Source organism: Mytilus edulis, chromosome 2 (genome assembly GCF_963676685.1).
Source record: "Mytilus edulis chromosome 2, xbMytEdul2.2, whole genome shotgun sequence".
Classification (NCBI taxonomy): domain Eukaryota; kingdom Metazoa; phylum Mollusca; class Bivalvia; order Mytilida; family Mytilidae; genus Mytilus; species Mytilus edulis.
In genome coordinates, this window is record NC_092345.1 from 32622210 (window position 1) to 32910567 (window position 288358).

At 32.2% G+C, this 288358-nt stretch overlaps 8 protein-coding genes across 21 annotated transcripts in view; 3 read left to right on the top strand and 5 right to left on the bottom strand.

The window, feature by feature from the left end:
• Positions 1 to 1349: 1349 nt before the first annotated feature.
• Positions 1350 to 13291, bottom strand: LOC139511977 (perlucin-like protein). Its single transcript, XM_071299218.1, has 5 exons — positions 12904 to 13291; positions 12262 to 12326; positions 11534 to 11615; positions 10146 to 10380; positions 1350 to 2735 (listed from the first exon to the last, which is right to left on the bottom strand). The coding sequence occupies exons 1-5, from the start codon at positions 13187 to 13189 to the stop codon at positions 2693 to 2695; spliced, it is 711 nt and encodes a 236-aa protein (XP_071155319.1). The 5' UTR covers positions 13190 to 13291; the 3' UTR covers positions 1350 to 2692.
• Positions 13292 to 57675: 44384 nt separating this feature from the next.
• LOC139510818 (ras-like protein RAS2) lies at positions 57676 to 58716 on the top strand. Its single transcript, XM_071297351.1, has one exon. It carries the CDS (start codon positions 57676 to 57678, stop codon positions 58714 to 58716), a length of 1041 nt encoding a protein of 346 aa, XP_071153452.1.
• Positions 58717 to 76868: 18152 nt separating this feature from the next.
• Positions 76869 to 125094, bottom strand: LOC139511978 (YEATS domain-containing protein 2-like). 2 transcript variants are annotated; one of them, XM_071299220.1, is made up of 18 exons: positions 125024 to 125094; positions 122804 to 122906; positions 122305 to 122402; positions 118142 to 118234; positions 115854 to 116009; positions 114635 to 114774; positions 112915 to 113076; positions 109943 to 110054; positions 109001 to 109045; positions 103963 to 106868; positions 98245 to 98321; positions 96618 to 96697; positions 86402 to 86537; positions 84710 to 84868; positions 83345 to 83460; positions 81884 to 81958; positions 78503 to 78567; positions 76869 to 77233 (listed from the first exon to the last, which is right to left on the bottom strand). In XM_071299220.1, exons 2-18 carry the CDS (start codon positions 122895 to 122897, stop codon positions 77110 to 77112), a joined length of 4638 nt encoding a protein of 1545 aa, XP_071155321.1. In that variant the 5' UTR covers positions 122898 to 122906; positions 125024 to 125094; the 3' UTR covers positions 76869 to 77109. The 2 variants fall into 2 exon arrangements, with proteins under 2 accessions (XP_071155321.1, XP_071155320.1); XM_071299219.1 differs by having other exon boundaries at positions 124215 to 125028.
• Positions 125095 to 137083: 11989 nt separating this feature from the next.
• LOC139511988 (NGFI-A-binding protein 1-like) lies at positions 137084 to 178753 on the bottom strand. 8 transcript variants are annotated; one of them, XM_071299272.1, is made up of 11 exons: positions 171046 to 171235; positions 154036 to 154158; positions 152601 to 152738; positions 151604 to 151872; positions 146558 to 146713; positions 145561 to 145680; positions 143228 to 143361; positions 142299 to 142422; positions 141426 to 141619; positions 140261 to 140304; positions 137084 to 139468 (listed from the first exon to the last, which is right to left on the bottom strand). In XM_071299272.1, the coding sequence occupies exons 2-11, from the start codon at positions 154133 to 154135 to the stop codon at positions 139095 to 139097; spliced, it is 1653 nt and encodes a 550-aa protein (XP_071155373.1). In that variant the 5' UTR covers positions 154136 to 154158; positions 171046 to 171235; the 3' UTR covers positions 137084 to 139094. The 8 variants fall into 8 exon arrangements, with proteins under 8 accessions (XP_071155373.1, XP_071155368.1, XP_071155369.1 ...); XM_071299267.1 differs by lacking the exon at positions 171046 to 171235 and adding an exon at positions 178653 to 178753 and having other exon boundaries at positions 138793 to 139468; positions 143201 to 143361; XM_071299268.1 differs by having other exon boundaries at positions 138793 to 139468; positions 143201 to 143361; positions 171046 to 171200.
• Positions 178754 to 185588: 6835 nt separating this feature from the next.
• Positions 185589 to 207290, bottom strand: LOC139511989 (26S proteasome non-ATPase regulatory subunit 3-like). The gene is made up of 11 exons (XM_071299273.1): positions 206972 to 207290; positions 205391 to 205581; positions 204575 to 204715; positions 198604 to 198740; positions 197731 to 197921; positions 194796 to 194899; positions 194147 to 194261; positions 192327 to 192550; positions 190614 to 190769; positions 189360 to 189410; positions 185589 to 186363 (listed from the first exon to the last, which is right to left on the bottom strand). Exons 1-11 carry the CDS (start codon positions 207114 to 207116, stop codon positions 186286 to 186288), a joined length of 1533 nt encoding a protein of 510 aa, XP_071155374.1. The 5' UTR covers positions 207117 to 207290; the 3' UTR covers positions 185589 to 186285.
• A 4709-nt stretch (positions 207291 to 211999) lies between these two features.
• Positions 212000 to 226894, top strand: LOC139511992 (uncharacterized). 3 transcript variants are annotated; one of them, XM_071299277.1, is made up of 8 exons: positions 212000 to 212150; positions 212399 to 212493; positions 220138 to 220209; positions 220652 to 220708; positions 221183 to 221214; positions 222256 to 222361; positions 222874 to 223579; positions 224220 to 225686. In XM_071299277.1, the coding sequence occupies exons 6-8, from the start codon at positions 222258 to 222260 to the stop codon at positions 224469 to 224471; spliced, it is 1062 nt and encodes a 353-aa protein (XP_071155378.1). In that variant the 5' UTR covers positions 212000 to 212150; positions 212399 to 212493; positions 220138 to 220209; positions 220652 to 220708; positions 221183 to 221214; positions 222256 to 222257; the 3' UTR covers positions 224472 to 225686. The 3 variants fall into 3 exon arrangements, with proteins under 3 accessions (XP_071155378.1, XP_071155377.1, XP_071155379.1); XM_071299276.1 differs by lacking the exon at positions 221183 to 221214 and having other exon boundaries at positions 212021 to 212150; positions 224220 to 226894; XM_071299278.1 differs by lacking the exons at positions 212000 to 212150; positions 212399 to 212493 and having other exon boundaries at positions 221183 to 221209; positions 224220 to 224606.
• Positions 226895 to 233006: 6112 nt separating this feature from the next.
• LOC139511993 (myc box-dependent-interacting protein 1-like) lies at positions 233007 to 277671 on the top strand. Of its 4 annotated transcripts, XM_071299279.1 has the most exons (16): positions 233007 to 233160; positions 247578 to 247658; positions 248851 to 248905; positions 259608 to 259702; positions 261622 to 261717; positions 262725 to 262832; positions 263307 to 263392; positions 263915 to 263990; positions 265384 to 265481; positions 266613 to 266633; positions 268021 to 268298; positions 268577 to 268660; positions 271522 to 271655; positions 272146 to 272517; positions 273253 to 273354; positions 274025 to 277671. In XM_071299279.1, exons 1-16 carry the CDS (start codon positions 233092 to 233094, stop codon positions 274103 to 274105), a joined length of 1836 nt encoding a protein of 611 aa, XP_071155380.1. In that variant the 5' UTR covers positions 233007 to 233091; the 3' UTR covers positions 274106 to 277671. The 4 variants fall into 4 exon arrangements, with proteins under 4 accessions (XP_071155380.1, XP_071155382.1, XP_071155381.1 ...); XM_071299281.1 differs by lacking the exon at positions 268577 to 268660; XM_071299280.1 differs by lacking the exon at positions 266613 to 266633.
• A 4209-nt stretch (positions 277672 to 281880) lies between these two features.
• LOC139511994 (uncharacterized) overlaps positions 281881 to 288358 on the bottom strand; it is an 18069-nt gene continuing 11591 nt past the window's right edge. Inside the window, exons 2-4 of the mRNA XM_071299283.1 lie at positions 284769 to 284948; positions 283400 to 283683; positions 281881 to 282646 (exon numbers count right to left, since the gene is read on the bottom strand). Of these exons, the coding sequence (XP_071155384.1) occupies positions 282127 to 282646; positions 283400 to 283683; positions 284769 to 284948 (984 nt within the window). The 3' untranslated portion in view covers positions 281881 to 282126. The remainder of the gene's footprint in view (positions 282647 to 283399; positions 283684 to 284768; positions 284949 to 288358) is intronic.

Sequence of the window (288358 nt, forward strand, 5' to 3'; positions counted from 1 at the left end):
CGACCTCGCTGGAGCTATGTGTTTCTTGCAAGCTATATATATTGTAAATAATTAGTTAGTATGATTTGGGCTTCTTGGTTACTTGTTTCTCGCTTGAGCCAGGAGTGGAACTTGAACTGCGATTACATTTTTTACTCGGGGTTTGATATTCACCTTCACATTCTGAATTAATAAAGTCCTCGAATATATTTTCTAACAGTTCTGTACCGAACATGCTGATATGAACCCCATTCGGGTCGTTCAAGTCTAACAGTGCTCGGTATGGTGTTTTGTTCGGAGCGAATTCGTCCCATAGGTCAATGTATTTCAGCACTTGACTTTTTACACAGAGTTTTTGTGAAAAACTATTGACAGATCTTGCTGCTGTATTTAATTCTTGTATAGAGACACTCTTACCTCTTCTTGGTAGAATACTGCATATGCCAATGCGTGCATTTTGGATATTAGGTTTTAACTGCATCTATGCATGTCGTGAGATTTGTCGTTATTTGCTCGGTGTCACTCCTGTGCTTACTGATATCATTTGTCCCTAATGATAAAATCACATTAGTAACATAGTCAGCATTCACTATATAGTCAGATTGGCAAACAAGTTTGTCAATTTGATCAAGAGTGGTGCCTGATACCGCTATGATATTTACACTTGGGTCCCGAATTCTAAGGCGACTGCAATTGGATGCACCAAATATTATTGTTTGAGAAGTCGGGAGTGTAGCGGTTTTTTTTTCAATCACACTTTCAGTGGTTTTGTTTAGATCAGTCACACTTTCAGTGGTTTTGTTTAGATCAATAATAACTTCCTCTGTGTTATTATCCTCGGTAAACGAGTCATCTTTATTGGCGTCTCTGCCTTCCTGAATGTCATGTACATAGTCACCATGCATTTCTTGGTCATCAGTCTGACAATCCCTTTGTATGTGACCTTCTTTCCCGCACCGGTAGCATAACTTTTCGGAGTGGGAACAATCTTTAATTGTATGTGCAGTACTTTTGCATTGATAACATTTGCGTGCCGCTTGATTTTGACGGGAGGGTTTGTTTGCACATCGATAGGATGGATGGTCTGTTTTCGTACAGTACGGACACTCTGTCCTATTATTGTCTGCGAATACCCTGACACTGAACATCCCGAATTTGGTTGCGGTTGGAATTAATGGGACACAGTTTCTCAGTTGCACATAAAGTGTGCCGGTCTCAATATTTGTATCTTTTGTAACCGGAGGGGTTTTTACGTTGTGTATTTTCTGTGTCAACTTTTACATATTTTACCCCAGACCATGTAAAGAGTAGGTATTGGAATCCTGAGTCTCTGATCCTTCATATTTGGCTTTGCAAAACTTAACACTAGCAAGTTTTCATAGTTTATTAGCAAATTACAATTCAACAAATATCAACAATCTTGTAAAGACTTGTAAAGATAAAAACATGAAACATGTATATGAAAAGCAAGAAAAAATTCACATAAAAGTGACATAGCTCAATCAGTCATTAAAAAATTGTCTATTTGCATTATAATGCTAGACACAATAGCGACATTGTGTCTAGATGTAGTAAAATACATTACACCTTTCGTGTGGACAACGCCTTACGTGTAGACAACACCTTTCGTGTACACAGTGAGCGAGGTCTGTGCAAGACCAGTTAGTCAGCGAAGTCTGTGCTAGACCTTTCGTGAAGACCGTGATTGAGGTCTGTGGTAGACCTTTCGTGTAGACAATGACTGAGGTCTGTGGTAGACCTTTCGTGTACGACGGGGACTGAGGTATGTGCAAGAACAGTAAGGCAGTGAGGTCTGTGCTGGACCAGTTAGGCAATGAAGTCTGTGCAAGACCAGTAAGCTCTTAAATAAAAGCTAAAATGAGAGGTCGTTAATTCAACCAAAGTGGCTTATGAAAACAAGCCCAGTACAATTATTTAAATCAGCGATTATTCAACAAATACTATTCAAATATAAACACTCTATAACTAAATTATAAGTTGCAAATTCAACAAAATCTGAGAATAATTAAAGCACAATAATGTAACTAAATATATTGACATGCTAAACAACAATTTTTATCAATAATTCATATTAACAATAGTAATTTTAAAAATGTTAATTTTACAACAGTCCATTTTAAAGGGACATAATACTGTTCTAAAACATAGGTCGCTGTTACATTCCTCCCACCTTAAAAAAAACTGAAGACATGAAGTTTAAAAACAAGTCAGGTATGCATCTCCATTATACATATACAGTATAATTCCATAAATATTGCACACGGAACAAGATTTAAATAAACAATTGAAACGTCATACTAATTGATATTGTTATGTATAAACTCAGCATAGATACTGGAATTAAAATGGTGTTCGCCATACGCGCTTATATTTTATAAAAGACCCATCAAACTAGTAAAGTTAGATAAGGAAAGTAAAGTACGATGTTGAAGACCATGATTTAGTTTGCAATACCAACATAGATCACCTTAATTCTTCTGGAGCCGATGAAACATTCTGCTAATACAGTCTGCAATTTTGTTAAAACAAAGGAAGTAGAAGACACCAAATTGAAAATTAAAACTAAAAATGAATGGCTTAGAGTTGTAACATTATCATAACCTATATGATGCTCTGCCAGACAGTAAAGCAACAGTAATTAAAAATCCTATTATAAAAGAACAGTTTTCTTCTTCAGTACTTGAATGTGTTGTTAATCTTCAATTGGCCAGGTGTCTCCATCAACACGAACAACCCTGCAAAAGAATATGAATATTTTTAAATACAAAACATCTTTATGTATGATTCTTTTTCTTCATCATCCATTTTGATCGATTTACTTCTTTAAGACGAACCTTGATCAGTATGAAACTTAACAATAAAGATTGCCATCGAGCATCTTCACCTGACTTTGGAATTTTCACAATTACTTATGTTGACATTGAAACAAAAAAAAGTGAAAAAATCAAAAATGTTCATAACTAATAAACTCATCATAGATATCAGAACTAAATTTTATCTAACGCCAGACGCGCGTTTTGTCTACAAAAGACTCATCAGTGACGCTAAAATCCAATAAAGTTTAAAAAGGTCAAATAAAGTACGAAGTTGAATAGCATTAAGGACCAAAATTCCTAAAAGTTTTGCCAAATACTGCTCATGTAATCGATTCCTGAGGCCGAAAAGCTTTAGTATTTCAAAAATTCAAAAAGTTTTGTAAACAGTTAATTTATTGATATGAACATATCAATGAAAATTCATGTCAGCACAGAAGTGCTGACTACTGGGATGGAGGTACCTTCGGGGAATTAAAACTCCACCAGCAGTGGCATTGACCCAGTGGTTATATATAAACTCATCATAGATACCAGGACTAAATTTTGAATTTACGCCAGACGCTCGTTTCATCAACAAAAGACACATCAGTGACGCTCAAATCAAAAAAAAAAAAAAAAAATGTCAAATAAAGTACGAAGTCGAAAAGCATTGAGAACCAACATTTATGCCAAATACACCTAAGGTAATCTAATCATAAGGTAGAAAAGATTTATTATTTTAAAAATTCAAAAAGTTTTGTAAACAGTTAATTTATAAATATGACCATATCAATGATAATGCATGTCAGCACAGAAAAATGACAGTTTAGTGAAATGTATCTTATACATATATCTGCAGTAATAATTAAAAAAAAAATGACTGTCACTACCATGGAACTAGGATGACATATATTATTGGTTGCAATCACAAAACCAGTCACATCGTTAGTTGTCAGCACTATTCCTTACTTCAGTACATTATAAATGACAAAAGATTATTTTTTTCACTATCTTTTTTTTTTATGTAAATAGATACAATATTTTGCAGAGGTTACGAGTAAAGACCCCCATACCGTCCGTTGGCAGCCATTGAAACAACGTCTATTTTAGTGAATACTATTTACAATGATATAACGAGATGATATTTTGTGATATATGCCGGTTAAATATTGTCATTTTTTCAACAATAAAAGTAATCTTATTTTACTCAAGTTGATCAATAAATTGTTATACAGTTTCAACATCATAACTTTACCTTTAGACATAGAACATGTAAATAAATTCATCATAGATACCAGGACTAAATTTTATATATACGCCAGACGCGCGTTTCGTCTACAAAAGACTCATCAGTGACGCTCAAATAAAGGATTATATTTTGTTAAACCTATACGAAAGACACCAAAAATACAAATACAATTAGATTTAAAAAAGCAATTGTTTAAAGAACATTTTAAAGTCTTTCCAGTTTATTGAAAGTTAGTATTAGCATCCCATCATAAGTTTCTCCATACTGATACAATGAATAATGAATTCTATATACTTTGAGTGAAATAAGATAGTAATGTGCTACTCTCGGTAATGTTACTGTCACTACCGGTCTAATAGGATAGATTATTTCACACTGATCCAAACATATATGGTTTTTATATACTTTTGCCTGTAATAAAGGAGATAATTGTCCGTTTCCTGTATATCGAATCACTTCTGGTCTATAGTGATAAGTTAAGAGGGGGGGCAAGGGTTTAACTGTTATGCTGTTATGGGGCAATTTAATTCTTTGTTATCTGTTATTTTGAAAATAAATTTGCTGTTAGCTGTTATGAATGTGTATTTAGAATTATCTTAATTTTTTGTATGAGAATAATGTTCCTTGTTTCCCGTACGAACATATTAAATTAAAACAATTCTTAATATGACAAAAAGGAAAACATATGGCCCGGAATATATGACAAGGATCTCAATTAAGGACTAGGTCCTAACAACCAGTTAACCTTTTATATAACATGTATAATATGGTACATAGACTCAGCTCTGTGATTCTTTTCAAAGCAGAACCAAATACATTGTACAATTAGGAGATAACTGTATTGTATTTTAAGCTCCGACGGCATCAATTGGGGATTTGATGGTCGCAAATTAAGTTTACTGGCGTCGCGTTAGCGGAGACAGTAAACGGGTATTTGCGACCATCAAATCCCCAATTGATGCCGTCGGAGCTTAAAATACAATATTGTTATCTCCATTCTAACGAAACTGACAGAAAACGAAGTTAAAACATGTATTTAAAATCTGTCATATGCCGTCTGCGCTTGCGCGTACGTACCATAGCATCAATTGTCAATTGATGCCATGTAAGAAAGTGACGTTATCCAAAAAAAATGAACGTTACAAACGTTGTTGCATTAGAATGAAAGTTCCTACCATGTACTTGGGTCCGAAGCTGCACATGTACATAACTCATTACAAACAAAAATTTCTTTCGTTTCAAGCCATTGTTTCCCTACTACACTATGTATTCTACTTACTAGTACACTTGGTACAATCAAAAACCTCAGCTGATAAAAAAAATGTTCAAATAAGGCCTTTGAAAAAAGTGGAATAAATTTTTTTTTGATTGTCAAAATTCGTTCGAAGTACTTGATAAATTGCATGCTTATAATTGGTGCTTTTGATTTTTCTACCCTATATACCACTTTGCCTCATAGTCTTATTAAGAAAAATTCGCACACCTCATTAAATGGTCAATTAGAAAAAGTCAGAATATTCAAACTCTTTTAGGTCATTTTTTTTTATTAGCAACAAAGGGAGCTTCAGTCAATATATATAAACAATACACCAACGTTTCATGAGAACTGCTGAAAGCATTTTTGAGTTATTTTTGAAAACTAGAAAATACCACCTTTTTCTAATGAATAAAATCCCTTAACTCAATAACATAAAATCTAAAATTAACAAAAATCGAAAGGGAGTTTACAACAATAGATATAAACATTTCAGCAAAGTTTCATGAGAACTGCTGAAAACATTTTTGTGTTAATGTCTGAAAACTGAAAAATCCCCCCTTTTTAATTAATAAAACCCCTTAACTTGGAAATGTAAAATCTAAAATTTATAAAAATTGAAAGTGACCTCATGTTAATAGATATACACAATTCACCAAAATTCCTTGCTTTGTGAAAGCATTTTTGAGATATTATCAGAAAACTGGAGAAAAAAAAACCACCAATTTTATTGAATAAAACCCCATTACCCAGAAACTTAAAATCTAAAATTTATAAAAAAAAAAACAAAAACAACAAGGGAGCTCACGTCAATAGATATAAACAATTTCCCAAAGTTTAATGCAAATTGGTTAAAGAGTTTTTGAGTTAATGTACGACATGTTGACAACAGACGGACAACAGTATACCATAATCATGTTAATACGTTCCGTAAACAAGCGTATAAAAAATATTATAATATATTGAGTAGTAATTTAAACACATTCTAGATACACAAATTAATACTAAAAACATAGTCATAGAAAATAGAATGCATTACAAAGGATTATATCCGTAATAAGAAATACTGATTTGTCAAAGACCGAATTATTTTAGTATTTCATTTACTGTTATCTGTTTTTGTCCATTTCAATTCCTTGTTATCTGTTGTGAGCCAAATCAATTTCCTGTTTTGCTGTTATTGGGACCCCTTGCCCCCCCCCCCCCTCAGTTAATGTATGTCTATTACAAAATATATGTATTTTTCCATGAAAAAAGTGCAAAAACGGCTACATCCGGTTTCTCAAGGTCACTTCCGGTTGACATTTTTTAAGGTCAAAAGTCACCTGTTGCAAAGGATTCTATGGCTTTATATTAACCTTATATCAAGACATTTCAGGGGCATTAACTCCTATAAGATTTCATTAAATTGTTTCAGACCAAATCTATCACATCTTAATTTCAACAAAGCAAATATTTTGCAATAGTTCTTTTATATGTATACTTAAAAGTGTCAGAGAAAATACTAAATCAAAGATAATTCAATATTGAAAACATGACCTTGACCTTTGACATTGTCTTCATTTTCTAAGTTAGGACCCAGGGACCTAATATAAAAAGATTTTATGGATATAAGGCTAACGGCTTATGAGTAACAAAAAAATACCGACAAATTATTTGGTAAAGGTAGATAACTCCTATAAAATTCCACTGAATCGTTTCGATCCAAATTAGCCATAGATTCCTGAGGATGTAACGAAGAATTCAGAATTATGGTTATTACTCGCTGTCGTTTTTCTTCAGATGCAATAATTTAGTAAAAATAAGTACATGATATCAAACATGTTGTTTTAAAAATGAGTTATTAATTTTTCTATTTTCAATAGCTGACTGGAGACAATTTAATTTAATGTGATACCCCTAAATCAATGTTGGAGTTTATTGCCTAGAATATTAAAACTTTTTATCATTTTTTTTCTTATTTTTTTTTTTCTTATTTTTCTGAGTTAACATTTGAAACATTTTTAAAATAGTCATACTTTTGATCTGAGTTAACTATTTGAAGCATCATTCCAGTCAGCTAAGAGGTATTTTTGAAAAATTAATTATATTTTGTCATTATGTTTGTGTATGTGTTGCTTTGTTTAAATGTAATTTATTGTACCTTGTTTTGTAGAGAGGGCTTACATAGGCTATTCCTGTTGCACAATCCAATTCAATTTATTTGAATAAAATATTGTTTAAGCTAAAGAATTAAGAAAGATAATTTTGTCGATATCTTTTTTTTTTTTTTTTTGTAACGGAGGAGATGCACACACAAGATAAACAGTGAATGGGGAAATAACTCTTACAACGAAAACTGTTCGACTAAGCAGGGTGAAATTCAAAATCGCATACACTGTACGATACCTTATCAGAAATATCTAAGCGACATATTGCGAAACAAAAATTTATTGCAAGAACAAAACCTGGCGGAAAAAAATATAATAAGAACAAAAACGATAGGCCTTTCCACAGACAACTGGACAGACTTAATGATAATCGGAATGCAACAAATGCACACCACTTCCAAAACAAACTTTATTTTAGTAGATCATCGGTATGTATTTTCTCAGATAAAATTGTCTTATACTTTGCCAAAATATAGCCTTTATCATGCCTTTTTCAATGATACAATAAAAAGTATGGGTCATCATGCTATGTTTCGAGCTACAAGTCGTGTAAAATTATCCATTTTGCACTTATCATTCATGAAAAAACATTTTTTTTTGTGAATAAAAAAAAAAATTATGAGACAAAAAAAAATAAAATTAGATACATGTATGAGAAGAAAGATTTATGATATGCTTTTAGAATAACTTTTAATTATTGGAAACAGGAGAACAGGCCTCATCGATATTTAGATAAAATTCGTTACAAGTGAGCATGAAGATATATTTTAGATATTAACATTTATGATATCAAAACATAGTTTTCTCGTCCTTTGATAGAAGTTATTCGTCAATTTCTGGGTAAACATATAATTTCTGTTGATGATTGTTAAAGCACTTCATGTGTTCTTTGTTTCAAAATTTGCGCTACATTTAATCAGAATGTGTTGAATAAGTAGCTTTGTGTTTATCTTTGCTTTACTGAATTTCAAGCACTGCAAACGGCGAAAATAGGGGGTCATAATTATGGGAACAACATGTCAATCACTACACCCTACAAATATATAATTTTGACTTATTGAGCAGAAGTTTTCTTTGAAAATGATATGTAGTCAAATTCCCTTTCAGATTCCTTTTACACCGAACACCTTGTCTGCATAAATAACATGTAAAATATACTTCTCTTTCCTCATGTGTACAAAATATTTCTTCAAGACTTAGAAGTGATTTGACTTTTGAAGATACCCCCTAACCAACTTTTAAGTTTTTACATTTTTATTTTCGAATTCATTAACTATGAACATAATAAACCGGTCAGTAACCATTTAGGTCCCCTGCAAGAGTAACGTCATAAAAACATTTTTGCCATTTTGACACCATCGTCTGATGCATCGATCATCAATAATGATTCATTATCTCTTGACGCATGCAATCCTTTCCATACACATCAAAAGAATGAATAACAGCTGTCATATTCCTGACTTGGTACAGGCATTTTCTTATTTAGACAATTGTGGATTAAACCTTGTTTTATAGCTAGCTTAACCTCTCACTTGTATGACTGTCGCATAAAATTCCATTATATTGACAACAATATGTGAACACAACAAACAGACATAATTGGATAAAATGTCAAAAATAGGGGTACAGCAGTCAACATTGCGTTATAATCTTAATCACTTTAAAACCAAACAAACATGTCAAAAAACAAAAACAAAAACGCATTAAGACAAAGCACACAAGCAAACACGAAAGACAAGAATACAAAAATCCACCTTCAACAATAACACAATGACGGCAAACATAAGCACCTAGCCACGTCAATTTGACACCACCAAAAACAGACTAAACAGTAAAAGTAACAATTTACAAAGACAAATAAAAGAACACTATTACATGCAACTAATATGATAAACAACGTCAACATCTATACTCTATATATCAAGACCATATTGTATTATTTGTGAAGTTACTCGGACATTATGTTTACGAGCCTATTCCTAAATATCTTGATCTGATCACAATTTTGTATTGTGACTGGTAAATTATTGCGGGAGGAACATAAAATGCATGTTCGTCCTATCATATATGTTGGTTCTGGAGTTACAATATTAAGGTTTATAGGGCTGGAGTGGTCTAAAGTAAAATCCTAACAACTTTTTACTAATTTGTCAAAATGTTGTTTAGCCTACTTTTTCAAAAATATAATAAAAAGTAAGGGTCACAGATTTTTTTTCACGCTACAGGTTGTGCAAAATTGTTAAATTTTGAGTAGAATATGCATGGATGCCAGTTTTGTGTAAAAAAAAAAAAAAAAGAAACTAAACCATACATTTTTAAGATAAATTATGGAGATAGCTCATGGGGTAAACAGACTCGTTTTCTTTCTTTATAATAATTTAGGTAAATTCATAACACATTCTATTATCGAGGCTTATTTATCTTAGTTATCTCTCCTGATATAACAAAGTTGAAAAAATAATCTAACAATACTATTATGTTACTTATAACGTACAGCCATAAAATATAATTAAACACATAATTTTCTTTATAAACTTGAAAAGTCTTACCCATGAACTACATACTACAGTCGAAATTTGCGCATCTCATTTAAGATCTAGACCGATTGGCGTCTGTCATTTTAAGAACAAAGATGAGTAAGTCAACCGAGCTACCTAGTCAAATATTGCGTCTGATATACATACTATTAATCTTACCTTTCACATAAAAAGGGATTCGACACACTACATGGTTCGTCTACCCATTCATAGCTTGTGGCAAGTGGATCACAATTAAAATATGATAGACAGTTGCTAACGATATACCCATTTGGTTGTGGAACAAATAATACCCGACCCCAATCATAAAATGTCATATCTCGTGTTGGCTTGTTCCATCTCCAAGTTCCTTCAGATAATGAATCTGAGCCTCCTAACCATATTCCATTAGGATCTAAAATGATAAATTCTGACAATTATAATTATAGTAAATATAACGAATGATTTTTTTGGTGTTTACTAATTAGCAATTCTCTGTAACCACCTGTAAATAAAGGCAACAGTAGTATACCGCTGTTCGAAATTCATAAATCGATTGAGAAAAAAACAAATCCGGGTTAAAAACTAAAACTGAGGGGAAACACATCAAATATAAGAGGAGAACTACGACACAACAGAAACACTAATTTAAAATTAAAATGTAACACTTTTGTCTGAATATTTAAGATATCAGGGATAGGTTCAGATATTTTAACATGTAACAGGTCACCTGGTACTTTCTATAGGACTGTTTCCTTTCCAAGAGGACAATATGAGTCCATGTATCGAACGAATAATAAGAACACCAGCAGGTAGTTAAGGTAGTCATTGAATGTTTCGATCAAGAAAAATGACGAATCATAAATAGCAGTTTTAATGACATATCATCGTATAAGATTTAATTGAAATCGTCAAAAATTATAAAAGCCAAGGTGTATCTAAAATTGTCAGACCATCGGGAGAAAGAATCACCTGGATAAGTTATTTACAAACATTATCGAAATGAAATGTATGTTTCCATGTTTTATTACTATTTACAGCAAAAGATAACAGAGAGGCGGAAGAAACCAAAGAGATATCATATGTCGATGATAAACTGACATAGCCGTGATAAAAAACGAAAATTGACCCAAAAGACACGCAACAAGAAACAGAACAACACATATAAAAATAATGACTATGCAACACAAACCCAACTAAAAAGGGGATTATTTCCAGTGCTCCAGAAGGGTTAGCAAATCATACTCTACATGGGATACCCGTAGATAAATATATTTGTATCAATCAAATCCCATCAAAACGTACAATACCGTTGTCCACATATAGTCATATAACTTAACTGTCCGAATATATATGGCAGGTGCGTACAAGAATAGGATTGCCAGTTTTATAACCGAAGGTCAGTGGTTCTGTCCCAGTCTCCATTTTTTCTCCAATAAAAACTTGAATTAGTACAATAGTGCTGAAAGGGGCGTTAAACATAAATCAATCGATCAATATTTTGTAAATAGTTATCAAAGGTACGTACAGTACTTTGGTAAATCGGTAATGAATTCAAAGTAACTTACAGTTAGTAAGAGATTTAAGGAACTCGTTTTCATTTGAGCTGCTAACAGTTGCGAGTCTCATGCGAAAGCTGTCACAGAAGTCCTAAAAACAAAAAAGGAAATCATCAATAATTTACATTAAGCAAAAAGGAAAATATGCTTTTTTTGGAACAATGCGCTGATGATTAAATAGCAAAAAATAATAACCACAACTATGGTCCATACTTTTGCTGCTGAAAATCAATTTTTTTTTAAGCCCATGAACCCTTCGACACATACTTATTATGGTTTATTACTAAATACTGAAAATTGGTTAACAAAATTCCATGCTTTAACCACTGTTATATGTAGATAAATAACCGTTTTGATATTGTTGGATTCATAAATTGCACGGATTTATACTATTTGTAAGGCAGTCAAGCCATGCAACTAATGGTATGATCATTATCAGCATGTAACAAGAATAAGGACATTTTTTTCCCTAAAACATATCAATGATACAAATTTTATAATTTAATACATAAGAAGCGCGTTTTATCTACATGAAAGGAGCTTTCCACTACTAAACGTAACTGTAGTGTTGCTCAATCTTGGTGTTGTTGTGATACTTTGACGGTTTGTTTGTCTTTTTTCTTTCATTTTACTGTAATGTCATTTGAGTTTCTTCTTATTGTTATTCTGTTTGATGCAGCCCTTGGTATAGTAATTTTTATTTTAAACTGTATCTTTTTCAAATAATAGTTACAAACCTGTGCATCAGACCATTTCTTGGTATCTCCAATATGATAAAACACCTTGTTCTGGTAGATTCTACCTGCAAGTAAGATTCAAATTAGCACCACATATAAGTCTGGAATACTAAAATATCATCATGAATAAGGTTATATGGTTTATAGAGGTCAAAACGTGTGAAAGTCGTCTATACAAGTCTCACAAATTACATCGCCATGGTTTTGGTAAAACAATCTATACAACTTAACCCAGATCATATTTACCCGGGATCTTATTTTAATATGAACATTTATCCTTATTTTGCTCATTGCCGTACGGTGACCTTTAGTTGTTAACTTCTATGTGGTATGGTCTCTGGCGGAGATATGTCGCATTGACGATCATACCATATCTTCCTAATTATATATTTCAAGGCAATAAAAATGTTTGTAAATATCAACAAAAAACAACATAAAAGGAATGGCAAGGTCAGAAAATGATTTTTAAGCACTGTGTATATGAGATGTTTTGAGACGTTTTCCGAGAGAGTTGGATTTTTGTTTCTAAACAATTTATAAATTTTAAACTGACAATTAAAAAATGACTTAATGTTATAAATTGTAAAATAAAACATCTTGTTTTCAAACCATTTATTAACAATATTTTATTGATTTCCCTACCTCTTCTAAGTAACTGCCAGCCATATGCGTATACAGAGGATGCATGGCATCTGTTCGATGTTCCAACACTACATTCTTTTGTGGAATCCCGGTAATTTGCAAAGCAACAATCATCGTGTCTTGTACAAAGAGAAACGCATTCCAATTCAGAGCGCACTTTAATAATTGAAGAACTGGTCTCAATTTGTCTGTGATTACTAGAAATAAAATTGTCAAATTTTTTGGAATAAACCGTGATTAAGTGAACCAGCATCAAATATATCAAATTAAATGTAAAATATTCCATGACGTTGACCTATATCCACAAACACCGTTTATTGAGACTGTCGGTACTTTCAGAATATTTTATAGTTGTTTTAACTTATGAAACTGCTATTCCCTTGGTGAACGATTTAATTAGGATAGATACGAATTGTTATTAGTTCGTTTGCATCCATGACAAAGAACAAATACAAATTAAATATTTATTGATATGAAGTTCGCCTGAATGAAAATTCAATTTTCTAAGATTGTTTCCAATCTATTCAATTTTATGTTGCACTCGTTCTATTTGAGCAGTCAAAATGCGTTGACTGTATATTTCTATGTCATACACAGTCACTGACCTGATATCACTTTTCCTCATGAATATCTAAATAGAAATTGCCGAAATTGTAATTAATTATTCATACGACCTATTGAACCGGTTCTTGTTTCCAATGTATACAACGACTCAAACTTATTTCTTTTACATTTTTTAGAAAAAAAATATTTCACTTAAATAATTATGTTTTATGCTTATTGTTGATATTTTAGTTCATTCTCAAACAATTCCTTCACAATCGATTAAGGGTTTCATCAGGAAATGTACATTTCATTGTGTTGTATATTTCTCCGCCTGCATGATATGAGGCCTTTTTATAAAAGGAGGAGTTTCCCAATATTTAAATCAAATAATAAAATTAACACATTAAACAACAATTAAAAATGTTTTTTTTTTAGATTGCAGTATAAAGACAATAATAGTGCATTGACTTGACATATCAACGATATTAGGATTCGGCACGAAACAGGGAAAAGGCTCGGCATAGCCTCGCTTTCCCCGTTTCTAAGCCTCATCCTTATATCGTTAATATGTCCAGTCAATGCATTATTATTGTCTATATATAAAAAAAATATTCATGAGGAAAAGTGATATCAGGTCAGTGACTGTATATGACATAGAAATATACGGTCAACGCATTTTGAGTGCTCAAATAGAACGAGTGCAGTATAAATATCTGTTGTGTAGTCGTTAATTTAGTGAATCACCGTTCTATGCAAGCTATTGATAATCACAGAATTTCATAACGGCCTATCATTTTTTATCTTTCACTGCCATTGAAATTACTTTAATTTTTACATTCTTGTAAAAATGTTCAAACTGCAATGAATAAATGAGTGATATCCTACGTAGACACACAAAAAAATACATGTCTTCTTAAAACTTGATGCAAGTCTATTTTTCTTTTAATAGACGTGTTACGAAATGGCATATACCCACCACTGAGGTTGACAAATAATACTTTATCGAGTATCATATCAAAACACAAAAGTGATTTAAAGGGGCACCAGCTGTCAAATTCATGTTCACGGATTTGACTCAAATTCTCATATTTGATTTATAACATACTAAAACGTAAATCCAAATTACAATAAGTCTAAAGTCTAAAATAACATTTAAGAAAGCATGTACTCCATAATATATATCATAAGTTCGTGTATATTTAAGTCAAGACGCCATATAATTAGCTATCGAGATGACTTCCAAATAGTGCCGATAGTCACATAACCCGATATAAACATAAACATCAATATAGAATTGAGACCGCGTGCTATTGGATATTTTATAGAGCTGTTTGATTTCATGTTATAGGTTAAATAATAAGTTGATTTACGCTTTAACCTGTATAAGAATTATTTTTGATGATCGAATCAGGCAACGAAATGGTCCACCCTTGTTTCACTTTCAATGTTGACATTCTTTTCCTCTTAATGGCTGAACACATCGTATGCATGCATAACCAATATCTAGCTTATGGGTTCAATTGAAGGTCATATATATATAAGAATTTATTGAGGTCAAATTATTCACTTATATCAACAACAAGGGGCGAGAATATAGCAGAAAGAACATAAAATCCAGAAGGTAAGCCAAGAAAAAAGAATAATAGATTATAAAAAAAATCCCTCGTCAACCCTTACAGAATAAAGCAACTTGCTAGTTTCGTTTTTTTTAATAGTGACGGATATGTAATTAAAGATGTGTTTACCCGTGATTAGAACTTTTGGGCGGATTGTACTTAATGCAGAACCGACAGAAACTTACGTTCCATTTTCCGACCAGACACAGAGCTTTGGATACATATTTAAACCAGTTACTGGCATTGCAGACCTACGAAGGTTTATGTGGAAAAATTGGGTTAATAAGATGACCATAAACCTACTTATTCATGGGATTGCATTTATATTTTTGACCTGGCACTATAGACTTTAAGTTGCTTAATTCTTTAGAATGTTATATGCAAATGAATGTTTCGGGGTTTTTTTTTCGGAAATATTCCCAGGTAAACCCTAATCAGTGGCCGACCTTTATATGCTTATCCGTATTCAACCCAGTCGTTAGATGTACGTCTATTTAATAACAGGTTTTTGTCCTTCTTTCTTTTTCAATTATCTAGACGTGCAAATAGGTCTACGTTGTAGCTAGTCTTTTACAGAATTAAGAAACTGACCAAGTTGATCAGCACTATTGTTTAATTTTTTATATATATAATGAAAATTCTTATCGTCTTTATTTATGATAAAGTAGGTTTATGAAAAGTAAACTATCTTAAATCTACACGGGATCCAGTAGAGATTGTAGTCATAAGTGCTATATTGTTGATTTTAGAGTATAAGTGCGTGTATGTTTTAGCAGATATTTCACAAAACAACAGTAATTGTATCGTAGGCAAAGAGAAATACACGGTGTTTTAGAACGCACTAGTATGGTCTGTGTACTAGTAAATATTTGTTTGTCTTTCTCATACTTCAATTGTTTTAACCAATGATTAGCCCATGATCATCATCGATGCAAAGGTGAACCGAAACATATCTTTCCCGAAAATTAAACCAATGAAATTCATTTATTTTAGACCATCTAAGAACCTTTATAGTTGGATGTTTTATATGATAGAAAATTAAACTTCTGAACAAAATACGACATTATAAATTGACATATTTACAGATACACATGGAACAACTTATAATAAAATAGCCGTAATAATTAATAGAGAAATATATAGCTACATAAACATTGTTATTTTTTTTTGAAAATCATATTGGAAGCTGGCGCTTTTATAACCCTATTATTTACGCTAGATGAAAATTTAAATTTTAATTATGTTGGCGATAAAATTGACAACCCATAACATTACAATATTATTGAACGGTTGAATGGTATGAACGCTTTCGTAAATTCCACGTGGAATTTGAAGAATTAAAGATTATTCCGTTATTAAAAAAATACTGGCAGAATTCTTCATTTATTCTATCATGTATTTACTTTGTGTAACCAAATATTGATTCAAATATTGAAATATTTAACGAAATGTGTTTTAATGTCGCTTTTATAATAATTGTGTTATTGTTCTATGATAATTATCATAATCTGGCTTTCACTTCTGCTCATGTGCATTGTCTATATACCTTTTGGTGGTTTTTTTTATACATATCCCGTTATTGTGCTATTGTAAAACATTTTTGTATTCTTGTCTTTCATTTTTGCTAATGTGCTTTGTTTATATGCCTTTTTATCTTTCTTTTGTACATATATGACGTGGCTCTGAACTTATACATCCCGTCATTGTATTATAGTACTAAGGTAAATTTGTGTATTCTTGTTTTTTATTTTGGCTAATATGCGTGGTCTATATGATATTTTGTGCTTCTTTGTTATATATTTTTTTGTTTTTATAGCGATTAAGATCATAATACAATGCTGACTGCTGTACCCCTATTTGTTGACATCTTTACCTATTATGTCTGTTTGTTTTGTTCACACATCATTGTCAATATAATGGAATTTGATGCGACTGTCACACAAGTGTGATGTTTAGCTATCTTTAAAAACAGGTTCAGTCCACCATTTGCTACATAAGAAAACGCCTGTACCAAGTCAAAAATATGACATTTGTTATCCATTCGTTTGATGTGTTTTAAGCTTTTGATTTTGCCATTTGATTAGGGACTTTCCTTTTTGAATTTTACCTCGGAGATCAGTTTTTTTTTTAGTGATTTTACTTTCCTAAAGGGGAAAAATAATGGAATTTATTAAGCTATTCAAGAATTACCAAAAATACTATCAAGCTGCTACATGTCCTTGATTGCATTAAAGTTGAGATCGAGGTTAAGGTGTAAAGCAAATATATTGCTGTTTTTATAAAATATGAATTTGAATAAAATTGTGCATAAGATTATATATATATATATATTCATTGTATAGCAATATAATATTTCCCACAGAACGTAACCAAAAGTTAGCGTGCAATAAATTCTAATATTGCACTAGTGCAATAAATCTTCAAAATTCATGACGTCATCAACGTTTAAATCTTAGTTGAAACCAATTTTTACTTTCAAATATTATATTGCTATACAATAAAAGGGTTATTGCATGAATATTGGGGAATATTGTCGCTCGTAGAACATATATTGCACTCGCAAGCTCATGCAATATAAAATTCTACTCGGGACAATATTACCCAATATTCGTGCAATAACCCTATAGTATTAGTTATATTGTATCCATATAACACGCGTTGTTATTATAAAGTCTATGATATTGCACTAGTGAAAGAAGCCTATAGCTTCAAATAGTTGTAGACATCAGTGACAAAACTTGTTTTAAAACATTGTTCTACCTTGCTTTACAATAAGAATGGTTGGTGAACGCTTGGAAGCTCCCGCATTATAACATTGTTCTCGGGCAATATACACTATACATACGAATAGTCATGCAACCAATCTATAATATTTTTGGTTTATTCTGGAACATATTGTAACGCAAACAAAGCGGTCAGTGCTAAGTGCTATGCTATAGATTCATTTTTATTTTTCATTGCATTGCTATAAGAATGTGTTTTCGTAAAAATGTAATTTGGTCTGCCATTTCTCTTTGAAATGAAGTTCGAGGTCTGTTACCTTTAAACCGTTGTAAACTCCACAATGGTAACAAGAGAATTGTTTTCATTTTATTATTTTTCTATTTTTGCTAGACGACCTGGGATGTCACTAGTTTAGACAAATAAATGTTCCTCTTGATACCAAAATTTTAATTTACAGCACGAACTGGCTCAGTGCCGTGTTTACGTCTGCCGTTTTGGAAGGCTTCATTTTTAAGAGCTACTTGAATATATAGCGATATCAATACTTTTTGCGTTTATCTTACTAGCCGTTTTATATCTTGGACTTGGCAACCTTTATGTGCGTCTGTGTAATTTCCTCCTAACTTCCACCCTGAACATTCATAATTTGGTGTTGTCTTTTTTTGTTAATAACGAGATGCTTAGTTGTCTGTCATTTGTTGAAAATTGGTCTTCAGCACTTGTTTTTAAACAGTTGAAATACTTTGGGCAGACCTCTTTAGCTTGTAACTAGTTCTCAAGCTTTATCTATGTCAGACCATTTTTAAAATCCTGCAATTTCTTCAAACTAAACTAAATAGTCTTCCCAATTACACTCCCAATCATAAAGTGCTGGTTTGTTTATTCCCTTTTATTTTGTAATTTGTGTGTTAGTTTCATAATTACGATCAAAAAATTGTTCATTTCTAGTGCTAGCATAATTTGAAACACTTGCTATTTCATCCGTAAGGTGTTCATGGTCTGTCGCGTCCACATGAAATCAAATGTAATGCGTGGTACGTTGTTCTCTTGTTATTGGGTACGCCTTCCTTGTCCAAAGGTCTAAGAAAATCACTAAAGTCCCGTCTACCTCGAAGGCAGTTGGATTCACAAGACGGCATGACTCGTCTACTACTACCGGATTATCCCTGAGCATCATCCCTTCGCATTATCCATTGCTGTCTGACTCCTAACACCATACCAATACACTGATAAACGGACCGAAAGATTCTACACCCATCTGTATTACCGTTCGCCCTATTTGAATCTTTCGCTGGCCACTTTTCTTGACAGTTATACATCACTTGACAATGATCAGGTGTCACTCTGATGAATATCGTATCCATCAAAATTCATATGTGAGGGTTCCCTTGTATGCTTCATTTTCTATTTCCGCGCTATCCATTATGAATATAACAATGCAGGTAGAGTACGTATCTACGTATCCCCACTTTGTTACCCCAATTTAGTTTTTTGTCCATAAATTTACGAATTTTGAACAGCGGTATACTACTGTTGCCTTTAATTATCCACCACTGTAATGGAAATTGCGCAGTCTGGTTATGCTCTTAAATAATTGATATCCATTAGTAAATTGCTATCAGAATGTGTTTCTGTAAGAATGTACAAATATTTAGGAAATAAAAGTTATATCCAGTAACTCTTTTATTCGTAGCGCGGTACTCTGGCATTCTGTTTCACACTGGTAATGTTGGTTCCATGGTTTTATATGGTATCTCTCCGTAATTATGTTTGTATGGATTACATACTAAGCATCTGGCCTTTGCTAGTTTTGTTTGTTTTTTTTCAATTTTAGTTCATTCATATCTTTTGGAGTTCGACTGAACTAGTACACACTTATATTTATGGGTCAGCTTGGGACATCCTCCGGAGTTTTTCGCTGCATTGAAAACCAATTGGTGACCTTCAGCTATTGTCTGCTCTTCGCTCGGGTTGTTGTCTCTTTGATATTTTCCCTATTTCCATTCTCAATTTTATTAAGATTAACTTATATTAATTATTTTAGATACATTAATTTTCAACAATACATATAGTTATTAAATAACTCAACAGTGTTCAAGTCCAATAATAGACATACTATATACATTCTTTCATAAATTAAAGAAAATGGATAGCGGAAAAAAGACTAAATAAAATAAACGGCAAATGGTATATTGCAATTAAAAAAAAATTAAATCAGTCAAAAGTGTATTGTTTCGCAGAAAAGGCCAAGATAAGCTACCATTTTATCAATAAAGAATTAATTCAGAAATATTTACTTTATTTATTGCTAATATTAACAACTATTTGAAATAGGGTATTAACTTGTTTTCCTCCAACCCTTTTATTTCAATCAAACTACTGTTTATTCTCAAGAGTTCTCACAATGCATACAGTAGTAAAATTCATACAACTACGAATATTGTTCGTTAGATTCATTTATTCGTCTGGAATAAAATTGAAAATGAAAATGGGAAATGTGTAAAAGAGACAACAGCTAGACTAAAAAACAGAAAACAACCGAAGGCCACTAATGGGTCTTCAATACAGCGAAAACATGTGTACTAATTCAGTGATGATGGACGTCATACTAAACTCCGAAATATATTAGAGAAACTAAAATTCAAAATATTACAAGACTAAAAATGCTAGAGGCTCCTGACTTGGGACAGGCGCAAAAAATGACGCCGGGATAAAACTTTTTTGGAGATCTCACACCCCCCCCCCCCCCCCTTATACCTCTAGCCAATTACCAAAATTAAACCAACAGCAATACGCATTGTAAAACTCAGTTTGAAAGACGTCCGAGTCCGATGTTAGTTTGACACTGAAGAAAACCTCTGGACGGTCATTTCAAAATATTACCATACCGTACATCTAATCTGTCTGTGCATAAGTTTTCAATCTCTCCTTATTGCATGTTCTATTTTGATATGTAATTATGTTTTGTTATATCCTCTTTCACTAGTTATAAAATGTATCTTGTTCAATAAATGTAAATAATCAAATCACAGTATTACCTCGACGTGTAGCTGCTATGAACTATACATATTTCACACGTTGATTAAAGATATAACGATTTAAGTTTTCCTTAATTTATGCAGTTAAATTGAGAGTTCTACCTATCAAATGCAATTCTAATCTAAATCTTAGTTTTATAAACACCTTAACTAACATGTTTGAAAATACGGGTCCTGACACTGTGTTTTCTTTTCTTTTTTTTCTTTTTTTTCTTTTTTCAATAAATTACAGGAGACCTCAGTCTACCATAAATTGAAAACATCTTTAAAAAGTAATGTTGGCCAATCACGGCAATCAATATCCTCGGGAAGTTTAATCGTTAACAAAATATATCCGATGTTCACGGCCATTCACTCAATGAGTCTTTAGGCAAATAACATCAAACCTCAAATCAATACCGGGACTAATTTTCAAACAGAAAGTTTATAACACAATAGTCGGCAATTAAAAAAAAATGTGCCTCCCCGAACTTCAGATTTATGCTCTTATAATATACTAGATTATGGAGTGTGTGTCTGAGCGAGAACTGCTCTAGTTCATTACTTTAAGAATATTTATCAAAAAGTTGTATTTCAATATTCAGCCCCATTCTACTATATTTAGTCAGCCATCAGTCCTACCCTGATATATCCTATCTTTTTCGGGTAATTAATACTGATAGCGTTTGACATTTTTAGCCAAACAGATTTATCAATTTTACATAACTTAAATTATTGTATGTTGGTTCATATTCTGGACGCCAGTCTTTGCTCCTTTATAATATAATTCACTAACAAAAAACAATTATGAAGCTTAGAAATGGAAAAATATTAAATACTAAACTTGTTCAAAGGGTATCTACACGTCTCAATCTTCAAAATCGGTTATCTAAAAATACTGCCATCGCTAACATTTTTAACAATAAAAATCGTGGTTACCCTTCTATCGATAAGTGTCATGCCAAAAAATGACTTACATGTCCCCGTCTTTCCACCAAAAATACGGTTAGGTCCACGTTTAATGGTCGCACATTTTCTTTGAATTTTGAAACTGATATAACTTGAAAAACAAACAGTATTATTTATTTACTCACATGAAACAAACCGGGATGTGGTATTCAGTACGTAGGAGAAACTGGACGATTTTTATCTAAACGCACTCAAGAACATCTGTATCGTTTTAAAAGACCCAATAAATTGAAAAGTATCATTTACCAACACCTTAAGAAGCACAACCATCCTTTTAAATATTTAGCAGTTCAACCTTTAGAAGTAGTAAATAAGCAGCCTGGTGAATCTCATTCAAAGTTTGTACGATCACGGAAAATAATTGAATTAAATTGGATTAAAAAATTACAGACAGTCTACCCTCTCGGTCTTAATGATAATATCATGGGAATTGGTAATATATCTAGAACCGATTCCGTTAACATTTTGGGTATAAATTCTAAAACTGTTCGTAAAAACCGTTCTCACGGTCGTAGGACAAATCGCAATCAAAGAAAATTTCGGACCAATCATACCAATATTTTGGAACTAATTTCTATTTCAAAAAACAACGGCAGACATTATCTGTTAACAAAACTCTGTTCATTACCGGTTAATAAGCTAAATAAAATTTTGGAGGATTGCAACACAATTTCATATAGCAGTCCTAAGTATGAAATTGTTCAAATTATTATGGCATATTGTTATTCTAAACTATTTCCCAAAATTGATCGCCCTGAAGATCATAAAAAACATTTTATTAAAATAAAGCATGTCAATAAAGGTTTTGATTTTGTAAATATTGCCGGTATATTTAACGACCATTCTGTTAAAGAACAAATTCCTGGATATTTTAACAATACTGAGCTACCTCTTATTTGTTATATTTACCAGAAATCTACCCGGAAATTTGTGTTTAATTATAGTCAACTGTGTAAAGATGTTAATATCAGTGAAAATACACCTACTTCATGTAATTGTAGTACCTCCGAATATATTTATGGACCCATTTCCCATGTTATAACAGGAGATCTTAACATCGTTCAAGACCGAGAGTAAAAATCATTCCTCAGTAAAGGACCTAAATATCGTCCCCCGTCAATTATTAATTGGAATGAGTGTCGTAATATCATCCACGACTCACTCCATACTTACTGTATGAAATGGATAAAACGGGAAAAAGCTGACAAAAAAATCTTTGGACTCTTCTTTTAATTCAATAATGAAGATAGTTGATATACGTATTCAACATTTTAAAGAACATTTTACTATTAACAATAACCACAAAAAACCTATTTCTCGTATTAAACATAAACTAAAAGAACTAGCCAAGAAATTTGTTTTTGTCTCGGCCGTTAAAGCCGCTAATAATATTATTATTGTTTGATGTAAATTATACCTAGAGGTTCTGAAAAAAGAAATCACCAATTCACCAACATTCCAACTGATTCCATTTTCAGAAAACGACATCTGTAACAAACATAAACTTTTAGCTACCGCTTTACAAGCAGAGCCAAATACAATGAAAGTCCCAACTATGTACTGGCTTCCGAAGCTACACAAAAAACCTTACAAATATAGATTTATTTCGTCTTCAAGCCATTGTTCCACTACTAAATTGTCTATTCTTCTTACCAGCACACTTGGTACAATTAAAACCTGATAATAAATTGTTCAAATAAGGCCTTCGAAAATAGTGGAATTAATTACTTTTGGAGTGTCAAGAACTCGTTGGAAGTACTTGATAAATTGCATGCTTATATTGGTGATTTTAAATCTGTTCAAAGTTTTGATTTTTCTACCCTGTATACCACATTGCCTCACATTCTCATTAAGAAAAAATTCACACACCTAATAAAATGGGCATTTAAAAAGTCAGAATGTGAATATATATGTTCAAACTCTTTTAGGTCATTTTTTTGTAGCAATAAACAAAAAAACTATGTCAATTGGACATGCTTTGATACTATATATGCCCTTGAATTTTTACTAGATAACATTTTTGTTCGCTTTGGGGATTTCGTATATCGTCAGATTATCGGAATTCCAATGGGGACTAACTGTGCACCACTTATTGTGGACATGTTTTTGTATTGCTAAGAGTTACAATTTATGACAAAAATAAGCAAAGACCCATCGAAACAACATCTGATAAACAAATTTAATAATACTTTTAGATATTTGGATGATATTTTGGCTCTCAATAATGACGACTTCAGTATGTATATTAAAGAAATTTATCCTGTTGAACTTACTTTAAATAAAGCTAATACTAACAATGACCACTGCCCTTTCCTCGATCTTGACATCTATATCACTAACGGAAAGCTGAATACTAAAATTTATGATAAAAGAGATGATTTTTATTTCCTATCGTTAATTATCCATTTTTAGATGGTGACTTTCCCTTGTCACCATCTTACGGTGTTTATATATCTCAACTTGTACGATTCGCTCGTGTATGTAACAATGTTTTAGATTTTAACGAGAGAAATTTATATATTACTGAAAAATTATTACACCAGGGTTTTCGATATCAGAAACTAGTCAAAACATTTACTAAATTTTATCATCGGTATAAGGACATCATTCGTAAATATAGCTCAACATGCAGACTTCTTATACGTTCAGGTATTTCACATCCAATTTTTTATGGAAATATTCTTTATAAAGTACAAAGGTGTCAGTATTCACCTCAAAAACTAACAAAACCTTTGAATAGACTTATTAAGAAGGGATATAGTTACGATACTGTTGTAAGGTCATTACAGATTGCATATTTTGGCGTTAATATTGATTCACTTATAGGGTCTTTGCATCGGAACTAAATACATTTATTCAAAAACCAGTTGTTGGCATGACACTGGTTATGTTCTTCTCATATATGTTATGATGGTATGATACTAAACCCCTGACGGGAAGGATTGTGCCTGATGTTCATATGATGAAATCCTAATCTTTCAGTCAGTTTAATTGAAGTCTGGAGCTGGCATGTCAGTTAACTGCTAGAAGTCTGTTGTTATTTATGTATTATTGTAATTTTGTTTATTTTCTTTGGTTACATCTTCTGACATCAGACTCAGACTTCTCTTGAACTGAATTTTAATGTGCGTATTGTTATACGTTTACTTTTCTGCATTGGCTAGAGGTATAGGGGAGGGTTGAGATCTCACAAACATGCTTAACCCCGCCGCATTTTTGCGCCTGTCCCAAGTCAGGAGCCTCTGGCCTTTGTTAGTCTTGTATTATTTTAATTTTAGTTTATTGTGTACAATTTGGAAATTAGTATGGCGTTCATTATCACTGAACTAGTATATATTTGCGGGAATTTCTCGCTACATTGGAGACCTGTTGGTGACCTTCTGCTGTTGTTTTTTTTCTATAGTCGGGTTGTTGTCTCTTTGGCACATTCCCCATTTCCATTCTCAATTTTACAAAAAGAAAAACTGTGCACAACAAATCCAGAATAGTATACATTCAACAAGAAAATGAAATAGCGATAATTGATCTGATATTTATAGTATAGAACAAAATTCAAAACAACATCTGTTGACTGTCACCTGTCACCTGGGCTTTCCTTTTTAACCACCTACAATATTTGCATTCCTTAAGCAAGAAGAAAGTAATAATAGACTTTCTGGTAAATAAGTTCATTATTTAAAAAACATTGTTTTGGCTTGTAGCATCACTGAAACGACATGTATAGTCGAAATGCGCACCTGGTTCCAAAAATGCTATTATACAAAAGAGTATAAAATTACAATTAATAATGTTAAAAAGTAAACCCTTTACAATTAAACCAAAATATTATACAATCCATCAAGATAATACGTAGTTGGAATAGCAATGATTAATATGATATTGAGAGTATAGGACAAAATTCATAATATGTTTTGACTGTCCCCTGAGCCCTATTCTAACCAACTACCATATTTTATTCCTTTATCACCAATTAGGTAACAATAGACTCAATGTATTAAATAACTCCATCCGACTGTATTGTTCATAATGTGACATTAATAGTCCATTTTCCAATTACCGATTTGATTCTGTTATTACACACTTTTTAAACAAATTACTTTCCTTTGTCAATCGTAGACTGGTTTGTCAATCGTAGAGTGATATATCGGCGGTTTAACTTATTTTTCATGAAAAATAATTTCTGATGTCAAAAGTATTTTGCTTAACAACAAATTAATGTAATTAAAATATTTGAAAACCTTAAAGATTACTCACATTACGCTCAGGTAAATTTGCTCTCTCTGCTAGCTCTCCATTGTAAATAAAAATTAATGTATCTCATAATGGAAACAACTAAAAAAAGGATCTCTAATTACAGGGTCAATTACGGGATTTGGCAAAAAGCCTATAACATGTATGTATTTGATTGCTTATATTCAAATAAATAAAAGGAGAATAATTAATGAATTTATGCTAAACTTTCATCTGACGTATTAAAATCAATTTCGGTCAACGTTCTTGTGCCCAATTGCTCGAAACCTCTGATGATGGATTATGAGTCCACGAAGATATTGCCAGTGTTTTAGGATGTTAATCTACAAATGTTTTAACGCAAATCCACGCTGAAGAGTCTTATTTGTTCGCATGTTCATCTGATTTAGTAATATTTGTGCCGTTTAATTTCATTATTTTATGAATATGATAAAGGACATGTGGTATGAATGCCATTGAAATGAGTCAAATATCAACCAAAGGACTGGGCTATTAACAACTACAGGTTACCGTACAGCCCACAAAAAGTGCAAAGCCCACACAATAATTAATAATTGAAACTAAATAATCAACGGTCTTATTTATTACTTAAAAAACTGAAACGCTATTTTGAAAGACAAATCCTAGACTTTACAGGTTTGGCACATACAAACTATGATGGGGTTAGGCATATGTGTAAGTGATCTTCCAACTCCCTGAACGGATGTTTTCATACACCTGTAGACCAGTACGCCTATTAATGAACTAACGATTTGATTAACCACAAGTGTTTAAACCTTGAAAGCAACTTTTAATGCCAATTCCTTACAAAACATTTTATAAATTAATCAACATATTTTTATTCTTTAAGATGGTCAATAAATATAACCTCCTGGTACCTTTAAGGACGATTGTGTAAACTGAAAAGAAAAACACTAGTACATATACGAAGGTTAAAAACGCTTAGGAAAGTTGGTAATTTTGCACGAGATACAAATAAGTTAGGTAATACCGCAGTCCCACTAGGTCACGATCGCACTACGATCTGTGAAAAAAATGAAAATTTTGACGATCGTAGTACGATCGAGTAGATAGCAGTAAGGTCGTATCACGGTCATGGTGAGGTCTTCAAGATCGTGATAAGCTTGGCCAACTTTGAACATGTTCAAAACAATCGTTGTGCGGTCGTGGCGAAATCAGGTCATAGTAGAAGCGTATTGAGAGCGCACTAAGGTCGTGGTGAGATCTCAAAGGTCGATGTACCATCGTAGCGAGAGCGTAGCGAAAGCGTGATTCTATTCGGAGAGACTGTGTTTCGATCTCACAACGACACTATAACGACCTCACTTTGACCATCACGTTCTCACCGCGACCCAACTACACTTCCATTACGACTATACCACGTTTTAACCACGCTGCTCGAGACGATAGTAAGATTCTAGCACGCCCGTGTCGCCCTCATCGCGTTCTTCTTACGACCTGACTACGTTTATACTACGACCATCATTCTCAATGTCATTTTCACATAAAATATATTAAATCTCTCCAGGTTTTGTTTGTCTGTATGCTATTAGGACTTCTTGTCTATTTTCTCTAACGGCTCAACCATGCTTCACACATATGTGTCATCTCTGCTATCATTCACTAAAATATCGTCATTTGAGCTTGACCGACCAGCAATAGGTTGTAATTTAGGTTTGATTGGTCGGTCTCTGCTGGGTCTGGATTCTTGATTATCAGAGCTCCCTCTGTCTCTACATCAATTCCTACCACTGTGCCCACGTGTTCTAGTAGATTTTGGTGGCATGACTGTATTGTTTCCGAGAAGTCTACATACTTAACATAATAATCAGAAATAGAAGGAATGGAATTGTATTGATATGAAACACGATGCTGACGTTATTGCTGGGAACGTAGTAAGATCAGTATGAACGTAGTATAGTCGTGGTAAGAACGTGCTATAATCGCAGTAGAAGCGTTGTAAGATCGTGTTGCAATTGGATAACTCATGGTATGCTCGTTGTGAGAACGTGCTGAGCGTAGTGAGGTTGCAGAATAAGCGCGGTGAGAACGTGATATAATCGTAGCAGGATCGTTGTAGAAGCTTAATGAGGACGTAGTAGCATCGTGAAAGCAACGAAAATTACCATTTTCATGCCACTCATACCGCGACCTCACCACGATCTGAATTTATTCTAGATAGCGTTGAGCGTGGTGCGATCGTGGTCTAGTGGGACTGGGGCTTTAATCGCAAGTGTCGTATCATCTTTTAGATAAAATTGTATTGTGCCTGTAAAACATGAGTTTCTTTATTATTTTTTATACCTGCATAACGATAAGTTATTTAATTTATCTGAAAAATAAAGAAATTTATCTAAAACTAAAGAAACATTTGGTAAAAGAGAGATGAAATATACATGAGGGGCGGTCAAACTCATAGGTTGAAAATAAACTGACAAAGCCGTGGTTAATAATAAAAAGACAAACAAACAAATAAAAGTACAGTAGACACAACATAGAAAAACTAAGACTAAGCAACACGAACCCCACAAAAAATTGGGGGTGATCTCAGGTGCTCCAGATGAGTAAGCAAATCCTGATCCATATGTGGCACCCGTCGTGTTGCTTATGTTATTAAAAATCCGGTTTAAAGTCTAATTCGGTAGGATACATATTTGAAAAGGGACGGGTATTGTTGTTACGACATAATGAAAATATCCGATATCATCTGTGAAACGGTTATTCCATAACGGTCACCCAATTCGTGATGGCGTCCGTAAAACTTACGAAGGGATGATTTCAACTTCCTTGTGAACAGTATTTAAACTTCGATGATCTCTTTTTTCAGCGAGACTCAATAAAACAAGCTTCGAATCAATACGAGAGAAACAGTCAATTATCTCCCTCGAGTTTTGGTTTTATCCCTTGTCCATTCTTTGGCTATGTTTTGTTCTTTTTGGTTAATATCCTAATTTCTTTCATATATTCATAGATATTGTGGCTTCTAGCATCACTGCGGCGACAAGTATTGTCAAATTGCGCAACTGGTGCAGAAAAAGTTATATCAATACCAAAAATGTTATCAATAACAAAATAGTAGGAAATTACAATAAACAATTTGAAAAAGGAAAAGTGGTGAACAACAAATCCAGAATAGTATACAATCAAAGAAGAAAAAACTTTTATGGAATAGCGATAATTAAGATGATATTAATAATATTGGACAAAATTAAAAATAACTTGTGTTGACTCTCGCCTAAGCTATCCTATTTTAAACACCTACAATGTTTGTATTCATTAAGCACAAATAAAGTAACAATAGAACAAACAAAATCAACTAAAAACCACCTTCTTTCGACTGTATCTTGTTCATAATATGACATCGTTTAAATGTATGTTTTTGTTGGCCTTTTATTTGAACTCAATATACGTAGATGAAACAAAATTTGCATCTGAAGCAGTAAAATAGTGATATTTCTCTTAATGTTTATGCGACCACTTGGTCGATATCTCCGCTGGTGGATTATGAATCCCCGAGGGTAGTACCAGTTTTCATGGATCAGACAAACGAAATAATTGAAAATAAGGAATATCTCCCAACTGCAGTGGATGATTTGTTTAAGGATCTTGTATTCACATTTTATTTACATGGATCAGCAGTTAAGAGATGTTATTTGTTGACATCTGAACTGATGCAGGTAGTAAAGTGGTAACGTTCATTGTTTTAAATACAAAGAAAGGAAAAGTAGTATGATTGTCAATGAAATGAGACATTAAACAACAAAGTCGTTTAAAAAAATTAAGATGATATTAATAATATTGGACAAAATTAAAAATAACTTGTGTTGAATCTCGCCTAAGCTATCCTATTTTAACCACCTACAATGTTTGTATTCATTAAGCACAAATAAAGTAACAATAGAACAAACAAAATCAACTAAAAACCACCTTCTTTCGACTGTATCTTGTTCATAATATGACATCGTGAAATGTATGTTTTTGTTGGCCTTATATTTCAACTCAATATAGGTAGATGAAACAAAATTTGCATCTGAAGCAGTAAAATAATAATATTTGTCTTAATGTTTATGCGACCATTTGGTCGATATCTCCGCTGGTGGATTATGAATCCCCGAGGGTAGTACCAGTTTTCATGGATCAGACAAACGAAATAATTGAAAATAAGGAATATCTCCCAACTGCAGTGGATGATTTGTTTAAGGATCTTGTATTCACATTTTATTTACATGGATTAGCAGTTAAGAGATGTTATTTGTTGACATCTGAACTGATGCAGGTAGTAAAGTGGTAACGTTCATTGTTTTAAATACAAAGAAAGGAAAAGTAGTATGATTGTCAATGAAATGAGACATTAAACAACAAAGTCGTTTAAAAAAATTAAGATGATATTAATAATATTGGACAAAATTAAAAATAACTTGTGTTGAATCTCGCCTAAGCTATCCCATTGTAACCACCTACAATGTTTGTATTCATTAAGCATTAATTAAGTAACAATATACCAAACAAAATCAAATAAAAACCACTTTCTTTCGACTGTACGACTGTAAATTATTAAAATTATAATTTGATATCGATTAAATATATGTTTTTGTTGGCCTAATATTTTAACTAAACATAGGTAGACGAAACAAAATTTGCATCTGAAGCAGTAAAATAATAATATTGCTCTTAATGTTTATGTGACCACTTGGTCGATATCTCCGCTGGTGGATTATGAATCCCCGAGGGTAGTACCAGTTTTCATGGATCAGACGTACGAAATAATTGAAATTGAGGAAATAACTCCTAACTGCAGTGCAAGATTTGTTTCACAATTTTTTAACACGGATCAGCACTAAAGAGATGCTATTTGTTGACATCTGCATCTGATGCAGGTAGTAAAATGATAACGTTCGTTGTTTCAAATACAAAAAAAGGAAAAGTAGTATGATTTCCAATGAAATGAGATAATAAACAAACAAAGTTGAAAGGACTGGGCTATTGACATCTACATGTAACCGTCCGCAAAACCCAAATCGTATAGTGCATACAAGCTACAAAAAAAAACGAGCTAATAAAAAGAGAACAAATGAGAAGTTATTCAAAAAGAATAATCATGGGTCTTATCTATAATTTAAAAAAAAACCAATATGAAACCCAATTCCGAAAGGCAGCAATCACTGACAACTTCTGTACTCTACAGGCAATTGCCTTGTTCTAGACACATACAGAACATGATTGCCGTACATGATATTCGTAAGTGATCATACTTCTCTCGAATCAATTATTTTCCCATACTATGAGATGTCTTATTATACACGAGATGACGGACGTTAAGTGTTAAAAACCTTCAAAGCTATTCATGTTGTGTTACTTTAGAAATAAAATCAAGGTTCTAGACTGTCTGCTTTTGTAAATTGTTTTGTTATAAACCTGGCCGTTAGTTTTCTCGTTTGAAGTTTCACATTTTTCGTGTTGGGATATACTATAGCCGAATATACGGTGTGGGTTATACTCATTCTAAGTGTCCTTAGTGGTCGTACGGTTGTGTGTTATTACTTACATCCACTTAATTTGAACCCCAGTTATTCACTGTGACCCACCGTTTGGGCCACTTTGAGTAAACACTAAAATATACTGGTAGTAGACTATTTTTTAATAAAAAAAAATATATACTTCGATTTTAGCAAAAGAATCAAAATGAGTTATAATTCCCTTTATCAATTTAAAAATTTATTAAAGAGATGGTAAGTGTTGATAGCAGAATTATAGAATTGCCATAGAACGTTTTTTTTCATATCACACTCATTCTTATTCATTTTTCAAAATGCATGTAGTGACCTGGCGTTTTGTGATAAAATATGGCGAATTTTTTATATAAAAGTCAGACAGAGAGGCAACATACATTTATCAACAAGAGTCTAAATAATATGTGATCATGTTCTTAATCTGCCCGAATTTACGGAGAATCTATTTTAACTTTTATTACGGCTGTCTGAAAATGTAAAGTTGTGTTAACTCAGTTAAAATGACAATTAATAGATCTTCAAGGCTTTTTAATTTACTGGACCAATAGAGCAAATATAATCTTGTTAATTAAAAACGTTTGAAAAGCATGTTTTTAAATGACCCAATAACCTGTCAAGGTTAAAACGTAAAAGTAAAGGCTGAATAATGTTAATAACTGAGATGAAAACGTAGATGTAGAAAACTATTATAAAAGATAGCACGGCATCTTAATAGTTAAAGTAAAAACGACAAACAATGAAAAAGGACAATAAATAAGAACTTCATATCAATGGAATTCTTTTTTTATATCCAGAAAATGTTATCTAAAATATAAATATATGGATTGACAGTTTTCAAAACCTTACAGTTTTTAATGGAGCTTCGTGTTATAATTTATTTAGACATAATTAAAAATATAAGTCAAGTATGAAAGTGCATTAGTCAATGCCAGAATAAATAAACTATAGTTTTTCAAAGTATTTTTGGTGGTATATACCTTATTGTTTTGATACTTTTGAAGTTTTCTAACATGTTATTTATATGGTTTTGTTTACTGTCTTCCATATTATGAGAACGTGTTTCCTTCAACTTGTTAAATTATGTTCAATCTATTCACTTCAGAATCTACATGATCAAAATACCTGGCTCTATCAAAAATGATTGCTTACGTGTATTGACTTATAGTTGTTTGTTTCTGTGTCATTTGGTCATTTTTGAAGGAAAACTTGTGTCATTGGCAATCACATCAATCACACCATCTATTCTTTTATATATATGTTTTATATTGTAACTTGTTCACTTTTCTTGGTACAAACCCTTGTTGTCCATATCATATGTTTAAATACGAATCAATATTAAATTTAATGTTGCGAATCAATTAAATATATTTCTCGGGTTCATAAAGGTTGTCGTTTAAAGTACAAATAATCCTCAAAAATAACTGATTAAGATACTGAATGATCAACACAATAATAAATCGTAGATGATAAATGAAAGGTGCGAAAAGTTTGTTTTTTTTCATATTCAGTTTAAATTCAAATTATGATTTTAAAAAGCAAATATTATAAGTCTTACTAATCTTCAACATTGTAACAGTTTAAGTACAGAAAAAAATTATATAGATAAAGATATATAGATGAAAAAAAGAGATGAAATGATACAGTTATAAAAGGCACTAATCTTTCATAAAAAGGAGGGGGAAAGAAGAAAAGAAAGAAAATACAATAAATACATTAAAAATGTAATTCATGGAATATCCTGGAAAAAGATCATGTTGATGTATATAATAAAGTTTGCCATTTTATAATTATGACCAATAATGCTTCAGAGGTTCTTGACTTGGGACAGGCGCAAAATTGTGGAGAGGTTAACCCTGTTTTTAGTGATTTCAACCCTCCCCCTTTATCTCTTGCCAATGTAGAAAAGCACACACACAACAATACGCACAGTGAAACTCAGTTGAAAAAGACGTCCGAGTCCGATTTTAGAGTAGGTAACAAAAGAAACTAAAAACATAACATTGATACATCAATTAACAAAGGACTACTAGCAGTTACTGACATGCCAGCTCCAGACCTCAATTAAACTTATTGCAATATTATGTCTTCATCATATGAATATCAAGCACAATCCATCCTGTTAGGGGTTAAGTATCATACCATCATAAAATATATGAGAAAAACATAATCCATACCATGTCAACAACTGGTTTTAGAATAAATGTGTTTATTTCCGATGCAAATACCCTATAAGTGAATCAATATTAAAGCTACAATAGACTCGGAGTTAAAATTAAAAAAAAGTGAAATGATTTAAAATAAAGAATCATTGATCTTATCTATAATAAAACAAAGGTACGAAACTCGATTTCAAAATGCAGCAATCAACAACAGCTCCTTGACCCTACATGTGCCTGGCTTCGGCTATGTTATATATATGACGGGCGTTAGACATATTCGTTAGTAATCGTAAATCCTCTAAATCCTATAAAAGAGGGACGAAAGATACTAGAGGGACAGTCAAACTCATAAATCGAAAATAAACTGACAACGCCATGGCTAACAATTAAAAAGACAAACAGACAAACAATAGTACACATGGCACAATATAGAAAACTAAAGAATAAGCAACATAAGATCACACCAGTTTTTGGTGGGGTTCGTGTTGCTTAGTCTTTTGCTTTTTAAGTTGTGTCTATTATTTTATATTTGTCTTTTTAAGCCATGGCGTTGTCAGTTTTTTTTTTCAATCTATGAGTTTGACTGTCCCATGGTATCTTACGCCCCTCCTCTCTAACTAATCTTCAACATTGCAACAACATAGATACGGCAAAAAAAAACTTATAAAAAAATAGATATATATATACTTGTAGATGATTACAGAGATTAAGAAAAAAGAAGGAAAAAAAGAAAGTACAATAAATACATAAACAGATTTTTTTTTCAATGGAATATCATGGAGAGATTATCTTGATGTATATAATAAATAAAGGCAACAGTATATACCTGTCTTCAAAAGTTTTTAATCGATAGAGAGAAAACAAATCCGGGTTACAAACCAAAACCGAGGGAAACACATCAACTATAAGAGGAAAACAAAATGTGACTGCTTTGCTGAGTGTGAATTCGTATTGCTTTAAGACGTGGTACGGTACTTTTCCATCCCAAATCAATTTGTTGGGTGTTGATGTTGTGTTTGTTCTTGTCATCGGATTTTGTCAAAAGTCTTAACGTTTGTAGTTGTAAATCGTATTCTTCAGTTTAATCATGTATATCTATTTTATAGTCATTTTATAAAATTTACTGTTTGTAAAACTATGTATTATTCTTGATAATAATGATGTTTTTGTCCTAGGCGGATAACCCTGACCTCACAACTTTTTGGAACTTTTAGTCCTCGGCGATCGTCAACTTTGTAGTTGTTATGGCTTTCAAACTTTTTACATCTGACCATAGTTTTGTGTGGAGGAAGCGCGTGTTTGGCGTATAAAAATATGTGTTAACCTGTTACCTTTTGATGGCTATCATTCGTTTGTTTCTCCCATTTATTTGTTTATTTATTGTAAGCCTGTCTTGTAATGTTGTCATTTAAATGTTATAATTAACACTGCCATTAAAGTGGGAGGTTTGGCATGCCACAAAACCAGGTTCAACCCACCATTTTTTCATAAAATGCCCTGTACCAAGTCAGGAAAATGGCCATTGTTACATTATAGTTCGTTTCTGTATGTGTTAAATTTCGTTGTTGTGTCTCTCTTGTGTCGTAGTTCTCTTAATATTTGATACGTTTCCTTCAGTTTTAGTTTGTAACCCGGATTTGTTTTTTCTCTACCGATTTATGAATTTTGAACAGCGGTATACTACTGTTGCCTTTATTTATATTCAAATAAATAAAAGGAAAACCATTAATGAATGTATACTAATTTTGCATCTGCCGTATTAAAATGAATTTCGCTCAATGTTCTTGTGTCCACTTGCTCGAAACCTCTGATGTTGGAATATGAGTTACCAAGGATACTGCTAGTGTTTGAGGATGGTAATTTATAAATGGGTTTAACGTAAATTCACACTGAAGAGTCTTATTTTGTTCATGTGATTTAGTAATATTTGTGCCGTTTAATTTCATTATTTTATGAATATGAAAAAGGATATGTGGTATGAATGCCGTTGAAATGAGTCAAATATCAACCAAAGGACTGCGCTATTAACAACTACAGGTTACCGTACAGCCCACAAAAAGTGCAAAACCCACACAATAATTAATAATTGAAACTAAATAATCAACGGTCTTATAATTATTCAAAAAACCGAAACGCTATTTTGAAAGACAGGATTAATCAAATCCTAGACTCCACAGGTACCTGGTTAAGGTTTGGCACATACAGACTATGATGGGGTAAAGCATATGTGTAAGTGGTCTTCCAACTCCCTGAACGGATGTTTTCATACACTTGTAGACCAGTACGCCTATTAATGAACTGAGGATTTGATTAACCACAAGTGTTTAAACCTTGAAAGCAACTTTAAATGCCAATTCATTACAAAACATTTATAAATTAATCAACATATTTTTATTCTTTAAGATGGTCAATAAATATTACCTCCTGGTACCTTCAAGGACGATTGTGTAAACTGAAAAGAAAAACACTCTGTACATATACGAAGGTTGAAAACGCTTAGGAGAGTTGGTAATTTTGCACGAGATAGGTAATACCGCAGTCCCACTAGGTCACGATCGCACTACGATCTGTGAAAAAAATGAAGTTTTGACGATCGTAGTACGATCGAGTAGATCGCAGTAAAGTCGTATCACGGTCATGGTGAGGTCTTCAAAATCGTGATGATGTTGGCCAACTTTGAACATGTTCAAAACAATCGTGGTGTGCTCGTGGCGAAATCAGGTCATAGTACATGCGTAGTGAGAGCGCACTAAGGTCGTGGTAAGATCGCAAAGGTCGATGTACCATCGTAGCGAGAGCGTAGCGAAAGCGTGATTCTATTCGGAGAGACTGTGTTTCGATCTCACAACGACATTATAACGACCTCACTTTGACCATCACGTTCTCACCGCGACCACCCAACTACGCTTCCACTACGACTATATCACGTTTTAACCACGCAGCTCAAGACCATAGTACGATTCTAACACGCCCTTGTCGCCCTCATCGCGTTCTTCTTACGATCTGACTACGTTTATACTACGACCATCATTCTCATTGTCATTTTCACATAAAATATATAAATCTGTCCAGGTTTTGTTTGTCTGTATGCTATTAGGACTTCTTGTCTATTTTCTCTAACGGCTCAACCATGCTTCACACATATGTGTCATCTCTGCTATCGTTCACTAAAATATCGTCATTTGAGCTTGACCGACCAGCAATAGGTTGTAATTTAGGTTGGATTGGTCGGTCAATCTCTGCTGGATCTGGATTCGTGACTATCAGAGCGCCCTCTGTCTCTACATCAATCCCTACCACCGTGCCCACGTGTTCTAGTAGATTTTGGTGGCATGACTGTATTGTTTCCGAGAAGTCTACATACTAAACATACTAATAAGAAATAGAAGGAATGGATCTGTATTGATATGAAACACGATGCTGACGTTATTACTGAGAACGTAGTAAGATCAGTATGAACGTAGTATAGCCGTAGTAAGAACGTGCTATAATCGCAGTAGAAGCGTTGTAAGATCGTGTTGCAATCGGATAACTCGTGGTATGCTCGTTGTGAGAACGTGCTGAGCGTAGTGAGGTCGCAGACTAAGCGCGGTGAGAACGTGGTATAATCGTAGCAGGATCGTTGTAGAAGCGTAATGAGGACGTAGTAGCATCGTGAAAGCAACGAAAATTAACATTTTCATGCCGCTCATACCGCGACCTCATCACGATCTGAATTTATTTTAGATAGCGGTGAGCGTGGTGCGATCGTTGTCTAGTGGGACTGGGGCTTTAATCGCAAGTGTCGAACTATGCCCCATCTTTTAGATAAAATTGTATTGTGCCTTTCTTTATTCTTTTTTTTTTTTGATGCCTGCATAACAATAAGTTATTTAATTTATCTGAAAAATAAAGAAACATTTGGTAAAGATGTTATGCACTAGTTCTTCCTGTATTGTCTTTTGTTTAAAAGAGAGACGAAAGATACAAGAGGGACGGTCAAACTCATAGGTTGAAAATAAACTGACAAGGCCATGGTTAATAATAAAAAGACAAACAGACAAATAAAAGTACAGTAGACACAACATAGAAAAACTAAGACTAAGCAACACGAATCCACCTAAAATTGGGGGTGATCTCAGGTGCTCCAGATGGGTAAGCAAATCCTGATCCACATGTGTGTCACCCGTCGTTTGCTTATGTTATTAAAAATCCAGTTTAAAGTCTAATTCGGTAGGATACATATGTGAAAAGGGACGGGTATTGTAGTTACGACATAATGAGCATATCCGATATTATCTGTGAAACGGTTATTCCATAACGGTCACCCAACTCGTGATGGCGTCCGTAAAACTTACGAAGGGATGATTTTAACTTCCTTGTAAACAGCATTTAAACTTCGATGGTCTCTTTTGCAGCGAGACTCAAAAAAGCAAGCCTCGAATCAATACGAGAGAAACAGTCAATTATCTCCCTCGTGTTTATGTTTTATCCCTTGTCCATTCTTTGGCTATGTTTTGTTCTATTTGGTTAATAGCCTAATTTCTTTAATACATTCATAAATAGTGTGGCTTCTAGCATCACTGCGGCGACAAGTATTGTCAAATTGCGCAACTGGTGCAGAAAAAGTTATATCAATACCAAATATGTTATCAATAACAAAATAGTAGGAAATTACAATAAACAATTTGAAAAAGGAAAAGTGGTGAACAACAAATCCAGAATAGTATACAATCAAACAAGAAAAAAACTTTTATGGAATAGCGATAATTAAGATGATATTAATAATATTGGACAAAATTAAAAATAACTTGTGTTGACTCTCGCCTAAGCTATCCTATTTTAACCACCTACAATGTTTGTATTCATTAAGCACAAATAAAGTAACAATAGAACAAACAAAATCAAATAAAAACCACTTTCTTTCGACTGAATCTTGTTCATAATATGACATCGTTTAAATGTATGTTTTTGTTGGCCTTATATTTCAACTCAACATAGGTAGATGAAACAAAATTTGCATCTGAAGCAGTAAAATAATAATATTTGTCTTAATGTTTAGGCGACCATTTGGTCGATATCTCCGCTGGTGGATTATGAATCCCCGAGGGTAGTACCAGTTTTCATGGATCAGACATACGAAATAATTGAAAATAAGGAATATCTCCCAACTGCAGTGGATGATTTGTTTAAGGATCTTGTATTCACATTTTATTTACATGGATCAGCAGTTAAGAGATGTTATTTGTTGACATCTGAACTGATGCAGGTAGTAAAGTGGTAACGTTCATTGTTTTAAATACAAAGAAAGGAAAAGTAGTATGATTTTCAATGAAATGAGACAATACACAACAAAGTCGTTTAAAAAATTAAGATGATATTAATAATATTGGACAAAATTAAAAATAACTTGTGTTGAATCTCGCCTAAGCTATCCCATTGTAACCACCTACAATGTTTGTATTCATTAAGCATTAATTAAGTAACAATATACCAAACAAAATCAAATAAAAACCACTTTCTTTCGACTGTACGACTGTAAATTATTAAAATTATAATTTGATATCGATTAAATATATGTTTTTGTTAGCCTAATATTTTAACTAAACATAGGTAGACGAAACAAAATTTGCATCTGAAGCAGTAAAATAATAATATTGCTCTTAATGTTTATGTGACCACTTGGTCGATATCTCCGCTGGTGGATTATGAATCCCCGAGGGTAGTACCAGTTTTCATGGATCAGACGTACGAAATAATTGAAATTGAGGAAATAACTCCTAACTGCAGTGCAAGATTTGTTTCACAATTTTTTAACACGGATCAGCACTAAAGAGATGCTATTTGTTGACATCTGCATCTGATGCAGGTAGTAAAATGATAACGTTCGTTGTTTCAAATACAAAAAAAGGAAAAGTAGTATGATTTTCAATGAAATGAGATAATAAACAAACAAAGTTGAAAGGACTGGGCTATTGACATCTACATGTAACCGTCCGCAAAACCCAAATCGTATAGTGCATACAAGCTACAAAAAAAACGAGCTAATAAAAAGAGAACAAATGAGAAGTTATTCAAAAAGAATAATCATGGGTCTTATTTATAATTTAAAAAAAAACCAATATGAAACCCAATTCCGAAAGGCAGCAATCACTGACAACTTCTGTACTCTACAGGCAATTGCCTTGTTCTAGACACATACAGAACATGATTGCCGTACATGATATTCGTAAGTGATCATACTTCTCTCGAATCAATTATTTTCCCATACTATGAGATGTCTTATTATACACGAGATGACGGACGTTAAGTGTTAAAAACCTTCAAAGCTATTCATGTTGTGTTACTTTAGAAATAAAATCAAGGTTCTAGACTGTCTGCTTTTGTAAATTGTTTTGTAATAAACCTGGCCGTTAGTTTTCTCGTTTGAAGTTTCACATTTTTCGTGTTGGGATATAGCCGAATATACGGTGTGGGTTATACTCATTCTAAGTGTCCTTAGTGGTCGTACGGTTATGTGTTATTACTTACATCCACTTAATTTGAACCCCAGTTATTCACTGTGACCCACCGTTTGGGCCACTTTGAGTAAACACTAAAATATACTGGTAGTAGACTATTTTTTAATAAAAAAAAATATATACTTCGATTTTAGCAAAAGAATCAAAATGAGTTATAATTCCCTTTATCAATTTAAAAATTTATTAAAGAGATGGTAAGTGTTGATAGCAGAATTATAGAATTGCCATAGAACGTTTTTTTTTCATATCACACTCATTCTGATTCATTTTTCAAAATGCATGTAGTGACCTGGCGTTTTGTGATAAAATATGGAGAATTTTTTATATAAAAGTCAGACAGAGAGGCAACATACATTTATCAACAAGAGTCTAAATAATATGTGATCATGTTCTTAATCTGCCCGAATTTACGGAGAATCTATTTTAACTTTTATTACGGCTGTCTGAAAATGTAAAGTTGTGTTAACTCAGTTAAAATGACAATTAATAGATCTTCAAGGCTTTTAAATTTACTGGACCAATAGAGCAAATATAATCTTGTTAATTAAAAACGTTTGAAAAGCATGTTTTTTAAATGACCCAATAACCTGTCAAGGTTAAAACGTAAAAGTAAAGGCTGAATAATGTTAATAACTGAGATGAAAACGTAGATGCAGAAAACTATTATAAAAGATAGCACGGTATCTTAATAATCAAAGTAAAAACGACAAACAATGAAAAAGGTCAATAACTAAGAACTTCATATCAATGGAATTCTTTTTTTATATCCAGAAAATGTTATCTAAAATATAAATATATGGATTGACAGTTTTCAAAACCTTACAGTTTTTAATGGAGCTTCGTGTTATAATTTATTTAGACATAATTAAAAATATAAGTCAAGTATGAAAGTGCATTAGTCAATGCCAGAATAAATAAACTATAGTTTTTCAAAGTATTTTTGGTGGTATATACCTTATTGTTTTGATACTTTTGAAGTTTTCTAACATGTTATTTATATGGTTTTGTTTACTGTCTTCCATATTATGAGAACGTGTTTCCTTCAACTTGTTAAATTATGTTCAATCTATTCACTTCAGAATCTACATGATCAAAATACCTGGCTCTATCAAAAATGATTGCTTACGTGTATTGACTTATAGTTGTTTGTTTCTGTGTCATTTGGTCACTTTTAAAGGAAGACTTGTGTCATTGGCAATCACATCAATCACACCATCTCTTCTTTTATATATATGTTTTATATTGTAACTTGTTCACTTTTCTTGGTACAGACCCTTGTTGTCCATATCATATGTTTAAATACAAATCAATAATTTAATGTTGCGAATCAATTAAATATATTTCAAGGGTTCATAAAGGTTGTCGTTTAAAGTACAAATAATCCTCAAAAATAACTGATTAAGATACTGAATGATCAACACAATGATAAATCGTAGATGATAAATGAAAGGTGCGAAAAGTTTGTCTTTTTTTCATACACAGTTTAAATTCAAAATATGATTTTAAAAAGGAAATATTATAAGTCTTACTAATCTTCAACATTGTAACAGTTGAAGTACAGAAAAAAATTATATAGATAAAGATATATAGATGAAAAAAGAGATGAAATGATACAGTTATAAAAGGCACCAATCTTTCAAAAAAAGGAAGGGAAATGAAGAAAAGAAAGAAAATACAATAAATACATTAAAAATGTAATTCATGGAATATCCTGGAAAAAGATAATGTTGATGTATATAATAAAGTTTGACATTTTATAATTATAACCAAAAATGCAGGATTGCTCCTTTAAATTAGACAGAAGATGTAGGTGCTCATGTCAATGATAGAAAGGAATATCACTTAAAATCACACTTAAAGTTTAACGTACGTTTGACAAGAAAAATACTGAAAGTGTTATAAACAACAAAAGATAATAAATTATATTAAACAACGTAAATAAGAAAAGCCGAGTACTACAAAACCAGAATAGCAAATAATCGTACATACCTAAATCCTATAAAAGAGGGAAGAAAGATACCAGAGGGACAGTCAAACTCATAAATCGAAAACAAACTGACAACGCCATGGCTAAACATGTAAAAGACAAACAGACAATCAATAGTACACATGGCATAATATAGAAAACTAAAGAATAAGCAACATAAGATCACACCAGTTTTTGGTGGGGTTCGTGTTGCCTAGTCTTTTGCTTTTTAAGTTGTGTCTTGTGTACTATTATTTTTATATTTGTCTTTTTAAGCCATGGCGTTATCAGTTTATTTTCAATCTATGAGTTTGACTGTTCCATGGTATCTTACGCCCTTCCTCTATAAGTCTAACTAATCTTCAACATTGCAACGACATAGATACGACATAAAAAAACTTATAAAAAAATAGATATATATACTTGTAGATGATTAAAGAGATTAAGAAAAAAGAAGGAAAAAAAGAAAGTACAATAAATACATAAACAAATTTTTTTTCAATGGAATATCATGGAGAGATTATCTTGATGTATATAATAAATAAAGGCAACAGTATATACCTGTCTTCAAAAGTTTTTAATCGATAGAGAGAAAACAAATCCGGGTTACAAACCTAAACCGAGGGAAACACATCAACTATAAGAGGAAAACAAAATGTGACTATTTTGCTGAGTGTGAATTCGTATTGCTTTAAGACGTTGTACGGTACTTTTCCATCCCAAATCAATTTGTTGGGTTTTGTTGGGTGTTGATGTTGTGTTTGTTCTTGTCATCGGATTTTGTCAAAAGTCTTAACGTTTGTAGTTCTAAATCGTATTCTTCAGTTTAATCATGTATATCTATTTTATAGTCATTTTATAAAATTTACTGTTTGTAAAACTATGTATTATTCTTGATAATAATGATGTTTTTGTCCCAGGCGGATAACCCTGACCTCACAACTTTTTGGAACTTTTGGTCCTCGGCGATCGTCAACTTTGTAGTTGTTATGGCTTTCAAATTTTTACATCTGATCATAGTTTTGTGTTGAGGTAGCGCGCGTCTGGCGTATAAAAATATTTGTTAACCTGTTACCTTTTGATGGCTATTATTCGTTTGTTTCTCCCATTTATTTGTTTATTTATTGTAAGCCTGTCGTGTAATGTTGTCATTTAAATGTTATAATTAACACTGCCATTAAGGTGGGAGGTTTGGCATGCCACAAAACCAGGTTCAACCTACCATTTTTTCATAAAATGCCCTGTACCAAGTCAGAAAAATGGCCATTGTTACATTATAGTTCGTTTCTGTGTGTGTTAAATTTCGGTGTTGTGTCTCTGTTGTGTCGTAGTTCTCTTATATTTGATACGTTTCCTTCAGTTTTAGTTTGTAACCCGGATTTGTTTTTTTCTCTATCGATTTATGAATTTTGAACAGCGGTATACTACTGTTGCCTTTATTTATATTTAAATAAATAAAAGGAAAAGCATTAATGAATGTATACTAAATTTGCATATGCCGTATTAAAATTAATTTCGCTCAATGTTCTTGTGTCCACTTGCTCGAAACCTCTGATGTTGGATTATGAGTTACCAAGGAAGGATACTGCTAGTGTTTGAGGATGGTAATTTACAAATGGGTTTAACGTAAATTCACACTGAAGAGTCTTATTTGTTCGCATGTTCATGTGATTTAGTAATATTTGTGCCGTTTAATTTCATTATTTTATGAATATGAAAAAGGACATGTGGTATGAATGCCATTGTCAAATATCAACCAACGGACTGCGCTATTAACAACTACAGGTTACCGTACAGCCCACAAAAAGTGCAAAGCCCACACAATAATTAATAATTGAAACTAAATAATCAACGGTCTTATTAATTATTTAAAAAACCGAAACGCTATTTTGAAAGACAGGAATTGTCAAATTCTAGACTCTACAGGTACCTGGCTAAGGTTTGGCACATACAGACTATGATGGGGTAAAGCATATGTGTAAGTGGTCTTCCAACTCCCTGAACGGATGTTTTCATACACTTGTAGACCAGTACGCCTATTAATGAACTAACGATTTGATTAACCACAAGTGTTTAAACCTTGAAAGCAACTTTAAATGCCAATTCATTACAAAACATTTATAAATTAATCAACATATTTTTATTCTTTAAGATGGTCAATAAATATTACCTCCTGGTACCTTCAAGGACGATTGTGTAAACTGAAAAGAAAAACACTCTGTACATATACGAAGGTTGAAAACGCTTAGGAGAGTTGGTAATTTTGCACGAGATACAAATAAGTAAGGTAATACCGCAGTCCCACTAGGTCACGATCGCACTACGATCTGTGAAAAAAATGAAAATTTTGACGATCGTAGTACGATCGAGTAGATCGCAGTAAGGTCGTATCACGGTCATGGTGAGGTCTTCAAGATCGTGATGAGCTTAACCAACTTTGAACATGTTAAAAACAATCGTGGTGCGGTCGTGGCGAAATCATATCATAGTAGATGCGTAGTGAGAGCGCACTAAGGTCGTGGTAAGATCGCAAAGGTCGATGTACCATCGTAGCGAGAGCGTAGCGAAAGCGTGATTCTATTCGGAGAGACTGTGTTTCGATCTCACAACGACATTATAACGACCTCACTTTGACCATCACGTTCTCACCGCGACCCAACTACGCTTCCACTACGACTATATCACGTTTTAACCACTCTGCTCAAGACCATAGTACGATTCTAACACGCCCTTGTCGCCCTCATCGCGTTCATCTTACGATCTGACTACGTTTATACTACGACCATCATTCTCATTGTCATTTTCACATAAAATATATAAATCTCTCCAGGTTTTGTTTGTCTGTATGCTATTAGGACTTCTTGTCTATTTTCTCTAACGGCTCAACCATGCTTCACACATATGTGTCATCTCTGCTATCGTTCACTAAAATATCGTCATTTGAGCTTGACCGACCAGCAATAGGTTGTAATTTAGGTTGGATTGGTCGGTCAATCTCTGCTGGATCTGGATTCGTGACTATCAGAGCGCCCTCTGTCTCTACATCAATCCCTACCACCGTGCCCACGTCTTCTAGTAGATTTTGGTGACATGACTGTATTGTTTCCGAGAAGTCTACATACTAAACATACTAATAAGAAATAGAAGGAATAGATCTGTATTGATATGAAACACGATGCTGACGTTATTACTGAGAACGTAGTAAGATCAGTATGAACGTAGTATAGCCGTGGTAAGAACGTGCTATAATCGCAGTAGAAGCGTTGTAAGATCGTGTTGCAATCGGATAACTCGTGGTATGCTCGTTGTGAGAACGTGCTGAGCGTAGTGAGGTCGCAGACTAAACGCGGCGAGAACGTGGTATAATCGAGCAGGATCGTTGTAGAAGTGTAATGAGGACGTAGTAGCATCGTGAAAGCAACGAAAATTAACATTTTCATGCCGCTCATACCACGGCCTCACCATGATCTGAATTTATTTTAGATAGCGGTGAGCGTGGTGCGATCGTTATCTAGTGGGACTGGGGCTTTAATCGCAAGTGTTGAACTATACCCCATCTTTTAGACAAAATTGTATTGTGCCTTTCTTTATTCTTTATTCTTTTTTTATACCTGCATAACGATAAAGATGTAATGCACTAGTTCTTCCTGTATTGTCTTTCGTTTAAAAGAGAGACGAAAGATACAAGAGGGACGGTCAAACTCATAGGTTGAAAATAAACTGACAACGCCATGGTTAATAATAAAAAGACAAACAGACAAATAAAAGTACAGTAGACACAACATAGAAAAACTAAGACTAAGCAACACGAAGTCCACCTAAAATTGGGGGTGATCTCAGGTGCTCCAGATGGGTAAGCAAATCCTGATCCACAGGTGGCACCCGTTGTTTGCTTATGTTATTAAAAATCCGGTTTAAAGTCTAATTCGGTAGGATACATATGTGAAAAGGGACGGGTATTGTAGTTACGACATAATGAGCATATCCGATAACATCTGTGAAACGGTTATTCCATTACGGTCACCCAACTCGTGATGGCGTCCGTAAAACTTACGAAGGGATGATTTCAACTTCCTTGTGAACAGTATTTAAACTTCGATGATCTCTTTTGCAGCGAGACTCAATAAAGCAAGCTTCGACTCAATACGAGAGAAACAGTCAATTATCTCCCTCGTGTTTATGTTTTATCCCTTGTCCATTCTTTGGCTATGTTTTGTTCTATTTGGTTAATATCCTAATTTCTTTAATACATTCATAAATAGTGTGGCTTCTAGCATCACTGCGGCGACAAGTATTGTCAAATTGTGCAACTGGTGCAGAAAAAGTTATATCAATACCAAAAATGTTATCAATAACAAAATAGTAGGAAATTACAATAAACAATTTGAAAAAGGAAAAGTGGTGAACAACAAATCCAGAATAGTATACAATCAAACAAGAAAAAAACTTTTATGGAATAGCGATAATTAAGATGATATTAATAATATTGGACAAAATTAAAAATAACTTGTGTTGACTCTCGCCTAAGCTATCCTATTTTAACCACCTACAATGTTTGTATTCATTAAGCACAAATAAAGTAACAATAGAACAAACAAAATCAAATAAAAACCACTTTCTTTCGACTGAATCTTGTTCATAATATGACATCGTTTAAATGTATGTTTTTGTTGGCCTTATATTTCAACTCAACATAGGTAGATGAAACAAAATTTGCATCTGAAGCAGTAAAATAATAATATTTCTCTTAATGTTTATGCGACCGCTTGGTCGATATCTCCGCTGGTGGATCATGAAGGGTAGTACCAGACATACGAAATAATTGAAAATAAGGAATATCTCCCAACTGCAGTGCATGATTTGTTTAAGGATCTTGTATTCACATTTTATTTACATGGATCAGCAGTTAAGAGATGTTATTTGTTGACATCTGAACTGATGCAGGTAGTAAAGTGGTAACTTTCATTGTTTAAAATACAAAGAAAGGAAAAGTAGTATGATTGTCAATGAAATGAGACAATAAACAAACAAAGTCGAAAGGTCTGGGCTATTGACAACTACATGTAACCGTCCGCAAAACCCAAACCGTATAGTGTAGACAAGCTACAAAAAAAAACGAGCTAATAGAAAGAAAACAAATAAGAAGTTATTCAAAATGAATAATCATGGGTCTTATTTATAATTTAAATAAAAAAAACATTATGAAACTGAATTCCGAAAGGCAGCAATTACTGACAACTCCTGTACTCTACAGGCAATTGGCTTGTTCTAGGCACATACAGAACATGAATGCCGTTCATGATATTCGTTAGTGATCATACTTCTCTCGAATCAATTATTTTCCCATACTATGAGATGTCTTTTTATAAACGACATGATGGACGTTAAGTGTTAAAAACCTTCAAAGCTATTCATGTTGTGTTACTTGAGAAATAAAACCAGGTTTCTTGTCTGTTACATATGTTTTTGTAAATTTATTTGTTATAAACCACTGGCTGATATGCATAAAACTAAGTTAATATTTCTTCCGAACTGACGGATTTTTCTACCTGTATTACGATAAATAAGTACTACAAATGGACATCTAAAGTTACGTGATTTTATGCATATCATCCCAGGCCGATAGTTTTCTCATTTGAATTGTTTCACATTTTCGTGTCGGGATCTACTAAAGCGGGATAAACGGTGTGGGTTATACTCATTGTTGGTGGTCGTACGGTTATGTGTTATTGCTTACATCCACTTAATTTGAAAACCCAGTTAGTTACTGTGACCCACCGTTTGGGTCACTTTTAGTAAACACTAAAATATACTAGTAGTAGTAGACTATTTTTTAGTAAAACAAATATATACTTCGATTCTAGCAGAAGAATGAAAATGAATTATATTTCCCTTAGAGAAAATCTTTATCATTTTAAAAATTTACTAAAGAGATGGTCAGTGTTGGTAGCAGAATTATAGAATTTCCATAGAATGTTTTATTCATAGCATACTCAATTTGATTCGTTTTTCAAAATGCATATAGTGACCTGACGTTCTGTGATGAAATATGGCGATTTTTTTATAAAACAGTTTTGTTGAGTCAAATTTTAAAAGAACTTTATTGTACGGATTTGTTGTTGAAAATCATTTGATATTATTAACACGGTTTGTGGAGTATATGCCAATAAGACAACCCAAAAGAAATAAACCAACAAAAACAGAGAGGCAACATACATTTATCAACAAGAGTCTAAACAATATGTGATCATGTTCTTAATCTGCCCGAGTTTACGCGGGATATTTTTTTAACTTTTATTCAGGTATCTGAAACTGTAAAATTGTGTTTAACTCAGTTAAAATAAAAATTAATAGATCTTCTAGGCTTTTTAATTTACTGGACCAATAGAGCAAAATATAATATTTTTAATTAAAAACGTTTTATAAGCATTATGTTTTTTTAAATGACTCCTAATAACGATTCAAGGTTAAAACGTAAAAGTATAGGCCGAAAAATGAAAAGAACTAAGTACTAATATAAGTCAAGGATGAGAGTGCATTAGTCAATGCCAGCAATAATAAACTCTAGTATTGTTGGTGGTACATTCATTATTGCTTTATTACTTTTGTAATTTCTGTGTTATTTATATGGTTTTGTTTAATAGCTTTCATCTTATAAGAAAGTGTTTTCTTCAAATTTATTTGTTTTCTAAACTAAGAATTATTTGGTAAAGATGAAGTAAAACAGTTGTTTCTGCATTGTAAGTTTAAATTTCTATCATCTGTTTTGAAGCGAGACAAATCGAGTCTCGTGACCAAAAAGCACACTTCGAGCAAATACCAGTGTGAAATCGTAAACGGTCAGTTATCTTCCTTATGCATAATGTGATTCATTGTCCACTCTGACTATACTTCTTGACCTTTTCGGTTAATAAGCTCATTTTAGATACGTTTTATATTTTGTAAATGTTTTGTTCTCGGTTATCACTGAAATGTATTGTCGAAATGCGCATCCGGTGTAGGGAACATAAAGTGTTATAAATAAGAGGAATGAAATTACAATAAACAATGCAAAAATAAAGCTGTGAACAACAAAACCAGAATAACGTACAAACCAACAAAAAAATGATATATATGGAATAGCGATAATTATTATGATACTGATGGTAAAGGACAAAATTAAAAAGAACGTTTGTTGATTGTCACCCGGGCTATTTTAATACCTACAATATTTTTATTCATCGAGTACCAATAAAAAATCATTATATCTAATTTATGAAAAAATCAAATAAAAAACCTTTCTTTAGACTGTATTATGTTCATATGATAACATTATCTACATCTATATATATTTTTTTTGCCTTATATTTGAATTGAACTGAAGGGCATATCCAACATGTTATTTCTGGCGGTGAATGTTTTTTCCTTTTAAGATATATAGGCTATTTTTACCTGCTTAAATCAAATATGTAATAAAAAAATATACCTTCATGTGCTACTTTTTGAGTAAAATTAGGTCGAAATTTCAGATATTTGCTCAAAGTTCGAATTTGTGGACGTATTTTTCCTCCCAACAGAAATGCATAACTTTATTGTTTTAAAAGATAACACAAGCTGATTTCTATAAAATTATTTGTAAGTTTTCTTTTATTTAATGCGGGGTTCACACATTGCCGATTATTGCTCCCGTTTGAGATCAGACAGCGATACGACACGAAAAGTGAAAAAGTCGGATTAGTATCCTCAATTATCTGGAATGTCCTATTATTGTCTGAACGCAGTCGTTTTAGTTCGTAACAGATTCCTACTGGTCGGGAAGGGTCCGAATAGTTCGGCAAAGCACCCCGACAGTTAGGTGCGTCCCGTAACATTCGGGGAAACTCAGCCGATTTTGTCTAGTCAGATTACAATCGTGCCTATGTCGTGACAGATTCTGCTGTATCGGATCGAATTCCTAACAATGTTCTTTGTATTCGGGACGGTGTCCTGTGGAACGGGAATGATCTGGAGAAGTCCCGACAATAACAGAATACAATACGACTGAGACCAGACAAAGCCGTTTGCAATGCGATAGAGCGGACCGTGATAGGATTACGTTCCGACAGTACCTGATCATCCCGATTATGCCGACAGTTTTCGAATGGATAACCCCCGTAAGCGTCGGTTCACTGTCTTGTCACTATCTGATCTCTGTCGGATTACATTCGGTAGAATCGGGACGCAGTCGTGACAGACTCGGTCGAATTTTACCTGGCGAAAGATACAAATCGAATTTCCATCCACGATTCACAGGATCTTGATCAGACTTTTGACAAATTTTAATCGGGAATGGTCCTGTCAAGGACGGCAGTAAAAATCGTGAATGTGTGACCCCAGCTTAAGTATCCTATAAATTTATGAAATATTTTGTTTAGAAATAACTAAAATTTATCAAATATCCCTTTTTGCTGTATATTTATCAGTTTTTTACAAATTGCATCATTGACTTTTTCATGAAATTTGGTACAAATAATCTTTATACGTAATCTAACCGAATGTCATTTTAAAAAGGAGGGATCCATGAACTCGTTTAAAAGTTAAATCAGTTTGAATTATAAAAATCAGTCGAAAAATGCATCTTTTCCCGATATTTCATAGTTTGACGTCGCGAAAATAACATTTTACATTAACAACGTCATTAACTCCCCTGTAACATATGCCCTTAATATAGGAGAACAAATGATGAAAAAAATACAACATTTGCATCTGAAGCAGTAAAATCAATTTCAGTTAGTGTTCTTATGATTACTTGGTCGATTCCTCTGCGGTAAGACAATAGGTTCACGAAGGTTTACCAGCAAGCTTTAAAAGTTAAATGCTCTCGTATCCTGTAGTCTAAATATGTACCTTAAGGTTCGTTTGGTTATCTCAGTTCAGAAGTATTTGAATTATATGTTGTATCTTAATAATATTTTATCACGTATCATCACTGTAGAGATGCTATTTGTCAACCTTTTTAGTTTTCACATTTTTACTGTTTCCATATGGCAACCATTAATTCCACATCTGCACATGATGGTCAACATTAATGTAATACTATAATTCCATTCAATCTGGTCTATACAGTTTCGAGACACAAGCTGGAAAAAACAAATAACAGTATTTCACCCCAACTGTGCCAAAAATATATAGATGAATAAAGGCAACAGTAGTATACCGCTATTCGAAATTCCTAAAACGATTGAGAAAAAAACAAATCCTGGTTAGAAACTAAAACTGAGGGAAATACATCAAATATAAGGAGAACTCTGCGGTATGGGCTTTGCTCATTGTTGAAGGCCGTACGGTGACCTATAGTTGGTAATTTCTGTGTCATTTTGGTCTCTTGTGGACAGTTGTCTCATTGTCAATCATACAACATCTTCTATTGTATATTTAATCGTTTTCTCTTAATGTGTTTAAAGTACACAACTTACTATCCCTGAAGAAACGGTCAAAACATCATTGTTCCATTTTGTTATGCTTACATGATACATTATCACTATGGTATAATTGGCTAACAATTAATAATGCCAATAAGAAGTGACCATCATCATATAAGCGAAAGTGTCTGTCAATGGATTATTGTCTCTTTTTTAGCGTCACTGATGAGTCTTATGTAGACGAAACGCGCGTCTGGCGTACAAAATTATAATCCTGGTACCTTTGATAACTATTTACACCACTGGGTCGATGCCACTGCTGGTGGACGTTTCGTCCCCGAGGGTATCACCAGCCCAGTAGTCAACATTTCGGTGTTGTCATGAATATCAATAATGTGGTCATTTTTTTTATAAATTTACTGTTTACAAAACTTTGAATTTTACGAAAAACTAAGGATTTTCTTATCCCAGGAATAGATTACCTTAGCCGTATTTGGCACAACTTTTTGGAATTTTGGATCCTCAATGCTCTTCAACTTTATACTTGTTTGGCTTTATAAATATTGATATGAGCATCACTGATGAGTCTTATGTAGACGAAACGCGCGTCTGGCGTACAAAATTATAATCCTGGTACCTTTGATAACTATATTCATAGTTCACAGCAACTGTGTTCTGTTATGTTTTATGGGCGTAAATTTCCAAGGGCATTAAATTACTCTTTGTTTTATATATACTGATGTATTGCAAATGTGATCATTGTGTGTGTAGATTGTACTTTAATAAACACATATACTCCTTATGCAATAGTCATCAATGCAACCCATGATAAATATATAATACATTTTGTAGACATTTCCTTATCTCTAAATCTTTTATTCCATCCACAATATGTTAATGGAATAATAAAAAAGAATTTTAAAAAGTCTCCAGAACAGTTGCAACGTTTTATCTGTGCGCTTTGTTGAAACTGGATATAATTAGGTCTTTCCACTTTTCGTGGAAAGACCATTTGTTTTTCTACTGATTTTTTTTTCTTCTGTCGTCTGAGATGCTTTTTTGTTGCTTTTTTGTTTTACAACATATCGGATGGTTTTTTGTCCAATGATGTTGTTCAGTAATGGTGGTTCCAAAACTCACCCTGTGTGGCCGAACACTTATTCTTATTGGAGTTATCTCCCCATGTCCCCTTTTTCTTGTTATCGCTATATTTCTAAAACCGTAAAAGATTTTAACAAACTGTTTTCACCAACTTGTTCGTCTACACTTAAGAATGATTTGGGTTTTTTACAGGAGTTATCGGATGACATCTTATGGGAGTTATCTCCCTTTGAAAATTTAAGATAGGCGATATGTTGGATAAATTCACACACTATAAGTCGTAAAGGCCTAAAGTCTTTTGATATGGAGTCCTTGGTCCATTTGGCGGAAAATTGAGGTCAAGGTCAAAGGTCAAGGTCATGTTTTGAATTTTGCTTGTTATCTTTATTCAAAAGAAACTGTAACAGTTACTGATATGATGTGTTTTCCAAATAACTTTTAAGGATAAGGCGCAACATTAACCCATTTAAGTCGCAGTGTTTTGGTCAACCCTTATAGGAGTGTACTAAATTATAATCCTTGTACCTTTGATAACTATTCTCCCCTTTTGTATTTGAAATCAGGATTTCTCCATAACCATACAAGTGATTGACTTGTGGTCTTTTGATTTGAGATCAATGACCTATGACCTTGAAATTGAGGTCAAGTCAAAGGTCAATTTGACGTTCTAGATTTTGACCTTTGCTAAAAATTCTTTCTTGTATATACCTATTAATCTTATTTTCTTTTATATCAGTTTGAAGTACCAACAAGGAGTGACATTTTCTAATATCGTTTATCATTATTACTATCGAGGTGGAAAGACCTTCAATTGATCAACAAGGAGTGACATTTTCTAACATCGTTTATCATTATTACTATCGAGGTGGAAAGACCTTCAATTGTTCTCTGAAGAATTGGTTTTTAATTTTAATTAAACTGCGATGTTCTGCTTCATTCTTTTAATTATGATCTTTTCAAAGTTAAATTTTACTGGAGCCTTCCTGTAAGTGTTAGTCAGAGGACGAGAACATTTATTTTGTCGTTCGCCCATAAGAAATTACTGTAGAAAAACTCTTCTCATCTATCATAGTTTTTCCGAGACATCTTCTGACATCAGACTCGGACTTCTCTTGAACTGAATTTTAATGTGCATATTGTTATGCGTTTACTTTTCTACATTGGCTTGAGGTATAGAGACATAAACATGGTTAACCCCGCCGCATTTTTGCGCCTGTCCCAAGTCAAGAGCCTCTGGGCTTTGTTAGTCTTTTATTATTTTTAAAGTTTAGTTTCTTGTGTACAATTTGGAGTTTAGTATGGCGTTTATTATCTCTGAACTAGTATATATATTTGTTTAGGGGCCATTTGAAGGACGCCTATGGGTGCGGGAATTTCTCGTTGCATTGAAGACCTGTTGGTGACCTTCTGCTGTTGTCTGTTCTATGGTCGGGTTGTTGTCTCTTTGACACATTCCCCATTTTCATTCTCAATTTTATTTCCGAAAATACTAAATTGCAACTTGCGGAAACTTTGAACTTTCAAATGAACAAAATCTTCAAATGTGCATATGCTTTTTAAAAAAACTATTAAACTTTGTTTTATACTTAAGTATCAATTTACTTTAAATGCCAAGTTTTGTTGATATAAAACATGTATACCTAAAATAGTTATTAAAGGTACCAGGACTATAGTTTAGTACGTCAGACGCGCGTTTCGTCTACATAAAGACTCATCAGTGACGCTCATATCAAAATATCTACAAAGCCAAACAAGTACAAAGTTGAAGAGCAATGAGGATCCAAAATTCCAAAAAGTTGTGCCAAATAAGGCTAAGGTAATCTATGCCTGGCAAGTATACCTAAAATTATAACTGATCTTTCGAACAAATAAAAAACATTTAAAAATTTAGATAAAAAAAACAAAACGAAAAAATACAAAAAATACAAAAGATACGAAGAAAAACGTTACGCCAAACAAATTAAAACGGTAAAAGCAAGATAAAAAAAAAGTATACACATTTTGCGCAAATACAGATTGTTGTCATTCATATTATTTTTGAAATTTACATTTTCTACAAACGCTTTCTTCAGTTTTGACATTTCATCAATAAAAAATCCTTAGACAGATAAAACTTTTCAGATTACACTTCATAAAAGGAAATGTGAATATAGATCACTGTCTACAAAAAAGACGCAGTCTCTACATTGGGATCCCTTTGTGAAAGGTTGTAGTATTGATGTAAAATAATGTCACAGAAGCATGTTAGATAGTCTTATAGTCAGTTTCGATGGATATTTTATAATAAAGGGCTCATCTATTGTGTACATTTCCTAGCGATTTGTAAGAGTTTCATTTAGTAACAAATGTATATAATTTTTGAAATGACAACGTTAGTCAATTCTTTTATTTATTCATTTCCAATCCGTTAATATATATAAATGTTATGTTATACCAATAAATTACATAAATTCTTACTAATATTAATCATTCTTCGGGAGAGAAAACAACAACAAAGTTAATTTACAAGGGGGGAAATCAAAATAAGAAAACTCAAAGTCAAACCAGCGAAAAGCTATCACCAGAAAGAATGGAAAAACACATTAAAGGATACCATTGTCTGTTTTAATTCTATGAATTTTCAAAAATGGTTTATAAAAAATCCGAGATAATCATACGACTGTTAATTTGCATACTATACTTTTGTGGTATTTCAACTTGGACCAGTACAGATGCCTGAGATGGTGTACACTAAATGATCAAAACAACCATTGAATTGTCGCCGAAGAATCTTTACTTTTACTGAAATACGGATGACAGACAAATACTTCGAAACGATTTAACAATATGCAATCTGAATATCAAGGTTCTGTTCTACTAAAAGTGACTATCAATTCAAAAAAAAGGAAAACAACACTTTTCCAAAAAAAAAGAAGAAATTCAAACTGAAAGATAGAAGTAAAATAAATGTCCACAGAAACACGAATCCACCAAAACATTTAAGTATATATATTGGCTCTAAAAGGGTAAGCAGATTACCTAAATGTATATGTATAGTATCAAAAATTAATAAAGGATACACAGTCGAGAAACAAGAATAAAACCAATTTTTGAAGTTAGCACAATAGCTTTGAAAGTGTATGCAGTTTAAACACAACTTATGATAACCGTCGTGTTACTCATTACAGTTGAAAGTCTTGTGACGAGTTGAAAGTCTTGTGACGAGTTGAAAGTCTCGTGACGAGTTGAAAGTCTTGTGACGAGTTGAAATAAAGACACAATCTACATAGTTGTGTTCATCTGAATCGAATCTACAGATCACGACGGATATATTCCAATTGTTGCTCCCACAATTACGTCTCGAATCTGACCTACCAGATTAAACTTATCAATGAGTTTATCCACATGTAGAGCTGGATCTGAATACAAATCAAGGCAATTAAGATCAACCGAAGTTTTAGGGGGAGTTCGTTTTACTCAGTCTTTGTTTCCTATGTTGTACTTTATTTATTGTTGGTTTTCTTTCCATTGTTTTTCGTTTTTGACATAACATTAAACTTTGTTTTCTACTTATAATTATGAATGTTACTTTAAAAGAGGGACGAAAGATACCAAAGGGACAGTCAAACTCTTAAATCTAAAACAAACTGACAACGCCATGACTAAAAATGAAAAAGACAAACAAACAACAGCACACATGACACATATAAAGGGCCCCCCCCCCATAAAAAAACAACTAAAGAATAAACAACACGAACCACACCAAAAAACTAGGGGTGATCTCAGGTGCTCCGGACGGGTAAGCAGATTCTGCTCCACATGTGGCCCCCGTCGTGTTGCTTATGTGATAACAAATCCGGTAAATAGTCTAATTTAATATCTTCGTCTTTTTTATAAATCATGTCGCAATCACAGTGAATATTGCTGAGTTGATGCTTTCAAATACCCACTGCCTCATTCGTTAGGCATTTCATAATCCATTAGTTTGTATGTGCAAATCGTGCATGTTGACCTCATTCGCAAGGGAGTTATCCTTACACTAAAACTGCTTCAACAGAGTTATGATGAAGAACAATTGAGAGCGACATTTACGAGCAAAATTACAAATTGGTAGACCGTTACGATATGTCCTCATGTAAACGTCCACGTGTTTTCGCAATCTTGTAATTTTATCGATTGTCATAGTTTTCCCAAGTAGATATAGGAAGATGTGATATGAGTTCCAATTACACAACTCTCCATTCAAGTCACAATTTATAAAAGTAAACCATTATAGGTCCAGGTACGGTCTTCGACACGGAGCCTAGGCTCACACCGAACAGCAAGCTATAAAGGGCCCCCCCCCCCCCCCAAAATTACTAGTGTAAAACCATTCAAACGGAAAAACCAACGGTTTAATGTATATAAAAAAGTGTCGATTTGCATGATGGGTGATACATGAACCGCACTAGACGTTTACCTTGTCGTCACACCAGGTCTCGCCCCTTTCTATTTGTGTTTATTTCCTTGGTTTGATTGATTTATGAGATATGAGTATCGGTTAACTGTTGTTGCCTTAATTAATAATACCCTCTTGGAACAGCTATTTTACAGTAATCGGTGAACGTTTTTTGTTTATTCGCTTTGTTTTTTCTGTGTAACAGTTGTTTTTCTGTCGTCATATCTCTTATGCAGATTTAAAGGGAGTAGCATTGTTGGTTCTCTCTTTAGAACTACATATGTGGTTAATATATAAATTTCCTTATCTTTTACATTCTAAGCGATAATCCGCATTTATCCGCATCTGTTATTGTTTTTATAACCCGTTCAGACAAAATTTGTATGTCCTTGCTTCTAAATACTACAACACTATTTGAATTATAAATAACTTATCATAACTGTTAAAGTGTTAAATTATCAATATATGGACATTCCAATTTATTGCCCAGGAAAACATTCGACACACCTGGTCGATATAAATATCGTTTTACAAATTTATTAAAAGGTTAAATGTTTGCGTCACTGTAAAATTTCTATATAAATATGCTGTATATTCCTCCTCACATGCATAAAGTATGGCTCATCTGAACTCGAGATATCAGGTAGCTTGCCTAGGAGTTGGTGGTATTGGAAAAACATCAATTATGAAGAGATATCTAGATAACAGTTATTCGGCTATTTACAAGGAAACTGTTGAAGAAACGTATATACAAGCTTACAACATTAACGGAGTAAGAAAACATATCGACTTCATAGATACTGCCGGGAGCATTTACTTTCCAGCCATGCAAAACATATACATTGAAAGAGCAAAAGGTTTTATTCTTTTCTATTCAGTCAACTATGCAAAATCATTTGATGAAGTGAAAAGAATTTGGGAACAGATTAAATCTGTTCGGGGAGAAAGCATCGGAAGCATACCGTGCGTAGTTGTGGGAAATAAGTTAGATTTAGAAAACAATAGGGAGGTGGAAACATTTGATGCTATGGCATGGGCACATAGCGAGAATCTTGCGGGATTTTTATTAGAGGTTTCTGCTAAAGATGACATTGGCATAAGGACTATTTTTGACAGTTTCTTGGAACAGATTGGAAATACAAGATCGCAACAAACAGAACCTCTTAGAATGAGTGCTACAACGTTCTGTAGGCAACAGTTTGCGGCAGAAATTATCAGAAAACGCGCCAAAAATAGAGCTCAAGGGAAAGGCATAAAATACGATAAAATAATTCCATCATGCAAAAAATTCCGAGATTCTGTTTTTGAAAATTTTAATAATCAAAAAATATATAAAGTAGTACCACAACAAAGGATTGACATGCATCAACGCCGGTCATGCAGTGATTTTGGTCTTACTCTAGTCTCAAACATCAGGAGATTGAGTGAATCAGGTAGAAAACTCAGTATTGCACGTAGTTCGAGTTTACAATCGGAAAATAAGTATTGCATTGATCAATTCAAATTATCATCTAATAATCTGCTAGCGAGAATATCAGAACCAGCGAATGAATATACAAATCATTCTAAACCACGACTTTCATTGGTGTTAAACAAGTGTAGGCCTTCATGGTTATACAAAAAAATACGAAAACATTTACCTAACAGATCAAACTGAAATTAATGATATTACTAAAAAATAATCATTATGTAAAACATTTGTATATTATCAAATAAAATGAAATCTATACGAATCTTAACTGATTGAATCATGTTGGCATTTGAATATATATATATATATATATATATATATATGTTTTATGAGGGGGGATAGGACCTTTATCGGGACTACGGGATCGGTTGTTTTTAAGCTCGGGATCGGGTGTTTTTAAGCTCGGGATTTCGGGATTAACCCTTTCGGGATCCGGGAATTCTTTTTTTCGAATGGATTTCGGGATTTAGATTTATTTTAATTCGGGACCTCGCGATTTCGTGTTTTTAAGCCCGGGATTTCGGGATCAGGACCCCTCCTACCCCACTCTTTTATGCACAGTATGAACATTTAGACACCAGACCTAAAAATAGATCTAGGATGGATGTAAATAAGACAACATAATCACAGATTAACCAGAATGAAAATACACCAGACGCCCGTGTCGTCTGCAAAAAAACTCAGTGAAGCTCGAATAGGAAAAGGTTCAATAAACAAAATAAAGTACAACGTTGAACATTGGCACAACATCATTCTGAAAGGTTTTGACAAATACAGCTAAGATAATATATTCCTTTGGTAGAAAATCTTTAGTTATTCTAAAAATTCTGAATGACCAAACCTATGAAATGGACTGGGGAATACATGAACATTAGACAACGGACAAATAAAAAAAGAAATAAGATAGATGTACCCAAGACTTCAGACTTATAAAACGAATACGGAGATCAATTACATTAGACAACAGACAAATAAGATATATATATATATATATATATGAAAGATGTACTCGAGACCAATAACATGACTATTGAGTAGATGTTGATACCAAATCAAACCTATAAAATAGCTATCAGATAAACATAAGACACAAAACCTTACTAACAAATTTGAAATATTGAACTTTATACCTGTATAATTAATTTTTGTTAGATGTACATTGGACATCAGATATATAACTTGGCTATAGATGTACATCAGACACAAGATAAATAACAGTGAAATGTGGAAAATATCAAAAAAAGACATGTGATATGATTGCCAATGAGACAACTCTCCACAAAGGATGACACAGAAAACTTGTTTAGATACCAGGCATGTAAATAGGATAGTTTCATACGCGATGGGTAAACATATGACACCTGATATAACTTCGATGTACATTTGACAATTGCCTCATGCAATGATAGTGGGTAAACGTACATTAGACGGTAATATACAAGTCGATACAATTCGAACAAATGTTTGTGAATTGTGTTAAGATTTCAGTTTGAGTGCTGCTACATCAATAAAACTGTAATGTTTGTAAAGAGTGGTTCGTTGTATGTGTTTAAAATTGTGAAAGGTCAGTAAATTTAAACAAATCATTGTTTGCCACACTCATGAAAGTATTTATAAAAGACATATGCTCCTTCCCAATAAACACAAAATATGAATATTGTCATATATTTGAATGGCTAACTGCTTTTACGAATCATGTTTACATATCATGTCTTTCAAAAGCAATTTCTTTGTTTTATACAAATCTTCAAAATGATCTGCAATCGAATTTTTGTCTTCCCGTACTGTTAAAATTAACCGCCAGCTCTCTGTATTGAGTAATTTTAAACATGAAACACCTTTCCCTTATTCCCCCCAAAAAATCCTTTCCGACAAGATATGGTCAGTATCTCAATTCAACTTTCTAATGGAGTTTGGAACCATAATTACCCATCTTAATACATCCCTTACACTGCCTTTAAATTGTCTCAATTGTCCTTTAACCAGAAAACCCCTTGTGTTCCCCTTTATTGTTCCTAATTCCTAATTGGTTTGAGCCATAAACCCCCCCCCCTTTTTTCAAGTCAATCCTAACCATCTGTTTGTACTATGAAACTTGTGGTATTATCTGGAAACTACAAAAATGGTTATTTGGGCCCCTATTTGGCCTGTTATTCCTAAAACAGTTGGGACAATAACCCCCAAAATCAATCCCAACCTCCCTTTAGTGGTTATAAACTTTGTGTTCAAATTTTATTGATTTCTATTTACTTATATTAAAAATATTATCCGGAAACCATCTGTCTTCGGGCGACGCTGACAACGAAAACGACGACGACGCCAACGATGACGCCGACGAAGACGACGACGTGTACCAATAAACGACCAAATAAAAAAATTGCGGTCGACTAATAGTTATCAAAGGTACCAGGATTATAATCAGTTTAGTACGCCCGACGAGCGTTTCGTCTACATAAGACTCATCAGTGACGCTCATATCAAAATATTTATAAAGCCAAACTAGTTCAAAGTTAAAGAGCATTGAAGGTCCAAAATTCGCAGCGCGATTTTGAATGGAAAACTTGTAATCAAAATATAGAAAAAAAGAGGTAGACGTAAGATGATATTCACCGATTCTTAAAGAAAACTTAAGATACAAACAATAATTTATCAGCTGTTTTGACAAAGTTTAATTAACAACTTGGTAACTATGAGAAAATAAGTAAACATCTCTCTATCATCTCACTTATCATATTTGTCTGTTTGTTTTTTTCATTTAACTGTCCCTCTGGTATCTTTCGTCCCTCTTTTATCACGTGGTTCATGATTCTGTATTGGTTGGTGTTGATTATTTGTCAAGGTAACGAACAACCAACAAATGAAACCGGTCCTACTAAAAAGCGCCCGGGAGCGCCCGGGGAAAAGAAAAAGCGCCCGGAGAAGGAAAATTAACGCCCGGAGAAGAAAATTAGCGCCCGGGAGAAAAAAAATAATATTTTATAATAATTTTTTTTTCCATAACAAATAACTAATCATTGCTTGTTTTGTCCTGAATATAAATGGGGATATGTACGATGCTACATCTAAAGTGTTGTTGTACTTTTACATTTTAGATTTAAAAATTTTATATTAAAGTAAGTAAATAAATATATTAATAATAAAAATATATAGAAGAATCATGAAAGATATTGTCCTCGATCAAAATGTATATTTTGTTACTAAAAATAATCGGTGCCGGAGGTCTAATATTTTCGCAACGGCACGGTGAACACTTTTTTATACAGATGCTGCGATAGATTTATTATATCTTTTTATAAAACTAAAACGTTTCAATGGCTATGGTTATCAGGGTTTTAATGCTTAGACTTAAATTTAAACCAAACTTCTGCTTTTTACCACCTTGTTTTAACTACGGTACATATCGTTTTTGAAAAACATGTCTTTTGATGTCTTACATGTTATAAATCTTCCGCATAAACTGTGATCCATTATTATCAGTCTTTTGAAATAGTATTCATATATTATTCTTAAAATTGAAATATTCATACTTGTTTTTTAGCTTTATTACAAACTTATATATTATCTGAATTGGCAAATTTCTTGTCTAAAATTAAAAAAAAACTTAACAAAGGTGTCCCATGCCAATAAAATATAAATATATTTTCCCCGGGCGCTATATTTTCTTCTTTGGACGCTTTTTCTTCACCCGCGCACTCCCGAGCGCATTTTGAAACACATTTTGTCGGTTATATGTTATGAAATCATTGTAAAAGTAAAATTAATGTAGAAGATATGCATAGATGTGTTCACTAGTTTTTCTCAACATTATATTGATCAAAAACTCGTTTCAAATATTAATTTTAGGTGCGTAAAAATGCGTATATAGTGAAACCACCAATGTACATTTGTATGTCTCAATTCAAGGAAATCAAATAGTTTATGTTATGCTTTTTTCTTTACTACTTGACAAAAAAAAGATCAACTCAGATATCGTACCGTTAATATGTATGTAAACATTTAGTCATGGTATGTTGGTATGTTGCTTACTGGTTGGTGTTATTCCAATGTATCTCCTTGAAGTTATTTTTGTGGGTAGAGGGGGTTTGAATGCCCTCAGTTTAAAACTGCAAAATTTTTGAAGAATCCTTATACGTAGCATTGAAAATTGGTATGACTTTATATTGGTTTTTTTTTCATTTTTATATAATCTACAAGGCCTATGACAGCGTAAAGAATATGTATTTTCAACTAAAACTTAATAGTCAAAGACACCTAACAAAGTGCATTGATTCGATAACACTAGATCTATAAAAACTAAGGATGTCAACTCGGTAAAGATTTACAAATCGAGTACTCTTTTGGATTTACCGAGCTATACTCGAGTACTCGCTTGGAAAAACATCTGTAAAATGGAAACACAAAGTTATACCACTTTTACGTATTGTGGGTCGTTGTCATATGGTCGTGAAGCACTTGAGATTATGACCTAGGACTAGATATTAGTCCCATGAATTGTATACTATAATCAATAGCTCATTTACAATATGCACGTATTATGTAGACTGACAATAATCTAATTAATTGATTAATTGATAATAAACATCCATAGAAAACGATTACTCAAACAACACTATTTGAGATTTTTAAAGAAACACATTAATTGAGCAATAAAGGGTGGATGATAAGATATAACTGATGCTTTTAGCCATTTTCTGAAGGGTGACGCAGTATGAAACAAATCTGTTCTTATTTAGAAATATTACCATTATTATTATTGTCAACTTTTTTACGTAACTAACAGTCATGGTTATGGAAATATTTGCTCTGACGGTACAGATGTGGTGGAATGACTAAGACACGATTAGCTAAATCTACAAGCCTCGAAAATATGCGTTTTATCATAGCCTTCCTCTGTTTTAAGGAATTTTAAATGAAAACTATATGCAAACAGTCGAAACATATTTTAGTTTTGATTTATTTCCGGCTGGGAGGCGATCTCAATAAAAATATGTTTTCTTGAAAAAGGCAACATCGTTCTAACAGAAAACTGATTAGTCGAGTATCATTTTGGTATGAGTAACATTTTTGTTATCTCCAAATAACACATAACATTCAAATACAAAATATATGACATCAGACAAGTGATGATCTTTTATACTTATATATTGACCACTGTATCCTTATTGTGACATTTTAACTATTATGTCTGATTGTTTTGTTTGCTCATTGTTGTCAACATAATGTCATTGTGTGCGACTGTGAAACTAGTGAGAGGTTTAGCTAGCCATAAAACCAAAATCAATCGACCATTTTCTACATCAGAAAATGCCTGCACCAAGTCAGGAAATGACAGATGCTATTCATTCGTTTGATTTTTTTCCCATTTGATAAGGGACTTTCCGTTTTGAATTTTCCTCGGAGTTGGTTATTTCTTCTTTTCTTTTGTTTTTATTTAACTTTTTTCAAGTAGTTTCTGACTTCTAAATCCTCAATCTTTTCTCTTTATAAGTAAAAATAAATAACGAAAGCAAGTTCTTGCCTTATTTAGTAAAAATTCAGGTTATTTTATGATACACTTTAATATGGTTGTAAAATATATATCTTAAATTTTCATAAAATTATGGCAGGTCTTTAGGATGCGGTTCAAGCATAAGAATGTATGACTCATGCTGCTTCTCAAAATATATGGGTAATATGTAATTTCATTTCATAATAAAAGCTCTGAAATAGTACCTGCTATGGATATTTGTATTTTTTTAAAGTGACTCATTTGTTTTACTCAGATTATATTATGACTTAATAAGGATATGTTTAAGTTGAACGTCGTTTGATCGTTATTGAGTATCCACAACACTGACATTTCACTGGTGTCTTTTACAAAAATGTGTTTATTACATACGTCATTAAAATCACAAAAACACATTTTCTAAAGAAACTTTCGTTTAAAACATGAATTATTATCTCCACACAATTGAAATGTCATTGTTATTATTCGTTATTATCCTATCACTTTACTTTTTTTTGTGTCCAAAGAAACAAATACAAAAACAAGAGGCAACTAGTGCAATTCCTTGACAAAAAAGACAAACTCAGATTTATCACCTTACTCCAAAGATATTTCTTTACATACCAATTAATGTATTTGCAATTTCCAAAATGCAAACCTCCTTATACACATTATATATTTTAAAAGGATCTTGGATGACAAAAATATATTATAGAAAGTGATTTGATGATTTTACTATACCTGTTCTATTGTGTGGTTCCATTATTTTAGCTAGTTTAGGTACTATATAGTGATTATGACTTTAACACGGGAACAAACGTTATGTTTTTGCGACGAAGGCGTGTCTATTAAAAGGCATGTTTATTACTAAGTATTTTAGTCTACGTTTCTTCTCCCTTTTGATGTATTTGTCTTTGAGAGAGTGCCGAGAGCAACGACATTCAAACTCATAGATAGAAAGTAATCTCAAAACGCCATGGCTAAAAAAAGGAAAAAGACAAACTGACAAAAAATATTACACAAGACACAACATAGAAAACTAGACTAAGCAAAACGAACCCCATGAAAACTAAGGGTGATCTCTCAGGTACTTCATTTACAAGTATTATGTGGCAGAATGCAAAAAAAAGAAAACAAAACACATTACTTATAGTCATTAAGATTGTCTGTATTATTCTTTTAGAATAGGTTAGTCTGACTCCAAGATAGGTAGTGTAAAATAACATTTTGATACAGAAAGTCAAGATAACTCGACACCAGATTGAAGCACTAAATTACGTTAATTACGGGAATATTTTTTGTTCTCATAAATAACTCAAATTTTAACAGTGAATCTCTAAAGTAAAAGATCTAAATTAATTTAGTGATTTCGTAAAATTACAAACAAATCAAAGCAACAGCCGTCAACCGATGTTCACATCTCATCAACAGATTTAGAAGGATAATCAAGGTAACAAAATAAAAGCTACTGACTTCAAATGAAGCGAGACCAGATGCGTCCGTCAGTGTAACAGTCTACTACTATGAAAACTAGTACATTATTCAACAAGAGAATTCTCAAATAAAATGTCACAATGGGGAAAAGGACACAATCGATAACACTCCGGTACTGGCATGAAAATACGTTTTTTTTTGTTTTATCAAAATTTGCTGTTACAAAATGTTAGAAATTATTAAAAATTAAGGAATGTATCTCCCTCATGCAAGGCTCGGATTCCTTTCACGGATTTGGCTATACTTTTTGGAACTTTTGTATTATAACTCTTCATCTTTTATATAAGCTTTGGATTTCAAATATTTTAGCCACCTGCATCACTGAAGAGACATGTATTGTCGAAATGCGCATCTGGTGCAGAAAAATTGGTACCTTTATTGTTATTACTGATTAGACGACTACGACTTTTTTAGTATCTAAAGATCTAAAACAACGAAAACATGTCGCTGGTGGGATGAGACACAGGTAACCAATTCGTCGGGCATCCAATTCATGCTGATGACCATAAAACTTACGTTGTATGAATTGCAGGCATTTTTCATCTCAATAAACACCATACAATGGAACAAAAAGTATGTTACTATTGAGAAATGGGAAGTTGACGATTTGGATGTTAACATCATAACTTTTGTCATAATCTTTTTTGAGGTCGTCCACCTCTGATATTTTAAACCCCCCCCCCCCCCCTAACCATAGAAAACTGAACAAGCCTCGCGCTTTAAATAATAAAATTTAACTGTCTCGAGTGGAGAAATATCGTAATACACTTGTTGCAGTGTAGGAATCTATATTTCTACATTCTTCATGTGATGAATAATAATCGCCAAAGTCATGCACTGAGGGTTTCTGTTTCTTTAGAGAGATTGCCGCAAATCACCTTTGGCTATTAATATTGAATAAGTTAAATATACCACTGGAGAACTTGATTTGAATTTTTTTCTTGTTAGCTTCACTAAATTTACTTTTTCAATTACAGGTAGCTTACTTATGTTAAAATCTCATCAATTCATTAAGAAAATTCAAATCAAGGGGAAACCCAAAACAAAAATGAATGCATTTGCATGAATTTCACAAAAGGTTATACCATCTGTCAGCAGAGTAAACATTTACTATGCATGCATCACACCTCATGCAAATCCACTGTCAAATTGTCAGCATATGGAATGGAACACATAATTAACATCAGCCAACTTTTTTTGTTTAAATTCTTATAATAACCTACAGTAAATTAGGGGCTACAATTCAATGTTGTATTAATTCTTAATTTACAGTACATAAGGAGCTACTATTTACTGTTGCATCAGTGACAATGCCTAATTCACTGTTGTTTCAAGTGGCGGTTTGTTGAATTTAAAATTGATAAATCTTTTTAACCTAAATACAAGAGGATGATAGTATATCTTAAACAAGAATGTGTCCCCAGTACACGGATGCCCCAATAGCACTATCATTTTCAATGTTCAAAGGAACGTGAAATTAGGTGAAAAATGTAATTTAACATAAAAATTAGAAAGATCATACATCATGTGTACCTAGACCAAAAACTTTAACCTGAAACTTCCACTTTCATTTTCTATGTTCAGTGGACTATGAAATTGGAGTCAAAAGTCTTATTTTGCTTTAAAATTAGAAAGATCATATTATAAACAACAAGTGTACTAAGTTTCAAGTTGATTGGACTTCAGCTTCATCAAAAACTACCTTGACCAAAAACTTTAATCTGAAGCGGGACAGACGGAAGAACAGACCAGACGCACGGAAGGACGCATGGACGGAAACACAGACGAACAAATAGACGGATGCACAGACCAGAAAACATAATGCCCCTCTACTATCGTAGGTGGGGCATACAAATTAGTTGTAATGTTACTCAAAAGTTGTTATGAAATATTTAAGACTTGTAATCACACATGCATTTATCTCATTGGTCTGAGGATGTTTGTTCGTGCTGACTGATGACATTTGTTCATATTGACTTAACACTTCATAATTAACACATAGATGAGAAGGGCAAAGAGCAGACTGTTATTTAAAAAAACCATCGTAAATCTAAAATAAGCCAAGGTTAAAAATGATTTCTTTATGAGTAAACAAGCTGTTTATCTCAGTAGATTTCTGTTTATAATTTTTTTTTTTTTGTTCTGAGATACTGTTGATTCCTTTATTTTCATGGGTATCAATTTTTTGTGGATAGGGGAAATCTTGCATTTTTTGGGGATATTTGATTTCATGGTTTTGTTAATCTCTGTGTAGAAAAACTATAGATAATGTTATTTGTTTAACATTTAAATTCATAATAGATTATGACAAAATAAAATGTCACAATGGGTAAAAGGACACACTCGATAACATTACTGATTAGACGACTATGACTTTTTTGGTATCTAAAGATCTAAAACAACGAAAACATGTCGCTGGTGGGATGAGACACAGGCAACCAATTCGTCGGGCATTCAATTCATCATGCTGACCATAAAACTTACATTGTATGAATTGCAGGCATTTTTCATCTCAATAAACACCATACAATGGAACAAAAAATATGTTACTATTGAGAAATAGGAAGTTGACGATTTGGAAGTCAACATCATAACTTTTGTCATAATTGATTTTGAGGTCGTCCACCTCTGGTAATTTTACCCCCCTCACCATGGAAAACTGAACCCCTCAAAAAGACATTGATCATTTTATACTATACAAAACTTTTATTCAAATACTTGGTGTTCATTTTCCACGAAAGTGAGACATTAACACATATGTGACCAGCCACGACATATCCAGGCTTATGGTGGTAGAACATCATTGTGAGAAAAAACGCCGTTAACTATATGTGACTAGCCACTTCCAGGCTTAGGAGGGTACATTGTTTAAAATTTGCTTTTTGTATATTTGTCTATATAATATTCCGAAACAAAACTCTCTGTCATGTTATTATGACATATTTGTTGTAATAGCAATGAAACGAGTCATTTCGAATACCGGTATGAAAATGAGACTGTTCTATGACGACTTCTATTTATTGAAGGCACTAAAAAATACAAAATTATTGTATTAATTGGCTCTTAGTAATGTTCAATAGCGTATTTGAATAAAATTTCAAAGAATTAAATTTTAAATACTACAATATAACAATTCTTAGCTCTATTTTAGAACATGTAATTTAAACTTGTTGAAACGAAGTTAGTTTATAATTTGTAAAAGTAAGCTTTAAGAACTCATTTTTTTTTAAATTTAATTGTCTTTTAATTTAGATTTATCATGCATGTCTCTATACAAAGAATGCGACGCGTAACAGTTTATATGTCTTAGTGTTTTCATATGTGCATTTGATACAGTGCATTTATTATGGATATATTTATGAAAGAAAATCTATAGAGCAGAGCATTTTTTTTTTTGTAGCTCTATTTTAGAACATGTAATTTAAACTTGTTGAAATGAAGTTAGTTTAAAATTTGTCAAAGTAAGCTTTTTTTGGAACTTCTTAGGAAGAAAGATAAGAAGTTAGCAATATCCTTTAACTCTACTTTCCGCTATATAGATGACATTCTTTCACTAAACAATTCAAAATTTGGTGACTATGTGGAACGCATCTATCCTATCGAATTGGAGATAAAGGATACTACAGATACAGTTAAGTCGGCTTCATATCTTGACTTACATCTAAAAATTGATAATGCGGGTCGGTTGAAAACAAAACTTTACGACAAAAGAGATGATTTCAGCTTTCCAATTGTGAACTTTCCATTTCTAAGTAGCAACATTCTAGCAGCACCTGCATACGGGGTATATATCTCCCAATTGATACGATATTCCCGTGCTTGCATTTCCTATCACGATTTTCTTGATAGAGGGTTACCGCTCACAAGGAAGCTATAAAACCAAGAGTTCCAAATGGTGAAGTTAAAATCATCCCTTCGTAAATTTTACGGACGCCATCACGAGTTGGTTGACCGTTATGAAATAACCGTTTCACAAATGATATCGGATATGTTCCTTACGTCGTAACTACGATCCCTTTCCCTTTCATGAATGTGACCTACCGAATTAGACTATTTACCGGATTTGTAATCACATAAGCAACACGACGGGTGCCACGTGTGGAGCAGGATCTGCTTACCCTTCCGGAGCACCTGAGATCACCCCTAGTTTTTTGGTGGGGTTCGTGTTGTTTATTCTTTAGTTTTCTATGTTGTGTCATGTGTACTATTGTTTTTCTGTTTGTCTTTTTCATTTTTAGCCATGGGGTTGTCAGTTTGTTTTAGATTTATGAGTTTGACTGTCCCTTTGGTATCTTTCGTCCCTCTTTTAAGAATTCCTTCTTTTAATTGAGATTTATTATGCATGTCTCTATACATAGTATGTGACGCGTAACAGTTTATAAGTAGGACTGGTGTTCTCTTATATGCATTTGATACGGTGCATTTGTTATGGATATATTTTAGATTCCATTTATGAAAAAAAACATAGAGCAGAGAATTTTGATTTTTTTTTTTTTTTTTGTGTATCAATTTAAAATTAATTCAAATATTTTTAACTTCAAACGATAAAGTAAAATAAAGAAGCCAAGGAACGTGTTTATCTCTTCTTCACAATATTGATCATGTTTATAATTTTTCTAACAATTACGTTCTACCTCCATAAGCCTGGAAATGTCATGGCGGGTCACATATGTGGTTGAATTTTCGTAGAGGCCTGCAAGATCAAAATGAATCCTCAATTGTGACACCAATTGGAAATGTCGTTCCAACGAACATTGGTTTTTATTTGTCATTGCATCAAAAAGAAAAATGGATTTTTACCAAACTTGTACAGAAGCTTCTTTCAATCAAAAGATAGCATCAAGGGGAATATTATTATTTTTCCCCTCATTTTTGTTTAGCCTGCAATTAACAGCAAAAGAAGGCGAAACAGTGTTCCCCGTCATCCTTTAAATGTTTTTTGATGTTGAACATTGTAATTAAACATTGTACATGTATTGAACATTGCTATTAAAGCTCGAGATTTGGCTTTTTTTTTAAATGTCCTGTACCAAGTCAGGAAAATGGCCATTATTATATTATAGATCGTTTCTGTGTGTGTTACATTTTAGTGTTGTGTTTCTGTTGTGTTGAAGTTCTCTTATATTGAAGTGTTTCCCTCAGTTTTAGTTTGTAACTCGGATTTGGATTTTCGAACATTGGTATACTTCTGTTGCCTTTATACATGACACAATCTTTGATTCATTTTTAAATGAGTAGTTCTGATAAACAGTTTAGTAATTATTAGACCATATCCCCTATGATGACTTAATATGACCAAGTGATTGCAATTGTCTATAGCTTCACTGACCCTCTGGTTCATATGGACTATACCCTTTATAAATAATTAAAATAAATACATGTTCTCAACAATATTTGTTTATTCTTCATCAATATCCAACAAAACTATACAATTTTTTAAGCTGACCATATTTAATAAATAGTAAAAATATTTACCAATACTTCATTGAAACATATAAAGTTAATTGAAAACGTAAAAATTTCCTTGATAACAATATCAATACATAAACATAACAAATATTTCTACATTCTTCGTGTGATGAATAATAATCGCCAAAGTCATGCACTGAGGTTTTCTGTTTCTTTAGAGAGATTGCCGCAAATCACCTTTGGCTATTAATATTGAATAATGTTAAATATACCACTGAAGAACTTGATTTGAATTTTGTTCTTGTTAGCTTCGCTAAATACTTTTTCAATTACAGGTAGCTTACTTATGTTAAAATCTCCTCAATTCATTAAGAAAATTCAAATCAAGGGGAAACCCCAAACAAAAATGAATGCATTTGCATGAATTTCAAAAAAGGCTACACCATCTGTCAGCAGAGTAAACATTTACTATGCATGCATCACACATCATGCAAATCCACTGTCAAATTGTCAGCATATGGAATGGAACACATGATAAACATTAGCCTACTTTATTTGTTTAAATTCTTATAATAACCTACAGTAAATTAGGGGCTACAATTCAATGTTGTATTAATTCTTAATTTACCGTACATAAGGAGCTACTGTTTACTGTTGCATCAGTGACAATGCCTAATTCACTGTCGTTTCAAGTGGCAGTTTGTTGAATTCAAAATTGATCAATCTTTTTAAACTAAATACAGGATGTTGAGAGTATATCTTAAACAAGAATGTGTCCCCAGTACACGGATGCCCCACTAGCACTATTATTTTCAATGTTCAAAGGACCGTGAAATTATGTAAAAAATCTAATTTGGCATAAAAATTAGAAAGATCATATCATAAGGAACATGTGTACCTTGACCAAACAAAAAATTTAACCTGAAACTCCCACTTTCATTTTCTATGTGCAGTGGACCATGAAATTGGGGTCAAAAGTCTAAAGATCATATCATAAGCAACAAGTGTACCAAGTTTCAAGTTAACTGGACTTCAGCTTCATCAAAAACTACCTTGACCAAAAACCTTAACCTGAGGAAGGACAGACGGACAAACGGATGGACGGAAACTCAGACGAACGAACGGATGGACGCACAGACCAGAAAACATAATGCCCCTCTACTATCGTAGGTGGGGCATAAAAATTAATTGTAATGTTACTCAACAGTTGCTATGAAATATTTAAGACTTTTGTAATCCCACATGCATTTATCTCATTGGTCTGAGGATGTTTGTTCGTGCTGACTGATGACATTTGTTCATATTGACTTAACACTTCATAATTAACACATAGATGAGAATGGCAAAGAGCAGACTGTTATTTAAAAAAAAACTTGTAAATCTAAGATAAGCCAAGGTTAAAAATGATTTCTTTGAGTAAACAAGCTGCTTTATCTCAGTAGATTTCTGTTTATTTTTTTATTATTTTTTTTTGTTCTGATATACTGTTGATTCCTTTATTTTCATGGGTATCAATTTTTTGTGGATAGGGGAAATTTTGCATTCTTGGGGATATTTGATTTCATGGTTTTGTTAATCTCTGCGTAGTAAAACTATAGATAATGTTATTTGTTTAACATTTAAATTCATAATAGATTGTGACAAAAAAAAATGTCACAATGGGCAAAAGGACACACTCGATAACATTACTGATTAGACGACTATGACTTTTTTGGTATCCAAAGATCTAAAACAACGAAAACATGTCGCTGGTGGGATGAGACACAGGCAACCAATTCGTCGGGCATTCAATTCATCATGCTGACCATAAAACTTACGTTGTATGAATTGCAGGCAATTTTCATCTCAATAAACACCATACAATGGAACACAAGAGTGCACACGCTGAAATGTCTCGCCTTCTATACTAATTATTGATATTATGTTGATAGTCCTAAGTATAAAGCTAAGCTTTAATACAACTGTCACATAAACTTAACATTAATCAAGATAACTAAACAAAGACCAATGAACCTTGAAAATGAGGTCAAGGTCAGATGAACCATGCCAGGCAGACATGTACAGCTAACAATGCTTCTATACAACATACATAGTTGACCTATTACTTATAGTTTAAGAAAAATAGACCAAAACACAAAAACTTAACACTGTGCAATGAACCGTGAAAATGAGGTCACGGTCAAATAAAACCTGTGCGACTGACATAAAGATCATAAAATATTTCCATACACCAAATATAGATGACCTATGGCATATAGTATTAGATAAAAAGACCAAAACTCAAAAACTTAACTTTGACCACTGAACCATGAAAATGAGGTCAAGGTCACATGACATCTGCCTGCTAGATAGGTACACCTTACATTCATACCATTCAACAAATATAGTAGACCTATTGCATATAGTATGAGAAAAACAGACGAAAACACAAAAATTTAACTATAACCACTGAACCATGAAAATGAGGTCAAGGTCAGATGACACCTGCCAGTTGGACATGTACACCTTACAGTCCTTCCATACACCGAATATACTAGCCCTATTGCTTGTAGTATCTGAGATATGGACTTGACCACCAAAACTTAACCTTGTTCACTGATCCATGAAATGAGGTCGAGGTCAAGTGAAAACTGTCTGACAGACATGAGGACCTTTCAAGGTACGCACATATCAAATATAGTTATCCTATTACTTATAATAAGAGAGAATTCAACATTACAAAAAATCTGAACTTTTTTTTCAAGTGGTCACTGAACCATGAAAATGAGGTCAAGGACATTGGACATGTGACTGACAGAAACTTCGTAACATGAGGCATCTATATACAAAGTATGAAGCATCCAGGTCTTCCACCTTCTAAAATATAAAGCTTTTAAGAAGTTAGCTAACACCGCCGCCGCCGTAGCCGCCGCCGGATCACTATCCCTATGTCGAGCTTTCTGCAACAAAAGTTGCAGGCTCGACAAAAAAGTATGTTACTATTGAGAAATAGGAAGTTGACGATTTGGAAGTTAACATCATAACTTTTGTCATAATCTATTTTGAGGTCGTCCACCTCTGGTATTTTGACCCCCCTCACCATGGAAAACTGAACCCCTCAAAAAGACATTGATCATTTTATACTATACAAAACTTTGATTCAAATACATGGTGTTCATTTTCCACGCAAGTGAGACATTAACACATATGTGGTTTAATTTTCGTAGAGGCCTGCAAGATCAAAATGAATCCTCAATTGTGACACCAATTGGAAATGTCGTTCCAACGAACATTGGTTTTTATTTGTCATTGCATCAAAAAGAAAAATAGATTTTTACTAAACTTGTACAGAAGCTTTCAATCAAAAGATAGCATCAAGGGGAATATTATTATTTTTTTCCCCTCATTTTTGTTTAGCCTGCAATTAACAGCAAAAGAAGGCGAGACAGTGTTCCCCGTCACCCTTTAAATGTTTTTTGATGTTGAACATTGCTATTAAACATTATACATGTATTGAACATTGCTATTAAAGCTCGAGATTTGGCTTTTTTTTAAATGTCCTGTACCAAGTCAGGAAAATGGCCATTATTATATTATAGATCGTTTCTGTGTGTGTTACATTTTAGTGTTGTTTCTGTTGTGTTGAAGCTCTCTCATATTGAAGTGTTTCCCTCAGTTTTAGTTTGTAACTCGGATTTGTTTTTTTCTCAATCGATTTATGAATTTCGAACATTGGTATACTACTGTTGCCTTTATACATGACAAAATCTATGATTCATTTTTAAATGAGAAGTTCTGATAAACAGTTTAGCAATTACTAGACCATACCCCCTTTGATGACTTAAAATGACCAAGGGATTGCAATTGTCTATAGCTTCACTGACCCTCTGGTTCATATGGACTATACCCTTTTTAATATTTAAAATAAATACATGTTCTCAACAATATTTGTTTATTCTTCATCAATATCCAACAAAACTATACAATTTTTTAAGCTGACCATATTTAATAAATAGTAAAAATATTTACCAATACTTCATTGAAACATATAAAGTTAATTGAAAACGTAAAAATTTCCTTGATAACAATATCAATACATAAACATAACAAATATTTCTACATTCTTCATGTGATGAATAATAATCGCCAAAGTCATGCACTGAGGGTTTCTGTTTCTTTAAAGAGAATGCCGCAAATCACCTTTGGCTATTTATATTGAATAAGTTAAATATATCACTTAAGAACTTGATTTGAATTTTGTTCTTGTTAATAGCTTCATTAAATTTACTTTTTCAATTACAGATAGCTTACTTATGTTAAAATCTCATCAATTCATTAAAAAAATTCAAATCAAGGGGAAACCCAAAACAAAAACAGATGCATTTGCATGAATTTCAAAAAAGTCTATACCATCTGTCAGCAGAGTAAACATTTACTATGCATGCATCACACATCATGCAAATCCACTGTCAAATTGTCAGCATATGGAATGGAACACATGATAAACATCAGCCCACTTTATTTGTTTAAATTCTTATAGTAACCTACAGTAAATTAGGGGCTACAATTCAATGTTGTATTAATTCTTAATTTACCGTACATAGGGAGCTACTGTTTACTGTTGCATCAGTGACAGTGCCTAATTCACTGTCGTTTCAAGTGGCGGTTTGTTGAATTCGAAATTGATATCTCTTTTTAACAAAAATACAGGAGGATGAGAGTATATCTTAAACAAGAATGTGTCCCCAGTACACGGATGCCCCAATCCCACTATCATTTTCAATGTTCAAAGGACCGTGAAATTAGGTTAAAAAATCTAATTTGGCATAAAAATTAGAAAGATCATATCATAGGGAACATGTGTACCTTGACCAAAAACTTTAATCTGAAACTCCCACTTTCATTTTCTATGTTCAGTGGACCATGAAATTGGGGGCAAAAGTCTTATTTTGCTTTAAAATTAGAAAGATCATATCATAAGCAACAAGTGTACTAAGTTTCAAGTTGATTGGACTTCAGCTTCATCAAAAACTACCTTGACCAAAAACTTTAACCGGAAGCGGGACAGACGGACGAACAGATGCACAGAAGGACGCATGGACAGAAACACAGACGAATGAACGGACAGACGCACAGACCAGAAAACATAACGCCCCTGCTATCGTAGGTGGGGCATAAAAATTAATTGTAATGTTACTCAACAGTTGTTATGAAATATTTAAGACTTTTGTTAACACACATGCATTTATCTCATTGGTCTGAGGATGTTTGTTCGTGCTGACTGATGACATTTGTTCATATTGACTTAACACTTCATAATTAACACATAGATGAGAAGGGCAAAGAGCAGACTGTTATTTAAAAAAAAAACATTGTAAATCTAAGATAAGCCAAGGTTAAAAATGATTTCTTTATGAGTAAACAAGCTGCTTTATCTCAGTAGATTTCTGTTTATAAATTATTTTTTTTGTGTTCTGATTTACTGTTGAATCCTTTATTTTCATGGGTATCAATTTTTTGTGGATTGGGGAAATCTTGCATTTTTGCGGATATTTGATTTCATGGTTTTGTTAATCTCTGCGTAGAAAAACTACAGATAATGTTATTTAACATTTAAATTCATGGTTTACCTAGCCCTGTACCTACAAATCCCACAAAAATTGGTATCCAAAGAATAATTGTCTTTTAATTCTTTTGTTTCACAAATTTTAATTAGGTTATATGGGAGGGTTATATTTAAAGGAGGTGGCACTAACTGATGTTTAGAATTTTACTCCCATCAATCAATCCAAACTGACATTCTAAACTATAGTATTATAATACATTGTTGTTCATTATCTTCTTTGTCCATCAACCTCAAAAGAAGTAAAAAGCTTAGTGTCCTATTTTAAACAGGCATTAGAACTGAGGACAGGGGACTCTTGATTTATTTATAAAATATATTTATATATCATATAGATAGATTGTTTTGCTTTTTTGCTTTTTTTGTTTTCATGGTTTTGTTTGTTAAATGTATTTTGTGTATGTTTATATTATTTGTCACAAACTTATTGTTCAGAGTTTATATGACAATAAATATTTGAATTGAAAAAAAATGAATGAAATTTTTTTGTTAGTGAATGAAAGACAGAGTTTAAGTGTGAAATTTAAAGTTATTACAATTAAACTGTTAAATGTTTAAGATGTTGGTTTTTTTGCAATTGCTATGTGTGTCATCTGTGTAAATTTGAACTTTCTGTGACCTTTACACCAAGATGGCAGTTTGTAAGAAAGTCTGTTTGTGACATATTTCTCAAGGCTTGGAACACATCAGTCATGCCTAAACTGTCAGGATATCTGAAATCAAATAAAGTTCTATTTGAAACTGGATTAAAGATAAAAAACAGTATCAAAAGGAGGAGTATAATACAAGTTCTTATATGACTCTTCTGCCTGTTACTCTGACCAGCTCTTTATAAAACACGGTTTTGTGGTGTCAAATACCCCAACTTATTATCTCCATCATGTTTGTTTACACATATTCATTTATAACGGTTTAGGAAACAAGTTATAACAACTTATATTGATACTTTTCCACTTTGCAGGTGCAAGTGCTGCCTTGCAGGGGCATTAGCCTGCTTTTTCTCAAAATCTACAAGGGTGTCTTTTGCAAGTATATAAAAGTGTCTTCAGTAGGATTTTTAGGGTCAAAATTTGTATGGGAAACATATTTTGAACTAGAATAATTTACTGTTGTATGTCCATCATAGTCCTGACTGTTAACAGGCACTTCTTACAAAATTAAAAACTTCATCTTTTGGTGATAATAATATAGAGAATTCAAATAAAATTAACTTCAAACATTCAAAATTCACAGATTATCTTAGTACTCTACCATTACACTGTTTACTCATCTCTTAAAATATATGTTGATGTCTGATAAAAGACTTTAAGGTGATACCTAACACTACAGGGAGATAACTCTGTAAAATCAGCAGAATGTTTAAATGACGTTGTGTTCATAAGGGAATCTCAAGCTTCTCAATGATCAAAATAAGTGTTTGTCAAACTGCTTTATAAACAGTGTAATTTTTCTGATTAAACAGTTGGTTCAAAATTTTTGAAATTTTTATATTTTTGTCAAAGGGTCAAAGTAAATAATTTGTCAAAATATTAAGAAAATTAAACGAGCAAACTGAAATTAAGTTAAAGTGTTAGGTACCACCTTAAAAAAGCAAAAGACACCGAACTCATAATTTGAAAATAAACTAACAAATCCAAGGCTAAAAAGAAAAAGACCAACAACAGTGCACAAAACCCAAACTAGAAAACTATAGACTGAGCAACATAAACCCCACCAACAAATGGGTGTGATTCAGGTGCACCAAAAGGCACATGTGGCACCCATCATGTTGTTCATGTAAGAACAATCAGGTGATAAGTTCTTGATATGAATGGATTGCATTAGAATCTCCATCTAATGATAGCTTCTTTGAATGGGTAGAATACCACAGTTGACTCAAACAACACAGTCATGTTTTATGATATATAGATAAAATGGTTAGCGTTGATTCTTGAAAAAGAAACCATGAGCCCAGAGGTTTGTCATGTTTCATGTTCTCTTACCTGCTGTTGTGAACTTTACCAGCAAATGATTCTGTAATTATATCACCTAAGAATGACTTCATTACCTGTAAAATAAAATTAAATTAAAAAAAGAAATAAAATGAAATCTCATGCTTCCAAAGTACTTATTTGGATTTACCTTCTTTGGGAATACTCAAAGCCAAGGATGTATAAGAAACAAATTGTTGAAGAGCTGTATGACTAAAAAATACCTTTAAAATAGCCAAATCCATCTATCAAAGGTCATCTTGCAAGAGATGGCACCTTTATTTACAAATCAAAAATTCTTTATCTGATAATTTAAGAAAAGTTTGTTATAAATCCTAATGTGAGTATGGAAGCACTGACTACCAAGCTTATGATAAACTCAGTAGTTCACCAGCAGAGGTATTGGCCCAGTGGTGTAAAAAATTAAAACAAGTGTGCCATTAAAAGTCATGGGCATAACTAAAAATAATTTATTACTGAATTACAATAACAGCATGGGCTAGATTTAGATTTAATTGAATTTTTAGGTAATTTCACAAAACAAAAGTGCACACACTGAAATGTCTCGCCTTCTATACTAATCATTGATATTATGTTGATAGTCCTTAGTATAAAGCTAAGCTTTATTACAACTGTCACATAAACTTAACATTAACCAAGACAACTAAACAAAGACCAATGAACCTTGAAAATCAGGCCAAGGTCAGACGTACCATGCCAGGCAGACATGTACAGCTAACAATGCTTCTATACAACATATATAGTTAACCCACTACTTATAGTTTAAGAAAAATAGACCAAAACACAAAAACTTAACACTGCAATGAACCGTGAAAATGAGGTCACTGTCAAATAAAAAAAGACCAAAACTCAAAAACTTAACTATGACCACTGAACCATGAAATGAGGTCAAGGTCTCATGACATCTGCCGCTAGGCATGTACACCTTACAATCATTCCATACAACAAATATAGTAGACCTATTGCATATAGTATGAGAAAAACAGACCAAAACACAAAAAATTAACTATAACCACTGAACCATGAAAATGAGGTCAAGGTCAGATGACACCTGCCAGTTGGACATGTACATCTTACAGTCCTTCCATACACTGAATATACTAGCCCTATTGCTTATAGTATCTGAGATATGGACTTGACCACCAAAACTTAACCTTGTTCACTGATCCATGAAATGAGGTCGAGGTCAAGTGAAAACTGTCTGACAGGCATGAGGACCTTTCAAGGTACGCACATATCAAATATAATTATCCTATTACTTATAATTAGAGAGAATTCAACATTACAAAAAAATTGAACTTTTTTTTCAAGTGGTCACTGAACCATGAAAATAAGGTCAAGGACATTGGACATGTGACTGACAGAAACTTGGTAACATGAAGCATCTATATACAAAGTATGAAGCATCCAGGTCTTCCACCTTCTAAAATATAAAGCTTTTAAGAAGTGATCACTATCCCTATGTCAAGCTTTCTGCAACAAAAGTTGCAGACTCGACAATAAAATTAAGAAATAATTTAATTGGAATGGAGTATAGAGATTAAAAGTTATTCAAAACATATAGCAGAAGTGATACTTCTACAAGTGATTTTACATAATTAACAATTACAATTATAAAAGAATATTTGAAATTTGTTTACACATTATAAATTAGTTTAACTTTCAATAAAAGCAAATGTTTCTATTCATTGAGACTTGTGTACATACAAGGTTTTGAATGTAAGCTACGTTTTGTTTAGTTGTCTATCTGTACATGTGTGAGGATGGTAGTATCTAGTTGAAGTAATGCCCTTGACTGATTAGGGATACAGCAAGGAGATGTAAATGTATATATCCATGCCCTGTAATTTGTTTACTTGATTGTGTTTTATCAGCAGTTGTATGAAATTTCTGAACCCTTGAACAGTTTGATTCATTGAAACAACTTGTATTTTGGTCAGAGTTTTGAATAAACTGTTATAGTCTGAGAGCAACATTTGCCATCAATTTAAAGTCAGATATATAGTGTGTGATTAAAATAACAAAAGTGCACACATGTAAATGTAATGCCTGTTTTACGTATTCTTGAATCTATGTTGAAAGTCTGTAATATGAAGGTTTTACTACTAGTATCACTTAAGAATTATATACCCTTGTGCTGCTTCAATGCTAAACATATTGAAATTTATAGAAAATCCACATTCATCATTTGAAGGCAATTTCGTCACACTTGAAAAAAAATTCCACCTAAAATTTTCTACAAATTCCATTTAAAAGATTAAACTTTATTCAAAACGTTCAGAAATGTTTTCACGAGTCAAACAGGTGCTTCCTGTACTGTGTACTGTGCATGCGTCAACCTATTCTTATGAATTTAAAAACACTAAAATTATTTAAAACGTAAAATACGAAATCTTTCAATATTAATTAAATGAGAGAGACAAATACATATCTCTTAATAAAGGTTTTTAAATTTGAAAAATGATAATTTCCTGCTTTTATAAAACACAAACCAATACATAGATGAATCCAGACTCGTTTTAGATTTATTAGCCATGTGTCACTTTCTGTTTTCATTTTATTTTAAAACTGAAAGTAGTAAATGTGATCTATTCTTGATTTGATTACAACCTCCTTACAGTCATTATAATTATACCCAAAAGGATTTTATACAATTCCAATTTATTAGAAATGATTTCCAAATACATGTATCAATTTAGACGTTTTATAAGGATAATGATTATGCAGTGAGATAATCGTTGCAAGTTTATTTTTGCTGTGATTCCTTGTTTTGAAAACATCGAATCCAATGTCTGTTGAACAGGAATGTCCCTTTGAACAAACTGAAGGGTAATTGTGATCTAAATTTCCGGATCCCATGTAAAAATCTTTTCCTAAAAAGTTCCAAACCAGTCAAATCATAAGTTCTTTGAAATCAGACAAAGATGTAGTTAGTAGTATACATCCCTGGTCCCTTGCTGTTACACAAAATAAGGCTGATTTTAATATAGCGCAAAAGTGACTAAAGCCCTCAAAATCCTATCTAAAACCCTGTACCTGACAGATAGGTAAATGATACAAGGATATCATATACTAAATATAGTTATCCTGTTTCTCATATAAATCCATATAATAAGTGAGTATTTCACTTGACAAACCAATTGTATATTTTTTAAGCAGTTACTGAACCATGAAAATGAAGTCAAGAACAATGGATATATAACAGATGGGAACTTCTTAACATTAAGTGTTGTATCTGGTATGAAGCATCTACGTCTTGTGCTTTTTTGAAATATTTAAAAGCTTTAAAGATACAAATAATTACTCCATCACAGCCACTGTCAGATTGTAATATCTATGTCTTGCATTTTGCGACACGACAGAAATACTTACTGCAAAAACCATATCTTCTGAGGCATTACCACAAACACCAGGCTCAAGTTCTGTTGGCTCAAACTTTACTCCAATCTGAAATGTAGTAAGCAACTATAAAATAGAAGCTCAAAAGAGTCAGATACAGAAATATATAGATATTAGAATACCCATTCTTATTATTGCCATACCCGCCCAGTCGCATTATACACATTTATAAAATCCTCACGATATGTTCTGGATTTATAGTATTTAAAAGAAGTTAGGTTTTGATTTGACAAGAGATTTCATAAACCATCACACACAGTAAATTCATAAATTATTGTGTGCATTTATTATTGCGATTTTCCAAAAATAGAAACAAATGTGAGTTTAATTATTGTGGTTTCGAAAAAAACTCCACAGAGATCTATGTTTCAATAATTAATCAGAATGCGAGTTCTTATTATTGCTATAACCATCAGGTCCCATTATTGGCAATAATAAAAGTCTCGCAATAATTTCCGAATTTTCAGAAGACTGATGACAAAGTTTTTTTCAAAAGGATATCAGGTAACCTCTGATTTGATATCATATGTTCAGCTAACATCTAAAGACAATGAACCTGTGCATCAAAGGAGAAGGTCCGGTAAGGACCGATTTTGGCCTCAAATTTCATGTTCATCTGACGAAAGATTTTGACCACTTTTTAAACACTTAAGTGTCTATTTCATTTGAATCAATCAGTTTATGTGAAAGATTTTAACTGATTAAGTCATAAAAAACGCACCGATTCAAGCTGAAATACAAACAAATCTACCTAATATGCCGAAAAATGTCACTTTTCAGATGGTTTTTGTCAAAAATGAAAGTGGCCGCATCCGTGTTCATCCTCAACCTTTATATATGTTATGTATTATCATAAAACACAACTTACATTTCAATATTAAGGATGAACACGAATGCGGCCACTTTCGTTTTACACGAAAACCGTCTAAAATTTAACAAAAATGCTAGAATTTTGAAGATTTCAGTAATTTAGCATGACTTAATGGTTCTAGTACCCGATATATGTGCATTGTATTGTCAAAATCAGCCCAAATTTATGTAGCAGAAGCATTTTACTGTCCAATGAATAACTTAAGGTTTACATTTCAACAATTTTGTAAAACTGCTATATTTTGGGGCCAAAAAGGGGTCTTACTGGACCTACTCCTTTGTTTAAAAAGTTGTTAGCCTTGAGCTAATTTTCTATTATTTGTTCATTATCATTATCTTTACCTTTAATGAAGTTCTATTCTAGGCCAACAAAAATTGGATGATGTATCATGATATTGGATGCAAAAACTACTGATATAGACAGACTCAACCCCACATGACAGTATACCCTTTCCATAACTTCATTACACAAAGATCTGTATAGGTGTTACACTATAAAGTGATGAGGATATTTACTTCCATTTTTTAGTTTTGACTTCGTTATAGTTATCTCAATAGACTCACCCTTTGACAAGTGTCCTGAATGTATAATGCTGAGTCTGATGGAGAAACAATAACACCATTTTCACTCAAGTCTCTTTTTTCTTCTTCCACCACTTTCTTTTTTGGAATAAATTGTTCTGAAAATGACAGAATATCAAATATTTTTATTTCAATGGGGTACTGGATTAAATACCAACAAGACAGTAACCTAAAAGCACTAAAATTTATCAATTTCTGTGCCTTTATATCTTAATATGAGGTATGGGCTTTGCTCATTGTTGAAGGTCGTATGGTGACCTATATCTGTTAATTTCTGTTTCATTTGGTCTCTTGTGGAGAGTTGTCTCATTGTCAATCATCTTCTTTTTTTATATAAACAGACTGCTATCTCATAAAGAATTATCTCCTGTGACTACAAAATACCATTATTGAAACAGAATACTGCTGTACAAAGAGAGAGATAATATAATGATATTGATCACAAAATGCTGCAATAAATTGAGGAAAGTCAAAGTCTCATAACACCAACAGAAATTGTAAAATCAAAGTGGTGATGAATTATGTTAACTTTATATTATGACTGGGAATCCTTTTTTTTAAAGGTAAATCATGTTTTATTAATAGTTTTTTACATTTGTTAGTGGATACATCAAATACTGGTACCTTATCCCGTAATTTTGTTCTGTATTTGACCTTTACTTTTACATCCTCATTATTGGATACAATCTACCTGACACATATTGACTGGGAATCCTACCAAGTACCCAAGTTTTTTGTCAAAGGAGATCATAGGAATCCTACCAAGTACCGAAGTTTTTTGTCAAAGGAGATCATAGGAATCCTACCAAGTACCGAAGTTTTTTGTCAAAGGAGATCACAGGAGATCACAAGAACTGTATACAATGTCATTTTGTTACAGGGATCAAGTAATATAGTAATATTATATGTTAAAGAGCTGTATAACAGATTTACATGAATATAGTACAGATTGTGATTAAGGATAACCCAAAAGTTAAGACATTAATTAATGATGCCAAGTCACCTGATGTACCGATTCTAAAATGTAAACAATGGAACTGTCCGTTTCTACTTATTTGGGAGGTAAGTCAAATTATCTGCTGACACTGAAATGAGATCTAAATAAACTTTTATCAAACCTAATAGATTGAAATTTTTACCAGACAAAGGGTCTTTTACAGGACATACGGCCTGACATGATAGCTTTGTCACTCTGACCCCATCAATTTTTGTCCAACAGGTCTGACTAGTTTTCAACAGCTCTGTTTCTTTATAATTTTCTATTTTCATACCAAACATATTTTCTAAAGATATTTAAAATATCAGTATAACAAAATTGATATGAATTGATGAAGTTAGTGATCATACCCGTATTAATAATGTCGACATCTTCTTCTTCGTTGATTTCTATTATAGAGCTGTCTTTCAGATCACTAGAAATTATTTCCGTAGGACAAGTGACCGATGAGAATTTTTTGCCGATTCTGCCTGCTGTGAGTTCAACACCAAATGGATGTAAGGTTGACTCTGCAAAAATATAAACGTTTCATAACAAACTAATCCCCCTTTTTGCAGGCTTATTAAAATTCCAATAACACCAATACAAAACTATAGAACTTTTTAGGTATTTTTTAGCAGTTCTGAATAGGAAAAACATTCGTTATCTAAGTACTGTGAAAGAACTTTAATTCGTGGGTATCACTTTTCATGGTTTGAGCAACATTGACATGTTCGTGGGTTTTTAAATTTGTGGATTTTAGTTTTCTAAAAAAAAAAATGAAAAATTGAAGCCATTGCATTGGAAACAAAGGTGTCTGGATTAAAGGAAATTGCAAAGTAAACATTGATCCGTGTAAATCATAGTGATCACCCTTATAAACCTGAAATAGAGTGATCAACAGATTACAGACCATCAAAAGTGTTAATTAGGCCAGAAACGTGTCACCTAAAGAAAACAGAAACATAAACAAATGCTACAAACATATCTTAAATTGTAAAATAATTCTTATCAAAAGCAAGCTTAGCATAAAATTATTATTTTCCATACATATGAGAACTATGAGGATATAAAATTAACTCTTTATGATAGCATATCAATACTGGAAATCTCATTTTCATCGATCAAAAAAAATATTATGAGAATTTAAAGATCAAAAGTTGACCAGTTTCTGTTATAAATTTTAAATGGGTATAATCCTGATTGCAGTTGTAATTCATAGTATGTTTGCCCTGTGACTTCTATCAAAGTATTCTCAGATTTGGCCATATTCAATATATTCTCTAGATCATTTCAGTAGTCAAACCTACATGGGGATCTTTCCATGTCTTGATTTGGACAACAGTTTATTTCGTTGGAAACTTAAATTCATGGATATAGTCATCTACTAAAACCACGAAAATTGGTTCGCCACAAATAAAAGTACTTTCACGGTATGTATATTCCAAATGCTTTAATGTATAATTAAGTCTACATAGGGATTTTTAAATCATCATTTTTTAATTCTAACAGTTGTACAAATATGTAGCTGCAACAATTCAAGGAGAAACTAATCATTCACTAGCAATGGTAGACCATCATGAAATTCATATCATGTTTTTATAGACATGATAGATTTATACATTTACAATCAAAATCATCATTCAAGCATGTAAAGTGAAATTTGCCCAAAAAAAGAAGTATTTCAGTTTAACAATAGAATAAAAAGCCTAACCTGCGTGAAATTAAAGAAAAATTCAGGGATCAAAGTTATTTTCACTGCTTTTGAAAACATTTCACTTAAGAAAATTGTTCTGGTGGACAGAATTTTACAATAACAACATATTAAATTGAGGATCCTTGTCTTTATTGAATGTTGTCCAATATATATTGCCTGCAATAACAGACTTATAGTTAATATTCCTGGTGTGAAAACAAGCAATTTTTATAGTGTATGGAAATCCATTTCTTCTAGTACTGCCTGTATTTTATCTATTTCAATGATATTCTATTCCTATTTTTCATAATCTGCTTATTTAATCCGGAGTTTGTTCCCTTTATAAGTCTCCCCTGTAAATAATTACCTAAATAATGAGGACTAAATGCATGTAATCTGCACCACAACATAATCTGCTTGGTAGTCCAGAGTTTTGTCCCTTTGTAGGTTTCTCCTTTAATATGGTTTAGGATAAAGTTTCTACAGAATGCGGCCCTTTGCCACTGAAATATAAAATTCAAAATGCATTTGTACATATATATCATTCAAATGTTTTTAAATTTCTTTCAGGATTCTGAAATTGAGTTCATTTAATTTCAACAACTACCTTTTTTTCTAAAGTTCTTAATCCAATCATCAACAAGGAAGTCATTCAGCATTTAAGAGTAAATTTATTTGTTAATAATACTTCACCTGCACACTAATGCACAGTTTGGCATATGAATATCAAATTACATATATAACCATCAAATAAATATAATACTGTTGTAAAATACACAACAAACTTGAAAACAAAATAAAGAAACAATTCAAACATTAAGACTAACATGGGGCACATGAATGAGGGTTTGGATGGGGTTAAATGATTAAAGAATAATGCCCTTAAAAATGAAGATTAGAGAATAACGGTGTCATATGGTATTTTGAACCCCATGGTAAATTGACCCCGGGGTCAAAATACCGCTATGGTAAATTGAACCCCCCCATGGTAAATTGAACCCCCCCTGTATGGAAAATTGAACCCCCATGGTAAATTGAACCCCCCTGTTTTTTTTCATCCTAGATGAATATTAGAACATCTTACATTATTCTAAAACTTATCATAGATTAAAAAATCATTCATACAAGAAGGGGAGGTACATTTTCCATGCTTAATTAAAAGAAATATCTTTGCTTGGTATAAGTGCTCTGAAATCTTTACCAACAAAATGTCATTCAAAATACTTATTGACACATTATAACTAGACAATACGTAGCTTGAATGCTTTAATTATTTGTAATTATAACATATGTATATATTTATATATATAAAGGTAGTTTTGATTTTCCATGGTAAAAAAGGGGGGTTCAATATACCGCAGGGGGGTCAAAATACCATGGCAAAGTAAAATTTTCAAAATATCTTTTCCAGCAAGTTTAATACATACAAACTACTTATTGGTGTATTCTTACTACATAAAAGAGTTCAAATTGCTAGAATTTCTGAAATTAAAGGCCTAGAGTAGGGGGTTCAATATACCGCAGGGGGGTCAAAATACCATGGCAAAGTAAAATTTTCAAAATATCTTTTCCAGCAAGTTAAATACATACAAACTACTTATTGGTGTATTCTTACTACATAAAAGAGTTCAAATTGCTAGAATTTCTGAAATTAAAGGCCTAGAGTAGGGGTTCAATATACCACAGGGGGTCAAAATACCATGGCAAAGTAAAATTTTCAAAATATCTTTTCCAGCAAGTTTAATACATACAAACTACTTATTGGTGTATTCTTACTACATAAAAGAGTTCAAATTGCTAGAATTTCTGAAATTAAAGGCCTAGAGTAGGGGTTCAATATACCACAGGGGGGTCAAAATACCATGGCAAAGTAAAATTTTCAAAATATCTTTTCCAGCAAGTTTAATACATACAAACTACTTATTGGTGTATTCTAACTACATAAAAAAGTTCAAATTGCCAGAATTTCTGAAATTAAAGGCCTAGAGTAGGGGGTTCAATATACTGCAGGGGGTCAAAATACCATGGCAAAGTAAAATTTTCAAAATATCTTTTCCAGCAAGTTTAATACATACAAACTGCTTATTTGTGTATTCTAACTATATAAAAAAGTTAGAATTGCCAGAATTTTTTTAATTAAAGGGCTAGAGTAAGGGGTTCAATATACCGCAGGGGGGTCAAAATACCATGGCAAAGTAAAATTTTCAAAATATCTTTTCCAGAAAGTTAAATACATACAAACTACTTATTGGTTAATTCTAACTACATAAAAGAGTTAGAATTGCCAGATTTTTGGAAATTAAAGGCCTAGAGTAGGGGTTTCAGTATACCGCAGGGGGGTCAAAATACCATGGCAAAGTAAAATTTTCAAAATATCTTTTCCAGCACGTTAAATACATACAAACTACTTATTTGTGTATTCTTACTACATAAAAGAGTTGAATTGCCAGAATTTCTGAAATTAAAGGCCTAGAGTAGGGGGTTCAAAATACTATGGCAAAGTAAAATTTTCAAAATATCTTTTCCAGCAAGTTCAATACATACAAACTACTTATTGGTGTATTCTTACTACATAAAAGAGTTCAAATTGCTAGAATTTCTGAAATTAAAGGCCTAGAGTAGGGGTTCAATATACCACAGGGGGGTCAAAATACCATGGCAAAGTAAAATTTTCAAAATAACTTTTCCAGCAAGTTTAATACATACAAACTACTTATTGGTGTATTCTAACTACATAAAAAAGTTCAAATTGCCAGAATTTCTGAAATTAAAGGCCTAGAGTAGGGGGTTCAATATACTGCAGGGGGTCAAAATACCATGGCAAAGTAAAATTTTCAAAATATCTTTTCCAGCAAGTTTAATACATACAAACTGCTTATTTGTGTATTCTAACTATATAAAAAAGTTAGAATTGCCAGAATTTTTTTAATTAAAGGGCTAGAGTAAGGGGTTCAATATACCGCAGGGGGGTCAAAATACCATGGCAAAGTAAAATTTTCAAAATATCTTTTCCAGCAAGTTAAATACATACAAACTACTTATTGGTTAATTCTAACTACATAAAAGAGTTAGAATTGCCAGATTTTTGGAAATTTAAAGGCCTAGAGTAGGGGTTTCAGTATACCGCAGGGGGGTCAAAATACCATGGCAAAGTAAAATTTTCAAAATATCTTTTCCAGCACGTTAAATACATACAAACTACTTATTTGTGTATTCTTACTACATAAAAGAGTTGAATTGCCAGAATTTCTGAAATTAAAGGCCTAGAGTAGGGGGTTCAATATACTGCAGGGGTGTCAAAATACTATGGCAAAGTAAAATTTTCAAAATATCTTTTCCAGCAAGTTAAATACATACAAACTACTTATTGGTGTATTCTTACTACATAAAAGAGTTCAAATTGCTAGAATTTCTGAAATTAAAGGCCTAGAGTAGGGGGTTCAATATACCACAGGGGGGTCAAAATACCATGGCAAAGTAAAATTTTCAAAATATCTTTTCCAGCAAGTTTAATACATACAAACTACTTATTGGTGTATTCTAACTACATAAAAAAGTTCAAATTGCCAGAATTTCTGAAATTAAAGGCCTAGAGTAGGGGGTTCAATATACTGCAGGGGGGTCAAAATACCATGGCAAAGTAAAATTTTCAAAATAACTTTTCCAGCAAGTTTAATACATACAAACTGCTTATTTGTGTATTCTAACTATATAAAAAAGTTAGAATTGCCAGAATTTTTTTAATTAAAGGGCTAGAGTAAGGGGTTCAATATACCGCAGGGGGGTCAAAATACCATGGCAAAGTAAAATTTTCAAAATATCTTTTCCAGCAAGTTAAATACATACAAACTACTTATTGGTTAATTCTAACTACATAAAAGAGTTAGAATTGCCAGATTTTTGGAAATTAAAGGCCTAGAGTAGGGGTTTCAGTATACCGCAGGGGGGTCAAAATACCATGGCAAAGTAAAATTTTCAAAATATCTTTTCCAGCACGTTAAATACATACAAACTACTTATTTGTGTATTCTTACTACATAAAAGAGTTGAATTGCCAGAATTTCTGAAATTAAAGGCCTAGAGTAGGGGGTTCAATATACCGCAGGGGGGTCAAAATACTATGGCAAAGTAAAATTTTCAAAATATCTTTTCCAGCAAGTTCAATACATACAAACTACTTATTGGTGTATTCTTACTACATAAAAGAGTTCAAATTGCCAGAATTTCTGAAATTAAAGGCCTAGAGTAGGGGGTTCAATATACTGCAGGGGGGTCAAAATACCATGGCAAAGTAAAATTTTCAAAATAACTTTTCCAGCAAGTTTAATACATACAAACTGCTTATTTGTGTATTCTAACTATATAAAAAAGTAAGAATTGCCAGAATTTTTTTAATTAAAGGTCTAGAGTAAGGGGTTCAATATACCGCAGGGGGGTCAAAATACCATGGCAAAGGAGAAATTTTGCAAAATATCTTTTCCAACATGTTTATACAAAGATAAAGATAAAGATAAAGATATTTTATTTCCTAATCATAGGGCTCATAACAAGCATGTAATCACATAAAGTAAATATAAAAAGCCTTTCTCTCCCACTCGCATACACTCACACATACAACTATCGTTCTGATACATACCTCGCCATGGTATTTTGACCCCCCTGTGGTATATTAACTCCTTAACATAGTAATAATACTCCAATAAGTAGTTTGTATGTATTGAACATGATGGAAAAGATGTTTTGAACATTTTACTTTGCCATGGTATTTTGACCCCCCTACCATGGTATATTGAAACCCCTACTATAGACCTTAAATTTTTTAAAATTCTAGCAATTCTAACTTTTAACATTGTAATAATACTTCAATAAGTAGTTTGTATGTATTTAATATACTGGAAAAGATATTTTGAAAATTTTACTTTGCCATGGTATTTTGACCCCCCTGCGGTATATTGAACCCCCTACTATAGACCTTGAATTTCAAAAACTCAACCTATTCTAAATCCTGAACATAGTTATAATACCCCAATAAGTAGTTTGTATGTATTTAATATACTGAAAAAGATATTTTGAAAATTTTACTTAGCCATGGTAATTTGACTACCCTGCGGTATATTGAACCCCCTACTATAGACCTTGAATTTCAAAAATTCAAGCTATTCTAACTCCTTAACATAGTTATAATACTCCAATAAGTAATCTGTATGTATTTAATATACTGGAAAAGATATTTTGAAAATTTTACTTAGCCATGGTATTTTGACCCCCCTGCGGTATATTGAACCCCTACTATAGACCTTGAATTTCAAAAATTCAAGCTATTCTAACTCCTTAACATAGTTATAATACTCCAATAAGTGGTTTGTATGTGTTAAACATGCTGGAAAAGATATTTTGAAAATTTTACTTAGCCATGGTATTTTGAACCCCCTGCGGTATATTGAACCCCCTACTATAGACCTTGAATTTCAAAAATTCAAGCTATTCTAAATCCTTAACATAGTTATATTACTCCAATAAGTAGTTTGTATGTATTTAATATACTGGAAAAGATATTTTGAAAATTTTACTTAGCCATTGTATTTTGACCCCCCTGCGGTATATTGAACCCCCTACTATAGACCTTGAATTTCAAAAATTCAAGCTATTCTAACTCCTGAACATAGTTATAATACCCCAATAAGTAGTTTGTATGTATTTAATATACTGGAAAAGATATTTTGAAAATTTTACTTAGCCATGGTATTTTGAACCCCCTGCGGTATATTGAACCCCCTACTATAGACCTTGAATTTCAAAAACTCAACCTATTCTAAATCCTTAACATAGTTATATTACTCCAATAAGTAGTTTGTATGTATTTAATATACTGGAAAAGATATTTTGAAAATTTTACTTAGCCATGGTATTTTAACCCCCCTGCGGTATATTGAACCCCCTACTATAGACCTTGAATTTCAAAAATTCAAGCTATTCTAACTCCTTAACATAGTTATAATACTCCAATAAGTGGTTTGTATGTGTTAAACATGCTGGAAAAGATATTTTGAAAATTTTGCTTAGCCATGGTAATTTGACCCCCCTGCGGTATATTGAATCCCCTACTATAGACCTTGAATTTCAAAAATTCAAGCTATTCTAACTCCTTAACATAGTTATAATACTCCAATAAGTAGTTTGTATGTATTTAATATACTGGAAAAGATATTTTGAAAATTTTACTTTGCCATGGTATTTTGACCCCCCTGCGGTATATTGAACCCCCTACTATAGACCTTGAATTTCAAAAACTCAACCTATTCTAAATCCTTAACATAGTTATATTACTCCAATAAGTAGTTTGTATGTATTTAATATACTGGAAAAGATATTTTGAAAATTTTACTTAGCCATGGTATTTTGACCCCCCTGCGGTATATTGAATCCCCTACTATAGACCTTGAATTTCAAAAATTCAAGCTATTCTAACTCCTTAACATAGTTATAATACTCCAATAAGTAGTTTGTATGTATTTAATATACTGGAAAAGATATTTTGAAAATTTTACTTAGCCATGGTATTTTGAACCCCCTGCGGTATATTGAACCCCCTACTATAGACCTTGAATTTCAAAAACTCAACCTATTCTAAATCCTTAACATAGTTATATTACTCCAATAAGTAGTTTGTATGTATTTAATATACTGGAAAAGATATTTTGAAAATTTTACTTAGCCATGGTATTTTGACCCCCCTGCGGTATATTGAACCCCCTACTATAGACCTTGAATTTCAAAAATTCAAGCTATTCTAACTCCTTAACATAGTTATAATACTCCAATAAGTGGTTTGTATGTGTTAAACATGCTGGAAAAGATATTTTGAAAATTTTGCTTAGCCATGGTAATTTGACCCCCCTGCGGTATATTGAATCCCCTACTATAGACCTTGAATTTCAAAAATTCAAGCTATTCTAACTCCTTAACATAGTTATATTACTCCAATAAATAGTTTGTATGTATTTAATATACTGGAAAAGATATTTTGAAAATTTTACTTAGCCATTGTATTTTGACCCCCCTGCGGTATATTGAACCCCCTACTATAGACCTTGAATTTCAAAAATTCAAGCTATTCTAACTCCTGAACATAGTTATAATACCCCAACAAGTAGTTTGTATGTATTTAATATACTTGAAAAGATATTTTGAAAATTTTACTTAGCCATGGTATTTTGAACCCCCTGCGGTATATTGAACCCCCTACTATAGACCTTGAATTTCAAAAACTCAACCTATTCTAAATCCTTAACATAGTTATATTACTCCAATAAGTAGTTTGTATGTATTTAATATACTGGAAAAGATATTTTGAAAATTTTACTTAGCCATGGTATTTTAACCCCCCTGCGGTATATTGAACCCCCTACTATAGACCTTGAATTTCAAAAATTCAAGCTATTCTAACTCCTTAACATAGTTATAATACTCCAATAAGTGGTTTGTATGTGTTAAACATGCTGGAAAAGATATTTTGAAAATTTTGCTTAGCCATGGTAATTTGACCCCCCTGCGGTATATTGAATCCCCTACTATAGACCTTGAATTTCAAAAATTCAAGCTATTCTAACTCCTTAACATAGTTATAATACTCCAATAAGTAGTTTGTATGTATTTAATATACTGGAAAAGATATTTTGAAAATTTTACTTTGCCATGGTATTTTGACCCCCCTGCGGTATATTGAACCCCCTACTATAGACCTTGAATTTCAAAAACTCAACCTATTCTAAATCCTTAACATAGTTATATTACTCCAATAAGTAGTTTGTATGTATTTAATATACTGGAAAAGATATTTTGAAAATTTTACTTAGCCATGGTATTTTGACCCCCCTGCGGTATATTGAATCCCCTACTATAGACCTTGAATTTCAAAAATTCAAGCTATTCTAACTCCTTAACATAGTTATAATACTCCAATAAGTAGTTTGTATGTATTTAATATACTGGAAAAGATATTTTGAAAATTTTACTTAGCCATGGTATTTTGAACCCCCTGCGGTATATTGAACCCCCTACTATAGACCTTGAATTTCAAAAACTCAACCTATTCTAAATCCTTAACATAGTTATATTACTCCAATAAGTAGTTTGTATGTATTTAATATACTGGAAAAGATATTTTGAAAATTTTACTTAGCCATGGTATTTTGACCCCCCTGCGGTATATTGAACCCCCTACTATAGACCTTGAATTTCAAAAATTCAAGCTATTCTAACTCCTTAACATAGTTATAATACTCCAATAAGTGGTTTGTATGTGTTAAACATGCTGGAAAAGATATTTTGAAAATTTTGCTTAGCCATGGTAATTTGACCCCCCTGCGGTATATTGAATCCCCTACTATAGACCTTGAATTTCAAAAATTCAAGCTATTCTAACTCCTTAACATAGTTATATTACTCCAATAAGTAGTTTGTATGTATTTAATATACTGGAAAAGATATTTTGAAAATTTTACTTAGCCATGGTATTTTGACCCCCCTGCGGTATATTGAACCCCCTACTATAGACCTTGAATTTCAAAAATTCAAGCTATTCTAACTCCTTAACATAGTTATAATACTCCAATAAGTGGTTTGTATGTGTTAAACATGCTGGAAAAGATATTTTGAAAATTTTGCTTAGCCATGGTAATTTGACCCCCCTGCGGTATATTGAACCCCCTACTTAAAACCACAAATTAAAAAAAACGATAGCCAATAAATTGTAAATAAGATTATCTGCAATACTATTTATCAAAAACAGGGGGTTCAATATACCGCAGGGGGGTTCAAAATACCATATGTGAAAAATGACCCCGGGGTCAAAATACCATGCGGTATAATGACCCCGGGGTCATTTTACCGCATGGTATTTTGACCCCGGGTTCACTTTTTAGGGGGTTCAAAATACCATATGACACCGGGCCAAAAAAATGAAGATTAGAGAAATGCATGGTCTAATTTTTTGAAGATTAGAGAAAAAATGGGTTTAGTTTTTTGAAGATTAGAGAAACTAGAGGCTCTTTAGAGCCTGTGTCGCTCACCTTGGTCTATGTGCATATTCAACAAAAGACACAGCCGGATTAATGACAAAATTGTGTTTTGGTGATAGTGATGTGTTTGTAGATCTTACTTTACTGAACATTCTTGCTACTTACAATTATCTTCATCTTTAATGAACTTGGCCCATTAGTTAAAGAGGAAAATATTTTGTTAAAAATTTACAAAAATTTACAAAATTTATGAAAATTGTTAATTGACTGTAGAGGGCTGTAACTCCTTAAGGGGTCAACTGACCTTTTTTGCCATGTTGATTTATTTGTAGATCTTACTTTGCTAACATTATTGCTGTTTACAGTTTATCTCCATCTACAATAATATTCAAGATAATAACCAAAAACAGCAAAATTCCTTTAAAAATTACCAATTCAGGTGCAGCAACTCAACAACCGGTTGTCTGATTCGTCTGGAAATTTCAGTTCAGATAGATCTTAACTTTATGAACAATTTAACATCTGTTAGATTTGCTCTAAATGCTTCGGTTTCAGAGTTATAAGCCAAAATCTACATTTTACCCTCTATGTTCTATTTTTAGCCATGGCGGCCATCTTGGTTGGTTGGCCGGGGCACGTCACACATTTTTTAAACAAGTTACCCCAATGATAATTGTGGCCAAGTATGGTTAAATTTGGCCCAGTAATATCAGAGAAGATTTTTGTAAAAGATAACAAAAATTTACGAAAAATTGGTAAAAAATTACTATAAAGGGCAATAACTCCTTAAGAGGTCAACTGACCATTTTGGTCATGTTGACTTATTTGTAGATCTTACTTTGCTGATCATTATTGCTGTTTACAGTTTATCTCTATCTATAATAATATTCAAAATATTAATCAAAAACTGCAAAATTTCCTTAAAATTGCCAATTCAGGGTCAACAACCGATTGTCCAATTTATCTGAAAATTTCAGGACAGCTAGATCTTGACTTGATAAACAAATTAACCCCAAGTCAGATTGCTCTTAATGCTTCGGTTTCAGAGTTATAAGCCAAAATCTACATTTTACCCCTATGTTCTATTTTTAGCCATGGCGGCCATCTTGGTTGGTTGGCCAGGTCACGCCACACATTTTTTAAACTAGATACCCCAATGATGATTGTGGCTAAGTTTGATTAAATTTGGCCCAGTAGTTTCAGAGGAGAAGATTTTTGTAAAAGTTAACAACGACGGACGATGGACGACGAAGACAGACGATGGAGGCCAAGTGATGAGAAAAGCTCACGTGGCCTTTTAGGCCAGGTGAGCTAAAAAGAGGTGAACATTAAATGTTTACAGAATAACAGACCCCCCTTCCAAACCCTCATGAATATAATCTATTTTATCATTTGTACTTCATTATATCTTATGTACTTTTCATTGTTTTATTAATGTAAAGAAGGATAGCTTTTTCTCTGTGGCTGACTAGCTGAAGTTATCCCCTTTTTATTCTGACTTAGTTTCTGAACATAACATTCAAGATTTTTACAGAATCAGAGTGCAATACTAATCAGAGTTACCTCAGATGCTCGTCTTTTGCCAACTTTCCATGACAACCATTCTTCAGAAGTTGAGGCACAATAAGGGTGTTGATATTTGTCTTAAAAAGAAGTATGAAGATTTAAAATATAAATTGCTGTCGAAAACTTCGATAAAATGTGTTCGCTTTGATATTATCAAAAGATAAACGAGACACAAACCCCAAAAACAAAATGGTCATCAACAATGAACAAATTATCCTTTGTACTTTCTGATTATTTCTAACTTATGTGACTTGCAAACCTTACCGTATTTGGGCATGTATAGTCCGCACTTTTTTCCTTAAATATGTAGTTTGTACAAGGGTTGCGGACTATACACAACTATAGACAGTTTTCGAAATTTATATAATTTTTTTTTTTTTTTTTTTTTTAAATTTCGTTTTTTCTGCATTAATAATGTATATTGAAAAAGTTTATTATATTCACTTCATTTAATTCTTATTCTTTTATAACTTTTCTCTTCAAAATTGAGTATTCAAAGTAAAGGTGTGACATCCTGCATAGGTAATCAAGAGGGGTAATTAAGGATTAAGTATGAGTGTGTAGCAATTAAATAATGATGTCAAGTTTTGACAGGTGTTAAATATTATAACCCCAGTCAATAAAACAACATGATCAATGAAAAGATTATATAAGATTAAATAGTTTTAAAATTTTGATTACTGGTAATTAATTTAGATGTTTGATCTTTTTTTTTCTTTTGTTCCATTATATTCAAATTATTTCTGTAATATTATATATCAGCTTGGACATACTTAGACAAATGTTGATTTTAAAAGGGATCTTATGATTAATAAATACTTTTATAAAATTATTAATAACCTGAAGAAAAGCTCTACCACTTCATTTTTTTTCATGAAATAAATAAAACATAATTATTTTTTTTTATAAAATACATGGATTTTAACAGTGAACTAGACTTTTACAGTAAAAAAAAAATTTTTTTTTACAAAACTTTTTTTCTCGATTTTAAGGGGATGAAAAGGGGGTGCGGACTATACATAAATGCGTACTATACACGGCCGAATACGGTAAATAGTTATCAATCTGTATAATTTAATGGTTCACACAAAAAAATCTAATGTCGCAAACACTTATTGACTTGGTTCAGATAATACCTTCCTTTCACTGATGGGTTGGCTACTTAATGTCCAGTGGCACATATCACAAGCATATTAAAAGCTAGAAAATGAATATTTTTTTAGTTTTATATTTATTATAGTAACTTTTAAGGTAATAGTCTGCATGAAAGTATATCTCTGAACTTTTTGCTGATTCCAAGTTGCCATAGTTTTGACTAAATATAACCTAATGTCCAACTCTATGGTTTTACACATTTGATAATCTGCAGTTACAGAACACTATGGCATTTTTGTATCTGATAAACTGTTAAATGTAAAACTAAAAAATATGTGTAGCACCTGTACACATATGTAATAACTGTGAACACATTTGTAGTATCTGAAAACAATTTTAATAACCTTGAACACACTTGTGGTAACAGTAAACACATGTGAAATAAATGTGAACGCATATGAAGTAGTCACACATGAAAGATTCTTACTATGGAAGCATTTATATACAATGAAAACTAAGACAAAAGTACCTGCTGTGAGAGAAACAATAGGATGCCTTCTGACTGCTGCTCTGATAAGTGACAATACATCTGGGAAGTCTTCTGTACTGTAACAGTAAACAATAATAATAAAAACTAGAGGCTCTCAAGAGCCTGTATCGCTCACCTGATTCTACTTGGGTTTTTGAAATCATATAAAAAAATATAAAATTTGGCTAAAAGTGACAACACAACCTCATTTATAAGGAAAGGAACATGTTTAATTTCATTCAAAAGTCCCCCACTGGTGGCCATCTTGGATGACGGATCGGCTACAAAGTAACAACACTTGGTCAGCACCTCATAAGGAACATTCATGCCATGTTTGGTTTTATTCCATTCAGTGGTTCTCTAAAAGAAGTCATGTGTATGCATTTCCCATAGGGTCCTATGTTAAAATAAGTCCCCATGCTGGCGGCCATCTTAGATGATGGATCGGCTACAAAGTAACAACACTTGGTCAGCACCTCATAAGGAACATTCATGCAATGTTTGGTTTTATTCCATTCAGTGGTTCTCTAAAAGAAGTCATTTGTATGCATTTCCCATAGGGTCCTATGTTAAACTAAGTCCCCCGCTGGCGGCAATCTTGGATAATGGATCGGCTACAAAGTAACAACACTTGGTCAGCACCACATTAGGAACATTCATGCCATGTTTGATTTCATTCCATTCAGTGGTTCTCTAAAAGAAGTCATTTGTATGCATTTCCCATAGGGTCCTATGTTAAACTAAGTCCCATGCTGGCGGCCATCTTGGATGATGGATCAGCTACAAAGTAACAACACTTGGTCAGCACCACATAAGGAACATTCATGGCATGTTTGGTTTCATTCCATTCAGTGGTTCACTAGAAGAAGTCATTTGTATGCATTTCCAATAGGGTCCTATGTTAAACTAAGTCCAATGCTGGCGGCCATCTTGGATGATGGATCAGCTACAAAGTAACAACACTTGGTCAGCACCACATAAGGAACATTCATGGCATGTTTGGTTTCATTCCATTCAGTGGTTCACTAGAAGAAGTCATTTGTATGCATTTCCAATAGGGTCCTATGTTAAACTAAGTCCCCCGCTGGCGGCCTTCTTGGATAATGGATCAGCTACAAAGTAACAACACTTGGTCAGCACTCCATAAGGAACATTCATGCTATGTTTGGTTTCATTCCATTTAGTGGTTCTCTAGGAGAAGTCATTTGTATGCATTTCCCATAGGGTCCTATGTTAAACTAAGTCCCCCGCTGGCGGCCATCTTGGATGATGGATCGGCTACAAAGTAACAACACTTGGTCAGCATCCCATAAGGAACATTCATGCTATGTTTGGTTTTATTCCATTCAGTGGTTCTCTAAAAGAAGTCATTTGCATGCATTTCCCATAGGGTCCTATGTTAAACTAAGTCCCCGGCTGGCGGCCATCTTGGATGATGGATCAGCAACAAAGTAACAACACTTGGTCAGCACCTCATAAGGAACATTCATGCCATGTTTGGTTTCATTCTATTCAGTGGTTCTCTAAAAGAAGTCATTTGTATGCATTTCCCATAGGGTCCTATGTTAAACTAAGTCCCCCGCTGGCGGCCATCTTGGATGATGGATCGGCTACAAAGTAACAACACTTAGTCAGCACCCCATAAGGAACATTCATGCTATGTTTGGTTTTATTCCATTAAGTGGTTCTCTAAAAGAAGTCATTTGTATGCATTTCCCATAGGGTCCTATGTTAAACTAAGTCCCCTGCTGGCGGCCATCTTTGATGATGGATCGGCTACAAAGTAACAACACTTGGTCAGCACCACATAAGGAACATTCATGCCATGTTTGGTTTCATTCCATTCAGTGGTTCACTAGAAGAAGTCATTTGTATGCATTTCCAATAGGGTCCTATGTTAAACTAAGTCCCCGCTGGTGGCCATCTTGGATAATGGATCGGCTACAAAGTAACAACATTTGGTCAGCACTCCATAAGGAACATTCATGCTATGTTTGGTTTAATTCCATTTAGTGGTTCTCTAGAAGAAGTCATTTGTATGCATTTCCCATAGGGTCCTATGTTAAACTAACTCCCCCGCTGGCGGCCATCTTGGATGATGGATCGGCTACAAAGTAACAACACTTGGTCAGCACCCCATAAGGATAATTCATGCTATGTTTGGTTTTATTCCATTCAGTGGTTCTCTAAAAGAAGTCATTTGTATGCATTTCCCATAGGGTCCTATGTTAAACTAAGTCCACGGCTGGCGGCCATCTTGGATGATGGATCGGCAACAAAGTAACAACACTTGGTCAGCACCTCATAAGGAACATTCATGCCATGTTTGGTTTCATTCCATTCAATGGTTCTCTAAAAGAAGTCATTTGTATGCATTTCCCATAGCGTTCTATGTTAAACTAAGTCCCCCGCTGGCGGCCATCTTGGATGATGGATCGGCTACAAAGTAACAACACTTGGTCAGCACCTCATAAGGAACATTCATGCCATGTTTGGTTCCATTCCATTCAGTGGTTCTCTAGAAGAAGTTCAAAATGTAAATTGTTAACGACGACGACGACGGACGACGACGGACGACGACGGACGCCAAGTGGTGAGAAAAGCTCACTTGGCCCTTCGGGCCAGGTGAGCTAAAAAGTATGGTAAAATTGAGAATTGAAATGGGGAATGTGTCAAAGAGACAACAACCCGACCAAATAAAAAACAACAGCAGAGGGTCACCAACAGGTCTTCAATGTAGCGAGAAATTCCCGCACCCAGAGTCGTCCCTCAGCTGGCCCCTAAACAAATATATACTAGTCCAGTGATAATGAATAGACCATGAGTGACAATATATCTGTGAAATCTATTGTCCTGTTACAGTAATAAATGATATCAAACAAAGTATGGTGAGCCATGAGTGACATTACATCTGGAAAATCTTCTGTCCTGCAACAGTAAACAAAGTATGGTAAACCATGAGCGACAATACATCTGGGAAATCTTTGTCCTGTAACAGTAGTAAATCAAATAACTCAAAGTATGGTTATCCATTAGCATGATTTATGTGATAACTGACAATTCATTTGGAATATCTTCTCTCCTGTTATATTAAAAAATATTAAACAAATTATTGTAAACTATACATATATATATTTCAGAGTTAAGTTTAGTTTTCGCTTTACGAGTAAACATTTTGGTTTAGGGTCCAGCTGAAGCCCACCTCCATGTGTGTTATTTTCTCACTGTGTTTAAGACCTATCAGTAGCCTTGTGCTGTTTTCTACTCTTAAAGACATGTTGTTGTTTCTTTGACACATTCCGAATTTCCATACTCAATTTTATATTACTATAATCTTTAATAATTGCATCACCAGGAATATATTTACTAATAAACCATTTTAAGAAATTGTCCATCTCTTTGTATAAATCTGATATATATCTGATTTAGTCAGACATATTTAGCAAAAGTAAATAAACAGATAATTTTGTTTTTCGAAGTTTCATGTCTTCAAAAAATGAAATTAGCAATCTCTTGGAGATGGTCTATATGTACATCTTTACTATTAAAGCATCTTGAACATTAGACTAAATGAAAATAAATCCTTGCAAACATTAAAAGTGCTGACAAATAATTGCCTTGTTTTACTTCAAAGAAAGTGTATTTTATATGCAATGAAAATTTGCATGAAATATTCACTATTTTACTGGATGATAATACTGTATTCACACCAAGTGTTTCTTTATTTGAAACAAAGGTAAAAAAAAAAACAATAGTAATACTGTAAAATTGAACTCTGGGAAAATCATAAACTTGCTAATTTTTCTAAAAAATGGAACCAGATGCTCCGCAGGACGCAGCTTTATACGACTGCAGAGGTTGAACCCTGAACGGTTGGGGCAAGTATGGACACAACATTCAAGCTGGATTCAGCTCTAAATTTGGATTGTGATTAAATAGTTGACACAGCATAGGTTTCTGACACAGAATGAATGTGGTCTAATGAACTTCAAATTTTTGTTTTGCCATTGAGCAATTCACTATGCTGTTGAATATTAATCCTCTCAAAAAAATGTTTGAAGAAATATTCTTTTTATTTATGAAATCTGAAATGAGAAAAATTGACCCCCTCCCCAATTTTTTTCACATCCCCCTTTCCCTTATTCCAAAACTGATCTCAATTCAAATTTCTAATGGCCCCTAACAATAACTACTCATTTAAATACATCATAAAATATTAAAATGTAAAAAAAGTGCTTGTTATCACTGAATGGTAAAGATTGTTTTAATTTAAATATCAGTTGGTAGTAAAAGTGAATATACATTGTATATTGTATAAAACAATGATTTTAGTTGATTCAACTACTAATCTAGACAAAGAAAGATAACCCAATTGAAAATTTCTTGCTATTTCGCAATATTGTGCAATTAGATATTTCTTGCTAATGTGCAATACTGTGCAATTGAAAATACTTGCCATTGCACAATACTGTGCAATTGAAGATCTCTTGCTATTGCGCAATACTGTGCAACTGAAAATTTCTTGCTATTGCACAATACTGTGCAATTGAAGATTTCTTGCTATTGCTGAATACTGTGCAATTGAAAATTTCTTGCTATTGCACAATACTCAATATGATAATTTTGGATCCTGATTTGGACCAACTTGAAAACTGGGCCCATAATCAAAAATCTAAGTACATGTTTAGATTCAGCATATCAAAGAAGCCCAAGAATTCAATTTTTGTTAAAATCAAACTTAGTTTAATTTTGGACCCTTTGGTCTTTAATGTAGACCAATTTGAAAACGGGACCAAAAATTAAGAATCTACATACACAGTTAGATTTGGCATATCAAAGAACCCCAATTATTCAATTTTTGATGAAATCAAACAAAGTTTAATTTTGGACCCCGATTTGGACCAACTTGAAAACTGGGCCAATAATCAAAAATCAGCATATCAAAGAACCCCAAGGATTCAAATTTTGTTAAAATCAAACTAAGTTTAATTTTGGACCCTTTGGACTTTAATGTAGACCAATTTGAAAACGGGACCAAAAATTAATAATCTACATACACAATTAGATTCGGCATATCAAAGTTCCCCAATTATTCAATTTTTAATGAAATCAAACTAAGTTTAATTTTGGACCCTTTGGGCCCCTTATTCCTAAACTGTTGGGACCAAAACTCCCAAAATCGATCCAAACCTTGTGTTTAAATTTCATAGATTTCTATTTACTTGTACTAAAGTTATGGCGTGAAAACCAAGAAAAATGCTTATTTGGGCCCCTTTTTGGCCCCTAATTCCTAAATTGTTGGAACAAAAACTCCAAAAATCAATCCCGACCTTCCTTTTGTGTTCATAAACCTTGTGCCAAAATTTCAAAGATTTCTATTAACTTAAACTAAAGTTATAGTGCGAAAACCAAGAAAATGCTTATTTGGGCCCTTTTTGGCCCCTAATTCCTAAAATGTTGGGACCAAAACTCCCAAAACCAATCCCAACCTTCCTTTTGTGGTCATAAACCTTATTTTCATAGATTTCTATTCACTTTTACTAAAGTTAGAGTGCGAAAAATAAAAGTATTCGGACGACGTCACAGACGACAACGCCAACGTGATACCAATATACGACCAAAAAATTTTCAATTTTTGAGGTCGTATAAAAACCACTAAATTTTACAAATTAAGGATTTTTTGCCTGAAAAAAAAAAACTTAATGAATATGACAATACCTTAAAGGTTTGATCTCCTCAACAGTGAGTGGTGGTGTTGATGGTCTTCGCTGATCTGACTTTTTACGTAAACAAATAATTCTTTTCTCAGGTCGACAAGCTTCAAGTCTTCGTTCTGTTTCAGATAATAGATCAACAACTATTTTCTTATCTCCAACTGTTCCAGTAATGGAGTTCTTCTGACCAGAAAGTAAAGATGAACTCTGACCTTTTACTGAAGGTGTCATTAAGGTCAAGGACGGAGCAGAAGTTGTCGAATAATCAGACACTGACACTGTTTTCTTAACAATGTTCGTTGAAGTCAATAATGAAGACGGATTAGAACTTGAAATCACTGGTATTTGAAATTCTTTAGGTAAAATGCTAACACTGTTTTTTTTGGTATTAAAATTCTCCACTGTGTTCATTTTAATTTTAGATTCACTTGTACTTGAGAGTATATTTTTGTTTGCAAGCACTGTTTCTTGGTGTGGATTAGTTATACCTACACCATTTGCCTTCTGAGATGGATTAACAATAATTTTTAGTCCTTGAGATGTCACCTGAAGGTGATTTTGACTAGATACCTGACCTTGACACTGGTTCTCTGACATTGAACTCACAGCTGATGTTGTGATGGTAACAGACGATGGTTTTGAATTCGAAATTTTAAGGGTCGATTCAGGCACATTAACCTTTCCTATAGAGCCAACATTGAAGTTGCCTTTATTTCCAAGTGAATAAGAATTTGTATTTTGTGTATTATTTTGACAGATCTTGGAAATTCCTATTTGTTTTTGATTCCCTGGAAACAGAAGTGAAGTTCCTAATTTTGTCCCTGAAGTATTTGAATTCAAACTCTGTGTTGGCATGACAACAGTCTTTCCATTAGCTGAACTCATTGTCAGTAAAAGACTATTTCCAGATTTGATACTAGTGACTGAAGCTTGTGGTATAGTCAATACTGTAGATACAGAGGTAACATTTGCTTTAATATTGCCCACATTTTTCAATTTGCTTGGTGACGAGCTAGAAATAATAGTAGTCACTAATGATGAATTAGTAGTCAGTTGTTGTTGACCTACATTTGCACTTATCCCTGAATTAATCGAAACTGATGGAGTTTTCACATTTTTTTCACATAACACAGTTGCTGGTTTTAATAACGAATTAGCATCTTGACCCAGTGGTATTGTACTTTTCAATATTGATTTAGTTTGATTGGCTGATGCTGTTTGTGAACTGACAACTTGACCTGTCTGGTTCAAACTCAAAATGATAGGAGACTTCTTATTGGCTGAACCCATGATGACAGGCAAGCTCTGATTGACTTGTCCTTTATCTACTGGAGTCTGCTGTTTTGAACCTGCTGTAGAGTTAGTACTGAATATAACAGCAGAACTTACTGATCCTTTTACACTTGAAACAGTAGAAGTTGTACTTCCAGAAGACAAAAGTGACCCTGATTGAGTGCCTGACTTAGTTGTACTTCCAGTCAACAAAATTGGCCCCGCTTGAGTACTTGACTTAGTTGAACTTCCAGTCAACAAAAGTGGTCCTGATTGAGTATTTGATTTGGCCGGAGATTGAATAACCTGTTTCAGCAACTGCTGCGGAACTAAAAATATGTTGCCTTGAGCATCTTTACATCTATAGTATAATGTCTGAGGAGAGGCTGAGGTTGCTGTTGGGGAAGCTGTAGAGGCATTTTGAGGTTTAGATGTTGATTGTGCAGACTGCACTGAATTCGTAGATGGGGGTTTTAAAATGTTCATAAGTTGTGACTGTTGATTAGCTCCTACACATTTAGAAGTTTGTGTTGCAGGCTGTACGATACTAGACACTTGTAAAGTAACAGCACCAGATTTAACTGAAGGTTGAACAATAGATGTTTTAGCCTGAGATACCAGCAATGTGGGATTAACAAACATAGTATTTGGTTTTGTTGAAGTTTGTAAAGTTTGCTGTACTACAACAGTATTAGATTTTGATGCTGAAGGAACAGTAAGTGGTCTGGTTGCCTGTGGAACAGTCTGAATCAGCAACATGTTTGACTGACTTTTCTGTACAGTTGGCTTGACAATCATTGTATTGAGTTTGTTTGTCTGTATACTAGGTTGAACAATGAGGGTATTATTACCAATCATTTGTTGCCCTAGGATCAAATTACCTTTAGACGTTTTTATAAGAGATTCTGATTGTTGCCCACTTCTATTTATAGCATTAACTATTGGCTGAACAATAGCAGTTTTAGATGTGGATGAAGCATTCACTATGCCTGTTTTGGACATACAAGTCTGTGCAATTACATGACTATTCTGTAAATTTCCACTTATAATTCTCATCTGATTCTGACTTGGTGCCAGTTTTGTACTCAATGAACCAATGCCTTGTAAAATCACAGCTGAATTTGATTCCTTTGGATTCACAGAGGAAGGAGATTTGTCTCCCTTTTCACTACATATGATAACTCCCTTTAATGGTGTCTTATTTCTATTATCTCCCCTTGCATCAGGAAAATTTGGATTTGTCACAGACCCGACACCTCCTAACACAAGTTGCACAGGTGAGCCATTTATTGCATTGCTTATTGAATTTGTCAAAGAACTACCATGGTTCTTTATCTTATCGAAAATATTACTGCACGTTTGCTTTGAGATCAATGTTTGCACAACACCAGTGCTATTTTTATCTGCTACACATGGTGAAACATTAGGAGTTGCTGCCCCTGAAATATGTATTCCATTTACAGAAGGTGTCACTGTCACTTTCTTTTGAGGTGACTGTTTTTCTGGAATGGTGACATTATTTTCATGCACTATATGTTTGTCAGATTTTAACTGATTCTTAAGATCAAAGGTCACTGGCAAAGAAACTGTAGACAATTTTTCATCAATTTTCTCCTTTTCCAGTTCGATATCAACAAGCTGAAAATTACACAAGTAGAGAATAGATTTTCAGTAATCATATGTTATATTGATTAGAAACTCACTAAAATCAAGTCCATTTTTCTTAATGAAATTAAATTCAAATTCAAAATTATGAAGTAAACATATAAAACCATTAGGCCTAAATTAAAATATTGTTTGTTTGCCCTTTTCCGATCCTATGTTTTGAAACAGGGTAGGTAGGTAGGTAAAATATTTTATTTTTTTCCCCAAAAAAATAACTTGGCTCGGTATATTATTTGTCATGGGTAGGCAGGTAGGTATAATATTTTATTTTATAGATACTAACTCTGCATAATGTCATTTTTGTTCGTTTTGTTTTTGCAAATAAGTTTTCTGGGACTATTAGTTTTGAAAAAAAAAATGTAGAATGTGAAGCTAATTCATATGCACTACCATTTTGTTTTCAAATATCAAAATATAGAGCTGTGCCGCATATCTTCAATGTTTATATGCCTGAAACTTTGAAGAGTTTGAACTTGCACTTATATTCTGTTCTACGTACGTACCTTGTACGCTTACCTTAAGGTTTTCTGTAAAAGATAACTTTATACTGGTAAGATATGTCCGGGCAGACATACATTACTAGTAGAAAAAGTCCCTAGAGTGTTAAAAATTTCGTGTGTGCCTTTGTTTCTAATAAAAATGCTACAAGACTTAAAACTCTGACAATTGTCACGTATTTTACATCGCATTTATAAATGATCTGTATGGACAACTTGGCGATTTTACTGCCAGATATTCTCCACTTTACAGGGTTTTGTCACTTCATATCAGATATAAATAATATAGCGGCATCGTTAACATTATCATCCTGATCTGCGGATCACAAAAGGCCATCCTTACATAGAATACAACGTCCGTTTACAAATTAGTTTGTACACACGTTGATAATTTTGTATCAAACGAACTTTTTTGTAAATAGAACCTGCTCTTTAAGTATAAAGGTACGAGTACCGTACGTCATATCATGATTTCAGGAAGAGTTCAACATCGATTTCAAACAAATGCTTTGAAACTTCAAATGAAAGGTTCATGTCAAACGCTCAGGTGATACCAAACGGACTGGACCTTATACGTTAAAGATAAAACCCGAGGATTCCGGTAAAAAAGTTTTGAGCGGGAAATACAAATATAAGTTTTTGGTAGGAACGAAAAAAGAAAATAAAATAAAATCTTGCTGGTAAATACAAATAAAAGATTTTCAGGCGGAACGAATTTATAGGGTCGGTCGGTAAAGGGCAAACAAACAATATTTTAATTTAAGCCTTACTTTAGGTATAAAATTATTCAGACCAAACAATAATATATATATCTTTTTTTTTTTCTGTTCCTTGTTATGCTTCTTTTTTCTACCCCCATTATTTCAAGAAATAACGATACTGTATTAGAAGAGGTTTTTTTAATTGTTTCTTTAAAAATTATTTTAAGTCTTTTATGGGGATTTTTTTTCTTCAGAAACATGTAAAATATTGCCTCTTCGCAGTATTATTGTAATCTGTTAATGAATATTAAAAGTGATGATGATTTGGTAATTAGAAGAAAAAGATTTTGGTAAGAAATTTTACAAGAAGCTAACTTTTGGTATTTCAGGTTTACAGGCTTATATTAGATTCTTTAAGAAAGATCTTAAAGAGACCAGAAATATCTTTTTTTTTTAAATAGATACCAAAAGGATGATAATGGTTCAGCCTGGTTTTCATTGACCCAGTAGTTTCAGAAAAGATTTTTGTAAAAGTTAACATAAAACAAACAAAAACATAAAGCACAATATCAGATTATATCAGAATACTTGAATTTACAGAGTAACAACTGTCATTCAGTACAGGCGACTACTTTTTCTGCGACTTCCTGTCTATTTATAGTTCCATAAAAATTAATGATGAAAAATCCTTTTTAATATATTAGAGTATCAACTCATAATAAGGAACAGTAAGGAAGTCTAAATACCATTCATTTTTCATTTTTCCAAACTATATGACTGTAAGTCATTTCTCACATTATGTTTTTATATCTCTAGCCGCTACAAACAACACCCAACACAAGCCATGATTGTACATTTTACATATTTTGCTAATAACATTTTACATGTGTATCTTTTGTCTACTTACTGTTTCAGATCCAAGAGTTTGTAATCCTGTGTAAGTTCTATCAAGCTAAAAATAGAATAAAGAAATACATATTTTCAAAATTTTGCTTCAGACATTATCTCTTAAAATAAGAACAATAAACAGATTATCATTCTTGCTGTGTTGAAGACCCATTGGTGGCCTTTGGCTGTTTTCTACTCTATTGTCAGGTTCTTGTCTCTTTGACATAATCTCCATTTCCATGCACATTCTCAATTTCAGTTCTCAGTATTAATATTATAAATATTAATGTGCAGAATACACATCCAAATGTGAACAAAATACAATAAGTTAAAGTTTGCTTGTTACTGCTAGGTAGGAGGACCATAACATAAGTATTTTAACCCTGCCACATTCTTTATTACAGGGGCCTGTAATTTAATGGTTGTCTTTGGCTCATGTCTATTATATGTAGTTTTTTTTTGAGAAATTAAATAAGGTTCTTGTTTGAATGGCCCTTTTATAGCTAATTACAAGGCATGGATTTCCAACCAAGCAGACATTTATTTCATGCATGAAGTGTATATTCAAGTATAGGTAGAACAGCTGTAAATACCTTGTATAGATTTTTTCAATTTTCATTTTGAATAATATTTACTGCATATTCAAAAATTATTATTAGAATGGACAAAAAATGTGACATTAATTGTTGGGATTTGAGTTGTGAATTTGAGTTCTTATCACTGCCATACTTACCCAGTCGTATTGTTAGCATACAAAAACTCACAATCATTTCTGAATTAACAGTATGTCTATAGAGATAACTGTATTTTTTTCTATACTTTTTAGTAATATGTAAAATATAATGCATGATGGATCTTTAAAATATGTGACACCATGTCAACCTTTTGTGCATTTATTTATGGAAAAACAAGCTAACATTACATACTTTAAATAAAAACAAAACTGCACATTTAAGCTTACTTTTAGTTGATGAATAATATCCACTCGTTTGTTTCTCTGATCTTTAAAATGAAGTTGTACCCTGACTGGGAACTCACCCCATCCTCTTCTGGTTAAATGGAATGGAGGTTGACTGTAAATAAAATACAAGGAAACGATTTTATTTGTATTGGTTATTTGTATAATATAAGTTTTTCTAAAAGTGTAACTCAAATATAACAGAGCCTTCTAGAATCTGTTGGGGTTTGTGTTCCTTTTTGAAGAAAATAAGCCATATTTTATAGATTACAAACTGCTTTGCTAAAAATCTGTAAATCTTTTGTCGTAAAGATTTTGCATACCCAATTCTATCAAATAAAGGTCTAGATAAAGGAGTAAGTCCGGTAAGGGCCGGTTTTGGCCGTAAATTTCAGGCTCATCTGATGAAATATTATGAACACTTTTTTAACACTTAGTGTCTACTTCAGTCTATTCAATTAGTTTATGTGAAAGATTTGAACTGATTTTGTCATTTCAGACACTCAAATTCAAGCTTGATATGAAAAATCTATCAAATATGCCATAATATGTAACTTTTCAGATGGTTTTTGTCAATCAAAGTGATGGATATCACTCATGGAAATATTGGAAGAGTATTTTGAAAAATTTCATATCACTGTATGGTGGGGACAAAAAAAAATATCTAAAAATGTTGTTTTAGGGCATTTTGTAAGTTGAAACACAGGTTATATGTAATTAAAAGTTTTCAAATTTTACAAACTGTTTCAAACCGATTACTGATAAAAAAAAAAAAATAAGTGAACTAACCTAAATTGTTGATTAATTACAGATGATTATTTGAAATTTATCAAGTAATTTATAGACCTTACTTGAATACCTTTTATATATTCATATTTATATTTTTTTATTTACATTTTTTTTTTAAAGATCTTGTTTATTCTTAATTAATCATTTATCTTTCAGACATAATTTACAGAATCACTTTATGTAGTATAGATCAAAAGTAATAGGCAATGGATAAATCTATCATCCTTATATATCAAACACCTAATATATACATTTGTGTATTCAATTATGAGGTCAAATATTTGTGTATTGAGATGTATATTAGGGTCTGTATAATTATGTAAGACTGAGGTTGATAAGTAATGTGGTCAATTTGATTTGCAGTTTAGGAGGTGGGGCATTGTAATTAAAGGTCCACCTTGTCTCTGATTGTTTGGTGATAATGACAGTTGTCAATCATACTAGTATTGTATCAATACTCAATTACTTAATCAAACTAATTTTAAAAAATACTGCAAATGAACACACCTTAATGACATACATTCTTAAATGAACTGCTTAAAAATATACCCATTTTTTCACAGTTTATATGTGTATTATGTGCACATACATGATAACTATAGGGAACTATATTTTAGTGCAGTGAATACATCTAGTAACTAACCTGTCATGTTGTTGGAGAGGCCAGTGCCTTAAGAAAGATTAAGAACAAGTTGCAATCTTTCCAAAAATGAAAGTGGCCACATCTGTGTTCACTCTCAACCTTTATATATGTTGTGCATTATCATCAAATACAACTTATATTTAAATATTAAGAATGAACAGGAATGCGGCAACTTCCATTTAAGATGGAAACCAGCCAAATTTATTTAAAATGCTAAAATTGTGAAGATTTCAGTAATTTAGCATGACTTAATGATGCATTGTATTGTCAAAAACAGTCCATATTTATGAATTGACCACCCCCCCAAAAAAAAAAAATTAAATTTCTTTTCATTTACGAAATCTGAAATAAGAAAAATTGTCCCCCCCTCCAATTTTTTTCACTTCCCCCCCTTTCCTTTATTCCAAAAAAAATTCATTCCCACAATATTTGGTCAGTATCTCAAATCAAATTTCTAATGGAGTTTGCAACCATAATTAAACATGTAAATACATTATAAAAGTTTTAAAATTTAAAATAACATACATATATAGGTATGGCTAAAATTACATATTAGTTAATAGTAACTGCTAAAAATAAATTGACAGCTAATGATTGCTAATCACCTTAAGACAATCATCATTTCTTAATACATAATTTAAAAGCAGTGTAAGGGAGGTAATCAAACATTGCAGTCTATGCCAAACTGTATAAGGGTCTGTCTGACCAAAACAGAAATTTGAAATTTTCTGCTATATATTCAACCAAAAAATCACAAAAATTCTGTCTGACCTAATGATTTTTTGTCTGACATTTTGTCGGACAGAGTTTTGGATACACTGCATTGTTTTTTTAAATTGATTTGGATTACCTCCCTTTAACTGCTTTTAAATAGCCTCAATTATCCTTTAACCAGCAAAAACCCTTGTTTTTCCTTTTTTTGCCCCCCGATTCCTAAATGGTATGAGCCATAACCCCCAAAGTCAATCCTAACCATCCCTTTGTAATATGGAAACTTGTGGTATAATTTCAAAGAGATTCATACACTTTAATGCAAGTTATTGTCTGGAAACAAAATTGCTTATTTGGGTTACTTTTTTGGCCCCTTATTCCTAAACAGTTGGGACCATAACCCCCAAAATCAAACCCAACCTTTCTTTTGTGGTTATAAACCTTGTGTTTAAATTTAATGGATTTCTTTTTACTTATACTAAAGAAATTATCCGGAAGCAATCTGTCTTCGGACGATGCTGACAACGACATTTTTTTTGCGGTCGTATAAAAAGAGGTAGTTTTTTATCTTCTGCCAAAGTGACTAAAGGTCTCAAAATCCTAGCTTGAACCCTGCTTATTTTGATTGTTTTAATAAATATAAATGTTATTGAAAAATACCTTTTTTGGTAAATAACAAACAAAGTTCATCTGCACTGGCACACAATTAATCCTTTTCAACTGTATTTTTTCCTCTTTTATTTCCTTTTCCTTGATTAATGGACCTTACCAAGATCTATGCTCTATGACATACTTATCTGTCTAAAACTGTTTTTACCTTTAAATTGTTTACCTTACTTCCACTAAATCATTAGGTCTATAACTAGGATGTAGAAAGAACCAAACTTTCTTTATATAATGATCAATTCTTGGTTCCTCCTTGGAGCCTCTCACATACACCATCCATTTGTGTGTAGACTGATCATTCTCCTCCCTACGGTCCACTGGTATATACCTACAAAAATGAAAGTCAGTTTTATCGTGAAAGTTGTGAAATGCTGATTCTAAATTCTCAAATTGCAAAAGTAAAACATGGTGATTATAATATAGGCTGTCGTCCATTGCTTTTTTTTCCAGATAAATATCTATCATTTGTGACAAATTTTGTTTTTCCAGGGAATCAATTGTGCCCAAATGTTGATTTCATTCCTCATAAATGCTTGTATGTGATGTTTCAAATAAGAAACATGGGACTCAGGGAAGGTAACTTTAATTTGCCACTACGGGTGGTGTGAAATATTGTGTTGTAAAGGTTTAAATATATGCAGGACTCTCAAATTACTTCTACAGGTGGTCAATGTTTTAAAAGTGCCTTCCCTGTGTACCATATTATAATGAAACAGCCATATGCATATTTATTATCAAATTACTTATGTTACCAGTTACATACAAAGTACATCAGTTCTTAGAAAAACATGGTATTAAATACAATAATTTCAATAATAAAGAATATAGATATATTAACTAATATCTTGCTTCCACTGTGAAAATCTACCAAGCATCAAACCCTGGATAACACTTGTTGAAGATTCACCCAGTTTTGGCTTTTGCCACTCAACAAAAATAGACTTGTATGCATCAACATTGTTGCAACTGCTCACTGGAGTTGTTGATATACTTACAATCACAATGCAATTATTCCCAAGTTTACAATTTTTTGCTATGTATTTTATATATTTACAGATTTCTAAATTCAATTATGGTTGGATTTTAACAAACCATGTGTTCAAAGACAAAGAATGGTCAAATAAGTTTTGTTAATTTGCCTAAATTTGGTTCAGATGTTTTTGTTTTCTCCTGATGCGGACACTTCTAATATTTTTTCACAATTTAATTTTGTTGAAATGTATAGCAGTTTTCGGACAAAAAAATAATACTTGTGTTTGAATTATCATGATATTAAGAACACCAAAAATATATAGTGAAACCCAACACAATTGCCAGTAAAGCAAAACAAATCAACCATAAGTTTTCCAAAATGAAAATAAATATTTTGTGCCCTGATGAACTCTCTGAAGTAGTGGCACCCATTTTGTCTGAAATCATATTTTACATCATTTCAATCTAATTAAAAACCGATCTCTCATCGCTCCTGTTTCTGATATGTCGCATGGGAGATCTAACGAAACCCGCTTTGAGGTCACATGTGAGTGACCTCGTAGGTGTGTCTTTTTCGACCAATGAAATTGAGTCTTCCACGATCTTGGAAGTTTAACGTAAGGCAAAGGGATGTAACTCATTTTATTTACGACGAAATCGTCAGTCATAATAATTCATAAACTTTTTTGATTGGCTTATTAATAGGTCGTCAACTCATTTGCATATCTTTATAAATTCATGACTTTTAGTTCACTCACATGTGACCTCAAAGCCGGTTTCGTTAGATCTCCCACGCGACATATCAGAAACAGGAGCGATGAGAGATCGGTTTTTAATTAGATTGACATCATTTATCATCCTGTACCTATTGGGAACGATTTATGACATTACCCCTTTTCCCTTCTTTAACATACTTTGAGACGTTCCCCATTACAATTCTCTTCTTCGTTTTAAATCTTGAGCTTCTTCCCTCATCTTGATCCGTCTTCATCTTTTCATTTTCTATATTACCAACTGGTTCACATTTAGATATACAAGGATTATCAATGGACGCCTACAAATAATATAATTCAATTTCTGCTTAGTTTTTATGTCCCATTTATGGGCATTGTGTTTTCTGGTCTGTGCATCCGTCTGTCCGTCCGTTCATTCATCTGTTCATTTGTTTGTCAGTTCGTCCCCCTTCAGGTTAAAGTTTTTAGTCAAGGTAGTTTTTGATGAAGTTGAAGTCCAATCAACTTGAAACTTAGTAAACATGTTCCCTATGATATGATCTTTCTAATTTTAATGCCAAATTAGAGATTTTATACCATTTTCCCAGTCAACTGAACATAGAAAATGATAGTGCGGATGGGGCATCCGTGTACTTGGGACACATTCTTGTTTGAAAATAATTTGGTCTATAAATAATCAGAGCACAATATTCAACTGTCAAATTCAAGGGAATATATTTTTTTATCCTTTTTCATATGCAACGGAACTTTTTCTTTAGTTATCATGACAACACGATATGCATTTTTTAATGTCAATGTTAAAGCATTGAATGGCTATAAGTCCTAAACAGCATAAACAGAAATTTATCAAAATCTAACTTGACCTGTATTATGTCATCAGAAACCAAAACAAATGAAAAAAAATAGTAGAATTTGTTTTCAACTTATTGCGTTGAAACAACATAAAGCACAATTCTTCAATCAATAAAGATAATTAAATTTTGCCTTTAAATTCTGAATGTCATAAATACCTTCACTTATGTCTTATATCAATAATTAAATTTAAAATCTAAATAATGTCATAAACACCATTCACTTATGTCTTATATCAATATGCACTGTGGTTTCAACATCAAAGAGATCAATAAACAAAAAATTAAAAAAAGGATAATTAAATTTCGCATTTGAATTCTGAATATAAAGTCAAAATCAAATTTATCTCCATTTTGTAACAAGAAAAAGTATAATTAAATTTAAAGATTAGATGAATGGTTCTCAATTTTTTCTCATAAGTGTTTTAAAGTCACTGCCCACTCACCATACTACAACAAATATTATTTTTTTTTAGAAAAAAATGGTGAAAACATTTCTATAATAAGGTCTTTTTTTACTGTTACATTAAAGTTGTTTATGGACATACTTCATCAGGTTCTTTCTTCACAATGCTTAAGTCAACGGTTGGCAGGTTATCTCCCTTACTGGAGTTCTCCATTGAAGAGTAGTTTTTTGGAGCTTTACCAATATGTTCTTTCACAGTTGGATGGATATATGGTGGCTCATTAGGATTTTGTTTTACCTGAAATAAATAAATAACTAGAACATTCTGGATTATTAAATCCCACATTGGTACGTAAAACATCATTTTTGATATTAAAAGGAAGAAAGGAAAGTTGATATTCAGACCTGCCAACTATCCCGATTTTTGCGGTATCATCCCGATTTTCATCCCTCAACCCGAATCCCGATATCGGGATTCTAAAACAAGTCAAAATCCCGATTTTCACAAAATATACCCGAAAAAATTATTTGGTTTCCGATTTTGAAGTTTTTCTGATAATCTATAATTTTACCTGGGGACATATTATGACAAGTTTACAATACTACGCTAATCAACGGTCACAACAGGTGTCATAATTTGTTGTTGCAAGTAATCTGATGGGTCATAACAATCCTCAAAATTAATTAATATTATTATTTGTAAACAGAAAGTCGGTCGGTCAGTTGGCCTCTCATTTTTAATCAGTTTATCATACGAGCACAATTTGCAACGTTTACTGTAGTTCCATAACGAAATCGTAATTAACTTAAAGATGAGAACTGTATTGAACTATTAAAAAAACATCGTTTATCTTGAAATCCATTTAATTTTTGAAATCAGACATGTGTCTGTTGATTTAAAATCGACGCCATTTTGTATTCTTCTACTGTGAATAAACCTCCGCCGGTAGGAGCACCTCCGAACACAAAGAAAGATAACTCAACTTTTATCCATTTTCTCATTAATACTGATAGACTTAATCAAAATCTGTATTTATCCTTCTAACTTTAGGACATATAGGTTTAGGTCTTTTGAGTCATGGTCCAAAGATAAGAAGGTTTTTGGAGGGGGAAAAGGGGGGTTTTCACTAAGTATCCTTTATTTTTTAATGCCATTTTTCTCTATTCTTAAGTTATTTTGTCAATTTTAAAATAAGTACAAGAATCATGCAAATAAAAGAAATCAAGGCTTATAAGATCATTATCAGTATACCAAAAGAAAAAAGAAGAGACATGAGACTATTTTAAGAGTAAAAAACAGTGCACACAGAAACGCCGCAAAAATTGTCCCTTAAAAATCTGGTCGCGCACTAAATCCCCCATGGAGATTTTCAAAAGTTGGCAGGTCTGGATATTTAAAATCTTATGTCACAGTTAGACCAGATTGTTCAAGGACATCATTTCACTCATTGACCAAGAGAAACTCATAACAAATTGTAAGGGTTCCATGGGGCCTAAAATAAAATATTGTTTGTTTCCCCAATCCCGACCGACCCTGCAAAAATGGTGCTACTCATAAAATTTTATTGTCAAAACCAAGTCAAATTTTATTTTATTCATTTTGGATTATCAGGCTTGCCACTCGTCCGATAATGTTCAAGCTTTTTGGAAAAATAAAATTATTTTCCTACCTACCTGCCCACACCTGGCTTGGCAGGGTCGGGATTTGGGAAACAAACAATATATTAATTTAGGCCTGGACTCCAATGTCTCGCCTACTTTTGCTGTTGTCTATGTCGGAAAAAAAATAAAAACTTTCCTCTGGTATCTATCTTTTTTTGTATGAATCTTCTGTCCAAGTTTGGTGAAAATCCAGGATGGTTTATGAATCTAATAAAAGTTTTAAAAACTCTAATTGCAGACTGTGTTTAATGTTAACTGGCAGAAAAACTAAGTCCATTTATAAGTTAAATACAGGATTTTTTTTTACAAAATTTACTCCTGGATACTATCTTTTGATCATAACAAAATTTCTGTCCAAGTTTGGTAGAAATTCAGGATAGTTTAAGAAAGTTTTTGAAATTTTAAAAACTTTAACTACAGAGTGAACATTTGTGGACAACGTGGCTGACGACAACACCCTGGAATGAAGGATTGCTATGTCTCGCTTTTGCCACAAAAGCGGCAGGCTCGACAAAAACATAAAATGTGGGATTATGATTGGAACATCCCAAACAAATCAATCATTACAGATCAGCTGACATACGATATATTTGTATCTTATTACAGGCGTGTACTCAATAGTTGGAGGAAAGTCATACTTGAACTATAAGTTATTTCCTGCATATTCAAATTGGTGAAAAATAATCTTTTTCAGAATGATAATTGTTTTGAACTCTCTTTTTCATAAAACTTAACTGTTTAGGTAGAATTTGAGCGATGATACTCTACCTGTGAGAATTTCTGTTGTCCTGCTTTGGAATAAAAGTTAGCTATGATGCAAGCCCTCAGTCTGTCCATAACCATTCTACTCTGATTTAATTTCTGAAAATTGAATTGTACATGTGTATAATTGTACATGTGTTTAATTGTACATGTGTTTAATTGTACATGTGTATAATTAATTGAGACAGAATATCAAGTACTAAATGAGAGTCAGGGTTTGAATTAAGCTTTTTGTGTACTGGCCATCCGGACCAGTGGACTGAAAAATCTACTGGTCCTGCAAAAATGACATTCATTTGACAAACACTAATATAAATGATAGATTTATACTTTTCATGCTTTCTTTTACATATGTTAGACTAGAAAAAGAAAGAGTCTTGATCCTGATTTTGATAAAGGCTTTGGTATCTCAATGATTTTATTTATCAAAATCAGGATTAAGGACAGAAACATGACAACATTGAATTGTCTTTCACAACATCATAATCCTCAATACGACCATAGAGTGCCTAACTAGGTCGTCTTGAGCACTGCCCAAAAATGTTCCACATTTCAATAGCCAAGACAATTCACTACATTCCAATCCACTATATCATAACAATTCGCGATCTTTTACCCAAGATTTTTGATATTTACGTTTTTTTTTGTCAATTTCGTTAACCTTATTCCTACAGTACGGGTAGGGACTTATTTTTATGGATGTCTTAATCCGTCTAGATGTCAGACTGGTCGGACAGTTGTCCCAGTGTAATAAACACCTGCTGTGCAATATCCAAGTGGAAGGTCGTAAATCAATCTGTACAAGCTTGATTAGAATTAAATTTTACCTGTACAGATATATTAGTATTTATGGAGGATAGATAAATGTAAAACATTGTTTTGTATTCAAAGAGAAAGAATTAAAATTAAAATTAAATATAAGAAATAAAATTAAAATTAAATATAAGAATAAAAATTAAAATTAAATATAATTTTATTTTTTTTATAATTTGAAAATGAAATAAAGACGATTTTTAACAATATATTGTGTTGCCAATTATTTCAATAGTTTTGTGCCAATAAACTTTTTTGTATTTGTATTTGTAAACCGTAAATATTTCATCTAATTCAAAATCATAAGCCTAATAACAACCAAGACTGTTTTCAATAGAAGTTAAAATGAAATTGTTGAGACTTCAATCCCGTAAATTATACGAGTTTTCGTTGATGGTTATATTATTTCCCGCTTTTAACGTCCTGTTCCTTTATATGTTATTATAAGAAACTCAATTTTAAGTATAAGGCCAACATATCGTATTTATGAAATATGTATAGGCATTGTGAATTAAGTTATTTTCCTTTTGATACAACTTTCCCGTCGGAGCCTCTACATCTATTCACACCTGTCAATCATTTCTCGCAAGTGAAACATTTTGGTCAGACAGATCACTCGTGCTTTCTATTTTGACATATTTCCCGTTAATCTCTTTGAAAGTCAAACAATTGGTTTCCTTTAATACAATATTTATAACGCCGAGATCATATTTCGATTCCTATTTTTTTTATTTTATTTAAAATTGTTGACACTCGAGATAATATGCCTTTTTATTTTCATGTCTGAAATTTTTTATGAAAATCGCCGGTGTTATAAATATATTTTACAAATTGTATCAAATCGATACACGAAAATCAAAGTTTAACCTTATATAGTTTATTGACTAAAAGCTCGCGCAGTCAGTATGATTTTTTAAATCGATGTAGTATTATTTCCGAAGTTCAAAGGAGGTCTCCAAATAGATTTTTTAAATGGGAATCCGGGAAATGACTGATAAAAATAAAACAAAAAATAGTTAAAGAAGACTAAATCGTGTTTTGATTATACATGTATGTAAATCGATTAAATTTCTATTCTGGTAAATCGATCAAGAGCCTCAAAACTAAAGCACAATACTGTCAATCATTCCACATCAAATTTAATCATGAATGAATTTTCCCACGGTCGGTCAGTAAGGTCACCTGTGTTTACTGTTACGACATTTCCCGCCATATAAAAATCTTGTGCAGTGGACAAAATCGATCTTTAATATCTTTTATTAGCATTCAATATTATTGTGAGTGGAGTCAAGTTAAAGTTCAACCACGTGCACACGCTGTTGATCACTGATATGTATATCATGGAATTGTCTTTTCACGGCAATTTTTTCTTTTAGATTGCTATACAAAATATTACATACAAGTTTACTTTTTTACATGGATTGTGCGTAAATTAATATTATGCAATTAAGTTCGGGATTTCGGGATTAACCCTATCGGGATCTGGGAATTCTTTTTTCGCGATGCCGGGATTTAAATTTATTTCAATTCGGGACCTTGGGACTTCGTGTTTTTAAGCCTGGGATTTCGAGATCCGGACCCCTTTTACCCCTACCCCCAAATCCAGATCAATTATATTAATTTAGCATAATGAACAAACACGGAAATCTTAAAATAAACTTATGCCCGGGAAGAATCAATATTTTCTTCTAGTGTTATTATTTACGTTCTTTTTTAGTTGTACATCTCCAACTTTCGGACAATATTTGTTTACAGTAAAAAGTAAAAACTACAAAGAATCATCAAGCTACTAATAATATACAAGTATTGCTCACTGTAATTATTTTTATCTCGAAACTGACACAACACAGACTGAATATTAAATACAAATAATAGAAATATTTTGCATGTGACCGCATCAAACTAAAACGTATGCAGCAGCACTTGAGACAGCATTCTGCTAATCAATGGATTTACGTGGAAAATAAATCAGTAAAATAAAAATAACTGTAAGCTTCAAGAAATAGAATACATGTAAAAATATATATGTTAACAAAATTTATGCAAACAAATAAGAAAAAGATACAAAAACAAAAAAAACAAACGAAAAGGAACATAAAATAAAAATATTTTTTAGGAACAAAGAAAATAAATAACAGTTGAAATATCAAAACCATAATTTAACAAAAATAGGCTATTTTTATTAAACAAAGTTTTCTCCAGTACTTCACCTGTAAAAATATTTTATGTCAAATACGATGTAGAACTAATATAATCAATAAAGTGACTGAGAGGTTAAAATTACAGGTAATCTGATTCTGAAATCAGTGAACCGTAATTCTAGCAACACGGATTAAGATGAAAGGACCATTCACACCTGGATCTGTTGATTAATGACCATACTACCTACCATAAAAATGTCGGATTATTCATATCCGACTAGACGGATTAAGACATCCATAAAAATAAGTCCCTACCCGTACTGTATCTTCCTTTTGAACGACACTTATTTTTTTTTTTTTGTCCAGCAGTCCTCCCAAAAATTTCCAACATTTTGTTTTGTTGTGAAGGACGCTCATCCAAGATACTAATTACCTTGATTAATTGCAATACTTAGAACCCCCAGTATGTGTAATTGATTTTGCAGGTAAATTTGTTTGCAAAAAAAAACCAAATATTTTGATGCAATCAGTGAGTTTTATCGACAAATTTCTACTGGTCCATTGGACCACCAGCTGACAAAATCTACTGGTTCGACACAAATTCTACTGGTCTCAGACCATCGGACCAGTGCCAATTTTCACCACTGATGAGAGTTTACAAAGTAATGAGCAACACTTAAATCTACAAAGTACAAACAAACTTTCAATATAAATTACATTCAATGGTTTAAGCTGATATTCCTAGATTATGTTTTCTAACAGTTCCAAGCAAAAACAGATTTCTTTGTTTGTTGAACATTATTTGATGGTATTAAATTAACAATGCTTCTCTGCAACGTCCAATATTGTCATAAGTTTAACCATTCTGTCTTAAATATCTAATTGTTAATTGTCTCAATAGCTCATGAACAATAATATCTACATTGTGTACATAAAAATATAAGAAAGGCCCTCAAAAATTACTTCAAACGTGCTATATTTCTTTTCAGCCCCCTGGACCCACTGGAGACCATAATCAGCCCCAGACCCCTCGCCAGAATGAATTTGCTTCCTATTCTGAAAATATTTCCTCTTAATCCTAACCTTAATGAATACACAGGTGAGCAAATAAGTTTGAGTTGCCTTTTTAAACTTTAATTTGTTTTATAACCTAGCATATCTCATACAGCTGTCATTCTTACTTGAATTTTTGCAAATAAAACACCTGGTTTTTACCTGATCGGTCTCATCTACTTCTTCTTCTTTGTTCTGTATCTCCATTGTAAACTGACTGTGAATAATATTCTCAATCTTCCGTCTTGTTGCTTCCTTAGCTGAAATAGATTAATTAATCAATATCAATTTGATACTAATTTAAAGTATTTATATCTGCTTCTGGAAAACATATTTATAGGTATTTTTATCTGCTTCTGAAAACTATATCTACTATTTCGATTTTTTCATAATTCTTAACAGAAAGACAATGCTATCTCTTGATCATCATTCTTCAAAACATCATCAGCAGTAAATATGTCAAGATTTTCATATTAATATCTTTTTAAGCTTTTCAGTCTGTTTCTTTCACATCATGATTTCTTTTAATGGATGCCAATTGATGGCAACATATGTGGTTACATTAGCCTTTGGTGTAGGTGTTCCTAAAATTTTGTAAATTGATAATTCCTGCATTAGTGTTGGTTTTTTTTAATGTAATATCTAGTGAAATGATACAAACCATCTTCTTCAAATACTCTTTGTCTCTTGGACTGCTGCTCTGTAACATCTTCATAATCTGGGTCAATGTCAATATGTCCACGTTTAACAGCCATGCTACAAGTCTGAAAATATAAATATCTAAATATGATATGAGATAACAGTTAAGAAAGAAACAAGAATGTGTCCATAGTACAGGGATGCCCCACTCGCACTATCATTTTCCATGTTCGGTGGACTCTGAAATTGGAATCAAAATTAATTTGGAATTAAAATTAGAAGGATCATATCATAGGGAACATGTGTACTAAGTTTCAAGTTGATGTGACTTGAACTTCATCAAAAACTACCTTGACCAAAAACTTTAACCTGAACTTCACACTATCATTTTCTATGTTCAGTGGACCGTGAAATTGGGGTCAAAACTTTAATTTAAAATTAGAAAGATCATATCATGGGGAACATGTGTACTACATTTTGTAACTTTCAAGTTGATTGGACTTCAACTTCATCAAAAACTACCTTGACCAAAAACTTTCACCTGAACCAGGACGAACAAACAGACGGACGAACTAACGAACAGACGGACAAAAGGAACCCACAGACCAGAAAACATAATGCCCATCTACTATTGTAGGTGGGGCATAAAAAACATAGTTGCAGTGTTTGGTTTATATGGTTAAATTTTAACTTTAATTGTTATGCTTTTTTTAACAGGCATTTTTTAATAAATGTAATAATAGTGCCCAAGTTATCTCTATAAAACTACTGACACAATATTCCCTTGATCAGGTTTGATCGCATATAAATACTCCTAATGGCCTGTATGTATAAACCATGAAAAATTTCAGGTGAAAATTATATACAATTATAATGAATTGATGACCAATGTTAAATCTACATTATTATAAAGTGTACATTGCACATGACATTGTATCTGAGATTTCTTAATTTTACAGCAATCTTATCTGTGAAAAATCATTACACAGCAAGTGATCGTATAGTCCGAGATTACTCTGATGTCTAAGGTTGTTTTGCCAGAAAGCTAGGGTCCCAAGGCCCCACCATTATATATGGCAAAAACAGCCCTTGGAAGTCACAGAGTAATCTTGGACTAGTGAATGTATACACCTTTATCCTTTTAATCTTTTATTTGTATTTTGATTTATTTTTAATTTAATTTATACAGAAATCGCCATGAATTGAAAGCATGTATAAAAGCCTCAACAGGCTTCTACACTACCAATACAGATGTCATCATGTCAAATAAATGACATATCTCATTTAAAAAGGCTCTGCAATTGTTAATACTTTATCTTCCTTTAAAGTCATAAGAAACCTCAAATTAAAAAAAAATCATGCATACATTGTACATGTATATGTTTTTTATAACTAAATGGATAGTTTTCATTATACAACTTATGTACATATACCTTTTTCTGAGGAAAATTCTTTAATTTGTCCACATTTAAAAGAAGTTTATTAGTTTTTAATTGCATGCTTCCAAGAAGCAATTCGCCAACATTTTTTCTGTATGCATAGTGACCTGAGCGTAACCCTCCTCGTAAAAATCCAGCGATCACAATACGCATGGATATGTCATTAAAATAAACAACTATCTGATTGTACATGTTTAACACGTGCTCAATACCCATGCTTTTTGTTATTTATTTACTATAAGGTGACAATTGGTAAACTTCGGCTTTAAAACACGGCATTTAATGAGCAGCCATATTTGTTAAATCATAACAGATAGAGAGAAAAAAAATTGACAATTATACGATATATTTGCGTAAAAAATGACAAAATCGTTCACAGAGTTCTAAGTTTATGATTATACATGCATTGGTTCAAGAATTGGATTAACATTATTTTTCACCACTCACTGGTTTCATATGACTTTAAAAGAAGTGGAAAAATATTCATTATAAAAATAAATAGGTTTTAATAGAGGGTATTTTAAGGTACAATTCGTACCCATTTATTTTAAATTGTGAGATTATTTATGCACAACTTGTTACATGGGGTGTTTACCAAATGCAAAAAAAATCGACCTGTCAAAACTGCAACAAGAAAGGATTTTTTTTATTTAATGTCAAAAAAAATATTTGGACGCAAATCTTCGTGTATCTTATAATTTAGTTAATATCAAGTAGTGTTTGTTCAGTCAGGCATGATAGCACTGTGTATACAGAGTTTGTTACGTAGATATCTGATTGTTTTGGTAGTAATTTCATTTTACGTTTCATGGAGGCCGCCATGTTGATCAATCAATGAAAGGTACAACAACTGTGATTGGTTGAAACAGATAGGTCATGATTACTCATGTGAAAAATTCCGCGAAACCAATGAAGAGAAAAAGAATAAAAGCACGTGTTACAGTTTAGATCAAAAATTTTTATCTGACAGAAATGTACGCCTCTTGCTTTAAAAAAAAAAACATATTCTACTACAAATAGAATTAATGAAGATATTAATATCTGTAATGAATATATATATAAAAAAAAATATAATAAAATATTTGATAAAGTTTTCAGTGGCGGATCCAGAAATTTTCATAAGTGGGGCTAGAAGTGGGGCCCACTGACTGCCTAAGAGGGGGCACGCTCCAGTCACGCTTCAGTGATTCCCTATATAAATAAATCATGTAAAATTGTAAGATATAAAAAAGTTAAACAAAAAATACTAAACAGAAAACCATGGGTTGACCATGAAATACGTGATCTTAAAAAAACTATTAAAGCAAAAGGAGCTAAACTGAGACGAGAACCATTTAATTTAGAGCTAAAATGTAAATTTTTTACCGTGACATGCTAAAAAACTTAAAAAATTAGTAAAGAGAAAGAAAATTATATTTAAAAAGAACTTATATGAAACATTAACAAATTTGCAAGAAAATGACCCAAAAAAATATTGGGAACTCCTTAAAAAATTAAAAAATGAAGACACTAAACAGGATGATTGTTTAAATATTGAATTAAATAACTATGAAGAACATTTTCAAAATCTTGGTAAAGCTGAAAAATATGATAACTCTTTTAAAGATAAAGTTAAAAAAGATTTAAATATGCTTGAGAGTACGTTAGAACATAATATTTGTACTGATAGTCCATTTTCAATATCAGAAGTTAAGAACTGTATAAAAGAATTAAAATCAGGGAAAAGCGCTGGACCTGACTTAATATCTAATGAAATTATAAAATATAGTAGCTTTGTTACAGTTTCAGCCATAGTTAAACTTTTTAATCTTATTTTATCATCTGGTATTTACCCCACCAGCTGGAGGAAAGCTTTTATTGTTTTAATCCATAAGTCTGGAGATAAAGAAGACATAATGTAACTATAGAGGCATTTCTATTTTAAACTGTCTAGCAAAATTATATAGCTCCATTTTGAATAAAAGACTAGTAAAGCATTATGAAAATAAGTTCTCCAGTCATCAATTTGGATTTCGTTCAAATCACAGAACATCTGATAGCATATTTATTTTAAAAACTCTTGTCACTAAATATTTGAAAAAAAATAAGAAAAAGCTGTTTGCTTGTTTTGTAGATTTACGTGGTGCTTTTGACTCTGTTTGGCATAATGGCCTGTTGTATAAATTGATAAATGATGGTGTTGGTGTGAAATTTTATACTACTTTGAAAAATATGTATAGTTTATCCCAGTCTGCACTGAAGATTGGCAATGAACACTCTTTGTTTTTTCAAATAATTAGAGGTGTAAGACAAGGGGACAGTTTAAGTCCTACTTTGTTTAATTGTTATATAAATGATTTACATTCAATTTTTGATGTAAATTGTAACCCTCCCGTTCTTGATACTTCAAGTATCCAAACTCTCAGCTATGCAGATGATTTAGTGTTACTGTCTGAGACACACCAGTGGCTTCAAAACGCATTAGATAAACTGAATAAATATTGCACTAAATGGCAGTTGAGTGTTAATACTAACAAGACTAAAATTCTAGTTTTTCAGAATATTTATAAACAATCCCCACCCCTCTTGTTCAATAATAAATTTTTGACTGAAGTTAAGGACTTTAAATTTCTAGGGAATATTATTAACTATAGGGGAAATTTTACAAAAACTACTGAAGAGCTGTCTAAAAAAGGCATTAAAGTTTTATTTTTATTGAGAAAATATATGTCCAATTTTAATTTTGTTCCCACTAATTTGTCATGTAAATTATTTGATACTCTTATAAGACCTATTTTGACATACAACTCTGAAATTTGGTTTATGGATAATTTTCAGTCAGCTTTTAGGGCATCTAATAGAGCTGCAGTAAATAATACATTTTGTGATACTCTTGCATTAGCAGAAAAATATCCCTTTGAAAAGGTTCATTCTAAATTTTGTAAAGCAGTATTAGGACTGAGAAAGACAGCCACTAACATAGGTGCCAGATCAGAATTAGGTAGATTTACTTTGGACTCCTATATAAAAACTCAAACACTCATGTATTTTTATAGAACAAATTGTAATGATATTAATCCACTGGTTAAAGAATCTCTACAAACAAACATAAATTTACATTCAGAAGGAATTTATTCTTGGTACTCATTTGCAGATAAAATTTTTAAAGAAATGAAAATAAACCCAGAAAATTACTCTAATAATAATGTACCTTTTAAACAATCAAAAAACATGTTAAAATGTAATATAAAAAAGTGTGTTTCAGAGGAACATGAAAAAAATACTTTAATTAAACTTTCAAAAAGGGATTCCTCATCCAAACTTTGTCTTTATGGGAAATTAAAAAATAATTGTCAGTCTGAGGAATATTTAAATTGCAATAATTTTATACATAGGCAGTTACTTTCTAAATTTAGACTAAGTGATCATTCCCTCGGCATTGAATTAGGAAGGTACAGAAACATTCCAAAAGCACAAAGATTATGTAAAAAATGTGAAGTCCTAGATGATGAATTTCATTTCTTTTTGTATTGTGACATTAACATATCTTTGCGTTCTAATCTTTTTGCTTATCTAAAAGACTATGTACCATTATTTCAACATCTTGATGCATTCAATAAACTTAAACACATTCTAAGCCCCATCCCTGAACTTGTTTGTCATATTGGAGTCTTCATTAAAGTCTTTAGAACTGAGGGAGTCAGACCCGTGTCAGGCAAGGTTATGATGGTGTTTTTTTTTTTTTTTTACATACATTTATAATTGAACTCTAATGTTCTATTATTCTATATATTGTATTGTATTATTTTGTATTTCATTGTATTACATTGTATTTCATTGTATTGCATTGTACAGTATAAAATTATTGTTTGATTGTATTGCTTGACCCTCATGGGTGTAATTTTGCAATAAAGATTATTATATAAGCAACCAATTTTTTCCCAAAAAAAAATTGATATTATTTACTAGAAGTCTCTAAAAACACTATATATATAATAATATATAATATATCATATATTTTTAAAAAATAAATATTAAAATTGATATTAGTACCTTTTCACTTTAATATTTCTTTTAAAAATATATATATTACACATACCAGAGACATCATGTGACAATACATTGTTGCAATGTATGATCATGCATGTATATTACACATACGAACCCATATAGAAAATGGACATTCTGATTAAAACTTTTAATGAAAATATCATCTATTAGTTTTGAAACAAAAAGTATTATACTATAATACACAACAATCTTAAACATGTTAAAACTGCTTTACGAGCGTTTCAAAAACAGTGTTTCTGTGCCTTGCTTTTTGGTAAATTTGTAGAAAGGTGCCACTGCAGACATGAAATGAACATAACACTTGACTGTTTCGTCTGCATCACTTTTGCAAAATTTTTTGCAAAAAAGATCATTTCAGTTTTCAACATTCATAGAATAAATGCTGTCATTATAGATTTCTATGCATCGTGTCGGTACAATCTCTTGTTATTAATCTTATAATATTTCATTGCACCATAGTAGATTATTATAGTTTCGCCGGTTTAAATTTAAAGTACTCCTAAACCGGCTGTAGCTTTCCATGATCAGTCGAAAAACAAGTTTGTTTGATGACAAAGGAGTAGGTCCGGTAAGGGCCGATTTTGGCCCCAAATTTCAGTTTCATCTAATGAGATATTTAGGACACTTTTTAAACACTTAAGTGTCTATTTCAATTGATTCGATTAGTTTATGTAAAAGATTTTGATTCAGTCATTAAAAACGCTCCGATTGAAGCTTAAATATGAAAAATCTATCAAATATGCCAAAAAACGTCACTTTTCAGATGGTTTTCGTCAAACTGAAAGTGGCCGCATCCGTGTTCATCCTCAACCTTTATATATATTATGTATTATCATCAAATACAACTTACATTTCAATATTATGAATGAACACGAATGCGGCCACTTTCATTTAAGACGGAAACCGTCTAAAATTTAACTAAAATGCTATAATTGTGAAGATTTCAGTAATTAAGCATGACTTTATGATGCTAGTACACGATATGTACATTGTATTGTCAAAAACAGCACATATTTATGTAGCAGAAGCTAGCATTCTACTTTCCAAAAAATAGCTAAAAGATAACATTTTCACAATTTTGCAAAACTGCTTAATTTTGGGGCCAAAAAGGGGTCTCACTGAACCTACTCCTTTGTTATTTTCCATTTTCGAACGTTCAATGTTTTACAGAAATTAACGTATGTACATGTAATTAAATAGGTGCAGTTCACCAAAATTGAACGATTAAGAAGGCAAGTCGATCAAAACGATAGGTTATTAACATCTATAACCACATATATCATTTGGACATAAATAGTGTCCTTATAAAATATATAACATATAGTCTTGGTTAAAAATCTGAATTAAGACCGGCAAAATAGCAAATTTAAACTCTATATTAATCGGTATTTTGCCGGAGCCGGGAAAATAGCGCAAGGGGGCTACTTTTGTCGGAGCCGGTAAAATAGCACCTAAGAGGCTATTTTGCCGAAGCCACTGCCTACAAGAATCATACAATAATTTGTTAAAAAACGCCGGATAAGGGAAGACATCAAAAGTTCAATGATGGATAAAAAACTTAATTCACAGATTTTGGTCATTCGATCATTTGTCTATTTGTTTGGGTATTTTAAGAAATTAGTTATATTTACATGATTCAGGCGCCCGTCAATTTTTGATACGGAATGACCGAACAAGTAACACAATGAAATTGCTTCGCAACGCTCGGAAGCATTTTTCGGGAAGCGCATGCTTCGCTATACTGACATAGCTCGTATATTGACAGTGGTCGTCAGTATCGGCATATTAATTGAGAACACAGAAGAACTTTAAAGGTACCACTTATGTCCAAAACGTTTCCAGGTTCTTGTTTAGTGCTTATGATCAATACACATTAGCACTAGCTTGTACTTGACGGGATTTCGGATAAAAACTCCAAACACAAGGGAGAAATACATATCAACGGACCATCTATTTTTAGGGAAACACATCGACCTGATCCATTATAACACTAATCAATATTCAACGACAATCTCATATGTTCTAAAACATCAGAAGCTCATCGAAGAGATGCAATATGACGCTTATCAATTGTTGACACCTTAGCATTTAAATACAAAGACTTGGTGTAAGATTGTCAGAACGTCAGTATCAGAAGAATGTCGAAAATGAATCTCAGATCTTAGCACTAACCTGTGCTTGGAGAGGGGATTGATAATTTACGTCTTAGAATAATGATGAAAATTTGATAACATCAGTGAAGCATAGAAAATTATTTTGAAATCTTTCTAGGTATTTGCTATGTGCTTATGATAATACAACATTAGCACTAGCCTGTGTAGTGCTTGGAGAGAGATCAAAGGTTTAACAACACAGCATCAAGACCCAAGTTAAACCTACCAATCCCTTTCGCAGTAATATATACTACCTTGTCAATCATTTAAGGTATCACAATACAAAGATCTTTTCACTCCCAATCAGACAACTTTAAACTGATGTAATTCATTTCATCCTTCTTTATATTTTATAAATGAGGTACCAAAACTGTGTCTCAGATTTCCAAAAACACCAATAGAACAAATTTTATACCCAATTGAATTTAGTGGTCTCTTATGAATTGATGTTGCAAACTTCATTGAATAGTTTTGAGAGAATGAAATGCAATAGGAAAAATCTGAGACACAGTTTTGGAGGTCAAACTGTGTTGTGCAAGAATCTATAAAATATTTTGGGATGCTATGAATAACAAAGAAGCTAAATTCATTCAAGTATGGACATCACAATATGGCAACTTATTACACAACAATTAATTATGTAATAATTATGTCATAATGAAATTATCACAATTTGAAAGATTAATCTTTCTTCTTTCTTTTTGGTACCTCATTTATAAAATTTAAAGAAAGATGAGTGGAATTACATCAGTTTAAAGGTGTCTGATTGGGGATGAAAAATCTTTGTATTGTGCTACCTTAAGCTGATATAATGGCCGTTAGTTTTTATTGATGGAGGAATTCAGAAATCAGTCATATAGCGTCTGTTAACTTGTACATAATGATCACTTCACCTGTCATGCAACTTAGGAACCAGCAGCAGTGGACTAAACACTCTAACAATTCACCTAATGCATGAATATGAAGCCTCCCGTTCTCGGTAATATTTAAGGTTTAGCTAGGGTTAAAATCTATAATATGAGATTGATGGCGCATAACAATCATTAACAAACCTATGGAGCACTGCACATGGAAAATCATGTAAACTTCGTATTGCTTATCTCCCACAGGCACTTGTCTTACATTTTTTGTTCTTCTCTGTACCGTATTTGGTCATATATAGTCCGCATACATCCCTATATGTAATTGGTATATGGAATGCGGATTAAATATAGACGGTTTTCAATTTTTATATAAAAAAAAAATATTCATTATCGTCGATTTATTTTCATTTTTTCATCTATTGAAAGAAATTATATCTTTTTTATTTTCTGCATAATTGAATATTAAAGTTAAGTGGTGTCATCCTGCCTCGATCATCCTGCCTGAGTTATCAAAAAGGGTAATTGAGGATTAAGTATGGGTGTGTGACAAGTTGATAATAAAGTCAACTTTTGACAGTTGTTAAAATAAATTCCATGCTCAAAAATGGCATTTTCGATAAAAATATCATATAAGATTTAAGAGTTTTAAAGTTTTAATTACTGCTAATTTATTTAGATAAATGTTTGATCTCTATTTTTCTTTTGTTCCATAATATTTTAATTATTTCTTTTATCTTATTTGAACAGTGCATCAGCTTGGACAATCTCGGACAACTGTTACTTTTAAAAGGGATCTTTGATCAATAACTGTATTTTTATATCGAGTCAAATTAATAAACAATACAATACAATAATAATTCATTAACGTCTCACGATCAATAATACAGTGTACACATTTCACATTATAAAAGTAAAACTTTTTAAAATTATTTATGCCATTCTAAACAGAATTATGAGAGACTGATTAAAAAAGAATTAGTATTTACAAATTTTCAAAAAGCTTTTATAAAAAAAAAGTTAAATCATAAAACATATTTACGGGAGGAATTGTGCCTGTCATGCATATGATGAAGACATAATCTTTCAATCAGTTTAATTGAAGTCTGGAGCTGACGTGTAATCTGTTGTTATTTATGTATTTTTGTCATTTTGTTTATTTTCTTTTAATACATCTTCTCACATCAGACTCGGACTTCTCTTGAACTGCATTATCGTCGACAGCAGAAGGTCACCAATAGGTCTTCAATGCAGCGAGAAATTAAATTTCCGCACCGGAGGCGTCCTTCAGCTGGCCCCATAACAAATATATATACTAGTTCAGTGATAATGGAAGTCATATATTATCGCCTTTTATCGGTATGAAAAACATCTTCAACGTTCTAAAATAAGCTTAAATAAAATTGAGAATGGAAATGGGGAATGTATCAAAGAGACAACAACCCAACCATAGAACAAACAACAGCAGAAGGTCACCAATAGGTCTTCAATGCAGCGAGAAATTAAATTTCCGCACCGGAGGCGTCCTTCAGCTGGCCCCATAACAAATATATATACTAGTTCAGTGATAATGGAAGTCATACTAAACTCCAAATTATACACAAGAAACTAAAATTAAAAATAATACAAAACTAACAAAGGCCAGAGGCTCCTGACTTGGCACAGGTGTAAAAACACAGCAGGGTTAAACAGGTTTATAAGATCTCAACCCTCCCCTTATACCTCTAGCCAATGCAGAAAAGTAAACGCATAACAATACGCACATTAAAATGCAGTTCAAGAGAAGTCCGAGTCTGATGTGAGAAGATGTATTAAAAGAAAATAAACAAAATGACAAAAATACATAAATAACAACAGATTACACGTCAGCTCCAGACTTCAATTAAACTGATTGAAAGATTATGTCTTCATCATATGCATGACAGGCACAATTCCTCCCGTAAGGGGTTTAGTATCATACCATCATAACATATATGAGAAGAACAGAACCCATGTATTGCCAACAACTGTTTTTTAAATAAATGTGTTTAGTTCCAATGCAAAGACCCTATAAGTGATTCAATATTAAAGCCAAAATATGCAATCTTTAATGACTTGACAGCAGTATCGTAACTATATCCCTTCTTAATAAGTCTATTTAAAGGTTTTGTTAGCTTCTGAGGTGAATACTGACATTTTTGTGCTTTATAAAGAATATTACCATAAATGAATGGATGTGAAATACCTGAACGAATAAGAAGTCTGTATGTTGAGCTATATTTATGAATGATGTCCTTGTACCGATGATAAAATTTAGTAAATGTTTTGACTAGTTTGTGATATCGAAAACCCTGGTGTAATAATTTTTCAGCAATACATAAATTTCTCTGATGTAAATCTAAAACTTTGTTACATACTCGAGCAAATGGTACAAGTTGAGATATATAAACACTATAAGATGATGACAAGGGAACGTCACCATCTAAAAATGGATAATTAACGATAGGAAATGAAAAATCATCTCTTTTATCATAAATTTTAGTATTAACTTTCCGTTAATGATATAGATATCAAGATCGAGGAAAGGGCAGCGGTCATTGTTAGTATTAGCTTTATTTCAAGTAAGTTCAACGGGATGAATTTCTTTAGTATACATACTGAAGTCGTCATTATTGAGACCCAATATATCATCCAAATATCTATTTGTATTATTAAATTTTTGTATCAGATGTTGTTTCGATGGGTCTTTGCTGATTTTTGTCATAAATTGCAGGTTTTGGCACATTTTTGTATCACATTATTATTGTCACTCGCTTAAATAAATGAAAATTTCAAGGAATTCAGCAATAGACTAAATTTTCGTTTTCAAAGTTTAAAATAAATGTTAATTACATGATAAAAGCTCTACTATTTCATTGTTTATGACTTTATAAATTTTTTAATCAAATAAAAAATATTACACAAAAAAATTTATTGAGCAACCAATTTTCTATATTATATTTATCTTATGATAGACTTGAAGTCAAGTGATAATTAATAACATGCAAATAAAAGGTCACTATCAAAGGATTTTTCAGTGACCCAAACTTTTATAAAAAAAAATCCAATTAAACTTTTTTATTCTACTTTTTTTCACGATTTTTGGATGACGAAAAGAGGTTGCGTACTATATACGACCGAATACGGTATACCCTTGTAAAACACTATTATGGTATAAATGATTTTTGTTCTGATACAAGTGCTTTAGTTATCTCCGTCTCCATATAGTAGTTCTATAGATTATTCACAATTAACACAAAAAACGTCTTTAATCTTCCAAAAGGAGGCACTTTTTTTTTTTTTTTTTTTTTATCTCATTGGATATTTTTGTGGATTCTGCACTGCTACAGACATAATCATGCATTCTACAGTATATTTGTCTATGTTTACTGCTGATTGTTTCTGCAAGATGTTTTTCATCTTAATTATTCTGAAAAGAAATAAACGAAAGGCTAAAATTTGTTTAAAAACCTCGTCTTTGAAACAACAGTAAATTTGATAGGACTGTTATAGGTTTAATCTTTTCTTTGCTGTCAGTGTTTCCTTTAAAAGTAGTATTCAATTTACATTGCATTTTCTATTCATATAAATTTGTTTTGACATGTCAAATGACGTATACACTATTCAGGTAAATGAAAACGAACCGTGACAGGACAAAGTATTTAGGTGCTGCACACAAAAAGACAAAAATTGTCAATTTGTATGTAACATTTTGCAGGTAACAATAAATAATAGTGTACACGCTGAAATGTCTTGTCTCTTGTACTGTTTTTATTGTGGTAAAAGATTATTTTATAGCCTACAATGCAGTGCCAGTTTTGCTCCTTGTTGAAGTGAACTGAATGCCCTTTAATTGATTTAATCAATGTTATTTGGACTAAGTTGGATAGTTGTCTTTTTGGCAATCATACCACATCTCCTTATTTTATATCATGGATTCATGGGTGGAAATTTTATACAAGCCGTTAAAGATGAAAATTTTATACAAGCCTTTAAAGCTGAAAATTCTTTATTTTCTATAAGACCGACCAGCAAATCCATTTGAAAATACCACTCTGAAGTGGGATAAACTGTGTTATAGATGCCATGAATATAATTGGATTAAGCTGTAAGTTTATCCAAACCATCACTTTGTGTGATGTATGTGAAATAACTTTCTACAAAAAGCAAATTATTTACAAGTTTTGGCCAAACATATATATTGACAAGTTGATTTGTTCAAGGACTTCAGAGAAAGATTCTCTAACCTAAAAATAGAAAAAAAGACCAATTTGGAATGCACATCTGTACTGCCCTTCTATTTATACACCTAGTTAACTTGTTCATAAAAACAATTAAAAAGTTTTTTTATAAATAAATTTATTCATCACAAACATCATTGCTCCCATAATTCAACATTTTATTAATTGTTTTTATATCAATAAAAAAATTCTGACATGATTACATTTAAAGTCTATGAACAGACATAACATTTCACAATAATTTAAAACAACATCGAAAACAAAAAATACAGTCATTTTAAATGATCTGATGTTAAATGCATTATTTCTATCATTTATGCAAGGAACCATTATAAACTGATGTAAGAATGTGGGTTTGGTTTGAGTAAAGCCAGTTCTACTTTTTTCCAGAAACATTTTAAATACTTCTTTACATTGCATATTAATTCTCATTGGAAGTACTTATCTGATAAATAGGTGATTCTTCCTATGGTAAGATTACATTGTAGTGTCTATTTGCCAATTCCATAATTGATCTTGTAATTAGAATTCATATACTGTGGATTCATTTTTATTCGTGGTATACCAATTTTCGTGGATTTCGTGGGTAACAGCGAACCACGAATTTAAGAATTCAACGAAGAATAATCCCGAGAAATGTGTATTGAGTCGGATGTTTATTTCCGGTTATGTTATGCAGTTCAATTATAGTGTTGACTAGCGATAAACATTGTAACATAACACGTGGTTTTTTTTATTGAAAGAAAATACAAGTATTTTAATTAAATCTATAATTAATATATCTAATATCAGTGATAATTTACTTTTTAAAATTGATTAAAACTGTTCATGGAAAATAACTGCAAGTTGTTAATTACCGTGTCATAGTTTGGTTTACCAGTGATTAAACATCAATAGGATTAAGTACGGGGATATTGCCCGTAGGTAATATTGATTATGACAGGAACATTTATTTTCACACCTTATACTTATATCACTGTTTATTATATCATGATTAGGGAAATGAGCTTTCAATCATAAAGTTTTGAATGCCTTAAAGAATTCAGACAAGAATTTATAAATTGTAAAACAAACAAATAATTAGTTGTCTCTGTCCATTATTGTAATCGAAGTTATCAATGAACACTTTAGCCTAGAATGACCAAGCGAGCTTTTTCAATGAATTTCTTCTTTTTTGTTAAGTTTTATTATTGATCAAACCAAGGAGGTTAAACGATCTCTTAAATCAAAAAGAAATCCACGAATTACGTATCTATTTTTTGTTGTTGTAATCAGCGATCCACGAATTTACGTATACCACGAAACGTCTTTTTTTCTCTATCCACGAAAATTGATACCCACGAAAATAAATGAATCCACAGTATGTGCAGGTTTTTAATGTTTAAGTTTATCAAATCTTTTAAATGCATTTCATATTTCAAAAGCTAATAACTTTTGATACTAATGGTTATTTTTTGTTATAAATTGATTAAAACGCCTCGATAACAATTTCAACTCATCGTGCTTTGTCTCTGAGCAGCAGAACATGTTGTCCTGTTTAAAAAAGTGTGTAATAATGGAATCAAATCCCTTATTGGCAAATAGACTATTGTCAACCAGGTATTGATTTCAGCTCATTTTTTGTGAATCAATATGATTAATTGATTGGTATTTACTTATTACTGTAAATTCAGAAATTGTTGCATGCATTTATTATTGCGATTTTGTCATTTTAGTCTAAAATGTGATTTTAATTTTTGCGATATTGAGAATAATTCTGTTCAATTGATATACTAAATCATCAAAATGCAAGTTTTAATTATTGTGATTATAACCCTGTTGCATTTTTCGCAATAATTACAAAAACATGGCAATGATTTATAAATTTTCAGTATTATCTAGTTGCAAGTATTTCATGCCTATTCAGGATGGTTTGGACTGTGGGTGGATAAATCATCTGCTCATTAATCCCTGACAGATACAACATTTTATTTGTGCTACCATCATATTGGTTACTGTATTTTCAGAAATTATTGCAATGTTTTTATTATTGCAAAAATGCAACAGGGTTATAATCTTGTTTTGGAATTTTGTGTTACTATATGAATTAAACAGGATTATTCTTTTAAAATATCTCAAAAATTAAAATCGCATTGTTGTCTAAAACAACAAATCAGAAATAATAAATGCACATAATAATTTCTGAATTTACTATACTTTGACTACAATCCACTTATAAATATCTTAAATAAAAATGTTCCAATTTGAAACCCTGTGTATAATTCTATTTCTTCAAAATCTCAAAAAAAGGTGTAGAATTATATCTGTATATGCATTATAAAAAGAGAAACTTTTATGATGCCTCCTTGACAAAGACAAGAGTGCACACGCTAAATAAATGTTGCTTGCTTTACTGATTATAACTGAACTTTTCATAGATCTTTATGATCAAAGTTTTACAACTGGTATCACATAAACTTTACATTACTTCTGGTATAACATTAATTTTACAATATCAATGATCAATGAAAATAAGGTCATGGTCACATGAATACTGACTGACAGACATGTACACTAAACAAGCATTCATACATCAAATACATGTGACTTATTGCTTAAAGTATCTGAAAAACAGACCTAATCATGAAAACTATTAAATGGTTGACCAATTTAAACATGAAGATGAAAAACAAAGTCATATGAACCTTGCCAGGCAGACATGTACACATTACAATCATTCATCAAATATAGTTGACATTTTAACTATAGTATGCAGAGGCAGATCCAGAGTACCTACCCTTTGATGGAAAATGTATTATTTTTTATCATAAAATCATCCAAATATTTTTAAGTTTAAAAATAAACGTCCCTCTCTTTATTCCTGTATCCACCCTTTGTACCTGAAAAATGGACTTGACCATGAAATAATTATCTACAAATAAAGTATATTTTATAGTTAATTTGACTCAAATGATTGATTAATTGTTGTTTGTTTAAGGTAAGAGGTATGAAGTTTTAGGACAAAAAATAACAGTGAAAATCAGATAAAGTATCTGCCAGAGGCGGATTTAATTTCGTTGATTATATAGGGAACCACTGCAGCATGACTGGAGCAGGCCCCAGCTTAGGTAATCATTGGGCCCCCTCTTATGAAAATTTCTAGATCCACCACTGTCTGCATTCAATAGCCTATTTATCATCAACAGAAAAGTCATAAATCTCGTCTTCAAAAATATTTGTCATTAAGAAGAAAAAACACAATACATGTATATAAATAGCACTCTTAAGTTATAATATTTCACTTAAATATGAAAAGTTCTCAATTTTTACATCATACCTTAGTTATAATAAATTAGCAACAAACTTAACGTAAGAATTCTCATTATCAATTAACAATTTTCCTTACTATCAATCTGTGTTACCAAAATCAACAAAATGATAATTGTGAATTGAGGTAAAATGGCTTATGAAAGATGAAAGCATCTTATGTTAAGGAGATCAATGCGACATGATCAGTTAAAATATGACTCATTACAAAACAATATGAACACTTAACAAAAACTGAGAATTTTTTCAGGAATCTCCATTAACAGGAAGTTCATTTGTCTTTCCATCTTCACAAGTGTCACTAATCACATGATTATTTTGTGGACTTTCATTGGCTGGATTTTTAACTATAGAATTTTGAGATTGTCCATTGTTATTGTTGAATGTTGGAATATTAGATGGTTCCTCGTCCTCTTCTCCTGGTACTTGAAGCCCTTTCAATTCTTTGGCAAAATCTGCCATTCCGTATTGCTGTGCAATTCTAAGTCCTTCATCAAACAGTGTGTCATTTAATAACTTTGTCTTTGCATTTGGATCGAACTGTGCACGTAAATGTGCAGCAAAATCATCTCCATCCGCAGAGTTAGAAGGGGAAGATCCACCACTTTGTAAATCTGAGCCTAAAAAATTTAAATAATTTTATATTTTATCATGTTTTTTGTCATATAGTATCTAAAGTCATACAGATATGGAAACTACAAACGTTTATCATTCTACCCCCAAAAAGTACACATTCACATACTTGTGAGAAAACAAAGCTTTGTACAATTATTTTCTGCTGTTAGATTGCTGTCTCAACATCTACTTTTTAACTCATGTTTATGTTTTTGTTTTGTTTTACATTTTTTTGAACAGCGAGATTATCTCTGACTAGCTCTTTTGTGCCTTTGTTAAAAGTTCAATGCAATTAATCTCTAATGAGTCATCATAAACATTTCCTTCATCAAACCGACACTGAATCTCCCAATAAAACAGGCACGGTTATTCAGTTTCAGTAGGTTACATGACCCAGTCAGTGAATCATTCATGGTAAAATCCATAGACAGTTGAATATCATTTTTATATATGTTAAATATATATACACATCTGGGGTTTTAATTTTTCTTTTGTGTTTATTTTCTCTATTCTATATTTTGTCATTACATATCATTAAGAATTAATAATAATCATTGTAATAAATTGTTTGTAACTACACTACCCTTTTAGGGTGTCCTTGATTGACAATAAAAATATATTGTATTGTATTGTATAAGGAAATACTAGAACCGATTGGAATGATTGAACTTATTATACAGACATTAAGTAGAATTCTATCAACATCTTATAAGTTTTATTACCAAATACATCATCATTTAATGCATAATAAACAACATTATATTCATTGCAGTATTAATTGCTATCAATTGACTTACTAATGTCATCATCATCAAAACCAAGTTTGGGCATCCTGGAAAATCTGAAAAAAATAGGTAGAAAAAACATGTAACAACAGGCATAACCAGATGCTCTGCAGGGCACATCTTTATACAACAACAGGCATAAAAATCATAGTCAAACTACTGTAAATTCAGAAATTTATCGCTATGTTTTATTTATTGTCAAAAATGTGACAAGATTATCATTGCAATAATTAAAACTTGCATTTTGAAATAATTTACATGAATTAAACAGGAAATTTCTCAATAACGAAAAAAAATTAAAATTGTATTTTAGTCTAAAATGACAAAGTCGCAATAATAAATGCATGTAATAGTTTCTGAATTTACATTATTTCCTATCTGGATCACATTTTGACATAATTTATTGGCATCAATCACACCACCTGGTCATTAAATGAATAAAAAACCAAATCATTCATTACAGCACTTTTACATGATACTCAAAATCAAAGCACAGAAGTGCTTTAAAGGCTGTTTCTATCTAGTGAAGAGACAATTCTGTTAATGTAAATCAAAGCATAGAAGTGTTGTATAGGCTGTATCTATCTAGTGAAGAGACAATTATGTTAATGCTGTCAATATGTCTGTAGGTTTGTGTATACAAGCACTTTATTCATGTTGGATGTGCAAACTCTACTTAATTCTTATTATTGCGTTTGGTAATAAGTCTAGATTGAATTGTAAGTCTACAATTGTTTTATGACAAAGTGACAGTGATCTTGGTGACCATGTGGAGTAAGTAGTTTAAATTATGTCTCAATATAGCCTGAGGTTGTGAGTTTGAATCCCACAGTGGTCAGGTGTATTCAAGTTCAATTCTAATTGTCAAAGGACTGTCAGTTTTTCTGCTGAAGACTATGGTGCAGGTTCTCTCCGGGTAGTCTACGAAAATCAATTAGTGAATCCCAAGCCGTGGTTAAGGGGGTTGTATCTCATACAGCGTATTTCAAGTGTTTATAACACATGTGCTTGGAGGGACTAATAACACATGTGCTTGGAGGGACTAATAAAACATGTACTAGTACTATCTTTATACATGTGTTTCATCTCATAATGGGAAACCCAAGTTATCAAACAAAAACAATATTGCTAAGCCAAGCGAATGCTCTAGGTTTTTGGGATACTTGTTTTCACTTACTTGTTTACTTTCTTCATTTCTGCCTGCTCAGACAGTAGTTTTTCCAGTTTAGTGACATTCTGGTCATACTGATCCTGAAGAGGTTTAGCTGTCTCTATGTCACCTCTTTCCTGGGCTGCCTGTATCTGCTTTTTAAATTCATCTTGAGTCTGATTCAGTGAACCTATTTCTTTTATCACAGCTGACATTCTATCCTAAATTTATAACAAAACGCTATTTTAATATCCTATCCTAAGGCAATCAATATAAATACTAAAAATAGAATGATAATGATGTAAATTTCCTAATCAGTTCTGATTTTATATCTGTAAGATTTTTTTTTTCTTTCTAATATTTTAAAGAGTTTTTATTAAATACATTCTTTTAGATAGATGATAGTCAACAATAGAAGAAACATTACTGATTTAAAAGATCATTTGTTATCATTAAACCGGTAACAAAATGCCAAGAACAAAATGCATTCACAACCAATGCTGGATCCTACAAGCAAACCAATATAAGAAATCAATTGTCATTTCTTGCTTTTGTACAAATTGTCTTCATAATATTAACTATAGAGTCCTTCAAATATTAAAGTCAATTACAGTTTAAGTCTTAAAATGTCATGTGTATGCATATATTTCATAATCTTTTATTACAACTCCTAGAGAGGCATTTTTTTTGTCTTCATTATAAAGCAAAAAAGTCAAAACTTTATAAAAAAAATATTTTTAAAAAAATTGCCAAGATTTTTATTGTATATTAAAAAAAATTATGGTATAAATTATGTCAAAATGTGATCCAGATAGGAAATTGACAAATACATGTAATTTTACACATCAATAGTTAAACCATTATATAGGCAAATAACTTATAGGTTTGATAAAAACTTACATTCATCACTTGTGACCTTTCGAACTCGAATGGAACATACATTCCAGGATAAGTTTCTAACATTTTTAAGAAAGTTGGATCCAAGCGTGATCTCTTTGCTGAAGGTAAAACTGTTTCACCAGATCTGTTAATAAGAAAAATATATTACACAATAAAATTTTAATAGGTTAACATATAAAAGAGTAAATATTACCACCTAAAAAAAGTTTCTTAACTTGGATTACAGATTTGATTCGATTTTTGGTGTTTTAACGCCACTTTTAAGCACCGCTTTTTGGCTATTTCATGGTGGCCAGGTTTTTATTGGTGGAGGAAGCTGGAGCGCCTGGAGAAAACCATGACCTTCAATAGGAAAACTGATAATCTTAGTCAATAAAAATTGGAGTCCAGGGAACCCTCACAACCTGGGTTCGAACTCACAACCTCAGTGTAGACTGACTAGTGATTACAGTAGTAACTACTTAAACTACTTGGCCAAGGATGCCCCTCTTGGCCTACAGAAGATTTGACCTTAAATCTTTTGAACATTTTTAAAAAATGCAGTTGGTCAAATCAACTTTGCTTTATCATAATTTGTTTTAAAATGCAGTTGGTCAAATCAACTTTGCTTTATCATAATTTGATGATCAATGGTATGTGTATTGGTCAGTAAAGAGATTCAGGTGATTTTTACTAACATTTTAGACATAGCAATACTGGTTGGTTTTGCATATTCCTGATGAAGTTGAACTGAAGGAGAAAAAGGGTGGTTGCTGATCTTATACAGATATAAACATGCGTTTAATTTGGGTTTTACAAAAAATAGTGGACATTTATTCTATGTCAAAAATCAGTACACTACATGCCTCTTTTTAATAAAAGTTAGAATTCGCATAAAATTTAGCAAAATTGGCTCATTTTACCGTGTTGAAGCTGTTGAACATATTAACCTAGAATGTCCTTTTGAGTATTGGTATCCACTATCTTTAACAACCTGTCTTGCCAAGGGGAATAAGTCTTCTCGTCTTGTTAACAGGGTTGGCATATGTAAACATAATTGTGCTGCTGCCTCATTTACTGAAATCTGAAATATAAAATTCATCTATAAATGTCGAAATTAATAAGACCAATCACTACAATGTAGTTTTATATTTATAAGTAAAAACAAAAATTACCAAAATGGAAAAGACAATTATAATCCTATATCAAGTCTATTAAATTCATATCTTGTCAGTTCTTGTTCATTTGTTTTTGATGCGTTTTGTGATTTTGCCATGTGATTATGGACTTTCCGAATTGATTTTCCTCTAAGTTCAGTATTTTTGTGATTTTACTTTTTATCTAACAGCTATCCAAGGAATCATACACATTTATCATGTGGGACAAAAATAGAATATTTAAAAAATTCATGTAGGCTACTTGTCTGCTCTATGGTCGGGTTGTTGTCTCTTTGACACATTCCCCATTTCCATTCTTAATTTTTTAAATTTTAATTTCTGTTATTATAATAGAGGCAGTAAGACCTGTGAGTGTCCTGTAGATGTTTTATTATTTAATGAGCTATAAAGTATAATGTGGCAAACAGGAATACTTTTACAAAAAAATAAATGCTGGTAATGTTATTTTCTTTTTCTCAATGAATCAATGAGAATGATACAGAAAAAAATTGTGTCTTAAGTACACGGATGCCCCATCAGCACTATCATTTTCTATGTTCAGTGGACCGTGAAAATGGGAGAAAACCTCTAATTTGGCATCAAAATTAGAAAGATCATATCTTAGGGAACATGTTTACTAAGTTTCAAGTTGATTGGATTTTAACTTCATCAAAAACTACCTTTACCAAAAACTTTAACCCGAAGCAGGATAGTTTGAGGAACGGACGAACAAATGGACGGACGCACAGACCAGAAAACATAGTGCCCATAAATGCGGCATAAAAATATTTTGACAAAGAATTATTGTCATAGATATAAGAAGATGTGGTACAAGTGCCGTTGAGACAACTCACCATCCAAGTCACAATTTGTATAAGTAAACCATGTTTGAAAGAGGAAAATTTATATCTAAATCAAATATCTAAATTCTCAGAATCTATTTGATGTTTTAAAAATTCTTCAATTTTATCTTTTAGGTAAAGATGGTACATAATATTTTTTTTCTATTCTGAATCAGCAAGTGTACAAAACATGTGTTGTATCAAACAATACTCAACAGACTGTCAAAAAACTACAGTGAAACCAGATGTTACAGTAAAATCTGTCCACAGATTGTCAAGGGAAGGTTTTTCTTTGTTGAACACCTAATGGTGCATTACTAATATGTACTTCATTGAGAAATTATTAAAATCTTGTCTTTGTTGAACTAAGTGAATAAAATAGCAAATTAATGGACATCTTTTCCTTCACTAATAATCAAGTGTTGTACTTTAGTGAGTAAAATAGCAAATAAATGGAAACCTTGTCAAAGAAAATAATACTTAAATGTTTGACTGTTTGTGTATTTGATTTTAGTTACAAAAATGAATAAATTATTTAAAATTAAGCTCTCAAATCTAGACAAATTAGCATTACAAAATAAAGTCTTAATAATACAATTTTATGGAGTAAGTAATATTACAGTTAAATTAGTTATTCATATCAAGTGCACAGTGAGATTCAGATTTAAAAAAAAAAAAAAAAAAAAACATTTCAGGGAAAGAAACTTTTCTTTTCTTTTCCCATCTGACCATTTGAAATCTTTAATTTTTACAATAATATTTTGATAATTAAATTTAAATATATAGATAATGTACCTGAAGTAACCATCGCCACTACAGACAGACGAACAGGTGCACAGACCAGAAAACATAATGCCCATAAATGGGGCTTAATAAATGGGGCATAAAAAAAATTACAAAGAAGAGGAGTTTGTTCTAAATTACAAGTTGTGCAAGTCAACCACAGATATTTTTTTTAAAGCTACTGTACTCATGTCATAAAGGAATTAATTATAAAAGGCCAAAATATGGCCCCTATCATCTTTCTAAAATCTAAAATCAGTTTTATTCACTCATTGGCTTAAGAATAGGAATTGGCAAAAAGAACAATTCTAGGGAAACCATGATTTTTTTCGATTTTAACATAATTTATCAGTTATTCAGATAGCATCAAATTATAATAAAAGATATAACTAAAAAAAACACTGAGGAGATTCTTGACTTTAGAAATGCACACTTGTAAATGATTTTTTGTTCAAGAACAATCTCAACAGAATTATGACACATAAAACCAACAAAAGTTACCTCATGCATTGACATAGGTTTGATATTTTTCCTCTTGGAATCAAATCTGCCATAAATTGCTGCATATTTTCTCATTTCATCCAATCTATTAGGAGAATCATCTGGCTGTTGTTGCAGAGCCTGTATAAAGAAATCATGATTATAGAATATTATTTAACCTTAAGCATTGTACAAAAAATGTTGTTTGCATAAATTGTATTGATTGTGGTGTTTTTTATTTAAATCAAGCTCAATCTAAAACCCAGAAATAGTCCTTATCTCCATACAAGGTGCTTACTCTGTGTATAAATGCAGTAATTTTGACAAATGTTTGCAATGGCGATAAATGGTAAAGCAACGCTACTTGAATAGTGTAAGAAAGAACAAAGGTTTACTCTTCAAAACTAAAAACCTAATTTACTGGCATCGCAAGTTCATTTAGCTATAAATCCTGGTTTAATCCACCATTTTCTATTCAAAGGAAATGGCTTTACCAAGTCAGGAATATGACAGTTGTTGTTCATTCGTTTGTTGTGTTTGAGCTATTGTTTTTGTCATTTGATTAGTGGCTTTCCGTTTTGAATTTTCCTCAGAGTTAGGTATTTTTGTTAATTTAATTTTTTTTTTGTAATGATTTTCGGCAGGTGATCGAACTCCTCAACACCAACATCCAGATATAACAAGTTGAGATGTGTGTCATGAGATCATGACCCAGTTTTGAGATGGTATTACCAATGTTATTTCAACTGATCGGGCGGAGTTTATGTTTTAATTTGCATAAGGACAGTCTATTTGAAGATGATAAGGATGATTGCCGTTATAATTATTACTGATTTCTAACCACCTATCAGTGTCATCAAAGGAATTTACAAAACAATGACTGGACACTTCATTTTATGAGTTTATCCTAAAACACCTATCTATAGATGGACTGGTTTATTGTGAGCAAACCGGCTAAACTCCGCCCAGTCAAGTGAAATAAATCGAGTAATACTGTATCTTGACATACACTACCTACCATTATGTCTTTGTTGATTTGTTTCTTCATGTTGAGAGGTTTGGCCTCAAAGTAAGGTATAGCCTTGGCAATATTTGTTGCTGCTTCTGCTATAGCATTGATCTGACTCTCTACCAGTACTGGGGTAGGAATAGGAGATTGGGAATGACTATTTTCCTGCAAAATAAAAAACACAAAGCTTGTAAAAAATAGTGACTATCTACCAGCACAGGGGTAGGAATAGGAGATTGGGAATGATTATTTTCCTGCAAAATAAAAAACACAGAGCTTGTAAAAAATAGTGACTCTCTACCAGTACTGGGGTAGGAATAGGAGATTGGGAATGATTATTTTCCTGCAAAATAAAAAACACAGAGCTTGTAAAAAATAGTGACTCTCTACCAGTACTGGGGTAGGAATAGGAGATTGGGAATGATTATTTTCCTTCAAAATAAAAAACACAGAGCTTGTAAAAAATAGTGACTCTCTACCAGTACTGGGGTAGGAATAGGAGATTGGGAATGATTATTTTCCTTCAAAATAAAAAACACAGAGCTTGTAAAAAATAGTGACTCTCTACCAGTACAGGGATAACATCAAATGGTTGACCTTTCCTATGATAATACAGAACTTGCAATATTTAAAATCTGTAAGGGTTCCACAGAAACCTTTGTCTTGCCTGGTATTGTGTAATGATGACTGCCTAAGGCCAAGTCCATTTATCAGAAAACTCTTTTCTTTAGATGTTATTTATTTAATTGTTTAAATAAACCAATTTTTCAAGACGTTTCGGCCATTGGCCTTCTTCAGTTCTTTATTTTTCCTCTCAACTACATGGCTGACATTGCATTTGTATTTTCTTTTCAATCATTGAAAAGATGTTAAAGATAAATTTAGGTTATTTATTTATCATGTACGGGCTACTGTTCAAGTTTTGTAGCATTCCATGATGGTTTCACAAAATTGTTGATGTTTGAAAAAGATTTTCCCCAAGATTGTCTAAATGGTAACAGCAAAAAGCTGAGTCCATTTATTAAAATTTATTTCATGCATTATTAGCACAACTGAAAAAACAAATTTCTTGTCAACCATTGGAAATGTGTAAAATTAAACTTATAAATAACATAACAAAAATATGTTCATAGTAAACAGATGCCTCACAGGCACTATCATTTTTTTGTTCGATGGACTGTGAAATTGTGGTCAAAACTCTAATTTGGCATGGAAATAATAAATATCATACCATAGCTATATGGGGAACATGTGTACTAAGTTTCAAGTTGATTGGACTTCAACTTCATCAAAAACTTCCTTGACCAAAAACTTTAACCTGAAGCGGGACAGATGGACAAATGCACACACCAAAAAACATAATCTGTTAGGTGGGGCATAATAAGAATTAAAAACAATAATAATGTTTTTCTGATATTTAGAAATATGGACACTTCAAGTCTTTCACAAAATTTATATACAACATTTAAACATTACCTTACAAAATTACAGGAATGAAAGATCGGTTGAAACAACAATTTATTCAACACAATTGTTATCAAGTTACTTTGAAGAAGTTCCAAAAGGCAAAAAAGACTGTATCATTACAAACAAGATATTTATCACAAAGATAATCTTCTGTTATTACAACAACTTAACTTGATGAGTTTCGTTTTTTGAGTTAATATCCTGATAACTCATATAAAAGGAATATTTGAGATGTTATATTATATATCAACTTTAGATGAATTTTTAATTTTTAGATAATAAGTCATCAAGATATAAAAATGTAAGTCTAAATTTAGTTTTTGAGATATAATTTTTATCTGTTTTCAAATTTCGTTGAAGAATCTTTTGTTAAGGAGGTATTTTTTGTCTTATCAGATTTCACTATAACAGATAAGAATTTCCCGGGAAATAAATGAAGCCAATAGTTCGGAAAACACATTTTTTATGACAAAATTCTATAATTTATTCACTATATCTGAAGATATTGTATAGGCATAAACAATAATAATGAGATCATCTAACAGATTTATTGGTTGGAAAAAAAAAACGTCCACAATAATTCTTGATGACCAAATTTGTAAAACTTTACAAGCTAGAATTTTCCAAATAAAATTGAGAATGGAAATGGGGAATGTGTCAAAGAGACAACAACCCGACCAAATAAAAAACAACAGCAGAGGGTCACCAACAGGTCTTCTATGTAGCGAGAAAATCCCGCACCCGGAGGCGTCCTTCAGCTGGCCCCTAAACAAATATATACTAGTCCAGTGATAATGAACGCCATACTAATTTCCAAATTGTACACAAGAAACTAAAATTAAAATAATACAAGACTAACAAAGGCCAGAGGCTCCTGACTTGGGACAGGCGCAAAAATGCGGCGGGGTTAAACATGTTTGTGAGATCTCAACCCTCCCCCTATACCTCTAACCAATGTAGTAAAGTAAACGCATAACAATACGCACATTAAAATTCAGTTCAAGAGAAATCCGAGTCTGATGTCAGAAGATGTAACCAAAGAAAATAAACAAAATGACAATAATACATAAATAACAACAGACTACTAGCAGTTAACTGACATGCCAGCTCCAGACTTCAATTAAACTGACTGAAAGATTATGATTTCATCATATGAACATCAGGCACAATCCTTCCCGTTAGGGGTTTAGTATCATACCATCATAACATATATGAGAAGAACATAACCCGTGTCATGCCAACAACTGTTTTTAAAAAAAATAATGTGTTTAGTTCCGATGCAAAGACCTTATCAGTGACTCAATATTAATGCCAAAATATGCAATCTTTAATGACTTGACAACAGTATCGTAATTATATCCCTTCTTAATAAGTCTATTCAAAGGTTTTGTAAGTTTCTGAGGTGAATACTGACACCTTTGTGCTTTATAAAGAATATTACCATAAAAAATTGGATGTGAAATACCTGAATGTATTAAAAGTCTGCATGTTGAGTTATATTTACGAATGATGTCTTTATACCGATGATAAAATTTAGTAAATGTTTTGACTAGTTTGTGATATCGAAAACCCTGGTGTAATAATTTTTCAGTAATACAAATGTATTTTTGCTGCAAATTCAATAAAACCCCTCTGTATTTATAAACATATTAAATATATTAAATTTAACAGATCTTTTTAAAATTTCTTTCAGTAATGCATTATTATTCCAATGTACTTATGTACAACATACAATATGCAGTCAGGTCAAAAATGTTTTATTACTCAATAAATTCTGCTATATATTTTGTGTAAAAACACACAAGAATTATTTTTTTCCTCCTGAGATTTCTTGTCTAATTTGAATAAAGTTGTACCATTACATCTGCAGCTGCTTACAACAATTATTAAATATATTTGTAAAATTTATACTTTTTAGACATGATTGTTTTAGAAAAAGTCACATGTGAAATTCTGTAACGAATCTAATTAGTATAATGTACATTAAAGTCCATGCCAATAAAAGAACTGTGCAATTTACAAGTGTGGACTTGTAAATATACTAAACACTTAAAAGTTTTGATGACAATTGAGATATTAATATATGGTCAAATTATGATATAAATCTGTACAATTTTTTTTCAGCTTATAGAGAATTCACAAACTCCTTTAACCATAGAGCTATATTTAGATTCTGTAGTTTCTGTTTTTGCATTTTATGTTCCTTTGTTAAATTGATATTATTCTAAATGTAGTCTTTGAATGACTACAAGCTGATTTTTTTTTACGATTTTCTCACTTTTATTGGAACTTTTGAAAATCAAAATAAGTGCATATAGATCTGAAATAATGTACTAGTATTATAACTAGATAAATTATCTATTATCAATACAATTTTTAGTATCTACAGAATTTTTTTTTAATATCTCAAAGGTTTTTAATATTTATGACTTATAAACCAGAACACATGCATGTGGCAAATTACCATCTTAAGAAAAGCTGCATGCAATAAAAATGTGAATATTTTTTCATTGATCAGATAAAAGCTTCATAGGCAGCAAGGAAGAAGTCAAATTTTTAACAATTAAAAATACTTTATCTAAAAAAGTTTTACAATTAGAATTAAAACTTATATAAACAAGAATGTTTCCCTAGTACACGGATGCTCCACTCGCACTAGTATTTTCTATGTTCAGTGGACCGTGTAATTGGGGTAAAAACTCTAATTTGGCATTAAAATTAGAAAGATCATATCATAGGGAACATGTGGATTGGACTTCCACTCCATCAAAAACTACCTTGACCAAAAACTTTAATCGTAGGTGGGGCATAAAAACACTTCTATTTATACTATATTTTTTCTTGACTAAATAAAGTCCTATAAAAGTCCACTTGAAATATCTATAAATGAATTAACCCATTCCTCCATGTATAACTTTTTTTTATAAAATAATACCATTTCACATAGGACATTTCATTGCTTGATACAAATCTGATAAAGTCTGATATAGACTTGATGTGGTTCTTAAGTGTTTCCCGTTTCTCGTTTTTTTATAGACCATTTGTTGTCCCGTTTGAATGATTTAACACTAGTCATTTTTGGGGCCCTTTATAGCTTACTGTTCGGTGTGAGCCAAGGCTCTGTGTTGAAGACCGTACTTTGGCCTATAATCATTTACTTTAATAATTTGTGACTTGTATTGAGAGTTGTCTCATTGGCACTCAAACAACATCTTCTTATTTCTATTTTAAAAGGCATAATATTTCAACTAAGGAATAATGGAGGAAGAGATGTAAAAGGTGTCATGGAGGAAAGGTTTATCAACTCAAAAGAAAATTCATACAAGCATTGACATTTTATTGTATGATATAGCTGTTAACTCAAAAGAAATGTCTACCAGTTTCAAACCATTTATCATTCGATTCCACAGCAACCAATATAATCAATCATTCAATCTATATTCATAAGGATATAATTTTTAAGTTCCTTAATTTGTTTATGCTACTACGAAAACCTTTCATTTAAAAGTAGGTTCATCTTTTTCTTCAATATCAGTGTGAGTTCATTTTTTTAAATACCTAAACTTAGCTATAAGAAAATTGACTCACTTCTTTGATTTCTGACTGGTTTCCCCCAACCATATTTGCTGGTCCCGGACTAGTTGTGGGTTGTATGAGAGGACTAGGGCTCCAGGATCTAGCATTCATTACTGGTGATGTAGAAGAATGCATCTGATATGGATTAGCCTGGTCTCTGTTGACTTGGCCACCGTTAAGATTCATTTTAGGTACAGTTTGACCAAGCTGAGAAGATTGGTTTCCTGTTGCTCCTGGGGGAGTTCCAATCATTGGCATTTGTATCTGGCCCTGGAAAGCAGCTGAAAAATTGATACAGTTTCATTCAACGATTTGCTTGATGTGTTTGAGCTATTGATATTGCAATTTGATTACAGACTTTCCTTTTTGAATTTTCCATGGAGTTCAGTATTTTTGTGATTTTACTTTTTTTCAATGTATTTGATGCAGAATTATTTATCATTGTAAAAGTACTGCAGATTATATTGTTTATATTTCAATTTCAAGTGTAATTTTCTCATGACATTTTCTTTACCATAACAGACAAAAGCTGTATCAGATATATATGTGGTTGTTTAGTCTATGAATGTTTTCTTACATGGTGGACAATTCATGCAATGGATCATCTTTCCATCCCTAGCTCCGCTGTTTTAATTCTATTTACAAATTTAAAATATACTGAGGAAAATTCATCCATGTTAGAGAGTACATGTTGTCATACATTTTTTAGATTAAGCAAAAAAATATATTTTTTCATGAAAACTGGGTTTTGTGATTTAAATGCAGGCTGCATAAGATGATATGGTGTATTTGTATTTTGTTGATCACTTAAATTCATGTTTAACTTTTACCCAAGGAATCCATCAACAATAGTTCCATATCAATGAACCCAAGAATCCATCAAAAATAGTTCCCAACCAATGAACCCAAGAATCCATCAAAAATAGTTCCTCCCCAATGAAGCAACAGTATTTGATAATAAACAACTGGTTATTCCTATATTAGTTTCAGATATGAACTTTGATCTTACCAGGGTTAGCTACCCATTCTTGTAGAGCTTTCTGTAATCTACGGACATGTAAAGGTTTACTGGCCATCCCTACCAAGGCCATAATCTCCAGAAACTCCTCCTCCCCAGCCTCACATAATTGTTGTACATCATCTCCCCCTGTAAAATGTAGTCAGCAAATATTAGAATGTGAAATTAAAGGGCATAACTCTAGAGAGGTTAAAGTCATGCCATCAAATATAAGAATGTGAAATTTAGGGGCACAACTCTAGAAAGGTAAAAGTTGATCAGTCAAAGCTCAGATATAAATAAGTCTAAATCTGCTTTTGACTCGCAGGTCTAAACATGAAGGTTTCAAGATTTGTATCCCTTTAATCTAAGACAAAATATGACTCCTATAAGTCGAATAGTGTTAAGCCATGGTGATGCCATCAAAATTCAAACTCAATCTGTGTTTTGTGGTAATAAGCATTGTGCATAAGTTTCATAATATTTGGTTGAGGCAAACTTAATTCCACCACTATGGCGTGGGCATAAAAATATACTAGTAATTTCAAATATTTAAGTGATTGTTTTATTATTTCAAAATTTTTTAAGTGATAGGTTTGGCAAAGCTAAAAAATAACATGTTGAATTTAGATATAAGTTTTTGTAATAATGGTAATCAGTATTTCCTGAATAGTAATATTGTATGCTCACAATCAGAATTTACAAAACATGTATATGTCAAACAATGTGTAATACATAATCAATTCAGTTTTTAATTATTTTACAAGTCTACAATGTATCCAATTAGAATATGTAGTTGAACAAGATGTTCCATGTTGAAAGTGTGCCATTCTCTATTAAGTTCAATAAATCTTTGAGGTTTCCAAATAAGTAACTTACTAAAAGGTAAATTTCTCCTCTTACCCACATTGTCGTCTTTTTTAATTTTCAAACCCTTAATTCTGGAGCTAATAAAAAAAAAATACCGAAATTTCATCCTACACAGAATGAAATATTTGCCACTGGAAATAACTAAAAAGATCCATATAAAGTGAAATAAATCAAAAATGTTAATCCAGTGGCGGATCCAGAGGGGGGGTTCCGGGGGTTGGAACCCACCTTTTTTTTTGCCGATCAATGCATTTGAATGGGAGCATATGGTTGGACCTCCCCCCCCCCCCCCCCTTTACAAAATGGCTGGATTGGCCACTGTAATCCTTCCTTAATATAGTTTCTGAGAATATAGTAAATTTTTACAGATGGTTGAATAAGGTTATTAAAAGTATATCTACCACACTGTTAGTGTGAAAAGTGTATAAATGATGATCATTATTGAATGCTGTTTGCTTAACATCCAGTGGCAAATATTTCAAGCATGTTAAGGAAAAATTGCTTTTCATATCTCTTACTTAATATAAAAATATGTTGTGCCTCCTTTTACCATATAACATGTATAAAATTAAAGTACCTTGACTAATAAAGGTATCATAGTACTGTAAAAGATTAGCTCTCTGTAAAACTCTATGTAACTGCCATTCTGATGTATTCTTAGGTTGGCTTGTCGTCATCTCACCTTCGTAGAATGGAGGTTCTGGAAAAAATCAAAATCAAATTATGCTAGCCCCAATATATAAATAAGAATGTGTAGTATGATTGCCATTTAAAAACCACCAGAGTTTGAATGAAAAAAAGGACAAAAAGTTCCACTTTAAGAGGACAGAAAGATCATTTCTCTATATATAGATTCAACCATTGGCTTTCCTGTTTGAATTGTTTTACACTAAGTCATTTTTGGGACTTTTAAAATTTCTGATCAGTATGAGCCAAGGCTATGTTTTGAAGGACGTACTTTGTCCTATAATGGTTTATTTTTACACATTGCGACTTGGATGGAGAGTTGTCTCATTGGCACTCATACCACATCTTCTTATTTCTATGGGTTGAAATACATAACTTAAATCTGATACCCCTAGGATAAGTCTCTCACATGTAAATAGAACCCCTTAATTGCAACAGTAATTCTGGGAATAGTCTATAGGAAAACAAAACTACTGTCCAAATCCAACCTACAAATATGTCTAGTGCAGCCCATATCTGTTATCCTTCAAAAAAGATGGGCCAACCTATTGTGTTAATTGTCCAATTGTCCTCGTCTTAACAGTACTGAATTAGTTGAAAGAACATGTACTGGTACACATTTGAATAACAACTTAATATCTTAACATGACTTAAATGTTTTTCTATCTGATCATTTCAAAGCATATTCAGAATTAATTCAGCATACAATCTGTAACCACTGCAGACTGAGCCCTTATGGTGCTGTAGTTATGGACCTTGTGTCTAATTCTTAATAAAGATACAAGTTCTGTTGTATGCTAGCTGTGGAACCATAGCTCATATCATAACTTAAGGACCACAAGAGCTACACAGCTAGTGGTACATGAATGGGTTTCAAAATTTATATCACAATTTTCTAAGAAAAAGTGTTAGTTTACATCAGATATTGTATTGCTAGATTCATTACTCCTGCATAACAAATATTTTAAGTGGTCATATCATGTATAGTATTTATTTCATTGGCCCTTTTCAATTGCTCATGAAGAATTTGACATTATAATAAAAGATCATGTGATTCCTACAAAGTGTCTATATCACTTCATTTCAAACCATGTAGATTTCATGTCACTTAAAGCTTTATGACATTTCTTTATATTTTCTAGAACTTTATGTCACCTTAAACTTAACATTACTTTTTCTCCAACCTAAAATCTGAAAAACATGCAATAAATTATAAACTACATCCTAATTTGCATATGCAAATCACTTTTTTGAACCAATGTATTTATTTTTTTATTTGTTTTAAGTACTAGATTAATGTTCCAAGCAAGTAAAAACAGCTGATTAGAAATATTATTGCCTTCTTTCGTGACACACTAGAAGATTAATCATTGTTTTATGTAGAAATATTTGAAAATATCTTTTTTCTAGAAGTCTTAAAATTCAAACTTTTTTAGAATTTAATACCAAATTGCATGTTATGTTATATTAATACATTTAAAATAAATAAGAGATTTATTTTCTCTACATTAAAGAGATTCCCAAATTACAAATGGATTAGGGATAGTCCTTGAAAAAAAAATTGCCTGATAATCATATATCTCATTTTTATTGTATGTCTAAATTATGTCACACCTTTGGAAAATTTCTTGAATAATAGTGTTCAAAACAGGGAGGACCAACAAGTCTTTACCAAACTCAGAATACTCTATGCATCAAACACAGGCTAAAAGAACTTGCCAAGGAATTTGTTTTTGCCCAGGCTGACAAGGCTGCTATTTATATCATTATTGTTTGACCTAAATTTTGTATTGAAGTTCTGTAAAAGGAAATTACAAATTCACCAATATTCCAACTTTCGGAAAATGACATCAGTAACAAACACGAACTTTTAGATACCTCTTTACAAGCAGAACCAAATACAATGAAAGTTCCAACTATGTACTGCGGCTTCTGAAGCTGCACAAAACTCCTTACAAATTAAGATTTATTTCTTCTTCAAGCCATTGTTCAACTTTTAAACTGTCTATTCTACTTACTAGTACACTTGATACAATCAAAAACCTGGTAATTAAATTTTTCAAATAAGGACTTTGAAAATAGTAGAAATGATTACTTTTGGAGTGTAGTTTTTTTTGGAAGTACTTGATAAATTGCATGTTTATATTGGTGATTTTGAATCAAAGTTTTGATTTTCTACCTTATATACCACTTAGCCTCATTATTTTCTTAAGAAAAAATTCACACACCTGATTAAATGGGCATTTAAAAAGTCAGAAGGTAAATATATACATGATAATTATACATATTCAAACTCTGTTTTAGATAATATTTTAGTAACAACAAACAAAAGAACTGTCATTTGAACCTTCTTTGATACAATACTATAACTGCCCTAGAGTTTTACAAGAACATTTTTGTTCACTATGTAGATTCTTTATATCGTCAAGTTATAGGAATTCCCATGGGGACTATCTGTGCACCACTTATTGCTGACCCGTTTCTGTATTGTTATGGGTTACAATTTATGACTAAAATCAGCCAAATCTGACCAACCACTTTTAGATATTTGGATGATATATTGGCTCTCAATACATGCAATAATGAAGATTTCAGTATGTACACTAAAGAGATTTATCATGCCAATCTGACTTTAAATAAAGCTAATACTAACAATGAACACTGCCCTTTCCTGGATACTGATATCCACATCTCTAACGGTAAATCTAAATACCAAATTTATGATAAAAGAGATGATTTTTCATTCATATTGTTAATTATCCATTTTTAGATGATAACATTTCATCGTCACCATCTTCTGGTTTTTATACATCTCAACTTTAATGTTCGATTCACTCGTGTAAGTAACATTTTTTTTAATTCTAATGAAAGAAATCTCTGTATTACTGAAAAATTGTTACAACAGAATTTTGTATATCTTGTGCACAAACTAGTCAAAACATTTACTAAATTTAACATCAGTACAAGAACATCATTCGGATATTTAAATCAACATGCAAACATCTTATATGTTTAGGAATTTCAAATCCAATCTTTTAAGGTAATATTCTTTACAAAGCACAAAAATGTCGGCATACCTCAAAAGCTAACCAAACCTTTAAACAGACTTATTCAGAAGGGATATAGTTAAGATAATGTTTTCATGTCATTATGACATTAAGGATTGCATATTTTGGTATTAACATTGATTCACTCCCAGGGTTTTTGGATCAGAAATAAACACATTTATTCTAAAACCAGTTCTTGGCAGTAACTGCTAGTAGTCCTTTGCTAATGTATTTATCATTGTCATTTTGCTTTGTTTCTTTTGTTACCTATTCTAATATCAGATTCTGAATTCTTTTAAACCAAGTTTTACTGTGGTATTGCTCTGTGTTTCTTTATTTTACATTGTCTAGAGGTATAGGGGGATGGTTGAGATCTCACAAAACATGTTTAACCCCATTGCATTTTTTATGCCTGTCCCAAGTCAGAAGCCTCTTTTGTTAGTCTTGTATCTTTTTTTTATTTTGTGCATTAATATGTAGTTGAGTTTAGTATGACATCCATTTTCACTGAACTAGTACACTTTATTTTTAGATGCCAGCTGAAGCCAACCTCCAGGGGTAGGATTTTCTCGCTGCGTTGAAGACCCATGTGTGGCCTTCAGCTGTTATCTGCTCATTGGTCGGGTTGTTGTCTCTTTGACATTCTCCCTATTTCCATTCTCAATTTTATCAAAGAATTAATTGTACAAGGCTGGTAGGTATGCACACTTTCTCCAATCCATAAAATCAAATATCCACAAAAAATAAATGAATCCACAGTACGTTTTCTATAAGAATATTTTAAGGGCTGAACATTGCCTTGCATCTATCTTTTAACATTTTCGAATTTTCAATATGTACACATGTATACGAGAAGGGATGAAATTGAAGATTTTCATATTAACAGGGTTTCATGTAATACTTAATTCAATTCATTTAATATGTAATTCATTTTTAATTCAGTATTTCTATTTTCTACATGTCAAGCTATGGTTACATATCAATTTTTATGTTTCAAATTTATATTCAAATATGATCCATTTAATGCAAAAATCACAGAAGTACATATTACAATGTTCTTCTTCCATTAAATTGAAATCAAAGAAAACTTTCATAAAATCGTGAAAAACCTAGTCTTTAAAACATTGATATTTGACACTTCTGTAACAAAAACTCTAGTGTATGCAACATCAAACAATTCCTTTCCTTGTAAAAGCAAAAAATCTGAAAGAAGATGCCGTCATCAATACTGGAAAATTTCAAGATAAAAGATGGAAATTTGCAAAATTGTAAAAAATATCATCATTTTCTGACATTTGGACAAAATTAAGACTTGATTTTCTTACCTTTTTTTCGCAATTGATTTCCGTATTCTCTTGATGCATAATGCCACTTTCCATAATTTGCCACATCAAAATAGCCACAATATTCTGGCTCAATGTAAGTATACATTGTGTAAAATTAATCTTCAACGTTGTGTCACTCTGAGTTCTCAGTCATCAATGTGAATTTTTAATGATATTAAATCTCGAATATCTAATGAACTATAAAAATTTCTGAAACTGATATTTTTTTTTATATTATTATAAATTTGTATTATACCTTCTAAAAATCCATCATATTAAAAGATAAATTATGACCGAAAAAATTATATTTTAAATTTTCCCTCCTTCTTAATCTTTTATGTGTGATCAGCTTGCATAACCAAAGGCTATGAAACTTATGAACAAAACTGTTATTACATGAAGATTCAACTTAACAAAATAAACATTAAACAGTTTTTTAACATGAAAATTTCATGAGATTTGTAAAAGATCTGAGTACTTATAAATTACACCTGACTTTTTAATGAAATTAGAAAAAAAGTTATTTCCACTTCAAATAAACTAAATCAATAAATAGCATGAAGAAATTGAAAATTTTTGAAAGATTCTCTGATTTTCACCTGATGCATGCGTCTTTGAAATTTAACTCTAGCAACATTTGAAGAAATAATAAATGATATTAAAGATCATGCTTTTGCAAAGGAATATGTCACAAATGTAAATTCAACAGATTTGTCCATTTTTGTTACTTTTTATGTTAAATTCTCTCCCAACGTTTTATCAAAAGACTCACAGCTTGTATTGTGTAACATACTTTCGGAGCTTGTTTAAATATATGCAATCCAATAACATATACGGAAAGGAAAAATAATTTGAAAGTTTATCAGTGCAGAAATTTTAAATAAATGTTTCCTTTTTTTCTTAATTTTTTTTTTAAATCAATACTAATTACATGTACTAATAATTTCTGTTTTTTGTTGTCAGATTCATTGGTGTGTTCTCATTTCGCCTTAGCTGTAAATTCTAGGTAAAAAAGGTAAAAAATATACTAAGGCCAGATGGGAATTGAATTAAGGCGAAATGTGAATTTAGATAAAAATATTAAATAAACAAATTACACCTCTGTGTTTTTATAACAATTTCAACATCATCGTCATGTAATAAGGGAATTGTTTCTCTTGAATTATAATTTTTAATAAAAGTGACCATTTTTATGATTTCAAAAGTTGTGAAATCAGGAAAAATCTACAATAAAAAAAAGGCAGTTGGAAAGTTGCTTCTCTTGAAATATTGTTTGTTTCATATTTAATAAAAGTTGCAACTTTTTTTAATTCATGCAGTTAGAAAAATCAAAATAATTTAATTATCCTTTACATTATGCAACACAAAAATTTTTAAAATAAAAAACACATATTTTCCCACAGACTTGTTTAAAATTACATAACAGAAACTTTAATAAAAAAAATATTTAAAAATCTTCAAAATTATACATATAAAGCAAAATCTATGGTACAATGTATTCAATGACTTGACCTCTTCAAGATTTGAACAAATTACCAATGATTAGTTTGCCTTGTCAATTTAACAAAAGGCACCTAGTTTCGGGATTACACAATGTATATATATATATAAGTATTCAGACTTCTTTTACATTTCTAATTAAAAATTTTGTTAGTTTCAAATATAAATTTAAAACAAAACAAGCAAGACCATCATGACCATTATTATAACACTTAAAAATAATAAAGCCAATATATACAAATGTATTTTGGGTTTTAAATTTGCACGTTATTTAGGCTTTTTCAAAATGATCTGCAAGAATCCTCATTTCAAAACTGGTATATATATATAGATGGTAAAATGCAACAATTTTAAAAAGGCTAGTGCGCACATGTTGCATTCAGAAATCTAAAAAAAAATTACAGCACTTTTTCCATTATAAAACATTTTTTAAGCATATTATCATGTTTTTTTTAACTAAAATCCAATCAACTGATTCTTTTAAAGCAAAATTGACATAAAATATTTGTCATAGGTGTACTTTGATGTAAAAGTTTTCCAAGTGAATTTTTATCCCAAAAAACATATTTTAAAAATTATAAGATTAAAAATTACTGTTAGACAATTTAATAGTATAACTAAAAATTGATATTCGAATTTTATCCTGAGCGTTAGCGAGGGATAAAATTAACGAATATCACGGACAAGGCCATGTGTAAATTTCCAACAATCTATGGTTTCCATGAATTATTTCGATTCTAATAGGACAAATACGGTCATTAAAAAACTGAAGCGAGGGTGGGTATGCTGTGTGTGTGGCTGTTTTCTTTTACTCCCTGTTAGATAAAGCTCAAATATCTTGATGAATATGTAGCTTCCGTAGGTTATTTCGAGAATATCTGCTAAACAAAAATCCTTTTTAATTCTTTAAATTCTCAAACCCAACATTTGCCATATATAATTTACATATTTTTCTCGTAAGCTTCCGTCAAATCCAAAGTTGACATTTTGTAACTAAGGAGCCGCCATGTTGACTTGCTGAAATGAGTAAATATGTGAATAATGCAATAGAATAGAAAATAAAACAAAACCTACCTCAACAAATCAGTTTTAATACAATATCATACGAATTCCGATGGTTCACGTAACAGAAAACGTTCAACTTTAGCGGTTTCATTTGTATGACGTCATATTGTGAAATGACTTAAATGCGCCAAAAAGATTAATAGACTTTCGCGGAATTTTATTTAATTTTTATTTTGTTGATTTCTCCGAGCTCTTGTGCATTACTTCTTTTTATTATGCATACGAATAAGAATAAAAGTTATTTTGTCTTTTTTAATTGCACTTTTTAAAACAATAATATAGGCAAAGGGTCTGCAAATAGGTTCCAATACATGTAGATTTACGTGGGAAGTATATTGTAACAGCCATTGTTATGTATATCTCTGAGTCTGCGCTAAGTATATTTTATCGAGAATTTTATCACAGTGTTGTTTACAAAGCTAAAGAAGCACGTCATATTAGAATATGTCACCTTTTCACTACCCAATCTTTATTTGAGCAACAATTTAGGTATCAGGTCACTTTGCATTTTAAGTCTGAGTAATACTATTTTTCAATAAGCATTATTAGTTTTTAATTTTAAATTACATTTTTGAACACATTTATTAATAATAATGTTCTCAAATTATTTCAATTTTCATAGCATTAAGTCTGTTCAGTGTGTTAAGTGTGGTCCAGAAAGCAGTCCTTCCATATTTAACCAGGGAGTAAAAAATAAACTATTTGAACAGCTCAGCTACTTGGATCCCATTTAAACTTGTACATTTAGATCTTTTTAAACTAGACTGGTTCAGTTTGGATAGATGTAAGTCCAATGCGAATGTTTTGAATCAGGCTATACTAAAACACCAAAAGAGGTAGTTAAGTTTGAATCGATCTAAAGTGAACCAACCTGGCTTTAAATGAGAATGCAGAGATCTTTCCAAACTAGTTAAATTGAATAGAAAATAATTAGTGCACATGTATGGCAGCAAATTACACTTTCAGTTCATTACACAATAGATAAATAACATCAAAGGGCTGCAAGTTAAAAAAAAAACAATATACAAACAGCAGTATCAAAATTTAACTTGTAATTCAAGTGAAACAATTAATAACTTTGTCCATTATTTTTTTTGGGAGCTTGTGTATCAACACATTTATTTGATTAGATATATTTATTTGTACACCGAGTTTACAATTTCAAGAATAATAAGGTCAAATGGATTGCATTTTTACTGTTCCTGTGAACGCACAGTGGTTCAGAGTAGACAGTAAGAGATCATTAGGATTAAAGGAAATGCGAATGCTAACTGGTTTTATTCAAATCAAATCAAATTTAGATCGATATAAAAAGCTAGTGTGAATCTCAACCCTCCCCCTATACCTCTAGCCAATGTAGAAAAAACGAACGCACAACAATACGCAGAGTAAAACTCAGTTTAAGAGAAGTCTGAGTCCGATGTTAGAATAGGTAACAAAAGAAAATAAACAAAATGACAATAATACAGAAAAGAACACTCATCAACTCAACTTCAACTTGAAGTTCAACTTTACAAATGAATCAACTCAGCATTAGAATTCAAGCAACAACAAAACATTTGAGTAGAATTATTCTTTTAATTTTGAAGACTATGACCATTTTTGAGGGACTTGTATCATTTGGATTTTGTTTTATATTGTTTTGACATCAGGAATGTTTTGATCTATTCTTATATATATATAAACATGATAAAAGTGTTAAACTGGCCTCCTTAGTTACTAAAAGATGCCTGCGAAATAGTGATACAATTAGGGAGGTGTTAAACCAAGAGTCTTGAGTACATCGACTTAGCATGCGCAAAAGCATATAAATATTAACAATCGATAACATTCTCTGAATTGGGATATTTTCAATATGTACAAAACACTACATCTATAAGTCATATCACAAACATATCTGACTTTGTATGGTTTCAGAGGAGTTTAGGCTCAATGAAATTGGTCTCTCCCTGTAGTAGTAGTATAGATGCCTACGTTCAATTAAATTTGATGAAATATAATCCCCTCCTTTTAGGGTGGTCCATGTTTGATTGCCCTCCTTTATCTTGGCATGCAATATGATTATATGAGGCTTGGTGGCTGATATATGATATTCTTCACTGATAAAAAATTGAACATAATTTATCTTCTGTAGTAATGTTGGGAAAAAACTGAAACTTTAGAAAACAAAATTATCACAAAATAAACTTAAGACAAACAGTTCTCACTGCCTCTAACACTGACTAGAAACTCTTTTGAATCCTGTGTGTAAAAATCCTTCTAACAAACATTTTAACAAAATGTATGTGAAAAATATAGTACAAATAGTACAATGTAGATTACAAATACTTAGTTCTTGAACAGTAGTGTTTAAGTTAGTACTCTATTCACTAGTTTATGTTTTCAAAAGTTGTTAACAGCAAGTTTTTAAAACATTTGTACAATTATTTTATTTGGTGAATTTACATTAACTATATGGGTTAATTCAGCTAGTAAAACAACGTAAACAAAAGTAAAACAATACAAGTAAAACAGACATAAACTTTGTTTGTGCATCCTCAACAATGGGCACTCTCCAACTTTGTAAAATAGAACATAATTTTGATGATCTAGTATTGCTGATCATTTTTTCGGTCTATGATGATAACGTTTACTTATTATCTTCTATAGTTTTTGCCCAAAACACAAAAAAGGGAAATAACAAGAATGTGTCCATAGTACACGGATGCTCCACTCGCACTATCCTCTTCCATGTTCAGTGGACCATGAAATTGGGGTCAAAACTTCAATTTTGGAATTAAAATTAGAAAGATCATATCATAGGGAACATGTTCACTAAGTTTCAAGTTGATGTGAATTCAACTTCATCAGAAACTACCTTGACCAAAAACTTTAACTAAAACTTTAACCTGAACTTCGCACTATCATTTTCTATGTTCAGTGGACCGTGAAATTGGGGTCAAAACTTTAATTTGACATTGAAATTAGAAAGATCGTATCATGAGGAACATGTGTACTAAGTTTCTAGTTGATTGGACTTCAACTTCATCAAAAACTACCTTGACCAAAAACTTTAACCTGAAGCGGGATGAACGAACGAATGAACGGACAGACGGGTGGAGGCACAGACCAGAAAACATAATGCTCCTCTACTAGTACTATCATAGGTGGGGCATAAAAAAATCCTTAAAGTGCCATTAGTTCTATGAGAAGACAACTGACAATTTCATCTATTCTGACCTATTTTTAGATCTTATCTTATTGATCTTTTTTGGTTTTAAAAACTTATATCTATCTAATGTAGTTTAAAAATGTAATAGTACGGTACATCAATAACACAAAAATATAATCCAACAAGAATGTGTCCAAAGTACATGGATGCCCCACTCGCACTAGCATTTTCCATGTTCAGTGGACCGTGAAATTGGGGTCAAAAGTCTAATTTGGCTTTAAAATTAGAAAGATCATATCATAAGGAACATGTGTACTAAGTTTCAAGTTGATTGGACTTCAGCTTCATCAAAAACTACCTTGACCAAAAACTTAAAACTGAAGCGGGACAGACGGACGGATTGACAAACAGACGAACCAAAACCAATTTTTGGACGTACATATAGAGGGACATGTATACAAATGGACAAGAGTAAAACTTAATGCCCCCTCTGCCACGGCTGGGCATAACAAAATAACAAGTAACAACAAAGCATACCCTGCCAACTTAAAATGTGTTCACATGTAGTGTATAAGGGTCTATAAGCAGAAACAATATTTTGATTCTTAACATTCAAAGTGTTCACTTGCCAAAGTCCAGAAGTCATTTTATTTTACACCACAATATATACTTAAATGTACTGTGATATGTTGCATTTATCATATAAAATAAATTCAAATCGCTGAACAACACCACTCCTAAATTTAATACTGAAATCTATCATTTTGATCTAACAAAAATATCTTAGTGTAAATAAGATACACAAAATCAGACTGACACTCTCAACCTCATGTCTGTACAGTTCTAATACATCATGTACATAATCAACTTCATTTTTGGAAATAAGATTTCGGTAATGTTTCACAAATGAAATCCTTACCATATATATAATCATGATAATACATAATCCGTCTTTTAAAATCTCCTCAAATTAAACAAGCTTTAAACAATAATTCTTGAAAACCGTGTAGTTGTCACAAATCAAAAACATTACAAAACCAGCGATTAGAATGCCTATGAGGGAAAGAAAGAGGAAGTGCACTTTAATTTTTTTTCTTTCCATACCATTTACCTTGGAATACATCTCTTGTATGTTGTACATGTTCAGGGTATATACTTCAGTGTCAATAACCTGGGCCCTTGGTCATAAAACTTTGTCATTATTAGAGTACGAAATACATTTCTGTATTCGCCAAACATCAAATTCAGTGAAATACATGCATAGATTTTTGCTTCTTTGATCATGTTGAAAGATTGAATACATACATGTATCAGATGGGGAAAAAAAATGTAATCGTTGGAAATTTGAAATTCCTACAACATTCGTACATGTACATCATGTACATAAATAGATATAAGAAGATGTGGTATAAGTGCCAATGATCCAATATTCCATCCAAATCACAATTTATAAAAGATAGTACAGTCTTCAACACAGAGCATTGGCTCACACCTAACAGCAAGCTATAAACATATAAAGGGCCCTGAAAATGACTAGTGAAAACCAACGTCTAGTCTAATCTATTTTAATGCAACTTAACTGTTAAAACACGATAAAGAATTTTTCCCACAGTGTTTGTTTTCAGGAAGAAATTTAATAGTCAGGGAAATGATAAATTCATTGACCATCTTCAAACTACATGGACTAAAACTGCGTCATAAATTGAACATTTTTTCTACGGTTAATAATCAGATCACCCTAAGCTACATATATATCACACCAATGATATCTCTATTCCTATAGAACATAGTCAGACACATTTTTTTCCCTCTCAAATTCAAGCCTGAAGGAGAACTTACAATTTCGTATCCGATTTATTCAAGTTTTTAAATGTAAAATTCATTTTTGATTTTCAAATACCAAAGTGCAGTCTACATATATGATAAATTATAATCATACTAAATGCATGTCTTTATTTTTTAGATAACTACGTACTATTTTCTGTATTTAAAGTGTTTCTAAATAATGATCATTCTTTTTTTTCTTCTTCAAAGAATTTATCTTTTACTGGGAAATCCACATCAATAGTTCCTTACAAAAGCAAATGATGTGGGATTTCCAATGAACATGATCATGATGATTAAAGATTTGCATTTTGTAATAAAAAACAATATAATAACTGACCACAAAAGGAGATTATGCTGAACTCATCACTTAAAAGCAACATGATAACATGCATGATATAATTGTAAATAAAAATTAAGATAAGACTTGGAATTTCCAATCATATTAAAGTTTAACGCTCATTTAAATTTATTGATATATATTGCTCTTTCGTTTGTCTCTAAAAGTGCAGAAAAAAAAATTAGAAAAGAAGCAAGATGGCATCATGACTAACTGACTTTTCTCACTTTTCATGTCGTCATTACATATAAATGAATTCTACTGTAACAGTACATACAAATTACAAATACATGTATAAAGACATGTTAAACACGAAATATAGTATAACAATTATGATAATTTTCGTTTTTTTATTTCGTTTTTTTTTTTAACAAATAAAACATTTCCTTCTTCAACACAGTTAACATGTATAAATATAATAGAAAGTACAAATTTTCCTCTAACAATATGTACAAAGTGTCATGTTAAATAATTATTTTCTATACTTTCTCAAAACTTTGAATATAGACAACTAATTTCTAAATTTCGAATAAGTGACCACTGCTTATTAATAGAAACTGGAAGATACAGGAAAATTCCCAGAGATTTAAGACTATGTACACATTGTGATGTACTAGATGATGAGTTTCATTTCTTTTTTAAATGTAAAATAAATGAACAATTAAGAAAAGAATTTTTAAATGAAAATAAATATAATAACTTAAATGATATAGATAAATTAAAACATATTCTCAATCCTGAAACAAAACAGGACACTTGCAAATTAGGCTCCTTTTTAAAAAAGTCACTAAGACTGAGGGCAGGGAGTCCTTGATATAATTTGAATCTCTTATATATATATATATATATTGATTTAAACAAAAAGACAAATTATAGTTCAAAGTGTGTCCATTGTTTATTTTCATTGTTTTATGTAAACTGTATATTATGTATAATGTTTTAAGCCATTGGTCCATATGGGCGTAAAGTGCTTTTCAATAAAGTTATATATTCCTACATATTATAATAATAGGATGCTATTATTGCTATATATATATGTAAGGCCTTTATCTCAGCCATATACTGTGGATTCATTTTCAATGTAAATATAACGGAATTTGATGAGATTGTCATCAAAGTGAGAGGGTTAGCGCTATAAAACCAGGTTTAATCCACCATTTTCTACATTTGAAAATGCCTGTGCCAAGTCAGGAATATGACAGTTCTTGTCCATTTGTTTATGATGCGTTTTGTTATTTGATTTTGCCATGTGATTATGGACTTTCCGAACTGATTTTCCTCCAAGTTATTTGGCCATTTTAACTTTTTTGCATTCTAGCGTCACTGATGAGTCTTTTGTAGACGAAACGCACGTCTGGGGTATATACTAAATTTAGTCCTGGTATCTATGATGAGTTTATTCAGTATTTTTGTGATTTACTTTTTTTTCAATGTATCAGGTTTATTTTCTTGGGTATGATTTTTTGTTGATTGAGGGAAACATATTTTTGGGGATATTTGATCTTGTTGTTTGGCCAAAGTCGGCACAGGACCTGGTTACCCATGCCAGTATAGAGAATTATTTCTTTGAACATCTAAATTTGTAGTTATTACCGTTCTAGGCCATTACCATCTTTACCCACAAAAGCATGAAAACTCAGTATCTATAAACTATCAATAATGAACCTGCAGTAACTGGAGTTTAAATACAACATTTGAGTACGATGAAAAACAAATCCAATATGACTTGAACAGTTACTCCTTCAATATTCCAGAAATTGAAAATGTTTATATGCAATCAATTTAAAAGACATTTTGTTGCTCACCTTACTCTATTTGCATCTTCAGCAAAGGAAACCATCAAACATTGAAAAAGAGAATAAAATTCATGACAAAAATCTCTGTTTTGTAGATCTTTGATTCCTGATCATTTAATCTGTTTAGTTTCTATCTATCTTTTATATATTGCTCAAAACACAACATATGGCCAAATCAAAGGTACTTTATTCAAATGATTTGCACCACGTGACTTTGTCCCTTTTTATCAAATTACTTCCCTTAGCTTAAGATTGAAAATATAATTTATTTCAGATTTGCGGATAATCTAGTCCTTTTTTGACATGTATCTAAAACTAATGTACTTTAAAAACTTCCTTTGACGAATATTTACAAAAATTTAGAGTAATTCTAAGGGAAAATGCTTAAAATTCGACTGTTAACGAAATGGAAAGGTTGAAATCATCATGTTTTTAAAAGAATTTGGCTGAAAACTTAAGAAAACAGGTAAGTTAAAAGTTAAGGGGGCTCCTGGGTATAAATCAAATTTTTTTCTAATATAGGATTTCGCTATATTTTTTTATAAATGAATTTTATCCTATACTTAATAGAAAAATGAAATAAAAAATGGAGTTCATTTAACTCACAATCATCCTCCAGAAGAAGCATACATTTTTGTTAATGTCCTTTTTTTCTGTTGAACTAATAGGCGAAATTGAGGTAATATCGAAATAAAAAAATAACCTAATTACAGAAATCGCTTAAATTTTACAATTATTTAGTTTATGTATAGCTTATTTGAAAACAATAATAAAAAATATAGGTCACCGATGAGTTAAAAAAGATATTTAAAATTAAATGCCAAAAAATGACATTTTTGCACCAAAGGGAGATAATTTAGAGCTTTTTCAATGATATAAACATTTTAAGTCTTCTGGGGCCGAACTGAATCGATTTTTTTGGTTGATTTTTGTACCAAATCATAAAGTAATAACTAATAGTGTAATAAATAAAATTTGTAATAAAAAAATAAAGGTTTAATTTTTTCCTGAAATTTTTGTACCCATGAGCCTCCTTAACCTTAAAATTCAACCTACAAGGTGTTTCCCTATGTGCGAACAAATCATGATCAAACAGAAATAATGGTGAACCTTCTTCAATGTACTGAAATATTGGCTACTACAATTTTATGCAGGCTTTCAAAATAACAATGTTAAAACAGTGCAAAAGACATAACCTTCTTCAGAGTAATGTCCAAAGTGAATGTGTGAACAGAATTACAATAGAGAATTCAGACTACTAAAAATTCAGAAATTATTGCAATGGTTTTTATTATTGCAAAAAATACAACAGGGTTATAATTGCAATAATTTAAACTATTATTAGCATATTGAAATTTTCTATATAAATCAAACAGGTTTTTTTCCCTCAATATGGCAAAAATTCAAATCGCATTTAAGTCCAAAATGACAAAATCACACTAATTTCGGAATTTACAGTAGTACTCTCAACAAATATTTAGTTATTATGAGAATGGATTCATATTGGTAATAGTTGTTTAACTTTACCATCATAAACAAAAGTGTTTGATGAAATACATTCATGTATAGGATAGTATTTAGAATTTGTCAAAACCATGAAACAATTAAAGTATCCATATATATATATATATATGAGAATAACAAAATGTCCAGAGACAAAGCACAAAAAAAAGTTCCCTAAGGAAATTGTATCATATGAATTCTAAACTAGCCAGGCAGGTATGATAATTTAAATCAATTGAATTTGAACAAATATACCTACATTTGTAGTTACTAATACCATCTACATGTATTGTAGGTACAAAGGGATTTTTAATTACAAAGCTGGTTTCTTAAAAGCTAAATTAATACTAGCTGGACTGGATAAAGTTTTATAATAGTAATGTACAAGAAGCTCATTCAGGATGAAAAATTATTTGATTGTTAATATACAGGAGAACACTACACATAAATACATCATTCCTGAACATTTGGCTGGGTTTCATTTTAATACATGTATGCAAACATGTATTCAATACATTTTGATGGGTTTCATTTTTATACATGTTTACAAAGATAAATTCAATATACAGGTAAATGTGCTTCAAACATTTATTAATTACACTGTTATTATTTATGTTGTATTTCCAGAGTTATTATTACATTGTGGGTAATTAAATTTCATTGTGTAATTGTCTATTAATTCAATACACAGATTCATCTTTGTAAAAAGGGAAATAACTCCTACAATCCACTATAAAGATACAGTAACAGTAACAGCATACAATGTATGTAGTATTCTACTAAAAATGAAGATGAAAGCACAGACTATTTTAATTACTGTTTTGAATGCATAAACATCATGTTCTTGAGAACATACATCTAGAGTTTAATAATAATAAAAGGGGGGTACTTATCAGCGATGAACCGGTATACAGATCATTATACTATTTTTGTATCCTGTCATTGAGGACATTGTGTGATTTCACAAATAAAAAAACCCATTATTGATACTTGAATGTGTTCAGGCTCTTATTTATCATACCACATTAAATTTTACATAAAATTCACCCCTTTGAGTACCTCAAACAAAAACCGACATGGCTTCTCTCTCCCATTTCCACCCACTTTCCATACTTCCGCGAATTTGTCAATATTTCGTCTACACTATTATTAAATAAAACTAACTCGTGTTTTAATCACACTTTGATAAATTACGATGAATCCATTACACATAGAGTTACCGTGTAGATAAATAATACACAAACAAGCTGCGTTGTTCCCATGACCCCGGGGGTCGGTACATAATCGACTTATCGTCTGCACATTGTGTACACGTGTCTATAATGTTTACATCCGTATGTTTCACTTACCTTTGTTTTGTTTATATTCCCTTTTCTATTATTTTTTAACAATGTATTATGTCTATATTAAAGTAAATGACTTCCCGTCCCTGGTATCGTACGTCTGGGTGGGGGTTAATTTTCCATATATGGCCGATCGATCTACGTCACTACACTATAGTTCCTCGTGCCTTCATATCCCGACCCTGATTGGGCAGGATACCACGTGAATATTTGCTGTCGTGGGTAGGAACTTATGACGTATTTCCCCAGGAGGGTGTGGGGGTCATTAACCGGGGGAATTCAAACAAGTTTAAGCGGATTATAAATACGACTTATTAAGAAGGTCTAGGAAATATCAACAACTGATGGGTAAATAATTAGTTTTTATAAGAAAAAAATGAAAGAAGTAATTTTAGAATAAGTTAATAATAGAAATAAAAAATTCCAAAGAGCTAGGATATTTATATCTAAATATTGAAGGATTCATGTATTGCTTACTGGCCTTGGCAAGATGTACATTTCTAAACACATCCTACAAATAGGATCTTAATCTTCAATTGGTCTCTGATCAAAGATCATGAGTTATACTTTTATACGATATTTTTTTACTAAATAATTGAAACTTTTTAAGAAAAAAATCGTAATGTTTTCTTACACAAAAGTAATTTAATTATAAATTTCGAACTAGAGAGAAATGCAAGCTTGAATAATTTTAACTGTGTAGTGTCAATCATAAGACTCATTGGCGAATCGAAGGAAAGGGGGGTGGGGTCCGGGGGTTTGACCCCCCTATTTAAATGTTTACATGTTTATGAACTACCGGTTACTAGTATCATCGAAAGTATAGTTATACAATTTATGCAGAAAAATGCAATAAATCAACAAGCGTTTCATCACTAACTCAGTTTATGTTTTTTTTTTTCAGTTGCCGTATACATTTGGAAACATAATTCTATATAATTCAAATGAAAATTGTATTGTAAATACCTATTTTAACAGTCGATCGATTCAATAATTTAATCCCAAGACTTCATATAATCATGTAATTTAAAACAACTTAACTTGAAAAATCATCGCCTAACATCTGTATAATTTGTAGCTAGGAATTATATACCGGTATATGCATATATGCAGAGAAATAACAAAAATACGTTTCTTTATAAATTAACATTTAATAGTGTAAATGTTGCTTCACATATGTAACAGTCCTAATTGTATCTTGGGCTAATATTTTAAAGTACAAGTTTGAAAAAATTCTCAGCATATGATTTTAAATTTCACTGAAAACGATATTCACCGGAATCCCGTATGGAGCCTCTTACAGCGGTAGTCGACCCCCGGTACGGTTAACATCTAATTTAAATATCATACCACTTGGATACGGGCCAGACGTTTTATGATCTCTCGGGGGAAAAACTACTATTGAATTTACAATGAAGCGAAGATATTTAAAAACCACAAAACCCGTCCATATTGATCGTGTACCACCCGAAAAATGTCTCCGAACCAGCCTTTCTTCAAATGCAAATGGTATATACACATCTATTGATCTTTTCTCCTAAAGACTAACGCCCTTCTGAATAGCTTAACAAGTCATTTCACAGACTGAACACACCCACCAGCAGTTAATTATCGTTTACACATCACAACGTAGAAGTAAGTTGTGTATTTAGAAGGAAAAAAAGTCGTGTATATAAGTCAGCCAGTTCGTTATAGAGAAAATAAAAAAAGATATACAGAGTCTGAAAAAACGCATACATACTTTTTCATCCGATATAACTGAAATGGTAAGAGTTTCTCTAATAGAAACAACCGTTCTTATTGTGTCATTTAGTTAGGTCTGGGACCTAATATGGGTTTTTTAATACATGTATTACCTTAGTATATACGTTTGACATTTCTTCACAGGTTTGGTGGGGTGTTTTCTGCATACTTCAATAGGCAAATAAGAACTTATGTGATATCAAACAGCGTAACTGTGTATGCATGGGAAGGGTTAAGTCAAGTATAAAAAGTCGATATAACCTGCATGTATAGACCTAATTTCTTAGCCGATATGCACAGTCTTCTATCTATTTTTTTCAAAATTGGTCACTAGCATACATGTTCACGATTCTAATAGGGAGCTAAAGCTACCATTAGTTTTTAAGGAGGGGCTAGGATGAAAATTTTGTCCTACATTTTTATTTAATCTCTGTCCTGCCTTTTTATTTTTCACTCTATTCAGTTCTTCCTTTTTTTATTTAGTTTTTTAGTTTATCCTGACGTTTTTACATAAATTGGTCATTCTGCCTTTTTTTACTCAAAACTCCTGTCCTGACTATTTTTTTATTTTTTTTATCCTAGCCAAATTATCCAATTCGCAGTAGAAATATGCTTTTGTTAATACGAATTCAAAGTTAACGTCGTTTGGAAAGTAAAGCGAATTTGACGCGCATTGCATAATGCTATTAGCTGAAATCAGACAGTTTGTATTCTCTTTGAATCATTACATTTCAGTTAACTATCCTTTTCCAAGCTTTTTGAAATGTATTATGTATTGCTCATTGTTGAACACCTTCATAATAATATGTGGATTTGGGGAGGGCATCATCATTGTGGAGCTACATATATATATATATACAACTCGTCTAAACATCAACCCAACAATGTTAGATCTGTAAATTTGCTTTCGCAAATTTTGGTTCTTCCCTCGCCGGGATTCGAACCCATGCTACTGTGATATCGTGACACCAAATCGCCTGCACTGCAGCCGTCCCGCTAGACCACACGACCACCTGGGCTCTCAAAAAAAAGAGCTTTCGCTGGCCGTGTGTTACCTTTCCACGTCAGTTTTAATCTAGCGGCGTACTGCAGTACATGATATATAAGGCATGAAGATGTTATTGTTACAGATCAGCTAAATTATCTATAGCAAAGGATCCTACAAATTAACGTAAGATACAGTCACAGAAAATATATATATATACAACTCGTCTAAACATCAACCCAACAATGTTAGATCTGTAAATTTGCTTTCGCAAATTTTTGGTTCTTCCCTCGCCGGGATTCGAACCCATGCTACTGTGATATCGTGACACCAAATCGCCTGACGAATCCCGGCGAGGGAAGAACCAAAAATTTGCGAAAGCAAATTTACAGATCTAACATTGTTGGGTTGATGATTAAAACGTCAGTTTTAATCTAGCGGCGTACTACAGTACATGATATATAAGGCACGAAGATGTTATTGTTACAGATCAGCTAAATTATCTATAGTAAAGGATCCTACAAATTAATGTAAGATACAGTCACAGAAAATAATTATATTCATAAGTACGTCTGAGTCAGTGACAACCCTACAACAGATGTATCCATCGGATCGCCATCAATGATTAAAACTGACGTGGAAAGGTAACATATGGCCACCGAAAGCTCTTTTTTTGAGAGCCCAGGTGGTCGTGTGGTCTAGCGGGACGGCTGCAGTGCAGGCGATTTGGTGTCACGATATCACAGTAGCATGGGTTCGAATCCCGGCGAGGGAAGAACCAAAAATTTGCGAAAGCAAATTTACAGATCTAACATTGATGGGTTGATGTTTAGACGAGTTGTATATACATTATGTACACAGCCATGTATCACCATCATTGATGGCGATCCGATGGATACATCTGTTGTAGGGTTGTCACTGACTCAGACGTACTTATGTATATATATATATATATATATATATTTATTATATGTTTAGTGGTAAATACAGTACTTTTGCATATTTTTCACACTCAAAGAAATCGACTGTAAGTTTATTTTGAAATTGTTGCTGTTTCGCCAGATAACAATCCTTTATAGACAACCCATAATATGCTCTCTTTATTTCATGACTGAAAAATTGCAGATAATTTTACTATGATAGCATACACGATATATGATAAATCTATCAGTTGAAACAAAGAGGTTATATCTTGGTTGAAATAATGGTTATTTGTTATTTATATACCATATGTAAACTAATACGATTAGTTAGTATGTAGTCTGTTTATTTGTATACTGTAATTGAATCCCGCCTCTATTGTGATATTTCCAATAAATATTGAAGTCAATTCAATTTAATAGCATTGATTGTTAAACTCTATAACATTGATTCGTTTAACCCCCAGTGGCAAACAGTTCATTCATTTGAAGGCTGGGGATTTCGACCATCAACACCGTGTATCATCAGTACACCGGATATAGGTACTAACCAAGCGGACATGATTGATTTTGACCTTACAAGGTAACGAAAATCTTTGTTTTGCTTTATCAATATTCAATGTACATTTCAGTCTCAACATTTAATGAATGGCTATTATCTATTTTGAATTTATTGAACCATAAAACTAATTTTTGACTCTTCACATTTTACATAATCCGCTTCGCGGATTATTCAATGTGAAGAGTCAAAAATTAGTTTTATGGTTCAATAAAATCAAAATAAATTATTGCCATTCATTATAAATAAATTTCTATCAAAAATAAGGCTCAAAAAACTTTTTATATTATTTATATTAACAATAACAACGTACACACATGTTGGCGTATGAATACACAACGTCAGAGTGGGCGTGTCGCCATCAAAATTGACAACATTGAAAATAAAACTAATAATTTTAACCAATCAGAAGACAGTAAAAACACTACATTTATTTATTTGAAATTCCTGCTCCCAAATAATTTTTGCATCGATTTTTTCCTATTCATAAAACAATTTTGATATTCAAATAAGAACAATTAACTTGTTCATGCGCAAATAGTTGTGAAAGTCAACACCCACTTTCGATTTCGATACAGTGGTTGAGACATTTACATGTTTTAGCTGAAAAAAACCTAATACAGGACACTACAGTAATGGTTACCAATCGTAAACCTACCTGTGATTACTCATTCCTTGAAACTGTTTGGGTAATAAACGAGTATGAAAATAAAGTTTTTGTGTACGGTGTACAACAACTTAACTATGCACCATACATAAGGATTTATGTGGTCAGCTCAACACCGTAAACAACGCTTCTTTAGGGATAAAATATTGAAAAATAACATATGTATGAAAGATTTCAATGCCAATTATTAAACAGCTATACTTATTACACACACAAATTGACCTTCTATCAGAAAAAGAGTTGCAATGAATATAGAAATATATCGGATGAGACGAGGGCCAACTTCTTTTACAAGTATTTGAACATGATTTTAGTAATCCCTCTTGTTTTGGGAAAATAATGAGACATCTCTAATCATCAACCTACGACCAATTCATTTCTTAAAACAGCAATTATGTTTAGATTGAAGTACACATTGATATTATGTGAACAAAACAAAGATTTTTCGTTACCGTGTAAGATCAAAATTGCTCACGCCCGCTTGGTTAGTACCTATATCCGCTGTACAATGATACACGGTGATCAATGTAAAATTAGAATGTTTTGTACAGAAGCACAAATACCATACTGAGAGTGGCACTCTCCCTAAATATACGAGCCAAAGGATTTATCGTCCAAGTTCAGAACGGATGTAACGGCAGATTTTTACTTCTTGCACTCGTTTTACAGTCGGATGAGTGTAATCTATGGATGGCCATATTTCTAGACCCAAGTATACCCTTATGGTCTTTTAGTTAGACAATATTTGATATTGGAATTTTATGATACTAGTAGACGAAAGCGGAAACTTACATACGTAACATGACACAACATGCCATGAGGTTAAAACTAGTTTTTGTGCGCACACACATCCCTTTGAGCGTACATAGAAAATGAAAAACAGTCATAAAAACGAAACAAGAACTTACATTTTCTATTCCCTTCAAAATAGATACATAATGATCATTTTTATTTTTCAGATACGATCGTGGAACATTTAATTAGATTGGACTGAAAAACTTTTTCTAGAAGTTCTGTACGCTTACAAGTGAGAGGTTTAGTCAGCTCTGAAACCAGGTTTAATCCACCATTTTTTACAAAAGAGAATGCCTGTACCAAGTCAGGAATATTACTCTTGTTATCTATTCGTTTGAGTTTTTGGTTTTGCCATATGATTAGGGACTTTCTGTTTTAAATTTCCCTCAAGGTTAAGCGTTTTTGTGTGATTTTACTTTTTTATAATATGAAAATCAAACTTATATATATCATGTATATTAGAGTTGAAGTATATCAATATTCTGACTGATATTTATCTGCGTCTGTTTTTGTTTTCAAACGTGTACTGTGTAGCACGTGATATTTAGAGCCGATAACGTATCAGGCATGTCCGATATCTTTTGTTTCTGGCTCTATGCGACGAATGATATTTACCGGTACTTCACCTTGCGTGTCGTCCCTCCTCTGGGTACTTCAAATCATAAAAATGCTTTTAAAATAAATGGTGACATTCATTGACTTGGTACAATTCATTCCTACGAACCCTCTACAGATAGCTGTTTTCGTGATGACATATTGTAATTTCTTTGTAATTGCGAATGAATAAAACGCATATGTAAAATTCAAAACAAAGAAAATCTTTTTCGTAATGACCCTTTAGAATTATTTATTTAATGGTAATAGGTTTAGTAACAGGAAACAACACGAAAATTGCGTATTTTCAGGGGCGTAGGATCTGGGGAGGACCACGGGTGCAAACTTACTACAAACACACACTTTCTTAAATTAACACGAAAGAGGACACTTGCTAACGTCTAGACAATTCGACTACGGAAGGTATTTTTGTTGTTTATATTTTTAGATGTGACCCCCCACTTTGGACCATAAAAGTTATATACACATATATATATTATGCAAATCATTGATGGTAAGTTAATGTCAAGAGGGACTCTTAAAACAAAGTTAAACACAAGCTGGATGAAAACAAAACATCCACTATATATGCCCTTACATAATTTATAAATTGTGAACCTAGTCCAGCCTTTTGATTCTTGGTGTCAATGCCAGTTGCAACAGAAATAGCAAAACTAAATATAACTCACTGAGGATGGATATCATCAGGAACGGTATATATACTATACATAAAATTTTCACTTTAACTTATATAGATCTCATAAATAGATCCTTCTAAAGAATTAGTCATATGTTAAGCTGGTTCTCGGGTTGACTTTTACACTTTGTTCATAGACGTTTGAATGAAGCGTTATATATATAAGCGGTTTCCAGTTTACTCATATATTTGACGCAACCATGATCAACGTTTCATTAAAAGCTTTTTGGGGCAACAAATTATTAAAGCAAGCTGGGGACGTGGTTACGCCCATAGGCTGTTTGGCCAGTTTGTCAGACAAGCTGGGTCCATGGGACGGCCCCAGATTGTCTGCCAAATAATTATGACTTGAAAGGCTATCATATTTTTTTTCCTTTACATCGTCCAAAAAAATGTCTGCATGCTATCATGATATACTCTAAACATTGATTCAACTGTATCAACGCCGAGACTAGTCTACTATAACACAAGTAGTTATCTACTAATACTTTGGCATAGCAATAGGGCATTTATAACACATGTCTTTAAAAGTCTCAGTCTCAGATCAACAATATGCTGGGGCAGGCCTTGGGTACTCATAATTGCGCACCGATGTGTGCCGCTTTTGACCCTTTTCTAGAAAAAAAATTGTTACCAGTATCTTTATACTCAACTGTTTTTTGATGTAATAAGAAAGAGCCTGGTGAATTTAGAACCATTCATCTTCAAAATCTTGAAATCCCCGCTACTGAACTTGAATCATTATAAAATATGGAATCTAAGCCGGGCAGAGCACTAATTACGTCCGTAATAATACTAGTAACACTTTCATTGATATGGCGTATTCTCGGGCGTATTAATTTAGGATACCTGTGTGACTGTCCTCAATCACTTCCATCTGTCGACCACTGACGATTCGTTCTAGAAACAAAAACGTTTGTGGACAGTAAAACATTTGTATGATAAATAATGAGACAAATGTTACAAAACACCAGGAAAGTCAACCATTGATTGAGTGGTCACCGAACGGCGCGGATCGGCTCAAACCAAACACACGCAAACACATGGCGATTTAACACACCTGGCGAATCGCCATGTGTTTGGTTTGACACTACATTGAAGAAAATTATAGAAAGTAGAGTGGAAAGTTGTCAGATCCTTGGAGTAAGTGAAGAATGGAGACAATTCGTCAAAGCGCACTGATCACAAATAGAATGGTTTAAATGCATTCCTATTAATTTAGGCTGAATGATGCACTCAATCTCCTTTTTTTTTTTTTTTAACTTTGGTCGTAAAATGAACAGACAAGTGCTAAGGTTGATTGTCTGAAAATAATGATAAGTGGCAGAATTCACAAGATAGCATACGACAAAGGTACCGGTATCTTAAACAAAATTAAAAACAGCAGAGATATGGCAAGTTGCATTTCTTTTGCATTGTGTTCGACTATCGTTTTGCTAACTGAGTCTTTAGTTTTCAATGTAGTGTTGCTCATTGAGTCTTTGGTTTTCAATGAAGTGTTGCTCATTGAGTCTTTAGTTTTTAATGTAGTGTTGCTCATTGAGTCTTTAGTTTTCAATGTAGTGTTGCTCATTGAGTCTTTGGTTTTCAATGAAGTGTTGCTCATTGAGTCTTTGGTTTTCAATGTAGTGTTGCTCATTGAGTCTTTAGTTTTTAATGTAGTGTTGCTCATTGAGTCTTTAGTTTTCAATGTAGTGTTGCTCACTGAGTCTTTAGTTGTCAATGTAGTGTTGCTCATTGAGTCTTTAGTTTTCAATGTAGTGTTGCTCATTGAGTCTTTGGTTTTCAACGAAGTGTTGCTCATTGAGTCTTAAGTTTTTAACGTAGTGTTGCTCATTGAGTCTTTAGTTTTCAATGTAGTGTTGCTCACTGAGTCTTTAGTTTTCAATGTAGTGTTGCTCATTGAGTCTTTGGTTTTCAATGAAGTGTTGCTCATTGAGTCTTTAGTTTTTAATGTAGTGTTGCTCATTGAGTCTTTAGTTTTCAATGTAGTGTTGCTCACTGAGTCCTTAGTTTTCAATGTAGTGTTGCTCATTGAGTCTTTGGTTTTCAATGAAGTGTTGCTCATTGAGTCTTTAGTTTTTAATGTAGTGTTGCTCATTGAGTCTTTAGTTTTCAATGTAGTGTTGCTCACTGAGTCTTTGGTTTTCAATGTAGTGTTGCTCATTGAGTCTTTAGTTTTCAATGTAGTGTTGCTCATTGAGTCTTTAGTTTTCAATGTAGTGTTGCTCATTGAGTCTTTAGTTTTCAATGTAGTGTTGCTCATTGAGTCTTTAGTTTTCAATGTAGTGTTGCTCACTGAGTCTTTAGTTTTCAATGTAGTGTTGCTCATAGAGTCTTTGGTTTTTAATGAAGTGTTGCTCATTGAGTCTTTGGTTTTCAATGAAGTGTTGTTCATTGAGTCTTTAGTTTTTAATGTAGTGTTGCTCATTGAGTCTTTGGTTTTCAATGAAGTGTTGCTCATTGAGTCTTTAGTTTTCAATATAGTGTTGCTCATTGAGTCTTTGGTTTTTAATGTAGTGTTGCTCATTGAGTCTTTGGTTTTTAATGTAGTGTTGCTCATTGAGTCTTTGGTTTTTAATGTAGTGTACTTCACTTAGATTTCGGTTTTCAATGTAGTGTTGGTCACTGAGTCTTTGATTTTCAATGTAGTATTGGTCACTAAGTCTTTGGGTTTCAATTAAGTTTTGCTCACTGAGTCTTCGGTTTTCAATAGAGTGTTGGTCACTGAGTCTTTGGTTTTCAATGAAATGTTGCTCACCGAGTCTTCGGTTATCAATATAGTGTTGCTCACTAAGTTTTCGGTTTTCAATGTAGTGTTGCTCACTCAGTCTTTGGTTTTCAATGAAGTGTTGCTCACTAAGTCTTTGGTTTTTTAATGTAGTGTTGGTCACTTATTCTTCGGTTTTCAATGTAGTATTGGTCACTAAGTCTTTGGTTTTCAATTAAGTTTTGCTCACTGAGTCTTCGGTTTTCAATATAGTGTTGGTCACCGAGTCTTTGGTTTTCAATGAAATGTTGCTCATCGAGTCTTTGGTTTTCAATGTAGTGTTACTCACTAAGTCTTTGGTTATCAATGCAGTGTTGCTCACTGTGTCTTTGTGTTTTAATGAAGTTGCGCACTGTGTCTTTGTGTTTCAATGAAGTGTTGCGCACTAAGTCTTTAGTTTTCAATGCAATGTTGCTCACTGAGTCCTGGTTTTCGATGAAGTGTTGCTCACTGTGTCTTTGTGTTTCAATGAAGTGTTGCGCACTGAGTCTTTGGTTTTCAATGTAGTGTTGCTAAGAGTTTTTGGTTTTCGATGTAGTGTTGCTAATGGAGTCTCTTATTTTCAATGTAGTGTTGCTAACTGAGTCTTTGGTTTTCAATGTAGTGTTGCTCAGAGTTTTTGGTTTTCGATGTAGTGTTGCTAATGGAGTCTCTTATTTTCAATGTAGTGTTGCTCACTGAGTCTTTGGTTTTCATTGTTTTCAATGTAGTGTTGTTCACTTAGTCTGGTTTTCAATTTAGGGTTGCTCACTGAGTCTTTGGTTTTCGATCAAGTGTAGCTCAATGAGTTTTTTGGTTTGCAATATTTTGTTGCTCATTGAGGCTTTGGTTTTCGATGTAGTATTGCTCACTAATTCTTTGGTTTCCGATAAAGTGTTGGTCACTGGGTCTTTGGTTTTCAATGTAGTATTGCGATTGAGCTTTTGGTTTTCAACGGAGTGCTGCTCAGAGTTTTTGGTTTTCTATGTAGTGTTGCTAATGGAGTCTCGTATTTTCAATATAGTGTTGTTCACTGAGTCTTTGGTTTTCATGGTTTTCAATGTAGTGTTGCTCACTGAGTCTTTGGTTTTCATGGTTTTCAATGTAGTGTTGCTCACTGAGTCTTTGGTTTTCATGGTTTTCAATGAAGTGTTGTTCACTTAGTCTGGTTTTCAATGAAGTGTTGCTCACTGAATCTTTGTTTTTCGATAAAGTGTAGCTTAATGAGTTTTTTGGTTTGCAATGTTTTGTTGCTCATTGAGGCATTGGTTTTCGATGTAGTATTGCTCACTGATTTTTTGGTTTCCGATGAAGTGTTGGTCACTGGGTCTTTGGTTTTCAATGTAGTATTGCGATTGAGCTTTTGGTTTTCAATGTAGTGTTGCCCTCCAAATCTGTAGTTTTCAATGCAATTTTGCTCACCAAGGTTTTGGTTTTCAATGTAGTGTTGCTCATTGAGTCTTTGGTTTTCAATGTTGTTTTGCTAATTGAGTCTGGTTTTTAATGAAGTGTTGCTCACTGAGTCTTTGGTTTTCAATGTAGTGTTGCTCACTGAGTCTTTGGTTTTCAATGTAGTGTTGCTCACTGAGTCTTTGGTTTTCAATGTAGTGCTGCTCACTGAGTCTTTAGTTTTCGATTAATTGTTGTTAATTGAGTTTTATATTTTTAATTTAGGGTTGCTCACTGATTCTTTGGTTTTCGATGAAGTGTTGCTCACTTAGTCTTTGTGTTTCAATGTTTTGTTGCTTATTGAGACTTTGGTTTTCGATGTTTTCAGTGAACTATGAAAATAAGGAAAAGGTCAGCAGATTGGCAATCATATCATTCTTATCATTTTTTGGATACAGACAGCTGAGACCTGCTGTTTGCAACTGTGTCCATGTAAACACACTGGTCTTGAAATCTGTTTTACAGTTAACCCATAGCTGTTTACGTCTCTGGTAGAAAATTGCCTCAATGACCCATCTATCTCCTAATTTGCATATTGTGCGCAACATATGTGGCCAGTTAACTGAACACCACAAGTGCATGTTGAGATCAAGTAGTACCATGCATACTCAAAATTTTCAAACTACAACCAAATTTGTATGGTCACATCACTCAATACCAACACAATATCAGCATGGATGACTGAAAGCTGTCATTAGTTTGATACATATAGTAAGTATCATGGTCGTCATAAGAATAATAAACTGCAAATAATCAACCCATTGCAACATCTGATTTGGAAATCATAAACAAAATATAAGCTCAATATCTTTGAATGCCAACTAAATAAATTGCTCAGCTGAGCTCAGCTGGATACGGCCACAAGCTTGTTGCCTATACTGTGATTGTGTTCCTCTACTTCATTTTAAGTCTGGTGGTTTATACTTGTCTCATACCTTATTTTAATATTGGGAATATCCCATCATCTGGGAGATGTATACTCCATATGCAGTTGCTGTAGGAATGATGCTACATATAATTAGAAAGTTCTCAATTTGGAACAGAAATCATCCATTTTGTAGTAGTTTTTTTTCAACTAACCTTAACTGTACACCTTTTTTTTTTAGATCCCATACCTGAAGCTGTCAAACCTGAGGTCAGTTATGATCAGTTATTATTTCATGTTTATAGATCGGCTGCTAACTACTACATATATATTACAGGCAGCTTATTTCCAAGTGTTATTGCCATTCTACCCATGGATTTTTTTTTAGGCTAGAAAAATGACAGTTGATGTTGTAAAGTCTTTTTGTAATATGTACAGATCACTCCAGCCTGTGGTTAGATATACTGTGGATTCATGATTAAATATAAATAGAATACCAGGATCAGTGTTTGGACTGTCCTGAGGTAATACTGGGCACTACAGTATTCTAATTAAAATAACAATAATAATCTGTCCACTCCTTCTATAGTAGTTAAGAATAATTTGATATATACATTCTGTATAGATTTTTTGGTGGTGTTTATATTAAACAGATTAAAATTATATTATTGATATTAAGGTAGCACAATACAAAGATTTTTCATCCCCAATCAGACATCTTTAAACTGATGTAATTCCACTCATCTTTCTTTAAATTTTATAAATGAGGTACCAAAAGAAAGAAGAAGGATTAATCTTTCAAATTGTGATAATTTCATTATGACATAATTATTACATAATTAATTGTTATGTAATTAGTTGCCATTCTGTGATGTCCATACTTGAATGAATTTAGCTTCTTTGTTCTTCATAGCATCCTAAATTTTTTTATAGATTCTTGCACAACACAGTTTGACCTCCAAAACTGTGTCTCAGATTTTTCCTATTGTATTTCATTCTCTCATAAATCTTCAATGAAGTTTGCAACATCAATTCATTAGAGACCACTAAATTCAATTGGGTATAAAATTTGTTCAATTGATGTTTTTGGAAATCTGAGACACAGTTTTGGAGGTCAAGCTGTGTTGTACAAGAATCTATAAAATATTTTGGAATGCTATGAAGAACAAAGACGCTAAATTCATTCAAGTGTGGACATCACAATATAGTGACTAATTACATAATAATTAATTATGTAATAATTATGTCATAATGAAATTATCACAATTTGAAAGATTAATCTTTCTTCTTTCTTTTGGTACCTCATTTATAAAATATAAAGCAGGATGAAATGAATTACATCAGTTTAAAGTTGTCTGATTGGGAGTGAACAAATCTTTGTATTGTGCTACCTTAAATAAATACACCATCACAAGCAGTTTTTATAGTTTTGATACATGTATTTTTATCTTCTTACAAGATGCTTTTTTTCTTCAGATAAATTAATCAATGAGTGATTTAAAGGTTCAAGTAAATAAACCGCAGTATCCGTTCAATGGGCAAGTTCATTGTCCCAAAATTTAACTTGTCACAGGTAAAGCTACTGAAACTGAGGGCTATTCCAGAAAAAAATGTATGGGGGGTGGAAGGCAGTTTTTGTCAGCACCCACCACCCAGACAATTGTAATTGAGAATTATAGCGCATTATAGTGTGAAAAGTTGCTCTGATACCCATCACCCATGTATTATTAATATAATGTGCCTTCCAACCCCCCCCCCCCCCCCCCTTACATTTTTTTTTGGAATAGCCCTGAGGTAATTTTACCTATGCAATAAAACTATTGGCAAAAAAGGAGTGGCTGTACAGCAGATGTTAAAATTGCTTACATGCTTCATAACAACATTATAAAGCTGTGGACCAAATATTAAAGCATTTCTTTATATAAAAGCAAGGAAAACTTTAATGAAAGTTTTCTATCCACTGTCTTTTGGAGGAGTGGAAGTGTTAAAAGACCTTCTTTTGTCCCTGCTTGCATATCATATAAAGTTATAACGGGAAATAACTGTAGAACGGTTAAAGTGACACAACCCAAATTTTGTGGTAATAAGTATTGAGTAAAAGTTTCATAGCATTTGGTTAAAGAAAACTTAAGTTAAGGAACAGAAACGAAAATTTCAGCATTTGCAAAGGGGCATACTTCAAGAGCTGTTTAAGAGAATTCACCACAATCTGTACTTTGTGGTAATCATTCAATATTGTGTGAATAAATTCTAAAACATTTGGTTTAGGCAATCTATAGATAAAGAAAACAGAAAAGGGGCACAACTCTAGAACAGTTAAAGTGACACCACCAAAATTTAAACTTGATCTGTGTTTTTGTGGTAATAAGCATATTGTACAAGTTTCACTAAACTAAAGTAAGAGAATGGAAACCAACTTTGGGACATATGAACGGACAAGGGCAAAACTTTATGCACCGTCCCCTACAGAAGAGGGATAAAAAGAGAACACCAATGCAACCTCACATTCAAATAAACAAACAAATATAAATATATATACAACTTTATTTCAATTCTAAAGACTCTTCTAATATTAAATTACACTGATAGTACTTTGACATTTAATAACTGATATTGTGATTTATTTCCAATCACAACTTCTCTTATTACTCGAATCTTCCAGATTTTGATTACAACTCTAGTCATAATGTGTATCAGTTAAAAATATGGATCCATTATATGAAGGATTCAAAATTTCATGGGTACATTAAATGAAAGTACATGAAATGGAAATTTTTAGTTGCTTTGAGGGGGTAAATTCTCTTTAAAAGAGATATTACTCATTACAAATAAATGGGTACCCACAAAATAGAAGGAAATCAAAGTTGTAAAGAGACAAAAAAAAAAACAGATATTAAAAATTCTGATAATCCAAAACTTATTACCGTAATAAATAGAAATTCCAACTATACTAATCAGTTTGCTGCTGATTTCAAAGTCAAAATATCTCAGCATAGAAATTAACATAATAATAAGGCAGCACTTCTTAATACATTGTAAACCATATGAATGAATTTTCACCTTTCAAGTGAAGTTGTCGTTTTGTCAACACATGAGCCTTAAATTGAAACATCTCCATTAGATCTCCATTAAAGCTACATTGTTATGTAGTTTTAATAAACGAATAAAATGCAAATGGTACATGATACCCAAACAACTATATGTCCTAGATTTCAACCCTTGATCAAGGGAAACCATCAAAATCTTCATCTGCAATTTCTTTAGCACTTTCCAATTCTTGTTGTTCACGTTCTCGTCTCTCCTGAAATATTATAAATTGATGTTATTCTAATGACAATTGATTCTAAATTCATTTTACTTGCTTACAATATTAGTACCTATAAATGTTTGTTATTCGACATGAGATCTATCAAAAATAGTTTAACTCAAACTTACTGGCTATGGACCAATTTCAAAGAAAAGTAGTTTTTAGTTAAACTCTATATGCTTGTAGAAATTGAAGGGAATTTTGTATTACAACCACTGTTAGTTAAACTCTATATGCTTGTAGAAATTCGAGGGAATTTTGTATAACAACCACTATTAGTTAAACTCTATATGCTTGTAGAAATTCGAGGGAAATTTGTATAACAACCACTGTTCGTTAAACTCTATATACTTGTAGAAATTCGAGGGAATTTGTATAACAACCACTGTTAGTTAAACTCTATATGCTTGTAGAAATTCGAGGGAATTTTGTATAACAACCGCTGTTCGTTAAACTCTATATGCTTGTAGAAATTCGAGGGAATTTGTATAACAACCACTGTTAGTTTAAACTCTATATGCTTGTAGAAATTCGAGGGAACTACTGATATCTGTGTGAATTTTTCAGTTTTGTAAGGCAAATCAAATTTATGTCTTGTAGATCACAGTTGACTTCAATGTGTCTTTTTTTCTAGTTGGAATGCTGTCTTCTTATATAATCCTCCCATTTGCTGTTTATACTGTAAATTTAGAAATTATTGCGTGCATTTATTATTTGGATTTTGTCATTTTAGACTTAAATGCAATATTTATTTTTACGATTTTGAGAAAAATTATGTTTTATCAAGGAGGTTATATGAGAAGGAGAGTGGATGAAAGACGATAATTACACATAAAATGTTACAGACTTTTCTGTAAGTGGGTGTTAATTAGTTGAGATGGACTCTGTCACAGAGGGAGATTTTGTCCTAATTACATACCCGAGTAAGAACTGAAACACCTGAGGTGTCATAAACTGACCGGATATACATGTTAATAAGATTTTTTGTGATATTTTTTATTAAGTAATTAAAAATTGAAATTTAATGTTGAAAGTAAACTTATTACAAAAAGAAATGAAAGGAATATTTGTCTCATTGCCATCAATGTTAATATCAACAGAAAGCACTTCTAAGTTGTTCCTGATAAATTTCTCTATGTTTCAATTGCAAATATTCCTTCCGGTCGTTACCGTAACTAAAGTACTTTGCATATATTCGTATATTTTCTATGACTATTAATACCTGCCAATTCCCATCAACAGAAATTGAAAGGTGAAGCAAAAATCTTTGTTTACAGCAAAGTTGAATAAAAATCGCACACTAACTTTTAACCCTCATAATTTTGTCATTTCTTTATCTTTTTTCACGTTAGACAGACGATTGATTTTGAAATTGCGCGTCCGATCTTTTTCCATATCTTAAACAACTTAACACTGCATTGTTACCGAAAATACACCTGAACTTTAATGACCCAGTCACTAATAAAAATTATGTGACATATGCGATTTATCTAATAGCCCGAAATTGCTCGCGGTAACAGTCCGGTACATCAGAGGGCTGTGTGAAGTGGGTGAAAAACATGTCGTTTTTTTTATATTTTTATCATTTTTCTCTGATGGAACTGCTATCCTGGGGATGCTAACTTTGTATCAAGCAGAGTGTTCACTCTCCTCCTCATATAACCTTCTTGGTTTAATTCATATAAAATATTTCAAAATGCAAGTTTAAAATTGGTGCGTTTACAACTCTGTCGCATTTTTGGCAATAATAAAAACCTCACATTAATTTCTGAATTTACAGTATTCATATCTATAAACTTTTTAGAATAAACTAGATATCATTGAGATGGGAGCCATCTCTGTGGGCCCCGCTGTGAATAATGTGCATTAAAAAATTGTATCTTTACCATAGAACATGGAGTTGTCAACTGAAACCAAAGTTTTTGACCTTGACCTTTGACCTAGGAAGTTGTACATAAATTATGACACACCCTTTGGTGTTGGTTTATTTACATGTCAAGTATAAACTTTGAAATGATAACGGTTATCTAGATATGGAGCGGACACGATCTTCACCACAGGACACGGGGTTGTCAACTGAAACCAAAGTTTTTGACCTTGACCTTTGACCTAGGAAGTTGTACATACATAATGAAACACCCTCTGGTGTTGGTTAATAAACATGTTAAGTATTAAGTATAAAATCATAACGGTTATCTAGATATGGAGCGGACACGGGGTTGTCAACTGAAACCAAAGTTTTTGACCTTGACCTTTGACCTAGGAAGTTGTACATACATAATGAAACACCCTCTGGTGTTGGTTAATAAACATATTAAGTATTAAGTATAAAATCATAACGGTTATCTAGATATGGAGCGGACACGATCTTCACCACAGGACACGGGGTTGTCAACTGAAACCAAAGTTTTTGACCTTGACCTAGGAAGTTGTACATACATCATGACACACCCTCTGGTGTTGGTAAAAATGGATGTCAAGTATAAACTTTGAAATCATAACGGTTCTCAAGATATAGAGCGGACACGATCTTCACCATAGGACACAGGGTTGTCAACTGAAACCAGTTTTTTTACCTTGACCTTTGACCTAGAAAGTTGTACATACATCATGACACGCCCTCTGGTGGTGGTTATTAAACATGTAAAGTATAAAGTATGAAATCATAATGGTTCTCTAGACAAAGCTAAAGTGTTACGGACGGACGGACAGACTGATCACTATAGGGCGACCCGCCTAAAGGCGGGGCCCTTATAAATCTTTTTTTAATATCAACATATTTTACTTTAAATTATAGTTCAGGAAATTATGAATCAATAATTTTTCACCCTATCTGAATTTTTTATGTTTTGTTTTCTCAGTATCTGTAGCTAAATTCCATAGAGTAAATAAAGAGATCTTATCTTAATGATTTTGAAGCCTTAATTTTAGCAAAAAAAACCCAACAAAATGTACTATTTTTAATAACGGGATTCCAGTCAATACATTACCTCTGCTGACTCTAGATCTTTGTTGTATGATTTGGGTGGAAACCTCATGGCCTGAAAAGGGAAAGTCACATATAAACACTGTCTATCATTTACTTATTACAGATCCTATTGAATCATTCTTATGACAAATACTATATACATTAAACACATACAAGCAGAACAAAAACATCAAAATTTTTCCTTTCAGAAAAATCAAAAAATTCATAAATGTCATTGGATTTCCCTTGAAGTATAATTTTTAAGATTTGTTTTTCTCATTTCATGTTAGTTCCACAAATAATATAACATTATTGTTAGTTTCACAAATAATATAACATTATTGAAGGCTGTATAGTGTCATCATGATTTGTCTTCGTAAACTTATATAGGGGTTGCCCTCCCATTGACTCTAATTCTACATTTCATTAATTTTTTCAAACGAAAAGAATATAACCCTATTTGTAGGTCACTCTTTTTATCATGCAATTGAGTGCAAGACAAGCAAGAGAAAATGTGGATAGTTTTTATGTCAGGTAAAGACAGTTTGAAATTTCACCTACTGCAACTTCAACAATTATTGCGTGCATTTGTTATTGCGATTTCGTAATTTAAGACTAAAATGTGATTTTAATTTTTGCAATATTAAGAAAAGTCCTGTTAAATTCTTATTAAAAAAAGTTCAAAAAGCGAGTTTAAATTTTTGCGATTATAACCCTGTCGCTGTTTTTGCGATTATAACCCTGTTGCTGTTTTTGCAATTATAAAATCGCAATAATTACTAAATTTACAGTATTTTTTGTTTTAAATGACATCTTTTGATATGGAATTATTTTTTCCTTTTTATTTTTATTTTTAAACAATTGCCATGTCAGCCAGGATCATGAGAAACCCTGTTTAAGTTTTTTTAAAGGAGGTACCAGGGGTTTCATTATCTTTCATGTTGACTGGTACTTTCCACGTTTCTAGGTGGTACTTTTCAATATATTCCATGAATATCTTATATAAAAATTCTTACATTTAGGCGGTACTTGTCAATAGCATAGGAGGGTAAAAGTACAGGGTACCGCCTCCTAATGAATGGCCTGAGGTACTACTTTTTCTTCTGTATATAAGAGCTCAATAAGAAGTGTTTAAAACAATTAAAATACTATAACTTTTTTTATAATATTGGGGTTTGTCTTGAACCAAAGAATTATGGGATCAGTCTTTTACTTGTCTTTACGTGTCACGAAAAATAAATTGTTCACAAATGCACAATATTGAAGTAATTCTCACCTTTACTGAAGCATTGTGTATATCTAAACAAAAGCTGATACGTTGATGGAATGCAGTCATTGGTTCCCTGGTGTTGTAAATATCACTGATTTCCTTTGACTGCACATATCCCTTCTCATGGTCAATGGTAGCCTCAATGACACCATCTCTAATTGCCTGTGAAAATGTCAACATACTCTCACTATATTTACCCTAAAATAATGCCTGTTCCATTATATATTAAACAAAAGGGGAGGATATAGGATACACTTTTTTTAAATCCTAACAAACTATAAAATTAAATTTATATTTCAATTATAACAAAATTTCTAAGGAAAAGGGCAACAACTCATGTTTAATAAATTTTGGTGCCATCCATCCCATACCCAAATATCTTTTTTTTTAACACCCCTTACATGAAGTAATTGGACTACTGTATGGACAAAGTGATTTTAATCTTCTTTCAATCTTACAAAAAGAATTGCTCAACTAATATCAAATGTTATTAAAATATCATAAGACAGACATAAGACATATTATTTCACTAAAGCCCCCACATGGGGTATGTTAGTACAACATTTTAAAACAAACAATAAAAGTGTGAACATATTTACATTAGAACAACATAGTTAACAAAGGTGCAATAATAGTATATATAATTAATGCAGATATTTGACAGGAAGTACAAATTTTAGTAACATGATTAAACACATGTATTAAAAGGTTTTAATAACACTTTTGCAAAATTCAGAGAAAAAAAAATAATGTGTAAAGGGAGATAATAAGATCCAATAACTTATGACAGAAAATTTAATTTTTCATGATTATTATGGTCAAATTCAATATACTTTTTCAATTATATACCATTCAAATTTCTTTACTTTGAACTGACTATTAAAATAAAATGAAAATTAACAAAACAATGTCAATGAATAATAATATATGATTTGTTTTCATAAAAGTGAATAAATTGTATATATTTTAATGGCTTCAGGCCATTTGTTTTTGCCCGAGGGATAGTGAGAGCTAAAATAACATGAATATAATTATTACCCATGTTAAAACTAAAATAAGGTATAGCTTGCATCAATTATTTCGATTCTGATTAGGACATTTAAGGTAATTTCTATGTTCGATGCGTATAGGTGTAAAAACGTTTGTTAAGCTCTTCCATGAACCTCCTTTTTTTGTTTGTAAACAAGCAAACGAGTGGCAACTTTATTTGACAAAGGGAGGAGTTTTTAAACAGCCAGCATGAACGGTTGTCGTATCTAGGTCAAATATGTCAATTTCAAAGTGCAACATGTTACAGTCATAATAAATGAATTAGTAACAACATGTGCATCATTTAAGAGGTTGGAAATGTTTAAAGATAATCAAATATGTTAAATGCATGCCAATTTGATAAAAGTCATTATTCTGTAGCAGTCATTATACGCATGCGCAAATAAATTTTATTGGATTTAGAGCATCGGTTTATTCATAATTGAATAAAGCATGTCATATTAGAATTGATTTCAATCACTAAAGCCCCTTCATATTATTTCCTGTTTTCCTTAAATATAATATTTGCTGTGTTAACAAAACTGTTCATTCTTATATACATGTATGTGATGAAGCACTAACATTTAGGGCCAAAAAAAAAAACCCAAAAAAACCCAAGACTATTTAATAACTAAACTGAAATAAAAATCAAGTTGAGTAAGAATCTATTTATATATTTCTATGTTTTACCTTGGCTACAATATACTCTGCATCTTCTGGACTGTCAAGCATTAATTTCTGTGATATATCCATCAGCGAGATCTTAGAATAGGACAAATTTATCATACGAACACCAGTCTTTATCACATTGTGTCTCAATCGAATAATTAATGTGTAGGTATTTTCTGCTTGAAACTTGGAACCAAATTTGGCCAGCACCTCATTAAATTTTGCTAAGTTACCAATTCTTACGGCTGAAAGAAGAGAAAATAACATCTAATAATTAGACTGAGGTAAGTAAAGCTTCATTTCATATCAATCTTTGAAACAAAAAGAGAATATATATAATTAGAAGCTACGATTTCTGTAGGCACAACATTCATCAGATATCATTGAAACTAAAAGTTTTGGAATCATATAATAATGATCATTGGAGATTATATGACATTGAAGGCTTTAAACATAAAACTTTCTAATGTCAACATAATCTCAAGAGTGTTTCAATATTATTTTTAGTACAACTGAATGGGTTTTCTTTTTCTGAACACTTTTATATCATAAGACAATAAAAAGCTGAATAGTAACTAGGGTTCACTTAAATACATAGATAGCATCATATCATGACTTTCAGATCATCTTTGTGGACAAAGCCTGATAATCTATTTAGGGTTCATATCATACATGTGACAGAGTTGTCAAGCCACAACTGGAGATTTGGAAATTTTCAGCTGGAGTTTGGGCCTCATAACTGGAGATTTTTTATCGACATTTTTATCAACGTACGCAATGGTTTTTGGGTGTTTAAACTGCATAGTTTCCTTTTTTGTTAATGATTCTATAACTCCATAGCCATTTTTAGTTGATAGTTATAGAAGATAAGGGTTTTTTAAATATTTATTTATTATATATAAAGTTCAAGATAAAGTGATCAGCCATCATACATAGTTGGTAAAAAGTATCTCTGCTAAAGCTACATTGTAAATTTTGGTACCACTTCTGAACAGTGGTGTTGAATTGATAGAGTTGTGAGCTTTCTGGTGGGTTTGCTGTCTCCATATGTGTGGTCAAGTCATTAGGGTCACCATAGTCAGCTTTGCAACAAGTGTAGTAGGCATACATATCATATTTGAGATCATTAAGACATTTGTCTTCAGGTTAAGTAATATAACTGTTCAATGTTTTTAACAGCATCATATATATATATATCAAAGTCGTTGTTTACAATCCATTGTCAGTATTTCACTTTTAATCATCAAGGCATGTGTCTTAAACTTGCTAGTTGATCACCAGGTAATTGCCAATACTCTTTTATTGCTGTATATACAGTCTAATCCTTAACACCTTCATAGATACATGCAACTCGAGGCTATTTACCTTTTGACATCAAAATAGTTAAAGGAAACTTCCGTTTTTCTCAGACTTTTCCAATATCAATTTCGAGTTTCTCAGACTTTTTCTCTGTAAGTATTAATTTTGTAAACAACTGAAATTTTTTCGAGGTTGACATTTTCAAAAAGCGGAAGATTTAAAATTTTAACGGGAGGGACGGAAGAGGGGCTTAAAAGCGGGAGATTTTGACTCCCGCTGGAAGAATCACATGTATGTCATATGAATGTGAGGAAACAAAAAAAACTATGTCCTGATCGAACAAGAAAATACTAAAGGTGACAGTTTTCAAACAACAACTGTGGTAAATCATCGGAATCTAGATAGTTTTTGCATAATATACAACTCTCAATAAGACAAACCAGAACAAAGTTGAATGTATTATAATACTCCATTTATTTACCAAATTATTCTTGCACTTTTTTTACTTAAATTAAAACAGTATACATTACAATATTTTATACCTTGAGTTAACTGGAAGTATGGAGCTAAGGTTTTTCTCATAGATGGTTGTCTGAATAAATGTCTGTCTGGGATATCACCCAACAATAATTCTACTGTAATGGCTAATTTGTGTACCTGGAAAAATACATATTTATATATAAACTGAGTGATACATTTTTCTTTCCGGGTAACAGATTTCTTGAAACAACACCTAGCTTTAATTTTTCAAATGATGCAAACCAAGACATAATTTGTTCAAATTTAACAGATAAAAGTTTTTGGTTCTTCAAACTATGGTCGTTTCACGTACCTTGCAGCTTTATTTTTTTTTAAACGGTTTGTTCACATTTTCAATGACCCCAACTACAGGTGAAGGTGGGGCAATAAAACAAAGAATTCAGAATGTGTAACCACATATACATCTCAATATATTCTCAGTCACATAATACAGAGTTTATTTGAAAGTTTACAAGTTCTTAGTTTACAACTCAAAAACTCAAAAGCAAAGTATGTTCAATCCTATCTGTTTGAAATGTTAATATGTATATTAATCCCATGTCATATAACCTTTTTAAAGATTTGTTTTATCCATTAAACCTACAAAACTCTTTGTTGTTGTCTACCTTAAGACAGATCAGAAATGTGTGTACAATAATTAGTACTACTTACTGTTTGTTTAAATCCAACAGCTCCATGTGTTGGAGCCTTCCTTAAGGCTTGTAATAAATGTTTATGTGCATCTGAATACTCTAACTGTGCTGATTTTATTCTGCCTGAAATAACAAAATACAATCTATAAACAGTTTACTTGAAGTGAATGACCTATGATTGTGATTAAAGGTCAGTTCTATCTTATGACCAACACCATTACAAATTAAACATTACAGTATTTTACATACCGGGGTAGTGATAAAACTTCTGGGAGATCACCCGTCATCTAAAAGAAATTCTAAAACTTACTTATAAAGGAACAAGAATGTGTCCATAGTACACGGATGCCTCATCCGCACTTTCATTTTCTATGTTCAATTGACTGTGAAAATGGGGGAAAATCTCTAATTTGGCATTAAAATTAGAAAGATCATATCATAAGGAACATGTGTACTAAGTTTCAAGTTAATTGGACTTCAACTTCACCAAAAACTACCTCGATCAAAAACTTTAACCTGAAGCAGGACGAACGAACAGACAGACAAACGGACCCACAGATCAGAAATCATAATGCCCATATATAAGGCATAAAAATGACCAGGGTTCTCACTAAGGATTTTTGTGAAGGCAAGTCCAGGGATTCGTCATTTTTGGCCATGGTGAGTCCAACAGTAAGAAGAAGATATTTTATTGCAACATAATTTATATTCAGTATCTATGACCTTATAGAGCAATGCATTGACATTAGATTCAGTTTACTTTCAAACTTTTACTATGAACTGATGATATCAGGGATCTCCATGGCCTGTTTAACGATGGCGCCCCGCCATCGTTCAAATGTCTTGCGCCATCGTCAAATGACTTGCGCCATCGTTAAATTGTCTTGCGCCATCGTTACATTGTCTTCCGCCATTGTTAAAAACTTCATCGTTTTTTGCAGCCCGACGCCATTTTTTTATCAATTATAATCAAATGCATGTAATTGCATAACCCTTAGGCTTTTTATGTTATAGTCCAATACAGTTCTAACGCCTGAGGGATATCCGGATTAAGATCGCTAATCACTTGTACCTGAGCTTGTACAGGTAGATCAACAAACCACACAGGAGAATACTATCTGAGGAAAGACGATCCATTTGTCGAATTAATCAACTAAGTTTTAGCAAATGATTATGATAATTTAGATTAAATAAAAAAATTAATAATCCAGTTACAAAGAAAACAGTTTAACAAGTCGAACACGTGCTTTATTTTGACTTACGCAATCAGCACCCCCTTTTTTATTAGAAGTACAAAATAAGACGCAAAACAGTAAATATTATTTCATTGCAAATAACTTGAATACTGCTGTAACGATAATTTAGAATTACTTTAAAAGTTTTAAAAGTAAAAACTTAAATATTTCCTGTAAAGAAATATCGTATCGTAATTCCGAATTCATTTCATATGTTACAATCAAATTGATACATCCGCATTTCCGGTTTCTATTCAGACTCGAAAGATGCATGTTGCACAGCATCAATTTGACAGATAAAGTCATTAAAAACGTTTTCATTTGTCAATGTTTGCTTTACAAATCTCTTTAACCTTTTACATAACCCGTACGAATCGTTTTGTTGTTGCTGCAAATCAGCCATACCGGTAATGGGTTCTGAATATGACAACTGTCCATGAAAAATAAGCTCCACATCATTTGATTTTTAACCCCCATAACAATTACCAAAAATACAAGAAATCTACATGGGGACCTTCATGACAGCTTTTGGTCATTTTCGACTAAAGGGGGACCATGAAGACTTGGCATTTGAATGGTTAAAAACGGCAATAAATGAAAATATTGATACTTCAAATTCTATAATGAAAATTCAAATAAATATAATTTAAGTAAGCAATGATTTAGCATGTTCACCATTCCTTGTATAGAGGGATAAAATACTTCCGATCGCGCTACACTGTACAGCGTAGACACGGTTTGTGATGTGAAAGTTCCTCCATCGTTCAATTTTCATCCATGGAGATCCCTGGATATGTGCGTTCAATTTGTATGCATCATTGGACTCACCAGTATTGAAAATGGTGAGTCCAGACAGATTTTCATTAGTCAAGGACTCATGCACCCGCCTTAGTGAGAACCTTCAGATACCATGTCTTATTTCCACACCAAATCCCTTATACATGTCATATGATTTTCACCCAAATGTTTCAACGAAATACAGAATAATAAATCAAAGCAATTAATAACCTGAATGAAACTGATGTACTTTCTCTCCTTTTCATAGACACATGGTACAAAAGTAGCATAAGAATTAGAATTGAGAACATTTGTTTTTTTTCTGGATTAGAACTGATACGAATGTAAAACCAGCCATGTGGATAGATTAAGAATGGGATAAATCTGTGAACTGTAAAACTAACTTTCTTCAACCAAAGTTTTTTTTTCAATCACAATATTGCTAGCTGAATATTGGACAGATGAAATGAATTACCTTCATGTATGAAAAATTGTTAGAATCTGATAAAATAACCAGGGCTTTCAATTATTTTGAATTAGCATTATAGGGCTATTAAGTATCTAAATAAATAAAATTTCCACAGTATGCAGCTTCTGGAAAATAGAAGATGGTGATAAAGTGACAACTAAAACATTGCCTAATTTTGAAAGACCTGTGTATATGAGATTAGGAAATTCATTTTTGTATTTTTTTGTCAGTTATGTCCTTTTAATACCTAATAAAATAGACTTTCATGATTACATGTTTGATGCAATTTTAAGGAGAAACAAAAATTGGTTGCCTTAACCTTTGAATTACCAGTTTCAGCTGTCAAGATTTAACTCCAGACATTGAAAAATAAAACCTATCATAAAACAAAAATAACACTAAAGATTTGCATGAAAAATGATGTACTTTTTATGCAATAAAAGAGTTTTAGGGTATTGTGTGCTGCTACCTACCAAGATAAAACAAATATCTGGCCCATTCATTATTAGATGCTGTTTCTGGGAAAGTTGATTTGGACACCAATTTGTCAGCTTGTTCTATCAGATTGTAGTGGAGATAGTTACGTAACAAAAGATTCAATATACTGGCTTGACCATCAAAATCTGATCTTAATGTTGCTGTTCTTAATCTAGAGTGGAAAAATCTGAAATGTAAAAATAAAACATGAAAAAATAATTGTGACAATATCATTACTTTACCTTCCAACCAATCACTGGTAAGAGCTACTTTAGAAGAGAGAAACAGTATGTAAAGACTAGCTATAGCTATACAATGTGAATTTGCAACTATGGGTTCGTGTGAAATATCAAATGCATGTACATGTAATGTTGCACAAGTTTGAAATGTATGCAGGTGAAGTATTGAAATTGAAATTCTGTGTGGTTTCTCCTTTTTTCAAAAAGCCTTCAATGGCCATGTACATGTATGCTTTGATGAATCAGTTTTCAGAGATAAGTATACTACTTGCATGACTTGTTGCGTTATTATTAAAATGATGAAGCCTTGAGATTGAATATGTCTGAAAGACTACACCCAGCTTCACTGCCTAAGGTTGATGGTGCTCTCTTGGACAAAATTTGCAATTAACACCAACAATCAAACAAAGAATTCAATGTAAATAGACTTCCAATGTAAATGTAAAGCTCACAGCATGGCACTGTTTTTCATTTTCCATTAAAATGCTACAGTTTAATGAATAGAGATGAAGGGTATTAATCATTGAGACAGGCAAAAAAAAACAACAAAAAAAAAAACCCACCATCAAACAAATACTTGAAATTGTCGACTTTTCTCAGATTTAAATTTTTTTCCCCAGTATTACTTACGATCTGAGTTTTTCCAACTGATTTGTTAGTTCATAACCCCTCGAGTGATAAAAGTAACATTTAGCAGCCAATTCTCCTAATGTCCTTCTATTCAAGGGAATAATCTTAGTCATCAACTTTTCTGAACATGCAACAGCCTACAATTAAATAAAATTATAATATTACAAAACTACTCAAATTTTTTTTACAAGTTTACATGCAATCTGATTACAAGGATCAGGCATTACATACATGTACTGCTCTCTGGTCTGGTAATTATTATATATAATACATCAAATTAATGAAAGTGTGAATCACTACAACACCAGAATCTGTGTACAATGTTTATAATCCTGGCTTTTTTTTACTAAATTCACTCATTTTCCTGTCAATTTATCTTACTTGATTTCACTCTTAGAGTACCCTTACATGTCTTGAAATAGAGATACATTGTATGTATGCTCATGTCCTAGTAATATTTTGAGTTTTGACAAATCAGCAGGCACGTTATACCTGACAAAATATAAAATTCATTGGTTTCTGAATAGTGCAGTGTTTTCCCTAGGCTATTCATGCATGGCGGTACCGCTACGCACAAAATTTCGGCCGCCATGCATTTATCATACCCACTATGTATCCCGCTATGTGTGAAATTTTTATTATCTTATAATATGAAGTGACAATTGACAAAACTCTACAGGTGTTTCAAACTCAATGGACTGATAATTGATCGTAATTAGATGCAACGCTCTGATTTTACAACCACGTTGATTAGATAAGTGTAATAGTCAATGTAATTAAAATTTTAAATACATTCACCGTATCAAAATAATCCAGATATCAGAAAACAGGAAGGAGATATATCTGACAAGATAAGACAAGTACATGTGTGGCAGAGTCATATTTGATTGATATATCAAATATGATATTGATGATATTAGTTTTATTGGAGTGTTTGATAGTTTGGTTATTCATTGTTTCTATTTCTAGCACTATTGTTCTAGTATCATTCTCTTTTCCCTTTGGTGAACCTCTTTTCTTTCATATCATTTTGGAGGGAAAATTCTAACCGTTTGATTGGTCAATCTTTAGGCCAAAGGTTTTACCATATGTTTTCATTGTTTCTGGTAGATTTAGACTGCAGACATATTGGAATGCAGTGATAATAACCTGCTTGATATATTCAATTCTGACATTGATGATATTTGTATTATACTTCTTGGATTTTCAATATTCTTATATTCAGGTCAGTTGATTAACCTTATTTCTAATTAACAAACTAATAGTATGTCATTTTAATACTTTGTGAAAGGATTGATTGTATGTATTGAATGGAGGAATATTTGGAGTATGAAAGAGTAAAAGATTAAATCATTTTATAAAAACACAGAGTCATATTAAACATTTTAATATAAAACATTCTAGTACTTTAAATATTATAAAGTTACAATAAAAGTGAAAGACAGATAACTTTGGTATTTGAATAATACAGAACTCTGAAACTACATATTTTAGATGTAGTTGTATATTTTATTTAATTGGTGAAATAGTCCTGCCACTGGACTTATGAATGTTATATTTGTATTTATTCAGGATATGGATTAATACCTTGTCAAGTTGTCAAATGAGTAGTGCTCAGATTTTAATGTACACAGCACTGTGATATTCCAGCTAGTACACTGACCTTTGTACCATATACATGGTAAGCATTGTGTTCTATGTTGTTTATTTGTAATGTCTGTACTGTCTATGTTTTATTCAAGTAATTGTCTGTTTATGTGAAGTGTAGTTTATGTAATATCTTTATGTTGGTCAGAATTTGTATACTTTGTATACAAATATATTTATAAAATGGACAACTCATTAATAGATTTGAGATGTATATTATTATTAAATATTATGAGATACATATGAATATTGTATTGGAAAGTTAACCAAAGAGTTAGATTTGAGTGCTTTTAGGACTTATGAATTGTAGTTATTCCCCTTTGCCAATATGTTATATGTACTGTCTTGTCATGTGAATATTTATTATTTGTTATTATATGTTGTAGGGTCTTAAATATTTGTGTATTAAAAGAACAGAACCCTAGATTAGTTTTCGTTGTATTTGACCAGAAAATACCCCGTTACACATGTATTAAGTCTCTCGAGGAAAGTAAGAACAAATATTTGTTGTACAAACAGACAGAAAAGGTTATTGCAATATAGCTCCCCCCCCCCCCCCCACGTCTATATAGTGGGGGTATAATATCATTAAACCTAGCTGTTGAGTAACACTTAAAAATCTTCACACTTGAATAGTCAGTTTTTTAACTCTTCAATGAACAAACATATATTATTAATTAACTACACTGTTATTGGACTAAATATGAGGATGACTGCCTGTGCAATATAAGGTGTAAACTCGGCCAATATAGATTTTTTTCTGTATTGGCCGAGTTATTCTATATTGGCCAAGTTGACACAAATACAGGATTTCGGAACGTCTCTTGTTCTTATATCGAGAGTCACGATAAACACAAATTGAAAGTAAACAATTGTTTGGAAGATGCAGTTGTCATTTAGTCACCATAAACTTGCTGAAAAGTTTAGTATGGCATATATTTTAGGCTAAAGATGGTCACATTCATTTAACCAGATGCTCCGCAGGGCGTAGCTTTATACGACCGCAGAGGTTGAACCCTGAACGGTTAGGGCAAGTATGGACACAACATTCAAGCTGGATTCAGCTCTAAATTTGGATTGTGATTAAATAGTTGACACAGCATAGGTTTCTGACACAGAATGAATGTGTTCTAATGAACTTAAAATTTTTGTTTCTCTTAGAGCAATTCACTATGCTGTTAAATATTAATCCTCTCAAAAAAATGTTTGAAGAAATTTTCTTTTTTATTTATGAAATTTCAAATGAGAAAAATTGAACCCAATTTTTTTAATCACATCCCCCTTTCCCTTATTCCAAAACTAATCTCAATTAAAATTTCTAATGGAGTTTGCAACAATAACTACTCATTTAAATACATCATAAAATATTAAGATGTAAAAAAACTGCTTGTTATCACTGAATGGTAAAGATTATTTTAATTTATCAGTTGGTAGTAAAAAGTGAATATACATTGTATATTGTATATAACAAAGATTTAAGTTGATTCTGGACAAAGAAAGACAACTCCAATTAAAAAAAAATCTTGCTATTGCACAATATTTTGCAATTAGATATTTCTTGCTTACTATTCTGGACAAAGAAAGATAACTCTAATTAAAAAAAAATTTGCTATTTCACAATACTGTGCAATTAGATATTTCTTGCCATTGCGCAATACTGTGCAATTGAAAAGACTTGCTATTGCACAATACTTAATATAATAATTTTAGATCCTGATTTGGACCAACTTGAAAACTGGGCCCATAATAAAAAATCTAAGTACATTTTTGGATTCAGCATATCAAAGAACTTCAAGATTTCAATTTTTGTTAAAATCAGACTAAGTTTAATTTTGGACCCTTTGGACTTTAGTGTAGACCAATTTGAAAACAGGACCAAAAATGAAGAATCTACATACACAGTTAGATTTGGTATATCAAAGAACCCCATTTATTCAATTTTTGATGAAATCAAACAAAGTTTAATTTTGGACCCCGATTTGGACCAACTTGAAAACTGGGCCAATAATCAAGAATCTAAGTACATTTTTAGATTCAGCATATCAAAGAACCTAACTGATTCATTTTTTGTCAAAATCAAACTAAGTTTAATTTTGGACCCTTTGGACCTTAATGTAGACCAAGTTGAAAACGGGACCAAAAGTTAAGAATCTACATACACAGTCATGACAGTTAGATTCAGCATATCAAAGAACCCCAATTATTCAATTTTGATGAAATCAAACAAAAGTTTGATTTTGGACCCTTTGGGCCCCTTATTATGTTGGGACCAAAACTCCCAAAATCAAACCCAACCTTTCTTTTATGGTCATAAACCTTGTGTTTAAATTTCATAGATTTCTATTTACTTATACTAACGTTATGGTGCGAAAACCAAGAAAAATGCTTATTTGGGTCCCTTTTTGGCCCCTAATTCCTAAACTGTTGGGACCTAAACTCCCAAAATCAATACCAACCTTCCTTTTGTAGTCATTAACATTGTGTTTACATTTCATTGATTTCTATTTACTTAAACTAATGTTATTGTGCGAAAACCAAGAATAATGCTTATTTGGGCCCTTTTTTGGCCCCTAATTCCTAAACTGTTGAGACCAAAACTCCCAAAATCAATCCCAACCGTTCTTTTGTGGTCATAAACCTTGTGTCAAAATTTCATAGATTTCTATTAACTTAAACTAAAGTTATAGTGCGAAAACCAAGAAAATGCTTATTTGGGCCCTTTTTGGCCCCTAATTCCTAAAATGTTGGGACCAAAACTCCCAAAATCAATACCAACCTTCCTTTTGTGGTCATTAACCTTGTGTTAAAATTTCATAGATTTCCATTCACTTTTACTAAAGTTAGAGTGCGAAAACTAAAAGTATTCGGACGCCAGACGACGACGCCAACGTGATAGCAATATACGACGAAAATTTTTTCAAAATTTGCGGCCGTATAAAAAGCATTTTGAAAGCAGACGATGGAATTATTACAGGTTTGGGGAACGAGTAGATTTATATCGCAAAGTTCATATCCTGGCGACCTCATAATTTCACGATGGTACAAATTGATTAACTGTTTACTTTGGCTTTTTTTTCTTCTTCCATATAAGAATTGTGTTTCTTGAATGAAACGTTTAAACATTTTTGTAAACTGTCATTTATTTTTTAAACTCGAACCAGGTATATATGCATTCTGCAATTATGCAAATCTTCGTTCTTTGGTCATTTGACTTATGGATAGTTGTATCATTTTCAACTCCTACATTATTTTTTTAAATATATTCAATTAGTTTCTGCATAACACATGCAATAGCAGTACCTTTCCAATTACTATTAATGTGTTGTGTCTAAATTTAAGTTGTAACACTTTATAGTGACTGAAAAGAGTAGAAAAATTCATCAGATGTCTGAGATGAGAAAATGCTGAAGACACCTGGAAACAGCAACAGATCATTATATATTGCATCCAATAAAAAGATACCGAGATTTGGATAGTTCCACTTCAAGGTAAAAATATCTATCTTTTGTGAAATGAAATAAAAAAAAATATTGTAACACTGTAGTTAATTAATAAAGATACTATTACGTGTATTTCTGTATTGGCCTTGTTACTTCGCCTCAGGCCAATACAGCAAGCCTCGGACCAATAACAAGGCCAATACAGAAATACTTACGTAATAATATTATATTATTAATTAACTACACTGTTATTGGACTTAATATGATGAAAACTGCCTTATGCAGTATAATGTGTAAACTCGGCCAATATAGATTTTTTTCTGTATTGGCCGAGTTGACACAAGTGCAGGATTTCGGAACGTCTCTAGAATTTACATCGAAAGTCACAATAAACAAAAACTGAAAGTAAACAGTTGTTTTGAAGACGTAGTTGTCATTTAGTTATCTTAAACATACTGAAAATGACAGTATGCCATACATTTCAGGCGAAAGATGCTTTTTAGTGACTGAAAAGGGTTGAAAAATTCAACAGATGAGAAAATGCTGAAGACACCTGGAAACAGCAACAGATCATTATATATTGCATCTAATAAAAAGAAACAAATTGAGATTTGGATAGTTCCACTTCAAGGTAAAAATATTTATCTCTTTTGAAATGAAATTAAAAAAATATTGTAACACTGTTGTTAATTAATAAAGATACTATTACGTGTATTTCTGTATTGGCCTTGTTATTGGTCCTCGGCCAGCTGTATTGGCCTTTGACTTTGCCTCATGCCAATACAGCAAGCCTCGGACCAATAACAAGGCCAATACAGAAAAACTTGCGTTTATAATATCATAATCTATATAAGTAATAACAGACATAAAATTTGATAATTTACCTGAGTATATTTCTTGAGGTCAATCAGATGTATAATTAACAACAGGTGAAGGTATATTTCTACCTCTGGTATTACAGGTATCGTTGCACTTTTACCGGATTTGGGTCTGAATGTAGGTCCAATGCCATTGGATTCCATTGGCTGAAAATAAAACAGTTGCATGCAATCAAGCTTGATTTCAGTGTTTGATTAACAAAAACACTAAAATCTTGTTTTGATGATAATCTCAAAACTGAAAATCAGTTGAGAAAGTCCTATTATTATTTAAAATGTTTATAGACTTTAACAAGTATATTAAATAGATTATTATTGATCATCTCAACGAGATAGAATACTTGCTTGAGCCGATATGACAAAAGCAATCGAGTTCAGATGACCATTGATAATCAGTTTATCACTATTTTACCTTTCCATGTTGGTAATTTCATTGACAACGGCAAGTGCTTCCTTAGTTTCTAGCAATATTTTTTCATATCAATCTACTGTGCTGACAAAAAGAAATTATCAGTCAGTAAGAAAAAAAGGCAATTTTGTAAAAAAGCGATAATATATAATACTATATAAGGAGACCTGTACATTGTATTTGTGTCATTCTGTCTTCCATATCAATTAATTACAAATATGCTCTTAAGAGTCTAGCCTTTAGTTACTCTGCAAACTGTAGTTTATTATCCACCCCTATGCTTATTTGTTGGACTTCATTTAAATTAATAAATAGTTCAGATTTTTGCAATTTATAGAGGTAGAAATATATTACGTAGAAAACAGTTTTTGTTACAATGTACCCGTTTTGGAACATCTAATTCATCTATTTACCTTATCAAGAAAAGCTATTAATTCATCTCTTTGTACAGCCTGTGTCAAAAGGTATCCCTGAAACAGTTTTCTCAGTATGGTTTGATTCAGTCGTCTTCTAACATTTACAAGACTACGCATTACTCTTGACATATAGCGAGGTTCTTTTGCAGAAACTGATTTCTCAATCTGACGTACATAATCTTTTATGTCTAAAAGAAAAAGAAAATTTATCGACAAGTGAACATATATTTGATGAACAGTAAATAAAAATAAATCTACAAGAAATTCAAATAGTAGAGAAACAATATGAATAGTCAAGGAAGGAAAACATGTACATTTCCAGTCTGTTTCTCATCCCTGCTTATAGTAATTTAAAGTGCCAATATGTATGGGGTGTCAGAAAAGAGGGGCAACCACTTTTTGAAGACCCCCCCCCCTATTTTATAAGAAAACAACTCTTTGTTCTGGAATTTCTTATGTATTCAATAATCAATTGCATTTGACTGACAGGTCATATTTTAAAACACCTTAACACTGTTTGTCTGGACATCATGGACATCACACAGGTTCCTGTAATATCTTTACGTCATATAATCAGAATACAAAATACCCGACGCCACAATGGAAAAGTGTTTGTTCCTGCTGTTGTATGAAGCCAATAGTTCAAGTGGGACAGATTCTCGGGTCAGTTAGGAGTAGCAATATAGTATTGTTGTACAAGGTGGAATGATGACATTTTTTATGTATTATTATGTCAAAAATTATGGTATCGGGACCGTTCGCCCTAGTAACATGTTCGCCCTGGGTCCGTTTGCCCTGAGTTCGTTCGCCCTTAGGGTCCGTTCGCCCTACTAAAAAATATTAATATTCAGGGCATTGAAGTTGAATAAACTTGATCAGATATATTTCTATGGTATATATTCTTGAAATTTATGGAAACATGGAAATATCTAAAAGTTTATGGCTTGTTAAGGATCATTAATTTATTGTTTTATGACAAAATAATTCGGATCACTGCTTATTGTGATACCTGTCTTTTGATGGATTTATAACATAAAAAACAAATTTGTTTTGATAATATATTCAGCTTGAAATTCATTTAAAAAAAATGTACGAACTGTAAAACGGATTTACAAGTTCATTCATTAAAATACTCTGAGACTAGTCTAAGTTATACTGCATACATTAGTGAATGACTGAATACAATTATTTTGTTAACAAATACCAACAAAGATAAATACATTGTATTGCAGTATTCTACTGCAATCAAAGGGAAAATGATGAAATTGATTGCGGCAATATCAATATTCGGTGATTTTTTCAACAAACTTCAACATATTTTATTCAAATAATTAAAATTATGCCACTAGACAACAATTAGTAAAAAATAAAAATCAGGGCGAATGGACCCTGGGCGAACAGGTATCATGATCAGGGCGAACAGGTACTAGGGCGAACGTGAATTAGGGCGTACGGACCCGGATTCAAAAATTATGATTATAAAAAAACAAAGTAAAGTTATGTAGATTATTTTTCTATCAGATCCAACAAGCACAGTAAAATAAGCATACATTGATAAAATCAAGATATTGAAATAACCTTCAAGTGTTAAGAGATCTGGATCTTTCTTTGGTTCTTCAGCTTCTCCCTCATCCATTGCAACATCTTCAATTTTCGGGTCAGTCTTTTTGTTTTTTGTTTGACTTGGTGCCTCTTTCATCTCAACGTCTGTATTTTTCACCATTTTTAGTTTATTGTCAGTAATTACTACTTCATCTATGGGTTATTGTGAATGGTACTTGTTCAAGTAATTGTTTTGATTGTACACAACTAGTTTAAACTGATTAAAGCTTCGCCAACAAGCCCGGCATGATCTGCAAAAAGTGAAACTATGGCGGACGATAGTTCCGCAGAAAATAACTTAAAAAACACTTTTTATTAGATTTATATTTTATTTTATCAACGTCAAATAAAAAGCCATCCGTTAAATTTTTCTCATTTTGTATTGTAGTAAGTTATAATTCCTTTTTCGGTACAATCGCATTTTTTTTAATGGATAAAGAGTTTCTTCCCTTACTTTGGTGCATTAAGTTTTGTTTCGCGGGAATATTATAAATAAAGCATCTACATAATTATAAACACAAAGATACGTATCTTCAAGATCAGCTGTACAGTCACGGTACAGCAAAGAGTGACACGATTGAAGAGCTTCAAAGAGCTCATGTTCTATGTTTGATTACATAAATGAAAACTCTACTTTAAAAAATAAAGCTTAATTATATTCTTACTTATATCACGTTACTTTTTGTATGAAATGAGGGTTTACCGTTTTTGATTATGTGATTACTTGGCCGTTTTTATAGTGATTATTTGATACCAGACCAAATATTTCATGATTATTTGATTATTTGACTTTATCGTGGCTTGTTTAAAACATTACATCTATGATGCAATCATTTAAGGCAGCAACCAATTTTTTTTTTGGGGGGGGGGGGGGGGGGGGGCTATGGATTTTTTTGGAAAACTGTTTCCGAAAAAAATTATTTGTTTTTGATTCTGAGAAAAAAAAATGTTTGTTTCCCCCTCAGCTGCCACTATATGTAATGCTAAAATTGAAAGAACAAAATTGTTTTCGACTTGTCACGAAAAAAATAGTTTGTCCAGAAAAAAAATCCATACCCACCCCAGAAAATCAAATGGTTGCTGCCTAATGATTACTGTGTTTATATTGGCAAAACATTTGTGATTATTTGATACTTGACACATTCTTGGACATTGAACCCTCTGAAATTATTGTAACCTTATCAAAATAATACAAACAAAGACTGCATGATGTTCCCATACCGTGAAGGTTACAAATGCTATACACTCAGGCTAGTATAACAACGGTATATTTCTGTGTCTTCCAAGTGCTCCACGAAACCTCCTTCTAAATTATTAACATTTATTTTATCAGCAATCAAAGACGAGCTTATTGCTTCAAAAACTTTAAGTTATTGTGAAACTGCCTATTCTAGAGGTGGCGTGAATCCGATGTAGATACTTATATAAAAATTCCAAAGATCTTTTAGAGTACATACCATCTAACTTTCTTTCGTCTAGTAATAGTAGAAGCTAACAAAACCTGAGACTTATTAAGCCGGAAAGGATATAGTTACGATACTGTTGTCAGGTCATTAAAGATTCAATTTGTATATTTTGGCGTTAATATTGATTCATTTATAGGGTAGTTACATCGGAACTAAACACATTTATTTAAAAAAAAAACAGTTGTTGGCATGAAACGGGTTATGTTATTCTCATGTATGTTATGATGGAATGGTACTAAACCCCTGACGGGAAGGATTGTGCCTGATACTCCTGCATCTGATGAAGACATAATATTTCAATCAGTTTAATTGAAGTCTGGAGCTGTCATGTCAGTTTTAACTGCTAGTAGTTTGTTTTTATTTATGTATTATTGTCATTTTGTTTATTTTCTTTGGTTACATCTTCTGCATATGACATCAGAATCGGACTTCTCTTGGACTGAATTTTAATGTGCGTACTATTGTTGTGCATTTGCTTTTCTTCATTGGCTGGGTGTATAGAGGGAATGTTGGGATCACATAGACATGTTTGGTCCCGTCGGATTTTTGCGCCTGTCACAAGTCAGGGTCCTCTGGCCTTTCTTAGTCTTGTTTTATTCTTAATTTTAGTTTCTTGTGTACAATTTGGACTTTAGTATGGCGTTCATTATCACTGAACTAGTATATATATTTGTTTAGGGGACAGCTGAAGGACGCCTCCGGGTGCGGGAATTTCTCGCTGTATTGAAGACCTGTTGTCTGTTCCATGGTCGGGTTGTTGTCTCTTAGACACATTCCCCATTTCCATTTTCAATTTTATTAAAACTCTTGACTTTTCTACACTTTACACAAGTATTCCACATTCCAAACTAAAAGACAAATTGAAAGAGTTGGTATTTGTTTTGTTTCATAAAAAAGAATGACCAACATAGATACAAGTATCTTGTCTTCGAGAGGGATAAATCCTACTTTGTGAAGGATCCCTCTGATTAAAAAAAATCTCTGAAACTGACATTATCAAGATGCTTGATTTTTTGATTGACAATATATTTGTTACATTCGGAGGAAGTGTTTTTCAACAGACTGTCGGCATTCCAAAGGAAACCAATTGTGCCCCTTTTCTTGCCGACTTGTTTCTATATTTTTATGAGGCTAGTTTCATACAAGAACTTCTTAGGAAGGAAGATAAGAAGTTAGCAATATCCTTTAACTCTACTTTCCGCTATAAAAATGACGTTCCTTCACTAAATAACTCAAAATTTGGTGACTATGTTGAACGCATCTATCCCATCGAACTAGAGATAACGGATACAACAGATACAGTTGAATCGGCCTCATATCTTGACTTACATATAGAAATTGACAATGAGGGTCGGTTGAAAACTAAACTTTACGACAAAAGAGATGATTTCAGCTTTCCAATTGTGAACTTTCCATTGCAAGTAGCAACATTCCAGCAGCACCTGCATACGGGGTATATATCTCCCAATTGATACGATATTCTTGAAAGAGTGTTGTTACTCACAAGGAAACTTAAACCAAAAGTTCCAAATGGTGAAGTTGAAATTATCCCTTCGTAAATTTTCGGACGCCATTACGAGTTGGTTGACCGTTATGGATTAACCGTTTTACAAATAATATCGGATATGTTCCTTACGTCGTAACTACAATCCCCTTCCCTTTCATGCATGAATGTGACCTACCGAATTAGACTATTTACCGGATTTGTTATAACATAAGCAACACGACGGGTGCCATGGTCACATGTGGAGCAGAATCTGCTTACCCTTCCACAGCACCTGAGATCACCCCTAGTTTTTGGTGGGGTTCAACGGTTGCTTATTCTTTAGTTTTTTATGTTGTGTCATGTGTTCTATTGTGTGTCTGTTTGTCTTCTTTCATTTTTGGCCAGGCGTTGAGTTTATTTTCGATTTATGAGTTTAACTGTACCTCTGGTATCTTTCGTCTCTCTTTTATATATGATATGAAAATCGTGATTAAAATCGAAAAATGATATATAGCAACGGTTATATTTCTGTGAGTGCTTTACTTGTTTGTGCTTTTGCCTTTGCCTTTACCGGGCTATATATATACATTTTTGCTTATGCCGTGCATGTATCTATCTTACGGACCTTTGTTTCACTTTCAATGTTGTATTTTTTTCCTTAAATAACTTAACACACATAATTCATACGTAATCCATCTCTAGCTAAAGGGTTAAATCAAAGGTCACATGAATACGGATTCAATAAATTAGTATTCACTTGCAAGTGAATAATTCATCATCAATGTTTCTTAGCTTATTTTGACCATGGAAGTATTATATTGACAATTGTCAATATAATACTTCCATGTTTTGACAGAATGGAAGTCCGAACCATATCGGCTACTAAAACCCTTCTTTTTCATTTATGATTGAACAAAAAAAATCAAATCATATATTAATTTGTTAATATATCTCGTAGCTGGTGCCCCTTTAACATATGTTAAAACATCAAAGGATAATACAGATTATCGGAGTGGCTTTTTTTGTCCGGCATTTGCAATGCATATGTCATTTTATGTGCGTACAGAAGTGCTGTTATATGATCTTCAGCTGCATCACGGGGTCATGTGTAATCAGATCACTGATCTAAAATTTTCAATTTTGATATCATGGCTGAAAACGGAGATATCAATATCTTTGAAATTTTCAAGTTTTTAGAATTTCACAAGTGAATACTATAGAATGATATCATTTTATAAAAGGGACACACAAAAATTGAAATCATTGATACTATATCTTACGAAAGCCGTGATCTCGAAGGATCGCCTATATTTCAGAGTTCAGCATTCATAATTCGGCTTTCAGAATAAAAAAATCGGAAATCATTTTTATCAAATGTTATAACATACATATTGTAATAATTAATTTATGTTGTAATTGCGATATGAAAATAAAAATGTTTTCAATTTAACTACACCATGCACTTTATATAAATAGTTTATATTCATTCTTTTACGACTTTTACCATAATGGTAAAATAAATAAGGCTGACATATATAAGCAGTGGCAGATCCAGAAATTTTCATAAGTGGGGCTCCTGTCATCCCTACAGTATATATATAATCAACATCTATAAGAGGTATTTTTTATAAAGTCACAGCCGTTGCTTTAATCCTTTAAATTTTAAGTATTTTTATTATTATTTAGAGTCGGGAATGATATGAACAATTCTACAAAGTAAACATAAGCTTTTTAGACTATATCAAGTCCGGTAAGAGCTCTTAACGGACTTGATATTTAAAACAAATAACAAATATTATAAGCATATTTGTCAAACTACAAACCCCTGGAGGTCAACGTCAAATAACGTCACAATACACGAACTTTATATTATCTAATTCTTGCGCCAAACTTTTGTGGATCACTTTATTTCACATAGCATTTTAAATTCAAATAAAATAGAAAATGTTAGATAGTAATTTATAGAAAAAAAAACAGTTCTTAAGTCTGTTCATAAATCATATTTGATTCATATTTAAGTTTCCTGAATGCATTATTTTATTCCTGCGCGAAGGGTAAATGTTCTGCTACGTCATAGAAGGTAACACTCATTCAGCCACCGTATCTACGAGAACGTGGAAGAACCATAAGAATCGAATCTGATTTCTTAATTTAGTGTCGAAAACTGCTACAGAGTATCTTTGAAAGCTTCACTGTTTTCCAAGTAAGTAAAACTTTTCACTTACGTGTGTTTAAAAAGTCATCAGAATCAATATTCAGACATGATGACAGTTTCATGTTTGCACATGACATGATTTTTTATTTTATGTCTTTAATATGAGGCGTCAAAGCAAAAGTTAAACGCAAAAAGCCAAATCAATAATATACCCTGCTTAGAAGTCATGATTATTTGGGCTACTTTCCAGATCAAAATTTATCACAAAAGGCATTTTAATTTTATTTTTGTTTCAGAATGTTTCCTTCTCCAGGACGCACGTCTGGGAAAACGTCACCTAGATCTGAGAGTGTAGACACGACCCTTGCTCCGACCCTTACTCAGGAAAAGGGTGAGTAAATTGTGAGTCTGAAACCTTATCAAATGGTTTGTATAAATCAAATAATCATCCAACAAGTATGTCAAACAGAAACTCTAAACTCAAGTAACAGTTAGATTGACCCAATGTATGTCATTGCACATATTGACCAGTAAAGTTAGATTGACACAAGGCATGTGTCTACACAGACCACACAATTAAGTTAGACTGACACAAGGTATGTGTCTACACAAACTAACCAGTAAAGTTAAACTGACACCAGCTATGTGGCCACACAAACTAAGAAGTAAAGTAAGACTGATTCAAGGTATGTGGCTACACAGACTAACCAGTAAAGTTAGACTAACACAAGGTACATTTGTATATGGCTACATAGACTGACCTGTAAAGTTAGATTGATACAAAGGTACATTTGTATGTAGCTACACAGATTAACCAGTAAAGTTTATACACTGACACAAGGTACATTTGTATGTAGCTACACAGATTAACCAGTAAAGTTTATACACTGACACAAGGTACATTTGTATGTAGCTACACAGATTAACCAGTAAAGTTTATACACTGACACAAGGTACATTTGTATGTAGCTACACAGATTAACCAGTAAAGTTTATACACTGACACAAGGTAAATTTGTATTATATGCCATAATATGGCTACACAGATTAACCAGTAAAGTTACACTGACACAAGGTAAATTTGTATATATGGCAGTGAAGTTAGATCAACACAAGGTATGTCCCTACACCTTTGTCATCTTTAGTGTTGGTGATGCTCCAGCTATCTCTTCCATCTTTGTTAATTGTGATGATCTAGTCAACTCTTTCTATCTTTGGTGATGATGATTGATTGTCTAGACATTTTTTTCATTTTTGGTGATGGTGATGATCTGGTTACATTTTCCATCTTTGGTGTTGGAGATTCTCTGGTCAACTCTCAAACCTTTGGTGTTGATGATGGTTAAGCATTCTCTTCTATCTTTGGTGATGTTGATGCTCTCATTGACTCTTCAATTTTTAGTGATGAACATGCTCTGCTCAAGTATTTCATTTTTAGTGATGCTCTGGTCACTTCTTACAACTTTGGTGATGGTATACTTTTAGTCACCTCTTCCACCTTTGGTGATGGTGTTGCTCTAGTCATTTTATCTTCGGTGATGGTGATGGTTGAGTCACCTCTTCAATCTTTAGTGATGGTGATGCCCTAGTCATTTTTTCCATCTTTGGCAGGGGCGTAGCTAGAAATAAACGATGTGGAAGCAACTACCGCAGAGCGGAGCGAGGCGAACAATTTTTGGGACCCTATTATGCAGAATTTAATTTTTTTGCGGTTTTCGGTCATAGGACGGTTAAAAGAGGAGCTATATGTAGATAAAAATTTATGAATGTAAAACTATTAATAAATCTTCTGAATATAGTAATACATAAACAACACATATTTGTGATACAGAATTTACTCAAAATTGTCCAAAATCTGCTCTTCGGTTTTGGGCAGAAACAAACTTCTCTATTACTTTGTCAACATTCACACTGAAATCCCGGTGAATATGCAGTAATGCTATGTAACTTTCGTTGTTCATTGTTGATCGTACATTTGTTTTCAATTACATACTTAGTACCGTGACTGATAGTTCTCAGGGCCATCATGGCATGGTAGCACTCGGGAGATGTTATAAACCAGCGTACCTGTTCAGCATCGAGCGACCTCCCAATTGAATTCGTCAAAATTACATGCTGGGTCAGTTTCGTATGTTTCAGACAATATTGAGATTTGTTCGTTTGTGATATTTCCTACAACACGATGAAGCAGATACAGCACAAAGAAGCGATTTTCTGATAACTTGACGCGACTCCACTCTCCAGTTGTCTTATCATATGGTCTATGAACGCAAAAAATAATGAGACTTTCCAATACTGTTTTGGGTGGTTGCAGAGTGATTGGCTCTGGTAGTCTGTCAACCACATCGCCTAGGCATATTTTCAACTATATCGAAGGGATCTAATAATTCTAATGCCGATTGGTACATCTCATTCCAAACTGGTGAACTGTACACAGTAAAATGTGCTCCAAAACTACATATCTAAGACTGAGTATTACAAATTCAAATTTTGTAAAAGATACAAGTAACCTTCCGATTTTGTCATAATCTCCAAAAAGAAATTATTTTGAAACCAAATGTCGTTATTTAATGATATTTCATCAATTAAAAAAAGTGACAACATAGGTGTTTCCTTTAACATTCAATTTATAAATTTTTATTTTGCCATTTCTTTATTTGCATGCCGAATCAATGTGCACGCAACTTCGGAGCTACGATCTTTTTCTGAATGAACAGCTTCATCAACACTTGTAACTAGGTTGTCAAACTAATATCCGGGATAGACGGAAAAGACACCAACAGTCTCCGATTTTTTTGTGAAAATGACGTGGATGCATGTGCTGTCGTGCCTCCGGGTACGCCCCTGTTTGGTGATGGTGATGGTTGAGTCACCTCTTCAACCTTTAGTGATGGTGATGCCCTAGTAATTTTTCCCATCATTGGTGATGGTGACGGTTGAGTCACCTCTTCAATCTTTAGTGATGGTGATGCCCTAGTAATTTTTCCCATCATTGGTGATGGTGATGGTTGAGTCACCTCTTCAACCTTTAGTGATGGTGATGCCCTAGTAATTTTTCCCATCATTGGTGATGGTGATGGTTGAGTCACCTCTTCAACCTTTAGTGATGGTGATGCCCTAGTAATTTTTCCCATCATTGGTGATGGTGACGGTTGAGTCACCTCTTCAATCTTTAGTGATGGTGATGCCCTAGTAATTTTTCCCATCATTGGTGATGGTGATGGTTGAGTCACCTCTTCAACCTTTAGTGATGGTGATGCCCTAGTAATTTTTCCCATCATTGGTGATGGTGATGGTTGAGTCACCTCTTCAACCTTTAGTGATGGTGATGCCCTAGTAATTTTTCCCATCATTGGTGATGGTGATGGTTGAGTCACCTCTTTAATCTTTAGTGATGGTGATGCCCTAGTCATTTTTTCCATCTTTGGTGATGGTGATATTCTGGAAACTTTTTATGACCCATTTATGGGCATTATGTTTTCTGGTCTGTCCCTCCGTCTGTCCTGCTTCAGATTAAAGTTTTTGGCAGAGGTAGTTTTTGATGAAGATCAAGTCCAATCAACTTGAAACTTAGTATACATATAAAAAAAAGAAGATGTGGTATGATTGCTGTTGTGAACATTATTTCTAAACAACGTTGTACAGTTTCCCGGATTTTGCAAGCTGATGACGTTGATGAGTACTTTTGTTTTGGAGACGTTAGACACGGGGTGTGGTGAAGTAAGGACACGAAAAGAAAGGATTTTATAGTATGCTGTATTGAAGTGGTTTATAGAATATAGAGCTCCAGTGATTTAATACATCGGTCTGGCTTGTTATTATTCGTATATATTCAAATGAGCAATCCTTGGACATACTCTTAACTTTTCCGTCAGAAGAACTGTTCCATAGCATAGCATATATTTACGGACTTTATTCAGATTACCATTAAGTTTTCAGGAACTGTGACATTTTATACCGATTTGTGATCATAATTTTATATGTGTTAATTAAATCATCATTTTCTACAACTTTCTCCGTTATCTCAAATATTTGTAGCTGAACATTATAATTCTATTTTCGATATAGTGTTATGAAAAGAGGAATGTCCGAGCGGTGGATTCTTTTCATAAACAAATATCGAAAATAGAATTATAATGTTCAGCTACAAATATTTGAGATAACGGAGAAAGTTGTAGAAAATGATGATTTAATTAACACATATAAAATTATGATCACAAATCGGTATAAAATGTCACAGTTCCTGAAAACTTAATGGTAATCTGAATAAAGTCCGTAAATATATGCTATGCTATGGAACAGTTCTTCTGACGGAAAAGTTAAGAGTATGTCCAAGGATTGCTCATTTGAATATATACGAATAATAACAAGCCAGACCGATGTATTAAATCACTGGAGCTCTATATTCTATAAACCACTTCAATACAGCATACTATAAAATCCTTTCTTTTCGTGTCCTTACTTCACCACACCCCGTGTCTAACGTCTCCAAAACAAAAGTACTCATCAACGTCATCAGCTTGCAAAATCCGGGAAACTGTACAACGTTGTTTAGAAATAATGTTCACAACAATTGCCAATGAGACAACTATCCACAAGAAACCAAAATGACACAGCTATAGGTCACTGTACGGCCTTCAACAATAAGCAAAGCCCATACTGCATAGTCAGCTATAAAAAGCCTCGATATGACAATGTAAAACAATTCAAACAAGAAAACTGGGGCATCTGTTCAAGCTTAATTATTTGACTTTCACGTGTCACGCTGAAAAAAAATTTGGCCAATTCGGTGTCACTCTTAGACCCCAATGAGACCCACTTTTACTCTTGTGACTTATGGTCTTGCTATCTATAAAAGTAAAATTTGTAAATAGGTAAAATATATGTAACCCCATGATGTTGCGCTATCTGGACTATGTTTTGGTTGTTTTTATATGCCCATTTACAGGACTTATTGCTGGTACATCATTACATGTATACTTTTATTAGTCTGTCTGTCTGTCATCACCATGTGGAAGAATACCTTTAAAGTGCTTTCATCAAGTTTCAAGAATCTTTATTTATATAATGACCTAAACTTCCTTTTGCATTTTATATAAGTTTTAGATTTTACATTTGAGAGTTATGTAATTTTATTTTAAAAAAATTGGTTGATTTTCCAGTTGTCTGACAATAACTCCAAAATGCTTTGATTGGTTTTCAAAGAACTTTGGTGAATGGTTAATACATGTATGTATTAAAATAAGCACCCTTTAGTTTTTTATAGTTTTCTGACATTGAGGAGTTGTGGAAATTTACTTGTTAAAAAGAAATGATATCATGCACTCATAGCACAGCTCTTTTTTTTCCATTTCTGTCTTTTTTGGGGGGTTTATTTTTTGGTAGTTAGTTAGGTATGTTGTACTGTCCAAAGAAATCTGTAAATCTTGTGATTATAGTTATATATCATTGCCATCAAACAGTTTATCAAACCAAGTTGTTTACAGTTAAAGAAGAAATGTTTTATTGTCATTGTCTTTTGAACCTGTTTTCCTTCATCTTTTAACCTCTGATAACTTCTAAGGCTTAAACAGACAATGGTCTACAGTCTTCACGATGAACTGTTAAATCTACAGGCCCATATCTCAGTTTTAATTTTGAAAATTTTAGTTAGATTCTGTTGGCCTGTAGATATGATTTTTTCAGGCCCGATATTGAACAATTTTACAAGCCTGGGCTGCCATTCAGCGTGAAGACTGGGTCTATATAAAAACGAAGATGTGGTATGATTGCCAATGAGACAACTCTCCACAAGAGACCAAATGACACAGGAATTAATAACTATGGGTCACTGATCAGCCTGCAAAAATTAGTAAATCCCATACCACATAGTCAGCTATAAAAGACCCTGAAAAGCTATGTAAAACAATTCAAACTAGAATACTAAGGCCTAATTTATGTACAAAAAATTAATGAAAAACAAATATGTAACACATAAACAAATAACAACCACTGAATTACAGGCTCCTGGTTTTGTACAGGCACATACAAACAGAATGTGTAGGGGTTAAACATGTTAGCAAGACCCAAACCCTCCCCCTAACCTAGGACAGTGGTGTAACAATACAACATAAGAACGAACAATAAGTATCAGTTGAAAAAGGCTGAACTCATCAGATGGATAACAATAAAAAACTACAAAAACAAGTGGACATGGCTGGGTTCTTGTAAATCCCAACAGCTAAAAGACATTAACCCTTTAACGTTCCTACCGGTCAATTTGACCGTTAAGCAAAATTTGTGGCGGAGTCGTTTGCATGAAGTTTTGTATCGTTGACAATTTTTGACGTACATATGTGGTTGTGGGCTCAAATTGAAGATCAGTATACCACCAACTTGATTTTTGGTGTTTGAAACCAATAAAATGCAATGCATTATGTCAATTTGCCCTATATTGACAAGATTTTTTGGGGGGGAAAACTGTTTTATTTCTATTTTTAAATAGAATATTTTCACAAAATGTCACAAGACAAATTGTTGCTGTTTTTTGTTTTAAAATGAAAATTTTGATAACTGTGCCGTGATCATTTACAAGAATACTATCAAAACTGTAAGTAAAACTCATACACATACAAAAAATCTGATTCATAGAGTATCAACACTGAAACAAACTCAAATTACAAGGAGTTTTCATGTTTTGTTTTGTCAGTTTTTATAGCAAAAGAGATGAGAACATCTAAAATGTGTTAAAAATTGTTAGCCAAGTCGGAATAGCAATAACAAATCTTTGTTTCTTTAGTGTCTGGTTATTAGGGTGTTGGATATCGTATCGCTAAGGTATAGAAAAAGTGACATATAGACGAAAAAACGAACATTTCTGAATAACTTTCTTACAAATTTGCTTCAAAAAATAATAATTTTCAAAAAATAGCTTCTTAAGAAAACGAAGTTTGATTATGTTCTCCCAAAATTAATTTCTAGTCTTACAGAGAAGGTGACTTATATGCTTAAATTTCATAAGTTTTCCAATGGTTTCTGTGGCTCAGTGGAAAGATGCACAGTCTTACACCCGGATGATCGCGTGTTCAAACCTCACTGCCGGAGGACGAAAAAATAAATTCCTATATTAAATGTAACTTAACTTAACTTAACTTTACTTTCAATTTCAATTAAGACAACTGAAATACATGATTTACATCAAAAAGAAAAATTACCCCCCCCTTTTTTTTCTCCCCTCTCTCTGTTTTTGTTACATTCTTAGCCTGGACGCTAAAAAAATACCAGATTTTCATTCAACATTTACTCAAAATTCTGTCCTAAAGGCTTATTCTGTAAGCAGTTATGAATAGTACATCTTTAACATAAACTTGGGCCATTTATTTGACTATGACAAAAATTCTCAAAAAATCCACTATTTTTCGGTGTTTCGAGTCTTGATATTTCTACCAATCAGACAAGTTTTGCATCTTTCTGTATAAAGTTTTCACCGATAATGTTTCCGAAAGTCTTCATGCATTAATTCAACACTAAAATTATGTTCTATTTTTGTCACTAAATGTCTGTAAAACCGCTTTTCCGCTTGAATTGTACATATTTGTCACTTTGATTCAGCATGTCACGTGACTTTTGAGGGATATCACGTGACCAAAGTAAGAAATTATTTTCCCCAAATCAAGTTTTCCTGAAACCTTGGTCAATTATCTATCAGATGAGTCTCACTTGTCCTTTGAGTGAGCTTTTTATCGAAATGTGCAATTGACTGAAAACATTTATCCTTTATTCGGGAAGAAAAGGTAAAAAATCCTTGAATGTTAAAGGGTTAAGTACAGATCTGAGAGTACTCACAGTTACTGACAGCTAGTTTAAAACCACTAACAACTAATAAAAAAAATCATGCATCTAAGACTAAATTATCAATCAGTACACATCCAACATCCAGTGGATTAAGTGTAAAGACATCATGAACAGACTGTTACATTCATTTATCTATTTTGAAAAATGCTTATATAATAAAACTTCCAACTATATTTTAAAAATTTCAAAACTTAAATTTCAGATGTTGAATATCTGATTATCCATGGACAACATACACCAAGGAATCGGAAGATAAATTATGCAGAATCTAAAGGTACGCATAAATATTTACCAAGAATAGTAACTTTTTATATGGATTTAAATATGATGAAAACTTATTTTTTCAACAATTAAAACATGCTAGATTGATTAGATTTGGGGTGTTTTCAAGCCACTTTTAAGCACCGCTTTTGGGCTATTTCGTGGCTGCAGTTTTATTGGTGGAGGAAGCCGAGGTGCCTGGAGAAAACCACTGAAAACATGCTAGATGATTCACTTATATAGATACACATAAAATAAAATATATATATATAATATCATATTTATACCGTGAGATAAAGTCCAGATTATAAAACACAAGTGTTCATGTAAGCTGTGTAGGTTTATACCCCAAAAAAATTAATACAACATATATTTTCAAGTTTTAAAAATTTGAGGTAATCAACCAATATTTTTAAGACTAAGCATCCATCTAAAGAATTCATTTATTTTTACAGCAAATGAAGAAGAATACAGAGACTTTGTGAAAGCCTTGTTTGTAAAGTATAAACCAGGTAATTTGTACAATATTACATTTAAATACATGTCTCTGACTTATACATCAGAGTAATTAAAATTGAGAATGGAAATGGGGAATGTGCCAAAGAGACAACAACCCGACCATAGAAAAAAACAATTAAGTTACTACAGATATAGTACAGAGCCGCTGTTTTTCTCATTTTGCTGCCAACCTAAATACAAAAAGAAAAGAAAAAAAAGGAAAAGATGTTTTAAAAATATTTGTGTGTTGCAATTATGTATGATGGATTTTTAAATGATGAATAAAGATTTTCAGAAATTTCAGCCTCCAGAGGGGAGATAATATTGTATTATTATGTAAAAGACTTCTTATCATCATCATGTTTTGGGTTTAGGCTTTGAAATAGAATTTAAAAACAAATCTATATTGATAAGATAAAAACATATCAGTTATATCAAATATTTAAGTCAACATTTATTGTTTATGATGTCAATTTGTACAATTCCAGCAAAGGGGAGATAATTCAGTGTACAATGTAAGGTATTTTAGATGATTTCTGTTTGATGTTGCATGTTTGTCTTTATTATCTAACATTCCAATTCGCTGTTACAGAATCTAATGCATCCTGGGTAATATTTTCAAAAGTGTACACCAAAACGTCTTGATTTGTTAAAAATGTCATAAACAATGGAAATTCAACCAATGACTTGACGTTATTTTTATTTTGGGGTACGAACAATGAAATTACCCATGAATCTTTAGATTCTGAAACGGCCAATTAACCATATTCAGTTTTTCTCTCTTTCTGCTACCACTATGTTAATTTATTTATGCACTGCACTGTTTTCTATGGGTAGAGGTTGTTTCAGTGTCTTTCATAGTTGCCATTTTATAATATATATAAAATTAGCTTTTTAATTAAGTTTTGATGCTATGAAAGAGAAAATATTTCACATATTTCAAACATACTGTTATTAACTATATTATATAAATTTATAGTAAGGAATTTTAATACAGATTTAAGTCAGGAGAAAACATTTCAATTTTGTTTCGATACTTTGTGTTTGAAATTTGCACTATTTGTTATTATTTTTACATATCTTCTTGTCATAAATTAAAAAAAAATTAAACTACTAGTTGTATGTTCACCTTAACGTGACTGCATTTTTTTAAGATAATACTTTTTAAAGTTGTCTATTTCAAGATGCATAATTTTATCATATTTTTAAAGTTTTGTTTGTGAATAAATTTAAAGTACACTGCACTTGTGGAAGAAACTATTTCAAAACGCATAATTTTATCACCTTTAAAAAGTTTTTTGGTGAGTAAATTTTAAGTATACTGCATTTGTAGAAGCAAAGTGAAAATCTGAAAATAAATACTTTACATTACAATTTCTTTCATTCTTACACAGTGACGCTGCACTTGTAGAAGTAATTATCGCAAGATTCATATTAATTTCATCATCTTTTTATAGTTATTTGGTGAATAAGTTTAAAGTACACTGCACTTGTAGGAAAATCTGAAAATTAATACTTTACCTTGCAGATTTCTTTTATTCTTGAATGGTTTTTTTTACAGAGATGGTTGTATCAGGAACTGCATTTACTGCTCCTGGAGCTATTGAGGTTGATACAACTACACACGCCATTGATGCACATGACATCCTCAAGAAGAAGGATAAAGAGTAAGTACTGAAGTTTGCGAAAAAAAAAACCTCCTCTAGATATTTCTTGTGTAGAGGAGAAGGTAATGGTATAATTTGAAAATTAAAAGGTATCAATCTTACCAATTAAGATCAGGCCACATTTAAAAGAATGTCTGTTTCCCCTCCCCAGGTCTACTTTTTGTAAACAGACCAGGAAGGCACGTTATTATTTTTTCTTTAAACTGGACATGCTGGATGTCAGCATGGTCACATGATGGTTTGACTTGCCAGTCAACGCCACTTATCAGTTGTTTGTGCTCAATTTGAGTATTTATTTAGTTTATCAATCCTTTTGCTTTCAAGCACTTTTCAAAATTGAAAACAATTATTTTCAGGAAAATTTTTTGTGGAAAATAGTTGTTTGACCCAGGTGGGGAGGGAAACAAATATATTTTTTTTTTATGTCAAAAACAAGTTGCATTAGAAATACTGTTTTATTTTTCTCAATAATCTTCATTTTATTACTGATTATAACTACTTTTATTTAATAGATTACTAGATAACTTGAAGAAGTCTAAACATGAAGATACTGATATTGGTAAACTCCATAAGGAACTCAGTAATGCTAACTTCCTCCTGGCTAACATTGAGTATGACATTGATAGCTTGAAAGCACACGAAGAAATGAACCAATACCTGCTAAATAAAATAAAAAATGAGCACAAAATTCTCAGAGATGAGAAATACTACATCCAGAAACAGTTGGCTCTGGCTAGAAGAAGTTGCAGTGGGCAGAACAAGCGCAAGAGCAAAGAAGTTGAACATCTGAACATTGCATATAATAAATTGGATCAAAAAGAGAGAAGCACAAGAAGACGCATTGCTATTTTGGAAGCTGAGCTCTCCCTTATTATCTCGAAGCTAGACGTGCCAAAATCTAAGAAGGAAAAGCCTGTAGTTCCTCCTCTTGATCTATCAAAACTTGGTGAGCGCAAAGTTTTGCCACCATTGAACAATGCACCAAAAGCACCAAGAAAAGGTGTACACATAAATTCTTTGGCAAAGGAAAACTTCACTGATTTCAACACTGGTACCAAGAGGAGAATGAAGGCTCCAGAACCAAAGCTGTCTAACAGCACACCTATCATGCAGAATCATGAGTTTGTGAGACCAGCTCCTTCTGTAAGAGATACCAGAAAAATACATCCAAATAAAACTGGTCAAAGAAACCAGCCTGAAAAGAGGACTGTCAGACAGGTAAGATATAAAGTAATGTTGACTGATGCCATTAATAAAAGGGACAATAAGGTAATATCACCTGATAAGAGGACTGTCAGACAGGTAAGATAAAATATAATGTGGACTGATGCCATTAATAAAAGGGACAATAAAGTAATATCACCTGATAAGAGGACAGTCAGACAGATAAGATAAAATATAATGTTGACTGATGCCATTAATAAAAGGGACAATAAGGTAATATCACCTGATAAGAGGACTGTCAGACAGATAAGATAAAATATAATGTTGACTGATGCCATTAATTAAAGGGAAAACAAGGTAATATCACCTGATAAGAGGACTGCCAAACAGGTAAGATAAAATATAATGTTGACTGATGCCATTATTAAAAGGGACAATAAAGTAATACCACCTGATAAGAGGGATTGTCAGACAAGTAAGATGCAAAATATTATTCCACTTTTTATACACCTATATTTGATGGTTGAGACTATCTTGCGTGTCATTGAAAAAAATCTTCATATTCCCCTCTGAAATGTCATATTAAGGAAATGAAAAATTGTCTATTGAAAAATATACCAATGGGAGTAGGTGACATCTTACAAGCAAACTTCTAATTATAATCACATTAACTTTTTACTATTTATTTTTCTAGGTTATATACAAGAATAAGCCAGTACATGTACTAACAAGGATTGATGACGGCACAAAAGCAGATGAATTCAAGCTCCCTGATATCGTTAAAGGATCTCAGTTGATAGATAAATCCAAGATTGTACCAAAGCAAGCCTGTGAATCAAGAAGAACTGCTCCAAGGCGTGCAGCTAGGAAACCTGCTAACAAGGAGAGACCCCCATTTTGTGATCAGATCAAGGCTTCTCAATATTTCTCACACTCAGATCACTAAATTGGAATGATTGATCATTTAAGAGATTTTGTCAGTATAAATACTGCTAAACGTATGACCTATATAGAAGGATTTATGTATATACTTTAATTTTGATAAAATATATGTTTTGATATTTCCAGTATACATTTTTATCTCAGGGAATCAAATTGTATTTAAATTTGTTTTTATATTATCCTTTTATACACAGCATTTTTGTTTTCTTCAAATTATGCCAAGCTGTACTATCTAAGCTTCTGTCATTTTTTTAAGATTTTTTTCTTCAAATATATATATATTATATCCTGAATACTGTATTACTATAAATAAGATTGGTTGATCCTTTATGCCATTTATTCAAATTCCATCTGCTATACGGAACACTAGAATATTGCATCAGTCAGAATTTCAACAAAAATATAAACTAACAACTTTCTCAATTCTAAATTTCATTAAAACAAGGGGTAAGTGATGTTAAAAATTATTTTTTGGATGAAATTTTGTTTTTGTTCATGCTGTCGTGGCATTTAAAAAAAATTATGTTTGTTAATGAGGGGTGTTATACTACTACCAATTGTGTTTTTTTGTACAAATTAGGACTTCCTTTGCCTCATAGATCAAGTGGCAGGATCTATAGATGAATCTGATATAAAATACTTCTGTTAATTTGAGAATTGTGCAATCATGCTTTGCTTACAAGGTTCTGACAACACTTGGTTCTCTTTTATGTTTTGGTAATTGTAACATTAGCCAATGATTTCTGCCTCCAAAATTTTGAAGGTGTGCATCCTAATGACAAACCAGAAGATAACAAAAGGTCTTTTACAACAGAAATTAGAGCAGAGCATTTTCAGATCATTGTTAGCAAAGCATGGAAATCTGTATTTCAATCATATTGAAAATCATTTGATAATCTTCTTTTTACTTGTCTACATTTTGTCAAGTTAAATAAAATGTCTATTGTTTTTACATGCTGTATGGTTTTAAATTATAAAATCTTGTTTCTGACATAAATACTTATATAGAAGAAGTAGGTCACTGCGATTTAATTATATTTGAATTGGGTTAAGTTGAATGGGTACTGTATTGCATCAGTTAATTGAGTGGTATTTAGTGGCTGCCCTTCTGGCAAAAGTAGGTCACTGGGACCTAACTTTTATACATGTTTAAAATCTGATTAAGTTCAATTTAAATCCAAAAATTAGTTTTATAACTTTCATATATTCTTTAGTAGGGGAGAAAAAGGGCTTTCATATCTTGATGTTTATTTTCTCTTTTTTTTTAATTTAGTGGTGAAAAACTGCATAGCTCTAAAAACTTTTGAATTAAAATTAAATTTTACCAAAAAAGCACAGAATGTAAATTGTGCATCAGTTCTTCAAGATTTGGAGACAGGGTGCGACCTCTTGTTTGCATAAGGTCATAAGTCACTGGCGTGTATGAAATAAGACCGTAAACTTACCTTTTCTGTGCATGATGAGGTCGTAAGTCACTGGCGTGTATGAAATAAGACCGTAAACTTGACCTGCTACAAATCAGATAGTTACATTTGGGCTGGGATTCAAAATTTTCATTTTAAAGGGTGAGAGTGTGATCTGGGATTCAAAATTTTCATATTTAAGGATAGGAATGTGATCTGGGATTTTGGTCTGGGATTCAAAAAAATTCTATTTGAGTTTTTCTATCATTTTATCAAGAATAATGCAGTTTTTACATCAAATTTTTTTTTTTAAAGTTGACTTTTTAAATTACAGATTTATATTATGTTTTGATTGAAATTTGGCAAATTTACATCATTCTTTAAACGTTTCATTGTATATTTTTTTTCCATTTAATAAATCTATATTAATTTTTTTAATCAAATTTTCAATATAACCTCCATTCCATGTTAATTGTTTCTTTGTTCTGAAGGGTGGTACAATTCTATCCTTCTGTTTAATAAAAATGTTTTGTCTTATGTTGGGTTTTTTTTAACAGGGGAACGAAATAATTGTTTATTTTCTAACTAAAGGTGATATTGATTAAGCTGCATTATGTAATGCAAATTATAATCTAAGATGGATTTTCCTTTTCTATTTTTATTTAAATCTTCAAATTTCAGGAAAAAAATGTATACATGCGACAATAATAATTCAGAAAAAATATGATTAGCAGTTATCCAATTTTTTTATGTACATTTTCAGGATATCTGTGCCTAAAAATGATGATGTCTTGTGTGAAGTTTAAATTTTTTACCTTTTTTGTATTCTACAATGATATAAATGTGTTTTGTATTGGATTCAAAAATATGATAGAAGATGCAGCCAATTTTTGTTTATTATTATTTCAGTGAAGATTAACACTGCAACTGAAAATTATCCTTCTTTCCACCATAGTTTTTCTAAGTGCAATTGTTAGTCAATACATGTAAATATTATTGTTGAATAAACTTCTGTTAAGTTATAGTCTGCTTTTATCCAAAGTAAGTATATACGAGATGCTGTTGCCAAGCTTTCAAATAATTGATTTTTATATGACCGCAAACATTTTTTTTTGCATTTTATAATGGTATGATGTCGTTGTCCAAACACACATTTGGTGTCCAGACAATAACTTTAGTTTAAGTGAATGGATCTCTATGAAATTTGATAAAAAGGTTGAATACCTCAAAAGGTAGGTTCGGATGATGATCCCTACCGGGCCCAAACCAAGCATTTTCTTCTTTCAGGATATCAACTTGTGTATAAGCATTTCAATTGCTCTAAAATTGTACCACAATGTTTTATACCACAGGAAGAAGGTTTGGGTTGATTTTGGTGGTTATGGTCCATAGTGTGGGAATTTGGGGCCAAAATAAGCATTTCTTTAGTTTTCAGTCAATAACTTGTTTAAGTGTATAAATCTCTCTGACATTATACCACAAGTTTCCATACTACAAAGGGATGATTAGGGGGTGGGGGTTGGGGTATGGTTCAAATCTCAAGCAATCAGGGACAAAAAAAGGGGGGAAACAGGTTTTTCTGGTGAAAGGACAATTTATAAAAAATTTAAAAGCAGTGAAGGGGAGGTAATCCAATTAGAATTTAAAGAACACTGTTATATATATGTTTGATTACTTATTTACCTCCCTTACCCTGCTTGAAAAATATGTGTAGATGTGTAGCTGTAAATTTATTTTTAGCTCACCTGGCCCAAAGAGTTATTGCCCTTTATAGTCAATTTTTAACAGTTTTCATTAATTTGGTAAATTTTAGCAAGTTTTTACAAACTGTTTTTCCTCTGTAACTAAAGGGCCAAGTTCATTACAGATAGAGAAAATTGTAAGTAGCAAGAATGATCAGTTAAGGATGTCTGCTTGTCATGCTTTGGAATTTTTGTCAGATTTTCGGAATCCTCTAGTTTTATCCATTTGAATGCCTTAAAAAAATTTCCCCATGAACCCCTATTTTTCTTTTTATAAATCTTTTACATGTATAATTATAAGTCATTTGTAAAAGTCTTATAAAATTTTATTTATTTTTTAATAGTATTTGAGAACTTTAACTGGTCAATGATAAAGCTATGAAAAATCAAGAGAGAACATTTCCCGCCAAAATTCCAATGGCTTATATCTCGAAAACAAGCACAAGGACGCCTATATTTTTTTGCTCTTTTAATTCCTCAATGTATTCCCTATCAGTACATACTAGTTTTTATAAAAAGTTATTTATTTAGAAACAGCAGCGAACATCCTTATAAAGTATGATCTACAAACACATCACCATCACCAAAACACAATTTTGTCATCTGTTTCCTTTGTTTAATATGCACATAGACCAACATCTTACATATCAACGTTAGTTCTTCTAGAACAGACCATACACTATTTCTAGCTCAAATGAAACAGCAACCAAATGACATAAAAATCAAAGGACATCTGATCTGGACAACGTTAGTTTTTCTACAGTAGACCATACATTATTTCAAGCTGTAATGTAACAGCAACTAAATGACATAAATAACAAAGAACATCTGATATGGTCAACATTAGTTTTTCTACAGTGGACCATACATTATTTCAAGCTGTAATGAAACAGCAACTAAATGACATAAATAACAAAGGACATCTAATATAGTCAATTTTAGTTCAAAAACAGACCATACACTGCTCTAATGAAACAGTAACCCAGTGACATAAAACACCAAGGACATCTGATTTGGTCAACGTTAGTTCTTCTACAACAGACTATACACTATAAAAAGCTCTAATAGAACAGCATTCAAGTGACATAAAAACAAAGGACATCTGATATGGTCAACGTTAGTTCTTCTAAACAGACCATTCACTATTTCAAGCGCTAATAAAACGGCAACTCAGAGACATAAAAACAAAGGACATCTTACATTGTCAACGTTAGTTCTACAACAGATCATACCCTATTTCAAGCTGTAATGAAACAGCAACCAAATGACATAAATAACAAATAACAAAGGAAATCTGATGTAGTCAATGTTAGTTCAAAAACAGACCATACAGTACTTCTAGCTCTAATGAAATAGTAACACAGTACCATAAAACACAAAGGACATCTGATTTGGTCAACGTTAGTTCTTCTACAACAGACTATACACTATAAAAAGCTCTAATGAAACAGCCACCCAGTGACATAAAAACAAAGGACACATGATCTGGTCATCGTTAGTTCTTCTACAACTGACCATACAACATGTCTAGCTCTAATGAAAAAGCAACACAATGACATAAAATCAAAGAACATCTGATCTGGTAAACGTTAGCTCTTCTACAACAGATCATACCCTATTTCTAGCTCTAATGAAACAGTGACTCAGTAACAAAAAAACAAAACAAAGAACATCTGAGTTGGTCAACGTTAGTTCTTTTACAACAGACCATATACTATTTCTAGGTCTAATGAAACAGCCACCCAGTGAGATAAAAATAAAAAGACATCTGATCTGGTCAACGTTAGTTCTTCTACAACAGACCATACACTATTTCAAGCTCTAATGAAACAGCAACCTAGACATAAAAACGAAGGACATCTGATCTGGTCAACGATATTTCTTCTACAACAGGCCATACACTAGTTCAAGCTCTAATGAAACGGCAACCTAGAGACATAAAAACAAAGGACATCAGATATGGTCAACGTTAGTTCTTCTAGAACAGACTATACACTATTTCTAGCTCTAATGAAACAGCAACCCAGTGACATAAAAAACAAAGGACATCTGACTGGTCAACATTACTTCTTCTACAACAGACTATACACTATGTCTAGCTCTAATGACACAGCCACTCAGTGACATAAAAAAACAAAGGACATCTGAGTTGGTCAACGCTAGTTCTTTAACAACAGACCATACACCATTTATAGTTCTAAGGAAACAGCAACTCAGAGACATAAAACCAAAGGACATCTTACATTGTCAACGTTAGTTTTTCTATAAAATATTTCTAGCTCTAATGAAACAGCAACCCAGTGATATAAAGACAAAGGATATCTAGTCTGATCAACGTTAGTTCTACAACAGATCATACATTATTTCAAGCTGTAATGAAACAGCAACCAAAATGACATAAATAACAAAGGACATGATGTCATCTGATATAGTCAACGTTAGTTCTTCTACAACAGACTATACACTATAAAAAGCTCTAATGAAACAGCCACCCAGTGACATAAAAACAAAGGACACATGATCTGGTCATCGTTAGTTCTTCTACAACTGACCATACAACATGTCTACCTCTAATGAAACAGCAACCCAGGGACATAGAAAACAAAGAACATCTGATCTGGTCAATGTTGGTTCTTCTACAACAGACCTGACACCATTTCTAGCTATAACGAAACAGCAACATATTGACATAAATAACAAAGAACATTTGATATGGTCAACGTTAGTCCCTCTGCAATATACCATTTACTATTTCTAGCTGTAATAAAAAGAAGGCCAGTGACATAAACAATAAAGGACAGCATATGGTCAACGTTACACTATACGTGTTTCGGACGTAATTTTCGTCCTCTACTATGAGTAATGCTTACCCCAGACATTCTTTGCCCCCTCGTTGTAGTACTTGCCAATAGCTATTTATTATATCAGAGTATATAATCCCTTCCCATACATAACGGCCGGGGTAATGGGTCGGAAAGTGGATCCACCAAATGCGTGTTTGATTGAATTTGGCTTCAGTATTTCCATGTTTCGGCCGTAGATTTATCAAATAGAAGTTGTGTTGTAGGTGTACTATGCAAATTTTTTTTACATCAAAGTTCTATATATTTGGTCGTTAATATGAGCTTCGAAAATCACAAATATGGGTTAAACATGCGTTTATACGAATAACATCATGGACTTAACAGATAATACTGTGTTTGAATGGTCATCATGATATTATTGTAAATGCTAATTACAAAACCGTAAATATGAGTTAGAAATTTGCAAACTAGATTTAGAATTTTGTTAATGGGATAAAAAAAAATCTATAGTTTTCTATATAAATCTATTTCCGAACAAAAAAGTCCAAAACTATGATTTTAAAGAAAAAGAAAATTGTCGTTAAGTAATTGTCCCAACAAAATTGCAGGATGACGACTTGCAGGATAGATTTTTATATTTAAAGAGAATTGCAGGATGAGAATTTATGGATATAGCTTGACACTAGTGTCCTTAAGCTTTTATTTGATAGCAAAATTACTAAAATATTTGACTTATTAATGACAAAGTAACAGCTATGCTTGGGAACCATTTTGTTCAAAAAGTGTACTATTTTCTGTATGTTCTTTTTGACGGGGTCCAAACTTTCTATACAACAAGAAAATCACCACATTTAACGAAATCAACGAATCTGAATTCATGGTCAGAAAAGAAAAACATAGATGCATAATGGCCAACATTTTAGGACTTTACTACTCCGTTCCTCTTCACAAACACTGCTTGACTTATGTTTATAAAACCAGACACCAAACAAAGGAATTTACTTCTACAAGACACTCAAGGTTAAAAATTGGTCTTTCTTTATTTAATATAGAATAGAGCATGAAAACAGGAAACGTGTCCAAGAGACAACAGACCGATCAAAGACCGATGCCAATGGTTTTTTTTTTAACACCACGAATATTTTCAGCACTTAGGGCGGGCAGCTGGTCCGTAAACCAATAATGCATATTAGTTAAGCGAAAAGGATTCCACACTACACTCAGAAGCATATACAAATGAAAAAAAAAAATAAAAATAGAAAAATAAGACTTAAAAAGACTTTCATCAAGAGGTTCCTCACTTGGTACCGGCGCAAATATGTAAGAGACACACCAAACCTCCTTCTTTACATCTACTTAATGTGGAATAAACAAACACACATGCATTATACATAAGTGAAATTCAGTTCAATAGAATTATGAGTCCGATAATAGAATACTGTATGTAATAGCAGAAACTAAGCAAAATGACAATGATCAACACAAATAAACAAGCAGTAGACCACTAGCATACAGTTATTGACATGCCAGCCCCAGACCTCAATTAAACCGACTGAAAGATTTTGTCTTCATCATATATGAAAATCAATCACAATCCCTAGGGTTAAGTATCGTGCCAAAAACTGGTTTTAGAATAAATGTGGTTAAATTCGATGCAAAAACCACATGTATATCTATATCTATAACCAATATTAGTTCAAAAAATGCAGTATGGTACCTATATTATTTCCCTTGTGAATGAGAATGTTTTAAGAAGGTTTGGTTAGCTTTTGAGGTGAAAGACGACATGTTTGTGCTTTGTATAGAATATTACCATAAAACATGAAAAAAATAACTGAAGGTATAAATTGTGGAGTTATGCTAACGAATTATGTCCTTGTACATAACATTTAGTAAAAGTTTTGACAAGTTTTTGATATCGAAATTCGTGGTGAATACATCATCAATACATCATGTATTCACCACGGATGTCATCGATTTCGTTCTTTAAAATCAAATACGTTGTTACATATATGAGCGAATCGAACATCTTCAGATATATATAAAGACCATAATACAATATGATTAGGCAAAGGGAACGTTACATCTTCTAAAAACAGATATTTGAAAATAAAAACGAAAATACATCTCTTGAAGTTGTATTGCAAATTTTGTTATATTAAGCTTCCCATTAGAGATATAGAAAAGATACAAGAATGGTCAATGTTCAAAGTCATTAATTGCTTTATAAACGGGAGTTTAACAGGATTAATCTCTTTCACTAAACATACCGTGGCTTAAGTCTGCATTAATGAGAGCTAAAATATAAGCCAAATATCTTAAAGTGTTATTTTTTGTATTAGATCTTGTTTTGATGGGTCTTGACTGATTTTAGAAATGGTCTGCAATGAGTGGTGCGGCGTTAGTCCCCATTGTAATTCCGATAACTTGCTTGGCGATATATGGAACCTCCATAGCGAATAAAATGTATCTAGTAAAAAGTTAAGTGCAGTTATCATATTAATGCAGCAACATGACATATTTCTTTTGTTTGTCATTACAAACAGATGTCTTAACGAGAATAAAATTGTAAATACAGGAGAAAACATTCAATCAATGAAACGGACTATAGATCCGGACATCAATTTAATTAACCAATCAGAAAAGTTGTCACATAAACATCTCGATAGCCGATCATGGCAGACCATAATAAAGGAGGATTTATGCAAAAAGCACAAAAAAAGTTAACGCGCACAAAAACAAAGGTAAGAAAAAATATTCTATTTGCACAAAAACATTCAACAATATTATTTTCTATTTTACAAGTCGAGAAAACTTATGACATGACGTAAAGGACACAGAAAACACATCTTCTTTAAACAGGTGTCTGCTAACTTTTGATTGTCCCGTTGTTCACGAATGCGTGAAAATTGTGTCAACTTCCTAAAGTATTTACTTATTGTATTTATTCAGATTTTAAGTATTATCTATTCAGTGTATTAAAATTCCATATGTGCATTGTATACAAGATACTTTTTAGTGTACTTTTTTTTGGATATATTTGTTTTACTGTTGACGCACGCGGAAGTCAAATCCGTGTTGTTTGTATCGTTTATCAAAATACTACAATTATTGAATTATTGATAAACTTTGACAGCTTCATAATAAGATTGCTCTTGGGTATTGTAGTTTCTTACATATCCGTATGACAGTTAAATCACCCAAGATGTTTATAGAAGATATTACACCCTTGTGAAGAGAGAAGTTGTAATCTTCTTATAAATAAATCACTCTGGGCTCATAATTGTTGGAAGAAAATCTATTTGATTTCATAGTAATATTGACAACATCAATCTAGGAATTGAAGCAGGGACTGCTCTGAATCAATCCATACAGTGGTGTATATATATGTCAGTGGTCTTTTTTCTTTTACATTAAATCACAGTGTATACATACATGTACAAATGCAGTTGACAAGGACATGATTATCTTTATGTTCAAGATCATTTCATCTAATATGAAATTTGAATCATGTTTTATAAATTATTTGACAAATCTCTAAATTCTGTTTTATCTTTTGATAAATAATATGAATATTATCAAAGAATTTATACTTGTTATAGAAAAAGATTCAAAATTTAATAGATTTTTAAGAAAGTTGCATATTTTTCAGTTAGTGCAGCATTAAAATGTCCAAGCAAATTATTATTTTATACACCAGCAGAGGCAATCTTATGGTCATGTATGGTATTAAATGCCTCTGCCACCAGACATTTATTCTTTAAATTTACAACAGTGTTTACAGTTTTTAATAATAATTTTATTCATGACTACATTTGAAATTGCTATAAGCATACTAAGTAGTTATATTTCTAATGGTCAAAAATACTGAAAATAGATAGACCTAGAAATAGTCACATCATTTACCAAGAAATATGTAACCTGTCATATTCCAGGTTGGCATATATACAAATATATATCTTGACACAAAAAGTATAAGGTGTGGAGGTGTTCTGTCCACCAGAACATAACATACCATTTAAATAACAATCATAAAGGCACCAATAAATAAAACATATTAGAGAGGGAGTGTATTGGTCAATGTTCGGTCATCAGACAATTCTGACACATTAGAAATACTGAAGTTGAATTGATTGACAGTGACACTATAATCCTTGTAAATTTTAACATGTATACATGTATATATTCAGGTCATTTGAAAAGTAATATTTTTAGACCATACATCCTTAGTTAAAGAATAGACAATTCCATAACAATTTAATTTAAAGCAAACTGAGTAGTTATATTTGTAATGTATTGATCAATACTTATTTATCAACTAAGCCTTAAGGTCAGCTTTGCTAGTTTGCCTGAGCCTCAGTCATGATCACAGTTGAAAACTCCAAGTCTCAATTTTAGACTAATATTAATTTAAGTACAAATACACATGTATATTATTTATGTAAGAGAATCTACACATGTTTTTTAGAAGTACCTTAAAAGTTTTCTAATAGCACTAGTCTTTCTTCTCTGGAAATAAATGTAAAATCTGTTCAACATTAATATTCAAAGCATGTCATCAATAAAAACTTCTACATGTCATGCATGTGTGTGACAGTGTTTTTATTGAACTATACACAGTTTCCAAGTCATAGAGTACTTATCCTTAAGGACTACCAAGAAGTTCATGTCAATGTTACAATAAAACATTTATATACAGATGATAAATTTAATTTGTTTATACGTTATCTAGAACATGTGTGAAATATTTACCTCCGTTGGTTTCATTTATTCAATAATTTGTACGCAATTTGGTTTCGAAATTGAAAAATTAGGTCTTAAGTGAAATATTTACATATAAATATTAAAAGAAGGACAAACAAACAAATAAAAAAAGAAAAACAAATGATAGAACTGTCATCATTAATGATAGGTAGACAGATTTCTGTTAAGTCTGCTATGGTAGGTGTAGCTTGTTTTGTGAATGACTAGAGGCAATAGACCGTTGATGAATGACTTGTAGTACTTTAAGGTGTAAAACTGCATAAAAATACAATATTATACCTTCTAGGTGTAAATTATATTTAATTACACAGGAGAAAATCTTTTGTATTCTAAATTTGATGATCTAGAAGTTGAAAATTTTGATAAATGAATGATCATAAAAAAAAGTATTTCGGTAATAAAAAATCATATTTCATCTAGTATAAAAATCTGGTTGCAAATGAGACAACTATTTATCAGAGACCAAATCATGAAATGATTGATTGTAAACAACTATACAATGTAGGTCACCATGCATGCCATAAAGCCTTCACCAATGAGCAAAGCCATAGGTATGATAAACTATAAACTTGATATAAGGCTCTGATATTCAAGACAAAATACAATGTATATAAAACAATTCAAACTAGAAAACCATTGAGCATCCTGATAAGGATAGAACAATAAGCAACAAAAAACACTACAATACAAAACCAGTGGCAGATCCAGAACTTTTCATTAAGGGGGGTGGGGGCTGACTGACCTAAGGGAGGGCCGCTCCAGTCATACTTCAGTGATTTTCTATATTATCAACCAAATTTTTCTTACAAAAGGGGAGGCCCAGGCCCCCCTGGATCCCCCTATGAAAACAGGAGTCAATGACAACTGCTGAATCAATGCATTTATGGCTCTTCACTTGGGGCAGGCTTTTTTTCATATTTATTATATCTTACACTGTCTTATCATATTGAGCCATATAACTTATTTACATCCATCCAATATATTTTTCTTTATTAGACTTCAATACATAAACATGATAAAAAATCTTGGACAATTTGATAACAATTTCCCTAGGTTTTAACAAATGCAGTTGCGGATCCAGAAATTTTACATAAGTGGGGGCCCACTGACTGACCTAGTCACGCTTCAATGATTCCCTATTTAAGCAACCAAATTTTTTCCCAAAAAGGGGGGGCGCCTCTGAAATGCATAACTATTTTAATACAAAGTTCATATCTAACAGTTAATATTTTATCCTCTGCAATGTACAAGTACGATAAAATGCACCAAAGTTATAAATCTGCTGTCCATTGCCATTATTATTGTTTAAGTATTGTGTGGAGGAAAATGAAAATCCCTACATGTACAATGAATCTGCACATGTATTTGTCTAATAGACATATTTGTGTAATTTAAATATAGAAGTAGGTAAAAAGTTTATCTGAATATCAATTATGGATAGTAAAGTCAATAAGACAGTGTTTAATGACTGATAAATGGTATCAACTTCTAAATTCTTTCAAATACAAGATAATTTCAGAGCTGAAAATATAACAAGATATCTCCCCACTCTATATCAGACTAGTCATAACAGTACATTTAGACCTAATTTGGAAATGAAAGTATAATTGTAACTCTAATAAACAATACTTTTAATATTAATACAATAATGTACTGGTGTACATGTAACATGTATCCCATTTAATTTAAACATGTTAAACAACTGCATTGTAAATTAAAAGTAAGAAGGCTAAAAACAATAAAAGTCTTCTTGAAATAATGGAAATATAAAGGAAAAATCCAATTTGCAAACAATGAAACCAGTGCAAACTTAAGTTATGCAGTGTCTGAGATATTATTTGATTGGATGTATTCTAGTCATTTTTAATCATTTTTTTTTTATTGTACTGCATGGTTCAAACAATATTTTGAACTTTCAAAGATCCAATTTAAAAAAAAATGTCTTCCTATTTTATAGGTGAGTGATGCTTTAGGACTCTCTTTAATACAAAAGTACGTATTTCAGTTATCCTGAAGTCAGTCAAATGCACCTAGTCCACTTTGATTATAGTCATCAGTGCATGATTACAACACTGCAGAAAAAATGCATGTAAAAAATTGCTTTAGGGTAAACATTATTAATAAATAATGGATAATGATTTTCACCTATCCTGTGCACTATTATATACAATGACATCATGCTATTAAATCAATGGTAGCATGTTACATGACATTAACCGAAGGTGGTACCTCTCGTGTCAGATCCATATTTTTGGGGAAAAAATGATATGGACACAGGGATCTCCATGGCCTGTTTAACGATGGCACCGTTAATAAGTCTTGCACCATCGTCAAATGACCCGCGCCATTGTAAAATTGTCTTCCGCCATCGTTCAAAACTGTTATCGTTTTTATAGCTCGATGCCATTTTTTTTAGCAATTTGAATCAAATGCAGGTAATTGCATAAACCTAGGCTTTTTTTAATATTATAATCCAATATAGTTCTAACGTCTGAGGGATATTTAGATTAAGATCGCTTATCACTTGTACCTGAGCTTGTACAGGTAGATCAACAAATCAGACAGGAGAATATTATCTGAAGATAGACGATTCATTTGTCATTATTAAACTAAGTTTCCACAAATGCTTATTACCGGTAATGTCTAATGGGTTCATGACTTCTGAATTTGACAGTGTCCGTGAAAAATAAGCTCCACATGATTTTTAACCCCCATAACAATTACCAAAAATAGCAAGAAAACTACATGGGAACCTTCATGACAGCTTTTGGTCATTCTCTACTAAGGGGGTGGAGCCAAAAAGGCTTGGCATTTGAATGGTTTCAAACGGCAATTTATGAATTTTTGAAAATATTTATACTTCTATAATGAAAACTCAAATAAATATAATTTAAATAAGCAATGAATTAGCATGTTCACCATTCCTTATATGGAGGGACGAAATACTTTCGATCACGCTACACTTAGGCATAGACACGGTTTGTGATGGTGAAAGTTCCTCCATCGTTCATTATTTTCATCCATGGAGATCCCTGGGACATCTGCTCTTGATGTGGTACATTGTGTCTCTCCTGAGGAGATTTCTCAACACTTTTTTCCCATCTACCCATCAGTTGACTACAAATATCTGTTAATCCTATAAAATTATGAAAGCAGTGTTCATAGAATAAGAAGGGGTATGATTGTCAATGAGATCACTGTCCTCCAGAGACCAAATAACATAGATGTGTAACACAACTATTTGGTCTTCAATATGAACAAATCTATATTGTACAGTCAACTATTTAACAGTGGCAGATCCAGGGGGAGGGTTCTGGGGGTTGGAACCCCATTTTCTTTGGACAATCAATGCATTTGAATAGGGACATATAGTTGGAACCCCCCTTTGTCCTGGGTTGGGACCCCCCCCCCCCCCCCCCCCCCTTTTAAAATGGCTGGATCCATCACTGTCTAAATAGGGACCTTACAGTCATGACAGCTCAAAGAATAGTGCATCTTGATATACAGAAGTATTTTGCTTTAGTTGCATAATATCCAGCATTATGAGATGATTTTGGCTATTGGTCATTAATAACTTTCAAAGAAGTTAAAAAAATATTACAGATGAAGGTTTTAGCACATAACACATGTTAAAAAATAGACACTCTTAGTTCTTATAAGCTGTTTCTATATTTAATGTGCATGATTATAACATTGCTGTCTTGTTGGCGACAAGACAAACTCTGTGTATTACAAAAAAGTACATCTATTGTACTTATGTCCCTTAATGTAAAACATATAAGTCGACTAAAACTTGCAAGGCTTAGAGTACACTTGTACACATCCTGCAAATTTAGATCAAGCCTTTTTCAATTGATAACAATGTTCAAAAGTAGTTACATATACTGTATATATAAAATTATATATGATATACATGTTTTGGTTGTTAACTGCAACATTATTACATATAACGTTTAGATTAAAAAAAAAAGCAATTATTAATGCAAATGATATTTGATAAACTATTTCACAATTATATATTTTAATATTTTTTTACTTCCTCTTAAAATTATTATATAACCTCATTCTTAATGAGTATCTTGTATGCTAAAATTTGCTTTTAATTGGCATCCTTTAACTTTGGGTTTCTCATATGATTAATTCAACATTTTTAATTGTTACCAGTAAATCCAAAACCCTTAGAGAAACCACATTTTTTTAGTATTGGGCCATTGGTAGATAGGATCATGTCTCATTGACAATCTTTAGTGTGAGAAGTAGAAGGGGGAAATTAACTTTTTGTCAATAATTTTCATATATTTGTGGAATCAATATTATTCTTGGGATACCAATTTTTATGGATAATATGGGCGTACAGGTGAACCAAGAATTTAAATATTTAATGAAAGACAAACTTCTAATACTCTTGTTTGGGCCACAATTAAAAATATTTTGGTTTGCCCAAACACTACCCAAGGTTAAGACAGTGGGTAGGTAGGTACATGTAGGTATTTTTTTTAATTTTTTTTTTTATAGAAATTGAAGTATCGGATGTTAATAATCTTTATGCCTATCTGATTAAAAAAAAACTTCTTCAAATCAGGACAATAAAAGAATTTGAGTAGGCAGCTTTTACCTGGGTAGGTAGGGTTTGGGCAAACAAACCTATTCTTTTTTATGGCCTTGTAGACTCTGGCAAAACCACAAAATCAAATATCCAAAAAATACAATTTTACAGCATCATAATGTCAGTCATTGCATTTACTTATATTTTTAGTGAATACATTATACATATCATGTGCACATACATGTATAGACTAGAATAACAAAGGAAGTTGATACTTCAGTCATTTCTTAAAAGTAAGAAAAAAAGATAGATAAAGATTATAATGCTTCCTTAATATTGTAAATTGTAACAATGTTAAAAAACTATAGTGAGTAGAACAATGCATAATTGATTTTTGTTCAAAAAAACAAACTTTATAAGGAAATAAAAGCTTGTTGTTATGACAACTTGTAAACAATTCTTAAGTAAATTTATTACTGTAAAACAATAAAGATTGTTTAAATTAAAAAAAATAATGTTAAACTTAATTAAAATCTTAATGCTGAGAGTTTATTCCTTCAATTTTGAAATTATAAATGCTGTAAGTAACTCCTCTTTGCTAGCCATAAGATTATACAACTCTAAGGTCCCCTTCTCTTTGAGGAGATGGGATTAATAGATCATAACTCTCGGCTAGCAAAGATGTAGGTTACTGTGATCTCCTTATTAATTTTGGGTACTAATATTTGCTGATGTAGTGGGTATAGGTAAACAATGAATAAAAATGTTCAACTAAGTAGGATTCAATGTTCCATATGCTTGTATGTTACTTCAATTGAAGCTGACACAAAGTATGATATATCCCTGAAGATACAAGATAATTTCTTTAATTCATGAAATAAGTACATAGGAAAATAAATCATTCCAAAGTTGTGCAGTCCAGTCAGTACATGTACTTGTGTAATTTGTGATTATAGCTTTCATTAAGTTATTAATTATGCTGATATACCGATAATTATACATGTTTACAACTGATAAATCATACGAATTTAAACCCTTACAAATATGTGCGTCAAAAGTGCTTTTCCAAATTTTCTTTCATCCGTGAGGAACACTTAACATTTGAAAAGTAGGGATAGGAAAATGTCAAAACTTAAAGAGTTATATATGACCAAAAACATATAATGTATATATCCAGAATTGCCAAATTCATCTTTGGTCAACTTTGCCTGAGGGAGTTGGAACCTTAGTTCATAATAATTTCTGAAAAGGGAATTCTTCACTTAGTGACTATAGACACATGTATAGTGCCATTGCAATCAAAAAACTAATTTCTTTCGAGATGAAGGGTTAAGAAAATATAATATTATTTTACACTATGTTAATTGCCTTCTGTGCAGCTTCAGTTGCAATCTCTTCCCTGAAAATAGAACAAAAATGTTTAATCATTAGTTTGCAATTGTTCATTTCTTTCTGGGACTTGAATTCAATACTATTTTTTACCAAGAATGTTTTTATCAAGGTTCAATATGCAAGTTTTTGCAATTTTAACTGACCTTGCAAATTTACATATCTACAGTACATTCTATGTACCATGTATACCTGTAGAATGTATCAGGAATAGACTATAAAAGTAATATAGTTTGTGAAAGATGATAGCCAGGTAAATTTCACACTTTGAAAATCTGAAATTTAACCATGTAATTGTATGAACAATTTAAAAAAGGGATAATAAAGAAAAGCCATTAACTTCTGATTCATTTGATAAAGTGGACTACCCTGGAAGCATATGGCCTTTAAAGGCTAATACAGGTGAAAAGGTTCACCTTAAAGTACCGGAACTGATGCTATTCATTCAATGCCATTAAAAAATTCTATATTCTGTATATTGAAGAAAAGGTCCCAATGTAAATGGTCTAATGATTGAATTGAAGTGTACTGGTACTAAGTACTTATATTTTCTCTTTATGAAGTAATTGATCTGTCCTTCTATTTTCTAATTTTATAAACTTTAACACTGGACTGTTTGGTCATTAGCTGTCTTCTAAGGATCATAAAACTATCAAAAAGCACAAAATTGATTTTTTTTTCAATGACCAAAATAAATCAAATTGTCCTTAAACTTTATTCACATATATACAAATGTGGGAATACAAGCTATAAATGATTTGTAATACATTTGAGGTTAATTTGTAATAATTGTATGAAGAGTCTTGATGGGTTTTTTGGTTGAACTTAAAAGGTCAATGACTTTGCAGCAAAACATCATTTCCATGTAATCTTGTAGACCTACCTGTATTCATGTAATTTTACTTCTGTGAAGAGTTCACAGCTTTATTGCATGATATAGGGTTAAAAATTATTTTTTTGAGGAGTAGCATCTTGGGGTAAACTCAAGTAGATCTATCAAAATTGGTACATGTACTTGGACTTAGAACTTAAGATTTGGGGTAAACATGTTATTTATGAAACATCAACCCAAACATCAAACAACATCTAACTCTAAGTCCCAACGAGTCTGTGCTATGAGCCTATGTTTGAAAAATAAGTATGTTTTATATAGAAGTAGCTAATTAGATTACCATTTTAATTTGCACCAAATGTGAACATGCTACCATAAACACAGACATTTGACAAAGGAGGTTATAAATTTTGGTTTAATTTACCGATAAAGTTGTTAGGATGTATAGCAAAACTTGATTGAGAGGGCTTACATAGACTATGCATGTTGCCCAATCCAGTTCAATTTATTTGAATTAAATACTGTTGAAACTAAACTAAAACTTGAAATAAAAATTTAAATGAAGTATAATTTGTTATTGTGTATATTTATACATTGTATCTCAATTTGGTGGTTTGTGACCTTGATTTGAAATGTCAATGAAGGGCTTCAGATTAATGCGATAGACTGGAGGAAATTTATTTACTCTTTATAGGAATATACATCTTAATTTCAGATTTTATGATAATTTTCTTTGATTAAACTTGAAAGGCATCTCTATAATTTCTGTAGGGTCTGAAAAGAAATCTAAATAGAAGTATCCAAGCATACACAATTTTGTTTTCTAACCTCATCTCACTGTATTGGCCTTAAACATGTTAAAGACAAATATTCTGGCCAAGAAAAACTTTCTACATTGACAAAAAAAACTATGAAATTGTAATTGCTTGATTTTTGTTATTGGTTCAATGTGGTTCATCAGTTCACTTTTCCACATTTAATCCTCTTTCAAGTTAAACCGTTGCAGCAGTAATAAATTATACGTTTTGAACTTGCGACACCAAAGGAAAAATCAATTGATTATATAGATGATAAAAATCACTATGTCAAATACTTTGAAGCCTCTATTTAAGGAAATAATGTTAGATAACTCCTTTGTTTTGTTTGAGATTTCACAATATGCTTTGGAAAGTCATATTTCCAAAAAAAATATAATACCGACTGTGGCAAAGTCTTGAATGGAAGATATTCTATGTTCTGCCAGAAAATTGTCCTTCCATTCTAACAGAAAAATATCTGACCAAAAAATTACATGAGAAACCCAACATCATAAACAAGTTTATGAAATATTTGTGTTCAAAATATATTGTGATATTTCATTTTCTGTTTGCTATATTTCATTGGTGAAACAATGGAAGTATTATCACACAGTTTTTCACACTACAGCTCAGGTGGATTTGGCTTTGTCCACCCCATGAGTGGGCACCAGTAGGCAAAATTTCTAGCCTGACCACTCTGCCCTGGCACCCATAGGAGTAGGCATGCAATTTCTTTTGTTGAATCAAAAGACTTGCAAGTACATGTACAATCAATTGAAAAAAGCAGATAAGCATTGGTAATCAATAATTTTACCCCAAAAAAATACTTTTACCTTGTTTTACCTGTGGGATCCTAATTGAAGTGAGTGCACTACAATTCCAAACCAATCAGATAATTAGTCATGTAACTGGTCATCAGTGGAAACCCCGTTCCCATTGGTGGTGCCAGTCTCTTGACCAAATATGGACTGTAGTCTGAGGTCAGATGGGCACAGTGGCAATCCAACACCAGTCTGGCATGCAAAGATAATTATTGATCAATACTCCCCTATGATGCAAACGGCAGAGTATATTTTATTTTGATTATAGTATATTTAAAATAAATACCCCCTTGATGTGTAACCGAAGATCTTTTTCAGAAACTGGATTTTATCTTAAATACTTTTACCTTGTCTTACCTGTGGGATCCCAACCCATAGATTTATTCTAAACTAACCCTTACATAAGCCCAGAGATAGACCAAACAGTGGCGGATCCGAGGGGTGTTCCGGGGGTTGGAACCCCCCCTTTTTTTTGGCCGATCAATGCATTTGAATGGGAGCATATAGTTGGAACCCCCCCTTTTTAAAATGGCTGGATCCGCCACTGCCAAACCCTTACCAAATCCCTAACTATAAATGAACCCTCAACCTAAAGAACAAGGACCCCTAAAGTATTTAAGAATGTTAGGATGAAAAGCAAATTCAAAACTGTAAACATGAATAAACAAATATAAATAAGAAAGTGAAGTATGATTGGCAATGAGACAACTTTCCTGCATTGTATATAGAACAAGGAAGAAAATAGGTCACTATGTTGGTTTTTTTTAATTAAAAGTTTCTCATCATGACTATTAGTAAGCATTGTGACGTCTTGCAATCCATCTTTAGCATATGTAAATAGATTGCACTTCAAATGAAAATTAGCACAGTTAATGAATGTTTCATTAAGTCAAAGGTGACAAGTAATAGAAAAGATCAAAGGTGATCTTGTTACCTTTATACACCTTTAAATACTATTACTCTGACAGGGACATGGCCATTATCATCCCCTTCAACATCAACATTGTGTCTTTTATGTTTGTATACCTGTGTTTTTACCTGTCAATTAGATGACCTTTAACTTGTTACACCTGTAAGCTTAGCCACAAATATGTAATAGGACTGTACCAAATCACTGATGTTCAAACATTAGGAGTGATAGATGACTGATTTCTAATTGTATAGATTAATATTATTACCTAATACAAAGTAATGATGTATAATGATTACTTACATTAAAACCAGAAATCTATAGTGCAACCTAAAATTATACAGTAAAACCGAAAATGTATAATATTACATAAAAATTATACCTTTCCTGAATCTGTATCTAATGATATTTCCCTTCAGAAATATATAAGTTACACCTCTCTAGATAAAGTTAACATGGATATTTCCCCCTGATGACCAGTCCATAAAAGGATCAAGTATCTACCTTTGGGGAGAAATCTGTATGGTTTCGCTATTAATGCCTGATATATATATATACATGCAGGTATCTTTTAGAAGAGTGTGTCAAGTACGGTATTCAAAACTAGAAGCCTTATATCTGAGTTTTTTGGTATTAGGAAAATGTGATTTAAAAAAACGAAAGTAAAGTTTTTGACAACAGCATTTTGCACAAATAAGGAGTCAAAGGCAGATATGAGCACGCTGATGTGCACACTTTGAATGATGCACTACCAGTTTAACAATTTACGTCAGAACATCAAATTCATATCAAAGTAAGATTTAATATTGTATTTTTGTCGAGACTGCAACTTTTGTTGCAGAAAGCTCGACATAGGGATAGTGGTCCTGCGGTGACGGCAGCGTTAGCTTACTTCTTAAAAGCTTTATATTTTAAAAGGTGGGAGACCTGGACACTTCATACTTTGTATATAGATGACTCATGTTATGAACTTTCCGTCAGTCACATGTCCAATGTCCTTGACCTCATTTTCATGGTTCAGTGACTACTTAAAAAAAGTTTAAGATTTTTTGTAATGTTAAATTCTCTCTTATTGTAAGTAATAGGATAACTATATTTGGTATGTGCGTACCTTGCAAGGTCCTCATGCCTGTCAGACAGTTTTCACTTGACCTCGACCTCATTTCATGGATCAGTGAACAAGGTTAAGTTTTTGTGGTCAAGTCCGTATCTCAGATACTGTAATCAGAAGGTCTAGTATATTCGGTGTATGGAAGGACTGTAAGGTGTACATGTCCAACTGGCAGGTGTCATCTGACCTTGACCTCAATTTCATGGTTCAGTGGTTATAGTTAAGTTTTTGTGTTTTGGTCTGTTTTTCTGATACTATATGCAATAGGTCTACTATATTTAGTGTATGGAATGATTGTAAGGTGTACATGTCTAGCTGACAGGTGTCATCTGACCTTGACCTCATTTTCATAGTTCAGTGGTCAAAGTTAAGTTTTTGAGTTTTGGTCTTTTTTCCTAATTGTTAAATGTTAAGTTGATGTGACAGCTGTAATCAAGCTTTATACTTAGGACTATCAACATAATATCAATGATTAGTAAAGAAGGCGATACATTTCAGTGTGTGCACTCTTGTCTTGGTTAATGTTGAGTTTATGTGACAGTTGTAATAAAGCTTTATACTTAGGACTATCAACATAATATCAATGATTAGTAAAGAAGGCGAGACATTTCAGTGTGTGCACTCTTGTCTTGGTTAATGTTGAGTTTATGTGACAATTGTAATAAAGCTTTATATTTAGGACTATCAACATAATATCAATGATTAGTAAAGAAGGCGAGACATTTCAGCGTGTGCACTCTTGTTTTAAACTAATGACAATCATTGGGATGGCCATCTGATTACCATATATATAATTGCCTTTTGTGACATAGTCTTAAGGGATTAAAATCGGGATTGTATATAAAATGTTTGGCTGGCTCAAATATTTTTTGGAAGCCCTGGGCAGATCCAGCTATTTAAAAAAGGGGGTTCAAACCCAGTAGAAAAGGGGGGTTCCAACTATATGTCCCCATTCAATTGCATCCATCATAAAAAAAAATGGGGGGGATTCCAACCCCCAGAACCTTTCCCCTAGATCTGACACTGCCATTGCTTGTGTATCTTTCAATTATTCAGAGTATTATCAGTCCTGTAGTCACCAAAAGATACACAAGCCTGTGCTGACATGAGATATCATTGTCAATTTGATGTGTTCTGTGTAAACATGATAGTATTTTGGGTACTGAATGCAGCTGGGATTTCAAACATTTGATACCCCATTCTTAATTTCATATATTGAAGTCTTTTGAAAATCTTGACCGATGAATATATTTCATTGTAAAATTTACATATTGTTTAAAAATTATTTCATTGAAAGGATAAAACGGTAATATATATGTACAGATATCTGATTGAAAGACAAATTACTGGCCCATAATCATGACATATACATTGTATCTGATATAATGGTATCAAAAATATGGACCCATATAGAAAGGGCCAATATACCCCCATTCTTTTTTTAATGAATTATTTTGCCTCTATCTTAGATCTATATTTCACATGTAGTGAATGTTGTATATCAAAGGTCCATTATCTTTAAAACTTAAAGACACCCTTGTAGATTTTGAAAAAGAGCAGGCTAATGCCACTACAAGGCAGCACTCGCAAAGTGGAAAGAGATGTTTCCAAATCTACTATAATTAAATATGTTTCAACTTAAACGAATTAGACTATTTACCGGATTTGTAATCACATAAGCAACACGACGGGTGCCACATGTGGAGCAGGATCTGCTTACCCTTCCGGAGCACCTGAGATCACCCCTAGTTTTTGGTGGGGTTCGTGTTGTTTATTCTTTAGTTTTCTATGTTGTGTCATGTGTACTATTGTTTTTTTGTTTGTCTTTTTCATTTTTAGCCATGGCGTTGTCAGTTTGTTTTAGATTTATGAGTTTGACTGTTCCTTTGGTATTTTTCGCCCCTCTTTTAAACAAATATACTGTAGATATAGGTTCCTACTCTTAAAGAAAAACACATAACTTGAGATAACCATTTTATTTATTGTTTCAGGTTTTACAGAATTTAGGTAAAGCAGAAAAGACTGCAGATGACAAATTTGATGAACATGTACATAACCTTGAAAGGCAACAGGTTAGTTCATATCTATTTTTAGTCCCAGAGGGAAGACATCCACTTCACCTATATGTTTTATTACCATCTTTAACAAAAAATAGAACACATTATTTTGATATCATAATAAAACAACAGTTAACTAACTCATAAAGTAGTGATCTTGCGTTTAGGTAATAGTGGGTGGATACTGAAAGGTATTTAAAGTTGTCTATTACTAGATAAGTAATTAAAACGATACAAAAGACAACAGCAAATACAAAAACAATAAAACAACAAATTTAAACAAATCAATCTTTCATTGTATTATATATATATAAATGCACATAGGACATAGCGATCCCAGTGAAAACCAGCACAGATGCAAAACAAAATATAACTATTTATGACACCATGGTCTCTGTTATTTTCTGCAGGTTCATGTTAATCTTCTTAAAATGTCCTAATAAGTTGCACTCCTGTAAATACATGTATAGACTATGCAATATGCTGAAAGAACTTAATGGAGTTTAATGTAACTGCTATTTATTTGTATTTATATATTGGTAACATCCCCAAGTTATGACACTCTATGATATGAAATATAGAGATCCTACTTGGGAACCAGTCAGTAAGCAAATAAAGTATTTTATGAATGTTACGTATCTCCCCAAAAGAGACATGGATTGTGGAACAGCTTTAGAGAATGTAACCTAATAATCATTGCATATTTTGCAGTGTTCAAAATAGATACATAAAAAAACCATAACTAATTCGTTTGCAGGTTCATTTGTAATATGTTGATGTTTAATTTTATAAAACAAAGTTGCCACATTGTAAACATAGCCATTTCTGGTTTTTTTCTGTTGTACAAGTGTACAATAAAGTTCTAAATTAACCTCCAGAAACACAGGTGTTCCATATTTGGATGTTATTTTTATAGCATTACCTTTCATCATGTTCATTGTATGAATACTTTTATGATCCAATATGTTTTTTTGAGCATAGAGTGTCCAAGTTAATTGATTATAAAGTAATTTTGTATGTCCAACAAATACAATGCAAGTCATTGATGAATAAGAAACGAAAGCAAGAGAAAAAAAAAGAACCAAACAAATTTGGGTTGGAATAAGCACATGTGATGGACTGAGGCCATACCAAAGCCAGAAATAAAAGCTAAGATGGAAAACTTTTTGTTTTATTCATTATGTTTTGTTTTTAATTTATTAAACAGGAAGTTGCCCACAGATTCCAGAAAGAACTCAGAAACTATATTAGTTGTGCCAAAGGTAACATTAATCTTGTAGTCAAAACTTTGACCATTTCAGTACAAAACTCTTGTGTATATGGTCAATCTTTTTAAATCATCACTTATGCTCAGTGATAGTATTGTAGACTTGAGAGTTATTTCCCACACTCTTGTTGTCACATTTACCTCCTCCATTTTGAAAAATAAAGGATAAACTCATAAACAAACCCAAACCCAATTTTAAAAGATACAATATTTTTTGTCTCAAGATGTTTGCCAGAAAGGCTAAAAATTCCATTCATGACATATTTTTGCTACCGGTACTTCTTGGTTTTATTCAGTAGGAGAAGTGAGCATATGTTGTCTTTTGAATAAACACACACTTGAACATGGGAAGTATTAGTTCTTATTGTATCTAAGATGTATTGATCCATAGAGTGTGGGTCATTACAATCCATCTCATTAGTTACTTATGATTCCTTGTTTTAGATAATTAATTGTATCTTGTTAATCTTCAAACAGGTAAAACAGGTGTTGGCATCATAAGGATAACTTCTCTGGTTTTTACCCAGAAGCATTGAAACATTTAATTTTGTATATAAGGGTGTACTATTGGCTATCTGTTTTTGTCGAGCCTGCAAGTTTTGTTGCAGAAAGCTCGACATAGGGATAGTGATCCGGCGGCGGCGATACTGTGGATTGGATATTATTAATTGGGTACCAATTTTCAAGGATATAGATAGGCAAATTACAAATTTAACTTTTCTTTGAAGAATTTGATTCAAAACTTTGGCAAAACCAAGACATCAAGTGTAACCAAAGAAAAATAAATGAATCCACATTATTATATATGGTATTATTGTATAGCAATATAATATTTCCCACAGAAAGAAACTAAAGGTTAGCGTGCAATAAATCTTCAAAATTCATGAAGTCATCAACGACAAAATCTTAGTTTAAACCAAATTTTACTTTCAAATATTATATTGCTATACAATAAAAGGGTTATTATTGCATGAATATTGGGAAATATTGTCCCTCGTAGAACATATATTGCACTTGCAAGCTCGTGCAATATAAAATTCTTCTCAGGACAATATTCCCCAATATTCATGCAAAAACCCTATATTCTTGTTTCCATTGCTGAAGATATTTAAGTTATTTATATGAAGGTCTTAAACTGGATTCAATATTCATGATATTGTCTATGTCATTATCATGTTAATATTTTAGTAATTTCCTGTTCATTGATTTTGATTGTATCAAAGCATATCAATGACACTTTGTGTATTTTGTTTCTTTTCATCAGCAAGTGTTCTGAATTATATCAGAATGACCCCCATGAGGTCAAGGATAAGGTCACAAACTCCCTTCAAATAGGATGTAGTAAAATTTGAAGTCAAGGAATTTTCAACATGAATCTTGGTTACTACTAGTATAGATACTTGAAATGATTATATCTACCTGTCAAATAGCATGTTATAGAAATGATAAAGTGATCAGTAATAAGGTCAGGGTCAAAACTTAGTTATTTTCTAATATGTAGATCATAGTTGTCACAGAACTATAAAATATTTCAGCATGAATCTGACTATCAGTTATACTGGCAATGACCATGATGACCACAATTAAGTTGGCTTGTGATTAGAAAAATTAAATCTGATTTTTCCATGCGTGAAACCCCAAAAAATGGTTCTATTTTTATACGCCCGTCGTCTTTTAGACGGACGTATTATGGTATACCGTTGTCCGTCCGTCCTTCCGTCGTGCCGTCTGTCCGTCCGTCTGTCCGTCAGTCGTCCACACTTCGGACAATAACTCAAAAAGGCTTTCACCAATTTCCATGAAACTTTAGTGAATTGTTTATATCTATTGACGTAAGCTCCCTTTCGTTTTTTTTTAATTTCAGATTTTAAGTTTTGGATTTATGGGGCTTTATTCATAAAAAAGGGGGGATTTTCAACACTTCGGACAATAACTCAAAAAGGCTTTCACCAATGTCCATGAAACTTTAGTGAATTGTTTATATCTATTGATGTAAGCTCCCTTTCAATTTTTGTAAATTTCAGATTTTAAGTTTTGGATTTGTGGGGTTTTATTCATAAAAAAAGGGGGATTTTCAACACTTCGGACAATAACTCAAAAAGGCTTTCACCAATGTCCATGAAACTTTGGTGAATTGTTTATATCTATTGATGTAAGCTCCCTTTCAATTTTTATAAATTTCAGATTTTAAGTTTTGGATTTATGGGGCTTTATTCATAAAAAAAAGGGGGATTTTCAACACTTCGGACAATAACTCAAAAAGGCTTTCACCAATGTCCATGAAACTTTGGTGAATTGTTTATATCTATTGATGTAAGCTCCCTTTCAATTTTTATAAATTTCAGATTTTAAGTTTTGGATTTATGGGGCTTTATTCATAAAAAAAGGGGGATTTTCAACACTTCGGACAATAACTCAAAAAGGCTTTCACCAATGTCCATGAAACTTTGGTGCATTGTTTATATCTATTGATGTAAGCTCCCTTTCAATTTTTATAAATTTCAGATTTTACATTTCCGTGTTATGAATTTTTATGCTTAAAAATGGGGGGATTTTCCAATTTTGGGACAATAACTAACACTTTCACAAAATTTCATGCAACTTTGATAAATTGTTTATATCTATTGACATAAGCTCCCTTTCCATTTTTATAAATTTTAGATTTTATGTTTTCTTAAGTAATGAATTTTTATACTTAAAAAAGGGGGATTTTATGAAACTTTGGTGAATATATTAATGTAACATCCCTTTTGATTTGTATATATATTTCTAGTTGATCATATAAATTCATTTAAAGCATAAAAGACAAGTTAAAAGAGCAACGGGCGTATCATGCGCTAAAGCACAGCCCTTTATTGTCTCATGATAATCTGGTGTCCGTGTAGATCTTTGAAAATTGTGCAAAGCTAAGGTCATGAATAAGGATAAAGTCTCACAAATTGAGGGGAATGATTTAATGAAAACAAAAAGTGCCTTGATTACTTTAAAGTTTTGGATCACTAGACTATAATCTGTCACTGCCAATACATGTAACATAAATTCAATATAGAAATAAAAAGATGTAGCTGCTGATTATCAACTAATAATTACATTAGATGTATGTTTCATTATAATACGTTATTGTGATTGGCTAACTGCACATCACGTGTTATTCCTTAAGCAATTGCATTACTCAATAAAACTTTTCATTCATGATAACACGAGGTCCCACAAAAAAGTGCACAGGTGAGTTAAAAAAAAGAATTGATAAAATTCGTGTTTTCATGATCCTAGCTAAAAAAATGTACTTATAAGTATTGAATGTTTCTTTTTGTAACGTCATAGGGTTGTAAAAGCGTTGATTGTGCGCACATTTTTAGAATGAAGCGCTTCCGTGCTTCATACAAAATGTACTTCGGTCAACGCTTTTACACCCCAATGAAGTTACAAAAAGAAGCATCCAATTCATAACTGAAAAACACGGGATAAGAAATGGACCTTCTTCACATCAACTAAACAATAAAAGGTCTAGCTGATCAGGAATCATTTTGCAAAAAAGGTCTGTGTTTAAAAACCTTAAATGAAAAAAATGAAAAGTGTTTTAAACACACTTATATGATAAGTTTATTAGAAGTGGGGACAGGAATTAAGCAATCAGCAATAAATCAATAGAAATTGAACTGTGTGATATGTAGATATAATAATCTGATTATTATCTAGCTGAAAGGAAAATTAAATAAAAGTTCTACACACATTTAATCAAAAATATACAAATCTTAAGGTTGTTATATACTGCTCCTTAATTTCAGACTAAAAAGTTAACCTATATATTTATGAATGGGTATTATTTTTCTTCATTTAAAAAGACTGCTATAAAATTTCCTCTGTCAAACTAAAGTAAAAGGCCAAGATATACACATTTTATGGTATTTGTAGAATAAAATACATTTGTTGATTAATGTTGACCTGAGAGCTGAATTAAGAAATTTTATATGATTGGTGGGTATACACTACATGCCAACGTCTTTATATATAGATGGCATTCAATTTGTCAGCAACATACATGACACACCGAATTTCGCTAGATATATGGTTTAAACTAAGAATACTAAATTTATAAAACTGAATTCAGTAATTAATCTCATATAATGCACAAAATTTTGATAAATTAATGGTTCATGAATACATAGTGTTGGACTTTAATAACTATTAGCTGAACTAATCGTTCTGATGGAAACAAGTGTACAGAAATCTTACTGAATCTATTTGGAATAGTAATTCTTAAGATACATATTCATGCTTCAATAGTCTTAAAACTCTTTTAAATTTTAATGACTCAGAGACCAATATTGAAGACCCCACCCAACTCTTTAAAGAAAGCATATATGGTACTCTATTTTTAGTTTTAGACACAATTCAGGAAGTTTCTATTTTGAAAATAAATTGCAATGCATTTAATTGGCCTGTTTGCACCATTTGCCATTTATAATGTAATTGACCTTATTATTTGCACTACCTATTCTGTATAGTGTATATACTTCAGGTCGTAAATTTTCTCACTGACATATAAGATTATGTTTTTCCTTTATTTTTTTATTGGCCTAACTTTTGAATTTTCTACTGAACCAAATAACAGATGGAAATTCCATTACCTATGTAAATATTATTATGCTCCAGATGAGTGAGTTTGATTGTTGAAATTTAAGATGATTTTATATACCAGTAGTGTCAGTTTAAGAATGTGAAATATCTATTTTGACTCCCTTACAAAATATTCAAATTATATGTCACCGATATCTTACAACTGCTTGTGCATTAATTTCTAATGGTAATTAAACTAGGATGAGTCTTCTTTACATTTAATATCTTAGTTATTCTGTTTTTAGCTCAGTATTATTTTTACTGCCAAAATTCACCAAACCATTTCTTTGCTTAACTGATTTTTTTACTGTCAAAAAAGAGGAGTTTAAATAAATGACAGGAAATCAAAACAACCAATATAAAAAAAAAACAAAAGCATAGAATCAGTGCTGTTGTTATTCTTTAAAAGTCACATTCAGGATTTCACTGTTCACAGTTTGCTACTGACCCCCTATGGACCATAGAATTGAAGTAAAATACATACCTGTAAGAGATTCAGCTGATGGCCTCACCCCAATGGATTTGACCTACCCTTTATGAATCCATAGGGGGTCAGTAGCAAACCATATAACTTATAGTAATATCTGTCTCTGTGTTGTTGGTGTTATTGGTGTCCAGTCAACCTCAAAACTCTTACTAGGGGCGTAGGAGGCTGAGTGGTCTAAAGGTTACAGTGTTATTACTAGGGGCGTAGGAGGCTGAGTGGTCTAAAGGTTACAGTGTTACTACTAGGGGCGTAGGAGGCTGAGTGGTCTAAAGGTTACAGTGTTACTACTAGGGGCGTAGGAGGCTGAGTGGTCTAAAGGTTACAGTGTTACTACTAGGGGCGTAGGAGGCTGAGTGGTCTAAAGGTTACAGTGTTACTACTAGGGGCGTAGGAGGCTGAGTGGTCTAAAGGTTACAGTGTTACTACTAGGGGCGTAGGAGGCTGAGTGGTCTAAAGGTTACAGTGTTACTACTAGGGGCGTAGGAGGCTGAGTGGTCTAAAGGTTACAGTGTTACTACTAGGGGCGTAGGAGGCTGAGTGGTCTAAAGGTTACAGTGTTACTACTAGGGGCGTAGGAGGCTGAGTGGTCTAAAGGTTACAGTGTTACTACTAGGGGCGTAGGAGGCTGAGTGGTCTAAAGGTTACAGTGTTACTACTAGGGGCGTAGGAGGCTGAGTGGTCTAAAGGTTACAGTGTTACTACTAGGGGCGTAGGAGGCTGAGTGGTCTAAAGGTTACAGTGTTACTACTAGGGGCGTAGGAGGCTGAGTGGTCTAAAGGTTACAGTGTTACTACTAGGGGCGTAGGAGGCTGAGTGGTCTAAAGGTTACAGTGTTACTACTAGGGGCGTAGGAGGCTGAGTGGTCTAAAGGTTACAGTGTTACTACTAGGGGCGTAGGAGGCTGAGTGGTCTAAAGGTTACAGTGTTATTACTAGGGGCGTAGGAGGCTGAGTGGTCTAAAGGTTACAGTGTTATTACTAGGGGCGTAGGAGGCTGAGTGGTCTAAAGGTTAGTGTTATTACTAGGGGTGTAGGAGGCTGAGTGGTCTAAAGGTTACAGTGTTACTACTAGGGGTGTAGGAGGCTGAGTGGTCTAAAGGTTACAGTGTTATTACTAGGGGCGTAGGAGGCTGAGTGGTCTAAAGGTTACAGTGTTATTACTAGGGGCGTAGGAGGCTGAGTGGTCTAAAGGTTACAGTGTTACAACTGTAATCACGAGCCAGTCAACACTGAGGTTGTGAGTTCAAACTCTGCTTGTGCAGCTGCACATGACCTCCAATCTAAATTGACCAGTATTGTCAGTTTTCCTATCCAAGGTCGTGGTTTTCTCCTGGCACTCAGGTTTCCTCCACCAATAAAAACTGGCCGCCACATAATAGCCCAAAAACAGTGCTTATAAGTGGCATTAAAACACCAAAAATCAAAATCAATCAATCGAAACCCATACTGTTCATTTCAAAATAAGCACTCTTTCTGGTAGTGTTTGGAAAAGAATACAGGAATAGGAAAAGAATGAGAGGGTTGGGGATGAGGAGTTAGTCAAATACAATTTGCAGTTTATACATATATGTCCCAACATCATTTAAGCTTCTTAAATTACAGTGTCTATATTGTATAATATGCATTCCAGCTTTGTCTTTATTGTATAATATGCATTCCAGCTTTGTCTATATTGTATAATATGCATTCCAGCTTTGTCTATATTGTATAATATGCATTCCAGCTTTGTCTATATTGTATAATATGCATTCCAGCTTTCACTTTTCATCTTTCTTTTATAGCCTTTTGATAGTAATAAGAAGATGTGGTATGAGTGCCAATGAGACAACTCTCTATCCAAGTCACAATTTATAAAAGTAAACCATCATAGGTCAAAGTACAGTCTTCAACAGGGAGCATTGACTCACACCGAACAGCAAGCTATAAAGGGCCCCAAAAATGACTAGTGTAAAACCATTTAAAGGGAAAAACCAACATTCTAATCTATATACCCCGGTAAAAAACAAGAAACGAGAAACACTTATGACCACATTACATGAACAAACAAAACTCTTGAACATGTATATGATCCTTGCAAGTATAAACATTTAGATATAACCTTGACCCCATTTTTTGTGATATTGTTTTTTAAAACTTGTAACACTCATTAAATTTTTTTTAAACAGTTTTAATTAATTTGATGTAGTATATCAATTATATAAACTTGTTGACAGTACAATATAAGGACCAATTTCCTGATAATTGCACTTGAAAGAAAATAACCACATTTGAAACACATTGCAAATGGTTTAAACAAAGTGGTAATTTTATGCTCAATTTGAATTAACTTTAGAATGATACAACATTCAATGTGGTCTGGCAAGGCCTAACCATAATAATATTCTTGTGTATTTTTGTGAATCTAAGGTGCTTGTTGTCTTATTGAAAGTGTCATGTGATCTAAAATATTTGGTTCATTTCTTTAGTCCATTCATTGCATTAAATCTTGCATTTCCACAGTCTGTTTTATTCAAATGGCCTGAGGTTGAACCCAACTTTGAAAGGATAATGCACATGTTTTGAATACAGGAATATAGGATTAATGAATAATAATAAAATACAATATTCATAGGCGGATCCAGGGGGGCCCTGGGGGCCCGGGCCCCCCTTTTGTGGGAAAAATTTGGTTGATTATATAGGGAATCATTGAAGCATGACTGGAGCGGGCCCCTTCTTAGGTCAGTCAGCGGGCCCCCCCTTAGGAAAAGTTCTGGATCCGCCACTGATATTTATAGAGCACATTATATAATAACAACAAACTAATTTAAGCACTTAAAATTATATTCTCATAAACTAATTTATACAATTAGAGAGTTAATTATTTGGTACAATAGAACAATAATAGTGCAATGTTCAGTGGATGTGGTATTACATAACACTAGGAAACAGTTTGTCACAATCTGGGTGTGTGCAGTATTTGGCTTTAGTTTTTGAACAATGATCCTGAAAAGTTTTACTTTAGACTCTATTTTCTAAATCTGAATGCAAGTACAACCACTCATCTTTTTGGATTTTTTGTTGTTTGGTTTACAGGTTACTGTCTTGTTAAGAAATGACAAACTAAGACCCTTGTAAAATAGATCGATCTATAGTCTAATATGAACGGGAAAGATCGATCTTCAATCGATCTTAAAAAGTCCACCTCCAGAGGTGGTTATAAAAAGATTGATCTTTCTTCAAGTGTAAATGCTTAGATCGATCAATTGCGATCGATCTTTTTTCGCAATTTCAGGCGAATGTTAAATTCAGATATGAAATTAAATCTGTGCATGTATGGTGGCAATATCAAACCATGGATGGAATAAGAAAAGTAAATATAGATTCTGTTGTTTTTGCATTATCTTCTAAATCGATGAGTTCTATTTTTTTGCTGCAAATCATCATCTTCAAACGCATTGACTGTTCGTTTTTTAGCGATAGTCTACACACATTGTTGGGGGAGACATAGAAATGCTGGGGATCCATCTGTCTGTGCATCGGATCTTGTAAGCACTATAACATGTACAATTCTTGCCAGATTTTATGAAACTTATATCATAGGTTTATATCAGTATGGTCTTAAATAAGTTTGAAAATCAGACCAATCAATTATTGTTTAAAAAGTAACAACACTTTATTTAAAGTGCATGATGCAACCAGAAAGTAATGTTAAACATTTGCAATACATGAATGTCATTTTAAAACCAGCAGGCAAAGCATTTACATCTCTTGCATGTAGTAGTTATTTAATACATGTAAAATTAGTATTTTATTTCAACTCTCTAATCTCTTCCGAAATATTTTCACTAAAAATTATCATAATTTTGTATTCAGAAAAGTATAAATTTATACTTAGGGCATTCATGACATAGTTTGACAGTTATTTATGTCATCCTGTCCTACAGTTTTGACAGCAGTTTCATAAATTAAATTTTTTAAACAAGGCAAATAAACAAAAAAACAAGATTTTTAAACTTGACAAGATAAGTTTTAGTAAGAACATACCACCAAATAAGTAAACAATACATTGATCTTTGACATTTTTGTAAAAAGACAATTTATGCACTGATACACAAAGGTATGTCTTACGGCAGAGCATCTTCAGTATTAAATTCTTAAGTGTATTGTCTTGTTTATGTTAAATCGTGTATGTAAATACATTGTACACCTGATGTTTTTCATAACTTATGCCTACGGCAGAATGGCTTACTGTTTATTTTGTTATGTAGTGTTAGGTCAGCAATTATTATTGATGGTGTAGAATGGCTATTAAAGAAAATTTGATGAGATGTCCCTTTATTAATCAGTTTTACAATATTAATATAAATTCCACTGTACTTGATTGTGCATGTCCACTTGTGAACCCACTTTATTTTTTTTGAAGTACCCACTGATTTGCTGGCCCCTTTGCAGTTTCCATTTATTTGTTGGTCCAGATAGCAGTTCCACTGCTTTGCAGCATTCATTTATTTGTTGAACCACTTTGATAGCAGCATATACCTACTGATTTGCTGCCGGTTTTGCAGTACCCATTTATTTGTTGGCCCACTTTGCAGTACCCACTGATTATTTGGCCCACTTATTTGTTGAGCTTCTAGCAGTACCCTCTTATTTATTGGCCCATTTTGAGTTCAAGCAGAATGTAGCAGTACAATTGAAAAAATTATCAATTTATAAAATTGAAAGTTGTCCTGTGAGAAACTGAAACTTGGCTTTTGCAATTAAATTGTTTCAAATTGTTTCCCTTTTTCTTTAATTTTCAATTTTTAATCCACTATGAAATAAATAGGACATAATAGACAAAAAAATAATATTTTACAAAAACATAATATTCTTTAATTATGATTATGCATGTAAAATTCCCCTTGGTAAATCCAGAAAATTGATTTGGATGCACAAAATTTATAGAGTGCTAATTTGGTATAACAGCTAGCTATATATATAGGTACATGTGATTCACACTCAAGTGTGTTGAATAATCTATTGTTTAGTGTTTGGTGATATATTTCATGCGTATTATTAATCATTGACAAATTTTACATGATAAATCCTTATGATTAAACTTCTGCATCCTCCTCTCATCAAATACATGAAAATACAGTCAGATAGGACCATTCTCATTTTGAACTAAATATGGAAAAGTAGACAAATAGTTGCAGATTTAAGTCTTGTTCTTTCTCAAATTTATGAAATTTTTTATTGTTGTGTTCAAACACGATTTTATAAGATTTTCAAATATGACATTTTAAACTATATGTAATCAAGTTATAAAAAGACAAGTAGGGGTTAGTAGGCTTGGACTGATAAAGTTACAGGATTCTGAATGTCTGGAAAAAATTAAAAAAACCAAGATGAGCTCTCAGCAAACATCCTTAGCCATGTTATAATCATAGCTTTTCACAAAATAAAACTTAAATAAAAAAAATAAATATTCTCAGAAGCTAAATGATTGATTTTGTATAACCTACAATACTTCTTCTTGTAATACATATATCCAAAGTACTCATGGTACTCAACCTCTCCAAACTCCTATTGTTTGAAATAAGTTTTATAGATTTATCTATCTTTTTCAGCTATGGACATAGCATCAAAGTCATTTTATAATGTGATGAAAGAAACATATGAACCAGAATGGAAAGAGGAAGACAAACTCAAGGAAACGATACAGGTAAGGTCAAGATCTAGCACAAGTATTTATGGCAGAATTAAATCTGTTTTGGAACAATTAGATAATAGCAAAGTTCTCAAGGACTTATGACTAAAGAATGAAGTATTGTTGTTATAAGACTCTCTACAAAATAATGAATGGTTAAATCAAATAATACATGCTGTAGTCCTAGTCAAATTTGCTTTGTGTATCAATGGAACAGCCTTTTATAGCTGAGTTTTCCTCTATTTATCTTCATTATTTTAAGATATGTTTTATATTGATTAAGGTGGTACACAACACTTTTACTAAAATTAATTTGGCTCGTTTAATTTTCATAAAAAGCTTAATATATTCCTTTTAAAACACAACGTAATTAAAACGTTTAGCTGACTTTACACAGTTATCTCCCTGTAGTGTTAGGTACCACCTTAATTGACTGATGGGTGCTCATGGTTCAGTGGGGAGTATTTCATGCATGTACAGGCCCACACAAACTAACAAATAATACAACTGGTAGGTCCTGTAATAAAAATTAAATAGGGTCTTCTTGAGAAGAGATATGGAAAATGGCATTAGATTTGACATCCCCATCCCTACAAGTCATAAGAAGACAAAGAGTGACCATATTTCTATTCTCCAGTCACCCTTAGGGGTAAGTGTTTATAAGGCAATTAATTAATTAGGGCCCCGCCAAAGGCAGGTCCCCTATAGTGATCAGTCTGTCCGTCCGTCCATCCGTCCGTCCATCCGTCCGTCCGTCCGTAACACTTTGTGTCCGCTCCATATCTAGAGAACCATTATGATTTCATACTTTATACTTTACATGTTTATTAACCACCACTAGAGGGCGTGTCATGATGTATGTACAACTTCCTAGGTCAAAGGTCAAGGTAAAAAAACTTTGGTTTCAGTTGACAACCCTGTGTCCTGTGGTGAAGATCGTGTCCGCTCTATACCTTGAGAACCGTTATGATTTCAAAGTTTATACTTGACATGTATATGAACCAACACCAGAGGGTGTGTCATAATTTATGTGCAACTTCCTAGGTCAAAGGTCAAGGTCAAAAACTTTGGTTTCAGTTGACAACCCCATGTCCTATGGTAAAGATCGTGTCCGCTCTATATCTTGAGAACCGTTATCATTTCAAAGTTTATACTTGACATGTTTATAAACCAACACCAAAGGGTGTGTCATAATTTATTTACAACTTCCTAGGTCAAAGGTCAAGGTCAAAAACTTTGATTTCAGTTGACAAACCCATGTCCTATGGTAAAGATACAATTTTTTAATGCACATTATTCACAGCGGGGCCCACAGAGATGGCTCCCATCTCAATGATATCTAGTATATGTCTGTTTAAAGTCTATGCCTACCATGCCAACTGCAACTTAGTTTTTGTGACCTTTTGTGACTAATTTTGAGTTTAGTAAAGTACCTTTGACTATTTTCACCAAAAATCTGTCAAGAAAAATACTTGTAAGTCATAAACATAACATTATGACTTATAAAGTTTTGTTTGGAACCCAGGACCCCTGACAAAGCAAGCCAACAATCTATTAGTTGAGATGAGGAGTACTCCACTGGCACAACTAATGGAGGATGGTTATATTTCAACTAGGTCATAAGAAGTATCACTTCACTCAGTACACTGTTCCAGTATCAAAAGTCATTATACATTAAGGATTATATTCAACCTTAATCCAATACTAAACTCATTTTATCTTTTTTATTCCCAAGTGTGTTTGCACCTGGGATGTCAATAGTATAGTAACAATATATCTTGGCATTCTAACCAAGATTTACTACCATACCTGTCTGGGTTCAAATCATTGACCCCTAGCACAGTAAGTTTTACTACCTATCCTTGATACCCATATATTTTTCATGTAACCCTATATATACATGTTAATACATTTTCATATTGGCCATTTTTCAGTCTTTAGAATTAATGTGGACAGACTACTTAGAGCATCTAACAGAATCTGTACAGAATCCCTTATCTACATACACAAATCATTTTCAACCATTAAAGGTAAGTTTTTAGTACAACTGTACTTGGTTTGAAGAATAATCACAAGGTATTTGTGTCTGTCTGGCTGGGTTTCATGTAAAAAAATCATGGTTCAGTTATCAACCTTTTGTTTTCATGAATTGATCCAATTGTTAGATTACTGGCTGTAAAGACAATGGTCATGTGTAGAGACCTGCCTGACAGTTAGGCCCAGTTTCTCAGTTCCTATAAACAATATTAGACCAACTATTCAGTGAGCAAAATCATTGCAAGATTCACACATGAAAATCAGAAAATATGGTAGAGACAACTTTCCACAAATATTCAAATAAAGTGGATATAAGCAATTATAATCAACCCTACAGCGTTCTACAATGAGAAAACCCATGGCGTATAGCATGTATAGTCGAAAAACAAGTATAAAGACATGAACAAATGACAACCCCTGAACTACTCATTACTAAGGACAGACATATAAGGAATAGACTGGTATTAAAACTTAAAATTTTTTCGAAAGCACCAACCTACCCCTAACCTGGATCTGACATAGTGTAACAGCACAAACTATGTAAACAATATATGAAAAACAAATATGAGAAACAGCAAAAAAACACTCAATTAAAGGCTCCTGATTTGGGACTTGTGGCGTGGTTAACCATGTTTGAAGGCAACATCTATTTTTTTTTTAAAAGAATAAATAAAGATATAAATGGGTTTTTGTCAAAGTAAAAAAAGATGCATGTGTCATAACACAGCGAAAAAAAAAACCCACCTGGAGATGTCTTCAGCTGGCCCCTTAACAAAAATGTGTAATAGTTCAGTGATAATGGACGTCATTATAGAAATTTTTAATATGTGTCCAAGAATGAATAGAGTTGTGGGGGAATCGTCAAAGATATTGCAGCTGGATAAAAAATAGCAGGATAAACATTAAACTACAAGTACTGTACATGCAATTGTGATACCTTGAATTTAACATGGATAGTATAACATCAATGATCTAATTGCTTATCAACTTTTTCTTACAGCAAAGAATAGCCAAACGAAACAGAAAATTAGATTATTTTGACAATGCTCGACATAATGCTGAAGTACTGCAGAGTGCGAAGAAAAAAGATGATGTCAAAATTACAAAGGTCAGTATCAATCTCTGTCTTACGTCCTTCTAAAGTCTAAACTTTAAACTGTTCAAGGACTACTTGAGGGAAATGTGCATGAAAGAAAAGTTAGGTATCTTTTTTTCAATGCAAATATAGTGTGCTCTAGATCCCCAAAAATTTATTTTGAAGATGTTTTTACTGTTTAATAAAAAAGAAGATGGGCACATGATTTTCAGGGTTAAACATGTAAGGGGGATCTCTTCATCTCATTGCCTGAAACAATTGGCTTGTGGATAATGTGTTGAAAGTTTCTCAAATCATTATTCATAGTTGACTGGCAAATTTCTTCCAAATCTGTATGTTGTCTCATGTAAAAAATGCAAACAAAACATTTTTCATGTAGTACTTGTTGCATTCAAAACTTTAGAAAAAAAAATAGAACTGTTGAAATATTGAATTGGACAATTGTTTCAAAATAGTTTGTTAAGATTTTGTAATCTTTATTTACAGGCAAATGAAGAGCTAGAAGAATCAAAAAGAATCTATGAAGTTTTAAACAATGAACTACACAATGAATTACCAGAGTTTCATAACAGGTGTGTTCTGTTAGGTGATATCAGATACCTTGAATTCACTATTGCATGTTGGGGTACTCCTTTTTGTAAGGGTAAGGGTAGATAACAAATTTAGTTGTTTAATGAAACCAACATTTTCTATATGATTGTATGCCAACTTTGACAAAAACAGGAAATCAGATATCAAAGAAAATAGAAGTTTTCCTTAATCCATTGAAATTGTTCCAAAAAAATTTAATTCATTGTATACTTTCTCTTTTTTATGAAAGATCATATTTTTTGTTTTTATCAAAATGCTATATGCATAATCTGTCCAATAGCTTAGCAATATTTTTGAAGAAATATGCTGAACACATATTTGTTATAACTGAAGTATTCAAGAGAGGAATCTGTATTATGATATTCTTACTTTGACTTGAATTGAATTTAATATCCAATATGAGCAATTGGCAATTGTCCTAGTATAATTTTTAGTTAACACTTTATTATTAATTAGTCAGAAAATGTTCGAATCTATTTTTAAATAACATTCTTTTGTTTCAGTCGAGTCAACTTCTATGCAACAACATTCAAAAGTTATTTTAATGCTGAGAGTACATTCCATGGTGAAACTGCCAAGGTAAGTCAAGGTTGGATATGCTTGAAGTAGGGACAACCTAATTTTCAAAACTTAACACAGATTGATTTGAATCAAATTACTATATTTTTAACTTGATTTAATTTGTTTGACATAAATTTATACAGTTAATAAAAGCATCACATTAAAAATCTAATTATGAATTAAATGTTAAAATGAAATGTGAAGTTTCATGTACCCAATTCTATTCTACCTTGTCTACCCCTGTGGTAAAATTAATCAGTTCAGTTGTCTAAAATAATCAAACAAGTTTTGCATTATTTATTTTGGACAATTCACATTTCCTAAATGATTCTTTTTTGCAGATGCTGAACTATAAGAAGGTTAAAAGTAAAATAGAAAAGAAAAACTATATTGAATATGCATGCATTTTTAGAATCAGTACACATTTAATATTATTAGCTATTTTATTATATTATTTACAGTGATTTCAGAATGACTTCTGATTAATTTATGAATAAATTTTTAATGTATCCAGGTATTTGTCACTGGTATATATATGAATTACAAATATAACAGGATTTTAGGTGTACTAATTATATCTTTTTTAAACAATTGAAAATTATATTTGACACCAATTAATATGGGGACAATTACTACTTATATAATCTATTCAGATGACTAGGCCATATTAAAATAATGAGATGTGGTATGATTGTCAAGAAGATGGCTAACCATTAAAGACCTAGAAGTTAGCAACTATAGGCCACCATACTGCCTTCAACAATGATTAAAACTCATACTGCATCGCAGACTATAAAAGGTCTGTACATGACAAAATGTAAAACAATTCCAGCTATAAAAAGTCAATCCTGATTTGTATTCAAAAGAAATAATAAACAAAATATATGATATACAACAACAAATGTCAACAACAGAATTACAGGTTCACAAAAGATAGTTTAATGCCCCTTACATCCTATAAAAAAGATATATTGTGGAATCATTATCATTCTATTCTTCTACAATCTAAAGAAACCAATTTTGCTTGAACTTTTGACGCATACAACAATCACTTTTCAATTGTGGCGTCAAATATTTTGCTTTATGACGTTAAAATTTTACGGGAACCTGTGTGATATCCAGTAATGGCGGACAAATAGCAATAAGGTGTATTGTTTTCCTGGGTATAGGTTGCCCTAAAATTTTTATGTTCAACATAGTTCAAACTTTCTATGGAAAAACAACAAAATCAAATGTCCGTGAAAATCCCATATTAAGAATTGGTATCTATAAAAATAAATGAATCCAAAGCCTCAAAAACAAAACATTGCTAATCTATTTTTATAAATAAAATCTAAGAAACAAGGCTGTATGGAATACTTAACAACATACCAGATCTACTTATGTTTATTTATACCTTCCTATTTTACAGCTTAGTGACACACTTATGTCCATCACTGAAACATTAGCAGAGGAACATAAACAATACACATACCAACCACGACCTCTTAGTGGAATTATGGCTAACGAGTAAGTATTCACATCCCAATACCGTATATATTAAGTAATAATTAGTCAGCCTCATACCCATATATCATCTATAGCCTCAGAAATGATAATTATATCGATACATAGTTTTTAACCGCCTTCAGACATATATACAAAATAATCCGTTGATTGGATGAATAAATGTGCAAGTCCATTTACTCACTCCTTACACACTTTAATACAATATATCATCCACAGCTTTGAATGTAAAAATGACAAATAAATTAGTTGTAAGCTAGAGATATTTATAAATTATCGTCATATCAACGAGATTGATTTTTAGCTTGAGCCAGTAAAGCGAAAGTGAGAAAAGCAATTTAGTTGAGATGACCAATGATAATCTGTTTATCGCTATTTTACCTATGAAGACGTTCGTTGTAAATTTCATTAGCCACGTGCCCCCTTAGTTTCTGGCGAATTTTTCATATCACTTGACTCCCTTGAGAAAGAAAATTATCAGTCAGCAAGATCAAAGGAATGTTTCATAAAAATAGCGATAATAATTGATCTCTTGTAGAAATTACTATTACAGAAAATATTGAACATATTTAGTTGTAAAAACATCACAGACTCTTTCATTATTTTTGTGGTTAAAGTTATAAATGTTATTCATAAGAGCTATTCAGCTTCAGGGTAATGGGTATCAAATCTGCAGAAAGCAAATTCAGTAAACATGCATTATAACAGTATCATATAGTCTTAGTAATGTTTCGTTAATTTGCAAACTAGTTTTTAGATATCTGCATATCCAAATAAGGACTTTTATGCCACTTGGTTTTTAGCTGTGAACCTTATCACTGCCTGTGCAAAGATGACAAAGAATTTAACAGTAATTACTGTTTGGTTAAAGGTCTTACATTTCCCCGTTTTTTTTGAAAAGCTACTGAAAGATCATTGGTATCAATCTAACATGGTATTCACTAAATACAGATATACCATTTAGTTGGAGCCCAGCAATAGTCATTGACAAAGTCCTACCAAAAATTTTACAACTGAAAATTTGTAAAGCAAGACTTAAACCCAAATCACTTTTATTCATATTTTTACAATCATTTTTTGCAGTAGATCTGATTTCATTGATTTCAAAAGTATATATTTGATTTGTTATTTCAGTATGAGATTTTCTTTCTTTATGTAAGTTGGATTCTGAAGTTACTGGTTTAATGTTTTTCTTTGTTATATTAAGTAACAAATATACGTATTTACACTTTTGGAATTTAGCTGTATTTTGCCTCAGAATGACCTTATAACACCTCGGAATAACCTTTTGACGTCAAGCAACAATCACTTTTTAGTTGTGACGTCAAATATTTTGAATTATGAAGTCAAAGTTTACGGGAACCTGTCTGATGTTATGTAATGGCTGACAAATTTGCATACAAGTGTAAATACGTTTTGTATTGGAATTAAGTTCTTCACATCATATGCATTTTCAGCAAGTTTTTTTTAACATTCTCATATTCATACTAATATAGCATGACATGTTTTCTAATGATTTGTTTTTACTTTAATAGGTTACAGGTCAACATTTATTTTAATAAAGTTCACTCTTTTTTCCTAGAAGTTTCATTCTTGATAAAACACTATAATGAATCATTTTAGCATGAATTTATTTTTGCATTCTTATATTATTATTGCATCTTTGATTGATGAAAACAAGTAAATAAAATGAATAATGAATTAATGACTTTGATTGAAAATTTTCTGATATTTTAGAGGCTATTTACTGAAATTATTGAATTGCAACTAATACCTTTTAATTAAATCTAAAACATGTTGTAGAAATTCAGTAACTGGGCCTTTCTTTTCAATAATTGTCCATATTTATTCCTGATTATGAAGCAAATGAATAATAGACAATCAGGATATGACTCAATATTAGAAATTGCAATGCAAAGAAAAAACAGACTTTGTAATGCAAAGAAAAAACAGACTTTGTAATGCAAAGAAAAAACAGACTTTGCAATGCAAAGAAAAAACAGACTTTGTAATGCAAAGAAAAAACAGACTTTGTAATGCAAAGAAAAAACAGACTTTGAAATGCAAAGAAAAAACAGACTTTGTAATGCAAAGAAAAAACAGACTTTGTAATGCAAAGAAAAAACAGACTTTGTAATGCAAAGAAAAAAAAAACAGACTTTGAAATGCAAAGAAAAAACAGACTTGACTTTGAAATGCAAAGAAAAAACAGACTTTGAAATGCAAATAAATAACTAGACATGGAAATACACAGAAATAACATACACAGAAATACACATGAGCAACAGACAAGAAAAAATACATTAATAACAGACATGTAAAAGCATGTTAATAATTAGACATTGCATATTACACTTCAAATGAATAATCGCATTAAAGTTTGAAGCTGCAATTTAGTTAGTTAAGAAAGAAAGAAAAATACATGAAATAGAGGAATTTATCTTAACAAAACCTTTATAAATAATAAATTTAATCATTTTGATAGACCTAGAAATTTCGAAGTAATTCTGCAACTTATTTGATTGTATTTTTTTGTTAACAGGGAACCTGTAGTAAATGGGCACAGTAGTGGTGACAATGATTCAAATCATTCAAGCCAACAAACAATAAGTAAAAAGACATCACCAAAACCAGATCGGCCACCATCATCACCAGCTGCTATAACCACACATGAAACCTCAATGGCAACACCTGACCTCTCGGTGGCAACTCCTGACACTTCATTTGCAACAGCTGCCAGCACAGCGGCAACTCCTATAAAGACAAATGGTGAAGGACTGACAAATGGATTGTCTTCAGAGCCTGAAAGTCCGCCAGAAAGTATGCTATTACTTAACTTATTAAAAATAAACTTTGATATATTAACTTTGAGTTGACAGTCATTGGAGAAGAATTAAAGATATGTATAAGTTCAGACTTCACGAAAATACTTTTTCTCAATCAAAAGTTTTATGCCAGGAAATTTCTCCTGTATCATTTGTTCATCAATTTTTCTGCATAATTAAGGCTATTTTATTATTAAGGTAAAATTTGAAAAATAAGAAGCCATATGGAAATGTATAGTTCAAGATTATTATATTTTATGGAACTGTTTACAGGTCCTAAGACCCCTGAACCTCAACCTGAGGCCCCTGTGCCTCAATCTAAGGCCCCTGAGCCTCAACCTGAGGTTGTGAAGAAAGGTATAGGAATATCATCTCAATTACCCATCATTCATTTAACACCTTAGCCTGGGATCCTGGTTTACTGCTTAGCAACTACTAGCAACAGAAGCAGATAATTGATCAGGATCCCAGGCTAATAACATCTTAACCTAGCAACATTGCAGCAAAGACCCTTATAATGTATTACCTTAGCAACCATTGTACAATTTGTAATTACATAGCTGACTCATTAGTGTTCAAACTACATTTTTATGCCACACCTATGATAGTAGAGGGGCATTATGTTTTCTGGTCTGTGCCTCCGTTCGTCTGTTCGTCCGTTCGTTCGTCCGTTCGTTCGTCCCGCTTCAGGTTAAAGTTTTTGGTCGAGGTAGTTTTTGATGAAGTTGAAGTCCAATCAATTTGAAACTTAGTACACATGTTCCCTATGATATGATCTTTCTAATTTTAATGTCAAATTAAAGTATTGACCCCAATTTTATGGTCCACTGAACAAAGAAAAAGATAGTGTGAAGCTCAGGTTAAAGTTTTTGGTCAAGACAGTTTTTGATGAAGTTGAAGTCCAATCAACTTGAAACTTAGTACACATGTAAACTATGATATGAACTTTCTAATTTTAATGCCAAATTAAAGTATTGACCCCAAATTTCACAGTCCAGTGAACATGTAAAATGATAGTGCGAGTGGGGCATCCGTGTACTATGGACACATTCTTGTTTCAATTGCATAGCTGATTCATTAGTGTTCAAACTACATGTTTTGTGATAAATATTGGTTCAATAATAACAAGGCATCAATTTTCTGTTATGGATTTATTAGGCGAAAAATCTTTTTTTTAATTTATATTACTTACCATAAAATCAAAGGGTTGCTAAGAAAGGTACACAAGCTTTAAAGGTGGTAAACATAATACATCATTAGTTAGTGGATGTTATAGGTACCAGTATCTACACCAGGGAATATTGATAGTCAGGGGAACTTATAGGTACCAGTTTCTATGAAAGAGAATATGCACCTTTATTTCATTTTATCTGCCTGCAGTTTTTTGTATCTCAACTATCAGTATTAATTACCACAGAAATCAATAGACCAGTGGCAGATCGTGTAATTGAAACAGGAAGTGCATTTTTGTACAAGAAAATCTAAGATCACAATAGAAATAAAAATTTAAGGTGGTACCCAACACTTTCACTAAAATTAATTTGGCTCGTTTAATTTTCACAAAATTTTGACAAAGTATTTACTTTGACCCTTTGACAAAAATGTAAAAATTTAAAAAATTTTGAACCAACCGTTTTGTCAGAAAAATTACACTGGTTATATAGCAATTTGATAAACACCAATTTTGATCATTGAGAAGCTTAATATTCCTTTTACAACACAACGTAATTAAAACGTTTAGCTGACTTTACAGAGTTATCTCCCTGTAGTGTTAGGTACCACCTTAAAGACTATGAATAGGAATACTTTGTAAAGTCCAATAATGGCCCCTGTAAAAACATTTAGAATATTAACCCTTTTACTACATACTTCATGAACTACATGTATCTCTAATCACTGGAACGAAAATTTCTTCATATTTCAGAACAAAATAAGTATTAACAAATCTTGACACTAATAAAATCTCCAGACTCACGGGACATCAAACACATCAAATGAGATTTAACATTCAATACATGTTTCCTCGAGAATGAAATTCTTTTCCTTTTCACATGCTGTGCGTTCTATCAAAAAATGAAACTCCTCTTCAAACTGCCTATTTTACACTGCCTACAAAATCTTCACAACTATGTGAATACTGATGATTGATTTCATTTAGTTACCTGCAAGTCCATGCAAAATATATTGCTTTAATGCCACTGTTAGTTCCCTCATTTCTGTGTAATATTACTGCAGTTCTAGCATTGGTAAAATAAGATTAAAGATATCTTCATTCATTGACACTTGGCATCATGGTACAAAGATAAAACTAGAAATATAAACAAAGTAGTAATTGTTGTTTGTATGTAGAGCATGTTCTGTAGAGGTCATTATCTAGGATGATGGTTTTGGTGTATTATTCCAACACTATATTTTAACATAAGCAATAACTTTTAATAAGACATATTGTTAACAATTTGAATTTTGGAATACTTTTTATAATTTCAATTGTTCATAAAGATTTTTAAGCTTTCTGATGAAAAATTGCTGAAATGACTTTATTTTTTTATTTTTCATCAAGTAATGTAGTGTTGGTACACAGTAAGGAAATGTTTCATTTCTTCCTAATGTAAATACAAGACTTTCATTTAGAAATATAATTGTCTAATAGGCAATTATTTTTTATTATTAACTCTTTTACTATAACATTTTTGGAATGATTAATTAAATGAAAAGTGAGACAGCTACCCAATGTCATAATAAAGGATATGTAGTGATTAGATTTTAAGATCAATCATTACCAAAAGAAATGGATGCTGTTATTCTTTTTTCCTCTTTTTAAAAAAAAATATAGGACGAAGAAACATAAGTGAAGAATTTCTGAAATTTAATGTATTTAATTATTCAAGAGAAATTTTAAAAGGAATGTATAAAAAGTATTTTTGAATTTGATTTTTAGATTTAAAATTCTTTGCAGATATAATGTTTTCAGTTGAAAAGACCTAAGACATTTTTTCTTTTAAACAATGGAAGTTTGGAATGTAAGTTTATCACTCACAGAAATTTGCTAACTGAAAATATGCCTGATTTGACCATTGTAAGATTTGAATAAAAGATTTTAGTTATTACTATACATTACATGTTTTTACTATACATTACAAGTTTTAACTATACATTACAAGTTTTCACTATACATAACATGTTTTTATAATGCATTACAACTTATTCATCTGTTTTAGGTCCGCTGTATGAAAATAGTGAAGTAAATTACACAACTCCTTCAAAGGTAGAAAAAGAATTTACAAAAGATGAAAGTGAAAGTCGACATACAGAGCATGCAGAAGGTCCAGTTGATACATATGAAGAACCAATGGTAAAAATATATTATATATTTTATGGCCAGTGAATGATAGTTGGGGCATTGTATTTCATATGCGTGTGTGTTAGTCAATCAGGTTAAATATTTAGTTATGGTTGTTTTCCATGATGTTCCTTCGTTTCATCAGGAACAAACCTTTGAGAGGTAATTAATTTATTTCTGTATAACTTTGGGAGTTTGCTTTGAATTTGAGTTTTTACTTGTGTTGAGGAACAGTTCATGTTCAACAGGATAATCTTATTTCATTATGTAGCTAAATCAATTGTTGTAAAATTTGACTAAAAGAAAAGATGAAACTATTTCATGTGTTTTGCTTTGACTGCGGTTGAATTTTAATGCATAAGATACATTGTTTGTCATGCTTATGTACCCTCTGTGTATTAGAATGAGGAAACAGTATAGAGATATCATGAATACTAGTACTTTTTGCAATATATTACCAATTTATGTTTTATCCATACTTATATACCAGTTATCTTTTAAGGTAAATACAGAACAGCCATTAGTGAATGGTCCTACAGATGAGGATTTGACACAGGAAGCAAGCAAAGAAACTTTTAAACAGACTGCTGTGGAAAATAGTGAGGAGATGCCATTACATGCTCCCCCAAAACCCCAGTCAGAACCCCCAGTACCCCCTAAGGAGCCTCCCCCAGAGGATGATGATGACATTCCAACCAAAGCTGCGCCAGCTGTAGAAAATAAGAATGAAGATCAAGATTCAGATCATTATTATGATAGGGTACCAGATCAGTTAGATGTTTCCGATGATAAAGACAATGATGAGGATAATTTTTATGAAATTCCAAGCTCGTCTAAAATTCCAGATGTATTGCCTGATGATTGTCTTTATGTGGTAAGTTATGGTGACAATGTATACTCTGTATACATTTACCCCCATTCTAAAAGTGAGAGCTTTATTGTATTCTCTTGTACATCCATCTATTCGTCTGTTTGCCCTTCAGTCCAACAAATATTTTCTTGCCATTTTCTCTGGAATGGCTTAACAGAAAAACTTCATATTTAGCAGCTTGACAGTGATGAGGTGTATTATGTCAGCACTTATTTTATCTTTCTTCCTGTTTTCTGATACATTTGAATTAGAAGTGGCGGGGGGAGGGGATATGCTTAGCAGGACAACATGTGCATCCTTGTTGGAAATTAAATCTTAATTATGTGGAAAATACTGTTAAAACATTATCAAAAAGAGACATTGCCCTTGCAGTAGCACATGATAATATACAAAAAAGTTGTGGTATGATTGCCAATGAGACAACCATCCACAAGAGACCAAATGACTCAAAAATTAATAACAATAGGTCACCCTATGGCCTTCAACAATGAGTGAAACCCATACAACATAGTCAGTTATAAAGGCCTCCATCAACAATTTATGTACTAAATTATGAACAAAAATAAGATATACAGCAACAAACAACAACCCTTGAATTACAGACTCCTGACATGGGACAGGAACATAATGAATGTGGCGGGGTAAAAGTTAAATTAGTTTGAAGGCCACTATGTATACGTTATATGAATAAATTAAACTTGAGAGAACTAATGACATTTATTGTTGTTATTGTCACAGGTAGTAGCGACACATGTTTATAAAAATGAAGATGAAGATGAACTTCCATTTGAAGCAGGGGAGTTGATCTATGTTTTACCATTTGATGACCCAGATGATCAGGTAACTGGACATATAGTTAAATTAGTAGCAATAAGGTTACTGTAGATTCAGAAATTATGCGTGCATTAATAATGGCAATTTTGTTATTTTAGACTAAAATGCAATTTTAATTTTTGCAATATTCAGAAAAACCCTTTTTAATTCATTTGAAAAAAATCTAAATGCCAGTTTAAATTAATGAAATTATAATCCTGTCGCATTTTCGCAAAATAAAACATCACAATAATTTCTGAATTTTACAATATACTGAATAAGAGGAAAATCCTTCTAAATTCCAAATCTTTCACTTAAAAAGTTTTTTTATATCTTGATATCTTAAGCAATGATTCATATGTATCTTGGGCTGAATGTCAGAATTGAAGCTGAAATTAGCTTGCTGTGTCCGTGTAGATGGAAGGGACTTAACTGAGTACATTGTTATACATTAAAATGCTGTACATCTTATTTATTTTATAACATTTAAAGTTGAAACTTTTATTAAATTAAATGTGTTTTTATGCCCCTGCCATAGTGGAGGGTGCATTAAGATTTACCCATTTCTGTCTGTCTGTCTGTCTGTCTGAACGTCTGTACGTCTAAGTCCAAAAGTTGGTTTCGGTTCTCTAACTTTAGTTTGCCTCAACCAAATGATATGAAACTTATACAGAATGCTTATTATTTTTTATTATAGGATGATGGTTGGTTACTTGGTATGAGGAAAAGTGATGGAAAGAAAGGGGTGTTTCCTGAAAACTTTACAAAACGGGTCTGACAGAAAAGATAGATTTTAAAAGATGCCATACTATATTTGTATTATGTATTTCATAAATCAATCATTTGAGGCCCAAACACAGGGGGTTTTAGGTTACAGGTTTCACTGTAAAGTATATTTTTTTGTAACATTTGTCAACACAGATTTTAATTTGTATTGATTGAATATTACATCTTGTGTATAACATAGATACTACCTCGCCACCTTGTCGATTGAAACATTTATCCACTCAAGGTTACTTCATAAATATGCAAGCTTAAAAATGTGAAGTTACATTAAATTATACTATCGAGAGATGAAATATATTGTGATGAGCATGGGTCAGGTGGTAGAATTCTCAAATTATTTAATGAAAATGTTGTGTTCAAAGATCCTGATGGATATGCAAGGAAAGATCACAAGAACAATTTGTCAAACTGGTTACAACCGGTTTAAGAAACAGATTTAGAGAATCAGGTGATTGCTTGTTTGTTAAATTGGTTAAAACTGGTTTGAATACAGATTAAGAGAATTCATGCCATAGCTGATTTGTCAAACTGGTTAGAATTGGTTTTAATTGCATACAGAGTTAGAAAAATCATGTTATTACCTGCAATTGTTAATTTACCCACCTATTAGTTCCATTTAGTTTCTGTTCTACTTAATAATGTCATGGTGCTATTACATCAGTAATTATTCATTACATTTATTCAGTGTTGACTGTAGTTATAGTGTTTGGTGTAATAATTGTCAGCTATATCTTATAAGTTTTTCACTGTAAAACAAATTGTGATATTCAAATCATAAGCTTATATGCAAACAAATTTATAAACATCATTTAAATCTGGGAATTTATTTCCTGTTCAATTTAACAAATTTTCTATTTAATCCCTTGATTTTACATTTTTATGTCATCCGTTTGAATATTGTTGAATCATAATGCAACGAAATGAAAGAAAGAAAGATGAGATATTTTATTTCATGTGAGAAAATCAATGTTTTATGTATGATTAGGAATACTAAACTAACGCTCAGACATTTCTTATGCCCCTGCCGTAGCGGAGGGGGCATTAAGTTTTACCCTTGTTTAGTATATTGTGCAAATATTGCAGTTAGAATTTGAATTTGAAGAACAGTTCTCATACATACAAAATATGAGATTGAAATGCAAATTGAGATTTTTATGATAAAGTTTATTATTTTTCTTTTAATTTTTTGGGAAAAACTGGTTACCTTTCCAAATTATGTTGTGTACCTTCTTAATATTGAAGGAATATTATATGAAATTTGTATGTTTAAGTAGGAAGCTACATGTCTAGGCATTTTGCAAGAGGGGTTCCAACCATATGTCTCCTGTGACAAAAGCATTAGTGGTAAAAAAAATGATGGTTTCAACCTCCAGAGCATTCACAACTGAGCTTGGAATATACATTATACAGTAATGTAAAAAGGGTCACAGTCTCTAATTTTATAGAAGTTGTATTATTTATGGGTAATAGATTGTGAAACAAAGATATTGAGGGTACATATATATCAATAAACCAATAGAAACAACTATCCTAAATTTACTGGTGAAGTAAATTTTTCTTAAAATAATGTCATTTGTTGAAATTTATAAATGTAAACTGAAGTACATGGTAGGATACAATTTTAGATATAGAAAATAAAAGTACTATTTTAATATATTATTGTAAATTACTATTAAATACTCTACATAGGTATTTAGGATACAAAATATTTTTATCATTTATTTGTACACTATATATGAATTATTAGAACAATAGTATTTTGTTCAAGAGTTGTGTATCAACATGTGATTTTAAGATGCCTGTTGGAAAGAAGTTCTTATATTTTGTAAGTTTTGAAAACTTCTGTTTTTAGAGAAAGAAGGATTATTAGAATAATGTGAATACATGATCATGATGGTTTTTCCATGCATGGGTTTGTACAGTTGTAAATTCTGCAATTTGCCAACTCTAGACAAATCTTTTTTTTTATATCCACGGTTAATGAATATACAGGGTTAAAGGTTAAATTTAATAAAAAAAGTAATGAATACAACTGTTATTGTATTTTAATGATTTGGCAGGGTATTATATTTTTGATAGACTTTTTTCTTTGAATGATTGTAAGATCTTTCTGTACATGTTGGTAATTTTAGTCAACTTGTGAAGTTGGATAAGGATATCATTTATAACAGGGTTTTGTTTTATATTTCTGCATTTCAGTTTATTTGATTATGAAAAAAATCTTTGTTCACATGAAAATGTAGTTTTTTATTGAATAATGGATAGTTTTAATGCAGAGTAAAAAAATTAGTTTTAATTTGATTTCTGTCTATTCTCCCCTTTTGGCAGAGTTTTCTTTTATGAAAAAAAGGTTTAATTTGATTTCTGTCTATTCTCCCCTTTTGGCAGAGTTTTCTTTTATGAAAAAAAGGTTTAATTTGATTTCTGTCCATTCTTCCCTTTTGGCAGAGTTTTCTTTTATGAAAAAAAGGTTTAATTTGATTTCTGTCTATTCTCCCCTTTTGGCAGAGTTTTCTTTTATGAAAAAAAGGTTTAATTTGATTTCTGTCTATTCTCCCCTTTTGGCAGAGTTTTCTTATATGAAAAAAAGGTTTAATAAAAAAATGGATGAGGATCTAAGAATTTGTTTATAATGGCCTATTAAATTTTGTTTCTATATTTTATATTTATCACATTTAAAAAAAAACTAACACCATTGATTGTTGAAGCAATAGATTTTGTTCTACATAAGAGTGCTATTTAAGATATTCACCTACAAATACATATAACATGTTCAGCCATATTTTCTATAAAACATAATGTTTGTTTATTGATCGCATTTAAAATGTTAAATACTTATTATCATTTGTTAATATGTACAATTATTGTTTTATAAATGCCAAATAGTGCATTTACATATAATCAATTTCTTGTAATTTGTAATTATGGATATACTCTTCAAAAACCTTAATGCTCTTCAGGATAGTTACATGAAAACTTGCAGGGGACACTGGGAAGTCACATTTATATATCAATTTCTTTTGGGACATGGAAAAAGAAGGGGAAATTTTAAAAACTCTATACAAGATAACCTATTTTTCAAGTTCCATCCCTTCGTTTTATGTTTGTTTGTAATGGAACAGCCTTTGTACTAAAAGCTGCATTTACAGCCAAAAAATTCAGAAACTCACCATTTAAAAGATTTTCTAGTCTACCCCAATTAAACAGAATAGTGGCTGAAATTTTGAAATCTTCATGTCAGATGAATTTGATGTATCGATTTAAGGAAAAGACAAAGTAAGAAGGTTTTCTTTTGGGGTTTAAAAAACATTTAGTTCTTTTCATTTGTTGAATTAGACATACTTAAATGATTGACAAAATTGAAATAAAAAACTGATTGGCAAAATGTTTAGGTCATTTCTTAATTTTGTCCAAATAAGGGCTGAGAACAACCTATTGCACTGATTATCTGAAAGTATCAAAAGTTTCACAAAAGTACTTATTGACAAAATATTGTATGTCTAATCAAGATAATAATTTATATATGTGGTTATACCTATATTGTTGTAAGATTATAAATTAGAGGAAAAATAAAATATTTACTTGCATTGTATTATATTTTTGAGACAAAAGTTTATTGTTTATATATATATATATTTATCATTCCCATTCCAGATATATTTTCATATGTTCACACTAATATTCCATATATTAATATTTTATTTGTATTGTACATAGTGTCTTACTGAAAATACTCATGTGTTATATATACTACGGATATGTTGCATGTTTATTTTTTAAAAAGATAAAAGTCAACTGGAATAATTTCAAATACTTTTTTACAAATTTATTTAAACATTTTGAACAAAATTTAAGTTTGAAATCATGATTTATTACAAATGCATTGCAATATAATAATTGGATGTAAAGACTTCCATATTTATCTGTTTTGTTTTTTTAAAAAGAAATATGCAATTTGATTATTAGATGGGGAAACTGTACCTATATTCTGTGTTGGTAGAAATCTGATCAGACAATTTCTGCAATAGAACATGGTGCTCATAAATTATTGCATTGTGCTTCCAACCATATTCTTCATCAATAACCATTTTTAAACCAGGAATATTCTTTTCTCAGTAAAATATAGTTAGAATTCATTGAATATTTCATATTGCTTAGTTCATGTTTGCTAAATACGGAATGAATTGATTATTATCACAGATTTTACTGTAGATTATTGGTCATCATGTCTTATTATTTTTATAATGATTGATTTAAAGACTATTTTGAAAGTGTAGGCAAAGTTCAGTTTTACTGTGTCCCCTAAACAATATATGATTATTCAGTAAGTTAAGGGAGTTCGCTTCTCAGTTTCAAAGTAATTAACTTTTCAAAGCACTAGTTTATATTGATAGGGAATTAATTAAGAAATCCAAAATGCAGAAAATATATAAAGGTCACCGTGCTTGTTTTCGAGATATAAGTATTTGAAATTTTGGCGGGAAAATATTCTCTCTTGACTTTTTATAGCTTTATCATTGACAAGCTGAAGTTCTCAAAAACTGTTAAAAAGTAATTAAAATTTTATAAGACTTTTACAGATGGATTATCATTATACATGTAAAAGATTTTCATAAAGAAAAATGGGGGTCACTGGGCAAATTTTTCAAGGCATTCAAATGGATAAAACCAGAGGATTCCGAAAATCTGACAAAAAATCCAAAACATGACAAGCCAGCTTCCTTAACTGTTTGAAAAGGTAATAGTCAAACCACCTGACAGTAATTTAATATTGAGATTTATATATCTCTTTCTTAATATTTAATTATTTTTTAACAATCAGAACAGGTCTGACTACTTAAAAGTAATTGGTTAAAACAACAATTTTTGCTGTAACTTAAAGGCATGCAATAAAGTTGTAACTTATTGAGGACTTTCACAGTATGAAAATTGCACCTTATTTGATGTACTAAGCGCAATGAAAAGATCATATACCTTGAAACCTGCAATGTATCCTATATTGATGCAATTTTAAAAGTTGTTGATTATTGTATATAATGTAATATGTGTACATATTAATTATATACATTGTGATATAAAGTTAACATAATTATACATTATTGTCTAGTGTTTTTTTATAGCCATGTTTGAAAGAAAAAAACAAAGCCATTAAACCATGGTTTAAAATCATGTCAATGAAACCAGGTTAATACTTTGATATATTAAATATATGCCAGTATCATGTTCTGTTTCATATACAAGGGGACCAGAACTGCTGAAAGGCCACATTTGGGGAGAAGTTGAACCGTATTGAAACCAAAAATTAGAAAGTAAAAATCTGGGTCAGAAAAGCTGTTTGAAATGATAATTTGGCATTGTTATTGTTGGAAAATATTCTGTAAGTAAGAAATTAACCGGAAATGATAATTTGGGGCTTTGATGACTGCATAAACTCATCATAGATACCAGGGTCATGTTCAATATCTTAGCTGTTATGTAGCTGTTATCAATATCTATGTAGCAGCTAGGCTAAATAAAAGTTCAATAGTCAAAATCTACGTAGCCTCTATGATATTGAACACAACCCAGGATAAAAACTTGTATTGAGGCCAGATGCGCATTTTGTCTACAAAACTCCAGACGTTCATCTATAGTTATAATAGCCTGTTATACAACCACTTGAGCAAGACACATTCAACTCTGATTCTTAATTCACTATGATTAGCAGTTTTCATGCTAAAGGTTTGTGAATCGTCTGAAACCAGAAAGAAACTTTCTTCCATGACAAAGCACAGTGTGATGAAAGGGGCATTGAAAGACCAACAATCTATCTATGATAAGTTTATTTGGTTTATCAATCAGATTATTTTTGCATTTTAAGTCTATCAATAGTAAAGAACTTACATCATCCAGGGACAGTCGCAGATTATGGTCCCTTTCAGTTGTTTAAGCTATATCTGGCTGTTTTTATGCCCCCACCCTTGTTCGTCTGTATGTACTTCCAGAAATATGTTTCAGTTTGCTTCAACAAAATTTATGTAACATAAACACAATGCTCTTCACCACAAAACACAGATCTAGTTTGAATTTTGATGGTGTCTATTTGCTGTTCTTTAGTTATGTCCCTTTATAAGGTAATATGCAAACGGTGGCAACATAGTTTCATTTACATTATGACATGTTTACCGAATTATATAACAATTTTCTAAAGATTATGGCCATAAAGTTTGTTAACAGTCTCCATGTCTGAACACAATACTGTGCGCCACACTTTCAGATGTTTTGTTCAGAATTTCATGTTTACTGATTTAAACTTTTCTAGTATTATAAAATATAAGGGCCATGTTTGAAATGATTAGCGCATTTTTTCTTGAGAACTAAAAATTAGGGCTGCCTGTTTTCAATTTATTTTTTGTCAATAAAGACAACAGTAGTATGCCACTGTTCAAAATTGAAAGAAAACATATCCGTGTTAAAAACTAAAACCGAGGGAAACACGAACTATTAAACAAAAACAATGGAACAACAAAACAATGAAGTGCAACAAAACCAACGTCAAAATATATCATAGAAACGGATTTAAAATTGAAAATGGAAATGGGGAATGTGTCAAAGAGACAACAACCCGACCATAGAGAAGACAACAACAGAAGGTCACCAGCAGGTCTTCAGCTGGCCCCTAATCAAATATATATATACTAGTTCAGTAATAATGAACGCCATACTAAACTCCAAATTGTACACAAGAAACTAAAATTAAAAATAATACAAGACTAACAAAGGCCAGAGGCTCCTGACTTGGGACAGGCGCAAAAATGCGGCGGGGTTAAACATGTTTATGAGATCTCAACCCTCCCCCTATACCTCTAACCAATGCAGAAAAGTAAACGCATAAAAATACGCACATAAAAGTTCAGTTCAAGAGAAGTCCGAGTCTGATGTCAGAAGATGTAACGAAATTAGTTTATTTATTGACAACTCCCATATTTCTGACTTTAATAGTACAAGACATTTTAAGAAAAATTGGTGACTTGAAACCGGTTTTATGGCAAGCAAAACCTCCCACTTATATTGCAATATTACAAAATTATCTCTAAAATCACAAAAGTACGTGACAGGAATATATTATAAACAAGAACACTCGGCGCAGAGAAATGCATAAATGCATAATATAATAGTACATTTCAACATGTAAGCATGGATAATACCAAAGGACATATTCCTTTAACGGCAACACTGGACACCACAAACAGTGACGTATATTTAATCTTGAAATCTTAAAATCTGTTCTGGTCTTTAGTGCCCATTTTAGCTTTGCATATTTCATACACACTCGTCTGTTATTTAAGACCGTGTGTTATCCGCTTGATGTCGTTAGGTGTTTATGACCACAACAAATCTGAATTTATTTTTTTACATTCGCAGCAACACTGATTGATTATTTTGATAGAAATTAAGTGTATTAATTTCCTCAAATTGATGCAGGCTTTTTTTAATAGGAAAACGTGAGATTAACTGTTTTTTTTAGAACCAAATATATCACACCTAGTGTATTGTTTGGTAAGCTAGTAGCATAACACAAAAACTTACCATAGGTAAAACAAATTCACAGATTTGAGAATTATATATTACAATAGTTATTGTCCTCGATGACAATACATATTAAGATGGCATTTTCATAGAAGACCTGCGTTATTTGTCATCTTTTTGAACTCTTTGATGATTATTGGAGCGAGGGAAACTGTTGTCAAGACTAAGAAAATATTTAAAATCCTTTAATACACATGGAAACAAGTTAGTTCCTTGAAATCTGATGCTTACAACTTATAAATGAAGTTATAACAAAGACTTTCTTGTCACCCCTTGAATATATTATATATCACTAAGTTTTGAAATTTGAACCGCATAAACGCTACAAAATGAGCATCAAAGTTACCGCTAAGGGTAAAACAAAGCATATTTTCCACTGTTACAATTAAGTGTATCAAAATATCATACTGATGAAATAATCAACATTACGAATCAATAATTATTTCATATCATAGTGTTAGCTCTATGAAAATATCTTGGAACCAAGATATTATTTATGTTGAAATCTGCCTTCTCGAGTGCACCTCGTTTCTGATTATCAGCAGAAAATTCTACGACAGCATTCATCGCATTTCCTAATGAACCCCAGAACTCCACTGAGAAGGATGTAAAATTGTCTTTTGCCATATACATGAAATACAAAAAAGAGTGTTGAGGACCTTCTATTGTCGTTATCGGTCTTAAACATCCATCTGGGCGAATTCGAATTCTCTGATGAGGAGGAAAGAACAAATCTTTTGAAGCAAAAACCCTAACTTTCCCATCTTTTTGATGCTCTTCACATATAAACTCCGCATGTTGTTTCAAACAACATGCTGTGATCAGGTGGATGGTTTTCCCATGTTTCTTTTCGAAGAACAGCAAAATGTTGCAAAGCATTCTGTTACCATAAAATAGTTCCAGCTCCTCTGATAATTCAGCTGTAAGATTTTTATGTCGTTTGATTCTTGCAAACAGTACGCTTCTAATGAAAAAAAATTAAGTCTTAAAAACAATTTATACAAAAATGACAAAAAGAAAAAATATTGTACAAGTATGTTAAAAGTGCGACTAAGTATTCAACAATAGGTAGATGATCTGATATTTTGGTTAACAAAATATATACGCCCAATTTTAGGTAATTATTACTTTAACTGTTTAATAGGTTTTTTTTGGTGATATCCATTTGACGTGGTCTGGTTCTTATACATCAGGTAATTGTACTATTGTACTATGGTACATTTTTGTATTCTTCTCTATAATATTGCTAATGGGCTTCGTCTATATGCATTTTATTTTTCTTTATTGGCTTATATTTGTTTGTTTTTACAGAGATTAAGATTATGGCACACTGTCAATGCACTAAAATGTCCTCCTTCGCATAAAATTCTATTATATTGACAAAGATCTGTGAACAAAACAAGTAGACATAATAGGTTAAAATGTCAAAAATAGGGTCCAGCCGTCAGGTGGAGGACATTTTAGCGCATTGTTCATTTTAGAGAAGAAAAAACTCATATGTAAAAGACTACGGGGAAAATCAAATACTTTTCTTAAATAATGAGGATTTCTAGATAGTACTTATTCTTCCGAATCTATTATTTGTCCAGTATACTCTCCAGTAGTGAGACGTGTTGGGTTCTGAATGGTGAGTTTGCCCTGCTTGAATAGTTTCATTTGAACATTGGAATCGTCGGCTGATTTTCTTAAATAATGAGGATTTCTAGATAGTACTTACTCTTCCGAATCTATTATTTGTCCAGTATACTCTCCAGTAGTGAGACGTGTTGGGTTCTGAATGGTGAGTTTGCCCTGCTTGAATAGTATCATTTGAACATTGGAATCGTCGGTTGAATCTGAGTCTCCAGTTTCATTTGTGTCATTGTCAAGTCTTGTAGATATATTTATTGACCTTTTTAATTTCACCTTCTTATAATCTAAGGTTATTTTATGGCTTACAGCTTTTACTTGTGTTGTTGAATTCGAATCATTGTATACGTATTTTCCACTTGGTCTTTGTACCTGAAAGGCATGTAGATACTTTAGAATGAAATTCAAAACAGTGTGGCTGAATTGTTTGTAAAGATACAAGGGAAAACATTTACAAAATCCTTAATCACTGTTTTGAATTTCATTCTATATTCAGTCGTATCCTACTGATTAAGGATTTTGTAAATGTTTTCCCTTGTATCTTTACAAACAATTCAAACAAAAAGAGCGAAAACAGTAATATTGAATGAATTTCAAAACTGGTACCTTTGATAACTTGACACATTAAATTCATCCATTGACTGGGACAATTTAGGTGAACGTTTGTATGTAACGACCACTGCTCACTATGTACTTTTTAAAGACACTTAAACTATGGGGTCACAAAAGGTTCTCAACACCTTAATAAAGTAATTCGAAAAATTAATCAGAAATAACACGATGTTTTGATTTATATCAATTATATAAATCAAAACATAAAGGTTATTCCTGATTATTTTTTCGAATTATTTTATAATTAAAAGCGTTAAGAAACCTTTGGTAACCCCCCAGTTTTAATGTCTATCGTAGGTACGTCGTGAACAGTGATCGTTACAGACAAACGTTCACGTAAATTGTCCCAGTCAATGGATGAATTTACTAGTAATGTGTCAATCAATGGCCACAGCCACACTGTTTTGAATTTCATTCTAGTTGGAAGGCCGAAACAAATACCAAGTACTTTAACACTAATAACCATTGATTACTAGTAGAATAAAGTAAGCTAATTCTTTTAAGAAATGAGAGTGAAAATATGCATCACATCACATTCTAAGCGATGGGTTAATACATTAGAACGTTGGCAATATCAGTAGTTGATATGTTTTGCGTGTGGAAACATCATGCGTCCTTCAGAACGCAGCGTTATCAAAGAGACCAAATTAAACAGTAAAACAAATCTCAATTATATTTACATTTTGAATAATTTGCAGGAGCCTTGTAGAATAGTTCAATAAGTCATATTAATAATAAATCTACAAAAGCAGAAAGATTACATTTATAAGTGAGCAATTAATTAGCGCTACTCAGTACGATCATTTTGTCGTAAAACTTATTTTTTGATACATATTTATACATACCGTATATTCCAATGTATGTTCTTGATTAACGCAACCCTTTTCAAATTTGACAGTCATACCATTTTCTTTGCCGGTGTTTGTTGTTGATCCATCCGGATGAACGACATGTTTAATCTTCTTTGGACTAGACACAATCAGAAAACTGTTAAGTCGACGACAAGCGAATTCAATAAAATCAAACTGAAAATATGATATAATACCATCTAACTATCATATATGGTTTTGGGTCATTACCGAGTATAAAAGTATCTCCTGCCAAAATCACAGTTAACCGTTATATAATATAGTAGTTTATTGACAATTATTTAAAACAAATATACTGAATACCGCTCTGTATTTAGTTTTCTATGTTGGGTTTTGTATACTGTTGTTTGAATTTTATTTTTTTTCACGGGTTGCTATTGTCATGGAGTTAACAGATTTTTTTCGACATAGGAATTTTAAGTCCTTTTGTTATCTTTCGCATCTCTTTCACATAAAACTATGAGTTACAAAATTGAGAGTAATGAATACAATATATTATATTGCTACCCATTTAACAGAGGAAATTTATTGATTATTATAACATTCATTATGCTGACATGGATTGAGGATTTTGCGAATTTTTTTCTTCGTATAGGTGTTGAAGTGGTTATTTGCATTCTAATACTATTATTGTTTTTTTTAATCCCCCCCCTTTAAACATACAATTGGAATAAAGAACAATAGGCACATAGTTTGAAGTCATGACGTCCTGGTGTCATACAAGGAGAATACAGCTGGAGCATGGAACAGACGATTTAATTAATTTTATCAAGGTTGTAATAAAACCAAAAAAAAAAGGACAACAGTGGTATATCATGTTAAAAAGTCTTAAATCGATTGAGAGAAAACAACGGAACATTAAAAAGGAAAAAAGGAAAAAACAACGAAACAACAGAAACTGTAGTGCAACAAAAACAAACGCAAATGCAACTAACATAGAAAAGAACTGTTTGATAACAACTACCATATTCCTGATTTGGTACAGGTAATTTCAAGAATAAAAGTGAGATGAACCTGGTTTTATAGATATAGGAAGATGTGGTGTGAGTGCCAATGAGACAACTCTCTAGTTAAACCTCGCGCTGTTAATAGCAATGTTAAAAATGTCACTAAAGTGACAACACTACAAATAAATGCAAGTACACTCAGGACAGAGAAATAAATAATATATTCATAACTTTCGACCTGTTAATCATAGAATAACAACGAACACCTAAAATGAATTCACGTTAATACACAAAAACAGCAAAATGTAATTTCCAACTGTGTGTCACACGAATGTATCAACGCCACTATAAGTGACGTCACAGGTGAATTTAAAAAAAGATGAATCTATTGGATAAAAGAGGGACGAAAGATACCAGAGGGACAGTCAAACACATAAATCGAAAACAAACTGACAACGCCATGGCTAAAAATGAAAAGGACAAGCAGACAAACAATAGTACACATGACACAACATAGAAAACTAAAGAATAAACAACACGAACACCACCAAAAACTAGGGGTTATCTCAAGTGCTCCGGAAGGGTAAGCAGATCCTGCTCCACATGTGGCACCCGTCGTGTTGCTTATGAGATAACACATACGATAAATAGTCTAATTCGGTAGGTAACATTTATGAAAGGGAAGGGGATTGTTATTACGATGTAAGGAACATATCCGATATCATTTGTGAAACGGTTATTCCATAACGGTCAACCAACTCGTGATGGCGTCCGTAAAATTTACGAAGAGATTATTTCAACTTCACCATTTGGAACTCTTGATGTAATAGGTTCCTTGTGAGCAACAACCCTTTATCAAGAAAATCATGATAGGAAATGCAAGCACAGGAATATCGTATCAATTGGGAGATATATACACCGTATGCAGGTGCTGCTGGAATGTTGCTACTTAGAAATGGAAAGTTCACAAATGGAAAGCTGAAATCATCTCTTTTGTCGTAAAGTTTTGTGTTCAATCGACCCTCATTGTCAATTTCTAGATGTAAGTCAAGATATGAGGCCGACTTAACTGTATCTGTTGTATCCTTTATCTCTAGTTCAATTTGATAGATGCATTCGACATAGTCACCAAATTTTGAATTATTTAGTGAAAGAACATCATCTATATAGCGGAAAGTAGAGTTAAAGGATATTGCTAACTTCTTATCTTTCTTCCTAAGAAGTTCCTGTATGAATTCAGCCTCATAATAATAAAGAAACAAGTCGGCGAGAAGAGGTGCACAATTCGTTCCCATTGGAATGCCGATAGTCTGTTGAAAAACACATCCTCCAAACGTAACAAATATGTTGTCAATCAAGAAATCAAGCATCTTGATAATGTCAGTTTCAGAGAATTTTTTGTTTGAATCAGAGAGATCCTTTACAAAGAAGGATTTTTCCCTTCCTAAGACAAGATACTTGTATCTTCGTTGGCCATTCTTTTTAATGAAACAAAGCAATACCAACTCTTTTAATTTGTCTTTTAGTTTAGAATGTGGAATACTTGTATAAAGTGTAGAAAAGTCAAATGTTTTAATACTATTACAAGATGAAAGAGAGTTAGATTGTATATACTCTAAAAGGTCTTTGGAATTTTTAAGTATCCACATCTGATTCGCGCCACCTCTAGAAATAACTTTGAAGCCCGTCTTTGATTTTTGATAAAATACATGTTTATAATTAAGAAAGAGGTTTCGTGGAGCACTTGGAAGACCCAGCAATTTACCGTTGTTTGTAAGGACACTTATCGGCAGTTTTGGTATCCAATACAGTAATGGAAGATCCAGTTCATCATCTTTGGTTGAAATTCCAAAGGAACATAGAACAGACCTATGTTTATCCAGGATTTCCTCTTTGGTATGTGTCGTGAGGGTATATATTAGGTTTCCAAGTGAATTGTCAATACCTAATTCGTTTATCAAGCAGTTAATGTAATGAGTTTTACACACAACAACGATGTCGTTTGGGGCTTTATCTGCGAAGACAACAACACATTTGTCATGAAGGTAGGATAAGTGCTTTGCAACATTAGGGTCTTTAAAGATTGACGTAGCATGGGCATTGATAGATCCATTCAGTTTCTTAATTCTGATTTGTATTAACGACCTCCCTGCCTTAATCCATTCGAAAAGAGAGTCTACGTCTTCCTTCTGACGCTTAGCCCATTGACTGGCATAATCCTCGACTGAACCCATCAAATTTTTAAAGTTGTAGTTCCAATTGATGGATTTTGGCTCACGATATTTTGGACCTTTCGATAACACATTTCGTAGGGAAGTGTTATCAACAATACCGGTAATAACGTGGCCAGCCGGATTATATGTGAATTGGGAACTAGCACAAGTGCAATCGGGAGGTTTAGACTTGAAGTCGTCAATACTAAGATAAGTTTGTTATGTGGTTATTTGATGTATTTTAAAACAATAAGAAGAATATTGATATAGAATTGTGTAATTAGTTGTAAAATCTAACTATGTCGGGATTTCTTCTTAATCAAACTGTGAAAAACAAATAAAGTATGTAATTGTATTTGCAGAGGGTATGCTACTGTTGAAAAATGAGAAATTGGTAATAAAAAAT

Bases quoted from the DNA above. Each gene is read 5' to 3' on its own strand.
- LOC139511977 (XM_071299218.1), bottom strand. From the start codon at position 13,189: ATGGAATATTTTACATTTAATTTGATATATTTGATGCTGGTTCACTTA. The intron at 11,616-12,261 runs GTTTGTAACTAT...TTTTGTTTTTAG, and splicing joins AGAAATGGTCTGATGCACAG to GACTTCTGTGACAGCTTTCG. The intron at 2,736-10,145 runs GTAAGATTAATA...ATTCTTTTGCAG, and splicing joins AATCCCTTTTTATGTGAAAG to GGTTGTTCGTGTTGATGGAG.
- LOC139510818 (XM_071297351.1), top strand. From the start codon at position 57,676: ATGGCTCATCTGAACTCGAGATATCAGGTAGCTTGCCTAGGAGTTGGT.
- LOC139511978 (XM_071299219.1), bottom strand. From the start codon at position 124,436: ATGGGTATTGAGCACGTGTTAAACATGTACAATCAGATAGTTGTTTAT. The intron at 86,538-96,617 runs GTAACTCTGATT...TTTATATTTCAG, and splicing joins GCAAAAGACGAGCATCTGAG to TGGCAAAGGGCCGCATTCTG. The intron at 78,568-81,883 runs GTAAGTATTTCT...TTTATTTTACAG, and splicing joins CAGAAGATATGGTTTTTGCA to GTAATGAAGTCATTCTTAGG.
- LOC139511988 (XM_071299265.1), bottom strand. From the start codon at position 158,623: ATGTATACTTACATTGAGCCAGAATATTGTGGCTATTTTGATGTGGCA. The intron at 151,873-152,600 runs GTAAGATCAAAG...TCAATTTTTCAG, and splicing joins AGAATGGGTAGCTAACCCTG to CTGCTTTCCAGGGCCAGATA. The intron at 142,423-143,200 runs GTAAAATGAGCC...TCTTATTAACAG, and splicing joins TGTTCAACAGCTTCAACACG to ATCTGGTGAAACAGTTTTAC.
- LOC139511989 (XM_071299273.1), bottom strand. From the start codon at position 207,116: ATGGTGAAAAATACAGACGTTGAGATGAAAGAGGCACCAAGTCAAACA. The intron at 194,262-194,795 runs GTAAGTAGTACT...GTATTTTTCCAG, and splicing joins CTGTTGGATTTAAACAAACA to GTACACAAATTAGCCATTAC. The intron at 190,770-192,326 runs GTAAAACATAGA...ACATTTTCACAG, and splicing joins CAGAGTATATTGTAGCCAAG to GCAATTAGAGATGGTGTCAT.
- LOC139511992 (XM_071299276.1), top strand. From the start codon at position 212,400: ATGTTTCCTTCTCCAGGACGCACGTCTGGGAAAACGTCACCTAGATCT. The intron at 220,709-222,255 runs GTAATTTGTACA...TTTTTTTTACAG, and splicing joins GTTTGTAAAGTATAAACCAG to AGATGGTTGTATCAGGAACT. The intron at 222,362-222,873 runs GTAAGTACTGAA...TTTATTTAATAG, and splicing joins CTCAAGAAGAAGGATAAAGA to ATTACTAGATAACTTGAAGA.
- LOC139511993 (XM_071299279.1), top strand. From the start codon at position 233,092: ATGGCAGACCATAATAAAGGAGGATTTATGCAAAAAGCACAAAAAAAG. The intron at 248,906-259,607 runs GTAACATTAATC...TATCTTTTTCAG, and splicing joins CTATATTAGTTGTGCCAAAG to CTATGGACATAGCATCAAAG. The intron at 268,299-268,576 runs GTATGCTATTAC...AACTGTTTACAG, and splicing joins GCCTGAAAGTCCGCCAGAAA to GTCCTAAGACCCCTGAACCT.